The sequence below is a fragment of the Lonchura striata genome, chromosome 1 (assembly GCF_050655825.1).
Source record: "Lonchura striata isolate lonStrDom1 chromosome 1, ASM5065582v1, whole genome shotgun sequence".
Classification (NCBI taxonomy): Eukaryota; Metazoa; Chordata; class Aves; order Passeriformes; family Estrildidae; genus Lonchura; species Lonchura striata.
The window spans coordinates 61191079-61460529 of record NC_140703.1 but is presented as its reverse complement, the minus strand read 5'-3'; the positions used below and the strand labels follow the sequence as shown (position 1 = coordinate 61460529).

Genomic DNA, 269451 nt, shown 5'->3' with positions numbered 1-269451 from the left:
TTGCCAATATTAAGAATATCCGTCTGCCCAAATGAGGAAATATTACTTTCCCAAGTAGTAACCAAATTCAAAATGCTGAAAAGAAACCCAGAAGGAACCAAGTAAAGACAGTAGCACTGCTGCTTTATTTTTGTAGTTCTTTGTAACTCAGTTTCCTGTTCTGCAATAAATTGCTTAACCTCTTACAAGATTGAGCTTATTTTCATCATTAACCTTGTCCAGGAGAAGCGAAAGCAAATTGGCAGATGCAGGTTAGTCAGTTCCCACAGTAACAGGTAATCTTCTTGTGGGGTGAATTTGCATAGTATCGATGAGCCTGCAGCCCAGCACGTCTTGTCTTTCTAGATGTCACCCTGAGATTGCTGATTTAAAAAGCTGCATGAAGAAATCAGCTTTGTCTACAACACCACAAAGATACAAATGTTTGAAGTCTAGGCTGCAATTGGCTCTCAGTGTAAAGTCAATGCCATGTCAGGTATTTTCAGGAGGGTTCTGTGCATCGTTAACACCTTTCTGTTTCTTGAATGTGAAATCATAGTTTGGCCATCTTAAGTAACAGCCTAAATCATACATCTTGAGCTCATAAGACTATGGTCACTGCTACACCAAAATAAGGCAGCTATACCAAAAAGTCTGAATGTGAGCCAGACTCACCAGCACCAGCTTTGTAATCTACTTGTAGCTATGTTGCAATGATTATCAAAGAATTCAAGTGAACAGAAGTGAGAGCGGTCAAGAGAGAAAAAGTAAACAGTATCATTGAGATTCTTGCACAAAACAGCATCCTTGTTACTTAACACCAAATCTGGAAGTGCATTTGGGCTTGTTTCCTCACCTAGGTAGATGCCAAAGGTGGTTCTGCCTATATCTACTCTTACTCAATGCTCTTTGTTATAACTTTCAGATCTAATTTAACTTTTTAATCAATCAGTAGAGCTTTCATAGTCGAGGTTGAAATTGTTGATGCTGGACATGACAAGGGTAAGTTTAAAAAAAAGTCAAAACCATTTATTTTGGACATGGTTAGTAGATTATCACACTAAAGATATTTCAGTATCCGGCTTTAAAGGATTTTTCCCTGCAATTATGTGACATTACCCACAAACACAGTTTTTTCCTTAGTTCAAATGGCAGAAGCCCATGTACTAGATTGAAATGTTCCAGTCCTGCAAATGCACATTGCACAATGCTGCTGAGCACTGGGAATAGTATCCTTTCATTTTCTGTCTTTAAAGATCTAGGAGGGAGACACACAAATCTGTTAAGAACACAAAAAAGAAAGCAAAGGAGGTTAGGAAACAAGGTGGGCATATATGCACTACAGTATGTTTTGTGTATATCAGAATTATACACAAATTTCATCTCTAGAGTATTTTGTTATTGTTTATTTTCTGGCAAGCCTTATCTGGAGATATAAACATTTTGGGCAAGGCATCAAAAAACAGAGTGTTGTACAGATCTGTCCAAATTCTCTCTCTAGAGTCCCATGCAATTCCAGACCAGCTCCCACAATTAAAATGTGTTGTGTGACCCCATGGAAGTGGGCAGAAATGTACCTCCATAATTTTTTCAGTCCTCTGGACCTCAACACTGCACCCAGCCTATTTCAGAGTGAGAGGGGAGATCTCTGAATATCTCCTAGCTATGGCTCCTAGAGGTCCTTTCCCTTTCCTTTTCCTTGCCTCCTCTTGCCACCAGACTCATTCTTTTAATATTTTTCTACTATTTTTTACTTAAAACTAAATAGAAGGATAGGCAGTTTTCCTAAAATGAAATTTTTGTATCAGTATATATTGTCCCCAAATGTTTTAAGATGTCAGGAAAAGAGATTAATGGCAAATGAGAATATGTATTCCTGTGGATAGAGGGATAGGGATAAAAGACAGAGCAGGGAAAGGAAGACAAGGTTGAGAATGAGAAACAGTGATGACATTTGTTTTCTCAGATGAACAGCCGTTGTCCTTTGAGAAAACTTAACATATTTATCTTTTAAGGGAGGAAAAAGAATTCCCACTAGATAGACTGAAAATTTGACAAAGGTCTGAGAAATAGGATCTTCTCAGAAGATCTTTGTCTGTAGGTGGGTAAAGTCATAATAGCTCTGTTTTTCTTGGTTTTCTTTACATGAGAAAAACTGAGTAAGAATGCCTTACTATGCATAATTGTAAGGATATTCATTTCTTGGAGTTCTTTTTACACTGCATCTCTGTCAATTCAAAGGTCAATTTAGTTATTTTTCCCTCCCTCACATCCTATACTGAGGGGAAAAAAAACCAACACCAAAACATGTAGACAGGTCTTTCAGATTTCAATGAAAATAACAGCTGTTACCCATAAAAGCAGCTTTCACCCAGAGTGAAGATGACATTGCCACAGTGACTGAGCTTTTCCTCCCAACAGGCAAAGCTTTATCTCAGGCAGAGCCAAGCACTGCTTTGCTTAGCAGAAGCAACTGTCCTGATTTCAAAGTGAAACATCCTCTGCTTCAGACTGAAAGGAAACCTTTATTCTGACTGCATCTCCCAAGTTATAATGTAAATGATGGAGCATATTGACTGCAAAAATTGCTAGCTTCAGCATTTGCTTGTTTGGCGTGGCACATGCAGAAACTTTGGTTTCATATTGTTTTGGTCAGATGTAGGTTTTACATTCCCTTCTTATTACCTGATCGGTGCACTGGGAAGACCACCAATATTTTGGGTGGGCTCTACAACAGTCTCTTATTTCCCAATTTATTTAAATTCAGGGTATGAAAGCATTGCAACAAAACCACAAAAGCCATGGAGTTTACAGACAAACGAAAGCGTCTTCTCCAGTCACTTACATGGAATTATAGTACAATACTAAGCAAGTAAATATTGTTTAGCAAGGAGATAGTTTCTCCCCTAAACCAGTGAATAGCTAGGAGGACAGTCACTTCACATGTCTGCCTAATGGCAGGCCAAGGATGGATGCAGTACAACAGTGACTCAAATTCAGCAGATAATCTGGAAACAATCAAGGACTTCCATACTGACCTTAGTCCAGATGTAAAGATCATCAAACACTGTAGGGCAGAGAAGCAGACAATGTGCTCATCAGTAGCATAGGACTGTGAGATAGATGGGACTCAGGTGCGTGTGCATGGAACCTGGGGTACTTTTGACAGCTCTAACACCCCTTACACTAAGCCACCTATGCTGGAAAATATATTTGATAAGAACATTTCAGCTAGAGGTTGGAAAGGATACATGCTGTATTTCCCAATGATGCTCAGTAAAAGAGTCTGTAAGTTGAGAGTAATGAATTGCATAACATCCATAAGAGATAACAGAGTTTTAGTAACTAACTGGAGGTAGACCTCTCTATTAAAAAAAAATCTAGCTCTAGTTGGAGATGTGCTTGAAACTGCATTCAAGATGTTAGAACCAAAGTGTTGCTACATCAAGCATGGTGAGTGGCAATAGACAACCCAAGACCAGTCATGAGTAAGGACATTTGTCTGTGTAAAAAGGCAGCAGCACCATTATTTCTTACTTTCAGACAGCCCTCAGTAGTGTCCCAGCTCAGCAGCGCACATTTGGGTCCTGGGGCACACAGTGCTGTCACTTCTGTTTGCAGGGAGGGCATCTCCCAGCAGAGCTAACATTTCAGTTCCTGAACAGCTTTCACTAATTGAGCTCTGCACATTAAGTGTTCGGTATTAAGGGATAATGTTGTGGCTTTTTACATTGTCTGCAAGTATGCAGAGCTGCTGTGCATTACCAGGGCTTCTCAAGAGACCTGTTAACTGCTTTTTAATATTTCAACCTCTGACATGGGTGTTAATGTGGTGTTATAATTGGAAAATTCTTTCTCCCTTACTCAGCAGTTTCACTCCATGTGTGTGTTCCAAGACTTACTTGCTGACTTTATTGACACACATAATAAGTTTATTGCTTCTCCTCTTGCTCTATACTGTTATTGCCAAGTCCCAGGCATGCAATCTTCAGTCTTGATGGAAATGCATAAGCTAGAAAAGCATAAAGTCTGACTTCATTTATCCAGGCCTGGGGTTGTAAGGTTGTTAGGTAACAAAATAAGAGGAGAGGGGAAGAATGCATCATTTCAATGTCAAAAAGAGTTGATCCACCCCAGAAGTCCTGTCAATACATTTTGACAGGATACTGTTTCTTGGTCTGTCTCCGGCCATAGAGACCATTTGTTTCCCATCAGGATAATATTGGGCTATCTCTTAGTTATTTAAAATTAGATTTGTCTGGTATTTTATACTTTCCTGGTTGGTCCACAAAAGCCTGAACCAGAGTTCATAGAAACAGAATCACAGAATATCTTGAGTTAGAGGGCACCCCTAAGGATCATCAAGCCAAACTTCCTGCTAAAACTAAACCATATGACTCAGACCATATCCAGACACTCCCTGAACTCTGACAGGCTCAGTGTTGTGATCACTTCCCTGGGGAGCCTGTTCCAGGGACTGAGCACCTCCTCGGTGAAGAGTTATTCCTTGCCTCACAATTTGGCCATACTGATTTCTGCTGAAGTATGGCCAAAAGTAGCAAACTGGGAATTTGATGATGATGCTCTGAAAATTTAGGTTTAGGAGGAACAGTGTTGTCTTGAATAAAATTACTTTTTAAGAAGGGAAAGAATAGAAGAGTGGCTGTGAATAGTTAGGATCAGTGAGAGAAGTGGAGATTTCCTACCACCGTACTAAGTGGAGAACAGTAATTTTAAAATTATTGGTTCAGTAAAAAGAAACTAATTTGATATAAAATGTTAGCACATCCCTAGACAAGTAACATACTACTGAATCACATTTCCCTGCATTCATTAAGATCTTTATTTTCTTCCTTTTATGCTCCTTTTAGGATTTCCACAGATTGGCTTCAATATCAGCTTAGGTCTTTCAGCAGAGTAGGGAAAAATGAGTTTGGGGATTTGGAAGCTGACAGTAAGGCTAAACCTGGGATCTGTCCAGTGTCATGACAGTTCAGACACCCCCAGGCAAAGAAGGACTGATACAGAAGGGACAAAGAAGGGGGAAGTCTTGCAAAAGCATGTCTGTGGCTTGTGCTATTGCTTAGGAGAAACAAGACATAAAATAATGACTTCTAGGGGGTTTCTCTCCAGCAGAAGTTTCCACACAACCATATCAGGTCAGATTTTGGTTATATCAGCTTTCTGAACTGACTTGCCATCGTTCACGCTCAGTGGTACCAGTACTGGAAATGTGTGGGAAAGGACATTCAAGGGCAGGGGAAGGGGAGCTGAACCACATCATCTTCACCTCACATGAGCCTCAGCTATTACATAACCACAGTGTAAGAGCTGGGGCTGTGGGAAAGGGCTTATAGCAAGGCACACACCTGAATCACCATCTCCAAGTACATCATCTGGCCATGAATCTAATGATGAATGTCATATCTGAATAACTACTCTTAGAGCAATGTGCAATTTTTAAGCAATTAATTTCATGCCACACTTACCTACAATGGTAAGAACCACAAATTACTCTCTAGGTTTCATGTCCTCTGTGTTGTCATGGATTTTCCAGATAAACTCAGTGCCTTTCTGTGCAGCTCAATCAAGAGTAGTAAAACCCCACAACAGAGATTGACATTGTGCACTCCCTCAAATTCAGCTTCCATTTATCCCAGCAGTGATTTGCTGTATTGTTTCTAAGTACTGGGTCTTCAGGTTCACTTTGTCCATGCAAAAATAAGCCTCATAATCCCACCATATGAGCAGACCAGTACTGCAGCATGAGCCACCGTGGCACAGCCTCTCATGTTAAAACACTGCCAACACTGCCAGGCAGCCTGTGGGAGACAGCCACATTCCTTTCCCACTGTACAGTCTTTACAAGGATAAAAGGAAGTAGTCAGATGTCCTGTGGGAATGTGGGTGATCTCAGATGTGAAGGAGTGAAGAGTTAATCAGTCATTGCATTTTCTTAATGAGGAACCGCATTAACTGTGTCATTTGGTATTATTGCTTGGAGGGCTGGGAAACTTACATTCATTCAGCTCTGATCCCGTGCATAGTGAACATTCTGTGTGACTGCACACCTTGCTATAAGGAATAAATCTGCTGGAAAAATGCTGTGATTGATTAAGAGTGGTCTTGTTAACTAGAGACCTTCCCAAATGACAACATCTGCTTCGACAAACCATGATAAATAGAAGTACCAGCAAAAACAATAATACCAAACTCACAGCAGCAGGTGCTGACTTTGGAACAGTTGTCTCTTCCTTTTTAGAATCTGTTACTACTTTGCCAATGTTCTGTAGGCATGCCAGGTGACTCAGTTCTCATTTTTTTATTATTGATTTTTGGCAAACTAGAATAACAAGATAATTTTGGATAAATCAAAATAAAACAATAAATATGCTGTGAGGAAAATGTGTTTAATAGAATTTAAGAAAAAGTTGAAAGTCTGATAGGAGTTTTAAACAATAAATTTTTGTTTCAGAACCTATTTTTGTTTTAACCATTTTTGTTAGCACGGCAAAAATAGAAAGGGCAAACAAATATTTTCATGTTATTTCAGATGCACCATTTGTCTGCTCCAGAATAAAAAATAATTATTTTAATCACTCAAAGATGAAAGATTTTGGATCTCGATGCAGCTCTCAGGGTATCTGTCTACTCCTGGTCCCAAACCATTGTGCAGCAGAAGGTAACAGCACATTTCTGGCCTCTTTCTGCACCTATGAAGAGCTGGGATTTACTGCAAAGCCAGGTAACACAGAAATTAAATAATTTGGAGAAATCCTCTGCCAGAATGCTGGCTCAACATCTGCTCAAAGTCTGTTCTGGCACCAAGAAGAGGCTGCTACAGTCAGAGGGAGCATTTACACCCTGCAAGGATGGGGCTGGGGGCAGCAGACTCTGCCTGCAAGAAGGTCTGGCTACCACATCTGCCCAAAGATTGAAGGTGGTGGCTTACTGCCAGGAGGAAAAGGCTGGGAAAAGCTGATAACTCTGGGAAAAGTAGTTCACTGTCAAGTGAATGCCTTGCCAGCTGCAGTGCATTGCAGTGAGGGGACGGACGATACTGACGAAGGGCATTTTCTTGCTTCCCAGGACTGTTTCCAGTTAAGGAAAGTCACCATTTGGTAGCTAGATGTTTCATGTCTCTGGAAGTATCCTGGAGGTCCAGGAATACCTTACCCTCTGTCCTTCTAGAAGGCAAAGATGCCCACACACACTTGGGCATGTTCACTCAGGGAAATCAGGTCCCTCTTGGGGCTTTGTCATATGGTTTTGCCCTCTCTTTTCCCCCTGCACCAGGCAGAAATCTCTGAGTACCTATAGACATTATATATTGGGTTTGTGGTTTGGAGTTTTTTTTCCCCAAAACCATGGTCCCATTCTTTTCAGGAGACCCTGCTGTGGTTCCTTGATAGCTTCACACTGATCCTGAAGAAAATATTAGATGTGCCAACTGCCTGACTCAGCTTGTGGCTGTGCCTACAAGAAAGGGACTGGCCTACCCTTCTTGGTTTTGGGCACACCACAGGCAGGGGATGGGGCACGGTGGCACAGTTTTATAGGGCAGCATTGTTTCAGCCAGGCAGGGTTGAACCTGTGTCCTTTCAGCACAGAGGCAGCCAGGAGGTCTGTTGGCTCCTCTTGTTGGTTCCTTTTTCCTGCTGCTGAGTATAACCCAAGAAGTGGGAAACTAAAGCTGAGCATTGATCTTTGGGTAGAAGCCTGGGTGTCCAGGATTCTGGATTGAGTTCTGTTTTCTCAGCAGTTGGTTAGCTGCATCTATGAAATGATGCTCTGAACAAGGAGAAGTCATACTCTCTATTTTTAGATATTTAACTTGGCATGCTCTGAACGGCTCTCAAGCTGAATAATGAAGATGTGTTCAAATAGAGATGTTGTGCACTCACTGGGGAAATTCATTAAGAAAAAAACAGTCTCTTTAAAAATGCCATTATACAATACTGCACTGCAATGATGCAGGAAATCTTTGTATTTACTGTATTACCAAATAAGCAGAAAGAGAACCTAAGCCCGTCTATTTGTTATCATACACATGGTTTGGAAAAAGAAAAAAAATCCTGCAGTTTGGGTATGTGTAATCTTGGAAGCTCTGAGCCTCAGGCACAGACAAGAAATACATATATATATATATATATATATATATATATACATATATATATAACAAATTAGAATGAATTCAGGTGCTATTTTCATTTTCTCTCTCTGTATGGAAGATTAGCTTGCTAAGCAAAACACTTCTGTATGTCTGGATAACAAAGCAAGATAGGGCTGTTCTTCAGGGTTGAGGATATTCACTGTGGATTTTACACACACATTCTTGTGCTCTTTACAGGGAAACTATCTTAGTGCGAGATGGGCAGAAAGGGTTAAGAAGCCACTGATCTTCTGTGTGATTGTTTGTTTTCTATATTTCATTTTCGATGTACAGCAAAGTATTTTGCTGTCGCTTGTTAATGGACTGAGCACTGCCATCTTGTGGGGATTTTTAGCAAGTGAAAATATTCTTGAAAACCTGCAAAGGGCAGGAGGCTATCGTGAATATCTTGACAATAGATTACTTTTCACCTCTAACATGACGCCTCCGTTTGCATCTGTAGACTTTGACTGTATAAACCTAAAACTGCAATGAATAAATCTATATTAAAAGTGTATCATAATTTTAAAAACTGATCTGTATCTCTTCCTACATTTTGGGCGGTTTTCTTTATTTGAATGGAAATTACCAGTATCATGTGAACTTTGCAATCAGGAGCCTTGGTGTTTCTCTGCACATTTCTGAGACCACTTTCAGAGACCATGAACTCAAAATTCAATAATTGTACTTAAAGTTTGTTGACTCATGGACTCATGGTGGAGGGCTGATTCTGTGAAGATATCCTGGATCCACACCTATCGGCTCTTTTGGACAGGTAATAATTGAAGGCAATTCTTTAAATTCTCTTTTCAGCAACAGCTGTGAGGCAGCATCATTTAAAACACACTAAGGTGAAACCAGGAACCTGAGATATTTCAGTCTCAAGACTGCTTGCATGGTTCTCCAGCACACAGAGAGATGCCAATGCAGCCTCCCTTTGTGAAAGTCATTGAGTAAAGCATACATTTAAAGAGAGAATTTCTCCTGGTATCTAATTAATTAATTTTTACACAGGCAGATAGTGGTGGGACAAGGGAGATTTGTTCTAAAAGAAGGGATAAGTGATTTAGATTAACTATTAGGAAAAAAAATTTCCCAGAGGGTGTTGAGACACTGGCACAAGTTACCCAGAGAAGTTGTAGATGCCCCATCCCTGGAAGTGTTCCAAGGCAAGTTGGATGGGATCCTGAGCAACCTGGTCTAGTGGAAGATGTTCCTGCCCATGGCAGGGAAGTTAGAAACAGGTGATCTTTAAGGTCCCCTCCAACCCAAACCATTCCATGATTCTATGAGTTTAGGGAAACACTTTAGGGAGAATTGTCAGTGTAAGAGGATCAAAGCATAGTGATACTACAGAAGACAAAATACCTTACAGAGGGTCAAGAAAATGAACCATACACACTAATTAGAGTTTCTTTTCTCCAAAAGTCATTGACAATGCCAGTATATCTACATCAATGTAAGCAAAAGTATGGCAAGAATGGCTATTGGTGAGAACACACTTCTGCATATCATAATTTTTTTAAAAAGAGGATAATTCAGTTACATACCACAGAGATTGCTGAGAGCAGTTCATTATTGGGAGGCAAAGCCATCTCTTAGTGGTGCTTCAGGTGATGTCTAGCCCACAACATGGCACCAAAGACATTGGCTCAAAAACCTGGTCATTGCTAACAGCCTAGAATAACAATGATGTTGTTCAAGACAACAATATTTCTTGCCTCCTGCCAGGAATAAAGTGTGTGTCATTTGATGGTGAGGGACTTTTCCTCTGACTCAATGCCTGAGGTAAAATCTTCAGTGACCAAAGTCCACTGCTTACAATCCCTTAGTCCAAGAACAGTGCCCCCACACCTGTCTTTTGCGAGTTTTTGGGCTGCACTTGGGCTTGTGGTGAATGCTACAAATCCCAAACCAGCTCTATGGACCATCCCCAAAGGGAAGGCCCTCAGATTAGAGCCAAAAGATGGAAAGTTGGAGAGAGATTCCCATGTTCACCAAGCAATCCTACTCCCAAAGCCTTTGGAGAAAGAAGTGCATGCATATATTATTTTTCTAAGTATATATATATATATATATATATATATATATGTGTGTGTGTGTGTGTGTGTACATATACATATGTATATGTATGTGTATGTATGTATATTTTGGAAGCAAATCAGCCCTGAAAAAATTGGTGCAAGGCTTTGTCAGCACCAGAGGCCCTACAGCACAAATGTGCAATGCAGGTGGGCTTTTGCTGCAATGAGAATGTGTGCAACAGCCCACCATGAGGACATACATGTGATCGCCTATTTTGGGATGTGCTCACTGAACAAGCACTGGAAGCAGCCTAAAAAAACCACACTGACACAACCACAGGAGGGCTGCTTCTCCTCCACTGGCCCTCCAGTTCTTCCCACTGCCCCAGAAATGCCCCATAACCAGTGAAAACAATTTGAACTATGAACATTCTGCATGTACAAGGCATATATATGATGTATCATTGGTTATACATCCATCAGTCAGTCCTGGTTTTTTTGAAAGAACCTTATAGCTTCATCTGTAAAACAGGCTTAATAATAACAAGCTTTGGGTCTTGCTTGTTTTTTCTTTTTTAAAGAACATGGAAAGCCACAGCTCAGTAGTCCTTCATGTTACAGATAAAAGCTATTAGCAGTGTCTTCATGGCTCCGGCCAATAAAGCGGAAATAAACTGCTTAGCTAGAAAGGATTATAAATAGTTTTATTAACATTTGCAAAGTGCTTTGAGGCTCTAACATGGACAGTGGAAACAAATATTGTATAGACATGCTGTTATTAAATGACCGCTCATCTCTGGGAAATGGCATGGGAGCGGTTTTTCCATATTTGTCATGACTCAGTAATTCCAGGTAAAACACACGTGTTTCACAAGTTAAAAAAAGAGAGAACTCTTAACTGTTAGCTCTGTCAACACATCTGAGAAGTCAAAAGCCAAGCCATGTTTTTCCTGGCTTGCTGATTAACACCACTAGCAGCAATGTTACAGGGGAAATGCTCCTTGCTCCTATTCCACAGGATTTCACCTGAGGATGTAAGTATTCTGCCTGTAGGTGACAGGCTGAGACACTGTCAGTCATTGCTTATTTAACAGTGCTTCTGACAGGCAATTAATCCAGAAGCCTTCAGCTCTCCCTCCTTGTTCAGTTCTGGCTCAGCAGAGTTTCTACATACAAAACTGTCAAACATTTCTTTTGATTAATAAAGGCAGCAATGACTAAATTCACATTGAGGATAAGTACATTGGGTGAGAAACACCATTTTCACACAGTCACTCTGAAGAATGCAATTTGAGGTACTAAATTACACAATTATTTTTTGTCAAAATGCTGAAAATTATTCATCTTCTCCTGCCTTAACAACCCATCAAAATGTCAGTTCTTTTTCAGTGCAGCTTCTAACCAGTGATATTTAACACAGGTAATTATGTCTCTTGAAATGCAAAGCAGTCTGGTTTTGTAAAGCATGATGCATGAAGCCGTTTTTGCCAGCTGTTTTCCTTAGCCTGAACTCCTGAGCTAGACTGATACATTGTGCTCCTGATGCAGGACTTCTGGTGGTTTCATGAAAAGCGTTGGGAGGCGAAAACATTGTTGTATTGTATTTCTACTGTGTTTGGATGCTGGCCCATGTGGGCTCCAACACCCCCAGAAGCAAGCTGAAGCTGGCCTTGTGGCCATTGACACTGATCTGAATATGGCTTAAGGAAAAGTTCCATTTAGTTTTACACTTGCAATAACATTGTGCCTGGTGTGTTGTTTTTGTGTTAGCTGAAAAGCATATGTTTTGGCTTTTCCCATCAACGTAGGAGAGAAGGCTTGTATTTTAAGTCATGGGACAGAAAAGGAATAACAAAGTCAAGGCTTTCTTTCCAAGCTGCTGCACCTACGCAACATTTTTACAAGCTTTTTTGCTAATTTGCATAATTGCTTTTTGCTATTTTTTGCTCACTTCTGCTAATTACCATCACTCAATTTTTGCACAGAATTAACAGCTTGTGAGGACATTTTCATAGCACAGAAGCAAATTTTTTCTATGAGAGTATGTAATTATTCAATTCTAGCCAAAAAGTGCTGACGTGCATAAAATGCATCAAAGATATTACCCTCCTCACTGGTCCATAGAAAATCTAATAAAATCAAGAGGCACAGAAAACTTTCACAAGGTTTTCTGACACTGGAAGACTGGGTTTCATAGTTTATAGAGATTTATTAAAGCAGTTGATTACGTATGAATTGATTACAACTAACTCGTGTCCGATTTTACACTAGTGGCTAACAGCCATCACTTTTCAGACCTTGCCAGCTGATGCACAAAAAGCAGAAATTTGTTCTGATGAGATCAGCTGTGAAGAAAAAGCCTACTCAAACTAGTAAAGATATAAAGACCTGGCACTGGGTATAAATGCTATCTTGTTACATGCTGGACTTAAGGTAATGTCCATCCAATAAATATTAAAAATATCAAAAATGTACCCTTTTTTTGTCATACCAGCATCACAGTTTTTGAAAAAATAATCACTCTAAAATTGAATAGCTGTAGATTTTACTAGCAGACCCATCAGTTACTCATCACTCATTACACCTATTTCTACTGTGATTGTAAAAGCAAGCTCCCCTATGATGCTGAAACATAAACAATTCCTGGCAAAATGATAACAAAAACCACAAGATGTCTAATAGACCTAATTCTGGAAGTATTTGACAGTCGAGTAAACTGTTGATGTGAAGGGAAGGACTTTTAAGCATGAACTGACTAGCATGATTCCATTTTATTTATTTAATGAGAACCAACATTCTTAAAAGTTCCCCTAAACCAGTTCTACAACCCCAGCCTTCCTTTGTGAAACCACTTTGGGTGACAGCTCAATTTTCTGAATGTCTCCAGAGGTACTTTCTTCTTCTTGGTGACTGTAGAGAGAATTTTAAAACTCTGTTAGGAAAGAACATTTCATCGAGCAAGCCAAATTTAGGTTCTCTGATAAGCTGGGCTGAATAGATCCAATGTAAATATATTAACTGAACATAAAATAAAAAAGTTCATGTAAATTTACTCTGGTTGTTGTGCTAAGTAAACATGCCCACCTGAAAGCAGGCTCTGATGACTTTTATATCTTGTGTGAGATTCTTGGTATTTCTTAGCGATTGAAGTTCCTGCCAGATGACACCCCAAGCTGGGGGACTGTCCCCACCTCAAAGCTGGCCGTTTCATAATATCCATTTTCATAGTGTGGATTTACACCCGAGGAGAAGAAGGTTATATTTCGGAATGGGAACACTGCATTGGTGAACTTTGCCTTTTGTTCTGTGGGTTGGGAGATGCACCCATGCCAGTTTCTGCTGGCAGGACAGCAGTTAAAGGAGCCGTGGGGACAGCCCAGCTCACCACAGGGACCCTGGCTGGATCTGGCTGCCTCTGCGAGCACAGGGCAAGGGCTCACCTTGCTCAGCCTCACAGGGGGACTTGGTGCACGCTGTGCAGGTGCATCAGTTCAGAAATCATGGACTGGCCTTCTAAACCACCACTGAAGAGGCTGAAGGTTTTGAAGATTTCATCACATTCAACAGAGCAGACACTGGAATACTAAAACTAGAAAAGAGAGAGTGCTTTTTTTACCGAGCAGCAAGGAACTTTTTTTGGAGAAACCATCCATTTGCAGAACAATTTGCACTTAAAGTTTTATTGATTTTTGTTCACAGGCTGTATGTAGATAATACCTCTCTCTTAGTGACACACCATACTACATGTAGAGAAGTCAGACACAGCGGTGATTATCTTGTGGACAATCCCTTGTTTCTCTTGGAAACATTTCAGGGATGAAGTAACAGTAACCACACTGAAAAAAAAAGTCAAACAAACAGTAGAGTATTATAGCAACTGATTACATCTTGTTAAAAAAAAAAAAAAAAAGGTTCTGCTCTATCTTATTGTTTTTCTTTTTTTTTTAAACTGGAACATATATTTTTTCCCAATTCCTATCCTTCCTCCAGCACCATCTCTCAAAAATCTTCCTGCTGGGATTCACGTACAAAGCCAAATAGCTAAACTAACTGATTAATTCTGTTCCCAGAGGAGATCCAAAATTTGGGATACACACTGTTTTCAAGGCTGCTAGTCAAGTACTGCATTTGACTGTGAAATTAAAGATGGCTTTGGGGATTCCTTTTGTGGTCACACAGATGAGTAGGGTAAATTTCAGTATACAATACATAACATTCAGAGCAGGATGATCACAAAGGTGGTAGTTACGGCAAATTAATGGTCAACCAAGTAAAAAAAGATTGTCATGATCATGCAATGATCACTTATCACTCCTGTAACTTCACAGATTGTTCCAATTCCTAAACAAAGCACTTTAGGGTATCCCAAAACTTAAATTACACCAATAATGAAATCATTCTCAGACACAGCCACACAAATATTAAGTTCAAGGCTAGCTACCATGTTCTACCACAAATTATCTGGCCTTAAGTACACATTTGCTTTAAACTCATGGAACTTATACATAAATGTATAAATAAGCATTAACCCTGAAACTATTTGGTCTGGGAAAGGAAAGGCTCTAATTTAGAGTACAACATGAAGGATGCACTTCTGGAAGCTATATTTCTTTAAAGTCAGGATAGTCCTAGTTAAATGCTTCCTCTGATTGCAAGGCAGTATGGCATGAATCAAGAATCCATTTTTTAACAGAGCAAATCAAACCAGAATGCAAATAGAGTTAACTATGCTGGAAACCATAAAGTCTGGGATGACTGACTGTGAAACACCAGAGTCATTAGCTGGCACTAAATTACACCACGTGATGATTGTGCTTTGCTTCATTTTCTGGAAGGAGTGAAGGTACAGTTGTATGGCAGGGATACTGCCTAAACTCCAGCTGATTATGTACATGGTATCTGAGTCTAGACTCAGAAGCAAACACAGCCTCCTACCCAGACTGGCTGAAAAAAGTTATTTATTTGAACCACTGCCACAGGGATGGACAGACACCACCCACTTCTCCCCATTTGGTAGTGCTTAGGCATCACCAGATCAAGCCACATTTTGTGTCCTTATTCCTATCATGAAGCATAATGATAAGGAAGGGGAAAGGGAAAGGGAAAGGGAAAGGGAAAGGGAAAGGGAAAGGGAAAGGGAGAAAAGAAGAAGCAAGATAAAACAAGAAACAGACAATAAAATCTAGAAATAGCTGTACTTCTAGTTAACCCCTTTTGAATGTAGCCAACATTGAAAAAAAATTTATTTGAATACTTTCTGTCATCTGTGTTTAAATCAAATTTCACTTAGAGCAGCAGATTTCTGTACTACTAATATTTTGCTACAGGGCTGCCCACTAAACCAAGGGCTGCTTTCCAGTAGACCCCTCACTCTGCCACAAATTGCACAACAACACAAGCAAACATAAATAATGCATCTGGAAACACATGACATATTTAAAACCTGCAATCAAAGAGAGCCCAGTGGGGAGCAAAGAACACTGGTAACAGGCTTTAAGGCACTTATATAGCATGGACCCTTTGCCCCTGAATACAATCTGCCTTATACATGCTGGAAAACCTCACCGGGCCAGCCCTTCATTCCTGATTGCCCTCGGCACAGATCCAGGTTTAACCACGCTGGCTTCAGCGAGTTAGATTACTGAGGGAATATGGATAAATTCACCCACTGGTCTGAAGGCCAAAAACATCTGCTGGAGTCATGGAGTTGTTGGTTGGCTGAGCTCACAGAAAGGAAGCCCTGCTGGGAGTCAGTACCCAGCTCTTGAGTTTTGAGGGTTGTCCTTGTAGACCGCAGCGTTTTGCTACCTAGGGGCAGCAGAATGTCAAACTGACCAAGAAACCTTGCAGCCCATTAGCACAGCATGACACAGCCAAAATACTCTTTGTCAATATCAAATAGATATTAAAATCGGGAGGGATTTTTTAAAGAAATGCTTGAGTCTGCACACAGCCCAAAGGCTGAGCTCACTCCACTAAATTAAAGGTTTCAGATGTGTAAAGATTTGTAGTGTGTCCATCTGGGGAGATGTGAATGTGGCTCCAAAGTGATGGGCAGCTGCACAAGAGCTCAAGACAGTTAAAATGTAGCAGCTTTTCCTTTTTAGTAATAAGACTCAAACAGAATTAATATTGAGATTAAACAGGAGGATCGTTTCTTTGTTAGGAAATTTTCAGAGGAAGTTTCTTATCCCTGATGCTTGGTAGGTATTTCATGTGGTGGTGTCTGGCAATATTGTTATGTCAGATTGATTTGTGTCTTTGCTTCCCCTGCTTTTGGAATCAATAAGTGTTACTGAAATAACCCACTAATCCACAACATTCTGGATTGAATAAATCTTAGAAACATCTTAATCTTCAACTCCTAGAAAAGGTTAATCCATAAGTTAAATAAGTAAATTAATAATACAAAAGCTACATACTGTGACCCTGTACCAGACTTTACAACTGAATTTTGCCACTCTGTGATGACTAAGGAGTTGCAATAAGTGTTGTCCTTGTGGTATAAATACAATTTCCTAGCAGACGGCTGTGTCTGAGTCATACTAAACACTAAAGGAATAAAAAGTCTCTCCCTTCAGTTTTTGCTTCTCATATCTAACAAGAGGCATGGAACATTTTCAAGACCATTCCCTGGTTCAAAGCCCATTGAAATCAGTAGGAGCCTTTTTGCTGAATTATTTCGTTTTGGATCAGAGCCACCACTCTTTAATTAAACACTGAAGTTTAAAAATTGCCTCCTTCCATTACTCATCTAAAAATATGCTTTCTAACAGTCATCTTTATAATTGGAGATTGCCAATCCCATTAATTTGGGGATTATGGGAAATATATACATAGATACTAAGTAAGGGCCTGATCCTCTACAAATATTAATTAATTTTCAACAGAAAGTTATGCCTTTGGCACTCATACAGATGTTGCAGGTGAGAGTTAAGGCAGGAGTTAAATGTGCATTTTAGATGTGCATGCTAGAATCTTTTGAAGAGTAGCACCACTCTGTAACATGACAAATCCGCTGCTGTACATTGACTGCTATTGCCTACCAGTTACATCCTTTTCCAGTCAGTTTATTAGTTATAGATCACAAGCCATAGAAATGCCAATCTTATTTTTCCGGGGGTTCTCACTTCACTGGCTGTGAAGCATTGGAAATCTGCAGCATATCCTATGATTCAAACTCCAGCCCCTTAGCAAAGAGACTGAAAAGCAGGAGCTCAGAGGTTTGGACTATCATCAAACACACACTGTCTCTCTGCACCTGAATTTCTGCTTCTATAGAAATGTAATGTCATACTCTTTGGAGTATGACAGAAATAAAAGTTGTGTAAATCTTCTGTGAGGTCTCTCAGAAGTTCCTTACAGAAAATAATTTCTGATTAAAAGATAGAACTTTATTTCATGTGTTAGACTAAAGGTCAGACTGGATTAGAAGGGCTGGTTTTGTTCACAGGCATGTTCTCATCAAAACTTCACTCTCATGCTATGACACAGGCAGCAAGACTGATTTGCCCAGACTTTTAGAAGAATGGGAATGAATTCTTAGTGCACATTCATTTAATGGGGAGGGAGAAGATAGGAGATATGATCTATCCTTCGTAATTTTACTATGTGGTTAACAAATATGTGGAGAAACAATCCTATTTTAGTGAAGTGCTGGTTAAATATTTAAACACTGAAATACCAAATCCACAGCATTTTTTAAGTTACTATCCATCCTATTTCTGTAAAATGTCTCCTAAGAATTATAGTGTTGAATCCTGAAATATTTATTGAAGCAACACTATGTTTTCCCTGGGTAACAACTCAGTAATGACTTCAGCATATAATTCGTATTATTTAAGTCATATGCAGCATCCATATTTTAAGCAATATGTCAGCTCCTTTAAATTGTATCAACACTGTGTTGTATAAGCTTGTGGCAGGAATAGAAGCAGCTTTTGTTTGAAGCTACTATTTAAATTTTCACCAGAGAAAGAGAAGGTAGTAATTTATCCATGGAAATAAGATGTTTCTGAATATTACAAAATAACCATTATTTATGGTTAACTGCATCCAGAACGTTTTCTAAACTTGATGTGAACTTCTACAGTCCTTCCAAAGAATGTTTTTAGTCAATCCTGCATGACATCTATAGCCATAATCTGAGAAAAGTAGAGTAACAGGATACCAGTATTTAGTACCAGTCAGATCAAATCTGTCTCTTGCTATTTATCTATTATGTTTATAATGCCCAAGTAGCCAATGAGTACAATAAGGACACTGATTACCTTCTTGAGAAATGAGCCTTTTAAATTGTAGTGCTGAACTGCTGAGCATACAGGCAGACAGAAATAGAAACAAATTAATATTAAAGAAGAGCTTTATTATGTTGTGATTACAATGTGATGTAAGAAACTCTATGCAAGTCAAAAACATCAAAAAGTTACTATCAATATTGCTTTTTCATTTGTTGAAAGAAAATAGACTGGATTTTTTTTCTATCAAAAGCAAAATAAAAATCTTATTTAGTTGAGGATGAGTATCTGAACACAAATTAACTGATTTTTAGGTCTATGAAGATTTGTGGTGGCACTACTCATGACATTCCCATCTGTCAACAGGAGTAAACATTATTTTCACTGTGTGCATGTGTGTCATTTTCCTGGGTCTAGTTTTAAAAAGCAAATAAATCAAGATGCTTTTGAGAGTTAGAAGTCAAAGATATGAAGAAAGATAATGTTCCTGAAAAAAACCAAATAACCCAGGGTGGTTACATCAGGCTTTCATTTATAAAATGACCATGATTTCATCATTCTGTGGTTGGCTAAACAGATCACTAACATTTTTGGTAATTAACACTTTTTTTGTCAATTTGTGGAATTGTTTGCAAATCTATATTTACATAATTGCTTCTCCAAACTGCAACAGAATCTGGCACAGGCATGCGTCACGGAACGAGCTGGATTTAGACCCACTCATTGTCTGACCTCTCTGATTGTAACACATGCAAGGTTTTACCTTCTTCATCCTAATTAGCTTGCCCATGTTGTGTTGAGGTCTTTCACAAGCTTGAGAAGAAGTAGCCTCTTTCCTGGTAACCAATCTTTAACTTTAGAACTGTCACAGGCATTGCAAAAGAGATTTCATTTTGAGCTGCAAAATAACATTCATACAGATATTTATCTTATTTATCTGTTTTCTGGAGTCACTCATAAGAGTAAACCTGCCTGTAAATTATGTTATGTCAGCTGACCAAGCCAACACCTCCAGTACTGATCCTACTGCAATCTGCCTGTGTGGCATTAAATCAAGGATCAAGGCATTACTGGGGAGTTCAGTTTCACTCTTAATTCAAACAAGGACTGCATTTTTATTCAAAGAGATACCCTCAACAGTGAGGCACCATATATTTATGGCATTGAGCTTCAGCCCTCTCATGTCCTGGAGACAAGTGCTGTGAAGTGCTGGACCCCATAGTGAGAGCACCAACACAGAAAATACATCCTTTGGAAAATCAGGGCTACCTTGTCTCAGAAATTGCCTGTAGAGTCTCCTATTATCGACGTGAGCTTTTCATGTTTCCATTCTAAAGTCTATTGTGAATGTTGAAATCCTGTCCTTCTTTCAGTCCTAATGCTTTCTGGAAGGCAGCTACAGAAAAGAAATTTCAGGCTGTGCCTACTCCTTTCTATGTGAACAGAATATTAAACTGTGAGAGAACAAGAACACCAGAGAACAAAAAAAAAAAAAAAAGCACTGTAAAGAAAAAAAATACACATGCTTTTATTCTTTTTGTTGGTAACAGTCATACAGCTGCAAATTTAATCCACCTTTTTGGGCTCTCATTGATGCTCAAAAATGCTGTCATGTTTATAATCCTATCTCAGTCTTTCACAAAGTCTGGCACTCTGTCCACTACACAAACAGAAGATGCATTAATCCCAATAGCAGACTGTTACATTTTGTGTTCTGCTTCTTTTCATGGCTGCTTGCCATGGAGCTACCTTTACTTAAGGCACTTTCTAAAGTTTGGGATAAAACCTCCAAATTCTCAGGGCAAAGCAAGATGTTTACAGGTGTTCCTGAGCATTAACACCTCATCACCCCTTCCACACCACTCTTACATGACTTTTTATGGCACTTCTGGCACATCTGAAATGACCACAAATTATCAGACTGCTTGCTCTGCTCATCCCACCGTGCGAAAAATCATATAGGATGTAACTGGCCATATTGCAGATAAGGAAGCAGAGGAGTAGTTGCCACATTGACATTCAACATTTCCTCCCTCCCTGGGTCCATCCAGGATCCTGCAGCTGGGTCTTGGATGAAAGGCTGTTGAGAGGAGAAATTCCACATCTGTTTATTTGTTCAATGTGTTCACTTATGTCAGATGTTCTGAAAGGTTTCTCAAACCACTTAAGCAAGGGTTATTCTGTTTCTGAATATCTGACTAGTATTGATACAGATATATCAGAAAAGTATTTTAATGCAACAAGAGTTGTTTTAAAGAGTTATGGTTGAGTGTAAATTAAAGAACAACCTCTCTTTGGAGCCTTATCATTCCTCTCCTGTCTTTTTCTCTCTTAATTTATCTGGGAGGGAAAAAAAGTAAAGGTCAAGGAAAGAGACTTCTATTTTGAGGGGCATGAATCAGCCATTCAAGGAGGCTCTAATAAATGTGCATCAGGTAAAACAAAGTTCTAGCTTCCTCTTTGTAGCTGGTCACGCTAAATTCCCAACTTTACTGATAGCCACTTCACATGGAAAAGTGGGAGCTAAAAAAAAAATAGAAGAAGCCAATGGAAGACTAAACAAAAGAAACAGGATTAGAAGGTATCTGTAAATGTAAGTTATCACTAAAAGCTCGGGTCTGTTGCCCCTGCGCAGATATTTAGAGGCACTTGATGTTCCTTGTAGAGCCCTGCCTGTACTCCATCTCCTGGCCCACAGCTCCCTCATAGTCTTTATGTCCTACCCCTAAATACACCTTGGATGTTTCAGACACCACGTAGCATCTATATTTAGGTAGCCTAATCCCTCAGCCACAAATGTTTGATATTCAGGTCCAGACAGTAGACACATAAATATACTTTCTAAATGTGGGTGTCTTCATGTTATCCAGCTCCCATTATAGCAGTTGGAGACTAGTCCATAGGGGCAGAGGATTCTGGAGAGCTATTCTGCTCTCCCTAGAGCAGACACCTGTGTCTTGTCTGGCTGGTTGAGCAGCCCCCTGACTCTGAGGATGGAGCTGACTAGCTCACTTTAAACAAGCAGCAGCCTGTGCATGGCTGGAAGATCAGTGCTTAGACCTAGGAAGTGTTCCCAGCCAAGAACTAAACCCTACCCTGAAAACCCAGTCATCTTTTGTGAGAAGCTCCTAGTGAGGAGGAAGATTCCAGGCTGAAACCTTTATTCCACACAGTCTCAGACTTTTCTAAACTTCAGTGACACTGCTTGTGATGTGTTGAGCCCCTGAAGAGGTCTCTGCAAGTATTTCCTGACAGATCATACCTCATGGGCTTTGCAAAATGCCACAGAAATTGAGGCAGCGGGGCTGTGAAGGCATGAGATGCCCATGAATACATCCTCCAGTGAACGACCAAGTCAAACGTGGCAAGGCCAACAGAGAGGAAGCACCCTGGACAACACCGTGGTACAACAGCTCCAGGGCTGGCTTCAGCTGCCATTAACAGAGGATTGCAGACCGGGCAGGGGCTGTTAAAGTATTCTTTTATCCACACAGAGAGAAAAGCTGCTGAAACCTGGTTTCCACTCACGGAATCTGTTCTCCATGGTTTTTCAAAAGCATTGCTGCTTTTCTCAGCATTCCACTGATCTAGTGCAATGCCCCATGCACCATACCTGCAGGCACCCTGTGAAATGCACCATACCTGCAGGCGCCCTGTGAAAAAGTGCATTAGCTAGACTAAGACCACCAAGAAAATCCTTTGGCAAGATGCAACAAGTTACAGAAACAAGTGATTACTGTGTTTTGCTTCAGCCCTTCCACAGGACCAGATAATAAGGATTTCTCTTCATTAATCTCCTGTTCTATGACTGCTCTATGCCTAAGAGGGTCATTTTTTTTAATTTGAGATACATTTTAAAACACCAGAAAAATTAGGGCTAACCCACAATCCAAAGTAAAAAATGTTTACCACTAACTGAAAGCTAATTCAAAACCATCATCCATGCTCCCATTTTCAGAATAAGTACTCCAAAGAGCAGCAAGAGACATTGACAGCAACAAAACAAGACAAAAACGGGGAAAGGAAAAGAAAACACTTCTTGTTGACCATCTACTGCTGTGCAGAGCAAAAACTTGCAGGATTGGGTGTTAAAAGAGAAGAAACATGGTAAGTATCTGGGGGAAATGGAGATTTTTTCCTTCTTTCACTTATTAGTTCACATGATTTCTATGTCTCTGTAGCTACTTGAAACTAGTGTGAATACCAACATTCAACACCTGCATATCAACAATAAAATAAAAAATTTACATAAAGCTTCTGCAGGTCCTCTGAAATTCAACATGACACTATCCAGGAAACAAATAAATAAACAAATATTTTTAAAAAGGAGAGGGAGGGAAGTGTTTCATTTTCTCCCTAACTACGTATTTTACTGATTTCTTAACTACCCATTTTTGAGGACTCTTTACTGTGACAGAATTTTATCTTGTGGATACCTTCCTCTATTTTGGTAAATTCAATACTATTTTCACCTATTCTGACAATGTTCCTGACACCTATTTACTTAATCTTGTTTTCTTTCCTCTTTTTTTTTTTTTTTTTTTTTTTTTTGTTAATGTGGCTTGAAATAAAAGTTTTATGAACATTTTTTTTAATGAGGAAAGGAAATTTTGGGTAGTTTCTACTGCACTGGAAATGCCTTCAAAATATACCTCACATTTGAGAATACAGCACCCAAAGGAGAACAAAGTGCAATTCTGGTCTTGCTCAGAGCCAGGGGGGTGGCTCATATGCTTTAAGCTGATCCATATTCTGTGTTTGGCTGATTACTGAAGCATCTAATTTTCAGAATGAAGCCCCTACTGAAAATAGGTGGATGATATTGAATCCATATTTATTAATTATTTTGATACTACTTTTCTTTTATAAGAATGTTTCTAGAACTGGTTGTTTCAGTATTCATTCTGGATACCACATGCAGTTTTCAGTCAGGCAGACACTGAGGCATCAGTATTAAACTGAAAGGATGAATGTCAGCTCCACATGTTTCCTTTCCTCTCTTTCACAACTTAGACATAGGGACATGCTTGCTCAATGTTTACTGTGGATTTCTGACATCTTTCTAGAGTCCCAAAAAACTACTTGATGTGATTATGCTGTTGAGCACTGGCTTCCTTCCTACCAATAGAGAGACCTCTAACTCTTCCTAGGAAATACCTGTGGTTATGACAATTAAATAATTATTTTAGTTATGCTTAATTCCATGACAGAAAACTGAGAGTGTGCAGAGAAAACTTTTTAAGGAAAGAGGATCTGAGTAGTCTCATCAAGGTTTGCACATTTTTAAATATATATATTTTTACATTTTAAAAAGTCATTAAAATCACCTCAGCTAACAATTTGCTGCCTGGTTTGAGGCAGTTTAACCTTAAGGTGTGGCAAGCTCTGGAAACTTAGTGACTCACTGAGTAATAACCAGCTACAACATAAAACATCAGCCTACACACAATTTTCCAACCTCATTCTGTAAATCTTTTACTTGAAAAGAAAAATAAAACAATTATCTCATTTAGCCTGTTTTTAATCTTTATGGCAAAAAGTAATATACTTAAGGAATATTATTCTTTCTTGAAGCCATACTAAGATACTAAAGAAAATCATAAACAAGGCGTTGGAAATGTCTTTGAGGTTTTACTTTCCATTTTGTTGTTTTAATTTTATTTTAAAGTGATATATTATGCAAGTATCTACAGCACTGGAAAATAAACTTGTAATATCTATGGCATTATTATTATTGGCAAAAAAGCAAGAATGGGGCACACAGATTTTTAAAATAATAATACAAGAAAAACCCAGAGAAAATACATATTTTCTTTATTCTTCCAGACAGGATAAGTGTTATGTTACCCCCTCTCAACCCCTATGTGAGTAATCTTTGTTTGCAGAAGTATTACAGATTATTCCAGAAACAGGACCAAATGAAGAATGCCATTAGTTCTCAAAGGCTTCACCTCACTAAATTTCCTTTTTCCAGTGGAAAACCAACATTTCTGAGGAATGAGAATGAGGAAGACACACAGGAAAAGCAGAAAATCTCACCCAAAATTGTAGTCAGGATGTGGCTGGATGCACATCTGGATCTGAGAACCCCAAAGTGCTCCTAGAGTGTCTGTTCAGGATTTAGTGTCTACATACATAGACACATAAATCTATACAGCCTCGACGGAGTATGGAGTAAGGCCACCCCCAGACACAAATATTCTCCATTTACTAGAATGCAGTCAGGTAGCAGTGACATTCAGGATATGATCTTCCCCCCTGGAGCTGCTCCAAATGCCTTTGCCAATAAAAATAAGATTGTTGAAAGGTAAGAGGAGATGAGTCTGGTGGGAAATATCTCCACACCTAGTGGACTGTGGTGGGTTGACCCTGGCTGGATGCCAGGTGCCCACTAAAGCTGCTCTATCCCCTCTTTAGCTGAACAGGGCAGAGAAAACCTAACAAATATAACAATCATGGGTCATGGTAAGGGCAGGGACAGATCAGTCACCACTTACCTTTATGGGCAAAACAGACACAACTTGGGAAAACTGATTTTATTTATTACCAATCAAATCAGAGGAGGATAATGAGAAATAAAAGCAAATAATAGAATACCTCTCTCCCACTCCTCCCTTCTTCCCAGTCTTAACTTCACATTCAAATACTCTCCCTCCTCTTGCCCCACAGAACAGGGATATGGGGATATTTCATCATGTTTTCTCCGTTACTCTTTCTTCCTGAAAGTGGTGGGTTCCTCTGCCCCTCCTCCAGCATGGGTCCCTCCCACAGAAGACAGTACTCCAAAAACTTCTCCAACATACATCCTTCTCCCTGGCTGTAGTTCTGCATTAACTGTTTCAGCATAGGCCCTTCACATGGGTACAGAGAGGGTCTCCCACAGGATCACAAGTCATCCCCCATAGGATCACAAGTCCTCCCAGCAAACCTGCCCCAGTGTGGGGTCCTCCCTCCATAGCGCCACAGGTCCTTCCAGATTTCTCTTCCAGCATGGACTTCCCATGAGTTCACAGTCTCCCTCGTGCATCTACCTGCCCTGGTGTGGGGTCCTCCGTGGGATGCAGGTGGACCTCTGCTCCCCCTGGGCCCCCCATGGACTGCAGGGGCACAGCTGCCTCACCATGGTCTGCACCACGGGGTGCAGGGGAATTTCAGCTCCAGTGCCTGGAGCAGCTCCTTCTCCTCCTTCTTCACCAACCTGTGTGTCTGCAAGGCTGTTTCTCTCACAGACTCTCATTCCAGTTCCCAGGAATTTGTTCCTCTTTATAACGCTGCTGTCCCAGAGGCACTGCCACCATCACTGATAGGTTTGGACTGGGCCAGTGGTGTGTCCATCTTGGACCCACTCTGTCGGACACGGCAGGGACTTCTGGCAGCTTCTCACAGAAGTCACCCCTGTAGCCCCTCACTACCAAAACCTTGTTATGCAAACCAAACACAGGCACATGAAAAAGACCAGAGAAGTGATTGAAGGGATGTCTTCCAAACAAGAAGCTTTTTATCAGTACTGAAGCAGCTCATCCTACTCAGAACTAAACTTAGAAATGAAACTGTGAAGCATCAGTTTTGCTTTTCTCTATGACCTTGGATACCACAAAATATACTTATTTTGAAAGAGTCTGGGATATAATTCACTGTTGTATTCTGCATCCCCTTTCCAGATGCCGGAATTAATGCAGCCATTTCCAGTTTCTATTCCAGAATTTAGATGAACAGGTTTGGGGAGGCAATTTCCTTTCAGGTAAGAGACTCACCTCTCTTGGCTTGACTTCCTTTACGGACAAGCCTTTGGTTCCTGTCTTGGACAACTTCTTCTACCAGATTATATCAAATGAAGGGACTAATCAGTGGCAGAAAAATAAATAAATGCAGAGCTCTCCACAGAATTCAAATTCTTTTTATAAAGGAGATTTTTGAGTCCAACATCAACTGCCTAATTTTGGTAGGAAGCATGAGGTTACTCCAGAGAGGGGAGGCAGTAAACCATGTATTTGTGGCATTCAGATTGGTGATACAATCATGTAGTTCCAAAACAGGAATAATCCACACTGCCAAAGGCTACAGAATTAAGTGTGATGCAGATGATGGTCAGAGGTGCAGAAACACAGCAGACGGATCATTTCTAGTGTTGCTCCCTTATGTCCCAAGTGTACAGGTGAGGTAATATTGGAGCCCAGCACTTTCTAGAAAGAAGCATAAAGGCAAAGTTTGCCAGTTTACAGACTGGGAAGTATTAAATACACCAAATTGCCATACTGATCCTTTTAGAGTCAATGTTTTTCTCACAAATCACCATGGCTTTTCCAGACGTATGTTTAAATACCGAGTGAAATTGCATGGCTAATTTAACAAAATTGCCTTGGCATGTGTGAACCAGGTGACTGCATGTGCAAAACCCCTAAAACAGCCAAGAGGCCACAGTCAGCCTATGCCTGTAATTACTTTAACAGCACAGGCACAGTCTTCACAAGCTGTATTTTGTCCTTTGGTATTTACTATGTGAATGTTATATGTTAAAAGCAATTAAAAAAAAAAAAATTTTAAAAAAGCAAACAGAAGTTTTCCAAGCCTATGGAATGTTTTACATAAGGGTTTGGGGGATTGGGCCCCAAACACAGGAAACAATCTTCTGCTCTGGTTTTAAATTAAAAAAAAAAAAAAAAAAAAAAAAAGGCAACTTTAAATATTCTAAATTTATAGATAGCACAGGGTATTACACACTGCAGCATCTCACACGAATTTTGCTTGTGGCCATCTTGAATGCCTACAGCTCCATATACACCATAATTACCCCATCCCATGTGATGCAGCATGTGCTTTCCTCTGCCAAAGGATAGCTATCTTTTCCATACAGCAGTGTCTAGCATACACTCCACGTGCCATAAAGCTCATCCTGAATATACTAGGAGTGTGACAGGTCAATGCAAAAGGAAAGCAATAGATAATGGATAGTTTGCAGCCTTTCAATTTCCTAGACATGCTTAATATGAAGCTTACAAAAACACTGTTAGAAGAGCTAAGCCATTCCCACATGCTCATATAAAATCACTCATTTACGTGTGCTCAATGCAAAAGCACCACAAAACCCACACATTCAGTTAGAATGCCATTAAAAAGCAGATGTATTAATTCACTAAAAAAGAATTAAAATATAGTCCCCCCAAGACTACAGGTAAATGCTTACAAGAATCAAATCTGTAATCAAAACTGAAATGAAAAATTGCTTTCACAAAGCATGATAAGCTTCAAGGATTTAATTGTAATGATCATAATAAAGGAAAAGAAGTGACCAATACTCCACCTTTCCTCAGCCAAAGAAAATACAGACAAAGGCAACAAGCTACAGCTACAACATGAAGTCAAGAGATGTAAAGAAGCCCATGCAAATATTTACTGCTGAGCTTGAAAGAAAGCCACTGAAAATTGCTATCAAATGTGGGAAAGTCTGCCCCAAAAATCCCAAGAGTCTGAATTCTCTAACTAAACAAGCAAGATTTCCAGTTCCAAAAGTGTAAATATTTTAAGTGCAGTGAAAATACTGTGGAATGATAATATGTTTATTTTTTATAAATGTATGTCTAAAAAAATGTCCATCATGCTTAAATTGAGCAGCATGGAATAGGTTTGTTGGTATGTAATATCTGTAATTAAATATGCATTCTGAGCAGGGCTTTGTTGCTTAAATGTATAAATTCCATTCAAGCATCTCTAGCTACTCATTGTCCAAATTTTACTTAATGAAATATTAAGGAGCAAGGCAGTGAGTAATTTTATAAGTACATGTTTGCCTTACAAGCAATGGACAATGGGAGTAAAGTTTTATCATGGATGTTAAATACATCTATGCTATCCCAGTGAGGTTATCTTTTGATTAACTACTTAGATCTCTGAGTCTTAAGCTGTAAGATTGCAAGCTTTACCATAACAACAGAACAACAATAGGAGCAAAAAAAGAATGCCTAAAGAGGATTTGCAAAACCTGAAAATAGTTACATCCCCTTCCTAAGCGCACACACAAATATGTAAGAGCACAGAAAATGAACAGTTGAGGCATATGCATATTTAAACCTCTGCTTTTTTTCAAATATGAAATTTCAGAGGAATCAAATCTCTTAATTACTTAGAGTTGTAGTTGAAAATCAGTGACCTCTGGGATACATTACAAAGAGCCGACAGAAACTCCACCACATTCAAAACATCATATTGGACGTCTATTCCTATTTTTTAAATGGCATCTGTCTTTCAAAACCTACAGAGAACCTACAGAGACACTTGTGGGTTTTTTAAGTAATTGAAAAAGGTGTGTAGCATATTAAACATTAACACTGTAGTGTATGAAACATTTAAATTGATGCCTAATTATTCATTTATTTAAAAGTTCAACTTTTCACCAGTAAAGAAAAAGAAAGAAAACCAAAGCCATTTTTGCCCAGGCTTCTTTTGGATTCACATTCATGTTTCTCCTGCTTGTTTTGAAAAGCTGTCTATAAATTCTGTCCAAGTGTCATTGTGGCTCCAGGGTTCCTAGAAGTAAGAGATAACAAAATACTCCTAGATCACTCAGTTCATCTCACTGCTAATGTCAGATAAAATAACAACAAAATAACAGCTCTTACTGCCAGGAAGTTTCTCTTACCAGCTACCAATGACATTTTCTCTCACTGTTTCGCTCCCTTGTGTATGCCTTGTGCACAAGCTTGAGTTATTCCTTCATTTTCAGATATTCCACCCACCCAGTGACATGTGGCTGTAGTGTAAAGCTACCCTCCACTAGGCATCCATAACATGTTAACCTGAGACATTCGAGAATCGTAAGGTGTGATCCCAAAATTACAGCGGCTTTAGAAGGAACCCAAAATTTTTAAAAGTTACCCAGTAACTTTTTTCAACTTTATCTTTATTCAACATTCCAGGCTCTTGGGGTTCACAGTTTAAAATGGTTTTTTATGCAGCTGTAAGGGCTCAGACTTCTCAATGTTTTTAAGTGAAAGCTTTTATTTTGTGCATTTACTCAATAGAAAGATTAGAGTTATAAAGCTAAAAAAGGTATGAATTCTTAAGATTTGCAAAATATTTACACGTTCTGGACATATCTTATGCTTTTTTCTGCATTTTCCCCAATATTTCTGGATTTGTCTAGAAATACTACCCAACCCTTCTGGCAGATACAAGGACCGAGTTTATGATTGCTGCCATATAAACTTGGCACTTTTCTCTGCATTTCCAAAACTCACATTTACTGCATAAAAAATTTCCTGGGAGTTTCCTGTGTCTGTGGAGGGAGAGAGGAGATGACAGCCAACATCTTGTGGGAAGCACAGTCTAGTTCCTTCTCCATACAGTTCTGATTTTATTGAAATAGATTAATCTCTTGAGCTTATGCTCACCTTATTGCAACCTGTCTGTCAGCTGCCAGTCTCTAGACCATATCCCACCACCTCCCATTTTTAATGAAGACTTGTATTTTCCTGTGAGCACTGAATGGAAACAACAACTGAAACCTCAGAAGTTGCCACACAGCAAATTTTTCTGGCAGCTCTGTTCACATGGGAATTTTCAAAGAGCCTTTAATAGTCTTAAATCCAGAAATATTCCCATGAATTTGTGATTTTCATCCGCAATGGTCAACAGTTTCCATGAATTGCAGTGTACGAGTAAGTCTGTCCAGAGGAAGATCACTGCCTGCTTTCCCAAACCTTTGAAGGAATAAACAAAAGAGCTGCCTCTGAGGAGGGCTTCTGTCTCTGCTTGTTTCCAGCGAGAAGAAATCCTATCCCGCTGTCTCGGTTAGGACAACACTTCCCCCTTTTCTATGTCCATTCCCGACAGGGATGAAAAAGTCAGCAGAAAACCACAGCTGGATGCTGGCTTGATCCAGAAGCGTTGACTGGGTGGAAGGAAGGAGGAACCAAGACGGGACAGGGAAACAGCTGGGCAAGAGACAGCAGGATTTAGGGACACAGGGATGTGTGGAGCAAGAGAACAGATTGCACAAGGGAAAGCGGATGGAGCTCCAGCAAGAAGTGAGTAGAGTGATTTGGTGGGGGCAGGACCAAGCTGCAAGAGCAGCTGAAAAGTGACAGCTGAGTGAAAGAGCAATGCGGGAAGAAATGACAGATTTACAGTCTTAATTACAAGCTGTGAACAGGATCTTCTTTCCTAGAGAGCAGGCGAAACGGCTGGACCTGCATGGACACATTTGCCTCACAATCCCTAAGCAGGCAGAACAACAGCAGGATGCGTTTGCTCATTTCCTTCTCACATCTTGGATCTTAAGGCTGATCTCCAAGTATCTAAAGGTGATAACAGCGTAATGACAAAGACTGAGGACACCCAAATGACAATTTCAGTTTATATTATTAAAATACTTGTGTACCAGCTGCTGTTCAGACAAGCCCTTAAGTGTTCCAGCTGGAAATGTTTCTGCTCTAGGAAAGACTGAGGTGCTTGGGGAAAAGGGAATTTTTCTTAATAGGGAAAAAAAATGTATTTCAAAGTTTTAGAACCATAAGCTGTCATTTTGGCCAGAATTTGATGAGATCCTGGGGTCCAGAAAAGATCCATTATAAAAGACAAATTTGGGACATCTGATACAACGAGGTGGAAAGGGTCATATTTTTGTTGAATAAAAAAAACTTTCCTTTCTAACCAAACACTGAGTTTTGATAAAATTTTGATGTGTACTGGAAAAGTCTATTGTATTCCACATGGGAGTGTGCTTAAGTCAAGAGAGTGAACACTAAAACTTCTGAATGACTTTTTTTAATATTCCTCACTTTCTGTTAAACCAGATTACCATGAAGCTAGGGAATTGCACTTACTTGCATCAGAAAACCTCATCCACATACCAAGATGTCAGAGCACATCAGGAAACCCTGAATTGCGCAAAGCCACAAGTAGCCTACTGTGCATTATATTTTTACTATGATGAATTAATACATAGTGGTTTTCCCTATTTGTTTCCTGTTCAGTATTGTCTTTTAAAAAATTGCTCACTTGTTTGCTTACATTACTGGAGGGAATGATCACACTCTACAGAATCTGAAGGGCAATAATAACACAGAGCACGAAGTCAGGCAGCATTGCAATTCTCTAGCAGCTCTACTTTTTCATTTGGCTGCACTTAGTAAGGATGTCCTCAATGTAGAATTCTACCGCTGTTTCTATGGTGATATGTCACATACATATCAGCTCTTTGTGGCATTTGCAACCTTCTGAGGATTCAGTTTAACCTAAGTTGGTAGGGGTAGATGACTGGAAATGCTCTTGGCAAAGGTGACTGGCTGTGACTGGCTGTGGTTAAATGCTGGTGTGCACAAAGCTTTTGGAAACAATGAAATGTGACTCATCACTAGATGTTGTGGGACTTTTCCTCCTTTACTATATCAGCATTTCGTTTTATATTGCAATTAGATTTATGCTTCACTATTTCTTACGTTAGAAATTACTTAAGCAAGGTGTTTCAAGGGAAGATGTCACCTCCACCACTGTTTTTTTCTAGAAGGTAGTTACAGCAAGATGGGGTGGCAAAATTTTCTGAGAAGAAGATTTCTGCTTATAACATCTCTAAGAATGACTTTGTGAGAGTTCATGCTTGTCCTTTCCTGTATTACATATAAAACTGTTTGTCAAGGAGTGTGGATGACATTGAGTCAGAAAGACACTTTTAACAAGGGACTGCACATCACTGGTTTTATAGCATCATTTGTCAAAGCCGAAGCACAGTTTAAGCACAATGACTTCACATTAATTTGAGAATTCTGAGTCCCTTGAAACCTCTTTTTTCCTCAGAATATTAAAAAAAATAGAAGAAGGAAAATAAGTACAAGTATGTTATACACTGTTATAATAGTGTGAGGAGTGCACTTTCATCTTTACATGCTGAAAAAAATATTCCAACATCTTTAGGTAACCTGAGTTTATTTCCCAGCAACCAAGTTCATATTTATCAGGAAAGCAAACAGATTGTCTGGTCATGGCGGAGGAATGTCACATTTCTGAGAAATGTGGAAGAATTGTGATGGTGACAGATATCCTGCCTCAGTGCCAGAAGTGTAGGCTTGGAAAGCAGTCAAGTCCCATAGCTCTTGACTTACCCTCTGATCAATAAGGATACTTATGGAGACACCACGCAAAGACAACAACCCGATCCTAAAATCACTTCAATAAATTGTTTCCCCTTTGATACCAGAAGTTCAAAGGTCACTTTGAGCCAGTCTTCCATATATGCAGGAAAACAAAACGCATCAGGCAAAGTTTTCAAAGCATGGTGGAGTTTCCTGCCAGCCATGGGCAAATCATCCGGCCATGCAGGTGTTCTCCAGCCAAATGTCCACTCTGGCACCACCAGACCACTTAGCTATTGGAAAGTGGATAAGCAGCTGGAAAACTGCTTTACGCGTGCACTCAGCATTCATAACAATATTTTCCTTGCTATTATTTTTGCTAATCTACAAAAAAATATTTGGTACATCCACTTACTGCATTTTACTTTTAGCAACGTTTGCAGGCTAAGGGTGCTTTTACTTCTCACATGTTCAATCCACACAGAAAAATGAGGCTCCTGTTTTGATAGCAGCTACTGATGGTTACAAATAATAGCAAAAATAAACTGCTGCTACTATTTGACATGACCTATTTCCAGATAGGAAATGGTCTATCATAGCATAACGGAGAAGATAACCCATTATTAACTCCTGTCTCCAAAACTTCCAAGAAGACTGATTATATGGTTCACCCTGAAACACTGCAATTTCAGTAACATATTTGTTGAAAGCAATTATAATCTATACAGTACTTCATAGATCTTGGAATACAATAACTTTTAAATGGAGTAAATGGCTTACATGTCCTGATCTCAATTGAAATAGGACACTATTATATCTTCAGAGGCTACCAACAAATCTCTTTCTCCTGGGTAAACAAAGAAAATCATGAGGAGGAGAGAAAAAGAAAATATTTTCAAAACTTGTGAGTCCAATTGTTCTCTGCCAACAGCTATGCAGACACTGGGGCTGACTTGTTGCCAGAGTCAGCACGCTAGTTAGAGCTCTCACATTCTGCAGGCAGCAGCCTAACGATAAAAAAGGAAAAATCTTTCCCTTCTTGCTGCCTTCAGCAGATGACTCCAGCCTAGAAGGGAGTCAGCCCAAATGTTTGCAACAGCAATTTGTTGAGTTTTTGCTCATTATAACCTTTGCCTGAGCTTTACTCCATGACCCGAGCAGCTGGCTGACTGAATGCCTCTTCCCGGACTGAGGAGGCTGAGCCAGCGAGGCTCTCTCAGCCCTGTGTCCCAAATGGGCAAAAGGAGGGGCTTCCAGCTCTCAGCCAGACAAGGCTATGATGGAGAACTGCTGCTGAGTGGCTCACAGGCACCAGGGGCCACCTGGTGCTGTTCCACCAGCACATGATGTGAGTCGTCCCTTGGCAGCAAGTCCCAGTGTAGCACCCTGGTCTGTGTTCAGAGCACACTGAAAACAATGCAATAGCTTAGACAGCTACAGAGTTAGATTTTTGTCCTCTACTCTCTCCTGCAGGAGAGCACTGCAGGCAGGGATCATAGAACCATGGAATCAGAATGGTTTGTGTTGGTAGGGACTTTTAAAAATCATCTAATTCCAACACTCCCATGTGGGCAGAGATACCTTCCACTCAGTCTGGTTGAAGCCCCATCTAACCTGACCTTGAACACTCACCTGGGTAGCAGCCCTGCAGAAAGGAATCTGGGGTTGCTGGTTGGCAGCAGGTGCAGTGTGGGCCAGCTGTGTCCTGGCAGCCAAGAGGGCCAAACACATCCTGGGGTGCATCAAACACAGCATCACCAGCCAGGCAAGAGAGGTGATTATCCCAGCGTAGTCAGTGTTGGTGCAGCCCTACCTGGGGTACTGCACATAGTTCTGGGCCTCACAACTGAAGAAATACATGAAGGTACTTGAATGCACCGAGAGAAGGGGAACAAAACTGATGAAAGGGCTAAAAGGAACATCCTATGAGAAGCAGCTACAGATATTTGGGCTTGTCTGGTTTGGAGGGAAGAATGATGAGCTGTGACCTCACTGCTCTCTACAGCTTCCTGAGCAGGGGGAAGGGAGAGGAAGGTCTGAGCTTTTCTGCCTGGGATCCAGTAATAGAATGTGTGGAAACGGTTGAAAGCTGCATCAGGGCAGCTTTTAGACTGGACATTAGGAAGCATTTCTTCACCAAAAGAGTAATCAAATGCTGGAACAGGCTTCCTAAAGATGTGGTCAATAACACAAGCCTGTCTTAGTTTAAAAAACATTTTGACAATGCCCTTAATTGTATGCTTTTACTTTTGGTCAGCCTTGAACTGGTCAGGCGGTTGACTAGATGATCATTGTAGATCTCTTCCAACTGAATAATCTATTTTATTCTCTTCTTTTTGTTTAATTCCTATCATTTCCAGTGATGGGGCATACATAACTTCCCTGAACAATATGTTTCAACATTTCTCCACCTTCATTATAAAACATTTCTTCCTTATATGCAGTCTAAATTGACCCTCTTCTGATTGAAACAATTAACCCTTGTCCTATCTCAAGAGGCACAGCTAAGAATTTTGTTTCTATCTTTCTTATTATCCCCCTTTAGGGATAAAAGACTACTATAAGGTGTCCCTGGAGTCTTTTCTTCTCCAGGCTGAAGAAACACAATTGTCTCAGCCTTTACACATAAGCAAAGTCTTCTATCCCTCAGATCATCTTAGTGACCTTCCTCTGCACTCACTCAAACAGGTCCATGTCCTTCTTGTGCTGGGAACACCAGAGCTGGATACAAGACTCATGAGAGCAAAGCAGATGGTCAGAATTGCCTCCCTCACTCTGCTGGCCTCTCTGCTTTTGATGCTGCCCATGACATTGTTGCTTTGCAGGCTGCAAGCACATATTGCTGGCTTGTGGGTCTCAGATTCAAAGAAAGAAACTGAGAGTTTCTAGCCAGGCAGAAGCCTGGGAAAGAGTTGGAGCAGAATGTAAATAATTCTTTATCTCTTTTGTTGTTCATATTGTTTATAGTTAAGTTTTATCACTGTGCGTCAAGCACTCTGCACCAATGCTTGAGTTGTTTTCACTTCAGGAACAATGGAGTTGGTCCTCACGAAGTTCTGTATAAAAGAGCGGTGTATTTTGAATAAATTGGAGTTTTACTCTCAGCAGCCTTCTGAGTCAGTCTTCTCATTCCTGTCCTGCCTCAACAGCAACACTGTCTTATGTTCAATTTTTCATCCAGCAATATATCCAAGTCCTTCTCATCAGGGACACTCTCAATCTCCTCATTCCACAACCTGTATTTTAATGGTACTGATGATTTCTCCAACCCATGATTCAAAGACCATTATCTATGTAGCTCCCTGCCACACCTGACTGAAGATCTGTTGCCTTAGATATTGACCCCACAAATCTCTGGCTCTGTTGTGGAAATAACATAGATTTAGGAGAAAAATATATTTTGAATGGAGATTCTAAGATTCTTTGAATGGAGATTCTAAGGCATTACTGCATCCCTAGTCCTTCCTCCTGACTGGGTGGAAGTGGTTTCCCAAGAGCATGTTTGATACTTGATGCCAAGAGCAGGCCTGTAACTCCATAATAGAGAATGTCCAGAATGATCACTTTAGAATTTGGGCCCCTCTCCTAAGCACCAAAAGCTTACAAGCACCCGTATCCCTTTCCACTTTTGTTTTTTAAGGAGGTCTCCTTTTTCCCCAAGGCTCAATCCCCAGATAAGGTGAGATCAGATGTTTCTGCTGGTAAACCATGGATGGGAAGGAGCAGCCTAAAGAGGCAATGGCTGTTTCCCCCTTGGTGAAATAGATAAGAAAATATGAGGTTCTTCTTTGTCCATGTGGTATGGTTTTGTAGGCTGTTTCCCAAAAGCATCAAGCAAAGAAAATAATTTGTCATGCCTCTTCCTGCCTGCATACTGTGTGTGCATCATGGGGCAGACCTGCTAAGAGGAAACTTAGGGAGGATGTGATGTTCCAAAAAGAGTCTGGGGAGTTTTTAGTGGTTAAAATACACACCTCTGTCATCAGTTCTTAGCAGAAATTTACAGTCAAAAGACCAAAGTATCTATGAGGTAATTTAGAGAAACCAAAAGGTCCTCAAAATAACAGAGGTTTTGTCTCTGTAATCATATCGCAGTGAGGAAATCCATTATCTTATTTATGGTTTGTTTTTCAGGGTCAGAGCAGACATAGTGCTGTATATTGAGAAATACAGGTTGTAATGCTGTAACAGGTTGTCCCACCTCTGTGGGTTTGTCATGCAGTCCTGTACAGTTTGTTTTAACTAGGGTGTACTCACTGATTATACAAAATAAGTTAGAACTTTACTGAAAGCCAGGCCAGGATCAGCTAACTTGCTGTGTTTTAATTTTGTAAGATAGTCCAAAGGAGGCTTTGCAAACCTATTCCAAGAAACAAGAACTCAGATTTAAGAAAACAGCAGATAAAAATGTCAGGACACTTAGCATGTTTCATTTGGCTAAGAGAAGAGCCAAGTACTTTAACTGAAACATCTGCGAGGGATGGGTAGTATCTGCAGGGCTCTTGAAACAAGATTCACAAATTCCATCAACAGCTATCAACCAGATATTGCCACTCAGAAGCAAAGCGGTATTTTGCAAGCACACCATGTCTGCACAAGAGAAATGAACCCAAGAAACAATTCAGTGTTTATAACACCTCACAAAGTATCCTGTGCTTCCTCACCTGCTTTCACTAATGGAAATACCAACACTGGCTGTGCCTTGCATCTCACCTAGCTTTACATCTGTTCCATGAAGCATTCAGCTTTTGAGAAGACTCCTATTACTGTCATCCACTCTTCTTCTGACCTATTTAAAGTGTCATGGATCTTAATAACTCCATAGAAGTGCTTCTTCATTGAGCAGAAAGTGAGTTGGGGTGATGAAGATGACTGAGATCACCTAACACAAAATCTACACATCTGTTCAAAAGTGCGATGGCATCAGTTCTTGGTTATCCGACTTGGGGATGGTGAAATCAGAGAAAGTTCAGGTATGTCTACCCCAGACTTTCCTAACGGCTTTTCATGGCAGATTCTGAGGAGTCATTTGGACAGTGTTCTTTTCCAGAGGGCTTCAACATCACTTTCTGACAAATTGGAAATGAAAACCCAAACTCCTAAACTACTCTTGAAGTGTTGCCAGTATTTGTGGTTTAATGGTTGGGACTGAGCATGTTTGGTTGTTTACTTAAAGCCCTAGACCCTAGAATCAGATTATTTATTACCTGAGAATTCCACCTCCTTTCATCTGAAAGCCCTTTTAATCACAGGGAGATCACAGGAGAAAAGCCACAAAGGAACAGAGGGGAAACAATGTGAGTATAAAGGGAAAAAAAAAATAATAGTAGTTCAGTAGTGATGATATTGGGAGCCTGATGATTCTGAAGCAAGTGTCTTGATTTGCTGGAGTCTGACCCATTTTTTGAGCAAATTGTGCTATTTCTTGTCACTATTAATTTGACTGGTTCTTCAAGACTTTTGTAATCTTCAGCCTTCCATCAGGCTTCAAATGACGAAGGTGTGCAACTAAGAAATATGTTCTTACATATTAGCCAACTTTTCTTTAAAATTAATATCCATGGATAGCCTAAATGATTAATTTCATTGATTAATTTAACTTTGGAAGCTGTTTAACCAAAATGATTCTTGTGCTGACCCATCATCTCTTCTTGCATGTCATGTGTATTGCTACAAGCAAACCTCATGCTGTGAAGGAGGCGGCACATCAAGGACAGAAAGTTTACAGGTTTCCTGCCATGAGGGATCACACATTGCTACTGCCTTGGGGTGGTGGGCATATGCCATTTTTGGAATTTACATCCTCCCCACAGTGCTTGCTTTCAGTCTGAGTAAATCTGACCCATACTGTGACTAGGCTGGTTTCAAGCAAAGGCAGAGTGTGATGGGGTGGGTGGATAGGGTAGGAATTAAGATACCTAGAAATTGAGCATGAAATGGTTGGTATTAATTATATCAAAACAACCTTGTCCATCGCAGCTTCCAGATACAGCATCATGATCCCCTGAACTGCTAGAGCCTGCCTATAGCTGTTTTGGCACTGAAATATCCTGGCACTGGCGGGACGTGTCATAACATAAGAAGAGTGTGTCTTCCATCCATCTGGTTTACTGATAGCTGCCTCCAACTGCTTTGAAAAGCGCTGACTGAAGATACAGAACAATAAATCCACAGCTTGCCACTCAAAGCCTCAAGAAAAATAATAACCTTGAACCCTGTCCTGAAATTTTATCACTTCATGCTCCAAAAGACCTCAATGTCTCAAATGGGCCATCCATCGTGAGAACCATGTTTTATTGGCAGCTCACTGTGACACAAAAGGGCTAAGAGTGCATGCCTGGCCTTAAAAACACCCACTTGAAAGTTCTCTGAAAAAAAAAGCTTTAAAGCCTGCCTGGTTGGTGGCTTGGTTTGTTGCTGCACTACCAGTAACTTTGCATTTGCTGTGTCACTCAACAAATTGATGGGCCAAAAAGTTTCTCTTTGGAAACTTCATTTCCTCCCCAGCAGCTGATAGGCTTCTACCTTCCTGGCAGCAACCCCCAGGCCAGCTCTCTGAGGGCACCAGGCCAGCATGAAAGAGTGCTCTGCCACAGCAAATCGGGTTCTTTTAAACTATGTTTGCCAAAGCCAGCATGACAGAGGGTGCAGGGAGGCCAAGGTGGACCTGGCAAGGGGGCAGTGCTTGGCCAGGAGCAAACACTGACATGAAACCCCAACTTCACAGCTGCCTTGGGTCCAGCCGGCACATCCCACCTAAATGCACCCACTGTGCAAGCCTTGAAGGCTCTCAGTCATCACTTCTCATGCACACTACCAGAGCCATGCCACCAGTACTGCTGGCTTTGCCAAGGCTTGTGAACATATTTTCTGCTTACAGAAGACCAATACAAAACAAAACAAAGGCCTCCCCTTCCATTTTTTTTTCTCTCAGGATTACCATACCTCACTGCAATCCCTTTTAGTGTCCTCACAGCCTTCTGTGCATGAGGTTCTGACCAGCTACCTCATTGTCTTACCATTGGCATACATCTTTGCTTCTGCATTTGTTGCCTTTGATATCCACAGCCTCCATAGCAACATGCCATCAATCATTCTTGGAGTTGAGAACATCTTTCTCTATTTTCCTCTCTCTCCTCTGCTCCAGACAGTTTTTCACTCCAGTTTCTACCTGAGAACTGCTCTCAATGCCCTCAGCTGCTGCCAGTCCCCTCTCCCTATTGTACTTCTTGTCCTGATAGCTCAGCCTTGTTCAGCCATGTCCCTTCAGTTCAGCCATCAGGCCATGCCCAGTGTGCTGATGGTGTCTATAGGTAAGTAAATGGCCTTTTCTCCATCTCATCCAAGTGCTTTTTAATTCTCTTCCGTGACACTAAACTCTGTGAAAGACTGCAGTTAAAAAAAATCATTATTATGCATGATTCATTTAGCTTGTGTTGAAAGTTTACTTCTTTCATCTTTGCAGATGAGTAGATGTGTTTTCTTTTAAAAGTGGCACTTTAGGCTCATCTTTTGTCACAATATTTACCAGCAAGCAAATGGGATCGCTGCTCACCATCAGGAACCAGCAATGCTAGTGGCAGGGAAGAGTATGAGGGTTTTCAAGGATGAACCATGTAAACTGCTATTACTGAAACACAATGATAAAAGCAAGGTATACAAGTATATAATTTCTGCAAAAGCACTTAGACAATCTTCAGGTCAGAACTGTGTCACTTCTAAGCACCGTCCTTAGAATAGGCTGTCTAAAATATTCCTGAATATTTATTTTCTTACAGGCATACCGTCCTTATTTCCAGCATACCATCTGATTGGAGATGTCGCTAAAATGTTCTGATGAAGGTAAAGCTGAAAGACAAAATCTGAATGCTGTGAAAAGGCAGTGATAAGAAACATTTGTTGCACAGGATACTAAATATTTCTTTAAATTACTGTGTGCCCAGGTACATCTCTACTAGTTCTGTCAGCGCGAAGACAGAGAGCACAGCACAATTAACCTCTGCACATATGAACTCTTCCATCCCACAGTGGCACTGCTTCCCTTGGCCACACCACCCTCCAGTGCCTGCACAGTATGTGCTGATTACTGACACCAGTGTTGCTCATTGGTAGAGCCCAGATGGCATTTTTTAACCTTTCTCTTTTGATTTCTAAATTGCCAATAACTAGTGATGAAAACAAGGCTCAACAAGCAGTACAAAGTTCCACCTGAAAGAAATGCATCTTTCCCTACGGGGTTAATTCAAGTAACTAACTGCAAGTGGGAATCATGGGCAATATACCATGTAATACCACTACTCTTCTGTTCAGTAAAGGTATGAGACTCAAAGACAAAACCATTTGGTTTCCAAGCATGCACTGAGAAAGGAGAGCAAATGCATCGAGGTTCAGCTAAGTGCACAAAATCAGCCACGGGCTGTGAAATCGAAGCTTGAGGCAGAAGCAGGGTCTTCCATCCCTGTTGAGGGAGGTGGGAGCCCAGCTTTTTTAATAGCATAAAGTATAGTCAGCTGCGAAAGACTCCAGATGTCCATGCCAGGTTAAAAAGAGATGAGACAGGGCAAGATATGTTCTGACATCTGCTCATAGGAGAGCATAGGAAGGTTTGGGATCCAAATGCTAGGGATCAGACAGCAGACCTGTCATCATAACAATTTAGTGATATAACACACATTTGCAAATTTTGCCTTGGATTCCCTGAGTGAAAAACCCCATATTTATGAATCTTCCCTTGGATTCTCTGAGTGGAAAAAAAAAGTGAAATATCTATTTAAAGGCTTTAATCTGATTTTCAGCTGCTGTTGTATGTGCTATATACACATGTCAGTGTGAGGCCCAAAGCTGAATGGCAGACTCTAGTCAGAACATTGGTGTTTGGATACTGTAATTTGCAGCATTTAAAATCTATGGAGTAGTTTGTAGACCCTCATGATATACTGGGTAACTTGCTATCAAATGACTCTTGAAAGATGCAGAATGTCATTAAAACCTAGGAAATTATTAGAAAATATTTTATTTTAATTTGGCTTACCTAACTGAGGTCAATGTATCCATCTCTTCCTGTATATACAAAGACTAAAATGCCTCCTACCAATGAAAGTGTGGGAATGCATATGCACCAAGTCTTCCATAGCTAGCATTTTCCATCTGAGAAACTGAGCAACCTCTTCATTTTCTCCTTGTGCAGAAAGTGTAAAAATCATGCTTCGTTTAGCCCTGGAGTTAACAGGTGCCTGGTTGCTTTGGAAATTAAATTTGTTGGAGTCAAACTAATAAGTAGCAGCCATTCTTCATACCTCAAGGTGACAGGGTTTGCTCTTGTTTACAGAGTCCCCTTATATAGCTGAAACAACTGGCCTGAGCAGAGAGGAGATGACCTGCTGGCGACTGCCTGTCCCCCTGACAGAGGGCCAGGACTGACAGAGCAGCGCAGGGTGGGAAAAGTAACAGGAGACATGGGGAGGATGTCCACACTGCAGACAGGGCACAGGGCTTTTAGTGGTTAAGATGACAACAAATGTGCACCTCTGTCATCAATCCCTAGTAGCAAGCCATATCCATGGAGAAGTTTAGACAAACCAGAAAGGTCCTCAAAAACAAGTGAGGTTTTGTTTTTTGAGTAATGATAATGTACTGAGGAAAGCCATTATCCTATTTATGGTTTGTTGTTCAGACTCCCAGCCAACAGTGCACCATACTCCGTGAATATATACATTCTAATGATATGATGGGGCAGGACACAGATGTTACGGTTTTGTCACACAGTCCTGCTTGGTTTGGCTTAACCAGCATATAATTGCCAAGCATAAGAAGCATTTGCAATTGATAATGACTGCCAGGCCAGTGTATACTAGTTGCTATACCATGATTGCACATAAAAACAGGAGAGAAGGGGGAATAAAAAGGAAATGATAAAGACAAATATTCAGGGGACCAGTCTGAAGAACAACAATACTGAATTCAAAACAATTCAAGCTGAAACCGTGTAGCAATTTTGTTACGTTGAAGCAGAACTGCAACTAATTTAATTGACTAAAGAATGAAAGGAGAGTCTGGTTTCAAACACTGTCAAAGACCACTTGCTGCTCCTCTCTAGGGATGGCCTGGCAATAGAAAAGCTAGCAGATTAGGATTATGTATCACTTTGCCTCTTCCCAGAGGAAGAGAACAGAACCAGTAAGGCAGAAATGTATTTCTGAATCATCATTCTCATTGTTTTTTGCTTGTGTGCTTTTGTAGCCAAAGTCTTACAAGATTTTAAAAATCTGGGCATTTTTCATACACATGCCTTCCCCCCAGACTCATCTAACATGCTACTTCCCAAGCAAAGCTTTTAAAGGTAAGAACTATTTGCAATTCCCTTTGATTGCATATTCCTTTAAATTCTTGGTCTCCAGTCAATCCTCTAAATAGCTGAGGCACAGAAAATGAGAGGCCATTGTTGTCAGATGAGTTTTTCATGAATAATCTATCCATCATGACAAATTAGACAAGTGCTCAGAAAACTTTGATTAGAAGAAAAGTGAATTGTGATACAGCACAAATAGCGGTTTCCTTGTATGTGGGACTGGAATTTCAAAGAGCTTTGATTTTTACAATCCTTCTGTGTTAGATTTTTACTTCTTCTGTACAATTTGATGTCTTAAGAGATAAATGAAAGAAGGTGAACGCCTAAACTGGGATCCAGATGGGCCTTTGTCCTCACTGCACAAATCTAAGGCCCTCTTTATAGAAGGCTTAGCCTGGAGACAGCCTCTGTGGGAAGTTTGAAACCATGATGAAGAGCAAACCAGCTCTTCAGCATTGTGGATAACTGGGGCTCACTTCAGCCCTTTTTTAATTTTACAATATAAACATACTCTTAGAATCCTTCCACTGTCTCTGCAACTGGTACATCCAGAAGCCAATTCAAACTCTGGGAGAGCTGCCTTATCTTCTTTTGGATATGCCTCTATCACTCCATTGTGTATAGTGAGAACCAAGGCAATTCAGTAACTAAATCTTCTTGTAAATCTAACCACTTAAAAAAGAGAAAAACAAACTGAGATTCTTGTGGAACTTAACTTTTTTTTTTCTTTCCAAAATATTTGAAGGTTCTTGAGGAATACATTTGGTCCAGGTAGCTCAGTGTGAAGATACAGTGGGAGCTGCAGGTTGAGCTCAGGTGGGACCCCAAGGCAAGAGGCCATGGACTGCAGACCCTTTGCATAACAAAAGGACACAGGGACCTGTGGCACCAACTAGGCAACCAATCACTCAGATACACAGCAGGAGCCAGGGATTCAACTGGAAGAATCCAGATTTTTGTGCACATCAACACTATGGGTGTAAAAACCAAGGATTTCTTTTGTTCAGGATCCCTCCTCAAAGGCATCATCTCAAGTTATTGCTGCATCACAATAAAATTTCTTAAAGGAACCAGAGGTTTGAGACTCTGCTGTGGGAAACCTGAGGTCAAACCAGTGAGGAAACCTGGTCTGACTGTGGACTGAGTCTGTGGGGAGCCAATTGGGACACATCAGTCAGTGGAACCACCCCATTTTGTATAACAAAACTATATTGTGAAGAGGAAAAATGAAACTTTTTTCAGCAATCTATACGCAGAATGCTTTTATGCAAACAAATTCAATAATACTTATGAACACAGCTAATGAAAAAGAGGAATTTCTCTCTAGTATTTTGGAGATTTGGAATAGATCCAAATCTCATCACACTTCCTAATACAGGAAGAAGTGTGAATTCTGTATTTTAGGGAAGTTATAGCTCAGGCAACTATCTATGCTATCAGGTCAGACGATACCTCCATGCTGTATGACAGCCACAGATATCTGTGATGCATCTCATAGAGAAGATGCATGTCAAAATCCTGGAATGGCAACTGGAGAGCACTACTCTTTGAAAAAAAAAAAAAAATGAGGCTCTAGAACCCAAGAATACTTTAGAACTCCAGGGGATATGGGTTATATTAATACTAAATTAATCTTTTTTTCTTCCATTTGGATTCTGTCAAGCAACTCACCAAGTATCCTGCATCCTCCCAGCCTGAGGGAACAAATGTTACATGTTGATGGAAACATGTCAGAAGAAAAAAAATTAAACCATCTTCCTGTGGTAAATTTTGATTTTGATGAGAACCACATTTTCCATTTTTAAGATAGAATTTCCAAGCAACTCTTAAGTATGGCTAAAAAACATATCCACAACCATCAGGAATCATTGGTTAGCAAATGGAAAGAAAGCTCAGGTTCAAAACAAACAATGTGGGTTTGCAACCTTTTGAGGTTTCATTGTAGGTATCATGATAACCACCCCTTTTACCCCTAACACCCAACAGCAAGAATTTGTTCACTGTCTCAAATCTCACAAAGAAAACAAAAATGTGAGCCCTGAATGCTCCACCACCAGCAAGAAAATAAGAACAACACAGAATGCATTCTTTGCACATCTCTCAGTTTTGACTGGTTGGGGTCCTGACTCATGAGTGTTGAAATTTGGGGTTGCCAAAACTGCTTTTGTTTGTCACTAATAATCACTCATTCCAGGGAACATGTGGTTTACTGTCTTATGCCAGGCCTCCAATGCTAGGGGCTGAGGTTCCTTGGTGAGACAGCCTCTCTCAGCTCCAAGACTTGTTCTTCCGCATTATCAGAATATTTTATTTTCTTAAGGATTAACTGTAAAACAAATAGGTCTTTCCCTTGATAGACATTATGATTTTTATTTTTTTAAGATTAACTTTGTTAACCACAGAACTTTTGCAATGTTTCAGGACCACTGATAACTGACCAGGATGGAAAAGAACACAAGTACATGCAGCCTACTGTTGGTTTGGTTTTAATTACTTTCTCTGCTATGGCTAGAGACTTCTGGAATTATCCTCTTTGTGGAAATAAAGTTAGGCAGTTGTGCTTTTCTATCAAAATAATTAGCTGAGTCATAAGGCTTGGGGAAAAAGTAATACAGGGTGAGTTTAGAGTTGTATTGAGTTGTCTGGTAAGCAAAGGTACATGCTTCAAAATTGCCCAGGTAAATTGCATTTTCTAATGTGTTTTCATTCTCTAAGCACTCTCTGATAGAACAGTCTCAAGATTAGTAATTTGGTTTTCTATACCTGCCCCAAAGAAGGCAATGCAGAGTTCTGTTATGGTAGCCATTCTAAGAAGAAACTCCCACAAGTAAATACTCCAGTCCATTTTCTGCTTGGCAGTATCTTTGCATGAACAAGCAATTCCACTTCAAGCTCTGACTACAACTGATGTCCATTCCCTGCTCCCAGTTTTTTCCAGGAATATGCTAATCTCAGAACTACTCCATTAAAAAGCCCTTCAAGCTGATCATACAGACAGAAATTTAGTGCAAGTATTTTATGGGACTGAGCACTTAATCCAAAGGCCCAGATGCCCAGAGTGGGACTCTACTAACATCAAGCAGCTGCTGCTAATTATCCCAGTACAAGAAAGAAAAATTGTACAGTATCATCACTCATTAGAACAACCTCCACAGGGGCATGGCGGTGTTCCCATCACTGTAAGTTTTCCAGTTATGACTGGACAGGATACTAGATAACCTCATTAAGGCTCCTTTTCCCCCAGAATATGGGACAAGATGATCTGAGTTTTCTTTCAACCTGGACTGTTCCATGATTCTGTGATACATATCAACACATGAACTAGTAATCCAGACTCCTTTATGGTTTTAAGATGGTGAAAGGAATGAAAAACAAGTTTTATGGGAAGTGAACTGAGGGAATTGGGGCTGTTTAATTTGGAGAAAAGGAGGCTCAAGGAAGAATTTATCACTCTCTAAAACCACCTTAAAGGAGCCTGTATGAAGGTGGGAGTCTCTTCTCCCAGGTAACAAGTGACAGGACAAGAGTAAATGGCCTGAAGTTGTGCCTGGAAAGGTTTAGATTGGATATGAGGATAATTTTCTCCACTGGAAGGATGGTCAAGCCTTAGAAGAGACCGCTCAGGGAAGTGGTGGAATCTCCATCCTTGGAAGCATTCAAAATTATGTGAATCTGGCACTTAGGGACATGGTTTAATGCTGGACTTGACAGTACTGAGTTAATGTCTGGACTCTGCAATGTTAGAGGTCTTTTTTAATCTTAACAATTCTATGATTCTCTGTTTTGGTGATTGTTAAAAGAAACAGAGACATTTACTCTGTTTTCAAATGTCTCCAAGAAATGAAACAAATCATGCTCCAGAAGGAGGTTTTGTTTCCCCTGAGTCCTACAGGGAACTTAGAGCAGCTGATTCCAACATAAGTGCAAGGTGAATCACCTTATGTGCATATATTTCTCATAAATGACATTCAGGTCTGACAGAGACTTTTCTTGAGGAGTAGGAGTCTTTTATTACATTGTAGGTTTTATTTTTGGGGTTTCAGCTATACCACAAATCTCTGCTGTAATTCCAGACTGGAGAGGGAAGGGATTCAGAACCTTATTAAATTCAATGGGAAGGCTAGTACAAATCTGCTTAAGCAATGTCTAAAGGATGTGGACTCACAGGAGATCTGTAGACAACTGAGACACATCTTGCTTTTCCCATGCTTGCTTCTTGGTAGGAACATTGCTCCCAGAAAGAATGCACTTCCTTCTATGCCTGTTTCTTCTGACAGGGGTTTAAACCACCAAGGCACTTGCACTGGTACAGCAAAATCTGACATTACAGTTCAAACCAAGCCTTGCTGCAAAATACCCTGTGAATGTCAGAGCGAGCAACAGAAATAAGAGGAGCTGCCAAAAGGGGGTCCCAGGCCCATTCCTGAAATGAAGCATTAAACGCTTTGGAAAATGTCTTTCCAGGTTTACCTTAGCATGTAGGTCTTGGCCTGACTATTCATTGGCTGGAGCTGTATGTTGTCAGCCATGCTAAAAGGAATGGAGGGGGGATGTTATTAGAAAATAAAGATAGCCAGCAGCAGATCAGGTATTTCATCCTCTTCAGCCATTCAGAAGTTCACTGCAGAAGTTTGCAGTGGGCACACAACAGGACTCACGGCAGGTCCTCAGCCTGTCCATCAGTGGTCTCAAGATGCCTTTATACCTGAGGACAGACAAATCAAGAGAGATAGTCAGCAGTGGGCTTTGGACTGAGAAATGGCTGCATTCCCATAATGGGCTGATAAGACCACTTTCAGCATAAAGCAGTTAATGCTATTATATTATCAAATACTGGTTTTTATATACAGGCCAAGGACATTGTCCTGCATATTTCTGGGAAGTAAAAGTTAAGTGCTGTAAAATTAGACTCTAACAGAAGAAATCGATTTTATCTACATAAACACACTGATTTTAAATTTTGATAGTAATTGTTTGGTCTCATTAAATAAATCTAATGACACCACTGTGTGTTTATTTCTGACTCTGAAACCTAAAAAACCCCAATAACCCAGTAAGGAGTCCTAGCTATTTATTTTTTTCTTGATTCATACCCATTAGTGTATCAAAGAGGCAATTTTCCAAACAGGCAGTCATTTTGACAAATGCATTTTCCTGACCCCTTTTACAGAGGGCAGACCTTGGAGAATATGTAGAAGTTTCTGTAGAAAGTGACCTCACTCTTAAGTAGTAAAGATGCCAGATATTTCCATCTCAGCCATCCATAAGTCATCTTGATTTGTCAGATGCATTGGCTTTTATAAAAGCTCAAGGTAAGAACAGTCATGGGAATAAAAAGCTTCATCAGCTTCATTTTATCTTTCTAGCAGCAGTCAATAGCAAAGGTGTCATCTTCCCACATGATTCTAGTACTTCCAAAAATCTTTCTTTATTTACATAATACCATCAGTCTTAAAAGACTTATAAATAACTATCAATTCCAGTTTAAATAATTGCCTAACTGGAAATTAGGACCAGGATTTTCAGCATTAAAATCCTTAGACTGCAGTCATCTGTGAAGCCTACACAAATGCATCTCTCCAAGTAACTCAAAAGCTTTGTGAAACTGAAAACTTAAGAACACTATCTTCCTTCCCTCTCATCTAAAAGATCCTGCCAAAAGCTGGGATTGCACTGCACACATCCTCTGAAGAGCTAAAAATTGTGACTGACAAGCTTCCAGCAGCAGAGTCCATATCCTAGAGCTACATATGCAGAACTCTGTTTACACCATGTACACATCTTCAGCTGGGCTTAAACCTGGGTGTTTGCACATTCTTGGCAGTTCAGGTGTTCAGCTAAATCTGAGCTAATGTTCATAGCCAATTTAAGAAACAAGCAGAGAGGCATAGAGTAGACAAAGCCAAATTTGGCAATGTAAGCATGTCCATCTTTGAAAATCTGTTACTACTATTGGGCTTCACTAGGCCTGTAGTTTTACCTCTATCTGGACTTTTATTTATGGTTCTGCAAAGTGTGATGTTTTCTTCCTTGGTTGCACACTGGCTGGAGGTGCACATGCACAAGCTGAGAGATCCATGACTTTCTCCAAAGATTTGTTGTCGAGCACTCACAGCAAAATTGTCTGATTTCATTTTTTGCATTAAAACTCTGACATGTTATGTTGCCTATTTTTGCTGCTACTTAGAATTCCCCAGCTCCAACACCTCTTTGTTTTTCCAGTAATCTCTTCCTCTTCACTGACCCACATTTCAGAAACTGAGCCATATTGGGTGCACCACTGGTGCCTGTGGGTAACCTCATTCACCTCTTGGTCAATTGCTCTTCTCACTCTCTTGCAACACTTATCAAATGGGAAAATCCCTTTGCAGAAACCCACCTCTGTCATCTTCACAGCTGGGTAAATCCGCATTTTCTTTATTTCTAGCATTGAAATCACAAAACCATAACAAATTTCCTACAATCTGGAATTGCCACTCCTACTGTGGTGAAGAGAAAGGTGACAGGGTTTTAAAGCAAAGCAAAAATTTTTTTGAAAGTAAATTTAGTTATGAGCCAGGTTTTACAGCAATTTCCAGAGCAAAGTTATTAAAAGGACATGCAGAAAAATGAAAATAACTAAAAATGGGCCAATATCCTCTAAATGGTCCGAGGACATTACTTATGGGATATTGCAGATGCTGAGTCTCTCTGACAGTGTTTTTTGGTCAAGTGAGGATGGGAGGCAGGTGGAAAATGTGGAAGATCACTTAAGGCCGCTGAAAATACAAACACATCTATCTCACAGATACAGTTCACAATAAGGACCTGATAGGAAAGATTTCGTTCACAAAATATAAAAACCCACAATTTTACTTTCTGCATCCAGGGTTCTATGTTCATCCTTAATGTAAAAGACACGAACAATTAAGACTTTGTACCTACTAAGAGAATACATCTCCAAAGAAAAAAATATAGATCTGAATACAGACAATTTTCTTGGCCTATAAAAGCCTTATTTTTGTGTCATTCTTTCCCTTAAAAGGCTGTTGAAATTGTCAGTGATTATTACAAAGATTAAAGCTGAGCAGAAGAACTGGTATAAAACTATGTGTAAGCTAGAAAGGTACAGAAAAAGGGAGTAAAATAAAACAGTAATAAAAACAGGACCGGATGTACTCGCTCATCACTAGACATGTTATATGATTAATCACTTGTCCTCATTGTAACAACGAAGCCAGGAAATCCACAAAACCTCAGTATGTATGTAATAGTGCATTCCTAGCTAACAAATTACAGCTATCAAGCTACAGAGAGAAGCATGCACTACATTTAGTATAATTTAACATACTGGCCTTGCCTGAAAACCTGGCAAAGTCTGCTAGCATGCAAGCCTATAGCATCAAGCTCTGTATTTCTGTGAGGGTGAAAATTCAAGCATTTAGCATTTACATGAGATTCAGTCAGAAAGGCCAACGACCAGGGAAATTTGTACAAAGTAGTTCATCGTGAAGGTGCTTGTGATGGTCCAGTCCGGCAAAACATCCATCGCTAACCAGAAACACAGCAAACATTCTAAACAGGTTGTGGTGGCGCTACCTGGAGCCAAAGCACAAGCCTGGCTGCATTTTATGTCAAACCACTGACCAGCCCTGCTGCCGCTTGGAAAGTACGGCCGACATCCGATTGTGGGCCGCCCCGTGAGGTTCACCAAACCACCAGCAGGAGAGTGGTTATGCTGCTTTCTTCAAAACATTTTTGTGGCTTTCTTGAGGGCATGGTATTTGTCAGGTGAGTAGCACAGCCAGGATGGTTTTATCTCCTTGTTGCCATTATATGTGCTTCAGTACCATCCCAGAGGCCTCTCTTCTGCTCAGCTGTAAATAGAATGTATGAAGAACCATTCTCTGGAGGGGCTGCAAGCATCAGAAGACATTTTAAGGCTAACAAGGAGCATTTTCAGTCTGAACTCCCATACACCAAGAGGAAATATCCAGTTATTTATGTAACTCTACCTGAAGTATTTTGTATTTCTTTCACACATAACATGAAGAACATTTTTACCTTTTATGCTGCAATTTTCAATCATGTCAACCCCTTACCAATACATTCTCAATGGGAGAGGACTGAAATTCTGAAATGGTTACTTCAGGTCTTCTCAAGGGTGGTTAATTAGCTGTTAAATTAGCTCTCTGCACCTAAATTAACACATGACCACCTGCCACACATCATCCTCTGCCAATGAACTCTTTCCCTGGAGCCTCATCAATCAAATTCAGCTTGGCAGGAGACTTCCTGTTTGCGTAGAGGAGAGAGGGAGACAATTCCCACCACCTCCTTGAGCAGAGGGCAGGAGGCATCAGTCAGCTTCACAAAATGAGAAACAAAGAATAAGACAGTAGAGCTACCCAAAACATCTTCAGAAGCCTCATGTCAGAGCTGAGCAGAGAATTCCCTTATTCCCAGCAATCACAGTGTTGTAAACATCAAACATCTTAATGCAGTCTTTACTGTTGTGGCTTTTATTAAAAAGTCATGCCCTTGGGAAAACAAAACAAAGAGGGATAATATCATGTGAAATGTTAGGTCCATTTATTTCTTTAGGTACTGGAAGATGCTGTAAAGGCCTCCCCAGAACCTTCTCTTATCTAGGCTGAACAGCCACAGGTCTCTCAGTCTGTCTTCACAGCAGAGGTGTTCCAGCCATCTGATCATGTTAGTGGCCTCTTCTGCATCTACTCCAGCAGGTCCATGTCCTATGTTGGGGGTCCCAGAGATGAAATTACAAAGTGATTACCTTCCAAATGATGAGGATTTTTCTACATGCAACCAGTTTGGGACAGTCCCTGAGCGATTTTCAGATTTGCCTGAAAAGGCCCACAGTTTTCAAGCATTATTACCGGAAAGCATTTGAAATTGTGAATTATTAGTTTGATATTTGGGAGAGCAATAAAAATGCTAACTATTGTGGGATTTGGTAAATACAAAAAGTCCCTGTGAATATCCAAAACTCTTCAGAAGAGCCCAGGATCACTGTTCCATTTTACAGGCTGATACTTTCCAATAGATTTCACCTTCTTTGAGAGTATCAAACCTTCTTCAGGGTCAATGAAGTGTCTGCAGCATAGGACTTGAGATTGGGAGACCTTTTAGGAACAGAGAGTAGTATAAAAACCAAGTCAGTGAAGCAAAATGCAGAAATTCCATGGAATAGGTGACACAGATGCTATGTGCGGTCAATGCAATCCATAACCCCTGCTGAAAGGTACTAGTTAGACTGAGAAGGTGGACTAGTTAAAAAGTCCCACCCAGTAAGGACACTACAACCAAAAAGAAAGAAAATCTTTGCAGCCTTTACTCTTCTCAACAACCCAAGACTGTAGAAATTGCACACTTAAAAACAGATACGGAATTTAGCACACAACTATGTTTGAACATTTGACTTACAAACAAACTTGCAAACTGTCTTTTGACAGTTGGTAGGAAATGAATTTAGATTCAAATTATGTGAGGTCTGGGGTCAAGACTGTGTGGCGACCACAGTTTATTCTCTTTCATTTTCTCCTTGTTAATTAGAGACAATTTCATGAGCTTTAGTTTTACTGCACTTCCAATTTAATTACTGGAAAATGTTTACATTTTAAGAGAGAAAATTGAAAATGAATGATTGAAACAACAAACCTTCTCATTGCTGCCATGTATTCAGATTAATGGTTATTTCCCAAATTAATCTGAATCATTCATCCAGTGTAATTTGGATGGCAGCAGGAAGGATGACTTTTTTGTGTACTTAGTTTTTTTCTGAACAGTTGTAGCAAGTTAATACATGGAGAAAAATAAAGTAAATCATATTTTAAACACACAGACTACAAGATGGGATATAGCATAAGCAGTGCCATTCCAACAATTCCAGAAGACCAAACAAAAAAAAAAAAAAAAAAAAAAGTTAATTTTAAACAAAAATTACCAAATTTTCTGAAACCATGTCTCTAGAAGCTTCTTACAAGCACTTTGATCATACTGATGAGGACTCCTTGGGGAATTTTCAACACCCACCTCTTTTATTTCCTCAGGCAGTCAAAAGAAAAGAGGTTTTGTTGAAGATGCCAGCATGTACTAAATTTGTCAGGATGTTTCAGGCTTAACCCTTTGAAGACTCTGATTGCCCTAAAGATAAAATATTCACATCGTGGTTTACAGCAATAAATTAGGACACAAGCCAAATTCTGAACGTCCTAAGGTAAAAGAATGAAAAATGTGTATGATCTGTTGCCACAGAAATATTAGTTAAGCATCTCACAGTCCTGTAACAGCTTGGATGCTCTCCTATTCCCAGTGCCTTTTAACTGCAATGGATTTAGCTGTGAACTCCAACTCTCTGATACATACTGCATAACATACTGTGAAGAGTTCAACAGGACACCTGAGTATTGCCATTTCTCTTGACATAATTTCTCTGCTTTTACAGCTTGGTTTCCACCAAGCCCTAGTCTAATTTTCTACAGAAACATCATGCATCTCCTCTGAGCTACAACTTCCAGGAGAAGCAGATGGTTCTTTGTTATATTTCTGTCCATATTGATAGCATTTTCACAGCATCATGTCTGATTTTGTGTGGTTATCAATCCAGTTGCAGCATCTGTTCACAGCACAATACTATGGGGTGATAATATAAAAACACGACCTTCTTAGGTCTTGACTATTTCCTATTAAAAGTTACTATCTATCTAAATTGAGACCTGATGTAACTGGGTGAGACAACTGGGATTTTGCCAGCTTTCCAAAGGACTGAGTTCTGGCCTGCATCTGGAAGCCAGCCAGCAGCACACTGTACATAGAGCAGCACGAATTATGGAGTATGTTTGAGTTACATTATACTTCAGTATCAACTTAAAAGTTACTTTTAGATCAGCATAAAATCCAAGGGTTTTGCAAGCAGTACATTGGGTTCCAAACCAAAGCAACCACAGATTACTTTCCTACAGGAGTGAAAAACTCAGCCAAAAGCAAGTTTAGCTCTTCTTCACTGCTTGATGATTTCTGGTAGGCAAGCCTTGTTCCATAGCCTCACAGCTAAGGCTCCCCTTGCTGGTTTTAACCACTTCCACCAGACAAGAATAAGAAGGCCAGAAGTCACATCAGGACAACAGAGAAGGGTCAAAAGAGAAGCTGAAGATGACAGCTGCACTACAAGACTTGACAAGAGACAGAAAAAAGGTAGAAACCAGCAACAGCCACAAGGAAAGAGTAGGAAGTGCCTCTGATTTAACTTAGAAGTTAAATGAGGTGGAGGCTGTACAAAATAAGATATTGGAATTGAGTGGGCTACAGGGGCAAATAGCAGAAAGAAGTACCACATTATCACACACTTTCTTTTCTCAATATTAATCTGATTCCTGGCTGAAGCACTGGAATTCCAAAAACCTAAGTCAAATGAGTTGCGCAAGTGTTCTCTTTTATCCTTTCTTAATTAAATACAAACAAACCAACCCAAGTAAATGCATGCAAAGCTCCCTCATGGTCCTAACAAGCAGCAGCAATTTTCAGAAGCATAAAGGCAATGCAGACTATATGTTCTGACTACATAAAGGTCCTAATTTCAGTTTTTGCAATTTCTGTGGAAAGGTGCTGTCTGGTCATGGACTAGATAGCCAGTACCCTGACCACAGACATGGCCTCATGCTTGTCACTGTTGGTTCCCTTGCCCCAAACAGTCACACGCTTCATGGTTTGCCTCAACAGCAGGGGAAAGAGACAGCATTTGATTAATATGGTGCTCAATAACCAGTAAGGTCAGTGATCTGGGTACATTTCTGCAGCCTTGGCATGACTCACTTTCCGTAGCCACCTTCCAATCAGAGGCTCGGAGCAATAGCCAGCATGGAATTCAGTCACACCAGAAGCTCAGGCTAGGGACTGAGAGGAAGGTCTGACCAACAGCAGCAAGAGCTGGAGTAGCACACATGTTGGGCGAAGACTATGGACTAGCTGGAGACTTAACTCCCAATTTAATACACCAAGGTTAAACAAAGTGCATGGATACTGTTCTGTGGTTGAATGAAGCCAGCCAGCTCCAGACTGCTGAATGAAAGAAAAATAAAGTCCAAGGCAGGAAGAAAAAAACTCAGATTTATCTTCCACATGAGTATCTTCTTTCCCTTTATGAAAATCTTTTCCTTGATTCCAGCTCACTGCTTGCCTTTTTTTTTGAACATACAATATTTGAAGAGTAAGTTATTTGCTTGCTTCAGTTAACATATATTTTCCATGTGATTGACCATGAGGCATTACCCAAACAAAAAATCTGTGAAACAGATATAGTAATGAAACACGAAAATGCTCCTTTTGGAAACAATCTCAAAATACGAAAGAAACATCCTTTCAACAACCATTGCAAAAATAATCAGTTACTTACACTTACGGGTTTTAATGTAGCTTCAGGAAAAAATTCCTAATTCCTGAAATAAAACTTATACATCAAAAGACATTAGGACAGCTATCTGCAACAGCAGTACTTCTAAATCTTAGAAATGGTACTGTGTGCATCACATCTGCTCAGCATTGCTATTTTAGGGTACTTGACAATATGCTGTTTGGGGCTTTTCACAAATTCCAAAACACCTGAGGATAGTAAAGAAGGCTGTGAAATGTCCTGTTTCATACATTTTCACTAGCAGAATATTCTTGGATTTGTCCAAAAGACTAGAGCTGAGTTCTAAGCTAGTTTCCCAAATATTGGACAAAGTAACCTCAGTCCACACAGAAATATCAAGGCAACCTTACTAACCCAGCTTCCAGGCAAGATGCAGCTGACTGGTTCTTACATCCCCCTTGTGAGGTGAGTAGAGTCCATGTGACACTTTGCTGCATGTCAGTGGAACTGTGGGCTCACCTTTCAATCCAAAGTCAGTAAAGCAGGGTCCTCACCCTTTCAGGACTCCAATTTAACTCTGTAAGAAGTATGCCATCTACTGATGCACTATTTACTACACCCTCCCTCAAGTGCCTTCCTCACACAGCCAGTGACCAAGACCATTCTTAGCTGTGTTCACTGAAAAGAAAAACAATATTCCATGCATTTACAAGAAACGACAGCACTCTTGATGCCAGTGAAATGTGTTTTATTTTAAGCCACTGCTAAAACAGGGACAAATTTAGTGCAACCTGGAGTTCATAATCTGAAAACTGAATATAGTTAAATTACTAAAATGGCAAAACTTGTCACCATTATACAGTACAAGACCTTCATATTCATTGAGTACAGTTACATAAACATTTAGTTATTCAAACTGCTTTTGGTATACAACTGCATCACTAACTGGGCTGTGAAATACTGTAACACTGCACAAATAAGCAGCAGTTCCAGCAAATTATAATAAATTTCATTATTAAATACTGTTCAGACATTAGAACAAAGGCCCTCTAAAACTACAACACCAGCTATACAACAGGAATGTACAGATGGTACAAAATAAAGTGACTACAGTGGCTGGGCTCTGTACCTGCCTCTTCAGAGCTCAAGTACAGTAAATGCTTGACAGTAGTGGCTCTTGTTGAAAAGCCAAATTTCTTACAATAAAAATCATTCCTGAATCTTGTATTTTTCTTTGCAAATTGACTGTCTAGAACCACAGGGGTTTGCGCAGGTGTTTACTACTCACTGTGTTCCCATCTCCAACAATTTGTCTTTCTCCATAGAAAAGGTCCCAGACAAAGTTACATTAGAAAATATAACACCCAAAATCTGGTACCATTTTTGAGAGATCTAATTAGTCTCGGAATGTGGGTTTCTGGGTTTTGGTTGGCTTTTTTCTAAAAAGTTTACACCATCTTCTAAAACTCAAGAACAAAGATACTACAGAAATTGCCTTCATGTACGTTGTCTGAGCTGCCTTTTCACATCCTTGTTTTGAGACAGCAAATCCTTTAATTTCAGAATATGGGTTTGAGTTTTGTTCTGTTTTTATTTAAGGCTTTATGCACACTTTATATTATTTATGCACCCTGTTCTGAATGTTTAAACTAGTTTTAAGTATGGCCACTTCTAACTTGCTTTACAGACGGACTGTTTCTCAAAATGCTTTTTCTACAGAACCTTACAAAACATCACAACACTTCCATTTTTTAAAACACCGAATGTATTTATAAAGTGTTTGGGTGATTTCTGAAACAATAACATCCTAGTCTGTATTTTCCTCAACATAAAAATTAAATTACCAGGGCTTCCCATACAGAAAAAATGCAAAATGAAACAAACTCTACCTTATTATGTTTGTTTATACAGCATAGCTGTATGCTTTAAAGGGACCAGAATGTGGCCCTTCATGTTTTTACAGTTTTCACTTATGTTTCTGTATTTGTGGTCAGGAGTTTTAAACAAACTCAGTAAAAGTGTAATTGAATTCCTTGCATTAGCAAGGAACAGCTTTCTCACTAATATGACACAGTATCAGTTAGATACAGTCAGAGTACAGTTTTAAATATTATTAAAATTATTAAATTGTAATAATTTTGCGAGGTTAGATTAATGCTTTTTAACTTCAAACAGAAGGAGGAAAGTCAAGTCATTCCGAAAAAATTGAAAACAATTTCTGTAGAAAACGGGTTTGGATTTTTTTTGGCTTGTTTTCAGCAAATTGAAGTATTTTATAATATTTTTCTCATGAAAATTTGGCAACTATGCTACTTTTCTCAGAGGATAATAAAATTATTTCTTCCTTAACATAACACCGATCAATAGTTATACAACATATTTGATCCAGTCTGAAAACAGGATTCCATACATAAAAAAGAATTTCAGTTCAACTGTTGCCCACTTAACTTTCTGAATAGTTGTAAGCTTTGTGAATGGCTCAATCTTCTGCCATTCTCCAAAAAAGTAAATGAAATTTAAAAGCACTTCAAGTTAACAAAACCTATCATGCTTGGATTTGAATAAATGAGTTTTAAAAAATGGCTATTCCTGCAGTGTTTTTTGTTGGTTTTGTAGGGGTTTTTTTTTTTTAAGATATGATTTTGTACATTTGCAATACCTTCAGTATGTTTCTCACTGTACAGAAACACTTTACTATACTGTACTGTACCCTAATGTCCTGAAATTCCACTTGGTGAGAAAAATCTATTAATGAGGCACTGCTTTTAGCATTTTATTTCCTTGACATTTCAATTTTATAAGTAAATTTGTACAAGTATATTATTGCTGTGTTAAGGGGAAGGTGTTATAGCTAGGGAAATTATTTCAAATTCTTATCTAAAACAATATTGAAAATCAACCTTAAAAAGGAAAAAAGGGAAAAAGGAATACAGGGGTTTTGGGAGAGGAATAAAAAAAAATCCAGACAATCTTTGTACAATTCTTAAAAAATATTTGCTACTAGAACTATCTTCCAAATACAGGAATTAGATAACTTCCCCTGACATGCTTTGGGCTCTGGAGAAAAAACATTCCTGATGCCTGGATTACATTACCTATAACAATATAAAAGATCTTGAAGTGGGTTTTGGTCTTTTTGTCACATACATTAATTTTTCAATCAATGAAATTATATATGAAGTAAGGAAATAAACTGAGCATAATGTAATTTTAGTTATTGATAGAAGTTTGCACCTGGAGTTCACAGTGGTGAGATCTCCTACACATACAGATAAACAAACCTGTGTGTGTTCACCTGTGTGAACACAGGTATGTGCATATACAAAAACATGAAAAATCTTTGGCTTTGTGAGAAAGGTGAACTTTGTGAGATCCAAGGCAGAAATCCAGATGAAAAAAAGAGGACTAAAACCAACCATGTGTCTGCAAAGAGGCCAGTGGAATGCTTTCCTGAAGCACAAAGACACTGCAAAAGCAGTGCTCTTCAGTTTACCAGTGTGACACTTCACAGCAAGTGGGGTAGGGATAATCAGAATTGTACATATGCCATTAAAAATCAGGAATAGATTTGGAGAGACATATCTCTCCTTGTTCAGGATCACAAACCTGTGCACCATAGATCAACAGTATATTCTTCTGTGAAAAAGCTATTAAGATTTTTTTGTTTGTCCAAAATCAGTAACACTCTATGATTATTTGCCAAGTTTTAGGTGGCAACCTGGTAATCACTAGCATGTGCCTTTTTCTCTCAAAGGATATATAAAAAACAAATCCCAAAAAACATTTTCAAACCACAGGATAAGTGAAGGCTCAGATTTTCCTTCGGACAGAAAAGCAAATCAGCAGCACTGGTGAGAAACCTGACAAGACTGCTAAAAATATTCTATTAAAAGTCCCTTCGAAAAATCTCAGTGAAGGTAGTTAACAAAAATGAAAAATGAATTTGCGAGAAATTTCCTCTTTACATTTTTATTAGCTTTCTTTGCTAAACATTTCTGCGCTGAGTAACAAAACTATCTTTATTTAAGAAAAGAAAATTCATACGTGGCTGCTTTGAAATAAAGAATTAAAACTATTCAAAAAGATGGCCAAAATCCTCAGAAATTTCTATCTTCTACTTTTAACACATCTGCATGAGAGACTAATGTACAAATTCTTTGACACAGAACTAGTGTCATAAAAGTATCTGCATACAAAAAGCCTCAGTAAAAAATTTAGCAATTTAAATCTGATTGGCAAGCTTCAGGAAACCTTGCTGAAGAATTACATACGAAATTATGTTCAACTTCTCCCTCTGACGTTCTACCAGAAGTTACCAGCTCTACAGGAGTCAACAAATTCATGCATTTGCACCTCAGCCATTTCAGAGCAGACTCTGCCATCTTCACATAAAGTTAAAACTGATAAAGGCAGCTATGAAACCAGGCTGTATTAAGGGGCTGTTTGGGCAGATCACAATTTCCTTCCTGGCAATGCTGCTCTGGGGCATGTAACACCTGACGAAGATAAATAATTTTTCCACTGTCTGCAGCAAAGTATTGCAGAGTAGATTCTTGCTGAAATCAGTGCTCTTAGTCCTGCTGTGAATATAGCATACATAGGAGTGGGAGAAAGAGCTATCCTGGCACAAGGAGAATCCTGAATATCATGTATGAGACTGTCTCCTGTGGACTATGGTCAAGGGATGTTGATAAACAAGGGTTGTTGATAAATATCTCAGTGGTATGAACACAGCAGTAAATACAATTTATGCATGGGTGGACAACACTGACTATGGACTGAATAAACATACCATGTGCACAGTATCACAAAGCACAGCACAGCTATTTTGACTTTCACCTCAAAGTCTTTTAATGCTGACTATTACTTAAACATTCACTAGTTGAATTTTACTTTACACATCTGTGTTCCTTCTATCTCCTTTCAGAAGAGGAATGAAGCGAAGAGTGTTGCATCTTTGGATTTTTCAGACATTTTCCAGAAGCCAGCTGACCAAAGATTTACTCAGAGGTTGCTCTCCATCAGATGCCGTCTCCATCATTTCACAATATTTCAGCACTGCTTGCAAGAGATCTCCAACTTTCCAATCTCTTTCTCTCAGTCTTCTGGAAAGCTAAAAGATAATCAGAGGAGCACAAAGCAAAATATTTTGACTGGGACATCCTGATTAAGTTACAGAAGTTATTCTTGAAACATTAGGTCATAAGAGATCAGTTTTAATGAGTTAATCATTATTCCCACATCTATAAAAACAAAAACTTCCGCAATAATCAAGCATTTTTCTTTAGGCCAGTATTCACAAATCTTTCTTCTGGAGGGAGCGCCATTTTCAAATTATGTGGTGCCACAGGTATGAGGGCTGTGGTTCATCAAGACTGCAGAAAACAGGAAATTCTGAACACAAGATTAAGACATTTGCCACCCCTCCCATGCCAATAATGCATGTATAAAAACACAAAACTCTGTCTTAATAAAAGGATGTGGATTTTCTTTCACAACATATAGTGTGGTTGGGGTGGCACAGACACTACCCTCAATAAAAACAGTTTCTTCAGAGTTGGGAAATTATAACATCTTGGGGAAGATGAAAAGGTGATGATTAAGTTAAACTACTACTCAGGAGCAGAGATCAGTGTAGCTGAAAACATTTCTTTTCCCCCAGGATCCAAAGAAAAAATCTTCCATTGCTGATGTGTCAAGCTCAACTATATGTGTAAGAAAACCTACCCTAAGGAAAGAATGAATTTGACAGCTTGCCCAGGAGTAAAAAACCTAACAATTTTAGTTTAAATAAATAAACAAATACCCACACAAACAAAGTATTCTCTGTAGCTTTCTGGACACCTGTCAATGCTGAATTTTGTAAACACAGTTTAGACACCCTACTTATTCTTTGAAGCTGTAAATTTTTACCCCCTTTTATAATCCCTACCAAGACATTCCATATATTAAGTTTAAAAAAAGTAATACCCAGTGTTCAGGGAAATATTTTTCACACCTACAAAATTAAAAACTCATATATTTTCTACTTGAGACCTGTCAGATTGCAATATAAAATTCTAAAAAAAAAATAAAAAGTAAGACAATCTTTACCTGCTTCTTTATCTAGCTGATGTTCTGACTGCAACAAAGCAGGTGATAGGACTGACAGAAAGAACATGGGCATAAAAACATGTATCAAACAATTAACTTCTTGAGAAAACCATTAACTTGAACAAGCAAAAAATCCTCTCTAATCCTGAGCATAATTTATTCTGAACACTGGAAACTTTTCTCAGTGGAAATTAAGGACATCTTTTCTATATAAGAAGAGACTGAAATCTGTAGTTATTTCTGTGAATTTTAAAGCAGAGCACAGGAAGTAGGAGTTTTATAGTCTACAACATGCAATTTGGTAAATGATGTTTGTTGGTTTATAAAAGAATGGCCATTTTTCTTTCCTCTGCCAGAGGAAAGTGTGTCTAATGTCCAAATAACTACTTCATCAAATACAATACAAAAATTCAGTTCAAATAAGTTTTCCACCATGGTAGAACTACAGAACTGGCACCTAAATTTTAATTTTAGATTTAACCTCACTGTTTCTTTAGATGACCAATCTGTTTCTTATTGCCAGACAAGTGAAATATTAGTTTACTCAAAATAGAAATCTTAAAACAGGTAGGTACGGTCTCATTAAAAATGGAATACATATTATTTTCTAATCCAGGCACTTGCATATCCGCACTGTCAGGCATCTCAAAGAAATCAAGAACTATCTAACTTACTGGTTTCTTGTTATACTCCTAACAAATGTATATTGTTCCATACATAGGTATTTAATGTCTTTCTGCCTTGCTGAGCATAACAAGTACCCTTAAGTAAGAGTTCATACCCAGCTGCAGCAAGTAACACCCTGCCTGATGCACGCTAGGAGCACTTCTGCCTTTTCTGCAGCCACATCGCATCAGTGGCTCAGTACCCTGCTGCGATCAGCTAACACAAGCCTTTCCTGCCTTCCAGAGCTCACCAACTGCTTGTACAGCAGCTGGCTGTTTCCAACGAGCTCCAAGCCCCGGCGGGCTGCCCAGGAAGCCGCGGAATTCCCGAGGGTCCCCAGGAGATGCCCCAGTCCCGGCTGCCGAGGGACCAGGACCTGCATTCCCGCTGGGCTGCAGCGCCCCCTGGAGGGGCTGGCTCCGCTTTACAAGAGCCGGGAATTATTTCCAATTCAATTCGGTCTGCGGCGGAAAACATTCCAATCGGGAAGTGCGATGGAATAAAAAACAGGTACTCATTTTATGCCTCCGGGGAGGGAAATAAAATTTCAATTTATTTTAACATAACTGCATCTGGACAACTGAAAATAATCTATATAACTACTGAAACAATTAACTACTGTAGCATTTTCAGGACTGCATGACTACTGCCTGCCCGGAAGGTCTTACATTCAAGTGTCAACTCAGTATCAATTTATGACTGAAGTGTCAAGTAGAAAAAAACTATCATTTCTTAGGAGGGCATACTGCTATTTTTCAGAGTGCTCTTCTTGGTATGTCCTCTTGTTAAGGCAGCTGAAGTCATGCTCTGATGCACAGCCAGTTAATATCTTTCCTGTGTGTCCTGGAGCATTGGCTCAAATCTCAGCACCACAGCTCTTTAGTCCCTTAACTCAGAGCTAGCCAAAGAATGAGAGACTCATGGAAAAATTTAAAAAATAGGCGCCTGCCATCTCTTTCGTGTATTTCATATTATATTGTTAGATACATGTGTCTCAGATACACAGAAAATAAATTATTATTAACATTTGTGGGTTCTACCACTATTCTAATTGAGTATTTGCAATAAGCATGAAACAGATGAACAGATCTTCAAGAGAAGGCAAAAAACTTCATGAGGTGAGAATGACTGTTATCCTTAACCCTGACTTGTTGAAAAAAAACTTCAACAACCTTCAGAGACTGCTCAGTCAAGCATGTGAGAACAGAAAAAGTGATGTATTTTCTTTGTGTTAAGGCACTTATAAACAGTAACAAAGAATAAACATTAATATAAGGAATAAACCCAACAATTTCAAATAGCACAGAAATGGAGAAAAGTATTCTCAAACTGCCTTCCAGTTTACAGAAGCACAAAGTCCACTCTGTCAAAACTAATGTACAGCCAAATATATTCCTGAAATAATTCTAAAGCAAACATACCAAGGTATAGAAAAGGAGCATAGGGCATATATTTCTATATGCCAAAATAACATTTCCAAACTTTCTGGGTTATTTCAAAAGAATGCAAAACTTCCTACTCTCAAAATCAAATACACTTTCCATACAGTTACATTGGCAGAAAAACATTCCAAAATTATCATTCTCTGTGTGTGTGAGGAAGGCAAGAGCCTCTTTCAGGAGAATGCACACCAGGTATGATCTGGACTGGTGTCTAGGCACCTTTTACATTCTTACCACAAGTCTCCAATAACTAAGCACCGTCAGTGCACACATCCATCCAGCTCTGGGAGTCTGTTTTGTCATACCGACCTTTCCCTCCCAGTAACTCCACTTTTCTCCTGAAATCATGATATAAGCTTTGGAAAGCCCCAAGCTGAAGAGTCAATACTTAATTTGAGAACTGAGAGCAAGCTTTCTCTTCCTTAATATACTGGTAAGTACAGTGAGTAATTTTTGCCAAGATCTTAATTGTTAAAATGCTACTAATGGCATCACATTAACAGTTTTTCACATTATCAGGTTACAAAACACAAATATTTTATAATTACCATTCCTATGAACCTCATTACAGACAATGCCTATATATCTATTAAGTTAGCCTTTCCATTACAAGGAAATGTTAACTGTTGATTAAAAAATATACGTTTAATGTAAGAAAATCCAGATTATCATGTGTAGTTTGGTGTGCAGCCATGATAAAATCAGTTTTATGATTTATTGAAATAATACGTTTCTCTCATGTGTTTCTGATGGAAATACGCAGGACAGTATCCATACCAAAATACTGAGCCTTTCCAAAGACACTCAAATTGCTAATGCCCGGTTCTTTGAAAGTTTGATTAATAAAACAAAAGTAAAGGCACCTAAGAATAAAACAATCTTACTGAGAGTTCTTTATAATAGTTTTGGGTTTAGTAGCTTACAGAATAAAGACATAATATTTACTTCAAAACTAAACTTCTTTCTCACAAGAAAATGCATCTTTGCTACTAAAAAAAAAAAAAAATATAAGCAAACAAAACCCCCCACAAATCAAAACAAAAAAACCCAACCCTAAGCAGAACACATTAAGTTAGAAAAAAAATCTGCATGACCAAGTTCTCAGAAAGATACAATTTATAAACAATTAAATACTAAGTAAAAATTGCTTGAAAAAGTATAATTTTAATCCAACAGAAATTACATAATCACATCCTTTTTGGAGTAAAACACTTGTAAGTGAAGTAGTGAAACAGTAAGCTTTGGTGAATACCGGTTTATGTATGATATATACAGAGGCAAAACATGCTGTTCCACTTTGACCTCTCAGGATTTAAATAATGATTTTCCTCAGCAGTGAACAGCAAATGAAGTAATAGCAGCTGGTATATCACAGCAAATGGAAGTCCAGGAAATCCTTCCCCTTTCCCACCACCCATCACACCAGAGTACTTACAAAGACGAATTCCCTTGCAGCAGTGTCGCGGAAGTGAAGATCAGACACCTCTGTTTCAGAAGCTGCCAGCCACTGGAGTGCTGCTCGGAGCTGTGGGTCCACTAGATTTGGTTCCAGATCAATATTCATTATTGATAAAGTCTTTCGCACTTGCTCCAAACCTAATATTAAATATAAAATAAGTAAATCTATAGATTCAAATTGTTTAGAAAAAAACTCTGTAAATCACTGCTTGTAGACTGTATTATCTAAAAAAAAACTTGATTTAGTATACACAGATAATATGTAAGGAAAAAACTAATTGGTCTCAAGCGTTTCAGAACTTTCCCATTAGGAAGTACTGCTTATCTCATTTCCAACTGTGTGCAAACATAGCTACATATTAAAAGATACCTAAACTATAATGTATATTCCAAATGCCAAGATATTTAGCATAGACTTTCATAAAGTGCACAGCAATGGCTCTCACATGGTCCATCAGCTCCTTCCATTTCCAGCTGCTATTTCTGCCATGCCTTCATCTAATTATTCATTTTAAGAAGTGTGTATTTTTGAGTTCTTTTCTGCACTGACCAGACTGTCTCTTGAACTTTTCCAAAATATACTGCTGGTTTTACTGAGGCATATCCAGTTTCTCAATATTTCTTTTACAGCATAAGTTCAAAAAATTTTACAGCATTGCAAGAGTAGTTGTGTTAATAACACTTAGAAACTCCAGTATTGTCAACTACTGTTCCCAAACTGAGTTTCTGTATCCAGCAACCACAGAAATCCTTTGTCACACTCCCAGAAACAACTAGGCATGTAGTGATCTTCAAGCTGGAGTCACTGCTTCCAGACTACTGAACTTGACTCTAGAAATGTGGACTATATTAGCAACAAAAACATATATTCATGTTGAGTTTACCGCAGTCTCAATACTCTTCCAACTAAGGTTATGAAAATTGATGTATATAAGCTATTCACTCCCAAGAGGCAAAGTCAAGCAAGTTGAAACAGGTTCCCCAGAAGTAAAAACAAGAGAAAATTAACTAGCAAAACTGTAGAACAGAACAGTGCTTTCAGTGGATAACAGATTATTTGTCTAGGGGCCCCAAAATTTAACTTCTTTATAGGAGGAAGAACAATTTTAAAAAAAATATGACAATGGGTAGAAAACATTGTGGTAACACTGCTGGGAAATTTCAGTACATTTTTTAGACTGATAAAATAGATGCACATTTGATAATAAGGATTTGATTCAAATTCTTTGGTGACTAAGGCACATTCAGCTTAGAAAAAGCTGGACATTTCCAGGTATGGCATGAACAGAACTTCCAAATGTACAAGACCAGGTACAAAGTGTTCTATCCAGCACACTGTTTAAACTGTCCTACAATTGCACAACAGAAAGAGCCTTTTCAAAACAATACTGAGAAGGTGAGGAGCTTACACTGGAAAAATTTCACTAGAAAATCCTCAATACAATATAGAGCAGTCTACTGCACTACAGACAGTAGGTAACACCTAAACCACGTAAAGAAAAAAATCCAATCACTATCCTAATTGAGCAATTTGAGTATTTGAGATGCCAGAACTTTTTAAAGTTGAGACCAAAAGAAAACAAAAACTTATTGATAAATCAGATGAAACTTACAGAGCAGAAAATACTTTAATTACAATTATTCTGAGAAAATAAATACTCATTAATATAGCTTTCCTTTCTTATATCCTTAGAGTCACATCTCATTTAATACAATTAAGAGATGTTTGTTACTTATATATATTTTCCAGAATCTTAAAAAGAGAGAAAAAACTCCAAATCAACCAGAACCCCACACATCTTTCTGCTTACACTAAGACTACTTGAAGATGTGCAACAAGGGAGAATATCCTCTGTAAGGAAGTAGCAGAGGTTTCTAGAAACACTTATTTTATCTTCAGAACATACCCAACACAAAGAAGACCTCTGTTACAACTTGTTTAACATCAGCTCATCTTAAAACCATCTTCACACACTATGTGTTCAGGCTGTTTTCGGTTAACAAACTTAGGTGCATCAATCACACTGGATTCAGAGCAGAGATCTTCTAACAAACCACAAAGTTGTAACAAGATTCTGGATAGACCTTATGTTATACTTCACTAAGAAAGAGAAAATAGCAAATACATAAAATCCAAGATTTTTATTGTTTTTCGTGACTCTCTCCCAAGACAAATGTGCCCATTTTGAGTAACTTCTTCAGCATTTTGAACACAGCCATGCGGATGCATTGCCATGGTTCCTTAACAAAATTTTTTTTAAAAATTTAAGCTCTGCATATAAATTCACACTTTCAACAAGCTGATCAAAGTTCCCTACCTTATGTTATTAAATTCATGTAAGCATCAGTAAGTAACTAACACTTCCCAAAGGCTGCAAATTTCAGTGTATTAAGAGGATTATGTAGGGCATTAATCAAACATTCTGATGCTTGACTGACATTCATTATGATGAATAGGGATAATAGAGTTGTCACCTTGTTTTTCAGACTACAAAGGCAAAGAATTAACAAAAAATTAATGTACAGTGCACAGGACAACACTAGTATATGCAGGAACAGACATTACCTTCTACAGCATCCTTGGAATCTTCATCTTTATCTTCTGTTCCATCACTGTATTTTAATTAAGAAAACAAAAATATGAATACAATCCAATATATGCAGTAAACGTAGTAAATTCTTCTACTATAATGAAGGTTAAATAACAAGAAAATCATAAAAGAATTAAGGAGTGATCATGAAAAGCAGCTTTGCTTCTCGCACCATTTCATGTTGTAAACAGACTTATCATCAATATCACATGATTTTCTCTTAGGAAAAGAAGAGAGAAGAGAGAAGAGAGAAATAAGAAAGGTGCTAAAGGTGCTACTTATTGATTTTAATAGTTTTGCTTAATATGTGAAAAGGTTCGGCCACCTTGTATCACAGATATTAACTATAGGTAAGCCTAAGTGGTCTATAAAAACCAGTTACTATGCAATTCTGAAAGCTTACACAAGCTAAAGGGAAAAAAAAACCAGAAGTCCTGTAGGAAGCAAGCTCTAGTCTGCATGAAAAAAAGTAAATCTAAAGACTTATAAAACTGCAGGCAAGAACATGCAAAAAAGGGACCCTTTTGCAAGCAAAATACATTAATCAGTTTTAGCACAGAAAAATTTAATCATTCAGGGTGGATTCATTAATGAAAAAATCATATTGTGATTAAGTGACAAGAGTGTGAATAATGTATCAGCATAAAAATGTACTGTATTTTTATTTTCAAAAATGATGATTTCATGCATTAATTATGAGGAACCCATCTAGTTTATATTTCTCAACTCAACCAACCTGTCTGATGTTGGAAAGGATAAATTCTCCTCATACATATCCCCTTCTAAACCAAGACTGCTCCAGCTACTGCTGTTACCATTACTGCCAGGAGAAGAAGAAAAGACAGCTGAACTAGAAAAGAACAATAGCTCAATCTAGAACCTTCATTTTCCTTACAACTCTTTTGTCAAGACATTTAATGCAAGAGCACTGAAACTTTCAAGGTTCAACATGAACAAACATGACTCCCACTGCTATCCAGAGCAGCAATGTGCACAATAATGCAAAACTAGCAGGTTTCAGTACATTGGTGAAAGCATTAATTTGTACTCATTATTTTTTCAGATCAGCACTAGCAGGAGTTCTGTCCTCAGGTCTAAGCACATTGCTTGTTATTTCTAAAAGCTAACAATTTCAAAAGGAATAAATAAGAAAATAGATTACATCTGTATTATTTGCTTAAGGAGCAGCTAACAGTTAATACTATTATACATTGTGAAGACAACTTCACATACAAAATCCTTCCATCTCACTCCAAAAACCCAGTAACAATCTCCAATAGCCTGATGAGAAGAAAATCCTAGAATAAAGAATTTTTTAAAAATTTTTAATATTGTTCTGCAAGTTGATCTTTTAAAAAAAGGAGGTTTATAAATCTATGAAAACAATACTGAAGAGATTAATTCACGTACAGTTCACAAAAATACTGCATTTATTCTATGACTACATTCAACCCAATGCAAAGAACTGAAAAACGGAGCATGTTCTTACACTCCTTAATTTCAGTCATTATAAATAGGACAGTTTGTTAAGCCTGTCAATATAGTACAGCACTGAGCAACTCATATGATTAAATCTCATTCCCCAACTTCATACCTCCCCCAGAGCATGTCTGGAAGCCTTCCAAGAACAGGACTTCCAAATAGCCAGCATTCTTCAAGAAAGCAGAATGTCTGCTGGAGATGGCATGAGAAGCTGTGGAGTAACTGCAGAGAACAACTGCAAGAAGATGCTTTCTCCACCTAAGTTTTATGTGACTGTTGAAGCTCATTTCCACTCATGGCAAACAGCAGAATGGTGGAAGAAAACATATCAAGAGACAGACACTGATCTCTTTCAAGTGTTTCCCAGTAACATTATCACCTATCAGTATCCCTTGCTCTCCAGCATGCCTGCTTGGATCCCAATTTCAAAACAGTGAACATCAGGTTAGCAAGTCTACAATACAAACACATTCAAATAACATGAAAAAAGTTTACGAAGTTGCAAGTGCCTTATTCAGTACATTATTGCTTATTTAAACTACATGACCAAAGAAAATTCAAAGAGTTCTCTTGTTAACATGAAAAAGAAAATTAAAGAGCAGAAACTTCTGAAGAAACCAACTTGCAGTGAATGCAATCCTGGTCTAAAAATATTTCTCAAGCTGTTATGTGAGACTACCACACTTTATATGAAATATTAAGTTTGGCTTAAAATCGTTACATTGCAGGTATAAAAAAATTTAATATAGTCTGTTGGTATCAATATTTTGCACTCACAGTGCCTCTTTCACTGGAAGGTACAAATGCAAAACAAAAATAGAAGTAAAAGCTGTGCTGGTCTGCAGACTAAAGAATAAAGAATTAGTAATCTAACACAGTAACCTCTGAACACAACTGTTCTGATTAGGTAAGAGACAATGCACTTTACAGAGGTCAGTCTTGGTCTGAAATTATCATATATATTGAATCATATGATTACAATGAAGTGTGAGAAAGGGATGAGACCTTTTCCTAATTAACAGCCAAATTAACAGTCTTTAAAATAAACTCCTGTAACCACAAAACAAGCAACAAACAGGCAAAGGTATTATAATTACTCTGTAATGGTTCATGCAGCTCTTCAACAAGAGCCAGCAGAAGAATAATGAGAAAAGCAAGAGGCTTCTGCTCTGAGTTATAACCCATCCTGGATGCTGGATGAAAAGCCTATGCCTACACCCATGCTTATACCTACAAATCAGCTAGAGAGAAAGCTCAAGAACTTTTTAATTCTACATTCACCACATTTAGGCATGAAAAGCAGAAGACACAAGCACTTCCCTGCATAACTAACTAGCAAGTTCTCTAAATACTATTCATCTTAATGGAGCTGCCCACAGGATGCAGTGAATTAATTTCTTGTTTTGCTTTGCTTGTGCTCAGCTTTTGCTTTACCTGTTAAACCATCTTTAACTCAACACGCAATTGTTGTCACTTGAACTCTTCAATTCTCACCCCCATCCCACCTTGGCAGAAGTGACTCACTGGCTGGGTGGGGCTTAGTTGTCAGCTAGGGTTAAACTACAACAGGGTATTATTACTGAATCCGGTCTTGTTACAGATCTCCCCCTGATCATCTTTGTTTACACAGGGCAACAAGCCCAGATCCTTCCTTCCACCTGATAAACCTCAGCAACACAGATGAACACACACTCTGTTACCAAGCCACAATTAGTTCTGTAAAACCAGCTGATCAATTTTCACATGCCTGTTTCCTCCATCAACAACTTACTATCCAAATTGTGCCTCCCCTTCTATGACTAACACGTTAACTCAGGTCATTCCCCCTCTAATGAGCCACAGATTTTCTTCCAAGTTATAAAAATTACCTTCTTTTCATTTACATCTGTTTTGGGAATGATAAACAAATAACAAATACAACATAGGCACTACTGGTCCAGAATTTTTTTTATACTTTTCCCCTTTATCAATTAATCTGTATTTTATTGTGTAACTGACAATATAGCAAATATTCTCCCTTATGCTCAGATTTTCATAATCATTTTTACTAGTTCAAGAGATGATGTTTTACTAAAATAAGTTAATGCATTCTTTTACAAAATTATTAAGATATATGAGTGATGAATTGTAGAAGTGTTTGATTAAATTATTTAATTAAGCAAAACATGAAAAATACTGCAGACATTTAACTGAGTAATTTCACACTGGTACCAAATAACCTACTTAAACTAGCATGTCTCTCAAACTTTAATCTCAGTAATGCTGGAAGTACTACCTAAAGTTTTAATAGAGCACAACTTATAAACTGTATTCTGAGGCTCTATTTTACATAAGGTGGTCATTTTTAAAATGTTTACATCTTTTGCTAATACTTAAATTTTATATGCACAGTTTTACTTGATGTGATTCCCTGGCATCGATGACAATGCACTCTTCATATATTTTACAGAGTATGAACATTCATGGCCAACAATATTTTGTAAGAAAACAAAATCATTATATTAGAGCTATTTTTAATAAAAAAGCCATTGTGTGTTGAACACGAAAATAATCTCTTCTCCCCCAAACCCTAGGAGAAATATCACTTGATGACAAGTTACTTCATGTCAAGGTAACTGTTTAACTATACTAACATCTTTATAATTACCTGTCACTTAGGTGAAGAAAACTGCTGCTCTCATCAGGATGTTCATCTTCAAAACTTAGATTGGACCAACTCCCAGTGCTATCATCACCAATACTAAGACTCATCTGCTGGCTAACAACAGATTCAACAGAGTGAAATCCTTCTCTTCCAACAGAGCTAAACAAAAATTTAAGACAAAAACATCACTGCATTTCATGCTGATCTGTGTTTAGTTCATTCACAGCAATTTAACCCCATTCCAAAGACATTAAATTCCACAGGAAAAGAAAAGCTGGGAAATCCCTTAATTTTTGCCCTATTCTTAACACACAAAATAGTGCAATCAAATTAATCTGAAACATCAACAGGCTTACATCAGGGATTGCTATTTGGAATTCTTTCATTAGAAATCAAAGAGAGTGGTATAAAGAATTCTCTAATTTGGAATATTATTTGCTATGAAGCACAGAAGTCACTGTAGCCTTGCAGACTGTGTATCAAGGCACACTTGTCAAGCAGATTTACCATTTCTGAACTTGCTCACCCTAGAACAGTTTGGCTATTTCCCCTGGCCTGCCTTCAGTACAAGCACTTAAGTGGTCTGCAACTGAGGGCAAAGTGCTTAAGTATAAACTGGTGACTAAAATATTAGGATTCCATTTTTTAGAAAGTTTTCTGCAAAAAGAGATTTGTTTTTCTCCTTCAAGAAAGTATAGCAATACATGACTTGTACAGAATTTTTCCCCTCAGGAAGTTTAATTTTTTTTTATCCAAAAACCAATCAAGCAACCATACCCCATAGAAGTTAATCATTAGAAGACACTTCAAAATTTCATTTAAAGAAGTTTGAATTCCTTATTAAAACAAACAAACAAACCAACAAAAAAAAACCTTACAAAACAAGAATATGCAGTAATGAACTAACTTTCATGTGCACACTATGATTATCTATCTATATGTATATATGAAGCAGTAGGAAGTTCAAGAAAAATGATCAGCCTACTCCCACATAGCAAGCAGACACAGTAACATTCACAATTTTAAAAGGCAACCTTAACCACATCATTCCTAACACTTTGCTCCAGTGAGCATAAATTTGCACAAATATGTTCCTGAACTGGAACCTATCAGGGTAATAAAAAAGGTAATTTTTCCCATTTTTATTTACTGTTATACCAGCACCAGCTGTCTACATGACAAAAGGCTGTTTCTCAAGGATCATATGCATTACATACCACACACTAGATGACAATAGAAGAAACATTTATAAATTCACAGCAAAATTCTAATAATACATCCTTGCCCCAAATTTAATAATAAACAGTATCTCTTTGAACCCTGCATTTTGTTGTTGGCATATTCTAATTAGAATTTTTAAAAATAGTGTCACCTTTGATACCATAGGTATAGAAAAACATCAGCACATGACTTTCTTATTTCATCACACATCAAGTAAAGACTCAACTCTGCTGTGCAAAGACCAACAATATACTCAAGAGCACTTTTATGCTGTTAGTATGTATGTATTTCATACCAAACTTTGAAAAATTTAGTTTAGTCCCACTATGGCCTTTAGCCACTGAAAGGACAAAAATCAATTTATTGTTCATCATGATACCCCTCAAGAAACCAGTGTGAGGAATTCCCCTCCAAAAAAAAAAAAAAGTAGTAGCAATATAATTATTACTTCAAAATGAAAAAAAAAGCATAATCTGTTTTGCGAAACAGTTGCTCGCCACAAATTTACTGTGGCAAATAGTTCCTATTTATAGACCCAATAAATGAAACAATATGTTACTCTTTGCTAAATACACAAGAATTTCAAAGTCAATTCCTTCATTATTGTATTATTATTTTATAAGCAGAAGTATGGTTTAGTAATTTGCTTTTTCTTACAGTAACAGGTTAGTTTTTCTTCTTTTTTTTTCCTAGTAGTAAAGACACTATCACAACACAGCCATAATAAAAAACAAATTAAGTTTTCATACTATAAAGCAATGGCTCATTTGACCAGCATCAGATGTTGAAGAGGAAGTATGAACAGGGAACAAACCTGGATTCTGTCATGGCTCATAGATCAACAAAACCTATAAGGGCTAGCATATGCAACTGTAGGTATTATTTTGAAGTTGAAACAAAAAGTTCCACTTATTAGCCACCTACTGGAACATATGTGTGCTAATATACATAGTATCCTTGATTTCAAGCTCACATAAGTGAAAAAAAGCTTTTTTTCCCTAGTTCTGAGTCATTTAAATATAAGAAGAAGAAAAAAGAAAACATTCACAGCATGTCTTTCTAAGAAAATACATATTAAAATTCCTTCTGAGCACATGTTTGTGTTAACAATCCTTTCTCTGGTACAAAATGCAAAAAATAAGAGAAAATTAATATTACCTTATGGTAACTGCCTGACCAATATTAGTCATAGCTGATGTCATTATTTCAGTAGTAAGGCCTTCAGCAAAACTGACTCCATCTTGTCCAATACCACTGTCAGCTGTCAGACTTGTGTAACTCAGCTCTCCTTCTGCTTTCTCTACGGCTGCAGTAGCCCCCTTGTCAGAAAACACTGTCCTCTGTTCTACATCAACATGAATTCTGGGAATATCAAGCTGAAACACTCTTGAATTTTGACAGGCACTACCCAATCCAGAATGAAGAAAATGCCTCACTGGAATGCAGGATCCTTGTGCAGGTAGATGATGGGACATACTTTCTGTACAGTGCCGATGTTCCTTCATACTGCAGCATCTACACACAGTTCCAGGAAAAGGAGACAGTTTCTCAGTGTACGAGAGCTTATCCCCATTTTTTCTGTTTCCAGCCACACGGAGAACAGCTGACTCTAAACTCATTTCTAGAGTATCATCTGCTACTTTTCTAGCATATTGTTCTATAGCTTGAATTATACCTTCACTGTAGCCATTTTCATTTATATTACCTGTACTATGATAGAGTTTATGATCTGGGGAGAAAGGAAGAAATGTTCTAGAAAACCGTGTTTTAATGAGATCCTCTGTGACTTCATCAAATTCAGTCTTTTTATACAGACAGGAATCTGTAAGAGACTTTGGCAAACATGCTCCAGACATTTTCAGTTTCTTCCTGACATCACAAGTGATACTGTGAGCAAGGGATTCAGAAAAATGTAACAGCTCTGTACATTCCATTCTCTGTGTGCAGACACTCCTCTCGAACATTTGGCCTTCACAGCGATGAATGCTGCTTTTCACCTGCTGTACTGCATCTTTATTTCCTGCTTTGATCAGCTCCAGCTTACCATTTACCTGTGAATTTTGCCCAGGAAATGTCTTTCTGCTGTATCTGAATTTGGTTTTTCTAGCAGCTTGTTGCAAGCCCGATTTGATAGACCTGTAAGCAAGTCTGCTGGCGTACTGATCCACTAACAGCTCAGCGTTACCTCCTTCTCTTTTCAGTACCCGGATAACATGATCTGCATACTCGTCAGTCACACTTTCACAGCTTGGGTACTTGGAAGTCAAACCTGTCGTGCCTGAACCTTGCGGTAAAGGAAGCCCAGGTGAATCTCTCTCCCCCAGCCACTGGTCCTGTACTGGGCCACACCATTCTTTTGAATTACCATCTTTATCACCTTTACTCATGTAAAAGCAATCCACGTGGCAGTTAACCCGCTTCAACCTCAACAGCCTGCAATGCCTTGATTTCACTACCTTCTTGGCCTCATTGATGACTTTTCCTGCCATATCCCCTGCATAATTCCACAAGGAATTGCAAGTCTCTTCTGGGATATTTACAAATGCATTATATCTACATCTTTTCTTTTGCATTCCTAACTGAGCCTGCCTGCCAGCTTCTCTTTCATTTGTTTTACCACCTAAATGGGAAGCAGCCATTTCAGTTGCTACTGAAATTATGTGGCTAGCTAGGCAATCTGCATACTGAATTGCTTTTGCTGAATGTGCCTCTTTCTCAACAGGCATTTCAGGATGATCTTCATCTTCACTACTTTCCACTTCTTCAGAAAGCGACCACATGAGTTTCAGCATAAATTCCTCATTTTCCAAAGAGTCGTGTTCAGTTTCAGACAAATCGGTAGTGGATGGATTGTAGGGTGTAGAAGGTGGTGTTGCAGGTGCAAATTCCTTTGCTAATTCTCCCTTGAGTTTCTTGGACAGTTTTTTTAGGTTCCTTTCAGAACTATGTTGACATGGTACTAGTGGAGTTGGTGGGGGTGTATTGGGCATTAAACAAGTATTTCCATGTTTCAAGCCTGATTTTTCTTCCATCTGCGAAGCACCTTCACTGCCAAACATCTCTGAAGGAAAGCTATTTGCATGCAGAAAACAATCAGTCTGCCTGTAATTGAAAGCTCCTGCTGATAGTTTCTGGGTATCGGTTTTTTTGGAAGGCTTGTTTAAGCATGTTATCGAACAGCTTCCTGTGTCAGTACAGTCCTCTAGAACATGCCTACCCAAAGGTACAGTGGAACAAGGAGGTGGTGATTTTGAAGAAAAATGGTTTCCTTTTTGTTCCTGACAACACTCTTTAGATTCTAAAATACACTGAACAGAATGAGTTGGAGTAGGAAATTTACATGGATTATTCAAAGGCAACTGCTGTTCCACAATTATAGAAACATTACTTTGTTTCTCAGCTTCTTGCTTCTTTATCACACATTGTTTTTCTCGATTGGTATCTCTGTAACTCTGTGAGTTCACATTACATGTTAAACTCTCACTGGTGTTGCATAACACAGTTTTACTTTCTTCCACAGATTGTTTTACTACATACTTGGCCAAATGATCTGCAAACATGCTCCTGGGGGAGCCTTCACCAGTATCTTGCACATAAGGCTTTTTATCTATGACTTTTCTTGTTAAAAAATCTGAATATTCTTCTACTGCTTTTGTTACTCTAGATGAGGTTATGGTTTCATAAGCTTCATTTACTATCATATCTACCATAGTTCCAGAGAAAGCATTAATGCCTTTTGACCCACTTGTTAATTCTGAATTACTGTTCATTCCAGATCTGTTATTTGTTAGTTTGGTATCATTCTGGTTACAGAAGACAGATGGAGTACTTTCTGTACTATGACTGTGATCCGAAGTTAGATAAATATTTCTGAAAGAAGCAAATTCCTCCTCTCTTGTTCTGCTTGTGAAAAATGAATGAGTGGAGTCTTTGAATATTTTTGTACTGTCATCAGCATTTGGAACAGTGGATACTTTCACTTTGTAAGCATCAGAGGAAACCTGCTGCTGACAAAGGGCTCTTCCAGCTAAGGGCACAGGTATTGAACTCACAACACCAGAGGTACAAAAAAGAGCTTGCTGTACTGTATATTCTTTCTTGGAGTCTTGGATTGGCTTTTGTGCTATCCTATCATTAAAATTAGGAGAAACTGTGGAAGTCTGTGTTGACTCTAACATACTTTCTGCACTTACATATTTGATATTGTCCATGGAAACACTAATGGCTGCTTGTGTTGTGAAGATCACATCAACCTGAGATAGTTCAATAAAAGCCTCCTGAATGACAGATTCAGACAAATCTCGGGCATAGGATCTTACCACTTTGTTTTCATAATCAAATGATGAGGACTGTGTAGTAGGTGTTGATGGATATGAAAACTGGCATACTTCCATAATTCCTTCAAACACAAGTTCTTCAGCAAGGTCTGCTGCAAACCGTGCAACAGTGTTGTTAAATATTTGTTTCTTTACCTGATGCAATTCTTTCAAAGCACCAGTTATAGCTTCACTCACCAAAAAGTTTGCTATGCCATTAATGGCACGCTCCTTCAGCGAGATTGCTCTACGTCTTCCAATCTCATAGAAGGCCATTTGAAAGACTGAAGAAGTCAACCTAGAAGCCAAATGGCAAAGTGCATTTGTGCATGAAGAAACACCTTTTTGGAGGTCCTTAAATGCATTGCCAAAACTTTTTTCAACCAATTCAGTTGCAAACTTTTGAATGCTATCTCTTATCATTAATGACTTATGTTTAGATTTTGTTTGCTTCTCTGGTTCCTTACTAGTTTTCATTTTGAGATCTGCAGCTTGCCTCTTCTTCCCTTTTAAAGACACACTTTTGTGTTTTGAATCATTCTCTGCACACATTTGCTCTGATGAGGACTCAGAAAAAAAACCAGAACCCAGTATTTCACATGAAACACTGTCAGCATATGCTGAATAACTGTTATAAGCTGCATCACGGTGACTTTGACCTGTGCCATCTCCACCAAGATTAATTCGACACAAGCATTCGGAAGAACCACAACTCCCCAGGGGGCTGAAGGCTGATGTTCGGATGGGGCTGAAGAAGCCTCCATTCTCTTCCGCTGATGTTTTAACCGGCCGAGGGGAATCCGGGACCTCGAAGACGCTGCTGTATGGTGATTCTGGCTTACGAGGAGTTGGCTTCTTTACATTGGCTGGAAGAGTGGGACGATCAAACTTGAATTTCTGAGGATTCATTGTAATATTTGCAGAAGACAATTTTTCATGTGCAGTCCTCCTCTTCTGGGCAAGATTCCCTAGGATGGGATCCCTAATAATTTTACAAGAGTTTTCCAAGGCTTGTTCCAGCTCATCAAACTGATCAAAACTATCAAAAAATTCACTCACTTCTGAGTCTGAATCCTCTATACCATCTTTTACTACTGGAATTTTTGGCAGCTGAAGTTTTGCCTTCAAGCTTTTTTGATACCCTTCTTCATCTAAGAAAATGATGGGGCTTGGGCTGGAGCAATCTGACTCAGAGGATTCAGCTGGAGAGGAAGAAAACAATGTTTTACGTAAAAAATTAACACCTTGATCAGAAGAATTATATGGCTTATAGAAACTCCTTTGTATCCAAGGATCAGAAATTGAGGTTGTAACTGAATTCTTTACTGAGGGCAGCTCCTTAAGTCCCAAAATATTAATCAAGGTAGAAGATCTGGCAGATGATTTTCGTTGTGCAGAACTTACAACTATCTTTGAGTCAACAGCTTCTAAACATTGAGCAGGGACAGTCTGTGAAGCAGCATCTCGATGGTTTTCAGAAGTAAAGCTGTATGTACCTGAACAAAAAAGAAAAAAGGTAAAAAGAGATTGCTTCAAAACCAAGAATTTCCACAGAACTACAGCAAACCGGACAGATTTTAATGTCAACTTCTGGGTTTACTATTGTTACAAAATGCTAGCTCATCTTTCATGATTAAAGCAATCTTTCATTATCTTTAAATACTATTAAACATATCTAATCACTGACAAATTAATGTATTTTTTAGCACACAAAGTAGAACAAGATTTTATTTGATATCCATTTGACACTGAGATTAGAACAATTTTTTTTAGAATCACTTTTGTTCATGAGTTGGTAAACTATTGTGAAAGAGCAAAAAATTAATTTTTCAATTGCATAATATCCCTTACAGCCTAAATTTCAAATACCAACTTCTACAAGTGTGCAAGAACTTACCAGCACATAGTATTTTTGAAGGTTCATCTTCATCTAAGTGTTCGAAAGCAGTGACAAAATCATCTTCAATTGAAGAAACTGACTGATTGGTGTCATCATCTTCTCCATGGGTTGACGCTGTTTGATGTTTTTGTAAAGAGTTTATTTCCACTGAATATCTTATGCCTGCAGTATACTTGCTTAGCAAGGTGAATATATAATCAACTTTGATCCTTGGGAATGAAGGAGACAGTCTCATCACACAGAACAATTCAGGAAGCTGGTTCTTGAAAAAGAGAGCAAAAAGAAAACAAACAGAGCAATCTTCAAGGGATCCATTCAATGTATTTTTATGAAAAGTAATTTAAAAATATTTAAATACAAGGAAATGAATGCAACAGTTTGTGTAGAGTGATACCTAGAATGACTTCTTTAGTTTTCTAAGGTCTACATTCTGAATAAATCATTGCAATAATGTAACACAACCATGATAACATGTACTCAATAATCTATTAAAAATTTGTGGAGGAACACAGTATTTTAGAGCATGTTTATGCCATATAATGTTTCATTTTATACGATATCTGTTTCTTCAACGTACTTTTAATCTTACATGCAATGTTTGTAATTGGAAAGAACATAATTAGCATGGGGATAATAGGAACAATATAATAGGATAATATAATAGGATAATATAATAGGACAATTATTCCTATAACAATAGGAACAATAAAAATAATTAAAATTATGTCATTAACGGCATTCATAATTTTTTTTTTAAGAAAAGCGATCACTGAGTTTTATGAACACTGGACATTCCCTTAATTTTGGGCACATCTTTTTCCAAAAAAAAGTCCGCTGAAGATGAAAGCTATCTGAGCAGAGCAGATAGGTAAGCTGACAAATTTCATATTCTTTCCAAATTGGCAGTGAAAGGGACTATAGCCTAACAGAAGCATAGGATCAGCACCACAATTAAATATTTGTTAAATATTTTCTGTAATCAATACAACACAGTTTATATTCAAGAAACAACAGAAATATAATATTAATACTATTGTGGCTAAGATAGCCCAAAACCAAAAGCAAGACAAGGTGTAATAAGACTAAACTCTTTAGGCAAAATGTAATGCTTCTGACATGCAAGAAGACACAAAAAGTTTACCTGATGTTTCATGACATAAGATTTTGCTGAGGTTTTCTTTAAGTCTTTTAGAAAAACAGCTTCATTTTCTTTTAATTTGTGCAACTGGAGTGATTTCAGAATATCTGGAAGCTCTACAGAAACAGCTGACAGCTCCTGAATTTAAATAAAAACATTGAGAACACAAAATCAAAAAAAAAAGAATGCAAATGACAACGGGGTTGATTTCATACCTTCCCTAAATCCTAACAGCTGCAAATTCTAGTAAAGTTTTTCTTTTATTCCCTATTTCTTACTCTATCCCTCACTTACTCTCTCAAACTGTAAAGCTTGTGTACGCAAGATGTAATTCAGTCCATACTTGGAAGATGCCTAAAAGTCATAAAGGAGAATCTTGAAAGTGCTGAAAAGCAGCTGCACGTCCTACAAAATACCCAACTACACTGATCTCGGCTAATGATGGTTCTCAGTGGATCTCTATATGATCTTTGTCTGCTTTATTGGAACAGCATTCTAGCTCCCTATCACAAAAACATTAACAAGGCACTTCTTTAATATGACCTTGGACAATCTTTAGATTTATCTAATACAGAAGAGGACAATGGGACAGTTACAATTTTTTTCCAATAGTCCAAACACTACTGATCCCTATGGTTCAAAGCAAATCTCCACAAACCTGTTCTGTCCAACTTTCTCTACATTCCATCTAACTCTAAACAATCAAACAGTTCTTACCCATACTTGAAAGAATGTTTAGTATTATAATTTGAAGAATTAGCAACATTGATCTAATATGGAACACAAATGGATGCAAAGTTTCTGTTTTATACTTTAAAACATCAGTGAACTATGAAAAGCAATCTCTACTAAGATCTAGACAGAGAAGAAACATGGAATTTTACTGAGAACATGTATGTTATGAATTATACTGATATGTAAATTTCATAAGAAGGCTAAATCCTTAACTTATGAAAATGGTACATCACAACACTCATAGTTTGCTACATTCCACCTTTTAAAATAATATTTCCTTATCTAAATGTCCAGAATAACATCTTAAGGCATAATCACAATACTGACTTCTAAACCATCATCAGCAATTCACAGCTAGAGGTCAGGTCAGTAAAATTTAGTTTCACACATGCAACTGCACCATATCAATAAGCACAACTCAACTAAGGGTAAGATAACAAGCCAAAATACTGATACACAAAAATTTTTAACAATGACAACAAAATCCAAACCAAAAAAAAGCACCCACAAAAAACACAAGCAACTGAGGCCCTTCCCACGCAAACACCCCCCTGCACTACATTTAAGTTGTTCTAGAGCATCCTAATACAAAGGCTGGCCCAGGTAACATTGTAAATATATATAAAACATTAATTATCATATTAAAATAATTACTTTCAACCTTTCAATGATATTTGAAATTTAGGCTTTTAAATACTCAAGATACATCTATTCCATTTCTTGAACACCAAATTTCCTCCATCTAAAAATTTAGCTTATACTTAGAAGAAATTTTCCAATATAGATATATACTGTACCTGCAAGTGAACAGTATCCATCCCTTGTGCAAAACCTATAAATGTAATCTGAAAAATAAGTAGATGAGTACATTCAAGTACAGTAATTTTTTTCTTGTTGTTTCCTGCAGATATTTAAGAGTTAAAAATTCAGCAGACTAAGTTAAAGCTTCACTTTACTGCCACAAAAACCATACCTTAGGGCAGCACAGCTTGCTCAAACTGTAGCACACAGTCATACATAAAGAATGGTAATGCTATATTATTTGACTTGAGAAAGGTTAGATCAGACTGAAGAGCATATACAACATTTCAAACTCACTACACAGGAATTGTTCTAGTGGCTGGTATATACATAGCAACATATAAAAGCCTCATTACATCTGTTAAAATAAAGACAATTTTGCAAAGATCAGTGCTCATCCGTCCTTGCTTCAGGCTGGGCACATATAAAACAGTTTCAGTCTGAAATCTGTCCATGCTGATAAACTGTTACACATTTGGATATACTGAATAGAGCATAGTGCCAACACATTATGCAATGTACCATGTAAATTGATTAGCCTGAGGACAAAACACGACAGATTACTTAAGCCACATGTTTGCATGCCATTGCCAAGTAAAAAACTGTAACATAAAAGAACTAAAATATTCAAACTACCAAATAAAATAAAATAAAATAAAAAAGGTCTTATCAGGCTCAGGAACCTAAAGTATGCCAGAAATATCAGTTTTACCTCAGGTTTTTGTGCTTGTGGACAAGGGAGATATTTTATCACATATTGTCCCTCTCTTCTGTCTACAGGTGTTTTGTACCATTCAAAACAAACAGACTGAAGAGAGTCAGTCATTGCTCAAACTTGTTTCAAACATCAGATTTCCTTAGTTCACATTTATTATTTCCCTAACAACAAATCCAGAGGCCATCTGCACACTCAAAAAATACCAAGACGCTTATTTTCAAAACAAGGTTGTCAGAAAATAAGCTTTGCTTCCATTTTGTAGATACGGAATAAAGCACAGAGACTAAATATTTCCACTGATGTTTGAAATTTAGTTTTATATGCATTCCATATTTTCAGAGCACTATGCAATAGACTGATTTTTAAGCCCTATCTCATAAATTTGCAGCAGCTACTCCAGTTACTCCAAAGAACATCACTATGTTTATACTGATATATTATTAAATGGTTCAGCTACCTGCTTTTATATACACAGAATCTCTCTAAATACAGAGCTAGAAAAAATAAATGACCAGAAATATATTTTGAACTTTTTTTTTTGTTTTGAATTTGTTCTTTCAAAGTGTGAGTAAAAAAGAAACCACGAACTTTATTTTCAACTGCAATCATACTATGAAAAATTCTGTCTTGTTTATTTCAGGGGTTATTATCCTGGAAAAAAAGATCTTATTCTTCCAGTTAATATTTTCCTGCTTACATCCACTTATCTTTATGTCAGGTATGACAAGATAATAAAGGAAATAATGCTTCTCCCTAGTATTCCAAATAGTTCCAGACAAATTACACGCAGCACTGTATTCACTGTGTTAGCTGTGAAACAATCCTGTTTGAGCAATGTTACTCTTCAACTCCTACACCTTCTCTTCAATTCCTACATAATTCATCTGCACAACATCTGCAGGACATTCTTCAACTTCTACATTTTTTATCTGTACAGCTGTCAAAGAGACCACTACTGACTCCATCTATTTTTGCTTCAATGATGAAGCTAATCTGGATATCTTTATTGTGATCAAACTCCAGGTCTCACATAAAAAAAAATCACTTTTAATACCTTGAACATGTCAGAAGTTAATACATCAGTTCCAAAGTTGTTGGGGAGTAGGCCAAGGAAATAAAAAGTTCATCACAAGTACTTTCTTTAAAAATAAGTGTATAAGACACTGTATTTGAAGGCTATCTTAAGCCATGGGTACAAAGGAAATGGTACAGGAGAAACTAAATTTTGGTTTTCTCAAGTCTGAGTTCTTCTAACATCATCTCATCATATAAGTGTCTTTTTCCTGTATTTTCATAAGAAAAAATACCTGTTCTGTGACAGGATATTGACCCTTTTACATTTCAACCAGAGGGCTCTTAATTGCTTGATGTCCTAAGGTAACTAAATATAGGCAACTATCTTTCTCCACAGGGACTATCACTGTAGGCATATAAAACATGTTCCCAGCTATTTGTCAGGTATTTTCCACAAGACAAAAAACTTTCCTTGATTCTAAAGCATGGTCTGCCTGATCAGATAAAGACAAGGTTTTGCTCACACTTCCACTGCACAACTCTTCCTCCTTACCTTAATCTGTCATAGCTTTCATCCTTCACAAATTCAGTTTCTTGCCTGTTCCCCAAATATCTCAACCCCTGACTGTATCCATTCAGTTACACAACCTCTGGTGTTGTCCAGGCAACCATAACTCATTAATCTGCCTCTTGCTACTGCTTATGCAATTATCACTCTCCCCTAACCACCTCCTCGGTTGTTTTTGCTTCAATTCTCCCCATCTCAGCTTCTCTGCATGGCTTGCTCAGGTCAGCCTCTCCTTCTCTGAGCTCCTTGTTTGACCTGTCAACTACTAATCAGAAGTCTTGTACAATCCATAATCCAAGTTACATGGTATACACTGCTCTTACGTTTTTCTTTTCCCTTTGGGGAAGTTGTTGTTAGTCTTGTAACTCAAACAGTTCTAGTAATTCCTCCTTACAGCTTCAGATTTACCTATATAGTCCCCCATTTTGTCAGGTCTACTTCATCCAGACCTTGTCCAGCCTTCAGACCATTCATAATCACATAAAGTAAGTCTAGACCTGCAATTTTGAGGCTTCAGCTTTTATCTTCAGACCTGAATCAAAGTGTTCTGCTACTTTGTTAGGATATCATCTATATATCCTAGATAACAGCAGTGCTCACAAATGCAGTACACCCAAGTCATCTATTTACACACCCTGGTTTTCTAGTTTCACAAATCCTCTAAAGCAGAGAAATGTCACCTTGACATTTCAAATGTCAGCTTGAAATGTTACAGCCTTTTTAAGACTTCAGTGACTAAATTCAAGAATGACAATAGGGGGCATAGATTTTTAAGGCCAGTAACTTGCAGCATTGTTCATATTTACTATCCTGCAGCTTTCCATACTGTTTCAAGAGATACTTTTTCTATCATAGCCACAAAATATATATATAAGTGGTAATATTATGGCAAACCTCAATAGTATTTTCTTGCTCTTCCTGATTTAAGCATTCCTCTGCTGATACATTGCATAACTCTTTCCTGCTGTGTAGTAGTGACTTCATAGAGTGCAGGACACTTTCACCAAAACTCTGAAAAACAATGAAAAAAAATTTAAGAAAACAATGTTTCAGCTTTATGGTCCATCCATCTATTCCCTATTCTCCACAAGTTTGGCTATTCTTATTATTATTTAAAATTATTTTGTACCTAAATCACCAGGTTTGAAGTTTAAATTTACTTCAGAACATGAAGCTGAAGCATATAAATTTTCTTCAATAAATACTTTTATTCCAAAATAATTTGACATTCTGTATTTAAAAAAAAAAAAGGAAAGATGAGAACACACAGAAAAAAAAGAAAAGATGAATCCAAGAAGCAACTCAAATCCTATCTATTCCTTGCATTGTAGCCTCTATATGGAACTTTTGTATCATCATTTCCTTAAATAGGATGAAAATCAATTTTAGCCGAGAAAAGTAGTGGAGGTGGCTTCAGAAGTCAGAGGGGAAGAAAACAAACTAACAAACAAAAATAACCGAGAAAATCTACATACACTCTTTCCCATTCCATGAAGAATATAAAACAACAGTAACTTAATTCCATATTAATACTTCTTGCAACATTTCTTGTAATTACAGTTATGGTGACATGCAAGCACCCAGGGATGGCTAAAAAAGGCTGAAGAATCCAAGACTTTCTCCCAGCATAACAAACCATAGCAGAACAAAAGAATCAACACTATGAAGGCAAATAAGACTACAGAACAACAAAAACTGTTCACTCAGCTTGTAAAAAAGACAATATAATCTCAATTGTTTTTAGGAAGTCAGCAATCTCTTCTTTTTTAATTTAAAATTTTCATCTTCTCTAGCAAATTGGAAGGTTAAGAAGACAAATAAGAACATCAGATGGTTAAAAATTATTAACCCAACAATTATTCTCTACAAGACTGCCCTGTTAAAAATGACATGATAAATCAATTTGTCCAACTTATGACAAAGTATTTCAAATTTGCCTAGCTTCTCAAACAACAGCAGAAGTGCTAGATAGCCAAATTTGGACACAGAATGTTTTGAATCCCTTTATAGTAAAAACTGATTCTATATATTACATTAAACCACAATAAAGTTGTTTTTTTTTTTTGTTTTGTATAAAAGCAGTATCAAATGCTACTATGTTGAAAGCCAAATTATTAGAGCAGGGCCAGTGTCACTGTGATTGTGTTAATGGCAACACAAAATTAGGAAAGCAGTTCTAGAATGAACAGACAAAAGCAAAACAGAATTTCAGGATATTTGAAATTGCCAAAATATATTTCAGAATGTTAGCCAACAAGGCTCAGACTTCCACACTGACAGCCAAGGTCAAGTGCCACTGAAGAAGTCAAAACAGGAATTTTTATATAAAAGTAACAGCTGAACTATTTCTTAAAGTATTTTAGGCAGTTATTGGGTCATTTTAAATAAATTAATGACATGCTCACCTAATTTCCACTTTTATCTATTCCCTTGCCCCTACATGTTCAGCTACAATTTACTCCCACTTTGTACTTTCCTAAGAATGCTGTCAGTGCCTTTCTCTGATTCTCTGGATCTTCCAAATTTACAGCAGGCTACAATACCAATTGTTGCTCAAAGACTGTTCCCTGGTAATTCTTTGATTCATCTTGTACAAAGTGATTTGTGAAGCCAAACAAGCATGTTGAAATATCTCATTTTCAGCTTTCACAGTAATTCAATTCAATGTCATAACATTCAAAATAATAATTAAGGGAAAAAAAAGAAATTCATAATACATGATCTGCTAATTTTCTGCAAGCCAACAGTGCTCCAGTTTGAGCACTGAAGGGATCATTGTTATTCTCTAGTTGGCTTTTCTAAAGCTACAAACTATTACACACACCTTGTTCATAAACAAGTACCTTTCCCTAGTTCAACATCTGAAAGGTAGAACGGGTAACTAACAACCAGAGCATGATATGAGGAAATACTGAGGTGAAGGACAATTCAAGATTTTGGAGAATATTAAGTTGAAGTGAGAGAAAAATAAAATGAAACAACTGTAAAAATCTCCCTAAGGTCTGGAAGGACCATCATTCAAGACTATATGCAGTTCTGGTAGCACATGGTGGCACTATGCAACTGAAGAGATAAAATATCCATAGCTAAAATGAGGAGGAATTAAGTGACATATGTTTTTCAGATCATATTAATGAATATAAAAAGAACTCAGAATGTGAAAATAATAACCATACGGAAATTAATAGGCACACTAAGTACACAGAAGAAAAAATCCCATCCACTTGGACTTGCACAGATCACTTAAATATATGAAGCATTAACAAAACCAGACAAAGAATTAACTAAAAGAGCTGGTTTTGGAAATGAAGATTTGCCCAGATGGAGATAATAAAGGGAGGGTTTTGAGAAGAGTTGATATAGGTGAGTAAGTAAGTAACTTCTTCAAAATTTATCTTGAGACTGATGTCAAGCATCATCATCATTAATAAATTTAATGAGGAAAAGAAGTAAAGATGAAATAAAGACTGTTGATAATTTGAAGTAAGCAGGTGTCATCATCTAAGAAGGAAAACAGCAAATCATACGGAAAGAACTTGCTCAGCATGACTGTTTTAAAAAACAACCATAAGAAATACAAAGTTGTGTTCTTAAAAACTAAAATCAAGCTTTAAAATTGAATTGCAAATTCACAAGCTGGGAAGTAAAATACCTTAACTGACTTCTTGATCATGGCATAGCAATGAGTGAACAGTCAGTATGATAATGCACTGAAAATAGCAAACACACATTCTTTAACACGCATCCTCTAGTGAAAGAACTGACATCAGAATCACTGAGAAGGACATCCTGTGTAATTGCACATACAGTATTATCCACATGTAAAAAGAAGATTAACTCATAACAAGCAGAGAAACTAGGACTATGAAGGATAATCACTGGAACGCAGAGGCTTTCATATACAAGCAGACTAAAGCCTTCGTTTACACAGTTTTTAAAAACCAAGGCTAACAGAGGACAGATCATCAATTGTAAAAAAATAAGTAGGGTGAACATCAGCAAAGGAATAGAAATTATTCAAGCAGAAGAATAAGGATATCCATAAACAAACAGGTATAAATTTGTTGTATCTTTAGCCTGAAATTTTTAAGTCTTAGTTATTACTGCAGTGTGGCTCAAAATAACAAAACCAGCAGTAGGTTTGAGGGAAGGTGTTTTAAAGCCCTCATTAACTGAGAGGCTATATATAGTAACCTTTTGATATTCTTATTGTTATCAAAATTGTGCTTGTGAGAGCAGAGGACTAGACCCTGAATTTCAGAGAAATCCTCCTATCCAAAAGGAGGATTTTTTTATAACTACTACACTTCCAATGTACATCAGCATATGGGCAAAGAACACCCAAGCAATCTATAAAGCTCTGCTTGGTAGGCCTCTAGGACTTAGTATTCTTTTCTCACATAAATTCTTGCAAGAAATCCTATTTCATTCACAAGCACAGATTTCAAATGTACTAATTTTTGCCAGGGAAAAATCAAAAATACTGTCAAGGTGCTCCAACATGAGCAGTGGAAATCCTTGTCACACCTTTAGTTCAGCTGAGCAAAAAAGATTTCCATTGTTCCAGCAAATAGAGAAGTCATTATCAACAAATCCATCACAGTACATCGGAGGAGATATCTGGTCTCATGAAATGTTTTATAAAACAACTGCTTTCTAATATTTCAAACAACCTTTAAGATGCCACAATCTCTAGAGAAATTATGTGCAGTACTGGACAGTCACACTTCCTCTGCTTTTAAGTAACAAAGCAGTTCTTCCTGATTTCATCTGCTCTAAGATTTAAAGGGACTGAGTATTCTGAGGTAATTTTGTAAAAATAGAAACTAAGGCTTTATATATGCACACCATAACTGTGCTCTGACTTTAAAGAGCTACTTCTGCAACAATTCCTGTTAGCTGTGACAAAGTATTACGAAGAGAACAGGAATCAGACTTCAATCTTCTGTAAATCAATAGAAAGTGAAACAGTTCTGACCCCTCTACTGCCTGGCTCTATGAGAATGAAAGTTCCACACCATAATCTAAATAGACACCTCACAGGTAAACATCCAGAGGAGACAGCCACAGATCAAAACAATAGAGTCTGGCTGCAGGAAGATCCAGAATTCTGCAGGAAGGGTTGAATTAACGTTTCTAGAACCACACAGTCCAGAATGCCTAATAGCAAATAGTGGAGCACTTCACAGTGGTAATATTTTAAGCAGCTATTAGAATCAGTGAGGAACCACTGGTCACTGTCATTAGAGAGATGCTTCTGTAACCCACAGGTCTAAAAACCTGGTGGGGCAGGGAGGGTGGTATTTGTTTTGTTTAGTAAATTGAAACAGAAAAACAAATAAAGGGCAGATTTTATAAGTCCTTTAAAAGTAAGTTTATGTTTAGGTTAAGGATGCAAAATTATTTGACTGTAGTTGAATATTTCTGTTTGAGCTGGAGAGTCCTTAAACAAATAAAATACAAGGTTTTATACCATGTGTCTTAAAGTGAAAGATTATCATCCATAATTACAAACTGCTTAATGTATGGCAGTTAGCATTCCATGTCAGGACCTGGAACAACTGACTACCAGCCTGGCTGCCCCACAACACCTTCCCTCTGCCTTCAAACTGGACATATACAACAGACACTGTTTCTTTAAACAACAAAATCTGCTCTTGAAATAAAATAATGTAATTTTCCCATGATAAGATGCTTCCTTGCTCAGTTTCTCCTCTTACTGTTGCAGTAACTTGCAAATAAGGAAGTTATTAATAACCAAAGAAGGCATAGAAAATTGCTCATCTGTGTTCAACTACCTAGAAAAATATGGTTAGACAAATAAATTTGTTCCTTCAGGATAAGCTGCAACTTTCACTTAAGAGCTTATAGAAGTTGCAAGAAAATTTCAGGAATGGTATTTATGTTCTCCAGTTGAAGTGACAAAATTAAAAAAAAAGAAATAAACTTAATTTAATATTAGAAATCCCCACCAATATCTTTTGTAAGTGCTAGATACATTTATTTTTCACCAAGGCACTTTCTAAATGTTCATGCAAAAAGAAGGACAAACCAGACAAGACACCACGATCTAATGACAATATAAGTAAGTCCAATACAGGCTTCACAGAATTCAATATAGTCATATTTTAATTTATTACATATAAATTCAAAAAAATCTGCTCTAAAATAAAAGCTATATTCTAATAAGCAAAATGAATTCTACAAAATTAATACATCACAATGTTATCACATCATCTTGAAAGACAAAAGCACCCTTTTCTTAAATGATAATGTCTCTTCAGTTGAGTTACACTAAATATACCAGAATGCAAAGCAAAAGCAATTCTTTTGTCTCTCTGAAATGTCAACCAAAATTAAAACATATTTAAACCCCTCCCCCCACAAAAAGCCAAATAAACCAGTTCACTTGCTTCATTATTAGATCGAAAAACTCTGAAATACTTTATTTATTTAAGTACAGATAATTACCTTTTCAACAGATATTCTTGATTTCATGTGCTTGCCCTGAGCCCTGGAGTACATGTCCATGATCTTATCAATCTTGGTATTTGATGAAAGATGTCAGCTCAAAAATGCCTGCAAAAACCATTCATATTTGATTACTTTATATTTATCCATTTAGTTCACATCTGCTCTAAAAATGCAAGTAGACAAAACAAGAAACAATAAAAACAATAAAAAGCTTTTAAAGATTAAACAGTATACCATCCATACTGACAGCGGCCTTTAAAAAAGTACTGCCTTAATGACCTTCAAAACACATCATGAAACGCAGAACACAGACACTTAGCAGTTAAGTTTCAATGTTTTCCTTTAACTAGAATTTCAAGGCTGCATTGGGGGTGGGGAGGAACATTACATTAAATATTGATTCACTGTCACTCACACGCTGGAAGGTTTTTCAGCAGGTTCCTGTACAATACAATGCACTGCAACCACCCTTTACAATCTCGGAAGGCAAACGTACAGCTCACCCACCCAGCCAACGGGCCCAGCCACGTCTGTCACCCGGAGGTACTACAGCCTAACGTGGATCATCACTCTTGTTCCCTGGGTCTGCTCTGGGCAGCCAGGATCTGCTGGCAACACACTGCAGACCACATGCATTTACCAGCACTCCCAATTGAGCAGGTCACAAGAGTTTCTGCTTGAGTCAGCTGCCCTTATTTAGCCTAAGTCTAATTCTAACAACAAGAAGATAAAAAAACAGCTATGAATGTATTTATTTCAAGTTTCCCTCTTTAACCAGCAGGAGTGATGTTTCATTCATCTTGGCAGCCACCAAAATAGGCAATAAATATAGACTGTTAATAAAGACAGAAAACATGTAGTGAGCTTTTAAGTTCTGTGGAAGTTTTAATACTTAATCTTTTCCCATGGTCACACAATTTAATCGGGAAAAAGAACTCCTAGACTATATAAAACAAATGAGTCAAGGAGCAAGTGCATGTAAAAATGACTGCAAAGATAAAGAAAATAAACACCACAACATCAGAGTATGGGTCTTCACATGACTGACCAGCTGGTTTTGTCTATCTCATCTCAAGCATACTTAACCTTTATATGAGAAATAAAGTTTTATATGGGTTTGATCTTGAGCATAAGTCATTTAAATAAGAAGATCAGTAGTATCATCAAGTAACTACCTTCCTCCACTCCAGCACCTCTAAAAGTAAAACTTCACGAATACAATAGCAAGAGATTACTAGGTACATCTGTACCTAAGAGATTATTATTCAGTACAATGTGAATACATTTCACTTTGATTTCTGCTTACTTTCACAAAGATGAACTTGTTAAAATCTTACAAAAGAAGTTAAACTTAGGCAAATAAATTGCAACATTTTCATCTCTAGAGGACAGCTTCTCTCAACTGGATGCTTAAAGTTTGGAAAATTCAGACAATTACATGAAGCAGCCAGGTGCATGATCCACAGATTACAGATATAATATATAAGTATAATAAATACAAATAAAAAATTAATTTCACAGTAAAAACTATGGCTAGAAGACTAAACACAACAATGATTCTGCTAAAACTCACGTGCTTAAATTTAAAAAATCCATAAAGCAGTATTGCATAATAAAAAGATATCCACTTCACCTGTCCCTACTGCTCAACCTTAAATGGCTAATCCAATAAAAACTTAAAGCATATTGGGGAAATACTTTTAAACATTCCTTGTCCTAAGAAAAAGCCATCTACAGAAAGAGTTGGTTTTTCACATAGATACTTCAGCTTTACATTTTTGGATGGATCCCTCCTTGCAGCAATTTTAACAAAGCTCAATGCAGCATGCTATGGAGATGAGATGACCTTTTAACTTTGTTGGGTGCTGCAGTGTTTACTCAGGCACAGCAGTTCACAGTTACAATGTAAACTGCCTTCAGGTTAAGTATTTTCCTGTGTCACCTGCTACTAAACTCTGGAGACCTAAACATCAACCTGTAGGGTCCTAATATATACACCTATATTATACCACCTACAGAATCTCTGCTCTCTGTCACGCACTTCAGAGAAATCTGAAGGGTCCCACTTGCCCAACAATTCAGCAAAACGTGAAGGTTTTCTTTTTAATATGTAAAATTATTATCCATTTTTAATACAACAATGATTCAATCACATGAGAAGTACACAAACATTAATACTAAATGAAAAGGAAGTGAAAGTACTGACAACAAAACAGCCTGGAAGTAGCTAATTTGTATAAATAAAACCCACAATTTAAAATTGCTTTTACTTCTGGATATTGAATTTGACTATTAAATTTAATTTCCTCCTATTGTTAACTCAAAAAAGGGAATAAATGGCAGAAGCATTGGATATTAGAGGAACAGGACTTTCCTGTTACTCAGTAACTATTGTCAGACACCAAAAAAAGGGGAGAAATTGATCACACAATTAATTATTGAACACTTGTACCATCTTTACCTTTTCAGCAAGTTGGATCACCTTAAATGCACACAGCATGGGCAACACACAAGAGGAGTTGGAAGCCTCTGTGCCGCTAGGAAGCTACAACTTAGTTGCCATTACTGAAACTTGGAGGGAAAAATCCCACAGCTGGAGTGTGGCTGTGGATGGCTAAAGCCTGTTAAGAAAGAAGGGACAGGCTAGGAAGGAGTGGCTGAATGCTGCTCTCCACAAGAAATGGATAGAGTGTGAAGAGCTGTCTCTGAAGAACAGCCATGAGCAGGCTGAAAGCATATTGGCAAAAGAAACAAAATAAGGTATCAAGTCAACCTGGTGGTTGATCCAGGGAAGCCTACTAAGGAAGCCTTCTTGCTCCTTCTTGCCTCCAGGAGGCATCATGCTCACAGACTCTTGTCATGCTGGAGGTCTTCAACCACCCCAAAATCTACTGAAAAAACAGCACCAGAAAGCTATTTTAGGAGAAGACTCCTGGAATGCAGGGAGGATAGCTTCTTAAGACACATAATAAGACAATCCTGACCAGAAGGGATGCAACACTTGACCTGTTAGTCACCAACCCAAGTGATCTAATCAGAGGTGACAAGCTTGGTGGAAGCCTGGGCCACAGGAGTCACACATTGGTGGTGTTTGCAGCCCTGAGAAACATGGAACAGGCAAGGAGTACATTCAGGACCCTAAATTTTGGAAGAACACACTTCTGGCTGTTCAAGGAGCTAAATCACATAGGACCCCCTGGGAAACTCTCCTCAGAGATATGGGAGCAGGACAGAAGTGGCAGATCTTTAAGGACGCTTTCAATAAAGCCCAAGAGATACCAATCCCTGGGTGTAAGAAATCAGGAAAGGAAGGTATTGGACTGGCATTGCTGAGCTGAGAGCAAACTAAGAGCAGCTGAGCTCAAACTACAGGGCAAGTAGGAGATGAACAGACAGCAGAAGCAGGGACAAGTATTCTGGGAAGAGTACAAGGATGCTTCCTAGTTTTGCAGGGATGAGGTCAGAGGCCAAGATGAGGTTGAAGCTGAACTTGGCAAGAGATGCAAAGAACAAGAAGGGCTTCTACAGCTATGTCAGAGAAAAATGGAAGGTCAAAGAAAATGCACTCTCACCAACAAACACAACCAGCAAACTGGTAACAACAGATGAGACGGCTGAGGTACTCATCAACTTCTTTGCCTCAGTCTTCACTGCCAACCTTCCTTCCCACACCTCTCCAGAGGATGAACTGGAGGTGCAAAGAAATCGTGTCTGCTACCACCTGAGGAACTTGAATGTACGTACATAAGTCTATATGACCTGTGGAGACGCATCCCAGACTTCTGAGAGAATTGGCTGATGTAGTTACCAAGTCACTCCATCATATCTGAAAAGTTATGGCAATCAGGTGACTGGAAAATGGGAAACATTGTATCCATCTTAACAAAGGGTAGAAAGGCAGATCCTGGGAACTATTGACCTGTCGGTCTCACCTCTGTGCCTGAGAAAATCACGGAACAGATGCTCCTAGAAGCTGTGCTAAGACACATGGAGACATGGAGGTGATTCAGAACAGCCAGCACAAGGGTAAGTCCTGCCTGACCAGCCTGGCTGCCTCCTATGATGGAACAATTGCATCAGGGGACAATGAAAGAGCTACAGGTGTCCTCTATCTGGACATCCATAAGGCTTTTGACATAATCCCCCAAAACATCCTTCTCTCCAAATTGGAGAGATGGATTTGATGGATGGAATGTTCAGTGGATAAGAAGCTGGTTGGGTGGACCCATCCAGAAGAGAGTATTCAACAATTCAGTGTCCAGATGGACACTGGTGACAAGTGGTGTCCCGCAGCAGTTCACAGGAAGACCAACGTTATTTAGGATCTTCATTAATGACATAGACCAAGTGAATCAAGTGCACCCTCAGCAAACTTGCAGATGACACCAAGCTGAATGATGTGGTTGACATGCCTAAGGGATGGGATATTATCAAGAAGGGCATGGATAAGCTCAAGCAGTAGAACCATATGAAATTCATCAGGTTCAACAAGACCACACTCAAGGTCCTGCACCTGGGTTGGGAAAATTTCCAGTGCAAATACAAGCTGTAGAATTAAGAAGCTGATTAAGAGCAGCCCTGAGAAGAATGACTTGGGGGAGTGGTGGTGGACAAGAAAATGGACATGACCCAGCAATGTGTGAGCACAACCCAAAAAGCCAACCACGTCCTGGGCTGCAGGAGTAGCCACCAGGGTGATTCACTGATTTGGTGAAACCCCACCTGCAGTGCTGCATGCAGCTCTGGGGTCCTCAGTGCAGGACACATGCGGACCTGCTGGAGCAGATCCAAAGCAGGGTCACAAAAACAATCTGAGGGAAGGAGCACCTCTGCTATGAAGACAGGATGGGAGAGTGGGAGTTGTTCAGCCTAGAGAAGGCTTTGGGAAGACCTTACAGAAGTGTTTCAATATTTAAGTGCACCTTTATAAGAATGACAAACTTCTGAGCAGCACCTGTTGTAATGGAACAAGGAGGAATGGCTTTAGACTACAAGAGAGTAGGTTTAGATTAGATACAAGAAATCTTCTACAATGAAGGTGGTGAGGCACTAACACAGGCTGTCTGGGGGTTGTCGGTGGCCCATCCCTGGAAACATTCAAGATCAGGCTGGGCAGAGCTCTGAGCAACCTGTTCTAACTATACATGTTCCTGCTCTCTGCAGGGTAATTGGACAAGATGGGCTTTAAAGATCCCTTCTAGACCAAAGTACTCTATAAATTTATAAACCCATTTTTCCAGTGAATTGCTGAAGAACACTCTTCTCATCAGAGCATGTAATAACCATTTAGCTACCTCTTCTGTATGCACGTATCCTTGTTTGAATATATGTAAGGAGAAAAATTAAATAATCAGCTTAAGGGAATCCAACAGGAATTGTGCTATGGATTTATACTCCTTGTGTAAGTCTATCCCATGCCTAAATTTACTTTAAGTCAGTGTGTATTGACAAACCTTAGCTGGCAGAAAAGAAGAAACTTTATCTATTATCTGTAAATGTGCTGAGTAAATCTCTTCAATTGCTACAGAGGCATATGTGGACATGTGCACACCTATTTTCAACACATACAGGTTATGACAAATTTGAACAATAAATTTAAAATATATGTAATATGGCCTTATTAAATCTAAATTTCAAATAAAAAGTTCCAGGCAACGACAATAGTATATCTATATTATGTTGTTAAAAGGAGGTGGTTTTAGTACTACTAGAGCAAAAATAGACAACTTTCTTTTAAAAAAAGAGTACTTTTTTTTGTCTTCAGCACATGGACCTGAATTAGCCTACAAAACTCTGATGATGATTTGCAAAAGCCGGGCTTAATGAAACCCTCAGCTTTGAATGATTCATTCTAAATATGAAATTTAAAAATACCTTAAGAACAGCACTCTTTCAGAATCAAAATCATCAAGGCTGGAAGAGGCCTACATGATTATCTAGCCTAACAATCCATTTCCTCTCATCCTGTCACTGCAGGCATGGCAGAAGAGACTGGCCCCCACCTCATTACACCCTGTTTTAGGTGGTTATAGAGAGCAAAGAGGTCTCCTCCATGCCTCCTCTTCTCCAGGCTAAGCACCTTCAGCCATAAGATGTGTTCTACACCGCTCATGAGCTTTGCTGCCCTTTTCCAGATGTGCTCCAGTGTCTCAATGTCCTTTTGGAAGTGAGGGGCGCAAAACTGAACATAGGATGCAAGATGTGACTTACCAGTTCCAAGTACAGGGGGACAATCCCTGCCCTGGTCCTGCTGGCCACACTATTGCTGTTACAGGCCAGGATGCCATTGGCCTTCTTGGCCACCTGGGGACACCCTGGCTCGTGTTCAGCTACTGTCAACCAGAACGCTCAAGTCCCTTTCTGCCAAACAGTTTTACAGCCACTCTCCCCACAGCCTGCAGCATGGAGTGGGGTTGTTGTGACCCAAGTGCAAGACCCAGCACTCAGCCCTGTTGAACCTCATACCACTGGCCTCAGCCCACTGATCCAGCCTGTCCAGGTCTACACACAGAGCCCTCCTACTCTCAAGTAGTTCAACACTCCCATCCAACCTGGTGCTGTCAGCAGACTTCCTGAGGGTGCACTCAATCCCCATGTCCAGATCACCAATAAAGATGTTAAACAGGACTTGCCCCAGAACTGACCTCTGGGGACACCACTAATGACCGGCCTCCAGCAGGGTTTAGCTCCATTCACCACCACTCTGTGCATCCAGCCAGTTTTTTATCCACAGAAGAGTACTCCCACCCAAGCCATGAGCAGCCAGGTTTTCTAGCAGGATGCAGTGGGAGATGGTGTCAAACACCTTACTGAAGTCAAGACAGACATCATCTACAGCCTTTCCCTCATCTAAGTGGGTGACTTTGTCATAGAAGTAGATCAGATTAGTCAAGCAGAACCTTCCTTTTGTAAATTTGTATTGGTTGGGCCTGATTCCCTGGTTGTCCTGCATGTGTATTTATAACCTTACCAAACAATTGCTATTAAAAACCAAATAAAGCAAGTCTACACCGACAAGCAGGTAGAATATTCTAATGGATCCTTCTCTATTTATCATTTCTAATGATTTATCAGTTTCACTGATCAGGTCAGCAGTCTTGAAAGTCCAGGTATGAAACACAAGTTGTCTTAACCACAGCTACCCACAACAAAAGCAAAACACATCAAAAGTGAGCAAAATACACCATTTAGGTAAGCAATAATGACAGGCCGGGTCCTCCTTTTCTTGCTTGGTTTTAATTCTCTTACATTGTATTTCTGTCACACAGAAGCAGTAATTTCAAAAGAATCAATCATTTTCTTTTCCTACATCATCACTAGCTAGTCATCACCCACAGCCTCCCCCCAGTCCCGGGTCTCGACTCTTAAATACTTCCTGGGAAAAAAAATGTTATGTTGATGTACTAGGGCTATCCACTGGTCTGGATTTTGTGGCTTATGCAATTAACCTTTAAGTTTCTGTACTTCAGTCTGTTATTTTGTACATGACAGAACCACATCCAGTAAGGTGGGGCTATTATTTTCTAAGCTGCAGCATTTTCTCAAGAAAACTTACTCCCACCTAGAGAAAATTTCACCAGAGAATACCTTGTTTAGTTCTCAAGGATTAATTAAATATAGGTAGTACCACCACTAAAATCTAACTATACGATTCTGAAATCTTACAAACATGAACCATGTATGACTCTTCCAAGTGTAACCTGAATAAATTTTGAACATTGTTACCATTTATTTCAGTATCACTGATCTTTTTCAGATACAATGTAAGTGGCATTCTTCCCTCCCTATCTCACTCTGGCAATACATCAGAGAAGAGAAGGCTGTATCTTTAAATACAGTTCGGATCTACAGCTAACCCTTTTTTTTTCCTTTTGCATACTGGATTTCTTTTGGAAACCAGAGAAAAGTACTTTGGTCGTAATAAGAGAGCCAAAGAAAGCCCCTCAAAAGAGCCAAGAAAGCAAAGGAGGAACGCTCCTTGTTCTCCTCCCCTGGGGGAGAAGAGGAACTGGGAGGAGGACATGCGGCGGGAGGGAGGGAGGGAAGGAGGGCGAGGAGACACTTCTACAGCGAAATGTTGAGAGCAGGCTGAGCTTACTTAACCCGTGCGCACCGACGGCAACCCAAACAATGCAGGAGGGAACGTGAGCTCACGGAGCCTCCGTGCACGGACTAGGACTGCACAAGCACGAGTCACTCAGCTCCCAGCGGAGACTGCGGACCGACATCCCGGCCCACGGGGACATCGGGGCCGTGGGACGGCGATGCCCGCACGCTGGGTCCGGAGCGAAGCGCTGCGCTGCCCCCTCCCCAGCTCGGGTCACCCCGGCCTCGCCCCCGGGCCGCTCCCCGTCACCCGCGGGAGCTGCGCTGCCCCAGGGGACCCTTCCCTGGGAAGGGCGGCAGCGGATGCGGCTCCCCGGCAGCCCGCGGGCGACCTGTGGCAGCGAGCCCCAGCTGACAGGCCGGCGGCGGCGCCCCGCCCTGCGCCCGAGCTCCCCAGCAGGGCGGCCCGCGGGGCAGCGACCGCAGGGGGTGGGAAGAAGAGCGGGCGCCGCGTACCTGTGGCTGTCGCCGGGAGCGCCGCCGCCTCCTCAGCGCCCGCCGCCCGCGGCCATGGCCCCGCAGCGGCGCGGCCCGGAGCGCCCGACCGGCCCCGCCGCCCCCGCCCGGCCCCGGCCCGGGCCCCGCCCCCTCCGCCCCGCCCCGCCCCGCCCCGCCCCGCTCTCGCGACGCTTCCCGCCCGGGCCCGCCCCCGCAGCTGCCGCCGCCGCCGCGCGCTCCCATTGGCGGGAAAACGGCGGCCAACCCGGAAGCAGCCGAGGCGGCGCACGGGCTCCCGGCTCCCGGTTCCTGCCCCGGCTCCCGGCCCGGCTCCCGGCCCATCCCAGCCCCCCCGCGGGGAGTGCCCGGCCGCGGGCACGGCATGGGCAAAGCCCCCGGGAGCCGTGTGCCTGCCGGGGGCCGGGCTGTTCTGCTTCCTCCGTCGGGGTCGGGGGCTGCTGCCCACTTGTTCTGGGTTCCCTTCCATGCCCGGCCGGCGGCCTCAGCACGCGGCTGCGGCCTGGATTTAGTCGGGCGAGGCGCGGACAAGACTGAGATCCTGTCTGAAAATCCCGTGCTGCCTTCCCTTCACAGTGCCGGCTTAAATTCAGTGCTGCCGGATTCCCCAGGGCACCAGGTGTGCATTTAGCCAGCAGATAGGCAATTGATTTTCACCTCCTCGTGAGTTGTTCTGCTGTGCGTGTAGGTGTAGGGGCCTGGGATTTCTTCTCGTTTGGATGGAAGCGGTAATCTCGTGTAGCTTCCCAGCATAAAACTCCATTCCAGTAGCAGCAGCCGCTCGTCCAGGCACTAACCTGGCAGCAGGGACACAGCCAGGAGATGTGTTGAATAAGGCACAGTGGACCGTCTCAGCAGCGTGGGCTGACAACTCTGTCCCCCCACAGAGGAGAGACTCCGGGAATCGGGACAGGCCTTCCCGAGAGCCGCATGCGAGGGTGAAGCTGGGGGCGGCCGGAGTTCCGCAGCTGGAGACGGGGCAGCGAGTGCCTGCTGCAGCTTCTGCAACGCAGAAAACAAAGTGACCCCAAAGCTATATTCAGGGAAAAAAAAAATATATATATATATATATAAAATATATATATATATATATATATATATATATATAATCTCCCAAACTTCGTTTACTAGGGAAGGGGTTAGGGAAGAAAAAAGTCATTAAATTAAAAGAATGTATTTTTTTCGGTGCTGAGTGGTTTTAAGCTCTAACCTACCGAATTTTACAGAGAAAAAGACAAAGAGAACTACCCTAACCCCCTCATAAATTGCACTTTTCTTCTGGATACCACCTAAGACCTATAAAAACGATGAGAATTTTTTTTGCTACTGACTCTCCCTTAATCTTCTAGATAATTCCTGCTTCTGCCTACCTGCTGTTTTTAAGCTGTGGCTTTTCTTTCTCATTTATCTTTCATGACCTCTACAATCATTTTAGACACTTCAGAAGTCAGGGGGTCCATATTAATTTTTGCCAACAGGTAGGTGAACTACATTTTCATTTACCCTAAAAACTACTAAGCTGTACAACAAAGCCATGCAAAAACTACACAGATAAAATAAATGAAAGATTGGCTATAAACTGTGTCTCACTCTGCCACAAGTCAGACAAATAAAATGTTCCACATGCTCCCAGGTCCTGCAGGTCCCTATGAGATGGAGAAATAGTAAATGAATAATAGTTTCAAATTTAACTCAAGTTAGTCATCATTTCAGGACCCATTGAAACCAGTCTGATTTGGAAATACACTGTATTTTGAACAAAAAGATTTTAACAGTTTGCTCATCTTCAGCTTAACAACAAAACCAACTCCATCATTAAATACACTTCTTAGTTTTCATGAAAGATAAAAATTCTGTAAAAGGGTTTTGTTGTTTTTAATATATCATTGTTTTTTATGTATCAACAGTAAGTAAAAAATTACAAAACAAAATAGCTGTGGAAGAAATGTAAACATGAAAAAACATGCTTTAAAAATAAGTTCAAGCTTTTTATTCCCTTTGTTTTAGAATTCCCCTTAGACTGTTCAGAATAATGAGTTCCTATGGCTCCCTGCCAAAACCTTGAGAAAAATCAAAGTTTACCCTCATCAGGAAACTATGAAACAACCTATGGCATGCTACTGTTGGTCACAAAAAATTGTTCTTTTTTTTATACAATAATAAAAATGGGGATAGCTTTGAAATAATGATTCTTTTATTATTATTTTTTTACCATTTATTTAAATACTGCCTATGGTAAAGCACAGGAAGCTTGTCTGGTCAGGTAACACTTCTTAAAATTTATATTAATAATGAAGAAATACAGTGTTGGTTTCTGGGCTCTAGCATTTTGTGTCCTGTGAATTTTATATTTTTCAAGGAATGATCTGACCAGTCAGAGTCCATCCCACTGAGCCCAGCCTGGGAGGAGGGCAAGCCCAGGACATCCCCAACCCTGGGGCATCAGACACTTGTGGGGACAGGGATGGGTCTAGGCCACACATGTGGGAGTCAGGATCAGGCCCCATGAAAGGAATCAGCATCAGGCAGAGCTGACCATGCATCTCTGATGTTTTCTTCCTGCTCATTTGGCATGAGAAATAGGCATCTTTAGAATCTTTTTGTCAAAACTACTGTCATGTCCCTGGTACTATCCTGACTCACTGGCTGCACCTTTCTATTAAACTTGGTGCTTCAGGATCACTGGCTTGGAACAACTTGTTTAGAGGCTGTCTCAGAGTGAGTTATATGTCATGTCTCTCAGGTATTGAATGCCAGTTCTATAAAAGGTGTTGAAGATCTGTGGAAGATGTTGAAGAAATAGTCTGTGGCTTTATGTGACTTTTATTTCACCCATTTTTTTACTAGTCACTTACTTATATTTTCCTCCTCTCAGTACATGAAAACTACACAGCTGCATGATTATGTCAGTGTTGTTTTTTTTTGGGTTTTTTGATGATACTGCCTCTGGAAAATGTCCCTCTACAACTAAAGCTTTATTAAGTTCAGGCCAGACCTGAAATTATATCCTAAAAGCTACACTTATTATAATAAGGATTGCCTTCACAAGGGCAGATGAGTAATTTATAGTATTATTCCTACCTTTAATAGGAGGAACATATTCTTCCAGTCTTAAAACCTGTGTAAGCCTTTTCCATTGATCCCATTGCAGCAAGCTGGGAAGGATCTGCCGTGCTCGAAAGTATTCCACCCTCCTTCTTCCCTCCCCACTCCCTCAAAATAAAAATCTAAAGCTCACAGCTCACAGTATAATAATTTCATGAATGACTTCTAGTGGCTTATCTGTTTGTAACATACCCTTCAGCTCTCCAGCCCAGCTCTCTGCTCCTGCGTCTGCGCTGCTTCTGGCCTGTGCCAGCGTGAACATTTGTGAAATCAAGCAATAAATGAGATTGAACTGAGAGGACCAGAGAACAACGTGCTTTCCTTCTGTTTTGCTGATCCAGTTCACCAACATAATAAATGTGTCAGCGTGGCACTGAGGACAGCACAGACACAGCTGAGAACAGACACAGCTTAAATGGTCTTGTGCTGCTGCAAGTTCACACCCAGGCGTTGACTTGCTTTGCCATTAAGTGCCTGTTCAGTGTCTCTTGAAAACATTCCTGATACCCCTGACACCTCCAAAACTGGAACTCTGCATCTCAGTGGGTAATTCTATGAGTCATCTTGTCATAAACCTGGGCTGGATTGTGGTGTTTGTCTCCAGCAAGGGTTGAGTTTATGGCATTATGGTATAATGTGATGGCATTTTTTGGTTTCTCTTCACCAAATCCTTCTCAAATCCATTGTTTCCAGTGGCATGTTTGAGCAATCATTTTTATTTGCATGTTTGTGGTATTTTAACTTACTATTTTTTCAACAATGAAAACACAATAATCTTCATATATGTAACTATGTTGCGATTACTACTGGTTCCTCTTTCCCTGGAGTTTGCTCTGTAACCTATGTAAGTTTCCGAAACAATATGCATAAAGGATGTCATTCACAGTTCTATACTGAACTGGCCAGTAATGTCCTGCATCAGACGAGTTCTGAGAACCAGCCCAGGAGGCCTTTTAATGCAGCATGGAAAGCATCACATGCTTACCTTATCAAAAGATGCATTGTACTCCACAGAGATGGTTGCAGATGCTATGAGATTATTATCCAAAGCCTTGGAAAGCTCCCTGGATTCACATCCTGTCTGTGCATTGTGTTTATTAGAGGATGTGATAAACGCCGTCACTGTGTTACACAAGACCATACAATAGTAATTGGAGCTGGCTGGGAAGTGAAATCTTTATTCTACAGGAAATTCCAGCTTGTCAATATTTTGTTTCATCGAGTGCTGGAACAAAACATGTTGGCTCTGCATTCTGCAGCCTTTCTGGCAAAAATGGAACAATCTATTTCTTTGCCAGCTGACAAGCCTGGGAAGCCAAGAAACCAACTGAGCAGTAGGCCTGATGCCAGGGAGCTGTATAGCCAGTCAGCTGAACTACGGTAAGAAGCCAGCCTGGCCAGCAGCCACAGACAAATCATGGCTAGAGCTTCTGTAGAAAGTTTTGATGGAGCTAGGGTAGTCCAGAATCTCCAGTGCCAATCTGTTCAATTAGAAGATGGCCAAACACCCTCTCAATAAGCGACTCTTGTCAGGAAAGGATGTAGCTCTGCTGTACTTTTTGTTCCTTCTGTGTTTCTTTATTCAGCTTTGCCTTGTGACTTAGGCATATATCTATTGCTTGTATGAGCAGATTAAATCCAAGAATTTTCCTTAAGGATTAATGATGATACCCAAGCCCATGAGGGAGTTTTCAGAGTGTCCTTCACTGCTAGTTTTCTGATTGTCATTGAAATAACCTTGTGTGTCAGCAATACCTCATGGCATCTGCCTGTGTATGCCCTGCAAGTGAAAGTTATACAGTTACTGCAGGCAGTACAGTGTGAGATTGGAATAAGCACTTGTCTGCGATTAGATAATGCATTGTCTCCTTGTCTTCAGCCCATATTTGCAGATGAATTTAAGATAAACCTGCCAAAATGCAATAATGAGGGAAAAACATCTTCTGACCTAGGGAAGTGATAGTGATCTTTATTGGGAAGTTGATGATGTGGAGGTCAACACCGATATGGAGAGCACCCTTCTCTGTCAGAACTAGCTGTGCTTAAGTACTGAGCTCAATGTAACCCTAAACCTAAACATTATTGCAGGATTCTTGTAATGCTCCAGTTATTTTTCCTTTTTGGTGTATTTCTGGAAAGGTATCAGATCAGTTTGTTAAAAAAAAAAGCTACATCTTTGCCCTCCTGTAGTTCATGGTTATGACATTATCATAAAAGGTACTATTCAAATGCTTTTTAAAAATGTTTAGATAATTTCTATTGTAGGATAAATTTAAAATTCCTTAGATCTGCAGATATTGTACACATTATACACATTTCTTGTTTTTTTTACAGTGGCTGCCTATACTTCCTCTTGAATGTTCAGAGATGTTATATACCATCCTTACCACAACTGTGGTAACTCCAGGGAATAATAAATAATAATAAATTCCCTTGTAAATGTTCAGTGGTAATTAAATTTTCTGCAACTTTGTCTATGTAAGTAGTCTCTGATATTCCTGCTGTGAAATTAGAGGAAAACCAGATGCTTTGCTGAGACACTTTTTAAATCCTGAGCCTTCCACATGTAAACAAATGTGACTTATTTTCTCTCTTGAATTCAACTACTGTGGAGATGCTACAGCATCTGGATTCCAAATTAATTTAATGTCAGTTTTCAGTGACCTTTATATTTTCTAAGAATGGCCCAGTTTATTATTGGTTTTACAGAGTTTATTCTTGAATCGGAAATAATTGTCATAGTGAGTATTTTCCCACAATGAAAATGGTTCAGTGTAATGTTTATGATGTGCTTTCTCCTTAATTTCTGCTGGAGCTGTTACACAGTTTGCTGTGTGCTGCTGCAACATATCCTGAAATGTTCTCTTCATCTCAGGTGAAATAACTCAAGCATATGTTTAAGGTTTAAGTCAGTCTCAGTATGACCATTTGGTTTGTCTTGTTTATATTCCACACATGAATAACTGCTGCTGGGTGTCATTTAAGTCCTTCTGAGTCTAAATTTCCTCCATGTTGCCACATACTCAGAGATTATTTAATTTCCCCTCTGATTCCGTCTATAATAGAAATTCTCTTTAAACATGAGTGCACTTTAATTACAGTATTATTGTCTTTTTCCGTCAAAATATTGACTGGAAACTACCAAGTCCTTGCATGTCTTGGATGGACCTTTCAGCAAAATAGGAGCATTAATACCTTCTCTTCTCTCAAACTTTGTTTTCAGTTCTCTCTCCCTCAAAAAAAAGAAAAAAAAAAAAAGGAAAAACTAGGAGTGACAAGGAAACCATCACCCAAGACAACCTAGAAGTGCCTCATTCCTCCATCCACATGGTTGTATAACATTGCTGTATACAAAGGATCCTGAAAACCTCATGTCAGAGAGAGGGAATTTTTATCATGTGGGGGTTGCCATTGTGAAAAAATCACTGTACAATCCTTTCCAAGGACTTCTTTGTAAATTGCTGTTTGAAGACACAAAATCCTTGCCAAAATGAAACACAGAACAGAAGTACCTGAAAGAAATGCTGTGAGTTCTTCCCTACCACAGTAAGATTTCTGAATAGCTTTTTCTGAGCTATCTTCGCTGAAGGCAATTTTATTTTTCCAATTAAAATTTTCTAGGTACGTTTCTCAGCTCAGAAATGTTACATTTACACGGCCTACTGAGAACCAGATAAATTTAAGTTTTAAACTGCTTTTAAATTGAAGCTTACTTGAGTGTGACAGCAAATTGAGTTTTTCAGGAGTCAAAATGTAGCTTAAAATTATACATCCTGGTAACAATGTATTTTACTGGGTATTTTGGACCTACTACTATTGAACCATAGTCCATGGTCCAGCCTTTGCACAATGTACCATTGAAGTATTAGTTATTCTTCTAATTAAGGAATTTAATTTTTAACTTTGTTGAAAGTATCTTCTTTGTGGCTACTTATGCTTTAAAGCTGTGGATGTATATATATATATATATACACACACACACACACACATATATATATATATATACACATATATATATACACATATATATATAAACATAGTATAAATATATATTTTTGTATATAAAGTAAAAATAATAATATATATATAAGTATACATAATATAAATATACATTTTTGCATATAAAGTCAAAATCTTTTTCATCAGTCAAAAGGGGACTAATCCTTTGCCTCTTTGCTCAGTTGCAAGAAAGTGCATTAGGAATATTTGAAAATATAATAAAACTGTTTTAAAATCAAATTGTTTGAACTTCAACAATGTGTCATCCTTTACAGCTGATAAGACATTGTTCTGCCTATAAATGAATGGAAAACGAGAATTAATATTTGCTTTCAGTTAACTGCCTGGGTCATACATTACATAATAAAACAGATGTGCTTTAGATAAATCAGAATCTGATCCTGAAAGATGAGTTGTAAAAATATTAATTTATTTTTTCCTTGTCTGCCAAGAGCTTCCCAGAATTACCAGTAGCTTTAAATTTCATGAGCTTGGAGTACATGGAAATATTGAGGCTTGTCCCTTCAAGTTGGTTATCTTGAGAGATTGCAGTCAAATGGTTTATTGAAAAATATGCTGCTAAAAGTTACATAAGGATTGATCAACTGTGGTTTTTGGTTCCCTAGGGGCAATGAGGATGGGATACAGGAAAGAAATTAGTCGCTGAAGCACTGATAATATTTGTATCTCTTTACTTTATGCTAAAAGGTCTGTAATAGTCATAAGTGTTGAACCACCCAATTCTTTATGAGTATAATAAAGCCATCAAAGGGTAAGTTAACAATAACATATTGATGATGGAATCTCTAGTAATACACCCTTTAAAACACATTATACCAAAGGAGAAAAATGGAAATGGATTTCCATTCCCCTACAAGCCCAGCTTTACTATTTTTGTACCAGAAAATGAAGTTACATTGATCTGATTTCTTGTTCATTGGCAAAAATGTGTTAATTTTCCAGGATTTTTTTGTGGTTGAGAGCTGAGGGATATGAATGATTTGTGTGGGGAAGAACTCCAGGGTTTCAGAAGAATCACGAGGTCTCTGCTTGTGGCTCCTGCTAGGAAGCAATCCAATGTTTTGGTCTCCCATCTTGGTTGCCTCAGGCTCTAGCAGGTCAGGTTTGCTCAAAGGCACTCTTTCTCCTCCTGTCTCCTTCAGGATCCAGGGAGGAGGAGCCTTTGACACCTTTGCAGCTTTAGGGCTCATTTTTCCCTATCACAAAAATAGAAGTTTGGATTTTTTTTATGAGGGACAGTTTTAGAATACACAAGGCTACTCCTGATAACTGGTATGTGAAATGAGAAATGTGCCAGGATCCAGAGTACAAATTATAGATTCCTGCCTTTTGGCTTGTTTTTAATTCAAGGCTGGTTTTGTTGGTCCCCTTCTGTCTCAGGTGTGCCAGGGGAGGATAATGTTTTTAATGTAAATTCATTTGATGAGATTGCAGAAACCTGATAGATACTTATGATTGATTATAAGGCTGGATTTCCAAGTAAAATTAATTACAGCTTTATAAGTGATGAGCTTTAAGATATTTGGAAATTTGAAATTAATATTTATAATTAATATGAATAATAAATTGCAACAGCATAGCTATGTGGTGTTTTTGAGGGCATTATATATGTGTGAGTGAAAAATACACACTGTGCTAGAGAAAATACATTATATTCATTTAAAAAAGTGTTCTGCTGAGGCTTTTTAGTGTGGGTGTTCTCCAGTTCTTTTCAGGAAAGATAGTAATGCACACTGCAGATGAAGAAGACTTGTCAGGGTGATACAGAGCTAATGTGAAATGATCCTAAGTCAAAAGTAAAATTCTGCCAACAGGACAAAGTGCTGGAAAATTGCAGCGTTGTTTTTGTTTGGAAAGAAGCTTGTTTAGAACTCTTCTTCTATTAAATTTCCTACCACTATAGAAATGTCAGGATTTCCATCCCAGATCCAACAGTGCAGCCTGTATTCTTTGTGGTTAACAAAAGATATATATGAAGGTGCCCATTATCCAATGCAGACCAAATATAGAAAACATTTATTTATAACTTCTGTCATTCAATAATTTTCTCAAGTTTTACAGTATAAGACATAGCTTTTCCAGAAATATTCTTGTTATTGATGAAGACTGATCCTCTAGCTAGTGTTACATTTCTTTTTTTCTTCATTTTTAATAAAAATAAGAGCTCTACGCATCTTTAAAAAAGATTAGAATGAAAAATTACTGATTTTTCATTTTAACTAAGAGTCTAAACCCCAACAATAAAAAGAGAATATTGCCAAATACATTGGCAGCTATGCAGGACTGAATTTAGCTGTGCTATACAATATCCAGGGCTGCATAGCTCAGTATTTACACTTCTTACACATGCACAAAACACTCCAAACTCACCTATCACAGAGAGATTTATCCAAAGCAAAATTCAGACAGGGTTTAGCTTCACCAGAATTTAGACATTCTATAAGAAGTGCCACAGGACCATTAATAACAGCAGGTGTCTGAGTCTTTTCCTTGTCTCACTGGGAGGAGGAAAGGAAGCTCCAGCAAAATGCTGGGATAAAGTGTCTTCCTGGGACACTGGTTACATGTCTAGTTATACAGCTACAGAATTAGTAACATCATTCCAGGCTGTGCCTTCCGGCTTTCTTTGGAGATGTCACATTCCAGTATGGCTACTACTGGCTCATCATTTTTAATAGTCCATGTAAAAGACTGGGGCATTTTTTTTCCCTCTTATTTTTCCCTGGTGTCAGACTGGAGGATGAGAAGCTGTCAATGTTTCTACCTTAATCTTCTTTTTCTCTGGTGAACCTGAGGATGTGGTTTCTGCTGGCTTGCTAGTGGTGGTGAAAAGGGAATATTGTTTTATCTTTCTCTTTTGTCTTTCCTCTTTTCTCCCAGTACTGCCTCCTCACTGGGCCACTCCTGGTGCTAGATCCTTCTACCCTTGGCTTAGTTCATTAATCCAGCTGATCCCAATCACATTGTCATGCTCCTTGATGCTTTTTGGCCATATTAGGGCATTAATACTGGTTGACAGAGGGGTCTGACAAAACCCAGGGCTGAAGCAAAGCAAGTAGCAGAGAGCCAGACAGGAAACAGGCCTGTGAAATGAACAACCTGAAGTTTATCTTATTTTAAGTTGCATGGTGGCACAGTGTGTTTTGAAAAGTAGGTGAGCAGCTCCATGGTTTGAAGGGAGTGCAAATGAGGGAGGGAGCAAACCAAAGTGCTGGGAGTGGGCTCCTCTCTGTGCTGAACCTCTGCAAGCACTAGGTGGCCTGCTTTTAAAGGAAATGGGCAATCCCATCCGTTTCTGTGTGAAAGAGAAGATGAAAAGTACAATTTGCACAAGCTCTGCATCTATTTTATACATCGTGCTAGTCATGCTAAAACTTCATCACCTCTGTAAAACATTAATCCTGTGTTGGAAGGGAGAGACACCATCAATGTTGGCATTGGGTGCCCTCAAAGACACTGAGGCCAGAGGAGAATGGAAGATAAGAGATGTAGTTGACCTGCAAAGTGTGGGATTAAGCCATAGAAACTGCATTTGGCTGAGGTATTTAATGTCCTCTGGGAAAGTCCTCCTAACAGCTGTAATTTGTGTCTCTCTCAAAGAATGACTTCTGGTTCAGTAAAAAGAGTCAGTGCAAAAGGAAAACTTTGATTAACTACAGGCCTTGAACCACTAAATAAACAAAATTAAAAATCAGTTAATATTGAATGCAAACAAAGCTTTGGTGAAATAGTAAGTGATTTAACAAATTTTAACAGCATCATTACACATAACTTATTCTCACTGATGCCTTACACATGAGAATCACTCAGTGCCTAAAACTAAGGTGCAACAGAATTTTAACATGGCATGCACCCTAAAAGTCTCATTTTTCTCTGTTTAATTCGGGAGGTGGGAAATTGATGGCAGCAACAAGTGAGCCTGGAAGCTAGAATGGGAACATTAATGGATGGGTAAAATGTAATGTAACATTTTTTTAGCACTGTGATTCCTCCAGGCAAACCCCCTCTACCAAGCCAAAGGCAACCTGATGGTCAGATTCCCACAAATAACAAAGCCAGTAGGTCTACAGGGTCTAGTCCTCTCTAAATTAAGAAGTATTATTTCTTTCCACTCCCCCAGGGATTAGTCTGGATATTAGAAACATTTAAACTGGGTATTAGCCAAACAGATGTAAAAGAACCACAAGGGTTTATGATTCAAGCTTTTCTCCATTTAATCCAGCAAGGGAAAAAGTCTTTAATAAAAGCCTAGATTGCCCAGCCAGCTAACAAAACCAAGGACATTGAATCTGGTTTTCAAAATATATATGTTTTGAGAGAGGATTTCTATTGAAAAAATAAGCCTTAATGTATTTTTGATCCTGCTAGTAAATGATACAATTGTTTAACCTGTATTTAAAAACTAGTGTTTCCATCAAACCTTAATTGAGTTGAATCAGCCATTAGCAGTAGTTCTTATTGACTGAGAAATAAATGATGATTGATTGGCCTGACATAATTAATTGTTATTGTAGTTTTCAACAATTTAAGCTTATTTGCCCGGGCTACCCTTTCCACAATGTTTGAAAGATTTAATTAACTCTCATGCCAATAATTTAAATAGGCTTAAGATTCTGAGAATTACAGAGTAATCATTTTCATGGCTGCGTGGTCACAGAGCTATATTGAAATTTTAATTCTGAGAACATTTGATTTGTAAAGCAGTATATACCTTCTTAAGACAACTCTGTGAAGGTTTTACACTGCAACTGTAAAATTTATGCTGCTCATTATGTTTTGATGGAGCAGAGCTGGCACAGGTATTGTCCCCTCCATCTCTCCCTGTGTAGCTGCCTAGTTCCTTTATAAATTCTTTAAGGAAGATATTTGATTTTTATTCATATATAAACTCATTCAATTATTTTCTTTTGATGAGGTAAGATAATAAATGAAAGATGTGAATTCAGCTGGCATCTGGAAGAATATTTTACAAGGCAGTCAATGCTGTTTGATGCTCTCCTCCTCTTGATCTAGAATGTTGCTCTAGAATGTTGCTCCTGTCCCTACATTTCATTGGGTTTATGGTCTTGAGTACCTGAAAGAAGATGCTCAAAACACAGTGTGTGGAAGATGAAGGCTCAAAAGAGAGGAAGTGAGAGATGGAATGCCAAAGCAGAATTATTTAAGCCTCATCTTCACAGAAAGTCAGTGCTTGAAAAAGAAAATTAATTTTATAACTTCCTGTTCTATTCAAGTGCATGGGTTCTAATTTCAGGAAGGGGTTGCCCCCACACTCCAGGCAAGGCACTCTCCTCTAAACTGTCACTCTGCCTTGGATGAGGAGTTGGCTCCAGAATCCACCTGCTCCTCCCACAGTTTACAGAAACTGATGAAGGAGAAAGAATAGCATGAAAACCTTGCTACCAAGCTTTTAGGGCAGGTACTCTGAAGTGACCTCTGAACCTACAATCCTTAAAAAAGCAGTTTCCCCTCACTCCAAAAAAAAAAAATGTGTTGGGAACAGCTCCATGGCATCTTGAACTTCTTAAACATTTTTTCCTTTTTATTCACCTGAAAATAGCCCCTTAAGATTTCTGATTGACTGTATTAACACTTTTAAGCAAGTTAGTTGGACAACAAGTCATCTGGAATAAATCAGAAGAACATACTCTTACACCACTTGCAGGCTTCTTTGTGACTTGACCTTCAGAGTACTGATGGCTTCCAACAGGGTTGGAAACACTGTGCCCAGGAAGTCTGAGCAAAGTTGTGCTCCCTCAGAAGAAGGGAAAACACACCATGGGTTGAATCATGACACCATTAGCAGATGATTATTATTATCGTTACAAGGGCCATGTGTTAGGGATTCAGAGGTATTACGTGTCTTACTGTAATTAATGAACTGCTCTACTTAGAGGATAGCCTGACTGCCGGGAGGACACATATCTGCTGTTACATTAATGTCACTAAGCAGCGGATGGATGACTTTTTTTTTTTTTTTAATGAAATTGAAGAAACGAAAGTGAACTTGGCAAAGTGTAATTGGGAAATGACAGTAGGTACCTGAGAAGGGCTGAAGCCTTTGAGCCATGGGAGATGCAAATAGCAGCTAAAGGGCAGAGGGGAGGAATGAGTTCAGAGTGGCAAGTGCAGGCACAGCTGTGCACTGCTGTCAGGGAAAGGAAATGGAAATTAGAACTAGATGCTGCCTCAGTGAGGCATCTGCCACATCCCAGGACGTCCCATTTCATCACCATGACATCTCTCATCTCTCCCTCTATAAAAAGCAAGATGCTCTTCCGTGTAGATCCCCTCGGTTCTCATCTGAAGGAGGAGGGCATGGGCCAGCTGCTGCTTTCATTCATCTGTGAGAATTTGGCCAGGACAGAAGCTATTGCACCTGCCTTGTGTTTTGTCATGCTTTCAAGACATTCAGTTCACAACATCTTCTTACCATTGGATAGCTGGGGATGATTGAGGTTGTGACTCCATTGTCCTATTTTATTCTGAAAAAGTATAGTTACAAATATGATCAGAACTGCATTCATGTAATTAGGAAAAAATCTGGAATGACTCCAAAGGAAATGGGCCAAACTACTAGTTAAATACATGACCAATTCAGGCCAATGTCATATTCCTATATCTGCCTCCAGAATGGGCAGATTTAAACAAAAACACAAACTTTTAGTGGCTTGAATGGCCTAATTTAAAAAGTAATTTTTGTTTCTCACTTTTTACTCTGCTCACTGTTCCAATATTTTAATATTAACATGAAATGTTAATACTGCACCAGTTTCATTTTTGCCCACTAAACCTCTTTAAATAATTTGCTATTATATTTTGTTTTAGACAAGACATCCATGCAGCCCTTTTTGATAACTCTGAGTAATAACTCTGTTAGACTTGCTTCAGCACTTCCAATTTCAATGCTTTCCTGTCTACAACCTTCTTTTTCTTTTTCTTTTTTTCAGATTATCCAATGACTTTTTTTACATTCTTTGACTTCTTATTCACAGAAAACTAATTTATTATGGTCAAGATGGACTGTGGGAAGCCTACCTTACTATGCAGTCTAACTTCTAGAAGAAATTCTGGGGAGTTCCCAGTGTCCAAACATGATCACACCCCATCTCCTCATGTACTTCAGACTGCCACCCTTAGTGGTGTCCCCTACTTTACCCCTTGAGTTATTTCTCCTACTTCAGTCTCTCATTTATACCACAGCTTTGATTATTGAAACCAACCATTTCAGTTTAGTTAAAGAAATTGAATCCTCCCAAAACACACCTAAAATTAAAGTACAGGCTTCAACCCTAAGAGAACTGTAAGCACCTGGAATTCATGGTGCACTGAACCCCGCAGGACTGACCTGTAAGCTTTCTGGGTTATCCACGAAATTGCCTCTCCAACGTATGATCATTCAGGACAATGGGATCCCAACCACAAGACAACTTCATCAATCACAAGATTACAGCCTTCGTGAGCTGACTTAGGTTTCGACACACTATAATTTTCCTTCTGTATATGCCACTGATTGTGGTTACTTTCACATTTTGTGCTAGGTACCAGCCTAGTAGCTCCCTGCCCTACAACACAGTAGCTGGTGCTTGCCTGCAGAATGGCCCTCTGGAATCAACCCCCGTGGGTGTTTATCAGGGCTGGTGCCAGCAAGGCACAGCCCATCCTGCTGAGTATGGGCTTTACTGTTTTTGCTTTACTGTTTGCTTTACTGCCACTTACCCGTGGAAAAACGTGTGCTACTGAATGTTCTGTTTTAATGGCTGTTGTTACCATGGATGCAAATGCAAATCTGTTTTTACACTTAATACGCTGTGTGGCAGCAAGATCCAGCAGAAGATCCCTGCAAATATAAACACCTACATGCACAGGGACTTACATCTGGGTTTGCACATAGCCATGAGGAGGATGTATAAAAGCTGTATTCAAAGCCCCTAATTTAAAACATTTTTCAGGCAGTCCTTGGCAGACTGAGTAGAAATGACACTTGATAGTCATTCATCCAAATTTTATGTAGTTTTGAGTTTTCTTTTAAATTCCAAAGCCTTAGATTGTGCCAAGGAGTAGCCATTGCATTGATTTCAATGGGGAATTCTGGTTTAGATTTGATAACACTGGTAACAGCCCACATTTTGAGTGGACAACATCTAAAATTCAGTGTCATGATGTTCAAACATTTCCACTGATTTCTAGACACAAAATAAATTCAGGGACTCATATACATTGAATGCATTCTGTTTATTTGAGAAGGAAGATCTCATACGAGTGCCTGTTATGGAAGGCATCTCTTATCATGTACAATAAAATCAACCATTGCTTCCAGCAGAATACAAAAATACACATCTCAGTGACTTCCATACAATAATAAATATGTAATCATGCATCCAACAATAAAAAGGCACGGAAAACTGGTCACTTAGTAGTCATAAAAATTACTAACTATATTAACAAAGCCACCCAAATTATCTGTACAAGGAAATGTAACAATATATTCCAAAGGTGAAAACACATAAAACATCTTTAAAATAGTATATGCAATAAATACCTCAATTGTTTTTATATATTAAAAATAAAACTGTGCCATTGTAAACAGTATGTAAACAAACAAAATTCACTGTTCCTTACCATTATTACAAGTAAATAAAGCCAAAAGTTACACCCCTGCTCTGTTAGATATACTTCATTGGCAAGTTTTGTCAGGCAGTTTAAAGTTTTATTCTTTTCTGCAGCAAACAGAGCCTGCTATGTGTGTAATTCTAAGTATTAGAGCAATTGCTAAGCTTTAAAACTGACTGCCCAGGACATAGTAGGTCATCAAAGAGAACTGGAACTAGGAAAAGCAATTCTTGCAGTGTTATGGACAGAAGTAATTATTTTTACTACATATAATAATGTGGGTAAAACTCAGCGGTTTATATAACACTGCTCTCCTACAGGACTTGAGGGGGCTGTACAGAGGTGGTGAGCATCCCTTGGGTGGAGAAAGTGAGGTACTCAGAAGTTAACTACACTGCCCCCAGTCTTACACCAGCTTCACTGGCAGGAAACCAAAGGCAGAATCCAGACCTTCAGCCACTTCCTCCTCATTTCCTCAGATATCACATGGCCTTGCAGACAAATAAAGGTGTGTCCTGAACTCCAGTCCTGATTAGAATTGCAGAAAGCCAACCAATACGCAAAAGGAAAGGAGTCTGCTTGCTTGGCACCCTTCTGCCCCCACTGACAACCACAGAGCCTTGCCACCAAGTGAAGCACCAAGAAGCTTTTTCTCCCACTAATCTGTGGTCAGAGCCACATTAGCTAACGAGCCCAGACAGAGCCCTGTATCCTTTGCAAACCTATTTATTGCCTCAAATGTCTATTCTTTGAGGTCTGTTTCTACAGCCAACAAACTCCTAGAAATTTCAACCAAGGTGCATACTTCCTGCCTTATTAGCAAGGGGAAGGATAGGAATCTGAATATGATCCTTTCCTAAACAAAATTATAGGAAAAGATTACTGGAAGTGGTGGGCATTTGCACAGATGTCTTCAGAAAGAGCCTTGTGAAGGAAGGTGTCTGCTTTGTTATTTCTTCAGCTTTTGATAACCTTGACATACTACATCATTTTACACATCCGACTACCCCTGGGATGACTTATCTATGATAAATATAAACTTACCTGTTCCCAACATATGTATTTCAAAGTGCATGACAGCTCTTGTTTAAAAATGGTATTTTAGCCTTAGATGAAGAAATTAGGATGCATCTATTTAGCTGTTTCACAGCCATATGGTTTTTTTACAGGAAGAATACACTTTGAGCATACATAATTAAAAGATACCCTGGAAAGGGATTTAGGAAGCGCTGCATTATGGTATATTTCATCCTTGTGCTATTAAAGAACTGTTCCTTCTGCTTTTAGACAAGTGTTTTCTCTAATGTCAAGCAGCTGTCTGACTTGCCTTACCATTTAACGTTTTCATCATTTTAACTGATCCATGGAATATAAAAAGTCACTCAACACACTGGCTCTGAAGATACCTCCATGTCTTGATGAGAAGCTGAAACCCACATACTTACTATGTAACTTTTTTTTTTTTTCCCAATAAGGTACTTCTGGATAAGGTACTTCAAGTGTCTTATACCAGATCTGCAAAGACAGGTGAGCTGCATGAGATCAGTAAGTATAGAAAACAGACAGGACTACTTTTTATTTATCATGGAATAATTCTTCACATTCACCTGCCACATTGCATTCCCTCTTTGTGAGATGAGAGAGGCATGAAAGGTGATCTCTTTTTAGAGGATTCTGTATTAAATCTTACAAAAGTTATTTTAGAAGGTATTTTCTTAGACATATTCAAGGACCAGATCAATGAAAAATTCTGTACAGTCTCTGAGGCATATATTCCCACCTGTGTTGTAGTTTGCAGGTTCCATAGAAAAATCCAAATAGAAACTGCAGATTTCACATTGGGAAAAAATAAATACATTTCACTCATTAAAAAACTTATCACAGTAGGAAAATAGCCAGTAAACAATAGATTCAGAAGAGTTTAATCTTGGCCCCAGTGAGATCAATGGGAGTTTTGCCAAGGATTTCAAAAAAGCCAAAATTTCACCCAGAATCATATACAATTCTTTAGCTGACAACAATCATAAACATCCTGCCACCCCATTGTATAAGTTAAATATTAATAAGCATCTGTAAACATCCTGCAAGTTATTTGATATAAAAAAATACTATAATAAAAACAATGCAGCATCTCAAGCACTGTATAGTTTTAAGTTTTTTTGGCTCAACATACAAGTTGACATTGTTATATTGGGCAAAACCAGGGCATGTATATACATCTCTATGTACAGGTGTGCTCTCACATAAACATTATGAACCTGGTACTACATATCTACATACATCCACACAAATACTGGCAAGAGAATGACATTCATAGGAATGGCACATAAAAGCTTACCCATGGTCAGTTTGAGGATTGCTTTTATGTGAGGAACAATATCTCTCCAAGAAAATAATCTGTAGGCTTACATGTAAATGCTATAAATGAAATGCAAGAACAATCTCCAAGGGGCCTAAAGTACTATTTAAAGCATAGCATATGCCTAAGTCCCAAAAGATTTATATGATTGCAAAGATGATGGACTTTCTTGTGGAATAAACAGGAAGAAGGGGAAACAAAGGGCAGAAACTACTGAATATGTGCCAGTAGATGTTAGATGGTTTTCATCTAACCCGTTAGATGTTTTTATCTAACAAATCATGTAAGATGTTTTAATTTTCAATTGAATATAGGTTTGGACTGAGTGGAAAGCACATGTTTCAGCTCTTTGCTACAAACTGCCATTTAGACACAAATATATGAGTTATGCAGAGAACTAGACAGCGTCCCATTTTTGCAACGCTTCCAGGCATAGCTCATGTATCCATTCATGCAGGTAAGTGGATGTTACTACAGAATTAACTACCAGCTGTACTTTACTGGAATACCAGTGTAAGTCACAAGTCTGGCTAATGACAGACAGAAACCATTCTGGGTTGGGATCCTCTCAGAACTTTTGAAATACCTTTAGATGAAATTTACCTTTCTTAAATGCCAGAATATACATTAAAAATACATTAATGCAATTCCATAGTGCTCAACATTTGAAGATACCTGCTCTAGACAGACAGATGTGACAGTGAGAAGTTTCATTAGTTTATTAGTGACTGATAGGTTTGCCATCACCATGAATTAAGACAAGAAGCTGCTAATACTGTATGACATTACATTATTTGTGTGTGATGACAGCAACAAAGAAGAGCCAGAGGAAAGGTGCAGAGATCAGGCCCCCTTCACCTTTCAGGAGCATCTCAACAGCTTGTACTCCTTATGTACAAATCCCATCTATTTATTGCATGTCTCATCTGCCACTGTGAATATCACCTTGCCCTTCGATGATCCTGTCGACATACAAGCATATTAAATCTCTAAGGTAACTGGCAGCTCTAGGGAAATGCCAAGAAGAGTTTCAGTTCTTTTAGGATTCTAAGGATATGATGTAAAAAGGTGGCTAATGAAAAAAATTATTTCAGGACAGGTTCACAAGCTCCTTGAATGGGAAAGATGGTTATTTTTGTCAAATATGAACAAACATATTTTTCAAGGTACCAAATTTAAGGAGACATAAAACCAAGACAGAAAGTACAGACACCACAAGTGACAGATGCCTGTAGAAAATCCTCTGGAATATGGCTAGACATACAGTCCAAATGCCTGTTTAAATGTATAGATGTGGCATCTTGTGAGAGGACAGTGCTACTAGGAACCTTCACAGTGAGAATATGCATGCCTGTGTGCTCCTTGTAAACCTTCTAAACTATCCAGCTAGAAAATCTTGTATCCTTGAAATTCTCATTAAAAGCCTCCAGGCCCTACTGTTCAGCACATGTGCTCTCCCCATCCTGAAAAGCAAGACCAAGCAGCTTTGAATGGCTTTCCTCCATCTCCCTGTTCACAAAATAATTGACCGTGACTGCAAAGAGAATTAGTCCCAAACAGAGCTTACTTACATTAACACCAGGAGAAGAACATAGTTATATCTCTAACTCTTTCCCTGTTACTGGCACTGTCAGGTTATTAATTAAACTGGTTTTTATCCAATGAATTCTTTAGTTTAAAAAATTTGGGACTTAAAATGCTAATTCCCTTTAAAAAGTCATAGAAGGGATTTGGGGCACTATGGAGATTTTATTTTTGGCTTTACACACAGTTTCCATAATGAAAACAAACATCCAATTTTACTTTTAGCTCATTTCTTCCTGTTCCCACCTTCCAGTACACACACTCTTGTCTAGCTATACCTGGATCAAACAGAGCTCCCTAAAATTGTTTCCAATGAATTTGGAAAAAGACAGTTGCAAATGACTTAAAATTTAGTACCACATTGTGTTTATATTCAGTAGCTTTTCAATCCCAACACTAGTCTTTGAATAATACCACAAACTATATTTTTCCAAAATATTTGTTCCACAGAATAAAATATTAATTGGCCATTTGGACATTGTCCTACTAATAGCTACCATAACGTTCAGTATTTTCAATGTCTTACAGAGCTGGTAGAGTTAGCCAAAACATTTCTCTTGCCAAGGGTATTCTGGTAGCTCACATTAATTGTTAGACAGAGCTTCCAGAAGGGACTACAAAAATATAGTCCATCCTGGCTATGCTAAGCTTTGAAGCCTGAAGCCTTGGTGTATCTTTCTCTCCTCAAGCACCCTACAACTTTTTCCTGGCCTGCTTGTCCAGCTCTTCTGAACAAAAACCATAGACAGACATGCAAGGGTCTCATCTTGCCAGAAGCTGGGAACTCATCCAGACACAGAGCTGGGAAGCAAGGTAAAAACATTAATAAAGGCATGACTGGTGTTAAACATAAATGAGGCACCAGCTTCTTCGGGCCCACTAATACAAGCAGTAGGTTATATGAACTCAAAATCTCATCAGAGAGCTCATCAATTTTTTGTCAATTGGGAAACAAGTCTTTAATTATTTAAAACAGATGTTTATAGTTCTACCATGTGCACATATGAATTTTCTGTTGATTGTTCTGAAGGTGATAGGTCTTTTTAACCACTATAGCTAAATTGATTAAAATTTGTCCAGGAATACTCTTGGGTACATATTCATCAGCATTTTGCTTCTTTGCAGAAGTGTTAGCAATGCTAATATTTTTTAATTTACATATGACAAAGGGATGACATTTGAAGATTACCTCTATGCACTGAAAAAACCCACAAACCTTTCACATTTTTTTTTTTAGTTAAAGTATTGACAGTGATCACTATTAAGCCTACAGAAGTTGCTATAAATTTTAGTATTAGCTCCAAATGGGTACAGAAATAGTCCTCTCTAGATGGCTTCCAAATGGATTATAATTTCTGAGAAACACACTGGTCTTCTGTATGGCAGAAACAAACATTTCAAGTACATAAGCTAACACTTAACAGAGCTATGAAATGCAAATTCTACTAATGCAACAGTAGTAAAAAACAACTAGAAAAATTTTTTTCTTTTTGTAAAAAAGATCCATTCTAACTATACTCTAGATATAAATACAGGAATTTATACAACCAGTAAAGATTTTATATTGATAAAGCATCATTTGGTAATTATCAATCCTGCTGATGCTACCATTCATCTCTGAAGAGAAAACAGAGATATTTTAAGTCTTGTCCAAACTCCTTAGCTTCCTCAAGTCATCATAAACTTGTTCCTTAAGACAGCAATACAGTCATGTACAGTTCTTGCAAACATTAAATCCTCGCAGTTAGAATAAGCAGCATCAAACCTTGATGATATGAAAATCATACCACAAAACATACAAATCCATGAAAACAGAAGAATCAAAAATGCAGGACAGTCTGTGTTATAAACGTATACAGGATGCTGCAGTTGAGAGGTACTTAAGTTATTGGGGTGAAAAAAATAAATTTAAAATTACTTCTTTAATTTTCTTTTCTGTGGCTCTCACTTACTCATACAGGTGACAAGATGATTTCCTGGTTGTAAGCTAAACAAATTGCTCCGGCTCAGTTGTCCTCAATGAGATACATTCCTTGTGACTTTACCTTTTACAAAGACTTTTTGCACTGCTAATTATTAATTACCAGACCTTTTGAACTCATAGGCAAGAACTTAATATTTAGGGGCACAGAGAGAGCACTGCAGAAACAGCTATAAACACTACTAATGCAATCATTAACAGGAAGTATCAAGCAAAATGGAATCACCATGGGGGGTTTTGTCTTCATATACATTACTACAACTGTTTTTAAAGTAGGGCTATGGAACATCCTGTCATATTTTCTTTATATATTAATTTTCCATTACATGTGAAAAAGGTCTCATGCCAGTCTTCCTGAAATGGAGACCACATGCACTGAAAAACACTGATAATTTTACCCTTGAAGTAATGTTCATTATCAAGGCTTTATAAAATTTTCATTAATAGGATGAGCAAGTTCAATTAAAAAGTAAAACTGGCAGGTTATCTGTTTCTCTACAAAAAAAAAAAAAAGCATAGGAAAATATAAAATGGACATTTATGAAGAAAAACATCAATAACTCTTCTTTGAATTACAGCGATGCAGCATTGCAGTATTAATTACTTTGGACAGGGATAGAGAGATCAAGATGATTTCTATTTATTATTTACAGGACCAAGAATGTTAATTCCAGTCCCAAGAAGTATTGGAATTAAATAGTCTGAGAGGGGTTTTGATCATATGCTTTACACTTTACTGTTCTTCCAAGTTCAAAGCATTTTTCTTTGAAAGAAAGAGACATTCAGGAGAAAAGAATAGTGATTAAGGGGAGAGACATAAAAATGTATCAAAGAAAATTTTTCTTTGCCATCTTATAAAAAAAATTATTTTTGAACCTTCTTTTCTTTGAAGTATTGCAAAACATCCCCAAACACCTAAAACCACGTGTTGGCTTGATTTCATGAGGCTTTATAAAGGCAAAACTTGCATGACCTAAATCAGAGATTGCTACAGCAATCAAATACAGTGAACTGAGGAAATTATATTTGAAAATTAAAAAACAACAACTTAAATTTAGCAACCTGATGCCATTCTAAAACATGCAGTTCTTGTGTTCCTCTCTCTGAGATGCAGAACTTTTCATCTATACAAATACAAGCGACTAGAAAAAAATGCAGATTACTCTGCACTCCCTTCAGGCTTTAATGTATACTGACCACAGAAATCATGTGTATTTGACTGGGGGGAAAAATTAAATCCAGTAAACTTTGTATAGGGATTGTCTTGATAAATCTAGCATGCTGAAATCAGGGTCCACAGGCTCTTATTTTCTAAAAAGAACTGCTTTTAGGGATGTGTTAACCTTGGTTTTGTTATAATATTGGGATGTGTGCGTTGAAGCACTTTTTACAGCAGGGTTAAATTAGGGAGAATACAGTTTGTTAAAAAATGTAGTTATGTATGTACTTAGTTCTAGGAGCTGGGACTTTTACAGCAATAAGAAAAAACCCCAATATTTAGAAAAAATCACGAGAGAGCAGCACTGTGTTCAGGTCTTCAAAAAAGCCACATCACTTAAACACAGTTACAATCCACAACCTCCACAAAGAACCCATACAAAATATTTTGAGCCTCCTTGTCAGAAGCATTTGCACTTCATAGCCAACACTAGTCTAAGGCATAGAGTTGCATAAAATTTGCTTTCTTGGGCATCTAATAAATACAGCATAAATTACACAGTTTTGCTTTTTCCTACTCACATGATTAAAGAAATCTGTTTAGGACAATCAAAGTTGAATTCTTTGGTGATCATTCAGAAAAATGAACATTGATCAGTTGTCCTATATTGAGGTAATTTGAGGAGTGCCATAAGAAAGTTGTGTTACAAACAAATTTGCCCATTTTTCCTGCCCAAAAGCAGCTTCCATTTCTTAATATACTCAGCATAGATCTCTACAGTGACTTGAAGAGATTTGGTTCCATAGGCCATCTTAATGCATTACATACAGCAAGGCTGAAAGTTGTAAAGAGATTGTATCTTACAATCAGGAAAGCAAAGAAAGTTCTGCTATGTGTTATGTCCTTGAATAGACCAGAAGATGAGCTGTGCTGTCTACTGCAACATCAATATGCTAAAATGCTGCCACATGTTAAAATACAGTGTAGCTTATGGAGAACCAAAGAGAAAAAGAAATAAAGCTTACAAAGACTTGGCAGATGTCTCCTGAATGTCATTAAAGGAGTGAATGTCAAGTACATTAGAATAAAACCAAAACCAACAAACTTTCCACCGTTTGCCTAACTTTTCATATTTTTTATATGCTTTTCATACAACAGCCTGAAAGTCATATCATTTGGCAAATGCAATTTGGTTTGTTTTTTAATGGAAAATAGCCCTTTACTTTTGTTTGTTTACCAGAATAATCATTATGTCCACAGAACTCCCAGAGTGGTGCCTGTTCAACCTACAGCAGCAAGAACACAAAAAACTACAATCAGAAAAAAATTAAGTCTGTTTTGATTATTCTGATTTTTTTTTCTCCAATAAAACAATGAGGATAATAGACTTTCCTTTCCAAGGGATGAGTCCCATCTATTTGCCATGGAACAGCTCCTGTCATATGCATGGGAAATGGAGGGCAAAACCAGGATGCAGTACTTGACATTGGCCCCTTTATACAAGAAAATAAGTTTTGATAAAAAACAAATTGAAACAAATGAAACCTTACTCTGCTGCCCATGAGGAAAACACAAATAGATGTTAAGATACTCTTTAAAATGCAAGAAACATCAAAGCTATTTGATTAAGTGAAAGTCAAATGTTCCTTGTGCTGCAATGACACATTGATAGGAATAGCAAGGAGAAAGCAATTCTGTGCAAATTTTCTGGCAGGTGGTGCAAAGTCATCTTATCTCAAACATTTAGGTAGGATTTTTTTTTTTAGATACCTGAAATTTATTTTCCAACTAGATTAATACTTTTGTGAAAAGTTAACGAGGAAATTAAATTATGAACCTGTTTCATTTAAGTAAAGTGTAAATAACCTTACAAACTCTGGTCTAGAGCAATTTATAAACAAAGGTGGTTTTAATTTTTTTAACCTGTTTACACTCGTGGATTACTGTCTTGCATGTGATTCATCTTAGCATGCATAGCCTAAAACCTTGTAGTCTGGGTTTTTTAAATTTTTATGGTCTACTGATGGTGGAGTGCTGTCAAGAAAAAAATTGATACCTTTTTAAAGAAATGCACACAGATGCATTTTTAAATTAGTAGTTAATTAGCAACAAGTAAAATTTTACCCCACAAAAATCATATCAGCTGCTACATTTTAAATATCTTCTTATGTATTATAAATAAAATTAAATTTTCCTTTAAGAAAATTTCATTAATATTTAAACTTGCTTTTGAACAATAGAATAAATAAAACCATTAGTGCCTACAAGTTCAAATATGCTACAAATGTTTAAGATAACTGAATAACTACATTAAAATGCACCATGAGAAAATTCTTTATCATTTTCCATGCAGGAAGCCAATTGATGTTTTTGTGAGGTACCGGTCTTTCAAAAAGTCTCATAAGTTAGTTACCTGATAAACCTTCTGTACATGATATATCTAAAAATCTAACTGTACAGTGTTTCAATCATATATAATCTGCTGAATATGGCACAAATGCTAAGTTTCCACACCCACACACCCTTTGCCATAGAACACATTTGAGGCATAACACAACACTGAAGAATAGAAAAGTGCCTGAAACTGGAGGGAAAAAAAAAAAAAAAGACACTCAAGTAGCAATAAATTAAATCTCATTCAAACCAATAAAAAAGTTGTTCAAGTGTTTAAAGTATCAGATGTGTCATGCAACAGAACAACAGACAATTCAGGCAGGCACACCATGCAGTATAGTTTGCATTCATGGTATCACGAGGTATCTCTCCCCTCTTCTGCATGGCCAGCGAGTGCTGGATACCTGCGGCACTGCCAGGCTCACGTGTTGAACCTTCCAAACACCCTGGTCTCCCACACAGGAGGTTTTACACAGCTACGCCTCAGAAGGAAAACCAGGTGACCTCATGCTGTACAGTGGCATCTTGCTGCAGCATAAAGAGAGGCATACTGAGCTGCATGTAAGCAAAGCAATCATTCCTTGACTATATTTTCCAGTCAGTGCAGTTCACCATCAACCCATCAATTTGCCAAACTGGGCTTATCTGAACTGGCCAATTTGCACACCAAGAAAACATCTTTGCAGAACATACCACCTTTTCCTTTTTGTTTTGGCACAAATCCTTTTGTACTCTTGCTGCAAGTTCTTCACCACACAAGAATGCAGAGGTGCTAGCCTGTACAAACACCAGTGCTTATTCTTCCATTAACTACAAGGACAGCCAAGTGCTTGCAACAGCTTTGCTTCTCCAGCAACTTTCTCTTCTCTCTTTAAGAAAAGCACCAGCATAATTACACTTCAGACAAAGGGGTGTTCTTGCTGAGCTCTTTAATTCCCTGGAGAATTCGCTTCATATGACCCACTTTCGTTATCCCCAGGTCCTACAGAAAATTTAAAAACAGAAAAAGAAAAAAAGAGAAGAAGAAAATGAAGGAAGTTTACTTAAAAAATGGGAAAAAGAAACCCCAGTGATTATGACCTATCCATACCTATCCATGCAGCATATGTCTAGAAATGTGCTCACTGCAATCAACACTAACCAGGAAGGGTTAGCAACAGTTGCTTTACAAGAAGACTGCTTAGATCACACAATGAATCCCTCTCTGTCTGGCAGACAAAAAATTACTTACCTGCAATAGTGACAACCCAGGGCACTTCAATATATGTCAAAACCATCTTTGATTTGATTTATAAATACAAACACCTTTCACAATTTCTGGCAAAATAAAGAGAACAATCTCCCCCTCCTCTCTAATACAGCAATCAAATGCTTGGTAGAATGTGATGGATTGAAACTTCTGTCCAGCAATGTCACTTGATCTGAGGCCCTATGATGTCTGCTTTAATCAACAAACACATATATGCCCAGTTTCTCAAGGGAAAGTGGATGTAATGGCTACAGGCATGTAGGACAACTTCCCTTTAGAGAGCAATAGAAAGAGTAAGTTTTGTTTGTTTTGTAACCAAAAAGGTTACATCTCCTAGCATGGATGTTCCTGATTAGAGAGATGGAAGAAAACTTCTTAGAAACATGACAGTCATATCCCAAAGGAAATGTGAAAAGCACAAGAGTAAATCTCTTTGTAGCCACTAAATCATTCACATCAGCTGAAATGTTTCTATTATTGGTTTCTAGACCCATCTCTGTATGCAACAACAGACAAGAATTTTTTGTAGCAAACTTCTTCCAGTATTAGTAATAGCTTTAGCAGCATCCTTTTTCAATTTTGGCTGGTCCAATGATCAGAGAAACAGAATGAGATGCCCAGCTGTGCTAATGATCTCTCACCACACTAATGAATTTTCAGCTCAGTCTGGTGGAAATCTGCTTTTCTTATGAAAAAGTCTTTAAAAAACATGTCTTAGTGGTGTTGAGCAATCAGCAAACACTAGTTATTTGTAGAATAAACCTTATATAAATAGATTGTGGTTAAATAGCTAAAAAAATTAGAAAAATTTCACTATTTTTCTGAAACGGAAATAATTTCATTTTAATAGGAAGATTTTTCCATTACAAAGGCATTAAAAAGGAGTATAATTAGGCAACTTGAAAAAGTATTTCTCATATAGAGTGGAAAATATCTATTATTCTGTACATACTCTACGCAAAGACTGTATCTACATTTCTACAGCCACAGAGACCTCAGAAAAATCTATATTCTATATTACTTTAAAATGGTAGCATGCACTTCATCTCAGAAGAAAGGGGTGGTAAAATGGACATGAATTCAATCTTTTATTATAAAGGTAGCATAGCCAAGATTAAAGAGATGGTTTAATTTTCAGAGAGTCAAGAGTGAATTCTGGTTATGTTAGAGAGAAAAAATATTTGGTTGTTTCTTCAGTTGAAAACTATCGGCACTATAAATAGACAGTCATCCTTTACAGGACTTTGGCACAAAGGTGTCAGCATTAAGGAGTTCAACATTTGTTCTTAAAATTTCCTAAAGCAAGTGCTGTTCATAAACTACCTGAAAAAAACTTCCTGATTTTCCACATCACATAAATTTATATTTTCTTTTCACTAATACTCATCTCACTTATAAACAAATGTTGTACTAATTTTTAAGTTATGAGAGTTAATGTAGGTAGTAGTCAAATTAATACTAAAATGACAGTAATATTTATAATTTTACATTTCTGTAATATTGTCCTTTTTATGTTAAACTTAATTCTCAAGTGAATCAAAAAAAAAACCACACATGACTAGTGAAACTAATGAAATAGCCTACTTGCTATGTGGAAGAAATTCTACATAAGGGAAAACCCATAAGGATACTTTCCAAATCACAACAAACCACACAATTTAAAGGTTAAGAACTTACAAAGTCTTCAAAAACAGATATATTTTCATGAGTAGAACTTCTGTTGGATAAGCAATATAGTGAGATGCTGCCAGAGTTCAAAATCAGAATAAATAAACATACTATGAAATTCCAAAAAAACTCAGCCACTTTTCCCACAAGCCTATTAAAGCATTTCACAATACCTTTGATTCAGAGGCAAGAGATTCTGGGTTTATTTCTGTTCCAGCTGAAGTTGCTGTAATGCATATCAGAACAGCAAGTCTCAAGAGCCTCATCAAAAATTTTGGGGGCCCTTTTTCTGCTACACTTCCAAGGGGAAAAAAACCCCAACCAAAAACTCAGAATTTTTATGCTTTTATAATAGCCTTTGGGTTGGTGGAAACTAGAATTTATACAGTCATAACACTAGATGCTATTTGGTATTCTCAGTTTACTCCTTATGCAGAAAAGTCTGCTGAAATTCTCTCATGTCAGACTAAAAGAATCTGCTATATCAGCATATTATGCATCATTCAAGGAACAAGACCCTCAAATATCTCTACATATTTGTGCATGAGACATAATCTGTTCATATCTAATTGGCATCTAGTTAACAAAAAATCAATTTGACTAAACTACAGTTTTGAGGAAGAAATTCTAGCCAGAGTCTGAAGAAAAAAAATAGCTTTTATTTTTTCCCAGATATAGCCTTAGAACTACAGTATCACCTCTCTCCCTGCTCTCCCTAACCACTTTACCATCTCCTGGACATTTTTTGGCCAAATGTAGCACCACTAGCAAATAATTGATACAAGAACTCCTTAATAATAATAACATCTACCCTACTTGCATCCCCAGTGTAAAAAACATTTAGCATGTCTGAAATCTAACAAATATTACAAAACTTTTTCCATAAAAAAACTTTTTCAAAACATGCTGCTGCAAAACACAAGGATGAAGTGTCACAGTCCTTGTCACAGATTTCAGTCTGACTAGCACTATGGTCTGTGGCATGGAAAGCCTTTCTCCAAGGAAACCAACATTGCTATGGAGCTTTAAGGAGACATCATCCCTTGTCCTACCAGATGTGTTGCAGTTCTGATTATGACTAAGCTGCCTGCATAGGAACATGGTTATCAATGCTAAGAATGCCAATATTTATTTCAGAAAAATCAGTATAATTTTCAATAAGTTTGCTTGCAAAATTAAGTAAAAAAAAAAAAAAAAAAGTCACAACTAAGCCTTCTTTCTACAGTTTCTGCAGAAAAAGACACAATTTACTGCCAAGCCATTCATCAAGCAAAAGAAAATCATACAAGTGTAAATTTCTAACATCCCCCTACATGAAATCAGGCATAAGAGGCCAGAGAAAGATTATTACTGCAAGGACTGCGTGGAAAGAGTTATTCTGGTTCTTCATTTGCCAGTTGCCACACACAGATCCCTGAGAACGGGATCCACAAGCAGAAATACAATTAGAAGTGCCCAATTCTTCTGTCAGTGTATCAATCTGCTCCAGCGATGCGTGCAAAGGAAGAGTGTTTTTTCAAATCCTTCTCCATACTGCTTTTTGTCTCTACTTTCGACCACAAAAAGAAAGGTGAGCTCAGAGGATTCAATTAAAACAGGTAGCAATTTTTCCTGCTGCAGACATGAAAGGTAATAGGGATAAATGTACTGCACATGAGTTAGGAGCTCATCAATCAATGGTGATCTCGTTTAGCTTGTCAGGAAGCACAGGCCTTCCAGTGGAGGAGAGGCTGCAGACAGATTATAGCTTGCAAGAGCACTGAAGGCTCATCTGCACACCTCCATAGCCAAAGGGAGGAAAGATTCACAGGGTAGCTTGTGATGTGTTCTTCATTTCCCAAGTACCACATGACACATCTTGACACCAATTTAGGTCACTGGAGAAAACTGCAGGCTGCAATTGGCTCTGTGCAGAGACCATGTCCCATCATCAGCAGGATGAGCACTAAACTCTGCTATTTAAGTTCAGTGCAAGCCATGCCTGGCCAAAAACCCGCCTAGCTTATGAACAGCATTGATTTGGAAGCTCTCAGCATCTTCTAACGAGCGCATGGGGCGATTGTGGAGCGAGATTTTGGTTAGCTCAGGGCATGCCCTTGGCTGCTCTTGAAGAGCAACTCGTCCTGTGAGCCTCCAGGCAGCACTGCATAGAGGCTCTCTGCAGGCCCCATAAGACAAACCTTTAGCTATTTAATGGCACAGACCTTTGTGATAGGATTTTATCTACACTGAGCCAAAATGAGCCTTAGCAACAGGCCTAACAGGTTGACAGCTACCCTGCTGCAGATATTTACTTGGTTTAAGTGCCAGCCCACTGGGCATGGAGTGAAATTATGAGAAGTAAGGCATGGTCAGAAGCCATGTCCAGTTTACAGATCTTACCCACCATATTTTATTCCAACAAGTTGGACTTTTAAAATTTTCTTAACATTTCAGCAAGCCTATACATTTGTATGATGCTGAGTTTCTCAGTTGAATTTTAAGTTTGTTCAGCACTCATTTAAAACAGGGACTTGCAACATCCATCACTGGAACACTGTGGTGGATTGCTTGGACAGTCTTCTATTTCTAAAGTTTTGCAGGGAGGGACGTCCTGAAACTGTCCCTCCCTTGTCAGAAACTATCCTGAAAGAAAGGAATTTAACTTCCATGAAAAGAAGATTAGGCAATCTAATAACAAAGAGTAAAACAATACACAACAGCCAAACAGATTATCTCAAACAGCTATTTTCAGCAGCTGCTTTCTATTGCAACAGTCACACAATGGAAGCACTACCTTATAACATCAGGATTTCACACTATATAAAAAACTTTACATAAAATAACACAATTGTATGAAAATATTGTCTCAACCTGAAGACTACTGCACTGTGGCTAGAACCATGACTTGCACTCTAAATGTAAATGTTTGCAATTTATACAATATCCTATTTCCTCTCTTACATGCTAAAAGCAGTTGCAAAACCCATTACCAAGAACTCATTACTACCGAGTTCCTGGAAAAAGTCATTTAATGAATCCCCAAAGATATAGCCACCATTACATATAATGGATGCACTTAAGTCATTCTTGAAAAGGACCAGCAAGATCAAATAACAGCCTCAAACTGCTGGATAACGTTCCTCCCTGAAAAATTTATCTATCTGACCTCAGAGGAAAAAGGTTTTACAATTTAGCAGTTGAAATAAAATACTATTTTAAAAAAATCTACACAGCCAAAATCAGAGGTCGGTCACTGATGAGAAAACCTATTTTGACACACAAACACCAATGCCGTGTAAGCCAAATACTGCAATTTATTAAGCTACTTATCTCTCTCACATCCACTATATCAAATATATACACAATAAATCATGTGGAGCAGATCAGCCCCTGCAGGAGATAGATTCAAAATAATTATAACCACCATCAACTGACCCATACTGATAATGTTTAATGGCAACAGTGAACTCTTGAAGAAAATATCATTTTACACAGATGGCAGTAAGATATCAAATGTGCTTCTCCTATGCCTTCTGACATAAATTGCATCTACTGTATCATATCATTCTACATAAAGCTGAGAGGGGGGGAAAAATAAATTTTGGATAACACAGATATTCTTGGTTGTGAGTTGAAGTCAGTATTTCAGAAAGTCAGGCCCAAGGACAGCGCATATTAGTTTATTGCATATTTGCACAGTGTAAGCCAAGCTACAAGCAATGACAAGTGCAGGGAAAGAAGAAAAGTTGGTTGTTGTTTTGTCAAAGAAAATGGTCAATAGCAGAAAAGTAGCACAAAGGAAATACCTTAAGATCTCGCCTTTCCAGATGTAAAAGCTCAGAGCCTCGGATGTCATGGCTGATGAAGATTTCTTTGTACTCTCCCAAACTGAGCAGATCCAGCCAAGCAGCAACTTCATCTGTGCCCCATTTTTGAACTACCAAAGTTAAGAGCAAAACCCCCTTAATTTCTACATGCTCAAATGCATCACAAGCAAAGGTTAGGCCAAAGAGAGTGGAAAACAGAGTAGAATTGCCGTGCTAGCAAAGGGAAAGGTTAGAGGTGTCTTTTCCACAAAAACTGACAATTTCCTTTTTACATGCAGGTTACAGGTTAGCAGTTAACACAAGAAAGTATCTAAACAAAGTTGGGGTTCTTTGCTTTGCAGCCATGCTTTCAGCTTTACTCCAGTTTCTTCAGTAAAGCCTTTAAAACCTCAGGTCCCAACAAATTCACATTAAAGCAGCTCTAGGATCAGTGATGCAAAGTCTAATGTTGTTCTGCTTTATGCCATTAATTTATTAGTAGTCATCCAGGGAGAGGAGAAGCCTTCAAAAACTAATTAACATGTAAAATTAAAATAGCAACTGTACCTCAAATATAGCAATGGCAGCAAGCAAGTCCAGTTTTAATTAACAGATTCTAGTATTCTTAATTAAGACAAGAAATACTCCTTAAGCTACTGTGTTACACAGGCCACTAAGAAGCTCTCTGTAAAACATTGTTCTCTAAGGTTAGTTGCCCACATTAGTCCCATTAAGACCACATATATTAAAGAAATAGTTATGATACTTATTGCTATAATTTTGCAACTTCACTCAGTGCTGATCACTTTATAATGAAGAGAAATCTGATGTCTGATCTGAAACTTAGATCTGATCAACAACTGAAAGATTTTGTGATCAACTTTTCATTTAAAGAATAAAGACATAGAAACAGTTTTAGGACCACCTAATTACTGATTAAGTCCTGGACATAATCTTAAGGAAGTAAGCTCACAAATAAAATGGGAAGAGAGGAGGGTGGAGTTTGTTCAATTTCTAATTAAAAAATCAGTATTGAATATAATGATTTTTTGTTTGATCTGTCTTACTTACTTACTTTGTCTTACTTACTATAGCCCACCCAAAAATTAAGAATAACTGGTTAATAAAACCAGTATGATATAAGTTATTTCACACCTAAAACTAACCTGAAAAACCTGAATTGGAGTGTCACAGGGAAACAATGTGTTTACCCATGGCTTGTATGGCTATGAACAAATCAAATGTAACCACCAGCAAAGACACAGATCCTGTTGCATGATAAAACTTTTAAAGTCTTTTCACAGTAGTTCTTTGGTTCACTTGGGAGTATTGGGGTCCTACTGAATACTTTCTAAATGCACTGGAAGAAATATCCTAATGAAGATGCCAGTTAGCTCAGGTGCTTTACACTTTGATTTTAGTCTCAGGTAAGTCATGTCACCTCTCACTCATGTTACCAAAAAAATCACATAAAATCACATTTACTGCAAGTGCTACTACTTTTCTTGCAATTTCAAAACACATACCAGGCTGAGGGCTGGTCTTATGCTTCTGAATTTTTTCTTTTTTAAACTTTGGCACTATACGAAACACTGTACTTCTATTGTTTCTTTTAGCATAATCCAGAGGGGGATCCTGCATGAGAAAAGAGGCATGGTTACCTTTAATCAAGAGAAAACAACAGTTAAATTATATGCTTATGATGGTAATTCATAATTTATCTCATAAAGTAAGACCTAAATTTACTTCTGTAAAGAATAATGTTAGAATATAACTCTACATATGTTTGAATTATTAAATATAAATTAAAAATATATCTTTCATTTATTTATTTATCAATAAAAATATTTACATTCACAAAAGGGAATAAAGCACCAAAAAAAGCACTAAGCTTAGAATGTTGTTCATAGAAATGATCCAGCATCACTACTGAAAGTGCCACAAGTGATCATGAAAAACTGTAATTTACTTTTCCCTATCAAAAAAAAAAAATAATTAAGTTCAGTTAAAATCAGAATGTATTACTCAAACTTACCTCATCATCATTTGGTTGAAAAACATAATAAAGCCAAGGAATCTCAGCAAGTTTTCTCAACTCTATTTCCACACTGTGCAAAGCATCAGACAACAGTTCTTCATGGGGAGCTTCTAACTGCTGTTTATAAACAGGCCAGAAAAAATACTTTTAGTTTTAAAATAGAACTTTTCATTTCATGAGATTTAACATTTAAGTCTAAATATCTTGTAACTACACACAGACAGATGGCTACTTCATGGTGAGTGCCAACAAATGGTGAAGACAAATAATCTTCCGAAGTTAGACTTTCCCTGAGAGATGTGTGAGATCACCCTCATACGACATTTAGTATGAGAGATGATTGGTGCTCCTGAAATAAATCCAAAATAATAATTCTGGTATAGAAAGAATCAGCAATTCAAGGCAAATTCGCCTCTTACAATATCTTGGAAAATCTTATTTCCAGATAAAAATTCACACTATGAATGAAGAAATAAAAATAAAGGATTTTTTATTTTTTATTTTATTTTATTTTATTAAATTTTTTATATGACAATGTTTTATTTCAGTGAGTTTAGATAATATTATGCTGTTGAAATGAAACAGTCTGTCATACTTTTTTCTTAATGCATTTGAAAACTGTGCTCAGCTCCAGACTGGAAATGCTTTTTAAAATTAAAGAATAGACACAGTGTAATTGGAAAATATCTAGACAAAATATAGTATTTTTAATTTTTTCCAAACTGTATTCCAGCCATAAGCATCTGAGAGATTCCACAAATCAGGTTCATTGTTCTATCTTGAACAGCCTGGTCTCATAAAAGATGTCCCTGCTCCTGGCAGGGGAGTTGGAACTGGAAGATCTTTAAGGTCACATCCACCTCAAATCATTCTGTGATCCTATGTTATTATCATTTCACTAAAAATTGTATTTTACCATTTGTTGTGATTTAATGCTCCTACAGTTGTATGAATTTGTTAATCATAGGTCTTGCAGGAGGTGGAAGGAACCACAGACTTGTTTTATGTTTATTTACGTTTTTTTTCTCTACCTCAGGAGCTGTAAGAGCAAAACTCAATTGCCAGTAAATGGCAGCCAAAGAAGCAGCTTACCAAGCGTCCTCGTTTAGTTGCTGGCAAGGGTTTAACCAAATAGTATAAGCACCAAAGACATGAGTTTACTGCTCTCAAGAGCTTTGACCACAGGAAAGAGGGATGTGGGAGAAGTGAAGATGCCAAAAAATTCGAGCAAGATATGAAAGAATGTCTGTCATTGCCAGAGAAGGAATATCCTTAGAAGAACAGTTTATGATGGGAATGCTAATGCATCAAGCAACATCTTACACTTCAAGCAACATCTTACACATCTCTCTCTATTTTAATAGAATGAGGGACCAACATACAGGCAACTTCAGCATTTATAAAATACATGGCAATAAGGTTAACCAAGGTGCCTTGTTACTGTGACTGTGAAATACTCGTCTAAGCAAGCACAACGTCAAATGAGCACAATGGACACCTCTGGAATATTGTCTTGGTACCTTCCAAACAGCCTTTTTACTAAAAAAAGGGCCTGATGTAGCATCATGAAGACATTTGCACAACCATGATGAGAAGTAGAAGTACAACATGTAAAAATTCAGAAACAGAAAAATGAATCAAATTAAGCTTTGGAGCCTGAAACAAAGGCCCAGTTCAACAACACAATGAGATCAAAACCTGCTGCATAAAAAGTAATGTTTCAATGGGAAGGTTTCCATAATAACATTATTTCCAAACTGTCTCGATAAATTTCTCCAGTTCTAGTATGGCATCACGAACTTAAATGTTTTGTTCTAATTACTTCTGTAAAACAATTTTATTTTTTTTAATCTCTGTTTTAATTCCCTGCTAAATCTGAAATTTATGAGGTTAGCAATAGTAATTTCAAAAAAAAACCAGCAGGTGTTTTTTCGCTTTTCTTGGACAGAAATATCTAATGAAATTCCTTTTGAAAACACTGTAAAATAAAAAACATGTGAACCTGATCTTTGACTACTTCTATAACTTAAACAATTATTAGCCTTTAGACTATATTTACTTTTGGTTACTCTAAAATAGATTTATCACTTGTTTGTATGGTATGTGAACCTGCAGTAAGTATTATATCCTAAGTCAGCTAAATTAAAATATTCCTTTTAATATCAATTTATAATTAAAACACTTATATAAAAAAGCTAGTAATGAATCTGCTTTTGAATATACAGAAAATGTTACTGCTCCTACTGAGTATCTCCTTAATGTAAAACTGGATCAGCATAGAAAACCTGACATCTTTCTTCTCTTCACAATGTCAATAGACAAATTTTCTAATTATACATCCAGTTACAATTGTTGAGAAATCTTAATCATTTTAGGCACAAACACTTGCCAAAGATGTGAAGTCTTCAAATACCATTAGGGGTTTACTGAATATTTGCCAGTTAAAGATTATAAAATAACTCCTGACAGATATTAGAACAAGAGTGATATTTACTTGCCCAAATTAGGTCTGTAGAAGTTGATTGTATGAGTCTAAACATTTCTCACCGCAGGCTCCCCTTAAACTCTGAAAATGGTCACATAATAGTTCTCCAGAAGTTCTCTTAAATGCTGTATCTCCAGAAGACAAATAATTTTTTTCTAACATAGGCCTCCAAGACAGCTGAGTGTGAATCAGCCTCCCAAGGATACCTATTTTTCTCCACTGACTTAACAAGAAGAGTCCAAGCAATTATTTAGCTATCTGAGGTGACACAAGGTAGATGCCAGCCTTAGAGACGATTTCAAAACTCATTCTGATCCAACCACAAATGCAGTATAATCATCTCCTATCAACCTTGCAGAGCTTCTTGCAGTATGCCCTCACTTCGGCACCAATTTACAAAAGTCAGCAAAGAACAAATCACAGATGATCTGAATGAAGGAATAAAACCATGTGCTTTGTGACCTTACCAAAGGAACTCTTCCTACTAGCAGAGATTCTGTTTCATTGTGTAAGGCCTTCACATTGACAGCTATCTCCATGGCAGTGTTTCTGGTAAGGCTCTGGGGAATAAGAAGCATAAACATTCTTTGAAGTGAAGCAAGTCAGACTGAGATAAGTACTTCCACCTTACAGCACAGATCTTAAATGCCTTCTCCTAGGAGAAATACATCAGTTTAACTCTAAATTGACAACCTGTTCAGCACTGAGAATAGAAAGCAAAAATGTAGTATCTATTTGCTGTCTGTTCCTCAACTTCATTTAGTATGACATTAATACAACCCTGAAGATCATCAGGTGATCAGCCACCATATCAATCCACATATCACAAAGACCAGCAGAAAAGTTGTGAATTTAATTTAACAATGACTATTGACTTCAACTTTTCACCTTATCCTCAGCAGAAGCAAGCTACTAACCATACTTCAAGAAGCAAAGGTCAACTAACATATTTACCCTGTGTCAATTAGGTCAGATATGGACAGCCTTTAACTAATTAATCAGTTCTGGGTCCAATCCCAGAAAACACCCAGATTATCTACTGTGAAGAGAGAAACCAGAAAACTTACTTCCCCTCAGCCCCTTGCCTTCTCTGTATAGCACTTGGATAGCAATTAAGCATGAAAATTTCTGTGAAAGCATCCACAGAAATGACCTTTATGGTTGATCTGTTAGGTTGTATGACCTAACAGATCTGGTTCAGCCTCTGGCTGAACCCTCCACCCTCTCTGAGGATATGCCTGCACAGTACCAGGTAGGGAGGACACTGGAGAATGCAGAAACTGCATCTTCTGCCTTCTCATCCAACTTGTTTTCAAATGTGGACAGGGGACAGTCCCCATGCCACAAATTTATGCATCCAAATGTTATAGCTTGTCTATATAAAACTCTGTTCTTCTTTACCTCAGGAAACCTTGGGTTGGCTTTATTTAATGCATGTGAACATGCATTAACAGCATGAGCAAGCTCCTGCTCCAAGAGACCATGTACTTTTGCTGCTTCACAGATCCTACAAAAATATTTAAAAAGGAGAAAAATGTTTCTTAATTTCTTTAAAGAATGATTTTTGTGTACACAACTTCATCAGATGAGAAAATACACAAGAACATGTTTCACAAAAGACTTAGAAAATTATGGTCCTTTATAACAAAAATTGAAAGGCGAGGACTGCTTCAAGCAATATAGCACCTCATAGAAATTATATCCATCACATAGATTATTTATGATGCTGCAAAATACTGAGATATATTTATTTGTCTTAGAACACTAATGCTATATAAAAATGGACAAAAAAATGTTGGTCCTATTAATTCAAGCAAAACTCTAGAGGAAAATTCTAGCACACTGCAATAACTTACTTGAAATTATCTTAAAACCCCTTACACCTATTTCACAAGACATATCCTTCAGATATGACATGAAAATTGGCTGCAGTCATTTAAGCTTATGGGAGGTCCAACTGTAAGTACAACCTCCAGACCATCTCTAGAATGGTGAAGTTTTTAAGATGTCTTGGCTAAACTTCACTTTGGGTAATTGATAAACTAAATTATTTGTCTATGACTGCAGTATAAAGAGAGTATGTAGCCCTTCCTTTCTTACATTACTGCAGATTTTGATGCTAAAGATAATTAGTTGTTATGATAAAATGAATAGCAGCTTTATAGTTCTGATTTTAAAAAAAAGTTTGTATTTATCTCAGCCTATGTGAATGACTGCAGTGTCCATCCTGCTGACTTCTAGAGTTGACTTCTAAAGGGCTTTTTCCAATAAGTCCCAATTATATTTTTGCTTTAAAAGAGAAAAAGAGAAGCTTAAACTTTTGCAAAGAAGCTTTCCATTTTCCATTTCTGTTGCTACTTCAGAAAGTTAGTTTTTACAAGGAAAAAAAAAAAACCACTAAACCACATAAATAAAGTTTAAAAAATACATAGAAAAAGCACACAAAAAAGTTAAGCCTTAAAAATAAAATAAAATTTTTAAATTAGAAAAAAACCACTGACACAGCGGCAACAAAACTTTAATCAAAAACCAGGGAAAAAATGTACACTTCTAAGTCTCTGTACGGATTTTCATTGATAATTCAGTCAAAGTGTCTAGGTTGCCAGTCCAATTTATTAATTTTACTGTACCTGGTAATAAGTTCTTCTGCAGCTTGTGAGCACAACTGGATCTGTGCAACTTCTTCTTCTGTAGCCAACTCAACAGCTTGCTGAGGATACAAGGGAGATCGAATGACAGGTTTGCAGGAATCATACTTCTGTTTGTCCTCCCAAGACTTCAGGGTGTTTTCAAAGGCCTAATCAAAATGAGTTATACATTCAATTGACAGCACTTGAGAGTATTCTTTTTCACTAAAAAATTTAATTTTACATTTTACATAAATTTAAAATATATATTATTTTAGTTAAAATCAACTTAAAAAATAAACAGGTGCTTGATTTAATTTTATATAAATAATACTACCTGAATAAATAATAATTTTACACCTAAAGTTTTTAGATTTAGTATAGAGAGTAAGTAACTTCTGAAAGCTTGTTCTCTGTCTCCTCTCCATAATCTTCAAAATGTATCTTCCAAACAATAAGAACACAAAGACAGTAATAATGATTGGACTCAATGACCTCAAGAAGTATTTTCCAACCTAAATAATTCTAGAATTTTGTGATTCTTTAACGCAAGCACATTTTGTGTGAATAGCAAGATTGAAATTCAAAAATACAGAATTCAAATGTTAAACATGGTGGAGAAAAACCAAAATTTACTAAAATAGAGTTCAAATTCCACCTGAACTCCACCCTAAATTCAGGATCCAGCTAGTGGATGGAGAATTGAGGGGCAGTTGTACCTTTCACATGCTTGTCCTAGACAAGCATGAAGTCTCCAGTGGCTTTGTGAGTAGGTTGTACTTGTGTCTTTTCTGACTGAGACTGGCTCATAGGAGAGAGGTAGGATTGGTAGGACAGAGAAAGAAATCTACAGAAAGCTGTTCTGGAAAATGGACAGTATAGAACTTTGCTATTTATGCAACTGTACTAAAATTTCCAGTATGTGACTGTTATAACACACCTAGAGAAAAAGAAAGAAGCAGTAGAAGGGAGGGAGGGAGGAATAGATAAAATGTTGACCATACTTACTATATATTAATAGGAATATAGGATTAGCACTAATAAAACACAAAACTTTGCCACTTATGTAAAATAATAATTCTCTATCCAGCTCATTATAGAAATTATTTCACTGTAAGTAATTGTATGAATTATATAAATAGTAATAAAACATTTTTATAAGTACTGTTTTGTTTATGCTATAACTGAAATAAATTATTACAGCAACCAGTGTTAGCAATGGTAGTGCTTTCTGCAACATACTCTGTCTCGTGTTAGCATCTGAGCTCTGTTTTTATGGATGATCTTAATAACTCCCGGGGGCTGGATCCATGCCTCTCCATCGACTTGCACTGGAACCCCTTCATCACCAAGTATGGTGATCTTTACTGACCGGCACTGGAAAAGAACAAACATGTTATTTTACAGGGCAATAAATACTGGTGAGACTGACAGGCCACCTGTAATCTGTTGATTATAAGGAGCTGTGGCTTCTCTCCAGAACTGTCTCAGGAATTAAGCTCTCCTATACTTCATTCATCATTGAAGACAATTTTTTACCCACTAAAAGCAAAACAATGTCAGTGCTTTATTAATGTATAGGGTGGTGATCATCGAGAGTCCCGCTACTTGCCAGAATCCCCAGCTGATGCCAGCCATCCTGCATGCTTGCAAGTAAGCAACAAACCTGAGCTATCCTGTGGTGCTGCAGTTTGATGACTCTGGACACTGCCATCTGCATGCTGCCAAATACAGCAACAACTTCTAAGATCTTATCATCAAACGAAGGAGCTCCAAATATCTGTGAGGAAAAGAAAGCATTACATTTTGATTGCAAATCTAGTGCTTAGGTTGCAATGAAACACAGATTCATTTACAGATTTGTTTTCAACATTAAATGCTCTAAATTCTTTACTGCAGAATAACTATAATGTTTTTTCCAAAGTCATAGGAATAAGATACCCAAACAGGCAAATATTGTTTAAAACAGCAATACTGATACCATTTGAAGTATCTGGATGACAGGGCATATCCTTATATAGGAAAGATGGCCTGTTTCAGAATGCAAATTAAAAATTATTTTCAAGGCAAGATGAAAAGCCAATTGCAATCTCTGCTTGGGTAATGTACTTAAAATCTAAGAAGTTCTTGAAGGTAAATGCTTTCCCAGAAATGCTTATCTGTTTATATTCTGAATTCTTTGGAAACCAACATCTGAGTCGATGCTCTGCTTTGTTTAAGAGAGCTTTAACACTGAAGACAATCTTGTTTGTGCTGCCTAGAATTATCCACTGTTAACAAGAAAACCACTTCTGTAGGGAACAAATGTCCTGTGCAGCCGAGGTGCTGAATTTCCACAGGCTCACACAAAGCACAGGAAGTCTGGCCATTTGGTGTGCTGCCAGAGAATTCAGCCTCAGGCTGGACTTCAGCTGGGTCTGGCAGGTGATATCATGCTAAGGTCACTTGGAGCTTGGCCATTTCATCTTGATATGCAATAGGGAGCAATGAGGGAGAAAAATCAGCAGGAGAAATTACTCCAGTAAAAGTTTAATGGGTAGGGAGGTCACCTCTCTGAGCACTACTTGGACTCCCTCAGCTGGCACTTTAGGCAGAGTAAACTGCATCAGTAACACCTGAGACTAGACTGGAGAAAATCACAGTTTCTCTATCTGATTCTTTTTCCAGTTTCCATGGATTTTTTCCATTTTTCAAAGGAATATATGAACATCTTCAAAAGAACCAAGATCATGATTCTGCTGTTGACGAGAAAAAGAGTGCAGAGCTCTTGATCCAGGAACTGACATTTACAGGGCTAGTTCTGGTTAGTTCTAGTTGTACTTGTGCTAAGAAAAAGTAGTTGTAGAATTTCATTTATTTTATGTTGCCATTTCAGCAAAAGGACAGGAAACACTCAACTAAGTCTTCTGTGGTGTCTCTCCACCAGTAATATCTGTACTGAAAACCAATATCTTTTTTTCTCCTTTCTTTTCTTTTAAAGGCAAAACAATCTCTTTGGATAAACATTCAAACTGACTCCTTTCCTGTTGCAGGTCATGTTTCCAGCCTGTCTTCTGGACACCGAAATACCATGCCTTAACAAGCCATGCTCATGCCAGTCAGGGTGCAGATGTTCTGCCTGGTTCACTGCCAATGTTTCAGCAAGTCAGAGCTGTCCAGGTAATGTCTTCCATTTGTCCAGACAACCAAAACCAGCAGAACTTCAGACCACCACCACCACCAACTCTTGATGAAGAGTCATTCAAGACTGCACTAAAGCAGTGAATTATGCTCCTGGCTTTGTCCAGAACAAACATATCACTCTGCTGGCACATCTGCTCGCTAGAAGACTAATAATATCAGTAAAAATGCTCCAGGACACACACATTTGCTGTATACCAGTATAAAAGCTGGGACAGATCTTCTCTCTCACTGAGGCAGTACAGGGAGAAAAAAACCTCCTGAACAAGTGCTGAGGAAATGTTAGAGCAGCTTTCAAGTTCTGACTATGAACATGGATTATATATAAAAGCTTTAGATAAACATTGCCAAATATAAACAGAATTTCAATCCTCTGACATATAACAAAATTAAGAAAAGAACAGTAAAATATGTCTAAATTTATTTGTTTACTTTTACATATGTGTATATATATGTGCACATATATAAAACATATATTACATATGCAATTATATATGTATTATATAATATAAATGTGCAATTTTATATAATAGATATTACAATATGTTCTATTATGTTACATATGTTATATATAGGTATGTTTGTATGTATGCATTAAAAAATGAAAGGATAAAAAGTCACAAGAAACCTACAACCTTTTGGCAAAAGAGTCCTGGATTGTCTACATGAAAATCACAAGCCAGTTTGCAAGTACAGTTTTAGGTGATTCAGACATCACACACTAAATCAGGACATGCAGATTAGGATAATCTGCTAGTAATTACAGTTGGTGCACTGTGAGTGAAGTGGGTAGGGGCAGAAACAGGCTGTAAGGCATGTAAAGAACCTTATGGTGAAATGTTTCTTAGGAGTTGAAAGAAAGAAGGGGGAAAAGGTACCTGAAAGTATTTTAAAGGCTCACTGAAAATAATATCCAAAAATGAGTTTACTACCCCCACTAAATTATCAATCACTATATGCATCAGTCTTCACTTTCTGAATCACTATCCCTCACAGCAAAGCTGTTTGAAGAACAGGAGGAAAATTAAGATATAAACTTTGACTGATTATCCTGTCTACCTTGCTTGTTGGTAAACTATAGCAAACAGAATAATCTATGCTTTGAGAAACCTTATTTACAGGCATCTGTAAAACAATATAGAGATAAATTACTTGTGCCTCTGTTTATAAAATTAATTTCTAAAAATATCCATAGAGCCATTTAAAAAAAAAGTCATTATGCTTTATTATGAACATTTTGCTGAAATGGACATAACAGAAGACAATGGACAGTAAAAATTCATGGAATATATTTTCAATAAAAAAAAAACAGCAAGACAATAGAGCTTGAACTGAAACATCCTCCTCAAATAAGAGTTATTATCCAAACTATATACTACTACTATTAAAATCAAGTGAGAGGAGCAGTTCATTAAATTTCTTGCTGGTTTTGCCCAGAAGGTTAAGTCTATTTAATGCTACTTACATCATCTTCTTTGGTTCCTCCCCAGAAATTAGTCCCACCAGCATAGCTGGGAATGTTTAGCACAGCTATACCCTGCAGGCTTGGAAGGGGAATGTACTGTCCATCACACTGTAAGGGATAAAAGCTCCTTCAGTACATAAATAATACAATAAAGGTAATTAGTAAAGAGTAATTTTTAGCACATGAAGCTTCAACAGAGCTACCTCCATGCACTGAAGCGCCTCTAAAACAAACCTCTTCTTTCCAATCTTAGCACTGACTTTTGCAGAGGTGAAAAATATGTAGATTTACATGCTGCATTACCTACAAGCAGTGGTGCTCCATGAGTCTTAAAAGAAACATTTTCACATCCCTTTTATGAAATTTCTCATGCACTTTGACCTTGGTCTGTCCATCAAAGATTAAAAATCTTTTTGCAATAAGGTAACCAATCTCTCTGAGTGCACACAGTAAGATTGCCAAGGACATTACAAAAAGATTCATTTATACATTCAGGAACCAGTCTTCCATCCTATACCAGCATTCCCAAAATTGCAATTGCGACTTGTTATTTAGTCAAATCCATTTAAGCTAGGGGTGGGGAGGAGGGGGAGTGAGTGTCAAGAATATCCAAGAATATTTCTGGCATAGCCACAAACATGTGGTTAGCTGTCAGTGTCTGCATGTATTGTTGACTTCCTGTAAGAATAACTTCACTCTTGTCCCAGAAGTGCAAAGACAAATCTAGGACTGACCCCACAGGTGTCACCCTGGGAGATGGGAGTTGTTGATTTTGCAGTAAGAGGTGGCTCTTATTTCCAACCATCCAGTCTACTTCTTACTGCCTTACCTCCCAAAACAAATAAACAACTCCATGTCCTGCTCAACATGATCATGGCATGACATCAGTGTTACTTTTGACCAAGAGTAAGTTTACGGACATCAGTGAAATCACTCTTGGCTTACAGAGTACAACTGCCTGCAGGGGGAGGCACAGTGATCTCAAACCACTCCACTGGGAGTCAAAAGTGCAGCCCTGCAGCAGTGCCACAGGCATGGAATTGAAGCAAGTTAGAAACACAAGTCCCAGGTGTCACTTTATGGACCATGAAGTTGCAGGTCAAGCTGCCTTTAATGAAGGTTGCTAGATGACTGCACATTAACAGTCCACAGAAAGATCTTAAAATTATACAAATGAAAAAGAAAATCTAAATAAATAAGGACAAAATCTGTAGCATCTTTATCAGGAAGAGAAAGAGATGCAAAATATTTCCAGAATGTGCTTCGTGCTATCTTTTTGTGATTTAATCTTAGCAGAAAGACAGACTGTTACATTTTAATCAAGATGTGTCAGTATCCAAAATATGGTATGATATTAATAGATGCTGCACAGCAAAATAGATTTGTATTACAGTAGAAGTCTGCTTCTAGTGCCTGAATATGCAGACATATGCAAGACAACAGTAAATGTGAAATTTTTATTTGCTGACTTACTTACAGGAATATTTAAAAAAAAAATTATGGAAAGGTCAGCAATATTATTGAATCTTATTTGAATCCAATTCAAAAGATCCTTAAATTAGAATTCTATCTGCAGTATACATAACGTTCTCTCCTGGCATTATATTTGCTAACTACTGCATAATTCCTTGATAATTACTCAATCCTTAGCTAACAGCAATCTGTCACTACCAGACAAAATCCTCCTAAATCTCAGAGTGAGAAGAGCTCCAGTAACATAAAATTATTCTTTTAACTTAAAAAGTTACCCTCATATAAATATCTTAAACTTCTATATGAAATGTTAGCATGAAATAAGAAGTATATATGTTCTCTGTCAAAATCCACCTTAGATATTCTTTGGGTGAAAAGAACAGTAACCATCCTGTAGTCTTTTTCTGCATTTGGGAATCATTTATATCACCTTTAAGTTCCCATGTCGAAGACATATTTTATGTTAGAACTTAAAAGCCAAAAAAATAACTATGTTTAGACATGGAATTTGTTGTTGCTTTGATAATATCTTGCTTTTTTTTTGTGAATACTAGAGAAAGTCTCTACTGATGTAGCTGGGCTTCTTGTGATGCATATTCAGAATCCCCGCTCTTTTGTCAGTAATATTTTATTATTTGCAGCCTCTTCCTATATGTGTAGCTTTTAGAGACTTTAAATTGAACCTGAAGGATTAAGACTCCTTATCTCTTTTCTTCTTGTTATTTCATGGTCATTTCTGTGGTTGACCTTAAGACCTGGTCTATCTTTTGATACAGTGAACATTAAGAAATATATCCCACCTACACAATATATCATAATTTTTCAACACAGTAATTACAAAAACATAATTTTGTGATCTTAAAGTACTGACATTTTACTCCAAAACATGACTTGGAAGACCAACTTTTACACAGCACATCTTTACACAGTGCCATTGAGGTCAGCTTGGGTTGATGTAAGAACGATAACAGGGTTCAAAACTAAACACTAATTCTTCACTGCACATTGAGCAAGCAGCTCTCTCCATAAATAAAATTTACCTCAAGTTGAACTTTTTGTTCTAAGTTCTTGTAAGTTCTTTGCAATAGCTCTTTTGTGCCAAGAACTCCATACCACATCATGTTTTTCGTCCGACTTCTGAAAGCAGGCAAAACAAGATTCACATATTGATATACACATATTACTGTGTCTTGTATTTATAAAAAAAAAAAATAAGAAATTCATATAAAGGGGTAAAGGGAAAAGAAAAGAGTGGAAACATCTTGGCTCTGTTACTGACAGAGTAATTATATTACCTGCATTTTTCAGGGTGCTCTTCTCGCTTGTTATTAAATTCTAGTGAAATTTTTGCATCTAACCCAATTCCAAAGTAGTTGTTCATGACACATTTTTCTGAATAACCCTCCCTGTAAGAGGCAAAGAGAAAATCAGGTGTACATTTGTACAGAACCTGGATACACAAACATCTTTGACCAAAATTGTGATTGGTCACAAAACAGAGTAAGAACTAAAATACTTCAAGAGATCTTTCCTCTAAATCTTCCTCAGTAAATTGGTTTGGGCTGGAAAATCCAGCTCTGAAAGATTAGCATCCTCCTCCTCCAATTGAGCAAGGGATAAGTGAGCAAATGTCTCCCCTTATTTTCAGCTGCTGCTGCAAAAAATTGCACTGCTCATTAACTAACCCAGTACAATCCCACTTGTTTTCAGACATTGAGGACTACTGCCAAACGATGGCAAACAAGAACTTCATAATGCAAAAAAATAAGACGCTACAAAAAAGTAATAAGGATGCCCTTAGGGAAAGCAAAATAGTACATTTATAAAAAAAATATATTTCTTACAAGGAATCTGGATCCGGGTCAATAAACGGCGTAGCACCAAATGGATCGATGTTTGCTAGCAACATTTTGCTAATAATTGAACTTCCTGCAATGGAAGCAGCTAGACCAGCCCTTAAACCTGATTAGAAAAGAAAAAAAAAAAAAAAAAAAAGCAACAAAACAAGACAGAAAGAAAATAATAAAAAAAAATTGTATTTGATAAATAGACAAACATATAATATAAGCCACATTCTGAGAAACAAAATTTATTAAATCTGTACAGGGAAAAATTGTGATTCTATCTCAATTTTTACTACAACTGATTATCTTTTCAGGTCTTTGGCTTTCTTAAGCAGAAAGGCAGCTATGCTGCATTGTGGTGGCTCTCTCAGGTACCACCATGGAGAAAGAAAAAAAAAAACCAAAAAAAAATTTAGGGTTTCAGGCCAACACTTACTAGCTGGTATAGTAACCAAATGGGTGACCTAATATCCAAAAAGACTGCTAAAGCTTTTCATTCAGTTTAATCTTCATCTCCTAACTGTCCATGATTTTTCTTTTGTCCCATCCTTTGGAAGCATACATAAGGAATATTCTTACCATTTTTATAACTGGCAGAGCCATAGTTTAACTTAATTTGTGAAAAGATCATGGCCTCAACATGCCTACTTCGACTAATATTAATTTCACTCTACAAAACACTCTGTAATTCATGCAAACAAAGCAAAGTACTAACAGCTTTCACTTAAATCTGACTAAAGAAAAAACTAAGCTTGGTTCCACCATGTTTTAGCTATACTAATAAAGTTAATTAAAACAGAGTTTTACTAGTGTTCTCTAATATTAATTCCATTTGTAGCAGAACAGATAATTTTTCATCTGTCAATTGAATTTAGGTAAGAACAGTTTTCCAACTGTTTTACAGAGCAGCTTTGTGTGGTTTCAGTTATCCACTTCCAGAGAGATATCCACAGACAGTTCTTATTCAGAGAGTTGAACTTTACACAGCTTTGTCCCTCAGCCTCTTCATCCTAATGCATTGATTGGGATAAATGATAGAACAATTTGGGGGTACCTGTGGATGAAAACTTGGATGTGACCTGGCAATGTGAGCTTGTGGCCCAGAAAGTCAAACATGTCCTGGGCTGCATCCAAAGCAGCACGGCCAGCAGGGCAAGGGAGGGGATTCTGCCCCTCTGCTCTCTCTGGTGACATCCCACCTGCAGTGCTGCATCCAGCTCTGGGCTCCCCAATATAAGAAGGACATGGACATGCTGAACAAGTCCACTGAGGGCCCTAAAGGTGATCAAAGGGCTGGAGCACGTCTCCTGTGAAGAAAGGCTGAGAGAGCTAGGGTTGTTCAGCCTGGAGAGGAGAAGGCCCCAGGGAGAATTTATTGTGCCCTTTCAAAATATAGAGCAGGTTTTTACAAGAAAGATTGAGACCTTTCACCAGGGCCTGCAATGACAGGAGAAAGGGCAGTGGTTTTAAACTCAAATAGTATAGGTTTAGATTGGACAAAAGGAGGAAAATGTTTGGGATGAGGGTAATGAGACATGGGAATCAGTTGCCCAGAGAAGCTGTATAAGCCCCACTACTGCAAGCATCCAAGGTCAGGCTGAATGCTTTTCTGAGCATCCTGACCTAGTGAAAGGTGTCAATGCCCATGACAGAGCACTGTACTAGATCATCTTTAGAGGTCTCTTCCAACCCTAACCATTTGGCAGTTCTATGATCGTGAGTCTTACTTTTCACCCTCCGGAATGAAATGCAACATTTCTGCCACTTCTGGTGTTGTGCCAAATGATCAGAAATATTCTACATTTTTATGCATTTTCTCCTATACAGTATCACACTAAGATGTGTATGTCAGTTCAAATGAATTCAGGGCATGAAATAAAAGTCATTATTTGACAGCAAGCTTACCTGGGCAGATAATCCTCGTGTTAAGTACTGGGAGGTTTTCCTTGCTTGCTGCCAAAGCTGGAGCAGAGAAAGAACCTGTCTGAGAATGGATACCTCGGCTTGTACGTCTGTCAGGAGATCTTGGTGCAGTTTTAGCTGTGCAGAAAAAACAGAAGTAAGAACACTAATTAGACCTATTATGACATTACCAATACATAATTTTTACAGCCCTGAAAATACAACAGAAGCATTAATTTAATCTTGTACCACTCCATGACAAAAGTCCTTCTCCCTTACACCACAGTTTTTCTTCTAAATACAATAAGAAAACTCAGAAACAGATGAAGTGACAAACAGCAATTAGAATGAGCAAGTGTGCATGGCACTTCACATGACGAATTCCCAATTTATACTTCAAGCTAACAGCAGAAGTATTATATATATTAAATGCAAATATGTTAATAGAATGTATTATATCCATCTTAAAATGCAACAGTATTTAACACTGCAGTAAGCTTCTGATAAACATATTACTGAAATAATTAAATTTAAATTTAGATTTCATCTATGTTTACTTATAAGTATACACATATTATACAGTATATTATCATTTATAACAATTTTAATATAGGTAGTTCCATGGCCTGTAGGTTAGAAAATATTTCTCATCAACACCTACACTATTTTCTTCAGTCAGTTAAAATGGGCCCATGCCTGCATCAGATGCTGAAAAAAAATCACAAAAAACTCTGAAATCTTTATTTACAGCCAAACTAAAAACTGCAAGGAAAGAGAAAAAAGCCATGTTCACCTTTGTCTTCTGCATTTAGAGAGATTGTGGGGGGCATCAGTTTCCAATCATATTTTTTCACAGAAAAACTCAGAAAACAAACAAGCCAGCAATTTCCCCAAATAATTAACTTATTTATTAAAATTCTTTGGAAGCTGGATCAGTGAAACCTTGACAGGTATCAATGTTTAGTAGCTGTTATTGACAAAGGCTCAGGAAAAGGAAAGGGAAGAAAATCAAGGGGAAAGAGAAGATATTCACAAAGAGTAACTGGAAGCTCAGTGAGGCCAGTTATCCTTTGGCTGCCTCTGGAGGTGACAATGAAGGATCGGCTTTGCAGAGGGCTGACCTGGGGTGCAGTCATTTACTTTCCTGGCAGAACTGGTTTCATGCAGTCTCAGAGAATATGCCAGTGCCTGCTTCAGCCTGAGGAAGTTAATCTTTGTGCAATTCACCCCCATCAGACACCGGTACCCCAAGGAAAAAAGTTTGGGTATTACCAAATGCTTTGTTACAGCATTTCCATGCGCATGTAGAAAACTCTGGCACAACAGATGGTCACAGACAGACACTACTTGGCTATCTCTGCTCCAAATTATCTCACATGTTAAAACTACTTCAGCTTAGGACAACACCAAACTTTACCATCTGAAGAAGCTCAGAACAAAAAAAAATAAATTATTTCAAGATAATGTGATTTTTCCTCTCAAAAGATGAAAACTAATACAGCAAAAATAGAATTAGTAGGACTAGCACCAAGACAACAGCAGGGAAACAGCACCAGGAATGTGGTGGGAAGCATAGAATGCATCCTTTTCAGTGGCAGGAGTGAGACAAATCAGGTCATGTCAATCATAACTTAGCCTAAGAGTAACATGGGTGTACTGTATGAAGATACTAATGGAAAGAAAATGTTGAGTGGGAAAATCTAGAGATAAAAGGAATAACTAGAACAAGAGTTTAGACATTGTGTTCACATCACTTCAGGCCAGGATTTGCCCATTGACAGGAATTTTTTAAAGTTATGATAATCTAACATAGAACTGTAAGTGGAATGGCAAATTCTTCACTTTCTTGAATCCATGAGTAAGATGACACACCTTTCTGAATGACTTGCTGGAGTCAAACAGAAATTATTATACGCAAGACAAGGAAAAGTGGGTAAATTTTTCTGGATTGTTTTATATTAAAGGACTGACCAAGTGGACTAAAAGTCATCTCCTTCTGACTTTAACAGCTGCATAACAGCCACAGCATTTTTCACAAAATGCTACAACATTGCATGGTAGCAATACAACACATTGATATGTATAAATGCATGAGAAAACACTGTAATAATGTGAAAAAAAAAAAGTAATAAAACCAGCAAGTGACATCTAACAAGAGTCATTAAATATTTAGATGAATGTATTAACATAAGAAAAAATATTATCTTCATCAAATGACCAGGAAGATCCTTGGAGGGTAAAATATAATACTTAGAAGAAAATTTACATTCATTTTTCATAATACTACTGAAAAATTCACAACACTGTTCACACAGTCTGTTCTCTCTGTACTTGCAAACAAGGCAGTTGTATTAAATAGGAAAATCAGCAGAGCAGCTGTTCTTTATTTGACAGATGAGACTCACGGGAATAACTGCAATAAAGATAAACTTTTGCTGTGAATGCTCTGATAAAAACAACAGAGCCCTAATGAGTAAAACTGATGTTTCAGTGCAGATAATTGAATTCATGTTCCATGCTTTGTCCCTAAACATTTATCGTCCAGTGACAGCATTAATATGCACTCTATTCCACACACATAAGAATAATACAGCTCCCCATTAGATGCAGAAATTATACCATCAAGAAACAAGGAGTTCAATAAATTTCTAGACCTCAAATCTTTATTATACAGTTATGGCAGTAGGATTGGATAATTTGTAGGGCTAGCATCCTCTATCGGCTGCTACTGAAAAGGGACAACCAAAAGGCATTGATTCCTATACCTAAGAGAAAATAAAACTGACCAGTGAAGAGACAATCACTGGAGAAAGCCTGATGTGTTTCTGGAGAAACCGTGAGATCCTGGGTCAACAGCCCAGTGTCTCATTTCCAAAGTAGGACTTACAGACACAGCAGCAGCTTCAGAGCAGAGCCTTGTGAGGACAATTTTTGAGGATTTTAGTGTGGGTTGGGGTGAAAAAAGGAGATGCAAATCCCAAAATACTTCTCTCATTTTAACCCAAGAAGTTGCTCACCAAGCATCTAGAGGATCAACTTTGATACCACCAGCTACCATTGTTTCTCTATGACTCACAGATCATCTTGTGGCCTCACCAGGAGTGTATCATTGTCCATTTTGATAATATAGAAAAGACTGAAATTTCCACTGCTAAGATGCAGCTTTCCAAAAATTTCTATGTAGCTTGAGAATCTCAGTCTACAACTGAGACATGCTATTGCCACCATCACCGAGGCTCTAGTCTTTGCTCAGGTTCATGTAGAAAGGTGAGTGTAAACACTGGATTAAATTCAGGCATTTCTCTCCCTAACAAGTGCCTTCTCAACTTTGTAAATGCATTCCACAAGACTGTTCATCTATTATTTCCCAGATTTTCCACTTAACTTTTATTTATTTAAATCTATTAGAATTTGTGATTAGTTTCCAGTCAAACAGGATGCTAGTATTTCTAATTACAGAACTAACTATGCTCCAAATACAACTAAAAGGAGATGGAATATTTCTATTTCATTCCTAAATTACTCACTTGATGGAGACTCAAGTTCCTTTGTATCTTCCTCTTTTTCCTCTTCTTTGGATTCATCCAATTCTTTGCTGTACTCTACTGGAGATTGGTTCACTTGTTCTTCACTATGAGCATTCTGCTCATCCACAACTGTTATTAAGAGAAAAGTCAAAGTTTCAAGGATTCTAAAGAAAAACTGCATACATTGAAATAACCACTTTTTTATAGCTTTTAGTTTTAAAATATCAACAAAAGATTTCTACTGTCAATTCAGTGAAAAAGTCAGCCAGTTCTTTACCAGCTGATAAAGATTTGCTGTCATTTTGTGGAGGCTAATAGTTAAAAGAAACGCTTCTTATATGTGCACACACATATACAGAAAAGTAGTCACACCTGCAGAGTCATCAACATTCAAACAAGCTGCATTTCTTTTCCTTGCAGCTTGTAATAAGCACATAATATTATCTATGTAAGAATATAGGAATCAAATTTTATAATGAAAACTTATTCCAGTTAGACAAACAAACAGACATCATTATCCTATCCTATTCTACCAGTCTGGATCAAAATGTTGCTGATGTGCACCTTTTTCTGCTTGTTCAATGATCTGCCTCACAGCCTTCTTTAAGCTGTTTGCTCGGAGCATTAACTGTTGCCTTGGTTTGAAGAGCTTCTGGGAAGACTTTGAGACACACTCTGCTAATTGCTCTTTACTTTCAGACAAGGATTCTTCACTTGAGAACTCCTCTGGTTCTTCTTCCACAATGGGGGGAGCAATGCCTGGGAGAATGGGAGCAGCCTGGGCTTCTGTGTGAAGAGCCTGGAGCAATAGGTCCAGCTTTTCATTTAGCTCTGAGCACTAAGACAAAGTGGAAAAGACACACACACAGTAAAAGAAGTTCCACAGTGAACATGTGAATATTTTCAGGAAATATAGTACTAGATTACATTTGAAACTGCAGGTGTCATCAGTGTCTATGTAATTCCTTGTGCAAAATCCAAAACAAGGTTCAGTGTTTCAGAATATCAGATTATGAGTGGGTCTGCACGGGCTTTTTGCAGACCCTGTGACATTCACTCAGATTAGAGCAATTATAATACAAACCCCCTACACTTAGATTCAAAAAATACTCCATGCTAAACTCAGCCTGCCCCATAACTGTATGGATTGCATCCTACCCCTCTCCCAATGACTTGCAGCACAGAAAACCACCAGAGGTTTGCCCATACATGTTTTTTCAGGACCCCAATTTTGAGAGGTATCTATCAGCTGTTAGACTGAGACACATGGGTTTTTTTTTTGCAATACAACTGTATATTTTAGCAAGTGAGTTGTCACAGAGCAAATGGCTCAATCCAGAATCAGACTCTGTCAAATGCCTCTCCCCAGGACTAAGTAACTGTTCTCTCTAGGTACACAGGAAAAGAAAGGATTTTCTGTGCCTAAGAGAAAGAAAACACTCTCTGGCCTTGGATCAGTTAAAAACTAATTTTCTAAAATGTGCACCAGATAGAAACGTGAACCACAAATTGCCACTTAGAAAGTACATTTTCTGACTCTGGATTGCCAAGGATTTTGTTTTCTTCTTTTCAGCTCATGTAAATTTTGTATCTCATACCAAATCCTTCTGTTGTTTTCTTTCCCAATGTTTTTGCAACATGAGCTCTGTATTTTGCAGCTTAAACCACTATTTTTAACATTGTGGTCTATCTCCCCTTCATTCTTGCAGCATACTCTTCATTATCCCATTGTTTTCCTGTAGCTAACTTAATCCCTAGAAGTATAACTAATGCAAAAAGAAATCCTTTTATCTCTATGTATGGTACCATGAACTTTATCCTTTATGAAGAAAGAAAGTGTAAACAGTTTAAAGAGATTTCAGAGTTTAAAGGTGGTTTGGAAATAATTAACTCTATGCAATAAAAAGAGAAGAATTTTGAACCCATTGGTTGAAATAAAAGCCAAACTAGAGCAATGTGAAAATTAAACATCCATGAGCTATAAACCTTAAGAACCCAACAACTTTAAACCTGAATGTAGTCATAGTCTTACTTTAATGGCCATGGCATCAGCTTCCTCCGCATTTTCCATTGGTTTTTCATAAGTCTTCCCTATTTTGGCAACAAAATCCTTTACAGTTTCACATAATATTCTTCAGGTAAAAAAAAGGAGAGGGAAGAAATCAAATGAAATTAAATATATATGTTTTGAATATTTAATTCTTATGGCAATTTATTTATATGCACACTCCTATGAATCATTCTTACTGGAAACTGAACTCCATGATTATACTTGCAAATCAGATGACACTCTTTTCCATAGCTTCCAAAATTGAACTGATAAGCTTTAAAACAAAGCATATCAGCTTTTTCACTTAACCCTTGGCACACTTTATATCTCAGCCTCTTATCTGAAATAAACATGACTGATTTTATCCACTCCCTTGCTTGTATACCTTCCCTAGGAGAAAACTTAGCAAACTTGCATTCCCTTTGGTAACTTCAAACGCAGTCTTGAAATTCACATGCAAAGTTGGAACTGAAAAATGATGGAGAAAATCTACTGACTTTAAGGAAGCACTTCTTAGATGAAAGCATATGGCCACACACATCCCATTGCACAGCTCATGCTTTTGAAGCATATCTGCACAAATTACAGTGGCTGCAACGAATTTTCACTGCATAAATCCAAAAAAGACTTGGTTCTTGTTAATGGTTCTTGTTACTGGTTCTTAGTCACTGCAGACAGACAGCAAACTTACTAATGAGGTGAGGATAATTACTTACTACTGTTCATTTTGGTGTATTTTTCTGATAAATTAAACAGATTTAACGAGGTACAACACCAATTTAGAATCTGGAGTTAATAATATCCTGCAGTTTAATTTTCTACATGTGCTATGTATAGTTTAAAAATAAAATTTTGTTAGCTTGCTTTCATGAGAAAAAAAAAGGTGTGATGACATTCAGAGGTATTTTTAAAGATTCTATGACTGGTCTTTTGCATATTGCAAAACATAAGATTTTTTCATAGAGAAGGTATACACAGAACAGTTCTGATTTCAGATGATGCCCATGATTTGTCAAATTTATCTCATTTCAAAATGTTTCAGTTTGGGGAAAAAATCCCATTAATGTCCTAGATCAGCATTGAACTAAGGGCTACAACAAAGCTACCTAAGTTAAAGCTCTGCTTCATACTGGTGAAATTGTTTGTCCTCTAAATATATGCTTTACAAAAAATAGCCAGAAGAAATGCAGTGTGAAGGAGATCACATCTATGCATTAGTAACAGTAAGTTTTAACAGTAAGCCGTGCACTGATTTGGAATGATTTAACAACATTTTACATAGATATTGTGCAATTACTTTTTAAATTTAGTATTAAGCCATCCATTACAACTGTACCATCTAAAAATTTTGCAGAAAAGAACATCCACTCTAAAATATATAAATCAAGATATATTAAGCCAAGCCAGTTGGCCATCCATAAGAAAATCAGGCTTAGACAGAATGCTATTATGGTGATGATGTTACACAAGGAATTTATCCCCCACATAGTACATAAAGCTGATTGACTCACTTGGCAGAGGATATGACAACTGAATGCTGATCAGAATTGAGAATTTTTGCAAGATGAGCAGCAACTGAATCCTCATAAGCAGATATCTGAAAATAGAGAGAAAAGAATCTTCAATTTCCATACATTCCAGCAGTTTAACACCAAGTAGTGAGTTTAAACACCACAAAAATAGCAGGATTTCCATTTCAGATCTAACACAAGAGCAATTGTCTGACAATGAAGATTCTATGCACATACTGTATTTTTTGTATCAGATGTTTAATATTCAAAGTTAGACTGCATCGGAGAACTTGATTCACAGTTCTTTTCCTCCTGTAGAAAAAACATTAAGTTATTTCTAGGCTAAAATCAGTCTTTGAGAAAGAAAAGAATCTACCTTCTCAGATTTATAACAACCTACATTTTTATAATCTAATATTTTTTACTTCTAAATTAAGCAAAGCTTTCCTCAAACAAATTGCCCAATAAAAACAAGTCTAAAGTTTGCAGTTATAATCTGGAATTTTCACTTTATTGTCAGGTGGGCTCTCACTTCCCAAGAACTATAACTGACAAAGACTGTCAAAATGGTATAATGTTATTAAAACCAGTCCTCAAGGAGCAAACCATTTAGGGCTTATTCTTTGCAAGAATATTAAAAATGACAAATTACAAAATACTCAGGAACTGGAGTACTGGATCAAAAATGCATCTTCACACATCATATCCTATCTGAACATAGCTCATCCAATCCTCAATTTTAAAAGAAAATTCTAACAAAATTCCAAATCCAAAGCTAAAAATAAATGCAGTTCTGACAGCACCATTTAAGAATCTCTTGAAACCTCTTAGCATGCTTTTGTCTTTGATTTTGAGCAGGCAGATACACCACTTCAGTTTCTTTCTCCTAAAACCCAGCCTTCATTGTAGGACTCTGACATTGAATGAGTTTTCATTTCAAAGGAGAAAACAAAACATATGCATCTGATCTGTAAGAATGAACTACTGTTTTTCAAACATCAGTACAAGATTTCTGGAAACCAAGTGGAATTAGTCTCCTGAAACTGCAGGAGGAATGAAAGGGTAAAAGAAAAGAATCAAATATGTACTTCTATTTGCTTTTCAAACTGTAGTATAATCCGACACCTACTATAAGGTTAATTATTATTTTTTCTGAAATAGCCTAATTCAGTAAACAATGCAAAAAAAACCATTAAAAAAAGATATTTAACAGGGTAATCAAAAGCAAATGGTTTTGTCCAACTCAAGTATTGACAGATAATATAGCCTACAGAATACATTTTCCAAAAAAACAGTTTTATATGAGCAAGCAGTTCCTTCCATTTTCAGAAGGGGCTAAAAAAGTTTCAAAGCCAGAAATAACTGGAACAAAATGATGATGAAGACACACTTGAAAATTTTAAATTAGAGGCAATAAAGCCTTAATCTGCATTGCTGACACCAGAAGCAGAGCTGTGTGCAAAGCAACCCCCTTAAGATTCCAGCCTTTTTGTATCTCTATATCCAGCAATCCATCAAAGGTTATAACCTCCTTGCCAATTAAAAGAGCCTGAATTATTAAATTGTTCAAGAGACTGCTGATTAATTATGGCTTCTCAAGTACTTTTGAGCTACAGTTGATATGCATTAACTTTCTTGGGAATATATTATTTTCTCATTTTCAGTCAGACTTTTCATGCCAATTAATTTGATTAAAGCATCTCCTTCTCTCAGAATTGAAACCTTATCAGCTAGTACAAGCACAAATCTAGTCTGGAAGACAGACTTAGCTTGTTTTTGATGATGCTTAGGATTTTGAGCTCTCTCAGTGAACAAAAAGAAAGTTGGGTGATATCACCTGATCAGACTCCGGCTGCAAAACACTTGTGTCTTTCTTTAGGAATACAACCCTTACCTCCAAAATGCTGGGGGCTTTTTCTCAATGCTTAATCCAAACTCAACATAGCAGTCATTTGCTTATATGTATTAAAAAATATATTGTAAGTATTTATAATATTATGTTTTTAGTAATTTTATAAGTATTTTTATAGTAATTTTATAAGTATTTATGTACATTATCATAGTATATATATTATTGTACAGTAACATAGCTGTAAATTATATACACAATTATACTATTATATACACAATTATGCTGTGTATACACAATTATATACACAATTATACTACTATATACAAAATTATATATTATATATACACTCGTATATAAGAATTATCTAAAATATATAGTATTATTCTATTTCATAATAATATGACATTAGATTACATTCTTGTTTAACCTGTTTTAAATTAATTTTCTAATAGATATTAAAATATACATATATATTCAGGAAGAAATTTTTCAGACAGCTTTGCTAGAAACTCCTTACCTTCCTTCCTCCTAGGAAAATAATATAGAACTGGAAACCTTCCTTACTTGAGATACACAGCAAGAAAAGGCCTTAATTCAATTCAGTTAGCAGATCACAAAGATCTGTTTTTCACACAAATGCTTCAATTATGGCTATTGTCACCCCAGAAGCTCCAAGTTAAATACACAAAACAAAAGTAAAAGTGCACCTGGCACTCCTCTGATTCTTCTGCAGTCGCAGGAAGAATAGAAGGCTTTGCTGGTAATTTCAGTTCATATGACATTATACTCCACCTGAAAGAAACATAAATTCCCAGTCTTAGTTTTACACTCTCTCCACTGTATTAACAAAAAGAAAATTCACTGTCATACCCCAGAATAGCTACATATAAAAAAAAGCTAGTTTAATTTGTAGTTGTAAACTATATGGGTGGAATAATTACAGAGATTAAAGAGATATTAAATTAGAGATTAAAGGTAATAATTTGTTTTATTACTCAGATTATTTTTTAGTGATTTGATTATCAGCCTCATCTGTGAAAATCTCATGGGACATTCAATATAAGGAATAAAGATTTTCTGGAAAAAAACATTCACATTATAAAAGAATTTGTGTAAACATACAGCAGAAGTCAAAGGAAACTAGACATCTTCCTAGAGAAAAATCTTTAACATGACATTAGCTTTCCATCTCAACTAGAGGAGGCAGGCATGAAAACAAAGCAAATGATAAAATGTCTTCTTTGATGTATATATATTTTTTTGTGTGGTACAGGACAGCACTTGACAGCACAGACAGTGTGAAACCACTAATAGCAACAACATCCTTCAAAGCTGGCTGAAAAGAGCAAGTAATCATTGGAGATGGGCCTTGGGAGCAAGTCAACTGAAATTAGACCAAAACATGAAACAGAGTGCTTTTTTCACTATGGAAAAAGGGAAATATGATTTAAGCTACAAGTTTTTCAGAATCTGAGGATCAGTAATAAGCATTTCTTGACATACTTTGCAATCAAGTAAAGCAATCAAGCAGTCTGCAGAAAAGCTTAAAATATAAAAAAGGCTTTTTTCTCTATTTCATTTAAATAACCTAAAGTAAAATCCCTTATGATGACACTCAAGTGTTTGGAACTAGAGCAAGGAAAGAGACACACACATGAAAGAAAGGAATAGTGTAAGAAATACTCCTCTCAGAAGCAGTGCTAGACTTCCATTGGAACAACACAACTATCGTCATCTCTGTTTTTTGGGTTTTTTTTTAATGGGAATTGCTGCCTTCCTTTATGGATGAAAATTATACGAAACAAGAAGTGGGACTATCTCATTTTTTTTAACTAAGAAACTGCCTCAAACAAAAATATTAGTCATGGGTCTAATTAGCTCAGCATCTTATCAACAGTTGATGCCTCAGGAAAGGGTGAAAGCACACAAAGTGAGTTTTCCCCACATTCAAGGACAGAGAGCTCAGGTGTTTTCTAAATAAAGATGTCACCATTAATGGTGTTTAATAAGCATACATGGAGCCCCTAAAATTGCTCAAATCAGTTTTGAATCTAAATAATTTCTTAATGCTCACAACTTCTTGTAACAGGCAGTTATGCAGCTCCTTCCGCCATGCAATAAGCTGTCAACTTTTGAACATATTTGGACAGCACACTTCCCAGTCCCATCAACCACTCATCCCTCTGACTCTTTAGTTTAAAAAGCAGCCTAAAGAGCTGTCCCCATCACAACTGCAGCTTCCTTCATGATTAAGACCTGCACTCAAAAAGCAATCCCACTGAACACCAAGTCACCAAGATGGATTTTAGGCCATCAGAAACCCAAATAAATACAATTTAAATCTCATAGTAAATGATGCATATGCACATTTAGGTTTACCTGTCTAACATTTTTGTGCTGGCTCGTTCTAGTTTTTCCAAAATCTGAGGAAGTTGTGTATCATCATCACAGGATCCTCCCCAACCAAGGACACGAGCAAGGTCATTTCCAGTACCAAGGGGTAACACTCCTAACTGACACTGAAACACAACACAGGAACAAACCTACTATTAAAAACTAGAAAGAAAATACAAGTGGTTACAAATGCTTGTTATTTCAATCAACAAATGTTAATTTCATAGCTGATGTCTAAAGCCTGTAAATCAAATTGTGCTATTCTGCTAAAACTTGTCCAGTTTATAAAAGTGAAAACTTTCATTAAACAGTAACTATTGATTTTGCTCCATACACAGAGATACAACAAAAAAACAAGTTAAGGAAAAGGTAAGCACAAAAAATTCAGCCTAGTCAGTCTAGGCAAGGAAAGTAAATATGCACACTTGCCTGCTTGTGCAAGCTGAGCTTATCAATTTCTGACAAGACCCAACCCACGCTTCCATCGCCACCACACACAAGAATCCTGAAGTTGTCAAACTTCTGAAATAACCGCAAACTGCAGAGAAAATGCAGAGCTAGTTACAACCATTAGCGAGAGAGCAGTGACATTCATTAGCAATTGTTACAAGAAAATATTGTGCACAGCATCTTTATGATCCTTTTATTGTTGTGGGGTATGGGGATACAACCATCTATTTAATTAACCTATCTGCAACCCATCTGTCGCTGTATGTTCCACTTATACTGACATTTCTGATAAATAACATGCCAAGTTATTCTTTAAAAAAATCCCTTGATATTGTTTTCAGGATTTTATAAGTCTGATTTTATTAATATTAATAAAAAAAATTTAAGTAATAAAATTGCAACTGTTCCATGCTTCTCACTTCAGCCAGAAGCATAATGCACCACTGGGGATTTTTCACAAGAAGAGGGTAAGACACAATGACAGGATGTGCTCCACAATATGAGTGGGCTTTTGTGACCACAAGGCTAACTAAATGTAACTAAAGGACCATTGAGAGCAATTCTTAAACATAAGGAGATCATAAAAATATACGACAAATAGTACAAGTATTTAATATTATATCCTTAAAACCATATGCTGCTTTCACTGCGTATTGCTCTTCCTCTGTTCTCTGACTTTTAACACCTCCATGGATAGTACAGAAAAGGAGGACAAGAGAGACAGAAAATGCAAAAAGGTAAGACAGAGGAAAAGGAAATGAGATGTGAAGAAGCAGGCAAAAGGTAAAAAAACAACAGGGACTTAAAAAAAAAAAAAAAGAAAAAAAAGGTTGGAAAGTATAAACTCTTAAAATAATAACAACAAAGATATTTATTTTTAATGCATGTTATTTCCCAGAATATGTATAATTTCTGAACCATTTCTATTCTAAAAAGCAACATATCAAGATCACAAGTTTTTAAAGTATTTCTATTTTTTCTAGAGAAAATAAAGTCACTTGAATGCGATGGACACATACCTATTCAGAACAAAAGAAGCAGACATTTAAGGGGAAAAAATGTTGATACCAGAGCAATTTATCCTATCCTGAGAAAAAGGAGAAAACCCCTAGAAATACACTGTCTCATAGCATGCACTTCTGGTTTTTAGATCAACTAGAAAAAAAGAAAGCATCAGTGTGACCTGATGGACTACTGCTAAGGACCTCTCCTTGGAAACTGTTTGGGAGAAGTACTTAAAAGCACCCAACATGAACTGAAATTTCTGTCCAAAATCAAAGTGAGCCACCTCAGTCATGACAGAGCTAGATGAAGGGAGAGAATTTGCAAACATATTTTTCAGGTTGCCTCCTTTCAAAGACTGTCTAATCATTTAAGACAAATGTTACATGTCATGATTACATGAACAAAATGCTAGCTAAAAGTGACTTGGATTCAGCTCAGATTATCAGGGTTATGATGAAAAGAATATTACAACTTAGAGTTAATATTATGTGTCCATAACACAGTACTAATTGTTATAACCCACAGCTGTAATCAATTATATTTGTATTATTTATGCGTTGTTTGAACTGATTTTTTGTGGATTTGCTTCATCTACTTTTTATCATTAAGGATAATTCTGCATCTTTAGGAGTACAAAAATTAGTGCTTCTAGTTGCTATAACTGATATTATTAGGCCATTTAACCACATCACTATATCTGAGTGGAAATGAGTTAGGCAACAGAAATATGGGCATGAATTTTACCTTAACAAATGTGCAAAAATAATTGAGTTGAGGACACCACTATGCAAATTTTATTGCTATCTCTCCAACAATCCACTCTTAGATTTCAGGGAGCCTGGTGGTTTTGTGTTCTTGATCCAAATTCTTTGGGATGATAATTTTCTTGACTATTTGCATATGTTGCATAAACCATATTTTGGGTTTACTTTTCAAATGAAAAATTTTTCATGTACTTGTCTGTTAACCCACTGCAGACCCCGCTGCTGACATTTGTGTTCATAATTTTAAAAGGTACAGAGCACATTTAAACAATAGTCTTATTCCACAGCTACATACAAAAAGGTCGAGGAATATGAGAATTATGCATGTGAAATGGAAGAAAAGAACCTGGGCAACTGTGCAAAAGGCAAAATCAAAGTTCCTGTGATACAGGAAAACATCTGAACATCTGTAACAGTTTTGAGCCTTACCAGTTAACAGAAGTCAAAGCTGGCTGAGTGCTTTTGGTTTTGAATTTTTGAGCTTTCTAGAAGGAAACTGTTATCCTACAAACCCTTCATGCACTGGAATTTATTTTGAAACTCTGTTGTCCCTTAGATTTTAATTAGGAAGCCAGAGTAGATATTGGTGACAGAATTACAGCAACAAGGGGATATAACAGTATCGAGCAAGGGACCACAACACTATACTTTGCACCTAATTCCCTTGTGGAAAGGCTTGCTCAAGGTTTCCAAGGTCATTACCCTAAGTGAGGTCCTCCATTCATTAAATCGAAGACCTGAGCTGGATTTAACGACTGTTTGAATCGACGAAGAAACTTTACTCCCTGATTGTCTCCACTCTTTGAGTTAACAAAAACTAAAAGAGGACTGGCACAGGATGGCGGGCATGTGGCTTTCCAGAAACCTGTAAACATAGTTAGAAAGAATGAAATAAATAAGGTTTCCTAATATGAACAACACAAAAAGAAATCATGGGAAAGAGGAAGATAGGGATGAAGGACAAAAGGAGTACATTTTTTTCATGCAAAATATAAATGCTAAATTGAGTATTAGTCCTGCAAAGAAAACATAATTGCATAAGATTTACCAATTCTTTTTTTGTTTGTTTGTTTCTGATATTTTCAGTGCCTATATTTAGTAAAATCCTGAAGACAATAGCTTTATTGTTTTTCAAGTGCTATTAACCTTTTAGAATACTTACGAAGTCTCATCTTCACAGATTAACACATAATTGAATATATATATTTCAGTTACAAGTGTTTGGTTTTCAATCTTATTTTGCTTTAACTTTACTGGGTTGAACTGGATCATTCATATCTGTATGAGCTTTTTAAGAGTACTCACAGATTTTAAAAGTTACTTGTACTCAGTTCCTCCCAGGCAAGACTTCCCATAGGAGCCTTTTTTCAGACTAAGGTTATACTATTCAGTATAACAGAATCACTGAACAACAGAAGACCTTCAGCTGTGATTCAAAGCTTATTAAGGCCAGTGCAGGTCTTAACTAATTACAGCAGGCTCTCTACAAGGTCTTTAGTCAGCAGCACTAATGGACACTGTTGTCACTAACATGACCAGTCCATGGAGGTAATGGTTTCCCAGCAACACTCCAAAGCCAGACATCACATGTATAGGTTTTGACATTTGTCTCCGGCAGGATTAAAATGATTATGTTGTTTTCAATTACTAAAAAAAATACTAAAGCTACAAATAAAAAATTTCATTAAGGGATGCTAATTTAATTCCACATTATCATAATGTCTAATTTCAAATAAGGTTTGATTAATTAATTTAAATGCCAAGAAAACTAATTTCACATATTGAACAATCTTCCTGGCATGAGCAATAAATGACAGCATGATGTCTAAGACACCACAAAGCAAATAAATAGAGTGAATACATACAGCATACACAATCACTTCTACTAACTTCATGTAACAAAATTCATTTAATTGCATTCAAGATGTTGGTCTACTTTACCATTGACACAAACTATAAAATTTTGTGATACTTCTTTTTTAAATCCACTCTCTGCCTTGAAGTGCCATTTCCCACTGTTGATGTGTCTCTATCCCGGACCATCAAAAAGCATCTCTGAGTTTTGAGAATTTGCTGGGTTTTATCTGTGCATTGCAGAATTTTTACACTGCTTATCTTTAAAAAAAAATAAATTAGAGAAGCTATGGAAGCAATTCCTCCCTTAAGCCTGGTAAAGTAGTTGTTGGATCTGAGCTGTTCAGCTAACTTATCTCTGCATAATGCAAAATTATCCAAAATTTGAGAAGTCACAGAAGGAGTGGTGTATGCCAGGCTGGCGTCAGCCCTCTTCATCTAAGGACTCCGATCATTCACTTGAGATTTTTCTAAGGGTCATAAGTAAAATGGAAGTAAATTTCTCCTGGGGCAACTTTAAAAACATGACAGTTGAATAACTCTCTAAAAACCTGCACAGAAAATTATACTTCTCTCTAAATTTGCAGACAGCATTCACCTGCTCAGCAGAAGGATTTTAGCCTTGTTTATTTGCATGGATCTCAATAGGTACTGGCAGCCTATTGAGGTACCACAGAGGTACCACTGAACACACTACAGTACTACGTACCATCAGAGTCTATACTGTTTAGTGCTGTTGGAGGGATGATCGATACCTTACATTGGCCAAGTGGACATTTACGAGGGTACAGATCTTTACAGGCCGTGTGAACCTACAAAAGAGACAAAAAATTGTTTTCCTTCAGTGGAATTTTGAGGTGAAAATACAACTGATACTATGTTATCTATGTAACAAAAATGGACTCAATATTTAGGTGTGGAGGGAAAAGGAGTGAGACTAGGAAAAACCCCAAGTGTTCAACCACAGAGCCTTGTTACTAATTCAACAACACATTCTTTTGGAGAACTTCAGCTACCCCTATAGCAGATAAGAATCATCCTTTCAAGGGAATCACTTGCCCTCATCCACAAGGAAGGAAGAAGCATATTCCCAGCATCTGTGCTGATGACAGCAGGCAAAACAATAGCTCTGAACTTGCCTGGTCCACTGGGGCCATTCTGGAAGACATATCTGCATTAAAACTAGCACATCTACCAAGCCAGACCCATCTCCCAATGTTGGGTCACATAAACCCCATATTGCAAAGGTCTTTTCCTCAGACATTGGAAAGAGAGACACATGCAGAGGTGGTAGCATTTCATCTAAATTTCAAGTTACCTCTGGAGATGCCAATCATTTTCTATGGCTCATTCACAGAACCTTGGACATCTATATGCCAGAAGCTTCAAAAATAAATAAACTACTGCCTTGCATAAGAAACTCATCTTTTTAGACAAGTGGATATAATTCAGAGAAAATGATATATTGAGGAAACAGCAGTAGTGAGTTAGAGAATTTCAATCAGCAACCTACAGATTGCCCTGAAGAAGAGAAAGTCAAGATTTTGCACTAATAAACACGTTACTACATTAATATTAATAAATATGAATATAACATATTATTAAAAGAACAACAGAGCAATAGCTACAATAAAAAATACCAAGAAGTAACATATGATTATTATGCATAAGGAACAGGCACCTGAACATTCAGTTAACAGCTAGAAAAAAGCAGAGAAATTCACTGGAAATGACAACACCTATTAAAGAAAAGCTGCATCTGTGAGTGTATTTGAAATTGATTGCGCAAGTAGGACGGCCATCAGAAATTCTGAATGCTAGAGAGACCTGAGTTTGCAGAAGCTGCCTGCTCCTACTTAATCCAAAAGCAGGTTGTGGAATAACAAAACAAAAATAATGGCAAACACTAAAGCTATTGAACTGCGAGATGCTTGGATGTGGCTCAGCACACCTACCATAGCTTTACACCAAAGGCACTTCCAATCCTGCAGGCGTAGAACACTGCCACAAGTCTTGTCGCAGACTGCGCATTTGGCACTGACGGGCAGGTTTCCCTCTAACCACTGGTGAGGCATAGCTATCTGTGGAGAAGGAGTCATTAGAGTTAAGTACCCAGAAAAGGAAATTAAAGGCTTTTGTCCCTCAAATATAGGTGGATTTAAACTATTTCTCACAGCTGTACCCTTTCATCAAAGAAAAAGGTATGCTGGTCAGCCAGGATAAAGGACACTGATGCTCAGAAGGCAACTGCAATTAACAGATCACTCTGGTGTTCCACATAATAGGCAGAAAACACGACACGAAGAAGGGAGACCTGGCTCACTCATGGTAGCAATAAACCATAACACAGCAGGGCAATTAAGTCCAGAGACTGTCATACAAACAAATTCCCACACAGTTACATTGAGTACATGACAGAAACCAATTAAAAATTCCTGAAATTCATAAGAATAGGCAGGACAGCAGAATTCCTCTGTCACTTCATTTAACTGCTCACCATGGCTGGTAAGTCATGGCTCTCTAAAACAATCCCAAATACAGTGCAAAGCTTTACTCAGTGCACTCTTTGTCCCATTAATACCATGGGCTACTCAGGATACTCAGGTGCTCAATTTACTACCAGCCTTCTAAGAAGAAGCTTCACACCAGTGTTTCATACACAGCTGTGTTTGTAAAAATAGTCCATTTATCACAGTCAACCTCTCAAAAGCTTCTTTTGTTTCTCCTGCTAATTTTAAAATTCCTGCTTTCATTACCAAAATCCCCTCCCAATTCAGTGGATTCCAAACGGGCCTCCTGGGGAACTGCTCCAGGAAAAGAGGACAAAAATACATTGCCAAAACAGCATGGTAACAGTGCAAGATACCACCTTTGCTTAAGAGCAGTAGGAACTTCTGGGAGCAATTCTCCAGCTGCGGAGTTTCTCTGCATGTGGCCTTTAAAACCTTGTAATACATCTACAATCTAGTGCCCACAGTTGCTAGACTTGTGAGATAGGAATGCAACTTTTGTTCTAAATACCACATTAATCTTTGAACAGAGTTCAGGAAAATAGCCACCTACCATTAACTTCAATGGGTCACATGGCAATATTTCTGTGGTTGGGCTTTTTTTTTTCCCCCCCTAAAGAAGAAACAGCTTTGGAAAATACTGTAATACCGTATGGGTAGTACTTACACCATCTTCATCTTCAATGATGTCTTTTCCAATTGAGGCTAATGTAGTCCATTTGCAGTTATTTGTTGCTCGGACAGCACATCTTTTATGTGCTTTAAATTTACACACTGCAAGACACAGATAAACATATATATCCTGTGTTATTTGCTGTATTTCAGTGATACACACCTTTTTAAAAAATTAAACACAGATATCCCATAAAATAGCTAAGTACATGTCACTTAGTGTTGCATGCATGACACAGAACAACTAAAGGAAAATTCAGTTTATAATTTCCCCAGATTTAACTCTTTAACTGCTTAGCTGTGGCCCATGCTAAATGTGCCCTGAAGCCCACATTAGATCCCATTTTATCACATGTGAGGTACAATATATCTTTAATTATGGGTTTGCCTTTTCCATTCCTCTGGTAACATGACTCAGATATCCAACTCAAATTTGTAGGAAGTCATGGGAGACAGTTTTACAAAAGTATTTTGAATCAGGAGCTCTGTTTCTATGCTCAAAAGATGCCTTTGGGGCACCATGCTGGGCCTACTTTTCTCAGAACATGAGAAAGTAAAGGGTTTACATGGTGATATTTTTATTCAGGATACTGGGAATTACAAATTTTTCCAAGAGCCTATATCACACCAAGAAGACTCTTACTTGTTATTGCAATCTTTTTGAAAAGTCTGCTAGTTGGAATACCCAGACCAAGTGTGTAGTTAGGCAGACATTCTGACAACCTAACAACTATTTGAATTTTGTTAACTCAATTAATATGCCTACCTAATAATACCATATTAGACCAAACAGACTGGTGCACCCAAACCATGGGTATTTCTTCTACTGGAAGTCCATGATGTAATTCTATTTAGAGTGCATTATATAAATTATTTTGGCAAAGACCATTAAAGGTTTATGAGAACTAGCCAGTAGATCAGAAGTAGTAGTCTCTTTTCAAACAAATATTTGACAGGAAATTATCAAGGCTTTGGCCCATCACTTATCTACCATTAAAAAACATTAAGCCATGGTACAAAATGTCTTGTGAATAATAAATTTTCCATTTTAATTCCACTGATCTATTGCCAGATCAATTTAAAAAGTGAATTGAGACTATGTAAGCAACATCTGAGTTTGAGAGCAATCCTCACTGTTCTGGGAGATGTTTGAAAGTAAGTGTTCAGCTCTCACTCTTTTACTTTCTAGAAAGAACGAGAAGGAAAGAAAACAAAGAAGTTTCATTGCTTTTACAGTAACTCTCCCAGTCATTTCAAAAAGCAGCATTCATATAATCATAGAATTATTTGGATTGAAAGAGACATTTAAAGGTAATTTAGTTCCAGCTCCCCCTGCTGTGGACTGGAACATCTTTTATTAGACCAGAGCTCCATCCAAACTGGCCTTGAACACTTCCAGGGATGGAGTGTTCACGACTTCTCTGGGCAACCAGTGTCTCACCACCATCACAGTAAAGAATTTTTTTCTACTATCTAATCTCAACCTACTCACAGTTTGAAGACATTTCCCCTTGTCCTATCCCTACATGACAGTGTAAAAAGTCTCTCTCCATCTTTCTTGCAGGCTTCCTCCAGGTACTGGAAGGCTGCAATTACATCACCCCAAAGCCTTCTTTTTTCCAGGCTGAACAATCCCAGCTCTCAGCCTTTCCTCACTGGAGAGGTGCTCCAGCCCTCTCATCATCTCCATGGTACTCCTATGGACTCACTCAAATAGGTCAATGGCTTCCATCCTAAGAAAGGCATGGACTTGTTGCAGCAAGACCAATGCAGACTCAAAGTAAATCCCATAACTATGCAAATATCCCATAACTGTCAACTAACAGGGTAGACTCATTTTTTCTAAACAGCTCAGCATCACATTGTGTGTTTGCCAACCTAAGCTGATTCCAAATATCTAATGAAGCTGGATCTCACAGAAGCGCAGAAATAAAGGTTGTATTTTCAAGTGATGGACAATGAGCAGTTTTCACCATTTGAATGTTTCAGAGAAGATATGCCACTGAATTCAGCTCTCTACTCATAAATGATAAGCATTTGCTTTGACACATAGATCAAAATACAACAAATCAGGGATGAGGAGGAATAGAAAATTACAAAGCAATAGAATGTTCAAACCCTACTGAGCTATGATAGAACTTGATCTCAGGAACCCTGTATTCAGCTTTATTCTCAACAAGGCAAGGACAAAATCAATTCCAGGCTCTGAAGAGCTGCAGAAAGCCACTCAATAGATGGCAAGTGACAAGTAACATTTGTTTTTTAAGTACTATAAATAACCTACCAACCAAATCTCAGATCAGACTCTTTGGGTCACCCCCCTGCAACCTCAGTGTCATGAAACAACAATTTATGTTAGTCTGAATATTAAATATTACAAACAACAATAATCTTAAGACACAGATATAACTTGCAAGCAAAGAAAAGAAAATTTTAAATCAAACCTCAATATTAGTTACCACTGTGACCTAACTTATTTTGTCTCAGTTTACACTGAATCCCATTCATTAATCAGTCTGATACCTGAAATCTTTTGGAAAATATGCAGACATATGGCTAGAAATCAACTGCCATTACCTTGCCAATGAAAGCTAAAATATGAGAAAAGTTAAATTACTCAGGAAAATTAACATTGCAATGTAGTTTCTGCAGGTGTGCAGTCATCGGTTGTATGACCATACACTCTAAGAGAACAGGACCCTCAGTCAGTGCATGTAATGGATGGTTCTCAATAAGTATGGGCCTGTGCCATACTCTGCCTCATAATAATTCTCAACAGGTATTTGCCTTATTCTAAAAGGAAAAATCTAATGTAATACTGATTTTTAGCCATCAATATTAATTTCTTCCTGGCCTTTTAAAATTATTATTATTATTATTGTTGCTGTTATGCCTGGTAATACTACTACTACTACAATTAAGACTTTTTTTTCAATACTGTATATCTGCAAAGAATCAGGAACTTCAGAACAGCTTCAACTGATTTTTGCAGTGATAGAAAACAGCATTTCTGTGATACAGGCTGCCGGTTATAAAGAATGCAGAACTACTGATTTGATCAAAAATCTTATTTAAATGTTTTCCCCAGCATCACAGAAATGTACACGTGATATAAAGTCACAGAACAGTTTTCTACTACTCCTTCATTCTTTAACAACATCCCTTCCCTTTCTTATTGCTTCATTCACTATTGACTCTCCAGACTGTACAGAAAATGTGGAAAAAGTATCAGAGGAAATGACTGTGCAAGCAGTATCCATACAATTCCCTGGGCAATGGGTAAGAACAACAGGGTTTTGTGGGCAAAAGCCCACAGCCATAATGGAAAAAGGCAAAGTGCACAAAGTGCATTTGCAGAGGTAATTTAATCCCAGTATTTTCTTACCGATTGACTTCATCATCCTAAAGTGTTCTTACAACATTGTTTGTGTGATTCGTCACAGGAGAATGCAGTTTAAGAGAGAGGTTTCTCCCACTTATTAGCTATACTTGATATTCAACAATCAAGATTTTGTCATGATAAACAAAATGCCACATGAAAAAATAAACTTCTGAGCATAATCATAAATGCAGTGTTCTACTGGCAATGACTTAGATAGAAATGCAGTATTGATGCAGAGTAACTGAGGTAACAGAGCTGTGGAAGAGTTTCTGTAGATAATGATATATCATTCTTTAAGCTTCTTTGCCTAAACATTCCATATTGAAGCTAAATTCTGAGGAGCATAAAAATCAAAACCCTTTCTTGATTCAGCTGATTTGGAATAATTCCTAAAGCAAGGCACAGAGATCATAATTACTCTGTCCTAGTAAAGACTAGATGAACATTGCAGAGAGCAGTCATTTAGCTAGAGCAACACAACACAGAGATAACATCAGAAAAGTAGATTATCTTTTGAGAAGACAAAAGAAAGGACCTATTGGAAGAACAGCGTTGCATCTCAAAGGAAAGTCTGATTTTTTTTTTTTTTTTTTAGAAGTCAGTTGCTTGTTGAGTAGTAGCAAAAATGAAGCCTGGCTTGTTATAACTTACATCTTGAGATTGATATACATATCAGTTCTTTGACTTCTAAAAAGGTATAAGTTTACACTAATCTTTTACCTAGCAAATGTATTAACCTACCGTCTTTTTCTACACTTGTTTCCACAAGACTTAGGAGTGTCTTCAGGGTGGCCTGCAATTAATTTGGCCAACCTTTGCCAAAGGTTGCTGGGATGGAAGGTGCCCTGAAGAAAAAGCCACCCATCATCCCCAAAAGAAATGAGGCTTGGTTTGTGGTCAGACTTTTAAAAAAGCAGTTGCGCAGGAAATCAGCAATTTTAAGAGAATAAAATATTACAGGACAACTAAACTATCAAAACTGCAAGATATCATCAATGGGGTTTATTTTTATCTATAGTTAAGAGTCAAGAATCAGACCCCAATAACTCTAAGCTACTTTCAAGACAATTTGGTGTGCCAGTAACCCAACACACTAACAGGAGGAAGAGCTCAATTACCTCTTGAAAGAGCCTCTCATGCTTTTCAATACAAGGCATAATAGAGTAGCCTGGGATCAATGACCACACAAATAATTGAATTTTGTATAGATATAAATGGATTCCCACTATAAAGCAGTACTGGAGGTTTGAAAAGCCAGGCATGAATATTTAAACAGATTTTTTTTAATTATGTAACGGGGAAAAGCAGCACAGAACAAATCTGGGGAATGTTAAGACTCCAAACTTTCCAGATTGTCCTCTCAAAGTTTATAGACTGCTACTACAGGTAAACTAAAGAAAAAAATTGATGATTAAATGCATTAGAAGTGCACATAGCAGAAGCAAGTATCAAACAAAAATTCTTTTTTTTAGATGAAGAAATTAAGGATGATGGGTTTTAACATGTATACATAATTGCAGGGAAAAGTATACATAATTGCAGAGTATAAAGTATTACAGTAAAAGAGTCAAATGTCAAATTATTTAGACTAGATATATAACTAAAGATCTTATTTTATTTAAAAAAATAAGAAAATAGATATAAAATAGAAGCTAAGAAGTAAGAGGAGGTAAACTTATTAATAGACAAAAGAGTATCATAATATCTACATATAAAACATTCCAGTTCATACATGATTATGAAACTGCGGAAGAGTGAAAGGAATTCCAAGTCACTTTCACAATCTATTTTTAAAAACTGGTATCAGAAATGTGGATAAATGTAGCATTAGTTTGTCATAAGTTATACAGAAAGCTGACAAACTCCAAATCTGGAAATTATGGGAACTTCCCAATGTAAAGTCAATGCCAGCACCCTGTATATTAAAAACATACTTAGATGCAAAATTAGACACTGGAAAGACATAAAACTGTGAACTACAGACATTAACATTGATAATTTTTGATAAATTATCCTTTTAAAGTAGTGATAATATTAACTTAGGAATGGATAAATTCTTTATGAAAGTCGTTCCTTTCCTTTGTCTGAGCAAACGTAACTGTATTTGTACACAAAGGCAATACAACTGCATTTTAGTTAAGTACATGATACTCCCATCTGTCAATATCAGACATTGAGAATACCATAATTGCCTTTAAACTGTCCAAAGGACTTATTCACAGTGGAAAACATACACCGAAGAGGCTGGAAGTAACCATGCTACTTCTAATTTCTACAAAAGAGGTTTGTCCTGTTCCTTGGCAACTGCACCATTAGCTCCATTAAAAGCATGGACAATTCAGGACAATGGTTTAATGTTCCCTTTGTAAGATTTCCTTAATACATATTATTATCCTCAAGTATCATAACAGCATCAATAACAGAAATGCATTTGCAGCTGGGTTACATACATCTAAAGAAATCAAATTATGAATGGTGTAACTGTAACTCTTTTCTGGGCAGTCAGCTATTTTAGTAATTAAATATTTCTACGTTTCATATATCTCATAAGGTCACAAAGATGCTTTATTTTCTGCTGTCTCCTAACACAAGGAGACTCATTACCATTTTTCCACAGAACTTGCAGGAATAAAAAAATAAGCTGTTTCAGGCATATTATAATTATTTGTTAATTAAATATAATTTCTAGCTAAATGATGAAGACTTAGCCACATTTCCTTTTTCTTTGTACTGGATTTCCCCTGTTGAGCCATCAAATGCAGTCATCTTCTACATCTCTGCCCTTTCACAGCATGAGAGAATTTTTAAAGCAGTAAATCAGTGTGTACTGCAGGATCAGGCAGCAGCAATAGAGAAAACAAGAACTGGAAGGCAAGGGTCATAACACTCTGTTCAGTGTTAAGAATGCTTTTAGATTTGGGGCAGAAAATACCATAATGATTTTTTTTTTCCCTAAGAAATGCTGATTCTATGCATTAAGACTATTTTGTTCCACATTTTTGATGTGCAAATCATATAAATTCTATCTTTTCAAACCCTCCACCCTGTACACTCCAAACTGCTTGCTGCAACAGAGAGAAATGTTCTATTGAAAAAGGCACCTGTAGCAACAGGAAGGTGAGGCAGATCCTTAGCAGTCCCTCTGCCCAGAGGAGGGTCACTCTCATATAGAGTTTTCTCCCTTCGGGCTCTTTTGTTACTCATTATTTTCAGGATCATTACTCATACTGAACTTGCAGCCATCTGTCTACACACCGAGCATGATAACCAAGGGGAAGCAATCATTTTACCTTCGCAGGACAGGCCGTGAGAAGTGACTCCAGAGAGGCTCTCTCTGCACACGTTACAGAAGGTGGGTCGGGCGTGGGAGCAGGCGTACCAGTTATGCATCCCTGAGAAATGTTCCACATTAAACTGTGCGGTCTAGTAAAGGAGAAGTTAAGACAAATTTGCAAGTACAGAACACAGCTACGGTCACTGACATTACGCACGGTTCCATATTACAGGGGACAACAGTGAAATGCTCCCCAAAAGGATTTTCCAAAGGGTATTTAACCTGCTCTCCCTCCAAAATTCTAAACCGAAGTGTGATGATAAGCTCTCCTTTTGCTAGTGAAGTTCTTAAGATGAAGCTTCACTCTGACATTAGACACACTTTTCACACTAAGGAGGGTGAATACTCCAGTTCCGTGTCCTGTAGCTTGATCTGTTGAGCTAGGTTGCTCCAAGAGGGATGTCAGCTTACCTCATAGTGTTCTCTGGACTGAACGGACTTCAGAGAGCTTATCCAGTCCTCCATTTCTTTTCTGTTCTCAGCACACAATATTAGCCTCCTAAATGGAGTGATTATCTGAAACAGATAACACATCCTGATTAATCCAGATAAGTAAAAATCACGACAGGCTATGATACTTAATGCACTCTTCCCCCTGAGATGATGCAAGAGGATGACACGCCCTACAAGGCAAGATCCTAAACACTTATAAATATTTTCTTTAATGCACTACCAGCAACAAAAGAGTTTGCTTTTCCTTGTACAGTTCCCAAGTTTCAAATCAGGCTTTGTTACAGGTCTCTAGAATCTACATTGATCATTACCCCTTCTCAGCTCTTTGTCTATGCACTGAGATTCAAATGCTCAAATGGCAGGCACTGAAATGCTAGAACAGCCATTCTGTAAATTACTATTTGACTAAGACTGCAATCCTATTTCATAACTGCATCATAGCAACTGCAAGGTCCATTCCAATTGCTAGAGACAAAAACATATCAAAATCAAATGCCTGGAAGTCTCGAACAACCACAAAAGCTGTCATCATATTTCACTATCTTGTATATTGATAATGTATTTCCATAAATATATGCACACAAAAATTTAGAACAGCACTTTTTATATCCACCTATATCAACTCAGTATAAGAACACATACAAGTCTTTATAAAAACACACAGGGAACAAAAGCAAACAGTTGAAATCATACCCTACTAGGACAATTGAATGAATTCCTGGAACAAGTTGATGCTGGGAATTTTTCAGTGCTCTGGAGTTGGATTCTAGAAATCTGAAAATACTGTACCAGGGAGGTTCAGAGTACAAGCTGCTCTCCCCTCTCCCTAAACAGCAGAAAAATAATCAAAATAACAGGAAGGCAGCAGAAACTATCAGCTAACTCCTACTGAAATTATTTTGAGCACTGCATTAAAATAGACAAAGCAGTGACATACATGGCAAAGAATTTAAAACAAGTACAAGAAAATAAGGAAAGTTATTTGTTTTGTTGTAGAAAGTCTGAAAAATAAAACTAAATCCTTTATCAGTATTATGCATTAATCTATTACATAGTATGTACCACCAACACTTGCAAATTAAATAAAACCAAGAAAGGACCACTTAAAAATGGTAATTCTGATTTTTCTTTTAAATGCTATAAGCTAGACACTACAACATTTGGACAATATTAGCAAACATTTATCTACAGCTGCAGTTACTTACCCAGTCCTTGCCGTAAATTGCCTCTAGCCTAGAATTGTCCTATCCACTCCTTCATTAAACTGAGCTGCACTTTAACATATCTCAGAGGCGACGTAACTGAAGTGCAGCAGGCTGCAAGTCACATGGAGGGGAGGCAAAAACCTTTTGCGCTTGCCTTTTTTTTTTTTTTTTTTTTGTAATGTACTCACTTCACATGGAAGGGAATAGTTTCTTTGTTTTCTGTTTCCTTAAATCTTGCTTAAGCTATTTAATAAGGTTTATTAGTAGGTCTCCATGGCTTTTCCTAAAGAACAGTTTATGCAAAGCGCAATGCTTCTCTCATTAGTTTGGAGCCAAACAGATGCTTTATTACTTCAAAATGTTTTTCTAGGCCAGGTCATCCAATGAAGCCAAGAAAAGTCATTAAATCATAATACAACCCTGGCTCAAACAGCTATCAGCGTTCTGCTGAAATTTCCAGGTTTCAGTGGACACAGAAATCTTATTTGGGCAAATACAAACCACAGATTATTTCTTATTATATAGCATGAGATTATAATACAGATTAAATAATGATAAACCCACCCGAGGCTTGGCACGTTATGTCCATCCTTCTGCCACAGTTATTACTGATTCTAACCAGTAGCCAGACATTGTGAAATGCCATTAAGCAACAACAGCTGCACTTATTGCTGAAAACTCCTGGCTAATCTCAATCTTTCCAAGTATTGCTTAGATATATATTGCTCCTGTCTTCATTAGTACTGGTCACAAGCCACTGTGCATCCCTCCCCCTTCCCCTAATCTGAAATTAAGGCCCTGGTTCAGTGGCTCACACCTAGCTTTCCAGTGCCAATGAAGACACCCTTTGGTATCCAAAGTTTTGACAGGGGAGGGGTAAGTATGACAGAGGACCAAAACAGTAGCTATAAATAACCGAGGTGGGACACCAAACTGCCTCTCAAAATGCACTGCACACCCATCTATTGGCAATCGAATCACATCACCAAACACTGCAAACCAATACATGTAGACACACCAGAAATTCATATATTCCAGCTTCTTATTAAAATCAGAGTGCAAAAATCTTAGCAAGCTCACAGCATTGCAGCAGTTTAACAGCTCAATAGGATACTGTCAATCACATGAATATAGGATCAATTATTATTGCTACAAAAATAAAGTGGGAAGTTGGAAGACGTACATATTTGTAACTACCAATTCTTTTTGATTTACATATTTGTAACAACAAACGTCAAGAAGCTACATGGTAACACAAAAAACACAAAATGCATTATATGCAAGAAGTATCAACAATGCTTGAAATTTTTAAAATAAAATAAAATAAAATAAAGTAAAACAAAATAATAGGAACTAAGAAGCCTATTTAGCTTCTCATCTATTTCAGTCTACAAAATCATGGAGAAAATATACTCTAATTATTTTTTAGATATTTCATGTAACATAAAAACTCAGGCAGCCAAGGAAACTGTTAGCAAACAGTGTTTTTCCCTAAATGCAAAGCATTCTTTAAGCTTGAAAAGTATTCCCAAAGGATGCTGAGGAGATGAAAAGTAATAATGTCCAAAAACGCATTTGAAAAATTAATCACAAATAAATGCATCACATACTATAAAAGACAATATTTAAAATCTTCAACTTATCAGGTCTTCAAAAATCCAACTAGTCAATCAATGTAGGGAAGTGACTCAAGGGTAAGAATCACTGTATATACTCTGCTGTTTCTACTTCATTCTTTAGTATCTGCTACTATTGTTATTATACTTGGATTCAACATGGTTTTGTGAGCTTTACACTAACTCAGTATAGCTTTTCTTGTTTATCCTAAATGGAGATTGACTTCCTAAACCTTCTTTTTTGCATTAATACAGATGGCATGCTTTCATCTGAATGCTTACACAATGCTATGATTAACTAAGTGGGATGTTTGAAGTTCATTCACTTAAAGACAACTGAACCTGTATACAGACATAATCAAAATCAAAAAGATGTAACTGAGCTCAAAACAATTTTCCTGCCATGTAAATTTAAATTTAACTAGTAATTTTATCTCATTGCATGTATACATATTCAGAGTCCTTTATATTCTCTTTTACTGACCCAAGTCAGCACCTTTTTTTCAATTACATATTACCTTTTTGATCTTTGCTGCTCCATACTACTATTTGTATATTGCTCTGAATATGCTGAACTCTCAAAAGCAAGAAAGAAAGCAAGAAAGAAAGAAAGCAAGAAAGAAAGAAAAAGAAAGAAAGAAAAAAAGAAAGAAAAGGAAGGAAGGAAGGAAGGAAGGAAGGAAGGAAGGAAGGAAGGAAGGAAGGAAGGAAGGAAGGAAGGAAGGAAGGAAGGAAGGAAGGAAGGAAGGAAGGAAGGAAGGAAGGAAGGAAGGAAGGAAGGAAGGAAGAAAGAAAGAAAGAAAGAAAGAAAGAAAGAAAGAAAGAAAGAAAGAAAGAAAGAAAGAAAGAGAAAGAGAGAGAGAGAGAGAAAGAAAAGCTCTGTAACACAATGCAAAGGAAGTGTCACAGGAACCAGTGGAAGACCACTGAGGTAACATAAGAACAAGAAAACTCTTAAGTCTTGAAGGAACTCAGGTGCCAACAATTCACATGCTGACAAAGCAAGAGCTAAATCATGAAAGATGAAGACAGTCAAAAGGTCTTTAAAAATATATAAATTACCTTTGAAAATTTTCACCATTGTCAAGTAGCCAAGATGTCACTGCTGATTTTGGAAAAGACAATTACCAAGAGCAGATACTGCAGTGTATTGAAAAGTAATAAAATAGAGGTAGTTGGAATAAAAACTACTTTCAATGCAGTAGGCATTGGGAAAGAGTAAGCATACACAGTCTTAAAAGTTGAAGACAACTAACACAAACACTAAAAAATCACAGAAATAAACAATGTCTGAATGGGAAGTAAAACTATCCATTACTGCAATAATGTTCCTGTCCTGTTAGAAAAGTAGAGGGATTTTTTTGAATGGGGAATGAGGGAGAGAACAAGAGATTACTGTTCACTCTGCTACCACATATGTCTCGCCTTAAATTGGGATTTTCACACAAGCACTACAATAATTTGGCTTCTAAAAGTATACATATACTCATATATATATATATATGTACATACACATCTTGAAATGCCTAATTTTTATTCTATTTTTTTACTATCAGCAATATATAAGAAAATACAGTTCCCAAAGCTTGATGGCTCCAGTTCTGGCTTCTTTTACTAATTCAAAATGAAGACAGAGTGTTTGCTAATCAAGAGAGCAATGCTCTATACCTAAGTAGCTACAAAGCAGCTATTGTAAAGCTTTCTGCTTCCTGCAACATGATATTTGCATTAAGGCACCTTTTGTCATCTGAGCTATTATCAGGCATTACACTAATAGCGCTTTGTATGGCTGATCTTGAATTAAATTACTAATGTAGAAATGTCACGTAGAAGCTGAAAGGAGGAAATGGTTTTCCTGCCCTCTGGACAGATACTTTTAAAATATCTTTATGTAGATAATGAAGAGAGAATGATACAGAGAGAGCACCCCAACTCTCTTCTTAGGGACCATATTCAATGCCTGGGGCAGGAGTGTAACATTAAATGCTTCCTAACCTCTCTGTGCTTACAGATATTGGCGAGTCAGTACAGGCAAATACTAGGATAACATGCTCTGCCTTCCTTGCTTTTTAAAGTCTGCCTCTCCATTCCCCTTTTCTTGTGCAGATGGGTCTGCATGAGTGTGGCAGGTGAAGGCACCTCCACCAATGGTGGAAGTAGACTGCTGGGGTCAATGATCCTCCCACACCTTCCAGAATTTGTCTGCAAAAATCACAGTGCTAACAGCTGGACATCTTTCTAGAGTATTCATAATTTCTTAGTTTCTGGATACTAAATAACTTATAACAATACTGTCAATGTCAAAGGTGTAGTTAGTTGGTGCTTTAAGGTGAATTGTCACTGTTATTTTTCATGATGAGTCAAGCCAGGCAAAAGTATAAATTACAAAAACAGGGGAGGAGTTAAAAGCAAGGTGGGTAATAAATGGTTATTACATTTGCCTGAGTACAATACAGAATTTATAATCAGAACAATTAGCTCTGTCTTCGCCACTAAAATGTTGCTTCCTTCTTTTTCCTGGCCTTCTCCTGTTTCAATGTTCCCAAGCTCACAAATATTGATGCAATGTGTGGGTTTGGCTCCCACAATAAAAACTCTAAGGAGGAAAAAGAAAAGGGTTAGTCCCACACAGCATCTCCTGCACCAATATAACACCAGAACAAGTGAGCTGAGCTAAAAGACAGGACAAAAATGAGAAAGGTAAAGGGACTTCATTCTACAGTGGAATCCAACCTTGGTAATTCAGGTGGCTTATCTTACACCACAGAGCAAAAATGAAGGAGCATCACCCAGAATACAATCAGGCACATGGACAAGAAAGCAGTTGGGAATAGTCAGCATGGATTCATTCACCAAGGGGAAGTAATGTTTTTTCAACCTGTGATGAAACAACTGGCCTGGTAGATGATGAGACAAAGGTGGATATCATTCACCTTGTCTTCAGTAAGGCTTCCAGGACTATCCCTTAAGATCCTCCTAGAGAGCTGATGAAGGATAGTCTGGATGAGCAGACTGTGAGGTGTATTGAAAACCGGTTTCATGGCCAGGCCCAAAGGATGGCGATCAGCAGCACAGAGCATGGCTGGAGGCCAGTAATTAGCAGTGTACCTCAGGGGACAATACTGGGTCCGGGCCTGATTAACATCTTCATTAATGATCTGGATGATGTGGTAGACTGTATCCTCTGCAGGTTTACTGATGACAGAAAGCTGGGAAGGAGTGGCTGATACACCCAAGGGTCACACTGCCATCCAGGGGGACATCAACAGGCTAGAGGAATGAGCTGGCACTAACTCATTAGGTTCAACAAGAAGTTCCAAGTCCTGCAAAGGGGAAGGAACAACCCCAGGCATCAATGTACCCTGGGGGCCACCCAGCTGGAAAGCAGCTTGGCAAAAAAGGACCTGGGGTACTGTTGCACAACAAATGGAGCATAAACCAGCTACATGCCCTTGCAGGAAAATCAGCCAGTGGTATCCTAAGCTGCCAGTCCAGGGAGTGAACCTGCCCCTCTACTCAGCCCTAGTAAGGCCTCACCTGGAGCACTGTGTCCAGTTCTGGGCTGCTCAGTACAAGAGACACATGGACATACTGCAGATATTCCAGTGAAGGGACTGGAATACGGGATATGTGAGGAGAGCCTGAGGGACCTACAGCTATTTAGCCTGGAGAAGGTTCAGGGACATCTTATATTTGTAAATCCCTGAAAGGAAAATGCAAAGAGGACAGAGCTAGGCTCTTTCCAGTGGTGCCCAGTGAAAAGCCAGGAAGTAATGAGCACAAACTGAGCCACGAGAGGCTCTCCGTGAATATCAGGAAACAATGTTTGGAGATACCAAAAAGCCACCTAGACACAGCCTGGACTAGGTAGCCCTGTTTCAGCAAAGGAGGTGAACCAGATGACCTTCAGAGGCAACTTCCAGCCCCCAAATCACTCCATGAGTCTGTGAAAACAGAATCCAGGTAAATCAACTCATCCAGTTACGTGTCCAGCCCTGAACTGCAGAAGTATCCAGCAAAGATCAGTTTGTTCCAGTTCCCCCAATCAACCTCATGTATTCAATTTCAACCAACTACTAACAAAAAAACATTTTTTCCTGCAGAAGTATAACTTCATAAAGAGACTGGATAGGAAAGTTCCATGGATTTGGATGAAGAACTAGAAATTTACTTTAAATCAGCATTTAAATACAGCAACACAAATAAACCATACTTACAAATGTAAACTGGAAACTGCTATATACAGTTCAAGGCTTGCATGTTTCTTTAAAGTCCTTTCATAAGGATTTGTTCAGTATGTTAATTTCACACTGCTGTGCCCTTAGCTCTGGTTTCACCAGCTCACTACACATCTATCAGATGGGATGGCTGCTCTGCATTAGGGAAAACATCTACTTATAGATTTAATGGCACTAGGTGCAAATTTAAACAAAACAAACGTGCAAATTTAAACAAAACAAACTAGTAAAGGACTATTTTTTTCTGTCTGTAATAACAGATTCCTGTTTAAATATTGTTCAGCTGTCTGAAGCCAGGGATCCTTGTTCACTAGAAACAGGAAATTTTTTCAAAGTTTACATCAGTGACTTTATTTATAAATTATTTGGTAAACAGGAACTGCAGTGAGGGATACTTTCTGAGGTTTATCCAGGTATTTTAACTAATTTTAAAGCATGAATAGAAAGAAATGTCAGAGAATAGGTTTTGTGAAAAAGTGCAGGAAGAATTAAATTCTTCACTGGTGAAAAAGGAAAATTTTCTGCAAGCTATTTTTGGAAAATTTCTGCCAAGCATGAAATGTGGGGAAAACAAGATCCAGGCAAATGCAACTAAAATCAAAATGTACAATATAGACCAGAATGGTCACATTTTTAAGTATCTCCTTTTTTCTCTCTGAAAAGTGTTCAGCTTCCTTGTAACAGATCAATCTCAAGCAACTTGTCTATGGATTTTTAGCATCACAGATGAAATGTTTTATTGCTTTTTGATAATGAAAATTAAAGCTTCAACATCTCCAGACACTCTAGGGAAAAGGACAGTGCATCAAGTCAGAGATAAGGAGCTTAAAACTTGGAAGACCCACCCAAAGAGCTCTCAGCTTCATTACATTTTTTGTCACTATCAGAGGATGGGAGGGGAGGGGGAGGGGAAATGAGCAAGTGCTAAATGGAAGAAAAAAACCCTAAATGCATCCCAAGTGCACACTAATTGCTTATGTCTAATTTTTCTTTTCCTAGGCATATTAATTTGCTATTTCAGTTTTTGTCTTACTTCTAAACTGCCTGAATATAGAAAAATAAAATCCCAACCCTGAGTAGAAAATTGAACAAAATGGAATCCAAAGCACTTCCCCTCTCTTTCTGTGGTTTGGGTGTTGCTCAGGCTGGGAGCATCAAAAAGCCTTCATCACTTAGAAGCTAATCACCATCTGTATGAAACAGCAGATAGTTCACAACCAGGGAAAAGCTAAATCCATTCCAAGAGTCAGCTACTGGCGCAAAGCTGAGTCATGCTGGAGAAGCCAGCAGAGGAACTTGAGCCATTTCCAGCCATGTTCTACCTCCTGGAGACAAGAAGAGGCCCCGGCACCTTTGCAGATGTCACTGCAGAACCTGTCAGCCCTGCTCTACACTGCTAATGGGGCATGCAGAACATCTGGATATGCCATTACCCCATCTTTAAACAGTGCCATGCACTCAGCCTTCTGATAATCCTGAGGGCAAAATTTAAAATACAATGCCTCTGAGACTGGGATTCAGCTCACTAGAGGACAGTTCTTAACGTAGACTTCTGCAAATGCGTCTGAATTCCCAGCATCGTCAGTATATACTGTTAACATCAACATGCAACTGGAATGCACAGAAAATTTCAAAACATACCCAAATCCAGGCAATTACTGCAGATCTAAAGGATAAAAAACAGAAACATGCTTCCAAATACAAACCCGTTCCTTGCATGTCCCTGTGCTTATTAAAGGGAGAAGTCAAGCAAGAGTGTCTCCCTTCAAGGGAACATCAACACTGGGAACATAACACATTTACTTAAAATATATTTTTACAAAGAAAAAAAATTACAAATTGCTGTGCTCCAGAGTATTCTTACAGAGAAAACCAGAAAGAATTATCAATCCAGGCTACAAACAAGGCAATGTTTGTTTAGCAATAGCTGAAATCAAGGGAGTCCAGGTCAAGTTTGGAACTTCGAGGGTAGTTGCGGACCCCAGGATCTCAGGAGCCTGCCAACACAGAAGTAGCAAGATGATTTCACCAAACTAAAGAAGTAAGAAAGATTGAAAGAAAAGCAGCAGAAAGACCAGGGAAGAGAAAGGCCTGTGTAAGCTTCAGGTGAGCAGCCCTTTGAAAAAAAACCAAACCAGACTGAGATAGAAGAGCACCTGAAAGAAGTTTGAGGCTATCAGCAAAGAAACTATCTCCTGATGTCCACTGAGATGGAACTGCAGTAAATTGGATTTCGTAAACTTGCAGGACAGCAGCAGAGGAATACTTACACTAGAATCCATAAGCTTTCTGCACTTAAATAAAGCTCAAGAGTCTGAACTCTGGGAAAATCAAGAGTCAGTAATAACATTGAACTGATGTTAGCTTATTTAAATTTAAAAAAGGAAAAAATAAGGTTTAGGATAATTATCCCCAGCTTTAGGATTATCACTCTGTCTCTTAATATTTGAAATTAAAGAAGGAGTGCCCAAACCCAAAGATGAAAGGTTTTAAATTTCTTGGGAAAAGGCTTGTCTTCTTTCTTCTTGATGTGGCTTGGGGGAGGTTAAGCAATTCTCACATTTCCTGAAGTTTTTGTAGTCCCTGAAGAAAAATCTCAACAACAACTCTGAAATGGCAAGAAAGAAGCAGAATATGTCCAAGTCCAGAGAAATTAACACTGTCTCTGAAATATACTGCAAAACTCTGGCAACACTGCCAGAGTGTTGCCAACACTCTGTCTCCCAAGCCCAGAATGAATATTAAAAGTTAGTTCTCTAAAATCAATTAGAAGCAGCCAATCTCCATGATGAAAACAGAGCTGACTGATGTCAGAAGCAACAGGACTGAAATAAAGTGCTAAAAGCAATCTGCCTTTTGGGACTGGTTGCAATATTCAACTTGAAATCTTGACAAATCACAAGAATGGGGCTTCCAGTACAACTGGGCCACCTCTCATTGAAAACAGCAGCTGTACAAGAGGATTCAAATATGAAAATAATTACTTTATCCTTTCAGCTGGTTCCACACAAGTCATATGCCAATAAACTTTACATCACAAACCAAGACATAGGATAGGCTACATTCAGAAATATGGATAGGAAATAAGGTAATCAGAGGTCTGTAAGAAAACAACAGAAACTAGAAGAAGACAATATAAATTTTAACCACACTTGAAGCACAGTTGCTCCAATAGAATATTTGGTTTCACTAACCTATAGAAAAACCCTAATCTTCTAAAAATAAAATATCCAAGGATAATAAACTTAAACACATATTTTGTTTTTTCAAAATCTATCCAAATTTACAGAATATCAAGAAAACCATAGACAGCTGCATAAAGATTTTTTTATTGTTGTTATTTAAAACATATTAAGCTGAATTCCCTACTTTTCAATTGAAGTGAACTCATATGTCTGACCAAAACATGTGGAAATCAGAGAAAAAGAAATTTTTTCTGGAAACAAAGTTACATTCATGGACTAAACTTAATGAAATGCCATTCATGATTTGTTTGGGTCTTTTTTAATATAACATGAAAAAAAATACATTAAGAAAACCTAACTCATAAAGGGATTAATTAATTAAAGGGATTAATTTGAACAAAATCAAGTACTTCTGTTCAGAAAATTTAAAACATCAGGCTGATCCATAATCATGTTTAATTCAGTCATTGAACTGAAAAGGCCAATTATTTTATTCACCATCAAGGCAATGAGATGAAAAGCTAAGGGATGTAAAAAAGTAAGAAGGAATAAGAAGAATTTTTAATATGAAAAAAAGATTTACAGATAATAAGCATCTTATTATTCTCCAACAAAATTTCGTGGTATGATTCTTAAACTGGAAGAGAAGTGTAAAGCAGCAATGCAGGAATATTTGCAGACAGCACAAAATTTTGATTTCTTAGTTCTCCCTCTTGATCTCCAAGGCACTTCAAAGCAAGCCAAGCTATGTATTAAGTAGAGAGCACAGTGACTTGAAAAAATTCAGTGTTAGTAAAAACAAAGAAATACACATCACAGAAGCACAGATTAAATATTTATGAATTACAGACAGCTCCAAATTAACAGAAGAAGGATCTTAGTACCAAAAGAGAGGACACAAAAAATGCACACTATGCCACTGCAGAAAACAGTCAAAACTTGGGATCCATAAGGCATGTAAATGAGCATTAATTCATAAAATAATCCCAGATGTCTGTGACTTGGCCTTCCCTGAGTGTCAAGCATGTAACTTCACTTACAAGATGATGCTGCAGAATAACAATCAAGAGAACAGCAAGAATAGGTAAGAGTATAGAAGAATGTTGACAAATATTATTTACCTTGGAAAATAGTAAAATCAAATGGAGGTAATAAAAATATAAAATAAAAAACTGAGATAGTTGATATGTTTCTACTGCCTTTGCTCTAGGTGAGAAACTAGGTGAGAAAACTTAATTAAAGCCCAGCACTTTAGAAGTTCTCCAAGGAAGTATTTTTTTCACAGAAGAAATAATCAGGTTTCTATGGTCTATATGGTCTAAAGCATTGCTAAAACCAATAAATCAGCAAAAATGTACTATGTTAGACATTTCTGCAAGCATATCCAGAATCCTAGTAATCAGTGTTATTAGCTGGAACATAACGTCTCCTTTCCAGCCAGCCCCTAATTACTAAAAATCACAGTAGGCTTTCCAGGATAGCAGATCTGCCTACTGCAGCTTCCTCCCCCTCAAGATGACAACTTACAGAAGATGCCTATTCAACCAAAAGCACTTGATTCAGCACCTGATTCAGGAAGCTGAAAGCAAGTGCTTACATTTTAGGTGCCCTGGATGACAAAGCTCCTATTGTAGCTAAGGGAGAATCAGTTAATAAATCATTGGAGTCTAAACTGAACTGAGCAATTACAGAAATCTGCTTTGAAGACCTATTAATTTTCTTTTAGATACCTAAATTTAGGGGCCTATAAACCCATCATCAAGTTCCACCAAGAAGTTAGGACAAGCTGAATCCCCATCCTGAGCATTATATAGTATGTTATCTCTCATATTCCTGGAGGGGACCTTCCAGAATGACAGAGAAATTATTTCCTCTGCTACTCTTAGATGCAATGAGATAAAGCCAACTATACAAAGTAGTGCCTCAAAACCAGTATTTTACCATATTATTATTTTCCATTATATTTACCATCAAAAAACCCATAACTGAAGAAGAGTTTCAAACAAAAGTTTGGATGGATTAAAATACAGGTGCTGCCACATGAAGCCTGTGCATTGAACATGAGACTCTAGCACAGATTTACAGTAACCCAGAGCATTTTATACTACCATGTGGCTCAACTACTGAGGGGCAGCCTGCTTAACATCTATAGATTTTTTTTCCTCAGCAATGTGCATCAGTTCTTCAAAATCAAAAGCAAGGCAGAGGTAGAAACTTAAGCCCAAATTTCACCTAAGATAATTTCCTTTTAAAGCACAATCCATAATCATCTTTGTTGCCTAGAGGAACTTCATTATCTGAACATGCCTGTTCAAGAATCCTTTTCATATTTAAAAATCCCATTCTTTATACGTGTTAGGACAAAAGCACACCACCACTGCTCTACAAGCCCACACCTGCACACCAGAGAACACTCTTCAGCCCCATGTGGTCTCGAGTCTCATTTTAAGAACAATAAAGAGGGCTTTACTAAATGCACTCGAGGTATCAACAAGCCAACTTCCATCCCTGCAAACCAAAATGCACACGGAATTACAGCTCTCAGCAGAATTGCTCACTGCCCCATCTACTTCTGTGCAATAAGGGTGGGAGAGTGATTCAACCCAGGAGCCTACCCAAAGGGGTAACATGCTGAGCAACTACACTCCTCTGTCTGTGCTGAGACAACATAAACCACCCTCCGAGGCAGAAGCAAAGTTTTGGGGAAAAACATGTTCTGCCAAGTGCCCAGTATCACTATGAGGACTCAGCACTCACCCATGCCACTGAACTGGCCATGGGCTGAGCAAAATCCCCCCTGGGCTCCTGATGTGGCTGATGGAGAGGGAGATGCAAATCTCTCACTGGCTGCTGGAACCTCTTCTCTCTCTTCCCATAGACTTGGGACACTGGTACCTAACAAGTGGGAAGAATCCAGCCTTGAGTGTCTTATATAAAGGCTCTGAAGTCAAGGGACACCTTTCCTTCTAGGTAACTTATTAACCTCTAGGTAAGGATGCTCAGAACTACAAAACACTTATGAACTCTTAAAAGATTGTGCACTAGAAACTAATTGCTAGAAGTGAGTTGATCATTCACTGAAAGGTAATATCATCAGCAGTAAGGGAAAAAAAAGAAACAAATTAACTGATTTAAAGTTCATCATCTCTGTATTTCAATTAGCAGATATTACGTACTTCAAATTTCCCTTTAACCTCAACTTGTTTGCAGAAAGATAGCAAAAGTAATTCTGGTGAACAAGCAGTGGTATTTAGTTACAAAATATTCTGCAAGCTTGTGCATTACAAATAAACTCAACCCTAAATCTGTGTGTTATGACTAATTTTAGGAGTTGAGTTTTATCCAAAAAAAGAGCATGGAAAAACTTGACACACACACCTCTGCCTTCAAACAAACATACTAGAAAGGGCAAAAGAAGGCAAAACAGTAATTTCTACAAGCTGGGGGTGGGAAATTGAGGGGAGAGGGTGGGATTTAAGTGAAATGACAAATTTTTAAAAAATTAAAATAATTTTTTTAAAGGTGTGTTTTCCTGGAAAAATTGTAATTTGGTGTATATTCCATCTACGTCAGTTTGTGTTAAAAATATTATCTACTGAGACAAAGAAACAAGAGGACTACATTAACTAGAGAAGGCTAAAGTTAAGGATTTCATTTTTGCTTTTTTTTAACAAAGAGAATGCTAACAGATCACTTAGAACATAAATAAAAAGACCCATAATTTTAAGAAAGGCAGAATTACCTTTTTAAGATGGAAGAAAACAAAAAGGCAAAAAGAAAAGCTTCTTTTTATTTATAAGGAGTATTGCTGGAGAGCTAACCACCCACTCCACCCCCAGCCCCTGAGTTCAACCCAGTGCAGGCGAGGTCAGAGATGTCTCACTCCACAGAGCTGTGTTGCTGGGAGACTAGGTTAGGCAAACACAGAGAAAGAAGCCAAAAGATTAGGCAAGATGACAACTATTACCATATTTCACAGTCAAATCAGATGGCTCTTCAATCCAGGAGAGCTTTACATCCAAATAATTTTTCAAAATTAATTTGAGGATTCCTTAGAGAAAAAGCTGTTTGCCCTAAAGTACCCAGGACATGAAAATAAACAGTGCCTCTGAAGCTGTTAAAGCTGTAGCCAGAGATTTCTTTTTTCACTATTGTCTTCCCCAGAAGTCCTGATACTGGAAGCAAAACATGCTTTTGGTGAAGAATGAGATGCTGAATAAGCCTAAAGGATTACAAAGGATACCAAAACACCAAATATTGAGCAAGGGGGGGAAAAAAAGGCAAAAAGCCCAAGCATCCCACTTTTCTGAAGGAGAACTTCTAGGCAACAGAAAGACCCTTTCCAAAAGACAGACTAGCGCCTTACACAGTCACCACCTCACCTGAGACCTTCGGTCAAAGTAGTCCTTTTAATTGCACTCTTAGCCAAAAAAGCAGCTTAGACTGACAGAACACACTGGGCTGTCAAGGCCAACACGAGCACATCTTTGAAGTGCCCAGACTGCTTCAGCAGCTGCCTGGGAGGTACCACGGCAAGGAGAAACTATGGACCTCTCATGAGGCTTGCATTTGACTGCTTTGGAGAAGAAAAACCAAGACTGGTTGTGTGGACTAATATGGGTTATCTGGGGAATTAAAAATGTCAGAAAAATTAAAAATTAACCTTTTTAATAGAGACATGCATTTAAGGAGAATGAAGCCATTACGCTAAGTGGGACAGCTCAAGATATCCCTCAAAAGGACAACTTCACCAATGGTATTCCTCATAACTAGCTCATGTTAAAGGTATTTTTTTCCAGAGGTTAAGAATCAGCAGAGGAACTGTGCCAGACATTATGACTTAGTTCTAACAGACAGTTGAACAATAAATGAAGGATCATTTGTGTAAAAAAACACCTGTGAACTTACAGAAATAGGAGCTTATCAATACCCTATGTTCTTACAACAGTATCAGAATCCAGGTGCGACTGTAGGGACAGCTTTTCCACGTGACTTAGAAATATATATAGGTATGATTTGCAGTAAAAAAAATAAAATACATTTTAATATGGGAAGAAACCAAAACTGTTATTTTAAGAAAATTAAAACAAAAACATAATTACATTTTATTTAATTCAGCTTGTCACCTCAAAGAGAAACTATGGCACAAACCCATAATAAGCACTAAGTGCCAAATCTTGACTTTTAAGGCCTTCTATCATCATCTTTTGAAACAACTGTCATCTCACATTTCTGCTCACTGAAATAAAATGTTCTATAGCTGACATGGTATTTTTCTCATATATTAAATCATGTCCAAAAAAAGACATTTTATTTCCAAACAGAGGAAAATAAGCAATTAAGAGGATCCTTGATTTTCGTAGAAACAATCTATTCACAGCCTTTGAAAACAGTGTTAAAATTGTTCCATACCGTGAAGCTGTTGTTGACATTTTTTGTGCTTGATTCAGCTACGCTGGCATCTGACAGGTCAACTTCATCAAATATTAGAGACTGTGAAGGGAAAAGAACATAGAAGCATTAAATTAAGTCTGAGTCCACTTTCAGCTACACTTGAAAAATATGCTTTAATTTCACTGCATCTATTCTGATTAGAAAATAAAAATAGAAATAAAAATAGTGAAAAAAATGGAACACACTGATGATGTGATAAAATTTCATAACTGGCCCCTAAACACAGTCCTACTTGCTATTCTAAGTGGCACATGAGAGCATAAAAAAAAGGTTCAATAATTATATTGCTTTAAAATCTCTTTTAAAAGAAGAGTGTTTTCTTACATTGATGAAGCTTTAGAGTGTCTACTGTGCAGCATAAATATGGTGTCAGAGGAAAAAGATTCACACACAGTAAAATGTAAATTAATTATTCAGTTTTAGGATAAAACCCTTAAATCATGTAGGAAGATATGATATAGTATCCATATGAGAATATGCATTTCAAAGGGCTGCACTGACCCTCTCCACTCTTTTGTCTGATGTTCAAACAAGAAGAATTTACGTCTACTCCAAACACTCCGGTCTCTGGCAAAGGATCAATTAGGTTCTGTTATGCTCCTGATGGGTTCTGTAGCACAGAACAGCCTAACAAAAATGCCTATTTTTTTAGCCCTACCATGTTTTTCCTCTTCCACGCCCCTGGGAGGAGAATCAATACTGGGGGAGTTTCAGCATGTCTGGATTCAGCATGCCTTTGAGTATTGGCACAATTGCCTTCTCGTAACACCTTCTTTTCTCGTCTTTATCATAGAATCACAGAATGGTTTTAGTTGGAAGGCACCTTAAACATCATCTACCTCCAAACCCTCTGCCATGGTCCAGGTTGCACAAAGCCTCAGCCAACCTGGGGTTTTGAACATTTCCAGGAACCGGGCATTCACAGCTTCTCTAAGCAGCCTGTGCCAGTGTCTCCACTAATATCCAAATATGGATATTATGGATCCTCTTTAAGTTTAGAGTCATTCTCCTTCATCCTATGACCACATGCCCTTGTAAAAAGCCCCTCTCCAGCTCCCTTGTACCCCTTCTAAGTAATAGAAGGCTGCTGAAAGGTCCCAGGTCTCTGAGACTGCCTTCATATGAGAGATGCTCCAGCCCTCTGCTCATCTTTGAGTCTCTCCTCTGGACATGCTACAGCAGTTCTGTGGTTCCCAAGATAGCAAGGGCACAGACCTGTTGGAGTGAGACCAACTGAGACACAAAATATCCCATATTCCTCATCTTACAGGGTAGGCTCACATTTTTAAAACATCTCAGCATTATACTGTGATTTGAGGTTGCCCTTCTGAGTCTGCCATGCTTATCTTTTATAAACTGCTCATGGTCTCACCAAGTGCTGAGAGGTTTGACAACAGAGGTCCTGAAGTGCTGGGCTCCCTGGAGCAGTGGTGCTGTCCTTGATTCATTATACCCACACAACAGTGCACTGTGCAGCTGCAGTCCTACAGTCCCACAAGGAGAGAGCTCTGTGCCTTTACTAAGAGTTTTGTTGAGAACAAAGCTATAGAAAATGATGGAGACCTGAAGCACCTCACCTACAGCTCCCATGAGATGCTGCAACTCCACAGGGTAAAGGAGAGTAGCATCCACAGCTACAAAACAGCACAATCTGAGATAGCCAAAATGCTCTTGGCCCCGGCCTTGGGAGGGAGGAAGGAAATGCCTTTCAAAGACAAGTATTCCTCTCTGCCCACTCCCAATTCTCCCACCAAAAAAATTCAATAGATGGGAAGCAGCTTTTTCCCTTCTATATATTTTCTGCCATTTTGGCAGAAAATCAGCCCATCTTGATTTCACATAACTATTTCTATGGGCATCAGAGCAGAAGAGTTTTAATAGAATGCAACCTAAGTGATAACTTCTAAGCATTATCCAGTTTTTACTTTTTTTGACTGTCTGAGAGCCACAAAAAACCCACAACTCCTTAAAATTACTTTATTATTTGTCTGAATAGACAAAAAGGTTAAAAAAATTGAGATAAGCTTCATATGAAATATATCAAAAGAAATTACCAATCTTCCTAAAGTTAATTTAACCTACTATATCCTATATACAGCAGTTTTTACATAAAACAACTGTGAACAAATAATTAAATTATTATTATTGAACTTATTAAATGTATTTAACTTATAAATGTAAACAAAACTGAAGTCACAAGTAAATGGCATTAGACACTAATAGCACAGAATTACCTTTGAATCCTTAGCATAGTAAAGTGTACGACCTCGAAGTTTGAAATAACGCTTTTTCCACCTCTGAAAAGAGCTGGTTTGCTTCAGTAGTAATCCTTCTTTTATACTTGTCTGAAAAATATTAAAATATAGATACATGTAGAAACATCTGCACATATAAAGTTACTCTTTTTTTTTTTTAATTATGTTACACCTCAGTATAACTGTGAATTTAAACTTTATTATTCACATTAAAGAGAGACTAATTCTTCTATCTTGCACCAGATTTTGCATTGCTATTTTTTAAAGAATGACAATGTTGGCAAAATGCTAATTTTACATGTAAACTGAAAAGGCAGTGAAGAGGCATATTATTATTCTGAAGATACACACAAAATAATTCAATTGTTTGGATAGCTGCAAAGCCACAAATATTAAAGTGAGAAACAACTGACGGTGGCACAACTTGGAAAAAAAATACTAAAACCATCAGCAGAAGGTAATTTCCAGTTCCAAAATTGATTATCTTGAGGAAAAAAACAATTTCCACATAGATACTAATTCAACAGGGTACTTATATGTCTTTGATTCAAGCACAAAAATTACTTTAATATAGAGGGAATAATCCAGTTTGATGCAAGTAATGCAAGACTTTGATTGTGTAGCTGAACTGAAGCCTTCAGCATGAAATCAGCTAACCATTAGGGATAATTATTATCTTGAAACTGTGAGAACAGTAACAGATAGGGATATTTTTACTATGCAAATCTTTTTAGGCAAAAATGACTCACTGATCCAAACCTTTCCACTGCATATTGAATCCTGTCTATATAAATCCCATTTTTTTAAATCAGTAAGAGACAGTATATTTTAAAGGTGTTTGCTGTTTGCACCAGTGTGTGTGGGATTCATCCAATTACAGAAATTCTCCACTTAATCAGACAAAACAACATGAACACAGAATACTCATTGCACAGGTCTCAAATTTTCTTCAGTGTTGAAGCACACAAGAGGTATGAGAAAAAGCAAGTATGTTTGGATATTATATTGCAAAATTACTACAGAATATTTCTCATTTGTAATGTGATAAGAATCTTATAATACAATTTCTAGATAATGTGGGACAAACATAATTTGAAGTTATTCTAGAGCTTCTGTAACTTAAGCAAGACCTGACCTAAAGTTTATAAACATCTTCTATTATCAGATGTGAAATTCTCTTGAGCTTTAATGCAAGTAATAGAAACACAGAAAAAGCAGAAAGCCTTTTACTGTTCCTACCATTTCCTTGAAATGAGAAGCATTGCTGTTATGTACAGAGATCCCACCCTTCATTTAGATAGTCCTAATGTCACAAACCAAAAATGTGGTCCTGCGATCACAAAGCAATTGAATTAATGCTCTCAAAAAAGCAGCCCTCTCCAATCAAACATTGCAGATGAAAGTTTACATTTGTCACAGTTTGCTCCACATGCCAACAGCCTGGACCAGTGGATTCAGTCTCAGCCCTCCTGCCCTAGCTAAGGGATAGCAATTCCCAGTGGAAAGGGTCTGCTCACCACACACCATTTTAAGACACTTTTTGACATTCTGATCAGACCCCAAGATAAGCTAGTTTTCCATTATATAAATAGATTTAATCAGTTAGCAAATACAAGCACGTCTTCAAAGCTGTCTGTTGTAGCCATGCAGCACCTGTGCTTCATATCGCACTCTGAGATTTTGGAAGCTCATCACAAGGATGGGAGCAGATGACTTGTGTATTTCTCAGGGGTCAGAAGATGTTAAGACTAGAGAAATTAAGTTCCAAGGAAATGGTACTCCACATTAATGACAGACAATGACTTACTGGGAAAATTTCCAAAATGGAAGGAAATTCCTAAAGCACACTAGGTATACTAGACACAGAACATATATTATGTTTAATATAAACCCTGATGTATTACTCACTAAAGAATTAGTTAACTCTTTCTTGTCATTATTATCCCTACTAAAACATTGTCTCCTATTTCTACTTACTCCTTAAACACCAATATCCCTAACAAGAAACCTTCAAAAATAAATCTATTTTGCAAGTCAGCCATTTGAAATTAGCCTCCTAAACCTGGCAGTAAATAACCTTTAAAATCTGTTAAACATTTACCCAAGAAGTAGAAGCGCTTAATGAAGTACATACATGAAATTTACATTTTACTACAAATATTGGGCTGAGGTCTGACCATCTTAAATAGAAAAATCCATGGCTGCAGGCATCAAAACTGAGCACAAAGCTTTAGCCTAATACCCTTAATTACCTTTATTTAGACTCTAAAATGTTTAAAATTCCATCTGCCAATGAATCATTAAGTAATCTGCTAATAATGCTTTCCTGAGTCTATACCAAGTAAGAGCATTTCCAGTAATTTGAGATTGCAAGGGACCTCCCAGGCTGCTGAATTTGGGTCCTCATTATTGCCTACACACAGGTCATGTTAAGTTTTTCAAAAGCAATGGTCAGGCTATAACTACACCTTAAGAAAGCAGTTCTTTTTCTTCTCCCCATGGTAATTAAGACAGTGCTCCAAGATCTCACTGTTCTGAGAAGCCTTTTTATAATTAATCCCAGCTGGACATTAAATCTGAAGCATAAGCAATAATCATGCCAATTACATTAACTTCTTTCCTACTGTAATTTAAGAGAAACAAGAAGTACAGATCCCACAATCCCACACTGCTTCTCACTTTTACAGAACTACCTCTCAGCTTGCCAAAACCTCTGAACTTCCCTATCCTGCATCTCGTGTCATCTAGTAGTACAATGTCCCTCCAGAAGTATAGGAGTATAATTAGAACAGAATAGAATCCCTAACAAGCTTTACTATTTTAGCCATTAATAAAGAAAATGATTGAAAATATTACAGTCATAACATCATATCGTTCCACTGTGGTATATTTTCCAGAAGAAATCCGATTCTAAAAATCACAGCCTTTTTTCATAAAATTAAGGAATACATATGTGTTCAATTATCCAAGAATGTCAAATGAAACATTTCATCTCCAAAATCTCAATGATCAAAAAAAAAAAAAAAAAAAATTAAAAAAAGTATATAATACCTGAAAAGTCAAACTAATAGGTTTTATTTCAAAGGAAACCAACCACATTGCCTTACTTCTAATTCACTCACTTTGTAAAGTCCCAGATTTCTGCAAAGGTAACTGTTTTACTTCCACTGCTGGCAGAAAAACAGAAAGGAGAAAATATTCTGAATTTAGAAAAGAATAACTAATTGTGGACCCATTATTGACAACTAAAACACTAAATGATTAAAGCCTACCCTCTACTTCTTTTCATGTAAATAAGTGGACATGCTGCACAAAATGTGTCAGGAGAGTAAATAAGAGAACATGAGGAAATTTCTGAAAGTGAGGGAGATGAAAATGAGAACAGGAAAGGCCATAAGATAAAAACAGGAAATTACAAGTGTGAGGAAGAATTTTAAGATAATCTTGCAACAGATGTTCATGCTGAGACTAAAATGTTCATAAAACTTTGAAAGATGAAACACAGCTAGCAGGTTGGCAGGATCATTTTCCAACAGAAATGTGAAAACGGTACCCAAGGATAAGAAGGCCATAGGAAAGAAGCTCATCAAATTCTCAGCATCTGTCTTTACCAATGAAGATGATGAGGTGGTATCTCACACAGCATGTTCTCACAACATCAGAACAGCTGCATCAACATGGAGGGCATGTAGGAAAACACTAGACCTGCCAAATCACTGCATCATGTGGGCCAGGTGGCATTGACCTGGGAGCCTTGAAGGTCCCAAAAGGACCACTGACACTGACATTCACTCCTGGTAGGACAGTAGAGTCCATACAAAAGAATGAGCCATACAACCAGAAAAATTCAACAGAGCTTTTGTGAAGGAAAATACTGCCTTTAGTATGTGTTCAGGAGGTGTCAAGGAAAGCAAGAAGATAAATTAGAACCCTGTAGACCTGGATTTTCAGAAATTCTCTGACAAGGCTTCCCACCAAATAATGCTGAAGATGTGCTATTAGAACTAAATTGGGAAAAAGGGCATGTTGTGAACTGAAAGTTGTTTCATGGAAAAAGGTAAAACTCATTAACATGCTCATATCAACTTTGAGTAGATATATCTGTGAGTCACAGTTCACAGTTCTCTAAGCACAACCACAGCCAGAAATGCCATGCAATTTTGCCTATCACTTAGAAAAGCAACAAACCCAAGACAGAATTTATTTTTGCTGCTCTATAACACTGTTGTGTCAGACAGTTTTGCTCTCTCTAACTCATGAAATGGGGTTAAGAGAAGGTACGGAGAAGGACAACACAAATGATTCACAGAACAGTAGTTGCCTCACAACAAGAGAGATTGAAGGGTAGAAGACCAAGGAGGGAATATGAACAATGTTTAAAAAAGCTTTAAGGAAAAGTAAGGTGACTGCAGAACTATAGCTCACCAAAGCCCACAACATTATAACGAAGAATGTGACAAAACTATATTGAGATGAGCTTAACAAAGATAAAAAGTAGCACATCTTTGCATAGCAGGTAGTGATTTTGTGACGCTTGATGTCACAAGAGATTGTACAGGCAGACAGCATCAGGAGCACAAAAAAGAAAAGAATAGAAAAATTCAAGAACAGTGTAACTGTACATGGTCCCTTTAATTTGCCATGAGGCAGTACCATGGCAATGCACGGCCACCAGACTCACATGCTGCTCCTGAACAGCCTTTTCTTTTCCACTGCTGAAAGTGGATCATTGTGCAACCACGCAAAAAATGTCACCGGTTGAGCTTCTACTGCAATGTAGACATCATCTCTTTTGCTTCCAAGTCTTATGTTTGTATTTGCAAGCGGGCCTAGGCCTTCACTTACCATAACAGCGAGTATTTGGATTCTGGACAGACGGGGTAATTAAAGTAAAGAAAGAGAGATGATATGATGATACTCTTTGATATTAACTCTCTCCTGTAATACTTCCTATTCCTGTGACTTTGCCAAGTTGAGTACCAGAATAAAACCAACCCCCTTCTTTTCAGTATTGGAACATTTTTACCATCTGCATAGGTATGGCTTTAGGCAGACAGTGCCTTCATTACTTTACAAGGTAAAATCTCACAGTTCATAGTCACTCAGAGCCCCTTAAAATATTCCATGAGTTCAGTGGATTGAAAATTATTTTTATTATTAAAAATGTGGCAATCAAAAACTTGATTTATATTAAAATTATGACTTGGGAACTCCAAGCCTGTGATTTTCTTGACAATCTCTGTACAGCAGATGCTATTACTGTCACTTAGGCTGACAGATTTTTCATTAGTTATGTCAAAATAAAAATAGATTTTATCTACCAAGAATAAAACCTTCAGCAGCAGCTTACTGCAAGATTACATTTTTATTGAAGATTCCTGCTCACAATGAAGGGAGCCTAACATTCAATAATTAAAACCAAACAATAAATTTACACAACTAAAAAGCACCAAAATAAATTTGAAAATCGGTATGATGACAAATTAATGTTTTTTTTTAATATCAATAAAATCTTAATAAAACAAGTACCACCAAGAACTGGTAGCTCAGTGGAGCTGTATCATGGGGTGCCTAAAGCACAACACTTGCCTCAACTGAGATGCCCCAGGCTGTTGCTGCTAACACATCCTCCAAGTTACATCAGTGACAGAAATCACAAACTGCAGCAAGTTGCACATGCTCAGTCTGTCACTGTTGATGACAGTTATCCCTGTCCTATTAAAGCAAAAAAACCAGACCAGCTAGCTGTGAGAAAACAGCTTTCCAAAATCTCAGAATGAAAGCCAGCCACATGCCCCACCAAAACACTAACTTCTGATTAAGCACCACCATTTCAGTGTAATAATAAACACTATGTTTCTTCAAAGTTATTCTTATACTCCATATTTTGGGGTCATTTATGTGGATGGACTCCAGCCTAAGTAAAACTCTAATACAAATAAATGCAATTATACAGCTGTGCAGTGCCCTTCTTCCTCAACCTTGTTTTCCCTTCATTTTCCCTTCCAGCCTATGCTAAGGAAACAGATTTTCGCACTACTATTGTTAAAATAAATAATAATTTTAAAAAAGCTTTCAGCTTCCTCTAGTTGGAACATATAGTAATGCAGTAAGACATGAAATAAATATGAAATTACCATAATAAATTGCTATAATAAAAATATCTTAGTAGCAATGTGACATGCAATTAGCAGACTGATCTAAAAAATAGAGATTGTAGCACGTAACAAATATGAGTAAGATGTTGACGTATTAGGATAAAACATTACACTTCAAATTAAAAAAAAAATAAAAAAGAAACAAATATCCTATTTTAGATATAAAGTTGATACTAGATTGAGAATGGAGAAGAAACTTTATCTGCAGTTCAAGTATTTAAACTCCTAATTTCCACTCATGTACAGCATGTTGCTCTCACTCTCTGTTCTCATTAATCAGGGCATGAAACAGCTGCAATTCACTGAAAAAGGATAAAACACTTCATAGGACGGCAACATAGTGCCAAAGATTTACGAATTTTGGTCCTGTAACACAACTCAGCTAACTTTGAGCAGTATTTCACCGCTACTATTTGGAATTTCAGTAGTTCTTCCTTTTAACTTGCACATGCTCTGAGTAGAGAAATTTAAACCGAGTAAGTCTAACTGGTTTTGAGACACAAGAACATAGATGGTACATATTTCACAAATAAAAAATATAAAAAATAAAATTCAAAGAGTCAAAGCATTAAGCTGGAGAGATTTTTTTCCTTTACCAGAGTAATCTAGATTCTCTCTCAACTGCATTGGTGGCATTTAATTTTAATCAAAAATCTTCATAAATTACTTTTTTAAGGATCAGGACTTCAGAATGAAGTCTTCATCTGTCTTTGTCAGCTATTCTTGAAGTATTCCCAGAAGACATGTTCCTAAGATGTTCATAAAGCCCTCAGTTACAGAAATTCTTTACCACTAAGACTAATTTCCTTGTGTAAACTTTTCTTTTTGCTCTTTAAACTTATAAAGTGCTTTGGTAGGACAATGATGCAGATGTAAAGCATCAATAAATTAATTCAAAGGCTCTTACTATCTCACAGCACTTTTTAATGACAAAGTACTCGACAGGACAATGGTTCTCTACTTGGTACATTCCAACTTTCTTTTGTTAAAATCATACTAACTTTTCAGCAGGAGAAAGTAATATGAACACACAGCTATTAAATGAGTAATAAGGTTGTTCTGCTTTTTGACCAAAGTAATTCACAGTCAACCAATTAATGCCCAAACCAAATTTACATCTAGAAGTATTTTTAAAGAGAACAACAATAGAAAATTGTTTTCCACATAGGATGCATGTTAGGGAAGTCTTCTATCCTGTTATGTACTAAGATTAAGCTTAGGACAGCCCTAGAGGTATACATACTCTGAAACTTCTCAATGAAGTTTCTCACACAATCTTCAACAGCATTTATGAGTGAGAAGCTCTACTCTCCTCTGTAATGCGGATCAAGTATCCTATTTATTTTACTGGCCTTTCACATAAATGCAGAAAGCATGGAAAATATTTTTTAAAAATAGATACGGTTAATCAGATTTCCTCTAAGATTTCCTGATCATGTTTCTTCGGTATCTACTCTATTCTGCTTAGAATACTTTTATTCTCATAATTACTTACTTCTGTTTAATACAGGTACAATAAAGTCCTGAGATTCATCCCATTTCTAAGCATTAAATACTTAAGGAACATCTGTAGTTGCTATCTTTTCCCCGCAACAAGAGCTGAAGGACTTTGAGAGATACACCCTAGAAAATCCTGCTTTTTCCTACACTGTGACAGTCATGGAGAGGGTGCAGCCAGTGTTAAGTGTTTCAGGTCAAGCAGACAACAATAGCTAAGTCTGAGCTGTGACAATACCTTAGATGCTGCAATGATTGATGCACAACATGCATGCCTTGGGACCAGCAATTTGGAGCAGAAAGGTATGGCAGGTCTCCCGAGCACTAAACCCACCAAAATGTCTGAGCCAAAGCATCCCATTATCTTTGCACTGGAGGCTGAGATACATTAGAACTTTCTCTACATGCAGAGAAAGCTATAGAAAACCAGCTAAAAAAAAATCAAAAATATATTAATCAGATTGGAGCTATATGATAAAAATTTTAAAACTACAGAATGATCCTCCCTCTCCTGTAAATTAGCCAGGTTCCAAAAATGAGGCTAGGTAATTATGGTCTTACACTATCATAATTCCCTGAAAAATAATTCAAACTACCTTTTATAACATTTTTTCTTGTTAGAAAACCCCCTGAAGTGGAACATTTTAAGAAAAAAAAGACTAGTTGAAAATGCCTTTTGACAGAGGTACTGTTTATTAATTGGTTTCAGATAGCAGACAGAGGTCACAGAGACCTGGATGAAAGTCAACGCACCCATATCAAGAATCAATTTCTGAGTCACCTGAGTAATCACCTGAACTTATCACTCAATTCTTCCAACCAGATTCCTGATATGGCCTTATACTGGCAAAAAGTCTGGGAATAAATGTGATTAATCCTCCTTTTTTTTTTTCTTTCCCCCTATTTTTTTTTCATCCCACCAGAGATGCTTCTCAAACAATTAAGCCATCTGTACACTTTGTAACTTGCTAGTTAGGCTGGTTATTGTTGAAATTTTTACAGTCCCAATATAAACCATTTTATAAATTGTTATTACTTATAATCCACTATTAAAGACTCTAATGGGGTGATAGGTTAATGAAAAACATAGCTAAAACGTAATATTCTGATACATAAAGCACAGTGACTGAAGGCAGGGAACTGCTTTCTTTGTATGTTAGTAGGTTTTTTTAAAGAATATAGTAAGTAGTTTTACTTTCTACTGCCTTAAACACCAAGATGCTCCTGCTGTTACTTAAAGCATCCTCTTGATGCCATTTATATGGACCAAAAATGGGCTGAATCTGGTCCAGGGCACGAAACAAGGAATTACCACCCCAAAGAGCAGCTTTAAGCAATCCAGATATGAAAAACATTTACTAAAACACCCTGAGGAAGGAATATGTCAGATTTAAACCAAGGCCCAACGAAAGTTATATTACCATTTTTATGACAAAAGTAGACATACTTTTGAAAGAGAAAGGTAGTGTGATATGAGTGAAATGAGAAAGAGGATTCTTTAGACAGAACTGGCACAAAATAAGGGCAAGGGATAAAAAGATGATTAAGTCGAGCATCATTGAGAATGATGGGAAAAGTCAAACTCAAATCAGCAAGGGTCTCTTGCAGTGTGAGACTACATCCTCCAATTTACAGCAGCCATTTAGATATGCTATGAACAATCAGCAGCTATTCATATGCACAACAGTGTTCATTACGATTAATCAATGATCGAGAAAACTATAATTTGGAGTCTCTGCATGAATTTGTTCTTGGATACATGGCATCACTGAAACCATACAATTCAGTTGAGCTGTTTAACTCACCTACCTAGAAACATTTTCAATAAGCAAATAGGATCAATATTGAACCACAGAGAGAATGTGCACTATCAAGAGTACAGACATCTTTCTGGATAAGCAAGTCGCACCACTATTAAACAGAAGACTGCTTATCAGTAGTGAGGAGATGTACTTTATATCAAAGTAGAACATTCCAGTTCTAAGGATAGCTGCAATCTGGTTCTAAGCACTTATCTGAAGAAGTTCCACAAAAAAATAAAAATACAACCAATTTTAAAACTCCACTAACATTCCTCTAGTATGAAAAATAAGAACACATTAACTGAGACCAATTAGAGTATAAATAGATACATGAACAGTAAAACCTGGGGGCAAAATGAAAAAGCGAATAGCAGTGTTTCTTTCAGAACAATTGTTGGATGACATTAATACAGATTATATTTTCCACACCTCTTAAGAATGATTCATGTATTCTTATCTAAAAATCATGATTTGAATAAGAAATTATGACCACTAACCACCTTTTTGTATTTAATGAAGATCAAGACAGGTTTTTGAAACTGACAGAAAAATCCCTCTCCACAAACTGCACTGGCATAGTACACAATGCTAATTTTTTCATGAAAAATACAGCAGGTTCACTCCAGGTCTCAATGGTTGGCAAATACTATAGTTAATCCAGAAAGTACCTACTATAATTGCACTAAGAAATTACTAGGAAGTAATGAACATTTTTGAAGTCTCTTTCTTGTGTACTTCTGTTTTTTACTCCACTCTTTTACTTAGCAGAATGTCACAGACACTTTCAATGCATACACTGTTTCTGCACATAAAAACTACTTTGAGAATATATATTGTGCCTAGTATTGTAAGAATAGCATAATACAGAATAGCTGATACTAATTAAAATCTCATGCCAATGTTATTTGTATACATTCCGGTTTATGTTTTACTACTTATTAAAATTACTTTAGAATCTATGCTAACTTGTGTTGTTTCTCTAATGAAGCCATAGAAACTGTTGGAAAAGGAAAAAGGTAGTTCTTCTAACAACTTCCTAAGCAATATTGTTTCACACTATTATGTGAGAAAGAGAACACAATGCTGAGTTTGCAGTTTCCCAATACTCTCTATCTGATGTCTTAAACAAATATTAAGATACAAAAACCCCACAGTGTTCCTCTAAAAATTATCCCTACATTTTGTGTTAAAGTAATTGAAAGAAGTTTAATTTCTTTTCACAAGATTTGTTCTATAGCAAATGACCACGTGGGGGTAGTAGTGTAATGCAATACTCAAGTGCAGCCCAGCAGCAGACAGCAGTGCAGCACTCAGGCTGGGTGAAATAAGTGCATTTCTGCAGCAGGTTTTTGAGTCTTTATAGCATAAATACTGTAACTATAAAACATACATACACATGGACAACTGCAGTATCAAAATCTGAAAATTTTGAGACTCAAGGAAGTGTGGTAAGTTATCGTTTCATTCCACACAGGTTTTGTTACAGAAATCCAGAAAAGCCTTAAATTAACATTTAGTGAGAGCATACATAGAAGAGCTTTGGCAGTCATTTACTGAAAGTTGACATTTTCAATTGCTAAATTACAGAAGTGTAAAGATTTGCTCAGGCAAATTGCAAAGTTATATATGATTAATAGCTTCTGCTCTTACATATACTTTTGAATTTTCTCTACATTTAAGAGGAGGCTCAGGCTTTACTGTTATTAGAGGATAAGATAATGTCTTTTTTTTTTTTTTAGTACGAATTATGGTCAGTCTTTTTTTCCCTTAGTTACATCAGCCACTATCATAAATAACTCAAAAAAGTTGGTCTTGTGAAAGCCTCTTGCCTTTTTAAGTATATAAATATTTATTAGATTTGTACGGTACACAACATAATAGAGGAGAAAAAAAGGTGAAAATGGTTCCTTGCTTTATAAATAGCTCTAAGTACATAGAAGATACAGCTCAGCTAAGCATCATAACAAACTGTGCCATATCTTTTGTTATTCAGCTACATTGATTCACACACTTTCTATTGTTTTACTCTTATATAGTCTATTTTTATATATAGTAGAATACATTGCAAATATGAATTCTTTTTATGCATATAGGGGTCCCAAATGTATTTGAAAGCACTGTTATACAGTCAGAGCTTGCCAAGAGAATACAGCCAGGAAAAGTAAGGAGTCTTGAAGTTGCCAAGCCAAGCTGAACTATAACCCACTGACTTGTTCCTCTCCAACCATTTTTCCCCTCACTGCTTTCGCAAGTAATACATTACCAAGTCAAATTCCTGCTTTCCTACAATCTGGGAACAGTGCTAAAACCAAAAGAAGTATTGTTAAGGGCTTGCCCAGGCTTGAAAGTTGGTGCACATGATGGGAGTATTTGACACAAAAGCGTAATAGCTGAGCAGTAACCCAATGTGCAGTCACTCTTACCCCCAAGCAAAAGCATCACCTTCCTGTTTGCCTTAATCCCCAGCTAACAAACTTTTTTGCTGTCAGGATGATTCATTAAATCAACACTGGAAGAAATAAAAAAGCTCAGAATGGGGCAAGGTATCTCATGACAAAAAACAATGAAGCAGAAAAATTAGGGTAGCAGCAGCAGTTAGCAACAAATTTCAACAGCACAAAACTTACTTGCCACATTAACTCTCTCTGAAAAAAAAAGAGGTTTTTAATCAAGAATTTCAACTGCCTGGTTAATCAGTACAATGTTATCTCACTTTATCTGAATTATTTCCCTTTTTTAATAATAAAATATTAATTAATATTAAATAAGATCATATTATCACTTAGGAACTCATTTGTTAATACCCTCCCCTTAAGCCAGATGAAGCTGAGTAGTTTGTTTTGGCACAAATAACACACACGGTAACTAAAATGCCAGTGTTAAACATTATCAAATGGGATTAGAAAAGCTATTCATGTTTTTAGTTTTTCACATCCTCATGTGTGTTTGCTAATTATTTTACAAAGCAGTTGCTTTAATTGCAAAATAATGCAAAGAGACAATTCTTTCCCTTCTAAAACTCTCCACAGTGCAGCAGGGAAAGACATTGCAAAACAGTAATAAAACAGGAAAATACAACTTAGAGAAACTAGAGAGTGTTTTAATAACAAGATTTGAAAATTTCTTTTAATTTTTTAGGTACTTCTGCCCTTTTATTTGCAACAGTGAAAGCTTGCAGGCAAAGGTGAGAGGAATAGCATATTTTTAGGCTGAGTTGCTGATATGTAGAAAACTTCACTGACTTGTGTAAGGTCACAGTGAGTCAGCACCAACAGAACAGTCAATCGAAATCCAAATCCCATTCTCAAACTACTGAATTGACTCACTTCCCACAACCAGTTACTTTGCTTGTATTTTATGCAATAACCCACTCAAATCATGAAGCTGCTTCTGTAAGTGGAATTTTTCATGTTACAGCCCACTCTTGTAAATCAACCAAGGAGACATTTCATTACCTGCTAATAAACTTCCGTGATCTCACTTCCCATGTCATATTGGATATCCTTGCTTAATGCTAGATAAATGAGTCAGGTTGGGCATTCCTGATGACTGATAGGAAATAGTTTTAATGCATCTTCTTAGGAACCTACTTCTACAAAAAAGACTCCAATCACAAAATACATAAGCTAAAACAGAGATATCATTACATTTGTAAATCCATACACAATATTGTTCAGGGGAATATTGTTCTGGCTCAGGGGAAAAAAATTATGTATTTGTATCTTGTTTTCTTCATACAAAATGACCATTTAAAATCCCAAAAGATCCCAATAACTGATGCCACAGATTCTGTTTATTCCCCCAACTTCATGAGAGGTCTCTTACAAAAAAAAAAAAAAAAAAAGGCACTTAAGAAGTTTGGGGAAAAGAAACTATTTTAGCCTGAATCTGATCAATGAAAGCTCCAGTGTTACCTGCTGAAAGTAGGGTAGTGTCTTACTCTGCCTCCAACTGTTAGACAACTCAGACCAAGACACTACACAAAGCTCAAGGACTTCTCCTCTACACTATATCCAAATCTGTCAATCTTCACGCTTCAAACCTCGCTGAGAGTGGCAAGAGTTGCCTCCCTGTGGGTGTGATGAATGCAGCAAAGCCACCCCTGCACAGCAGAAGTCATGCAGGTGTTCGGGCTGGGAGAAGGCAATTCCATTTGGTTGGTAGGTAACCAAGGGCATACCCAGCCAGATCAAGAACTCAGCTTGACTCTTAAGGACACTAGGGAGTCACACAGACTTTTCTGGCATTGCCTTAAATGCAAGCGTTTGCCAGCCTTGCTCCAATTACAAAATTCTCTTTCACATCTTCATTTACAAATGAACTAAATGGAAGGGACGAAATATTGCATTATTAATATATTTAACTGCTGCATGTGAGAAACAGTTGAGTTTCTTATCTTTCTGTTGCAATTTCCTTGTACCTCCCAAGGCTACAGCAGCATAGACTATCAGTCACATTATGAGAAGTAGGAAAGATGTGAAATTCTGCCTGGACATAGTCATCACACAAAGGCTTCTTAAGCTGTATGTTACATTGCTAGAGCAAAAATCAGAGACATGATACAGCTGGTTGTGCTAAGCACTCTGGAGACTATGAAATGGTTACTATACTGTTTAAAGAACATCCTCATGAATTTGAAGCCCTCTTAAAAGTACCTGAAAGACTGTAACAAAATACTTAATAGATATATTTACATATTTTAAAATATTTAAAACAAACCTAGTATGTGAGAAAATTAAAATTTATAAAACCAAGGAAAGGTAAAGATAACAAAATTCAGAGCAGTAGAGAACCGGCAGGGGTTATGGGCCACATCACCTCTTCACTCTTCTAAAGATATCAGTGTGAAACTTTCTGTTACTGATTGCTCAAGAGCTGAAAATTAGCTGCCAGTTGGGAGCACATGAAGGCTGGGAACTCACAGGTGCTACAGCAGGAAACATTCAAACCTCAGAAGAAAGAAAAGAGACAGAAGAAAAATCTACTGACAACTTCCCCCAAGGTTTTTAAAATAGCACTTTTAAAACCACTCAACTTTAGTTGCACTGGAAAGAGGTAGAGCTGTAATGACACGTCTGTATGACAACAGACTTTCACAGATGCTGTAGAAGTCACACATATACTAGCAAACTGAATTTTTGCCAGCATAAACTACATCAGTTGTCTGAAGAATTATAAACTGTACTAGGAAATAATTTCAACAAACTGCATTAGAAAGCTTTTGGTGGCTTTTGATAGTTTGTTTAGGTTCCCGATGAAAACATTAATCACACTCTGACTCCTTCCTCACAAACAAGAAGTTTCTCTTGGGTTTCACAGATTCCAAACCTCTATGCAGATGTGAAGATTTCCCTAAGAGCACTTGTCTAATTTTAATCCTTCCCTTGAAGAAATCAAGTCCCAAATGGTTTTTTGAACAATCAAATTCAACAAATTAAAGTCAAATCAATGGTAAAGAATTATGAGACTGTATACTCCATTCACTTGATAATTATAAATAGCCAGAATGCTTTCAGTTATAAATAGCCTGAAATGGTTTCAATTAGTTTGAACCAGTATCCAATTTAAAGACCTTCACGTTCCTTTTCCGGGAGAACAATTCCAATATCAACTGTCCATGAATCTTTAAGAAATGCAATGCATTGAATGTGTGAACACTGAAATATGCCACGTAAAATGCTAGTGCAGACTGTGCTCTTCCACAAAAAATACTTCTGAATTAAAAACTACATTATTTAATATAGTGGTAAAAGCAATCCTTTTGCTCAGAAATAAAATACCTGTTTTAAAAAAATAAACTGACTCAGAGGACAGAGTACCCTAGACCAGCAAACTGAGCACTGATAGATAACCTAGGAATATATCCTTTCAGCTGTGATAGGTGGATCTAGCTCTCTTGTGGATCAAACAGAAAGGGAGGAAGAAATTCAGCAAAGCAGCTGTCAAACCCCCAATTTTACTGTGCAGATAGAGATGCAAATTTCTGATGGCAGTAAAGAGAATATACTGATTTATTTTTTTTTTTTTTATTCCACAATTAGACACATGACACATCAGTGGAAAAAAAAATCCTGTTCTCTATATGTTTAATACTATTCATTGGTTTGGGCAGTCGCGATTTTGAAACAAGTCTAAAACTTTTAGGCATTTTCAATTACATATCTCAGTGTACAGAAATGTTGCAGTTTTTCTCCAGAAAAGAGCCACTGGGATCAACTTTCCAAAATCTAAAACCCTCCCTACAGATTCATTTAGTAATCCTGAAATGCCTTTAATATCTTCCAGCACCCCTGTTTCCCATGACTTGTATTGTAGACATTGAGGAGAAGACAATGCCTCCACCATCAGAGAAGCAAGGAAGTCATTATTTAGCCTTTGTACACAGCCTTTGATCTCCTTGTGTTTTACAGTGTGCCAGGTTATTTTCAGTGCATCCTGCAATGGATATAAACCAAATTATCATAACTCATAGAGAAAGCACTACTTTTTTCTTATTAGAAGACTCAGCTTTATAGTCATGATCTCCAGCAGATATATTATTCTTACACCTCCTTCTGTGTTTTTCCAACACAGAACACTACCAAGTATTTTAAAAGGAATGTTGAAAGACCCAGTTTACCAAAATAAATGATTTTTCATTGCTGGTTCAAAATATTTTATGATCAATTGTTCTGAAACAGGGACTACTCATATGACAAGACAATCATGTTTGACAAACTCTAATGGAAGATAAATTTTGTAATAAAAAAAAAATCTGAAAACATTATGACAAGTGTGTGAGATTTGTAACAGAAACATCATAATTTCAGAAGGAAGTAGGGTGTGATAAAGCCATCAATATGTAATTTTAGTTCTTGTTTGTGCATAGTTTCCATATTCTGGGTCATCTAACGAAACAGGGGTTTGTGCAATTTTTCTGCTCTTTTTTCTCAGTTACCCCAATAACGTAGATTCCTGCAGTAGTTAATAAAAGCCTTCAAACCTGTAGAGAACAGGGTTTTTTTTTCCATGACTGATGTGTCATGTGTCTAACTGTGGAATTAAAAAATCAGTATATTCTATTTACTGCCATCAGAAATTTGCATCTCTATCTGCACAGTAAAATTAGGGTTTGACAGCTGCTTTGCTAAATTCCTTCCTCCATTTCTGTTTGATCCACAAGAGAGCTAGATCCACCTTTCACCGCTGAAAGAATATATAGGTTATCCATATTCCCACTCTTCAAAAGCAATGCTGATTCCAAGGGAAGGTCAGAAGACAACTCCCAGGTACATCCCCTCTTGGAGAGGACTTTGCATGAAGTTTGCTGAAAGTATTACAGCAAAGAATAAGATTGAACTACATTTGAAAAATAATCACATCCTCAAATTGCTACATTACTTGTAACAAAACATGTGGAACAGCAGGTACTAAAACTGCTTCTGGAAATTTCATAAAACTGAGTGCCTATGGGACAACAGGAACGTAAAGACTGATATTATAGATGCCTATAAATGAAAGTCATATTGCAATGCAAAAGACACTAAATAACCTGATTCACTGAGCCTTCTCTCATTGCCTTAGAGAACAGAAATAAAGATGCAAGTAGTTTCTCTCCTCATGCAAAAACTAACACAGAACCACTCCCTGCTTTACAAACATTTTTTTTCTGATTAGTTCAGCCAGAGCACACCCAAACTGCAGCCACGCTCTCCCCAGCAGCATGACCTCTTACAACCTTCCTGGTAGGCTTATGCAACCAGGAAACCAATAGCAATTCTGTGTAACTTGGCTAATTTCAGCTCATCAGGCCATTTTAAATTAAAACCAAATAACCAACCCCTAATTCAGAATCAGCAAGAAAAAAATATTTGAAAAATGAGTACTAAAGCACACTGAAAATTCCAAAAGCTCTAACACTTCTTCCCATTTTTCATTCAAAAACACAAGTGTTTCACTTCAGTTAATTGCTCCTTTCCAATTATGAATTAGAGCATCTTAGAACCTTTGCTTTGAATTACAGCATATTATAACCTTTTAAAAGCTGGAAAAGTTTGGATGCAATGTGTGCATTTCTGTCACAATTTCAAATGAAACCTTCACCCCATGCTTGCAGTAATTGAATGCTTTATGACAGATTATTACTTCAATAGGTCTTCAGAAATTGTATTTAATTGTTTTTACTTCAACTCAACAATATCCTTCATCAGAAGACTGTTTAAAAATTCATGTAATAATAGCTTCCTAAGGAAATAGAGACTTTTTGAACATTTACATCCAGACTTAAAGTAAAATTCATACATGGTAAACATGGCAAGTAATTTACAGAGTTGTTGAACTATGGAAAAAGAAATTTTCATATGGACACATGAGCGTGAGCTGGTGAGCACAAGTGATACACTTAATTCTTACAAAAATCCTCTATGCTGCATCCTCTATATTAAAGTGTGTATCTGCACACAGCAAAGCCACATCTCCTCTGTGACACTGGGAGACCAGACAGGGATTTTTTTTTCACAACAAAAGAATATCTTCCCTTTGTGCCATCTATCTTCGTCTGGGATCAGTAGGTTCAAACCACTCAACAAAAAGTTCCAGGTGGCAACTGGGACAAAAATGTAGACAACCTGTAGACAACTACATGGGAAGTTTGAGGAATTTTCTGGAAATTTGAAAAGTTGTGGACAATTTCATGGCAAGATTAGGGAACTGCACACCACATACATCCTACTGCTGCAAAAAGCAGGGAAATTCTGGTTTGGGAAGGGGATGAGAGGAAAAATCTGAGCAAGAACATTCCTCATTGTATATTATACATATTGATCCCTCTTCAAAATAGGCATATGAACAAGAGAGGACAGGGAATTTTCTGCAGAGCATAAGATGGGGAACACAAAAGGAAAAGAAAAGTCTCTGTCTCACTGATTCCACCTAAGTGATCTTACACAGGAAGAGACAAGATCTCTGGCAAACAGCTAAATTTTACTACATTTTGCTAAAATAGCAGCTGATCTGAAGCACTGAAGAGCTGAAAATTAAAATATACTGTTCTTTTAAGTGGAGGTGACTGCAGCCCAGTTTACTTGCTGTCTCTGTCTGCTGGTAAGTCACACTGCCAAGTTACACAATTCAGTATTTAAAACTCTGATAAAATGTGTTTAAAATATAATAAGGTGGTATAACTTCCATTAAAATCAGCAGGATTACAGCTGAAAGTTTAGGGGGAAAAAAGCCCATGAAAAGTTTTGCCTCTTCAACTTCATTCAGAATCGCTTCAAATAGAACAGTCAGTGGTAGATGCCTGGAGCTGAAACAAATACACAGTCTCCAAATGGCTCATTTTTATCACATTCAAGTAATGATTTACTTTAGAAAGAGTAATTAACATTATTTCTTTTGGCCTTAAGAAAAGCTTTCACTTTTGCCATCATTTTTTTGTCTGCTGTTACTTTCTCACATAGCTGAAAATGCTTCGGAGAAAATCCTCAAGTTTATACACTGAATTATCAAATAATAACAAAACTGAAACTTCTATACACACATCCAAAGTAACTGTTTGAAGAATGACTATAAAGCACCACTCCTCACTGCTTTACTGTTACTTTAGTACTTAAGAGACAAACGGAAATCCCTGGCTGGTCCCCAAATTGCTCTGTACTCCCACTGAAGCTTTCTAAGATAAAACCTATGTCATAAACCTGCTCATAAGCAAGCTCCTGATAATGTCAAACTGACCTTAGTTTCATTGCATTTGAATTTATCAAGCACCTATTTTTGTCATGACCACATTTATAGTAAGCATAGCAGGTTATGGGAGGACAATACAGCAGGGGAAAAATGAAAAATAAATCAATACACTAAACAGATAGACATTAATACAGGTAGCCACTGGAAGAGAGACAAGCTTGCTCAGAGCTTTCAGTTGAAGCTGCAACTCTAAAGTTACTAAAAATAATGTTTTCCTTTCGAAAAATTGATTTTCATTTACAAGTCAGTCATTGAGTTTTGCACCAATCCAATTATTTCTCTTCAAAGTACTGAAAAACAATAATTATATAGAAATAAATAGGAAGCTAGGCAACTTGTGTCTAATATAATAAAATAACTGCAAATAAAAAATGTAATTTATCAAAATTTGCATGTTCTATATTCAACTTCTTGTCAGGTTGTAAGGTGTGGTTCAAGCCAAAAAAAATTTTCAAAGTAATTCCCAAAGATTCACACAAGTAAACCCTGGCAAACAACGCCTTATTCACAACTATGCACATTGACTTAGTAAAATTAATTACTTTCCTTTTTAACTCATTAATCATCTGGTTTTCATTCTGGAGAAAGCCCAGAGTTTCATCTTCCTTTGTACTGCAACATTAAACCAAGAAAATTGCCAGTGGCAAAATAAACATCATAATGCTTCATGTAAGGTTTCCAAGATTCTGGTGGGAGCTCTGTACAGAAGTATTTCTGTACTCTGGGTTACGACATTCTGTTATTTAAATATTAATAAAACAGTGATGTAAACCACATCAGAAAAGAAAACAAATCTTTTCAATTAAGTTTATTTTTAGAACAAGTCCTAGGATTCTGAATACAGCAGCATTTTCTGAACACAGTGTTTTTCCCTTAAGATTTCTCGCTGGCAAGATTCCATAACCTACTCAGTTCGGTGGTGGGAGGTGAACTTTTGTAGAGAGAACAGGCACCTCAGAACACTTGTAAATGACCAGCCAACACATTAAATAGCTGCTATAAATGTTCAGCACAATTAAAATTGCAATCAAAAGTAAAATTCCAATTCTTTTTTCATGGCATGAAACACCAAGTTAGAAGGAGTACTTTCAAAAGCAATTAGTAAGTTAACCTCTGACATATACAACAAAAAAATATTAGCTCACAGTATAAGAAAAATGGGGCTAAGCACTGCTATACCAAACTTAATTTATTCAGGCGATATGCAATCTGGCCTCAGCCAGATTGTATTATCACATCTCTGCATGGACAAAAAAAATTAAAATATCAAAAGCTGTTATTTTTAGGGGGAAAAAATGTTTCTGGATAATAGCCAGCAGCACAGGGCTATGTCAAGATGATGGAATAACTCAACCTTACATCTCTAAGCATCATGGTCACAGGAAACAGAGGCCAAAGCTAAAATGTGACCCATTGTGGGAGGATTTAGTTAAGCTCTGAGTTTAAGTGGAGCAATTTCTTTCTCAAAAAAAACCCAAAAAAACACCAAAACAAAACATCCATCATGAAGTGCACAGGTCATATTACATTTGTTTAGTATCCATCAAATATCCACTCTCAATCTCTGTCATACTTCCACAAGAGGGACAATGTGCATGTCTCATGCACATATTCCCTCAAGTGATCAGTCAGAAGTGAGACGAAGCCTTAAACTTCATTATTCAAGAAGAGCAAACATCACCAAGAAATGTGATAATGTCCACGTTAAAATGGCAAAGACCCTACCATACATTTCTTAGAAGCAGGATTTTTCATTCCCATGAAAACACACACTGCTGATGGACAGCTGGCATTTTAGCAGCTGCATTAGTAATGCTTAAAGCTTAATAGCAATCTTTTCAACAGGAAGTGTTTGCCTATGCACAATTACAAATTCAATTAACACGGGATACAGGGAGCAAGAAACCCCCTGCACAGTTAGGAGAAAGAGCAGAGCTCATGCCTAGCGTAGGGTTAAAGATGAAGGCTGACAGGCAAGAACCAAAGGCAGCTGTCAAAACCTCCACTTCTCCACTTTACAAAAACCATTCCTCCTCTGCAGCCGTGCCACTCCCGCTGCCCCGCTAACCGAAGGTGCACGCGCGGGTAAGCACGAACAGAACGTGGCTCAGTAAAGGGAATCATAAATACTGTGCTCCCAAAGAATGCACAGCATGTGTAAATACTCCAAAACAAAAACTATCTGTCACTAGTGTTATAGAGAGGTTTCCTAGTGGGCAAGCTTCTGGCACTGCTAAGAGTCAAAGAGGCAAAATGCCAAAGGTAAAGTGAAAAAAGGCAAAATTTAAAAAAAAAAAAAAATTATTTCCCCCTCAAATCCCTAAGCACGTCTCAAGTCTTTTTAATGTTCATGATTCACATAGTCACGTTTCTGATTACACTGATGTGCCAAGGTTTCCATGCTCAAGTGATAAACTACAGAAGTTACTGGTCCCTCTTACTCTGTCCTGGAAAATCCAAGCATAAAAAAAGGTACAACAGGACCTACTGGAAAAATTCAGTGTTTAATATGGACCTTTTATTTTTATGGTTGTACCAATAAAAGTGGCAAAAAAGGAGTTGAATTTTTGACACAAATTACTTTGACACAAGACATACACAGAAAAAAAAGTCATATTTAAGAAAACAGAGCTTAACAATCAGGCACATCACTGAGGACACGTCTTTCAGAAATTCTAGTTGTCCCATACACACATATCTGGAAACATTAATTCAGTGAACAGCCACAGCATTTGACAAGAAGCACAATCCCATTCAGCAAAGATCAAAGACGGGGATAAATGTCAAAAATAATCCTAAAAAAAGCTAGCTTTTCTTCATTAGAAACTACATATTAGCAGCAGTATACAGGCTACATGTCTCACATGCATGTATCTCTCTAAGGGGAAGGAATATAGCAACAGGCATGATACTGGATTTCATCATAGGTCTGGAACGTAAGTGAACAACTAAAAAACATGGGGACACAGAAGAAAGAAGGAAAATTAATACCCTCTCAAAAAAAGGCCCTAAGGCAAAAGCAATGTTCATACAATCACACTACCTGTGTGATTGTATGTACAATTTTATGTACACTACTGTATAAGCCTAGAACACACAATAAGACGAACCTCATGTACAAATGCTTCCTAAATATGAAACATTTGAGTAAAACTGCTGACTTTCAGCTATGAACATAACTTCAAGACATCTTTGTAATCATTTTCCATGTAGTAAAGCCACAGAAAATAAATCCTAGAGAACCTGAATGTTATACAAGGTTTCAACCTACACGTAACAGTCTGAACAAATATGTTATCAAAATTAAAATAAATAATATAGAAGGATATAAATGTCTGCACTGCCACACATCCCAATGGTGTCTGATTGTTCATTACAGCATAACAGTAAATAATGGGGACAAGAAAAATTAAGGGTTTCCTGACAAATTAGTGAACCACACTGGAGGCTATGTTCCAAAGTTATTTCTTTATTGAGTTTTTCTACAATGCTTTATGCTTCTAGAGAAGCAAAAGACGTAAAAAAGAATAGACTTCTACAGTCATTGGAAGGATACCTGCTACTTTAATATATCTCTAAGTGCTACAACTGATGCAACTGATTTTGCACTTTTGAAAGTACAACCACACCAATCAGCACTGAAGATAAATAAGGAGCACATTCTTATGGCTTTCAAATCTTCTTATCCTGTGTACCAAACACTTCTAAAATCTATGTTTATCAAAACACATTGTCCAACACAAGTTTTAAGTGTCTCCCCTCTGCTCTCCTCATGTCCACCAAGCATGAAGGGGGGCATACAGAAGCAAAACTTTCTCACAGACACTGTGCCTTTGGGTGGAAAAGTACGCAAAAAGTGAAAGATTTTCTTGCAAGAAAAGCAAAACCAACCCAGAGCAGGATCCTGACAGCTGACAAACACCCTCCACAGACATTTCAGCTGGTGGAATAAGAAACTAGTTTTTCTGGCTTGGAACAAAGTAAGTTCTATTTAAAGTCCCAAAACATGATTGAATAAAACCCCTCACCACCTGGTTCTTCAGACTCCTCAGCTTCCAAATAGTAAAGTACCGTATAGGAGGCTAAAGCTCTGATTATACAAATGCCCAATTTGGGCCACATTTGCCTGGTCCAGATACAGGCATTAAAACAGGCTTGGGATTCCCATAATATCCCAGAAGTGCTGGATCTGGCAGGTGTTGTCAGCAGAAACATGCACAAAGCCGACAACCATACCTCCAGGAAAGCACAGAAGAGCCACCACAATCCCTTCTATTGAGGGACATACAGAAGCATTGATGGTCCAGCAGGTCACAGTTTAATGAGTCCCATGATGCAAGAAACCCATGCTTGCACTCCATTCGTCAGCTGTGGGGGGCCCAAAGCTGCATGTCCCTTTTGAAGGGAGGAACTTCACTAGAAACTGTTTAGTCAGGAAGCAACTGCCTACAGCAAAGCTGAAGATGCACCACTTGGCAAAAATACTTAGCAATGTCCAAAGGGCTTCTGAAAAATCAGCATGACTCCATGACTCAACAGACACTTTCCCAAAAAGCATTCCATAAAAAAACCCCACAGTTTTATGTGGAAATCCAGGGCTTCCCTCTGCTGCCCTGGAGGGCCTGGGACTCTGGCAGGGGGTCAGGAACCCCCCAGTACAGAGCCCCCAGAGACACTGTCTCTGATCTCTGTCCATGGAAAAGAGCTTTCAGTCTTACAGGATGAATTACAAGCTCAGAGTGTTTGATATGAGTAATAATTAAGTGTGGCACAGGTGCAAAAGTAGAATTTTAGGATTCTGGATTAGGGGTTCAAAGGGGACAAGATGGAGGAAATTGGGTGTGTCTTGTCCTTTTTCTCCTTCTTCATGCCCTCTATGTTTCACTGTGGTGTTGGCATTTTTCTGTTGGTTTAGGCTGGGGACACACTGTTCAATGTAGGTGACAGATATTGGCACATTATTGTAAATACAGCACAGGGAGTTTCTGGTATTTAATGTTTGTAACATCCCACTGAGGACAGAGCCCCACACGCTGCTCTGCAGGACAGACCTGCGGCAGGGCAGCAGAACGTGTTAGAGATAAGCAAGAATAAACAACCTTGAAAACAGCACAGACGAATTATGACTTCTTCTTTGGCAGTGGGGCAGAAAGACAGAGACTTTCTACAATCTTGGAATCATCAATACCACACATTCCGACAGTTTTATTTCCCGAATTAAATAAAAAATATAGTTTTATAGATGTATTTAGACCACAAAACCTTGTGAATTACTATACCAGCTTTACATCTGTACATTTTGAGTTTCCTGTCGCTATTGTTCTTGCACTGTCAACAAGCCACTTACCTCAAAAAAACCGCCAGCACCCAAAAATAACTTAGTTTTGAATGTGCAATGCTATATTTGGTACTCATTTGTCAATTAACAATATGGTTTTAACACATGAGTTTATGACTCCTCAAGTCTCTTTTAATCTCTACAGGTACTTTGGGGCTGAAATTTTTCTTTATTTAAAATGAACTATGGCAAAAAAACCCAGAACCCCTTTTACCAGTTTAACACTCTAATATCTAGGCTGCAGATAATCCCAAATAGATGTTTCCCTGAGTAACTGAGCTATTTAATGCCAGCGAGAGGATTACATCTGTTTAAGGCACAACAAAAGCACAAGACCCTGTGTTATACATCCGGATACTTCTGTCATGAACAGGGAAGCAATTCTAAGTATAGCTGCCAAACTCCTCTTTTTTTTCCAGCAGGAACTCCTAACTGGAAACACAACTTCTTTTCTGCATTGACACAGCACTCCCAAAGGCAGACACAGCAATCTGTTATGCCCACATCTTATTCAAGGTCCTCTCCAAGTTCAACAGTAAAAATTCTTCTGTATTTGATGGGAGGAGGAAGGCTGGGTCCACAAAGAATTCACAGTTCAGCTTCCTTTTTAAGTACTTTTTTATCCCAGGACATACATAGCTATTCACAGCATCCTATCTCATCTTCCCTCATTCCTATTCTCAGCTCAAGTGTATGAACAGAAAAATCTCCATTTCTGCATACCCCACTTAGATGCAAATCTGGGAGCACTCCAGAACCTCATGTTAACTCAGACACACATGAAGAATTAACCATCTGTGTTACTCCATCTGTTGCCTACTGTACTTTAGACTAGTCCAAAACAGTTTATCACGTCTCACTTTCTTGTGACCTAAACTCAGAATGTTGGGCTTTTTTGTTACAAAAAACAATGCAGCAGACTAAAATAATATGATTTTCTGGGTTAGGAACAGCTGTTTCAGACAATGTTGCAAATAGATTTTCTTTGGCAAGTTACTGGTTGGCAAATCATATTTTTTAAATTGTTTGTAATCTGAAAGAATCAAATAAAAGGAAGTTTCAAACACTAGACAAATAAAGAAACAGAAAAGCAATTGCATTTTAAAAAACTCTTATTATTTAATTTTTTCTTTAAATAGAGATGGAGACAATAGATGTAGTACACTGCATGTTTAATAGCAGCTTACATGTATAAATTCTTAAGAATTAAAATAATATCTATCTTCTGAAATATGTTTCTCAAACTTTCTTCTAAACAACAAGCAACCAAGGCCAAAATGTCAATCATAAATAATTAAGAAACATAATTACTGCTATATTTTTATTTCATTAACATTTCTGTCAGTGATACCATTTAGGACTGTGGCATCTTGGCTTTCACTTGTGTTGTAGATAATAAAATGCTCATATATTTATGTAAAAGTTATTCTCAGTAGAATCTGATCTGATCCAAAAACATAAGATGTCAGAACTTGTAATTCTATGGCATTTGGTCTTAAGGAACAAAAATTTCAAAAAGACACTGTGCAAATAATTTCTATATTCTGCAACTGTTTTTCTTAGCTTGTCTTTATCACAATATTTCTAAAAATAACCTCACATCTCTTCCTAATACTCACATGTACAACTGTTTTTGAGTCAATTTAGAGGCTTCAATGGCTTTTTGATAATGTGACCTCACAAAAGAGGAACCTGAAACACAGAGTGGATGGAAAGCATTTATACACTGCCCAATCTTATATCAAAACTGAAAGTAAATTAATGACTAAGACTTCTTATGAAGCATAAACAAAACTGAAAAATTTACAAAAAATTTACAAAACTGTGTAAGATGCCTCTAAAGACCAGGGTGGCAAAGGCCTGTGATTCAGGAACAGGAACTCAGGTCTCATCTGCTATAAGCTTCTTGATGATTGTCTTAAGTAATTTTCACTTATGTTTTATACCTTTGTTTCAGAGTTAAAAATAGCAAAAATACTTTTTTATTCATAGAACAGGGAAAAGATAAATTCAGTTATTTTGATTATTTGTTCAGATACAATAGCCATGGGAGACATTCTAACACCCAGAATTTAAGACAGGAGGATGTTTTTGGCAGAAGCTTCAAATAATTTTTATGCAATATAAATATATACTGCAGTCTATTGAGCGTTTAAAAGGGAACCATCTATTTTTTAAAGAGCATTCACATCAGATGAGAAGTGAAAAGACTGTGTGGCATGATGAATTTAACAAAGTGTTAAATAGTTTCTTGTCCTATTAAAAGCTTTTAATATATCTTCCTAGATAATTTAAGGAAGTTGTTTTATACTTTTGTGTTCTGGAAATCAGTTCAGTGCCTGCACATATGACAATAGCATCTTAATTTACTACATTGCCTACCTATGTGGGAGCATTGCTTTGCTTCACACAAGGGAGAAAGTATAACTTTAATCAGAGACTTTCAAGAGTACAAGACACAGTGTATCTCTAAATATACAACCTTTCTGTTTGTGTTTGAAAAATTTTACACAAAGCAGACAGTTTTCACCTGAACTGTTTAGATGAAGAGCACAATTTTAGCTGCAGGACCCCCAGAAAGAATGTTTTAAGACTGTTTAGATTAATACCTGCAAAGTTGTTCAAATCCAAACAGAAATTTAAAATTATAACAAGGATAGACAATATAACTTAAGTAATATATGGAACAAAGCTCAGATAGACAGAATCTCAGAGTTTTAATACAAAGCAAAGCATCAAATCAAGTACCTGATTTAGGGATGTTCCCAGTAGTACCTACATCTTAAATTAAAGGCATTTAAATTTTGCACTTCAAAAGTGCAATCACTCAAGTTAAACTACAATACAGTCATCTGAATTTACAGGGTTTTTACTATGAAATACTTGTATTTTTACACATTGTTATAATGATTTTGAAAGTGTATTTTGGCACAGAAGCACCTTCGCCAACAACTTCAGTAAAGGAAATGATTGGTTAATTATCAAGTCATCCAACTATTAGGCTGGATGTTTTTCCAACACTGGACAGCCCAGCTTTTTACCTGCATATTATAAAAGCTAGAGAATTTATGCACTGCAACCAGTCACCATGAACCCAAAATTAGCCTGAACTCTCCAGAAGAGAGGACTTAGTGGGTGAAACAACCCTGCAAACACACCCAGCTGAGTGAAGAAGCAGAGGCAGGAGCTGCTCCAGGCACCAGAGCTGGGATTCCCCTGCAGCCCCTGGTGCAGCCCATGGTGAGGCAGCCGAGCTCCCACACCCCATGGGGGTCCCAGGGGAGCAGAGACCCACCTGCAGCCCACAGAGGAGCCCACACCAGGACAGGTGGATGCCCTGTGATCCAGTGAGAAACCCACACTGGAGCAGGCTCTAGGCAGGACCTGTGGCCTCACAGAGAGAGGAGCTCATGGTGGAGCAGGATTGCTGGCAACACTTGTGACCCCATGGGAGACCTATGCTGGAGCACTCTTCCTAAAGGACTATCTCCTGTGCAAGCCACCCAAGCTGGAGCAGTTCTGAGGAACTCTGTAAATTTCACATCAAGCTTTCTAACATTGCACAATGCATACACCAGCACAGGCAGTGTTGCCAATAAGGCTTCACACACAAGCAAACAAGATGTTTCCTGACAAATGATCCTAAGAGTCTCTTTCACTCTCAAAATGTTCATTAAACAGCTCATTATGTCCCAATATCCACAGGTGTGGATTACTTACTCTCAGAAAAATCTTAACAAAACAGAACAAAAGGAAAAAACCTGAAGGCATACAGGAAAAGGTAGAGTGTGGCCATCAAATATTTTAGCTCACTTTTCAGTTTTGCAAATGTACATTCCATTCTAATTCCTCAATGAAGCTGCAGCACCTTTCTCCCATCCATGTGTCCTCACCAAAAGGCTACAAAAACATAATTTTGTCGCCACAAAGGAAATACAAACTATTCAAAGATTTCACCTGGATATCCCTTCCCAGGAAAAGACATGCTGATGGTACCAATAGAATTCAAAAGCTCACCTTTAATAGCCTAACAGTTAAACTTTCCATGTGGTACTCCAGCTTGTGACCAGGAAAGAAAGTATCCTTTGATAATAATGCAGACTTCCTCAATTCAGTAGCTCTGAATTACCACCTATCAACATTAACCAGGTCAGCTATTTAGCAGAAGCACAAGTAAATTAGACAAGTCAAGGTGAAAAGCATCATGCTCCTTGTCTGCCTCAAAGCACTGTAGCCTGTTTCTGCATTTCTAAGGCACGACCAGGTTTCTAGGAAAGTGTTTCTTGTATCTGTGAAAGTCATCTCACGTTTTCAGGACTACCTACTCACTAAGAGTAGAAGAACTCCAAAGCAGCACCCACTGATGAACTGCAAGTTTTCTGCCAGTCCCCTGCTGCTCTGGTTCTGAGTGCACAAGTCTCGCAGCAGCCTGGTTAAAATCAGCACTGAAGAGATTTCTGGCACCTTTTCAGCCCTGATGGCTTTTTACCCACTCTAGGTTCTCCCTCTACCAGTAAACATATGCTACACTGATGTTTTGAGCATAGATTGAAAAATTTAAAAGGTGAAGTCTCATTTAAAGTGCAAAGTAAACCCTAATTTGGATCTTGCCATGGATGCATACTAGCTTAAAATCCAAACGTTCTGGTCAGACCAGTATTTTTACTAAGATAAAATATACTGAAATGAACCAAATTAAAACTTAATTGATTGCTCAAGTTCAACTATACTGTTTTGAAATGCTATTTTGTATTAATCTGTATAAGTGATCTATAAATTCAGACATTGGGACTTTAAACTTCTGTGATTTAATTTTCTTTTTTTTTAATTTGAGCCCAAAAGCTAAAAAAACTGGGAGTCAGATTTAGCTTTACCGAAGATGTATTGAAAAAAATTATGGGACATGGGATAATGATTTTAAATTACAAACGGGTAGATTAGATTAGAAATAAAGAAGGTAATTTTTACAATGAGGGTGATGAGACACTGCCACAGGTTTCCCAGAGGTGCTGTGGATGCCCCATCCCTGTAAGCACTTGAGGTCAGGCTGGATGGGACTTTGAGCAACCTGCTCTAGTGAGAGGTGTCCCTGCCTTTTGCAGGGAGGTTGAAACTAGGTGATCTTTAGAAGGTCCCTTCAAATTCAAACCAAATCACTCTGTGGCTATACAATTCTCCTAAAACTGGTTAAAGACCTAACTCAGCACATAACCATGTAAAGTACAGACTACACAGAGAGAGATTAAGAGATCAATCCCAGTGAGAAAGGAGAGGTAAAATGATTGCATTTGAAAACCCATTCCCCAAGAAATTTTTTGTAAAATGGACTGGACTCACTGATTGTTTCAAAGACTGAGGAAAAGATGGGTAAGTCCAAAATTGTGGTTTTCTTCTTAAAAGCATTGACGAATTTTCTTCAAAATCAAGTAGAAAGCTGAGCTACTTTCCAACAAAATAGATGGATTCCACAGAATAAAGCATTAATGCAAGCAACATAAGAATGTTTACCATTAGCTAACCAATCTGTAAAATATCATACAGAAATCAATCAACTCAAGAAGGAACAACAAAACTTATCTCCATACTGCATTTTTAGCAAAACACAAGGCTTATTTGCATTTGGACCATGAAGTATGGACTGGACATCACAACCTTTCTTACATACTCCAGACTATGACATGAAATGTTTCAAGCATTGTACATCCACCACCTTAATGCTGAATACAAAATAAGACATGGCTATGTGGTGAAGCTTTTTTGTCATAGACCAGGCATAGTCATCCCAGGTCTATGACAAAGGCATAAAAACCTTCCAGAACAATTCACATAGCACTCAGATAGACGGGGATCAATTCTGTGTTGTGAGCTGTTTCTGGACACCACGTTTAATATGTGAAGGGCTTTTACATTCTTTCAGGGGTTCTTTCCCGTTGGACAAGTTTTGATAAAAAGACATTAGCACAATATGGGCACAAAACCATCACAGATTCTGGATGCCCGAAGAGAGCCATCACAGTCACTGATGTCTCAGAAGAAATCAAGCCCCTCTGAAGTGCAGCAAGTTGAATACTGATCCACAAATGGGAAAAACAAAGAAGAAACAGGCATTACTAGTTAATCATAAAATTTAGTTCAGAATAATATAAGAAATTAACTGGGGCCTCTTTGTATGTCATTTGTCAAAACTTTAAAATCTCAGAACTTTGTTAGCACCCACCAGCATCTGATATACCAAGCCTTCATTCCCAAACCTGCACCTAGAAAGGCAGCTATGATGAAGCGAGGCTTAAACTTTACTACTAACAACTCCAATTTGCCATGCAAGAGTAGATGACTGCAAAGGCCTATTGAGAGTCCACACACTGATGCAATCAAGAAAATCTTATTGAACTGTGATAATTTCTGTGATCAGCACTATCAAGCTGCAATCAATTAAGACATTTTATATATGTATACACACTATGAGCTTGAAATCCTTTGTTTCAAACTCAATTAAGCTACCAGTATCTCCCTTTTCAAATATTTGTCTGACACTGCCCTTTATTCATAATATTCCAAGGAAAAATCTCTTTTAGTTAATATTTATCCTGGCTAGAAATAAATGAGCACTTTATTCTCAGCTGTTTCAAGCTCTAATTAAAACCAGTTCCACAGCCAAACACAGACACTATTCTAAGAAGAAATAGCCTCAAGTAACACAATGTTCATTGTTAAAGAAAGTGGTTCATAAGCAATTATATCTTGTCAGCTCTAACAGTTAATCTAACCTCTTCAATGACACCCAGTTATTTTCACACTCAACATCCTGCCACGAACCAGTAATTATGGCCTGTACTTGCTATCTCTGCTGACACTGACTTGCAGACTACAGAGACATAGGCAAATGAGCTTATAACCTTAACATAACCAAAGGACACTAAAGAGGTTATTTTTTGCAGCATGACATTTATTCCTGAAATTGTTTGGCCATTAAACAACAATCGTTTCATCATTTAATCTAATTCTAACCAAGACTCTGCTTCAAATAGAAAGCTTTTCCACTGGATTTTTTCTTCCTATTTGCAGCAAGTCATTAAAACAAAATTAATACATTATTCAAAAATTGCAGTGAAGGAAAAAGAAACCCCAACCCTGCAGATCTTATTTTGCTTCAGGGAGACTAAGATTTCTCATGCTGAAGAAGGGAGAGAAGGGAAAATTAAAGCTGCCAAGCAGTGGCTGCAGAAGACTCCAAACCTCTTCATTCACCTTCCCAAAAATAAGGGCCAGAATACATTAGTTTTTCACGTTTGTTTGCAATATGATAGAACATCAGCAATAACCTTGAAAAGTCAGGGAAATACTCCTCAGGAAGACCAAGGAGAAAAACATCATCCTTGTTGTTAAAAAGAGGGGTAAAAAAGAGCCAAAGAATAATGCTCAAATTATTTTTCTTACTAAAATACAGAAAAATCAAAAGGTACATCAAGGGTACATAAAAGCAACATGTTCTAAAACATTTTGACAATCCCTCATGTCATGCTCATCATAAGACAAGAAGTTAGTCTTGCATGGTTGTAAAAGTGGCTGGAAAAATTTGCTTGGGAAAAATAGAAATGGAAACGTGACTTTTAAAAAAGCAATATGGGCTACTTACAGACTCTAAGAATCTGAAGGTCATAAATGAAAAATAGGCTTTCAAATTAGCCAATATCAGCAGGTATCTGAACAGATTTTTCAATTAAATTTCGAAATGTCAACAGTACATATAAGCAAAATACACTATGGGGTGTATCATTCTACATATTTGCCTGAGAACACAAGGTATAACCTGTGCCTGCAGACACTGCAAAAGATTTTAAGGATTTTAAGCACTAAAAGAAGGAACTGAAGAGCTGGCATGATGCTCTTCACCTGCAATGTACAGTTGATAATAGCCAGAGACTTATTTTATTACCTCAACAAAATTTGTTATCTCACCTGTGATTTTAATTATTTTCCTTGAGTCTTCTCCTTTTGGCAGATGACAAGGAAAGCCACAATACAGTAAGATTTTTAAATTAATGATATTTTGAGTAGTTACTCAAGTTAGAGTTAGAAGTAGTACTTTGCACTTAATGCCTGGTCCTGCAATTTTGCCAGAGTAGGGTACATCTTTGGAAAGTTGTGCTTTTTTGACAAAAGTTTCATGTATGTGTATCATGTATAACCGATTTAACACATGTGACAGAGATCTAAAGAAGTCTAAAGCCTGTACCCTGGATCACGTAAGTACCAAAAGAATCCCTAATGCTCATCCCTATTAGGAGAAAACTGCCTAAAAACAGGTAACATGTTCTTTGCAGAATAAGCAGAAGATAAAAAGTCTGTTTAAGGAAGACTTTGGTAGATGTATTTTCCCTTCATTCCTAGAGCTCTCTAGGAGCTTAACAACAACAACAACAAAGAAAACAAAACAAAACAAAAACACCAAAACATGTAGGAGAGAGACCTGAACTATAAATAGAATTTTTCCTACTAAAATCATTACTAGAATTTCTTTGTAAAGAGCTTTACCTAAAAGAATCCTTAGAGAAAGTTTGATACAATCCCCTTGCAGCTTGCAAAATATCTACTTCTATCCACAACACCAAAACCAAATAGAGAAGCTATATCCTGAAGTAAGACAGGCCAGCAGAGACATTTAATTACAATCTGTAGCACTTTACTATTTACACAAAACAATTTTAAAAACATCCACTCCTACTTTTCTTACAGGAAATTAAAAGCCCCGATTATACAATCAGCAGTAGCAACACAAATGTTACTATTTGGACCATGAGAAACGTTTTACAATTATAAAGAAAAGAGCAGCAAGGACACAAGTATCTATACTGGCTCTATCTTTATTTCAAAAATATTGTCACATTACATTCTCTGAACAATTTTTTAAGTGACAAAGTCAAGCACTGTGAAACTAACTAAACCAGAAGAGTTTGGCTGAGCAGGTGTTATTTAGCTCTGTAAATGCCAAAGTATTTTTACAGATCTGCAATTACAAAATTATACACTATTTCTTTCCACTGAAGTGTCAACTCTCGGCAGGTGAGACAGTGAGAAGAATATAAGCTGCTCAAAGAGCAAGACAATAATTTATTTATTTTTATCCTGATCGTTTGGGGATGCTACACTATCCAGTCTTCCTGTTGGCTTCAGAACTGTTAATTTCCTTTTAAGAAGACACTTTTCATCATCACATCATTCAAGCATCAGTGCATGTTATATTCTTATCTGCCCTGTGCAATAAGAACATCACTTTCCCCTTGTATAAATAAGGGCAGTGAATCACTGATGGAGCTGGGGACAGAACTTCAGAAGTTGTCTCCAGTCACAGTTTTACAGACTACTCATTCTCGTAGTTCACAGATGGACGCATCATGTAATGTTCCCACGTACCTCAGGAGAAATGGTGAGAGTCCAATTCTGCCATAAATAACATCCAAAAGGCAGACAACTTGCAATTTTAGTGGCCATCCATCCTGAAGTTGTTTTAATTAACCCTTTAAAGAAGAAGCAAGGCTCATATACAGCTTCCTTTGTCTATCACTTATCTAATTCACAAGATCAGCTTTCCCATCCTTGTAATCTCTGGCTTCCCTACACACATGGTGAGACATGGCACCTTTAGACTACAGCCCCAGCATCTTGCCTTCAGTCTTACCAAACCTTTGGAGTCCTGTCCATCTGTTAACCATGTATTGCAAAATAAAATAAATAAAAAGCCATGCCCTTCTTGAAGAAGTGATACAACTTTCTTCTTCCAAGTGATACTATTTCCTCCCTCCTTGCCAGTAAAGCACTGTACGTTGATGACAGAAGGTGTGGGACCAGATTTTGATAAGAATATTTGTGCTCAGGCAGTGTTTTAACAAGCTGCCAAAATTTTGCAGACAACAAAAGCAACAAGAGAAAAAGAGTATCTATTTTGAATCTTTTGTAACTTAGCTAAAAAAAGCAATCTAGGATTTCAAGCAACAAAGAAAAAGCACTTTTTTGGCTTTGCAATTATCTCTGCTGATTTCCAAAGGTCTGCAGTAAATAATAGACTTAATAGAGGTACAATTTTTTTTTTTAATGAAAAGTGTTAGATAAACTAGACAAGAATAAAAGGACATCAACTGCAGACTCTTAATACCCTTAAAAATAATTAAAAGTGTAGTTCATCAGACAGCAGCAGTCTGAATTCAAGCAGTAGCTGTGAGCCAGTCTACAAATCCCAAATTCATTTCAGTGAAATGATGCAATTAAAATAAAGTTGTCTAAGGCTGTATCATTTCTTGTATATGGTTGGTTTTTCCTCCCCACACACCAAGATAAAGCAGGGGAAGCAGAGGGAGCCAGCTACGAGAGAGAGACAATCTCTGAATTGGTAGCTACTGAAAGTGCACCTGCTGCCACCAAGAACCAGCAAAACTTTGATCCCAAGTGTTGAACTACAAAGAAAACTACACAAAGACATCTCCATGGAGGTTTCTATGGAAAATATTCTACAATGCAGCTTCAAACAGCTTGGCAGGGAGAGAGGAGGGAGGGAGAGGGGGAAGGCAGGGAGGTGTCACACAGTTAAAGACTCCAAACTTTATGTAACATGTGACACTGAAATCTCCTTGTTCTCACACTCAAAATATTAAACATGGTGAGAAAGCAGCACCCTTTCTTCACCAGAAAACATGGACTATAGAAGATGATGATTAATTGTTTCAAAAATACATATGACTGACTTTTCAGTAATCCTGTCAAATTATCCTCTTAGCATTACAAAACATTCACACAGAGCCATCTTTCTTCAAAACTTTCATTATTTAAATGTTATCAGCAGGTCTGATTTGGCCCTGAACTTAGGGAATTCAGTGCTCTGAAATTAGACTGTCCTAAAAGAGACAGCAGTGTTGCTAATGACTCAAGAGGGATTTGTGTTCCTCTGCACATGTAGTCATATCATGGGACAGGGACAAAATGCACATCTTTACCCTAGAAACTACTCTTGAAATTCAAGCACTTTCCCCTCAATGTCTGACTAGCTACTAGAATTAAACTTATTTTGTTAAGCATAGACAGAAGGCAGTCTCTGATATATGTATGATTTGGTCTATTAAAGTCTTTGAGAACTGTGATCCAAGCTCTCAGCTGTCCCTAAAATTAAATATGGGATGTTGAATATTCAATTGAGTAGGACAGGGAGAGAATAGGTTGAGATTAGAGATGAGGAAGATATTCTTTACTGGGACAGTGGTGAGGCACTGAAACAGGTTACCCAGAGAAGCTGCTGATACCCCATTCTGGGAAGCGTTGAAGGCCAGGTTGGATGGGGCCCTACACAATCTGATCTAGTGAAAGATGTCCCTGCCCATGGCAAGAGAGTTGGAATCAGATGATTTCTAAAGTCCCTTTGAACACACACCGTTCTATGATTCCATGCAACAGGAATTGGAAAGCACAGAAGTGACACAGCTGGACACAGACACAAGGTGGATGTGGAGAAACACTACATAGCTGTTCCCCCTAAGGCAATCAGTGGCCCACATGTAATGGCAGGGACAATAAAAGGGGACTAGTATGTCCACTATCCCTCTCATAAATATTCCCCAGCAGTGGTTTGGGAAAGAAAATCTCTCAAATACTATGCAAGAGGAAATCACCTCTCATTTTTCACATCAAGCACAGAAATAATTTAGTCAGTAGAATATTCAATCACAAAAGAGACACAGGCTCTTTCTTGAGACTAATACACCCAAACAAAAAAAGTAGCTGATGTTTAACTGTGCTTTCAACATGTACTGAAGACTACAGCTGAATCCTCTTTTGGAAGAATGGGATGAACTCTACTAACATGGCAAAGATGGAAAATGTTATTTCACCACTGTCATCACTTCATTAGATAACTATTGTTGAAAGATATAAAACTTTTTCCTCTAATGAGTTTCATTTTGTGAGTCATTAGGCTGCTTCCTTTGCAACTCAGAATCCTTACCTGCAATTGTACCATAGGCCTGACTTGAAGCAGTATGATAAAGATCATAGACTGGAGTGAGTTGGAGGGGACTTTAAAGACCATTTAGTTTCAATCCCACTGCCATGGACAGGAACACCTTCCACTAGATCAGGATGCTCTATGTCCCATCCTATCTGGCCTTTAATACTTACAGTGATGGGGCACCCACAACTTTTCTGGCTGACGTGCACTACTGCTTCACCACCCAGTTTTCTTTCTAACATCTAATCCAAACCTGCCTTCTTGCCATTTAAAACCATTGCTTCTTGTCCTGTGACTCTCTGCCTCTATAAAAAGTCCCCCTCTCTCCATTTTGTAAGCCCCCTTAAAGTACTGTAAGGCTGCAATAAAGTCTCCCTGGAGCCTTCTCTATGCTGAACAACCCCAGCTCTCACAGTCTGCTCTGTTGTAGGGAAGGATTTCCATGTTCATGGCCCTCCTCTGGACCCACTCTACCAGGTGAGAACCCCAGAGCTGGATACAGCTCTCCACACAGGGTCTCACAATGGCAGAGGAGAAAGAGAAGCACCTCTCCCAGCCTGCTGGCCACACTGCTTTTGATGCTAGCCAGGATGTGGCTGGCCTTCTGGGCTGCAAGTGCACACTGTTAGCTCATGTCCAGCATCTCATGTCCAGCTTTTCACCCACAGGAATCTCCCAGTCCCCTGCAAGGCCACTCCCAATGACTTCTTCTCCCAACCTGTACTCATATCCGGGGTTCTCCAACGCAGGTGCAGGAACTTGTACTTGGACTGTGTGGACAAAGCATCTCTTCTTACACTGATGCAGGTAGGAGGCAGCACAGTGGGATCTGTCCCAACCACTCCCCTTAGCCTGCCTGGGTAGGCAGAGGAATAAAGGTTAGAAAACCCTTTTCTTTTATATATTTATATATCTCATATGTGTGTATATATATATATATATATAATATATATCCCTTGATATACTAATGTAATAGAAATATTTGATGTGCTGTATCCTGAAGTGTCCAAACCAAACTGGACATCACCCTAATGGTGCCCATTTCTCTCTGCTGATTATAAAGTGAAAGTGACTGGCTCTGTATTAGGAAAGATGAATATTAGCTGTAACTGTAATTTTTGCTGGTCTAGACTCATTTCTGCTTTGCCCTTTTTATTCTGTTTGCTTTTCTTTGCCAATTTTCTCTCTAAGTTACAAACTCCAATATCTGATATTCATGCTTACCAAATGTCAGTTGGATTCTCTGCATCAAAAACACCATACCTTAGTTAAATAAAAAAAACCAAGCAAACACAAGCCACTCTCATCACCACCCCCAACCCAACTCACAAACACAAAAGTTAATTATAAATGTAACATTTAGATCAAGAGGTTAGGTTATGGTAAACTTCAAGATTTATTTTGATCAAGACAATTGAAAGTCAGTACTGACAGTGAAAATCTAAGCAGATGACTTGTTTTTGCAGAATTCTGTCTGCATACAAATTTCCAGAAAGATTGATGATGCACCCAGTGTAAGAATTAGACCCACTGCAAAAGAGTAATAAATAAATAAAAAGATCTAGACTTTATTTATTACTACTCACTGTAGGTATCCATTATTATATTTCTGACTCCTGGGATTTTTGCATGTACCTTATACGTGTTCATTTCTGCTTTGCTCCTACATTGCCTTGCTACTTCCTCCCTTTGAAGATGGTCCGTATGAAAGATCAGACTCAAACAACTAATTTCTTACAATCTTCCTCTTTAATAAAGTGTATTAAGAGTGGGATAAAAGTAGCTGAAAATAGTATTTGTAAGTATCTTAGTGGTCATGCCTCAGCAGATTGCTAACAACTGTAAATTGTTTTTATCTGAGGTCTACACTTTCAGTGACTGTATCAATTGCCGCATTTGATGGTTAAAGAGAAAACAGGAAGGGGCAAATATAATGGTCATCCACAAAAAATACATACACAGAATTAACAGAACTATATTAGACCTCCCTGAAGAAAAAATTACTTTATGTTGTTTTATTCATGCTTCCGTGATTAAATCAAATTTTCTCGGTTTGAAAGACAGGTGTCTGCTGAGGAAGGCAGGAGCCTCCCTTGGAATGGAATATGTAAACCACTTCCCTCTGAATTATTATAATTTTGAAATTAAGGGGCTCTCAGGCAAAAATATGAGGAGTAACAGTAATTCATTAATATGTTAAAAAAAAACAAAACAAACAAAAACAAAAACAAAAGAACTCCTAAAACCCCAACACAAATAGATCTGAATTCTTTTTCAGGAAAAAAAACAAAAATTGCTCTAAGAATCTCAATAATTCTGAAAAGCTGGAAATCTAAGATTAACTTGGTCAATGGTTGAAAATACATTCTCTGATTTCTTTAACTTTCTCATCATTAGAAATACTACATGGGCCAAGCAAATGTGCTGATGGGTTGACTATTTAAATCTATGTGATTTTAAAATCTTCGCAAAACATACAGTCATATGTTTAATAAAGCCAAGAATGTCAAGTACTCCTTCCACTGGGGACAGCCAACCTTTAATCTCATGCTCCAGATCACTGCAGGCAAGCTTAAGAAACCTGTCAGCCCTCACACACCCTCACATGCTGGAAATACAGTTGTACACTCAAAATGGAAGGTATGAGGACATCCAGTGTATGAGAGCAATGAAGAGACACATGTCAAAAAATCCCAGCCCAGCTCATTCGGTAAAAGTTGCATCTAGCAGGATGTTTAAAAATGAACTGTTTGTTCCCTAAAGTAAACCACTGGAACATTAAAGCAGAGTTTTAAAAATAGCTTTTTCTAACATTCAAGAATTTACATTTTTATGTCATTCTGTATTTACAGTCAGCTTTTCTACCAAAACATCAATTTGACATTAGAAAAACACTAAGATCAAAGGAATTATGTGCAGAATGATCACTGGGCAGCAGTGAGCAGAAATTAATTTTAAAAATAAGTCTGTTTGAATATTCTAGCTATTTAAACAGGTACTTTTTCTTAAAAAAAAGAAGTAACATTAATATTACACAGCTTACTCCTCCAAATGCTACCAGTTGTTAGGTGAAAGTGTCTGCTGCTGTACACATACAAATGTAACACAGAAGACAAAATTAATACAGCAGATAACAGAGAAACAGATCATTTATTAAACTTGTGTTTAATATCTCTGACTAATGCTTGAGGTGTACATACTGCCTTACAGTTCTTAACCCAGCAAACTAAAACAGGCAAAGATAAACAAAGTTTTTAAAGGTTTGGGGTTTTTCCCCTGTAATGGCTATCAAATGGCTATCAAAGTAGATTAGGAGCAAAATCAAGGCAGAATATGAATAGTATCAATCAGTAGATTATGAGCACAATAAAATTGAGATGATCAAAAATATACGAAACCAATTATCTTCTTACATCACCTAGAATACACTGCACAATGAATTTAAGATTAAATCTGAACTAAAGGTCAGACCATGATTTAAATATGTTTTAACTCAGCATACAACTGGTTTTGAAAAAGATTGTGGGTTGGAGGTAAAGGTGTTTTAGACGGAAAGCACGCACAATGCTAAACTATGAAGATTAGCATGGACTGTGAGGAACATTGCACTAATGACCTCACAAAAATACTACACTAAAGACTTGTTTCTAAAACATATGTCTTAAAATTATTTGAGCTAACTAATCAAGTTGATACATGAAAAAGAAATTTCCATTTATCAGTCTGATTACCCTACTTAGCTGACTCCATCACTGGATCTCATATCGGTATCCATCAGCAATTTGTTTAAGAAAAGGCATTTGCCCTCAGACCCACTTTAATGATTTTAGTATTTTCTTACAATGAACTGACAGGATCCCAGTTAATGCAGTAAGATCATTTAAAGCCATGATTCTGTTTACTCTCTCCCTTTAAGACTCAAAGGAAAAGTTACCCTCAGTTCTCATTGTAACTAGCAATTCAGCATCCAAAACAGAGGGAAAATTGCTTATTACTGTATAGTACCTAAGCAGATTCTTATATGTAAGATATATACATACATCTACAAGGAAAATTCAGTAACTAAGGGGCAGTTATACCTCTAGTAACTCAGTCTAAACCACACATACAAAAAAAAAAAAAAAAAAAAAAAAGCTAATTAAATTAAAGGCAAGACACTGGAAATGGATAATTAGAAAATAACCACGATCTAGAAGATGCTGTCAACTTTCACCTCTAGTGACTCATAGAATACTGACAGAAAGCAGTCAACTCCATCCACCAATTACACATCTGTTTAAAAACTGTAATGGAGACATGGCCTTTCTAACCAACAATCATGTGCAAACAATCTTCTCCTCTTTGAGATAAAGCAGGGGTGCCACTACATGTCAATTCATCTCAATGACTTTTTTTGGGGTGAAAAAGAAGAGTGGAGAAAACAGAGAACAAAAAAATCCTCACATGCTCCTCTGCTGGCAAAATATGTCAAAAATCCCTAACACCTTAAATTTCCTAAAAATCTCCGTGCATGCCTAATGCACACATTTAGCATGCACAGATAAATACACACACAGATACATGTATGTATGTTGGTGTACAGTCTATATGTCTATAGAAGGCTCCATGTATGCATACAATACATATAAATCTCAAAATATAAATATCTATAAAAACTAATGTGCTGGTTTGGGCTGAGATAAAGTAAATGTTCTTCACAGTAGCTAGGAAGTTGCTAAGCCTTAGTTTTTTGCTGAAAAGAGTATCAACACAGGTATGTTTTTGTTACAGTTGAGCAGTGCTGACACAGCATAAAGGCCTTTTCTGCTGCTCACACCACCCCCAAGAGTGAGCGAGCTGAGGGTGCACGAGGAGCTGGGAGGGAACACAGCCTGGACAGCTGACCCCAGCCAGCCAAAGGAACATCCCATAACATGTAACAAAATCACAGAAATATGGTGAGCCAGAAGGGACCCTCAAGGATCATTGAGTCCAACTCCCAGCCCTGCACAGGACCATCTCCAAGAGTCACACCATGTGTCTAAGAGCAGTGCTCAAACACTTCTTGATGTCTCTCAGTCTGTAACTGCAGTGAGGTCTCCCCTCAGTCTCCTCTTCTCCAAGCTGAACAGATCAAGTGATCTCAGCTACTCCTCAAGGCCTTCTTTGCTGCTATCCTTTGGATGCTCCCTACAGTGTCACACTCTGCACAGAAACCTGGGGAGGAAGGAGGAAGGGACAGAAGAAGTTCAGAACGATGATGTTAAGTGACCATTACATGTCATGGAACCCCGCTTTACTGGAGATGGCTGAAAATCTGCCTGCCCATGGGAAGTGGTGAATGAATTCCTTGCTCTATTTCATTTGTGTGCACCTTTTGCTTTACCTGTTAAAATGTTTTTGTCTCAACCCATGAGTTTCCTCATACTTAGCCTTCTTCTTCTCTTCCCAACTCCACCGGCATCACAGAATCACTAGGCTGGAAGACACCTTCAAGATCAGAGTTCAACCCACACCACAACAGCTCAACTAGACCATGGCAATGAGTGCCACATCCAGGCTTTTTGTAAACACTGGAGAGGAGTGAGCAAGCAGCTGCATGGTGCTCAGTTGCTGGCTGGGGGTAAACCACGACAATCACTGCAGAAAGCAGCCACAAAGGAGCACTAGACTCTTACAGGCCAGCAAGCCCATGGCAAACACAGAAGCCAATTAATAGCTAAACAGCAGTAACAGCTATAAATTCAAACTAGCACTCTCCTATAAAATTTGTTATCATCTCAAACCCTCCAAGCTCCAAACTGGGCACCAAAAAACATTCTATCCCAGCCAAAAGCAGCACAGTTAGGCTTATTTTGTATATATTTTCATATATGTGAATGTGCATATAAATGTATTTACAGATATGCAAACACAGACAAAATCTCAGTTACATCTCTCTCAAAGTTTGCGCCCCAAGAATAAGGTAAATTTTGGATTAAGAGAACCAGATAGCAAATAAATAAACAAATAGATAGATAAATAAAATGTGATTAATTTAATTTGGACTGTGACCTGCTTCCACAGCAGAGTACACTAACCACTCTTATTTCCAGTCCTCTTTTTCACACTGCTGCTCAATACTGACAAGCATAGAAATTAGGAGAGCTACTACACTGTATTCCTGTCTCTAAAGTCCCCAAAAGCACTAATTAATTCATAGGCCATAGCTTAGAAATTTATGAAAGAATATCTGAAAGTTAATTGAAGCAAAGAAAAAACTCTACCCTTTTTTACTTACAGGGATTACTCACTGCTTCTTTACACCTCTAACTCAATTGCTTTATTATTTGATTCAATGCTTAAATTTTTTAAAGCTATCAAAACATATGAGAAAAATGTCAAAAGTGAAAGTGCTTCAAAACAAGGAACATCAGCTGTAACTGTTACTTACACCTCAAATAATTAAGCTCTCAGATTCTACCCTTCCTTACATGTCACTCCTCACCCCATATTTTTAAATTTCCTTTTTCTTGACAACACAGGCTTTTTACTCCACGTCAGGTACTGGCCCCTACTTTTCATCATCCACTACAGACAGTAGGTGAAGAAGATGAGTCACAGAACAGTATAAATAAACTATTTTCAAAACAATTAAACCAAGCAGCAGATTTGGGTGCAGTATCAATTTATCTCCTATTCACTGGACCATCCCATCTGATGTACTTGAACTGCTCCCATTCTGTGGGGACATGGAAGGGCTATCACCACCATCTCACTGATGCAGAGTTTCATCCAGCTGTGTAATGCATGAAGGGAAGTTGAGCAGTCTGGGGCTTCATTTGACTCTTACCCCAGGGTTTCCACTAACTGCACTGGGACTTTATTTACTGAGGTTGAACTAAAAATTCACAACAAAATTGGCAAAACATAACAATGGATTTTTTCTCATCAACTTAACACCTGTTTTCTGAACTAACATGAGTTATAATTATTAAACCAGTGTATTCACAACAAATAGCAAGAGCTGCCTGTCTCCAGAGTGATCAACTCTATTACAAGTTACTGCTTTTTGGTTGCATTCATCACTTTCTTTTCTACAAATTGTAAATAGCCAATTGTTTCTAAACAAATTAATGTTTCATGTTTTTATTGATCAGCATAGTCAACTGGCTCAGCTCTGTGCATTAGAATTCTATATACTGTAAAATGCCTCAATGCAATATGAAGGTACAGTTACTTTATAGAAAGTCCTACACATGCAGTTGTTCTCCTTTGGATAAATAAGGAAACATTCTTTGGTAATCTGGTAAGGACAGACTTCAAATTTTAAAAAATCTCATAGGAAATAGAACATCCCAGTCCCCAAACATCATCTACTCAATGCATAACAGTCATCTAATCTGCATTTTTTCTCAGTTAGAGAATTTATTTTCTCTGTTTTATGTCCCATACAAACTTAAATTGTTCCTTTGAATATTGGGTCAATATCCTATAAAAACGCATAAATGAAAACTTCTTCAAATGTAGTTTTCTGGGGGGAAAAAGGCAAAGATACTAAAACTGTTGGCAAAAATTCTTCCTTTTGTTCATACTGCATCCAGCAGTACTGGACTCCCCAGTACAGGACAGACATCAACTTGTTGGCCCTCCTCTGGATTCATGCCTCTGCCCAGAGCAGCTGCTCAGTACTGCTGCCCGGAGCAGCCATGGATGCCCCATCCCTGGATGTGTTCAAGGCCAGGCTGGATGGAGCTCTGACCAATCTGGTTTATTGGGGGGGTTTGGGACTGTATGATCTTTAATGTGCCTTCCATCCCAAACCATTCTGTGGTTCTATGCTTCTTGTAGAAACTGTTCGTATTCCTAAAAGCAGAACTGAACCTAGTGATGAAGACACATTACACTATCCAGAGGCCCAAAATAAGGAGGTATGCTTATTAAACTGTGATTTAAATTAACAACACAATCCAAGATACTGGAATTTACTTATTGCCAAAATACTACCTTATTTTGATGGAAATTTTAACCTCATCCTTGCTCTGGCAATAGACCAGAATGGCAGTTTAACCAGGCCTTTGAACAAATTTCAGCACTTGGGTTAAATGAAGCAGAAAGATCAGACTTTATTCTCCTTCCCACATAATTTATGCTCTACAAATAATTGGTCTTCACTTCCTGGTACACTGCAGGTCTGTTCCAACTTGCTCGGTTATAGCAACCAATACTGGTAGCACAGATCATGCCTTTCTCTCTTACTCATTCTTTCTAATCTTCTGCCTTTTCAACAAAATGTATTTCCTTTTTTTGCTAATATCTTTTTCCCCCCATCTCATTTCAAAACAGATTGTTTCTCCTTTATCTGACCTTTTTAATTAGACTTAATCCAATAAAATACTTAACACCAGTGGGCAGGAAATGCTCTACCTAAATGAAAGCATTTGCTTTGACAGAAAAAAAAAAAAAAGAACTAAAAAATATGTGTGCCAAAAATATAAAAACCAGAATTAAAGTATTTGTTCTGATAGTGCAGTTGAAAGGCAATATGAAATCTCTAATTTATTTCCCAAATTCCAATCACTGAACTGGAGATACTCTATTTAAATTCAGCACTGGGCTGACATAACATGAAAATAATAGATATACAGACACACCCGAAGAGAACATCCTAGCTTTCTTCTCACTTGGTTCTGCTTCCCAATTTTTTTCCCCCCAATTATTTTTGAGCCAGACCAAGTTCACCACACAGGCTGCATAAACCTCCCTGTTCCTTTCCCCATTTCCTTGCTAGTTTAAGACTGGTGTAGCTCCCCTCCTCTGTTAAAAGGCTGTGTTAATCCCCAGTTTAACTTTTTTTTTTTTTATGTAAAATTAATCTCCAGCATGCTCAACAGAAGTTTTCCACATGTTCTATTTGGATGAGTGTGCATTAGTTAGTGGATCCTATTTTTAGCTGTTTTGCCTTACTTTACAGTGTATTTCCTTAAATAGCAATCTGGATATCAACATAGAGCACAGATGAAAAATAAAACATATTCCCTGTTTCACATATATTTAGGAACATGCAGTTTTATGTTTATAAATAGGAATATCTGCATATAAGAAGTGAAATTTAGCATCATAAGGTTAAAATAAAAATTATTATTATCACTTGGAATTTAAATAGATTTTTTTTCCATGGGAAACGAATCCACTTAATTTTAAACATTTCTAATGAAGTAGCTGGTATAGAATTTACTGGAAATCTTAATTTTACTGTAAGCTTTACTCTGAATCCCCTTTAAACTTGAGGCATTTCAACTGAGGTGGACAGGATCTCCCTCTGGAGGCTTTCAGAGGCATCTCCCTCTCTCTCTTGACAAGGTAGGAAACTTTACTTGGTTGCACAACAGATGAGATCCTTCATGCAAACTCAGCCTAAAGATGCTCACCCTCTCCTTCATATTCTCCATACACTGACCTGTATTCCACTTCTCTGTCAATTAAATAACAGAGTTTAAAAAAAACATAATAATTCTTAAGTTATTTTCATCCCAGATTGTCAAAGTTCTCATTTATAGAAAAAACCATAAAACTGCACCAGCATAATTAAGAGAAGCAAATAGCAACACCAAAATAAAATAAAATTTAAAGAAAACACATTAAAAAACATCAAAGCAAAGCACCATGGGAGGCATTAATTTGTAAGTCCCTTCCCACTCAGAATACTGTATGATTCTATGACTCATCTCTGAATGCAGATACCAATAATTAATAGAATCAGTATGGCTTCACCACCCTAGTAGTCTGAGTGAAAAACATTGCAATGAAGACATATAAGAACAAGAACTTGCAAAACCTCACTTGAAATCAGAGGAAAGTGCAATTCCTAATGGTTTTGCAAAACTGCCCAAACCACAGGAAAATGGTAAGCTTTCTGATAAAATATGCTCTTCAATGCAGCTGAGAGGAGGAAAAAACAGTTGGAATTTTCAAGCATATTAGCAAGTCATGCAACCTCATTAGTTAACTACACTGGAGTAACTTCTTTAGCAAGGCAGACATATCAAACATAGGACCAGGAAAAGCTCCATTGTATAATGAACTTGATAGTTTTCATGGTTTTGATACAAGTTGGAATTAACCAAAATCTCCTGCAAACAATGCAATGCACTTACTTGTGCACTTTTTTGATGGATTCATTTCAGGTTTTCCCTTTGTTTCACTCTACATTCCAGTAAGCAGATCTTCCATAACCATGTAAGCATCATACAGACAACCCATGTGCTTAATGTGCTTAATCTGCCTTAATCTTTGGGAAGTCTGATTATTCGTCTATATGAGAGTACATAACAAGATATGATAATATAAACCTTCCCCTTCTCCTGTGGGGATTCTTGATTGATTGCAAATGGGCTTCCCATGTTTACAGTACTTCTTGTACTACTTACATGGGAAACTTAATCAAGACTGCGATGGGAAATTTTTTCTTTGATTTAATTTTATGTTTAGTATTTAACAGTTTTTTACTAGAAATCTTTAATGAAATGAAGAATTTAAAGAATAATTTTTGATGATGATGATGATAATCAGAGAACATGCCTGCTTCATAGCAATGCAGACTGAATCTGCATAATAATAGACATCAATAAACCAAACTTATTTAATTGTTTAATATTATCCAATGCTAAGAGTTGGCATTTAATAATCACATTTAAGAGTTAAAAAAAAATGCAGCTGTGTGTTCAACAGAAAATTTATCATGCTTCTTTGTGCTTTGAAAATAAAGTATTTTAAACTACCAATTTATCTACTAGCACACATCAGTAAGTATTCAGCAACATAGTATAATACTCTCCTTGACAGGTTCTAAATTCCTGTTCCAACAACACCAAACACATAGTTATTTCAGTAAGGTAAGATTTAAAGTCTCTGACTTTTGTGTAAAAAGACTGAAGAGAAAGCTGATGATCTAGCTGTTGCCAAAATGTATTTTTTAATTGACATAATAATTAAGAAAATTAGTATGAAGTGAGCCACAAAACACGGAACATTTCTCTTGTAATAACTCATTATGCAATGTTTTACATTAAACATTCATCACTAATCATTGTCATCATCGTAAAAAACTGGGATCAAAATAAAACTAGGATAATATTTTTGTACCTCCAGGAGCAACACAAAGATGTAAGTTTGATTCCGGCCCAGCAACATTCTGGATCTTTATTATTGTTGGTGAGTATGAAAAGTTTGAGAAGAAAACACTATGAGGAAGAGGTTTCAGGTAAGTGTCATTTATGTACCTTCAATTAAAGAAAATGTAAGAAGACAGGTACTTCACAAATAACAAAATATCCACTTCATATTACTAAGGTAAATCAGGTACAGATAATGGCATGCATTACACAGAAAAAGACAGACAGCTTTAGATTAATACAAAAATATAATAAAAATTACAATGAAACAAAATATAAATCATTCATAGACATAAGACCAGAAGAGCTGAGAAATACTGAAATTAGTGTGATTTCTTCCAACATAAAAAGCATATCTGATTATAAAACACATCTGTTTTAGAAGAAATTATGCTCACTGCACAAGTTTACTCAATTTATGTTACTGCTGATATTAGCTCAGTTAAAATCCATCATTCTACGACACATTTGTCTTTACAGAGAAATCTGGTTTTATATATACACACACCTAAGAGTTAACAAGCTTAATATTCTTACAGTACTTACTGCTTCACTGATTCTTTAGAACTGTGTCTTCAACAAAACCAAAAGTCTAGTCTAACTCTTATTTCCCAGGAGTTTTCCCACAAATCTGCAGAATAGAAGATTTCAAGTATGTACTGTGGCTATTCTGCCTCTCAAGGTTTTTATATGCCACTGCCCTCAGCCAGATCTATTACTCGCCACATAATCTAATATAGAAAGAACTCACCTGATTGGTTAAACTGCAGTGTGAAATGCTGCTATATAAAGCAATATTTTGAGCTTCCAGTTTGGGATGTTCCATGAGCACAACACTTTGAAGGGAAAGAGAATTTTCATCTACAAGTAAATAAAAAACTACCCTCTAAATATTTTCTGCTATTTGAGATATTTTTAAACATCTGCATTTCTTATCAGCATTGGCGTGGTTCAGACTGGAAGGAAACACAAGATGGAGCCATCCAGGAGTTTGAAGGAGGGAGCAGCCACTCCTGCTCGTCCTCGCTGCCTGCCCAGGGGGTCAGGTAAGAGATGGGGAAGTTATGAAGAAAATAAATGAAATGCAGAAAAGAAAGCATTTCTGCTCATCTCCCAGCACCTTTCATGTTCCCATGGATGACCTCTATCCAATGGGTAATTTAAGGACTGAAATATGAAAGGCACAAGTGACACAGGTTTGGATCCAAACTACAGAAAACAGAGGATCATGACACATAGGACAAAAAAAGGAGGGTAGATGCAATGACACAAGTGACTGAAGTCCAAATGCACTGGAGTGAAGGATGGGTATGAAAAAGCATGAAAGCAACACAAGGAAGTGAAATTACTGTAATATTTACTGAACAAAAGCCTTCTGCTTTCCCAGGTCACCTCAACCACTTGACACAACACCTTAACTTGTCTACACATCCTAAAAGCTTCTATTACCATCTTCAACTAGCGCCTGTATTAAGAAGAGAAAAATCATATCTTTTCTTGTCTAAACCAGGAGTTGATTAAAGCAACCTTCTAATAAAGAAAAATAAGCTATTTATATTCCAGCACCAAGGAATGTCACTTTCTTTTGTTCTCATTAAATGTGTCTCTTCTATATATATTAGCTATTTACTTACACATAAGCAAAGTAAAATTGCTCAGGTGTTCCTTTCAAGATATATATTCCCTGTTTCGCGAATAACAATTTCAATGCCTAATATACAGTGCTTGCCTCTGCAGAAGTCAGCTGAGCTCCTAAGTCTTGTGTAAATTCAATTCATTGATGTACCTAGTAAATGAAAATGCAATTCCGTTTCCCATACTATTTTGATTCATACCTTCCATGAAGATATTAACAAAAAAAAAAATCACAAAACACTTGGCACTGTACTTCTGTACATCAGTCTTAAACTGGTAGAATTACCCTATTAGAAGTCATTTTGGTGTAGTGAGAAAGGGTATAAGAAAGATTAGAACTGTGAGATTTGCCTTGAACAGGGAGTGAAAACCTGACTGTGACCATTCAAAAAGTTATTAGTGATTGAATTTCTCTTGCTATCCAAATACACAGCTACCTTCTTCAGGTTCTTATTTAACCAGCTCTTTTAAGGTAATTAATACAGCATTTTAGGAGGTGTCCTAAATGCTACATAGGACTTGGTAACTCACTTCCTAGTGAGCACAAAACCTGTCACCTTTTTGGAAGCAGAACAGATCATCTCCAACTACTCAGAGCAGGTATGTACATTACAGCAAAAAACAATTAATGGCTACTCAGTACCCAAAGTAAATTACTGTGAAGAGGGGTGAGGTAAGGAGCAATATGCTACAGAAATCCCTGACATCCATCAGGCTCCATGTTAGCAAGCCTCATTACTGACTGAAAAAAGTAAAATCTGGCCAGATAATAGAAAATTATGAAAAACAAAAGGGAAGGCCAAAATATGGGGGTTGAAAATACAAGTAATTGCTTTGGAGAAGCACCTTTTTCTTTCCACTAGTTATAGAGGGAGTGTAGGTAAGGTAGATGACTAACCTTGGTATCCATGAAATGAAGAGGCATGAATCCCATCTTAACTACTCCTTCTAGAGATTATAGAAGAGGTAATCACATTCACAACACAAAACTCACATTTCCCTGTATTACCTTATGTTAGCTGTATGTACTGTACAACTTTTATATAAAACAATTTGGTTTAGCAAAATAGCTTTTTAATTAATTTTTCATATAGCTTTTCTGACAATCTATTTTCACCTCAAAAAGCACTATGGTTTTATATTCAGACAGATGGCTAAAAGTATTTCGGATGACAGATATTATCTATATTTATTTGCATCATAAAGCAATTTCTTGAAGGCAAAGCATTATTAAGAGTATGAATTATCTAATGAAAAATTTATTGATATTTGCATTTATGAAACAATTATTAAAAGAAAACTTTTTAATAAATGTTGAATGGACATGAAATATGGACAATGTGAACCTAAGTGACAGAAGGTTTAGCTGGGAAATTATATATATCAAAAAACAGACTCCTTTGTCTCAAAGAAAACTCTCAAAAAAACCCCATAGTTTAGACTCTTTTCCACTGTTACACTGTTTGTTATCTGTAACAAAACAGATGATGATCTGTTTTGTTTATTATCACCATTATTACCAGCAGATACATCTGCTGTACCTCATCTCTGAAGGTTATTAGTTCATTACTTTATTAGAGAAGCCTAGGAGTAACCAGGTAAACAGAATGTAGTTCATTAGCAGCTTTGAACAGAATATATACTAATTCAGTGTTACAACATGTAAAGTGAATAGAATTAAGGAAAGCCATTTTAGATAATGAAATTTTAAATACTTTATATTCTATTAAGTTGCTTCCAGACTCCATTGGACAAAAGACAGACAGACAGAACCAGCTACAGAGTTAATTATCCCTCTTTCAGATCTTTCTAGTGAAATAGCCTGTTCTCTTGATAAATTGATTCACTGAAGTAATATTGAGGTTTGAAACTAAGAAGTTCATTGAACTGCTGAATTATGGCACCATACAGTTTTTTCTCAGAAAACTTGTTATGGTTCTGGCTTTGATAAATTTGTTGGACAAAAAGCTACAAAGTGAAAAAAAAAAAACCAACGAAGTGGAGCGATCATTAAAAATACACCTATTTCAAGGTCATCCGTGAGTTTTTACTGCCATCCAGTCCCTGAAGCCATTGACACGTTCACTGGGAAAAAATGCTGGGTGCTGCCAAGGTATATTGTTTATTGGCATAGAGACCAAGAACTCAAATGAGTAGTTCCATCAGGTATGCATTCAGCATAAACCAAACATCATTTGCAATGAAATGATGTAACAAATGTAGAAGCTAAAAGAAAATGAAGCTGTGGAACAGAAGCAAGCACAGCGCTCCCAATAACAGGGACAGGAGGAGATTCCTAGGGCACTAATTCAGGACACAGCACTAAAATACTGACTGCAGAGTGTTCCACTATTCTTGAATCATTATTCCTTTGACACTGTCAGAGGTTGGCTGGCACCTGCTCCTGACAGGTGCGGGAATGCCACGGCCAATGCCAGTCCAGCCCTGATGACTCACTGTGGCAGGTGCTGCCCATCAGTTCCCCACAGAAAAGGGAAGCTGACCCCTCCAACCATGCCACTCATAGCTGAGAAACAGAGAGGAACCTTAAATGCCTGGCAGATGCCCAGCCAATGTGCTGCATTCAAAGGTCATTCTCTGGAGTCATCGTATTTAAACTCATGGACGCTTACTGTACATACACATCTTCTGGTTAAACACTTCCAATAGAAGATGTCTGTGGACACATAATCAGGACTAGAGACATTTCACAAGTCTCACAGTAATAAACTACTCAAACAACTGAGATTTCAAAAAGGACAACCAGTTCTTACCCTGTCACTTTTGTTTGCAAAATCAAAATCCTCTTAAAGGCAACTATGCTCATGCAACAGAAGTGATCTCTTTTTAATTGTTTTTCCAATTAATTGATTTCCAAGGCTTTCTTCAAGGATAAGAGGGCCATATTCTCTATAATACCCATGAATTTGCCAAGATTAAGAACTTCCATTTATTTCATTCACTAAAATTCACAAGAAGCTGTTCTCAAGAAAAGATTAAAGTTTTGGGGTTTGAATGACTGAAGCACATCTACAGCAGTCTTTTGCTGGTAGTCTAGGAGCTCAAAACAAAACAGACATCATCCCAACATCCTTTCCAGCAAGAAGTCTTTTGATCTTCCTCCCATGGAACAGTTCAGAAGCTTCTTAATGAGGTAGAAAAGACCTCTCTTTATTCCACTTCAAAACCCATGTAAATCTGATTCTCTCTCCCCTTCCCAAGGGCTTCTATCTTGCCTCCAACTTCTCTCACAAATCATCAGATAAGCCAGGGTATGTATGCCCTGTGTATGGATAAAGAGACAGATTTTCCATGTAATGGCTTTGTAACAGCCTCTCTTTTGGGGAATGATTTCTCTCTAGAGGAGGATCCAGGCTGCCCTTTGGGATTCCTAAGTTTGTCATAGCTGCCTCTTCTTCTTCTTGCCTGGCAATGAAAAAGCCTTTGATCTTAGCCTAAACAGTCATGAACTGAGGTTTGGAGGCATAACAGAACCATTAGCCAGACAGCCTCCACCTCCTTTTCTCCAGGTGGGCATAGCAAAAAGCACAAAACAACTCTGAACCCTGGAAACAATACTTCATTATAATGTATAATAAACCTATAAATAGTGAAAATTCAGAACTACCAAGTGAAACATTTAAAAGCTTTGCATTCAAACCTCTCCCTAGGCACCTAAAAAGAAGTAAGGATAAATCTCTTTGTACAGTGGTAATTTTCAGGGTTTTCCTCAATTGAACATGTTCTTCAGAAGCCCTTCCATCATTTCTATGGATTCCCTGTTCTCCTGCAAGTTAATAAAAATTAAAGGTACCGATTCCCCTTCCCCTCCCTACTCCTCACCAGGAAGCAAGACACAGAAAACAGTAAGCAAGCTGTCTTCTGTCCTGTTTCCCACACTCTCATTCATCTGAAGAAAAAATAGACAGTATTTGTACAGGTAACTATGAATAAATCCATTTAAATACTTCTACCATCTGTCATAGTGTTTCTTGTTCCCTAAAGCAATAAGTTATCTGAAAATCTGGTATAAGTTAGCTCTTCTTGGAGGTCCAGAAACTATCTGTGAGAACAGCCTAAAAAGTACACTGTTCTTTGACACCATGAAGAGGTGTCAAAATGGATGTTAAGACTCTCAAAGCAATAAGTCTTATTCCTTCATTTTCACAGCAATCAAAATCTCATCTCCTAAGAAATTAGTGCTTTTTGGCAGCCCATATATTAGCAGGATGTGAGTATTAGCCTTGTCCTTGAATTCAGATTTCTGTTAAAGGCAAAATAAAGTTACTTGTTTTATTCTCCATCTTCTGCTCTGTTCACGATAACAAACTGTTTTAAACACTCTCAATTTTTCAAGAGCATTCAGCACCAACAAGTCCCATGCAAATAAGTCACTCTGGATTTGCTGGATGATGAGTGTTCTTGAAGAGCTGACCCAACTACTACTTCTGTACTACTTGACAAACTGTTCACTGGATTTAAAGATGGCATTGACAGACAGACAGTGCACTACTCGGGAGCAACTTTGATTGTTAGGCACACAGGGAGAGCGGTTCTGTTGTGGTACAAAAATACCTTTCAAAATTATACACTCTTCCATATATCTCTGATCATAAGTGTTTAAATTACATACCTTGTACAGACTTCCATACTGAAAATAAAATAAAGTTCCTGAACAACCTCATTTTTCAAATACTTCCACAATTCCTCCTTGGTCATAGTAGGTCATGAAATAGACACGTGCTCTTCTTTCTTGATACTAAAACACTTGAGAGTGGTCATTATAGAATGACTGAAGAGAATATGCCACAATTAAATTCGCACAGCTAGCTTTTGCTTCTGGGCCTTTCATTTGAAAGGTAAGAATTCACTTTCTTCTGAAAACTAAAGGGGAGGCATGGACCTTCCCAGTTGTTGCCATGGATACAGCTGCTGAGAAAAATGTCATTGTACCCCTGCAGATAAATGTATGTGACAACTGCTTGGAATATGTGGTGGTAAAGCACCACAGACATTAAACATTCTCACATGGCTACCAGGCTCCTCTTAAAATGTACACCAAATTAAAAAAAAAGAAAAAAAAGAAAAAAGTTTATTTTTAAACATAAAGGTTATAGCATGAAGGAAGAAAAGGCTAAGCAGTTAAAAAAAAATGTTGGCACTTTCATAGCTCATGATGTCATGGAGGAAAAAATATTATGGAACAATAGTGTGAGTAAAGGATCGAGTGTCAGCCCAATTTTGAGTTATCTGGATTTTGTCACTGTGTGTTATAACAGTGTTGTTAGCTACAATAACTGTATTTCTTAGGTCAATGGACAATTAAAACAAAACAAACAAATAAAAACGGCAACAAACACACATGGGAAAATTCTGTACCAAGGAAGTTCTGATCCTGATTAGACCACCTCAAAGTGTCAGCATTTCTACTTGGACAGGGCACTTTGAATTTACTTCTGCTTGAGCTTTATACTACAACTCTTTACTGGGGACACAGGTTACAAAAAAAATTAAGAGGCTGAAAACAGGAATTCTTCATTGAACCATAGAGTCCTAGAACCAGCTTGGGTTGGAAGGGATCTTAAAAATCACCTAAGTCCAACGCCCCTGCCATTTTCCGCTTCTACTGATCTCAGATCATGAACAAAGTAAGGTGATTACCAGGATGCTTCTGGAGTGTTGCTGCACATCACTTAGTATTACTTCATTGTACCATGCAGGCAGTAAAAGGCAAATACTGGTCCTACACAGAACACATCAAGCTTTGGGTTCTCCTCTCATGGTCAAGTGGAAGCAAACAAAACCCTTTCCATCCTCATGTAATCTTTCAGTTACCACATTCCTAAACAGAGAGAAGGGAAGGCAAGGTATTCCTACAGCAATCATTAATTTGAGTGAGGGAGCAAAACACCAAGGCCTGAAAGCAGTGTAGAATAAATCCCCCAAAATGAGGAGCTAATTCACCACTGTGCAAAGACCAAAGAAATAAGGAAGCACAACTGACCACCCTATTATAAATCTCTCCTCGTAAGTATTTTAGGAATGGCCTAAACAATACAATGTTTTATTTTGCAGAGATTTGTGAGCTATTGCTAAATGAAGCACGTTGGAACTGGAAGCAAGTTAACTGCTTTAGCATGATGTAATACCCCAACTAATTAGCTCTGTTAGGAACAAAATCCAAGAGGACTGCACTGGATCCAGAAGGCAAAAGCAGTTCATCTAGGGCTACCAAGGGAACCTCACTGCAGCACTGCTCTCCTCCAGAGACACCTCCTTGACATTATCAGCTGAAGTGGTAAAGCATGATGCAATAAAAATAATCATCATCACCAGCACCATATACAGAGGCACAGCTTTACTGGAAAGGTAGTTGTGAAGTACATACTGTAAAAAGAAAGGTGACAGCATCCACTTACACCCCAAAAAGGCTGGTTGTTTTCACCAGAGCTGGAAGAGAGTGCCTCCTTTTGATGAGCAGGCAGAGCACAGATCCTGCACAAGCACAGATTCCTACACTGCTCCTTTCACTACAGGTCATGACATTTGTCCCAGCCAAGAAACTAGCTAGTGATCAGTGTTCTGCCATATCTGATCATCACTGTGGCCCAGCACCCTACCCTGGTGTTCACTGCAACACAGGCCCTTTGAAGCTATCCAGTTTCAGAAAAGAAAAGCCACAAGAACAGAAAACCAAACAGCTCACTCATGGTAGGTACCACAAGACTACTACACCTTCCCTGTTTGTGTAGCAAATGATTAGGGTAATAAATGTTTTAAAATCAAAATATGTCATTATCCTCAAAACACATATAAAGCTTAGAGCATCATCATTTCACTCCTGAAAGATGGAAAAAGGTAGCTGGATTTTTAAAATAAGCAGTCACGTTTTTCTATTTGTAGCAATTAGAAATATACTAAATTCATGGAAGACATCCACCTGAAGAAAACAAGGAAAACAAACAATGAGTGTCTCAGAAGTTACAGATTGCAGAAAAAGAATGAAAAATTTCAGAGAAAAAACACTGCCCTCAAGGCAATATTGTCCTGTTTAAGATCCATGCACAGAATACAGCCTTTCCTATAAGCACCTCTCTTCCAGGAGAAAAGATATCACAAAGCCATTACAACAGGCAATACCTGATATGGAGCTGGACATGGAACTCCCACAGGTCATTTTCCTGAGCAAGCTCTGCGTACACATGTGTAGTGGCCAGCAAAATAAATCCTGCTGTTTATTTGCTATAAAATTTTGCAGTGTTATCTGTTTACTATGAGTGCAGGTTAGGTGCATACTAAGAACTCTGCATAAAGTATTAAAATCACACTTCTCACTCTTACTTCTATTCCAGAGCTACTCCTTATGTCTGTGTGTCTGGTTCTCTGTCTGAATCAGGGGCTTACATACGAGTGATTTAAGTACTCCATCCCTCCTTGCTGACGCACTGAACACCCTCTCCTTCACTAAGCCTTCATTTAAGCTTCTGTTGGCTGTGATGACACATGAAGACACCCTTAGAAGCTGTAAGAACAGTCCTGTTCATTGGCAACATTATGCCCATGTCAAGGCCCAAAAAAAAGACTTAGATGTCACTGAGACAGCCAGTTAAGCATTCACTGGGATGTGTACTTCCAGGACTCCAAGACATTGCCCAAAAAAATGTGTTTCTAAATTACTTTCTTGTTTGCAAACAATCCTCTGCCTCTGCTTTGATCTATCTTCAAAAGGAAGCTGTTCCACACATTAAATTCCATTTCCACTGCAGTGATGAAATGTGCAGAGTGCCCTTCCTATCCTCCACTCTTTTACATTGAAGCATTTAGGAACATTAAGCAGATCTATCCCCATTGTTCAAATCCCAGGATGCTGACATTTCAAATCAAACCCTCCTCTATGCAACTTGTGAAAATAACAAAGATAACCTCCCACCAATACTCAGGCAGCTGCTTGCCTGTATGCAATGAACCCAGCACAGGTTGCCAAGAGACTGCAATGATGAGCAGCGTTTTTTCCTGAATACTCTCAAATGAGCTTTCACTATGTATTATCTCTGAGCAATAAAACATGCAAGACCACATTCTTGTTTCAGTTCAGAATTCATTTTATTGCTGATACATAAAAGGACAATTTTATTTTTATTGATTAGCAACATCATAGTATGTCTGTTAAAACTGAGAATAAGCAATTTTCAGATAGCATGCATAGAAATCCCCCCTGAAAGTTCCATTCCCTAGAATAAAAATTAAGTGCAGATTCAATAAAATTTAAGAGGCTCTAAAGAACAGAAAAACTAAGTCTATTATAAGATACTTCTAGTGATTGTCAACCTTTCTATCTAAGAATAAGGCAATTTACAAATTAAAACAAAAGTCACCATTAAACCTTAGGTGTCAGAACATTTTTCCTTATTTGCAACTATCAAGAAGAATAATAATTTTATACAATTAATGAACAAAAGTTCTTTTAGATGTGTTTCTAATACAACATTGCATACATTCTTAGGCCATAATCATTGATCAAAATTTTCAAGCAAAATTCAGTGCTACCAGCTACCATTTTTTTTCATGTAATACTGCATATTTTTTGTCATATAGCTTTCTATAAATTTATTTTTGTTTAATTTACACTACATATTTCTCCAATGAAAGAAAAACACAGAAGTGCTTTTCCGTACATGACAAAATTCTGCACGCACCAAGAATCAAAGGTTTAGTATTGCTCAACTCCTTGGGGAGAAGAGCTGAAATCCCTATTTCTCCATCATCTTACGTTGTGGTAAAACTGATGAGTGGTGTTAGCAACAACCAACAAAGTTTATGCAGTAGAAGGTCAAATAAAATGAAAGATGAAGCTTGGGCTCAAACAAAAGACACAGTCTATCAACTAAACTGCACAGCTTGAAAAGCTTGATAATCATTTCTGTGATAAAAAAACTACCTGAGGGAAAGCATTAAAAGTATAACCAGAACATGAATGACCAAGAAGTCAAGAAGACTACATTTTATCAAGTCCCAGTGCCACACATTTTGTTGCTGCATTTATTTGGGTCTTTTTCTGTACCAAACTCATGACTTCTGAGTCATTTGTCACCACCTCCAAGAGGTGAATATCAACCTCCATGTACAGGCCCAGTGATGTTAGAAGAATGGTGAAAATGGTGTAGCACTATCCAGGCACCCTCAACTGCATATTGATAAACTGCACCTTCTGTGCAATCCTAGGTTATCAAATGTGATACAGAATGACACCAGAAACAAACAAATTAAAAAATAAAAGGGGGCAATTATTTAAATTCTTGAATTTCCTTTCACAGCACATCCCAGCTTTCCCAAGCCATGAGTCCCTCTTCAAAATCTAACTTTCAAATATTAACTAAATCAGCATACAAACAGTCCCACAGCAAATAAATCACAGCCATAGTAGGGAGACTTTTCAATAAAAGCAATCAGGACAGGGAGGTTTAATTTAGAGAGAGAAGAAAGACTTTAGACCTTGATAAGGCATGACATAATTCCATGCCATTGATCTGCAATCATATGGCTGTATCTGTAATGCAAACAACAAGTTATTTAGAATACTCTTAATTAGGTGTAATAAGTGTACACTGGCACATTACTCAATCTATAAATAGACAGCAACCACATAATTTCATTCCTGCCACATGTTATGAGGCATGGGAGGGAAAAAATAAAGGCACTTTGCTTTTTTAAGACCTTTCTTAAATTTGTTTTGGTGTTGTGGTGTTTTTGCGCTTGAAGGTATTTAATCAGGTCTTTAAATACTGACAAATCTTCCTCAGCAGACACAGGTTATCCTCATAAATTGCGTAAAAGGAAGAGAGAACACCTGATTTGTAATAAATCAGGAACCACATTCTATCGATCTGTAAGACATTCAGAGACACAGCTCTGGGCAACCAAATGTTGCCTTGAAAATGTCCCTGCTCCGAGCATGTGGGTGGGACAGATGACCTCTCAACCCAGATTACCTTTATGATCTTCCAACCCATATTACCTTTATGATCCTGTAACCGTCATGAACTTTTTCCTCTATAAAACGGCCCTCTCTATAACCTCTCACATCTACAAACAGTAATTTAAACTGTAGATCAGCTACAAATAACCTTGGGGTATATTTCAAAGGAAAGGTATAACGATCTATAAGAAAATTCAGCAGAAGATCATATGCTTCTTGCCCTGGCTATGACTTACTTTTATTTCTTATTACTCAAATAGCAAAATATACGATTTCCCTGTAATTTCCAACACCTCACTGTGAGACAACCTCTCAGGGAGACAGATTTATCAAAATCTCAAAGGGCAATTTGAAATATGAGCCCTTTGTAAAACTGTTGGCAGCAGATCCCTGGTTGATGAAGGAGTAGAACCCATGATGTTAACTCTTTTTATCTCCTCAATAGTGCACACAGCAACCATTTCAAATATGAAAAAACACAGCAATATTTCAAGTATGAAAAAAATTCTTTTTTTTTTACCCTAAACAGTGTAAGCAAAAAAAAAAAAAATAAAGTATTGGTTTGCATGTACAAAGACACACGCACAGAACTACTGGGCTCTAAATACTGTTCTTCTATGCAAGAAGTAAGATCATCTGAAGCACATACATGATCACAACTGTGGAAAAATGCAAAACATAAGGAAGCTAGAATAAAAATTATGTTTGTTTTTTTTACAAAAAAAGCTATTCAGGGCAGTTGCATTTACCTGGCAACAGCAGGTAACATGAGATAATACACAAAAGCACTTTTAAAGATGGGTCTTTAAATACACAGCTTGACATTGCCAGCACATTTAATAGCTTGCTTTTGACAGGAGCTCATCAGAAGTTCTGTACTTTACTAGTATCTTCATTTCCTTTGAAATGCTGAAGAAGAAGCAGAACAGAGTCTTGCAATGCAGCATGAGCAGCACAGATAGAAGCCTGACAACCCTCTGAAGCCTGAAGGATTTTTTAATGCCTTTTATAGAATTACCATGGTGGGCAAGTGAAAAGCTTGTCATCTAGTAGACAGGATATACACACAGCCTAACTTGTGCAACTTGCCTTTAAATTTCTGAAATATTATTTGCCAGTGGATCAGGGAGGGTTGGAAACCACCAGCTTAAGCAGAAAACCATCTCAGGTATAAATTTTATCTTACCTGCACATAGTTTTGTGGCACAATTTGGTCAATGTTCTCTCTACAAAATATTAACCATTGGATTCTGTACTGGTAAAAGTTCTTGCTTTGCTTCCAGAATCATGTTTATCAGCCCAACCTTCATTTATAACCAAATTTAAAAATACAAACGAACCTACAAAAAATCCAAAAGTCAATGAACTACATGAATAGGCTTTCCCCCTGTAAAACCCTCATAATGCAAACTTCCTGAATTATATGAAAGTCTGCTTTAACAACTTCACGCAGGGGAAAGAAAATCAAGTTTAACATCAGACAGATGGTTCTGAAAGTTATTCCTGGTTTTGTCTGTAATGAGAAGCTGTACAAATGGGGAAAATATTGTTTACTTCCTTGAAAGATCAGATTTAATCAGAAACAATGGTTCTTCATCTCACACCCAAGTAAATCACACTAATTCCCCATTACAGATCTGCACCCCCTCTTCATTCATCCCAGGTGGAATCCACATATTATAAGTATATCATAGTATACAACAATAAAAAAATACTGTTTACACCATGAACACCACTATATCCTTTCAGATCCTTGACTCACAAACCCCCTTTTTACCCTTTGTGCTCTCTTTTATTCACTTTAATAGATATCTGAGACTGAGGCCAATCAATGTTTGTCTAGAGAGTAACTCATGTGAAGCTCCCTGATGCTTCAGGCAAAAAAAGACAATAGCTGAAAAATCAGCAAAAAGGGTGCATTAATTTTCAAGTCAATAGCTCCACAGTGAACCATCTGCTCCCAGGATTGATCAGTAGCACTGAAGGAGGAGGCAGTGAAGGGTGAAACTATTAAAAGGAGCAAACTCGTATATCTGCACCCTCTCCAAGACCCCACACCCAACAAACTTCATGGTCTTTGGCAGTTACTCTCCTTATGGGAACTACTGGGAGAAATCTTGCAGAGGCATAGACTAAAAGGAAAAGGGATGTCACCCCTTCTCTGTTCAAATTCCTGAAGAAACCATGACAGCAGCAGGCAGGAAAGGAGGGAGAGAACACAAAGCAAGATGTCTCTATGGGAGCGTTAAAACAAACACAGAACTATGTGCCCGTCCTCCCAGTCAACAGAGAGTATGCTCAGGGAGGAAAAAAGGCTCTGCCTGACGGGCATCTGGGCCTGCTGGATAGCCATGCTGATCCACTCCAACATCCCCAGCTGGACCAGAGCAAGCCACCTTCTTACAAACAGACAAGCCACTGACCTTCCTCTCACTCCAGAGGATCACAGCAGCAGTAAGGACTACCAGCAGTCAAACTGAAGCTGTTGAAACTCAGTTACTAAATTTAAGCAGCCCCACAACAGGACATAACTGACCAGAGCAGCATGACAGTCTTTTAGAACCACTTAAATCTCTGCAGGCATGAAAAACCTCAGCAGATCTTCCCAGCATGGAACTATGCCAGAAGTGCAAAATGACACTGAGGGCACAGCCAGTTCTCCTTGGCGAGCACATCTAGAAAGACCCTGGCAAGCACAGGACACACTGAGGGCTGCTCACAGAGGGGTTCCTGTTGCTTCCCACCCAGAAAATATATAGGGAGACTTGCCACCCACAAGCTACTACTCAGTTTCAAAACTCTATCCAGGTTGCTAAGTGACAATAAAGTAGCGCTATCTCACACAATTTGCAAACCCCGAGCGCTTGAAGGCAAGGAGATTAATTGTCCAGATCATCATAAATCTCATGCTGCCCATCTAATAAACAAATAAATGCTCATCAAATGTAAAAGCTTGCTGAATTCATCACAATAATGCTAACTCTCCCAAGAGTACAAGCTCAGGTTTTGTTAATGTGCTTTCTGTATCTAAGTGGTGAAATATTCCTAAGCAGGGATATTATTCAAACAAAAAACTTAGCTAGAAAAACAATTTTTTGCTTTCTGTTCTTAATTGTGCAATATATTATGATAATTCCTACATGGTAAAAGTTTTTTAAGTCAACTATAATCTGACTTTATATACAAAATTTTTATGACCCATATCTGATGAGCACTGAAGCACCAGCTTAATTTTAAGAAGTAATTAGTCACATAGAAGGTACAGGGTGACTGAAGTGTTTCAGTATGTGGACAAATGATGTACTAGAATAAATCTCTTAATTCATTTTAAATAGCATCTAATGTGGTGGTCTTATTTTTAGCGTATCAATGAAATATTTATTTTGGGTCAGCATTAAGCTTGTTTGCAGTGATAAATGCAGTGCTTACACTAAGAAAGAAGGAGGCTTCTTTTCAGTATGATACAGAGACCCAAGCCAGCCTTTTTGGTTTTTTTGGGCTTTGTTTTTTTTTTTTTGGCCATTGCTAGAAAATTGAGGCTCATGGCTTGCATTTAGTATTATACAGCCACAGTTACTGCATGTATTTAGTAGCCTGTTCTGAGGTATTTAAAAGAAGATTTTGGAAAAAGCAACTGATTTTTTCAAGGCCAGAGGGGAAAGGATAGAACAGCAATGTAAAAAGGTGGCAAATACAAAGGTGAAAAAGAGTTCTCTCTCTTAATAAAGGCAAAGTTCAGATACCAAAGTATCAGACTGAAAAAACACCAAACAAAACTAGCCATGCTGCCAACAACTTGCAGTTGTTGATGTAATTTCCCCCAACTTTACAAATAATTTAAAAATCTCAAAAATTTAATGTCGAACCAGAAAAAAATGCTGGTCTTGTGGTTCCTTTGCAAGTAAGCTATTGAAGTGCTCTCACAAGACATCAAACTATGTCTTAATTATCCATGTCAGAGGAAAACAGCCAAAACAGCATGACTACAGAGAATTCTTTTATACCCAAAACTCCATATTCTGAGCATCAATTAATCCACACATTACCTTATTGCTTTGCTAAGCTTTTGAGGTCTACAAACTATGTATGTTCTTCTATAGATCCCTCACCAGAAGCATGGCTAGTCAGAGTTCAAAGAAAATGAGAGGAACATTGTTTTAAAAGATAGATATATATATATATATATATATATACACAGCCTTTTGGAGTGTTCCAGAGCCAGAACAAGCTGCCTTTTATTGTCTTCAACACTTCCCTCCAGTTCCCTCCAGAAAAAGGGTTTGTGATAGCCAGACAGACTGCTCTTTTAATCACTACTTCAAATACAAAACCACTGTAATTCTAGGTATTCTGCTCTAGATATCTAAACTAATTTGGCTAGTCCATCTAGTCATCCAGTAGTCATACAGCAGTCATACAACAGTTTTGCGTCCTGCATTCTGACGTAACCGCTGGAAACAATTCAAAATGTTTGCAAATGATCTATATAGCCTTACATGGATAAAGACCTGGCTACAGAATAGTCCTTTCTTGAGCTCTGGCATGGCTGCTCTGTGTCTCCAGGACTCTGCACATGAAGGCCACAAGATAAGGCATCTCAGAAAGGGATTCCCAGTTGTCATTTGTTCTTGAATAAGTCTCTTCTTTTGCTTCTTAATGAACAGAAATTCTCTTTAAAGTACAAAACAAACTCAAAGTATTTCACCCGATCTTTTTCACAGAAAAGCATTCTCCAAGCATTATCCTTGGAACAAAATATAAAACAATCAAAATCTTGTATTAAAGATGAAAGTGTGATTGTCTTTTTTCCACCTTCACAGCTCACCCAGCTGGCTGTGAGGAAAAAAAGGGTAATTCATGTTATCTCACAGTACAAAATAACATTAATACTTTAAAGATTACAGAAAAAAAAAAACCACACCACAGAAACAAACACCAAAAAAAAAAAAAAACTCAAAAGCAACATTCTTTGAAGACCTGCTTGCAAATACCTACTGAAAAATGTTACAAGCTCCTCCTTTCTTATACTTAGCTAGCAATTTAAGCTTTGCCAATACATGCATCACTAAAATGCCTTAGCAGATTTCATTTCAGTTTTACACAAACACGTGTCAGAATTTGGAGTGGTAATAACCACTGTGCCTTAAATAGTGTAACTCTTTCCATTCTAACCCTGCTTACTTCTACATAGTGTATTCAGTCATTTTGAACTTCCCCAAACTATCTTGTCTTCGCCTAAAATTTTCCTTTGATGGACTCTATTTTGAAAGCTTACGTAGACATACAGCAATTATGAGAAGCAACAAATATTGCACACCATTTAATTCTAGAAACGGGTTTGCTTTGTCCATATGCTAAAACAGAATAATATATATATGCATATCAAAACTCAAATATATTGCCCTATGCATGCATATGTATGTTGCATGTATCAGAAATACACATTAATGAATATTTCACTTTAAAAGGAGGATGAAGTCCCCAGGATGTGGTGAGAGAAACAAGTTTGCCAGCTTTTACAACAGTTGTGGGGGGAAAAAAAAGTTGCTGAGATATTTTACTAAGGATGGATATATAGTACATAAATTTAATTGCAGAATGAAAATTATGGAAAATACGAATACTGAAGACAGATTTCCTGTAGCACCCTTCAGTCTGTGCTGTGAACACCACCAGGTGACAAGAACTTGAGTACGATTGCTGTGCACTTTCTCACTAATGACACTATTCATATTACTGCAGTTGTAGAATGCATTACAAATTGCAGTGCATTTTGAAGCTGTGCAGAGTCACACAATCCTAATGCATATAAAGGATCTCCAGTGGGGTAAACTTTGTTACTATGGCATTTTCATGAGAACTTCTGGTGCACAAAAACGTCATGTTTCCTTAACCAGAAAGGAATTAGCCACTACTTAGTTGAGTGAATTGGGAACCATTAAAACAAGGAAAAACAGATCATATTGCAAAGAATGATGCTTATGCATTTGAACACTGGTATCACTCACAGCACTTTACATTTAGGTGAATTAACAAGCTATGGTAAACTAAGTGAAATGTATACCAGAAACAAACAGGAAGTGACTGCTGGGATTTGGCATTGTCAAATGTCACCATATGGAAAAGGTTAGAAACTTTTTGAAGGCTCATTTCCTAAATGGCTGGTGTTAAGGCAAATAAAACCACATTGGGGAATTTAATTAACTTTTATTACTCCATAATAAATTAAGATCTCAAAAAAAATTAATAACTCAGATAAGAACATTCAAGTAACAACTCTTGCCATTTAAGTAAACAACACTATATTATCTCCACTAATTATAACACAGTCATGCTTCTGAACTCTCTCATGTTACAGCAATTTCATTACTAACAAAAACCACTGGGGGTGAAGGAGAGGAAGAAAGCTTTGACCCACATACCTTACAGGTGTATTTATCTTACTCAATACACCACATTTTCTTGCATTTCCTAAATTACACTTTCTGCTCCAGAATGTCTGCTTCATGCAAAAATAAACACAGGCAAGATGCAGATTTGAGAGCAAAACACATATCCAATAGAGGTTTTGCATTAACTGGCCATGGAGCCATTAAAATAGGAAGCTAGGTCAGTGATAAAAGTGCTACTCTTCATATGCAATTTTTTGCAGAGTACTCAAGACAAGAGTGGGAGCTCTAACTGTGTTCATCTGACAACTATACTTCCAAGTATCCAGGGATTGTTTCATTTATTAATCTTGTGCTGATCCTCAAGGTGAGAAAAATTCAAAGAGAAATAGTTCTCTAACTTGAGCTTTCCCTTCTCGACATGTTTTGGCTGTAAAGAACTGAAGAAAGGCCATTTTTAAGGAATGTGCTTCGCACTACAGCGATTAACTTTAAAGCAACTAGAAGCCAGCTGATGACAGGCAGCTTTCAGGCTGTAGCCCCAAGAACTGAAGTCATCTGTTTAAGGAAGGCACTGACTCTGCCTGTCTTAACCAGCATCTTTAAAAATGAAGAAGCCAAATTTAACACACACATGGAGAACTTTCCATTACTTCAATCTCCAATGTAATCCTGTTTGTAACCCAGTATTGTCAATATACTATTTCAAAAATGTCTCACTACAGTTTTCCAAAGTTCTCAAAAATCCAAAAAGTATATTCCTGAAATGTTTTGGTGTTTTGTTTTTTTTTACTGAAACACATTTTATGTACTAAATAGTCACGTCTTCCAAAATGAGGGGGAAAGATGAGTAGACATTACAAAACCGAGAGTTGTTTCCATTAGGGATTTTGGCTCAAAAGAGTACAAACTTCACAGGATACCTGTCACCTATTTATTCACCAGCATTTCCTCCATGGAACACATAAAAACTCAACCAATGTAAAAGCTTCCAGGATGACATTTAAAGATACTGGCTTTAATCTCACACACTAATTTTGGTGATCAGTTTTGGTTCTGATTTTACAGTGTCACTCTACAGCCAAGTATGAGGCTTTAGCGAACAGTTCCTAGTGACAAACAACATCATGGCCTAAAGAATAGTCCTTCACACCGCTACTTGTTCCCTCCTCTTCAAGTTGGCAGACACCAATACATGCTGATCTTCAAGTTTTCTGTTTGGGGTAAATAACAATGGCCATATTTTGACACAGATATGCTTTAAAGTATTCTAAAAATTTAAGAGGTAGATATGCATAAACTAAAACTGTGCCCATATCAGAAGTTACAATGATGTCCAGCAGTAACACCAATCTGTTTTTCTTAGCAACTGACTGTAAACATAGTTCCACTGAAATCCGTTTAAGAGTTTGCCAAGGAAGTTGCTATCCCATGTGGGTAAATTATGGCAAAACTGGACAACAGTCTTCTAAATAGAACTGTGAACCAGCCATTAGCATATCACAAACAAGCAATAAACTTTTGTGTAATTACATCTGCCAGTACAGTACTTTTGCTTATCATCTGCTCATTCTCTTATTCACCCCCTCCCTTCAGCTAAATAATTAATTAGTTTTATTTAGGAAGAAAATAGCAAAGAGGAAAAACTCCCTTTGAGAACTACAGATGTTAGAAGTTTCTAAGCTTCTGTTTGTGCTAGTGAAAGGGGTTTGCTCTTGCACATATATTTCCTAAATCTTGTTATACACACATTAAAAAAAATCCACTCCTGAGTGATTCTGTCTGCAAAGTATCACCATATGGTAGCTTTCACAAATGATCAACTGTACCAAAACATCTAAAAATAACATCTTCCTTAAGTAAAACAAAAACAATTACCAGCGGAGACTTTTGGGTATAGTTCTGAGCTAAGGAATCAATACCATGTCGCTGAAATGCTTCAAGTAAGTAAATAAGCAACCTCTGGAGAAAAATAGCACAGTCCTAAATGGCCCACAAGCATCAATGATAAATGTAATATACATGCTTTGGGTTCTTTCAAAAGTCTATTCTTAGATGTAAGACAAACCAAATCCATTTAATTAAAACCTTAGCTTACAAACACATCCACCAAGTAAGTGAAGCTTAACAAATCTAATTTGAATGAAAGGGACTAGCTGGGTAAAAGAGCAGCTCCCTGATGTTCCTTCCTCTAGTGGTTTCATGTAACCACTGATCACCAACTACTACAACAGCAAACATACAACACCCTTAAACTAAATGGGAGTTGTCTGTTTAAATATAGCTACTTTTAAATAATGCATGATGAGTTATAAAATAAAGTGCTACTAAATTATTTAACATGGGTCTCATCTTTAACAATGATATATCACTTTTAATTAAATTGAAAGAAAGATGTTTATATTTGGAGTTGCATGTTATTGCAAATTGCAACCAGTAAAGCAACATTTTAACTCCAATTATGTCAGCAGTCAGTTTTTCCTATATATATCTGATTCACAGAAATAGAACTGGGACTCAAGCTAAGATAAGCAAAAGCAAGACTTGCAGAGCTGTCTTAGATCTTCAGGCGATCACAGCTTAGCATTCATTCACAACCTTCAGATACAGAACATCCCACCTGTCTATAACAGTAGGCAAGAACTGGTTGGGATCTCAATCTCACCAACCTGTGTCAATAACATTCATAATACGCATGTTTTCCTTATATACACGTATCATCCTCTATGAGAGCAAACACTTAAATGTACTTAATACCACTGCAGCTAATAAAGGCATCATGTTCTATTACTTTTAAAGTGTTCTGAAGACTGCCACACAGAAGGGTGTTAAAGCTGAAAGTTTGTGTAGAACTATGTTTCCAACACAATGCAACAGTCGTATAGTATTTACTATCGTAACTTTCAGCCAGGCCTAACATCTGTAAGTGCAAAATTAACATTTAGCAACAAAATGGAATGACACATCTTGTTCAGGAGATTTCAGGAAAAAACTGCTTTCCACCCCACATAACAGAGTAACATTACTCTTCAACAATCACCGTTTAAAGGTGCCTTTTGCATGTAGTGCATGGAGCAAAAGCCTAAGGGAAGAACAGCACCAACTGGACAGGACTTCATAAACTACTAACTTTAATGGGTGCTCTGTAGAGGAAACATCACCACATGACCTATTGTCTAGAAATCAAACCCAAAGTGGGATCAGTTCAGGCCTGAATGGAGTCCTACTTTGCCCCTCAAAACAAACTTCCAAGAAAAAGCCTGATCTTCATGTCATTGCATCAAGCTCTTCCCAAGAGGGTTTTGTACAGACCCCATGGCTGACTGTGGACCACGCTTTGTGGTCCCAGTCATAGGATCCTTCAACACAGCAAATAAGACTGTTTTATTATTTTAAGCTTTCAAATGCCTGCTTGTTGATTTTCCAGGGGGGAAGAAATTAAATAAATACACCTTCCATGAAAAAAGTTAATTCCACTGGAACAACTTCGGCAGCCCGAGACAGCAAACAAAAACTGCATTAACCTAAAATTTTGACAGCTGCTTTACGCATCCAGTGCCACGAGCGAGGATATATAGAAGTTTACTTCTCCTTCCGCGAGGTGCCTTTCAAAGTGGAAGCCGCCTTTCTCCTTGGCGGCACTCCCGAAGAGGAGCCCGCCGTGCCACCGCGGGCTCGGTGCCTGCGGCTCTGGCGGGGCGCACGGCAGCGGTCCCCGGGACCGGCGGTGAACTAGAAAGGGTGGGCGGCGGGCATGGAAAGTGGTGAGGAAGGGCTCGCTGAGCCAGCCCACCCGCGCCGCAGGGTGGCAGGGCGGGATCCCCGCGGCAGCGGTGCCCGCCGCCGAGGAAGGGGAGCCGGAGGGAAGGAGGGAGGGAGGGAGGCAGCCCGCCGCTTCCCCCACACCCAGGACGCCCGGCAGGGCAGGGCGGCTGCCCGGGGCAGGCAGCTTCCCCTCCGGCCAAGCGGAGAGCCGCAGCCCCGGGGGGCTCTTCCTGCCAGCCGGGGACAGATGTGGACGCAACAGCTGGACGGGGAGGAGGGAAGAGGAAAGGAAGGAAGAGGCACGGTTGTCTCACAAACCCCCCCACCTCCGCCGCCGCTCCCGGGGATGCGGGAGGGATGCAGCGGCCGTCCCCAGCTCCGGGTTAGCCCCACTTTGGGATGGGGATGGAGAAACCGGCCGTGAAAGCGGCGGGGCTGGCCGGCTCCTGCCCCCCTTACCTTGCTGCGGATCTGGCCCGAGGTGGACACTTTCCGGATGAGTTTCTGGGGGCCCTCGTGCTCCCCTTCGCTGTCCGACGACTCGTCCGCCGGCCCCGCCGCCGCCGCCGGGGGCTGGGGCTGGGGCTGCAGCGGGATCCCGGCGCCGCTCATCCCCGACTCGGCCCCGGCCATCTTCCCGGACTCCTACCGAGAGAAAGCACACGAGCCCGGCTCAGCCAGGGCAGCCGCTGCCGCTCCCCTCCCCGGGGAGGAGGAGGAGGAGGAGGCGGTGCGGGAGGGTGGGGCAAGAGGCGGTGCGGGGGGCGGGACGGGGGCGGTGGCGGCCGGGGCTCTGTCGGAGCGGAGCGGGGCCGCCCGCCCGGCCGCCATCTTCCGCCGCCCCTCCGGCGGGCAGGGGCCGCGGCCGCGCCGCCCGCCCCGGGGGCCCGGCCCGGCCGCCCGCCGGCGCGGAGCCGGACGGACGGCTCGGCCGCCGCGCCCCTGCCGACGGCGGCGGCCCGGGCGGCTGCCGGGGCCAGCCGGGCCGTCCCTGCCCGCCCCGCAGGTGAGCGCCGGGGCCGGCCCGGGCGGCGAAGCGAGCGACGGGAGCGGGGATGCGCCCGGCGCTCCCGCACCTGGCAGCGCTGGCTCGGATGTCCCGGCGTGGCGGGGAGGTGGGCGCGGCACCGGGTCAGGACTTCATAACCCGGAGCGAGCGCCGCCCGCCCCCGCCGGCAGCCCCGGGCGCGCTGTGCCGCCCGGGGACACTCGGGGGGCGGCCGATGCCGAGTTCCGAGCGCAAGGACGGCGAAACCGGGCGGTGCCGTGCCCGGCCCTTGCCCCGTCCCGGCCGAGGGCTGTGCCGCTCTCCCTTGGCAGCGCAGGATGTCTCTTCGGGACTTGGACGGACGGCATCTGATGCGATGGGCTCCTTATCTATATGCTATTCCTCCAGCCGGTCAACCCCGTGGTAACTGTCTATCAGCGCCAAATCCTTGGATAGTTTTAGTAAATGCATCTATTGCTTTCCAGTGATTTTCTCATAATAGCTTAACTTTCCTGTTATTCTGATCACTTCTGTCTTTGTGAAAGAGCAGCCCTTACTTCTGGGGAAAGAAAGGGTCGGTTTTCTTTTTGCATCTCAGATCTGGCAGCTCACACAATCTTGAAATGTCACCACATGTTCTGAATTGTGGGACTTCAAAATTATTGTGGCTTGTATGTAGTCAGTGTTTAAAATAAGTGTTTAAATCACAGCAATACTAGATAAAACACACAACTCCTAGCTGCGTGGACCGGATTAAACATAAGAAAGCAATCAATGCTTGTGGCTTCTATATTCCCACAATTCTATTTATATTTCCAGAAAGGGAACTAACAACTCTTAACATGCTAATATAATGCTGCAGTACCTAAATACAAAGCATTTAATGAGGAAAAGTAAACAACTGTACAACCTATCCTACACTGCAGACACCTTGCCCAGTCTGAATTTAAAATAATCCAGAGTTTTTATGGTCCAGCCCATTTCTTTTACTGGGGTTTTTATTTCTAGTAGTGTAGGGGGAAGCAATATTTCTATGAAGCCTTGAAGTTCTCATGGCTTAGTTCTGTGTTACTGCAGCAGATACTTCAAGTACAATTCTACTACCCACCTCCATATAGGACCAATTGTGGAGGTTATATTTAAAAAAGATATCAAAAGTAATATTTAAAAATTCAAAATATCTATTAAGTTCTATTTTAAAGAAATTTTGATCAAATTACCGTCATGCTCTATCAAAATATTAATAATGCCTAAATCCTATCATTAATACCTCATCTTAAAATGATTGTGAAACTAAGGACTAATTTTGTCTTACATCACTCTTCACTTGAGAGGGAGTTCACAGTTTTTCAAAACATGGGATCAAACTTGAGCAGGTGCAAGTACGCATTGCTATCAGTAGGTAAGTTTAGGGCATAGCTAGGAAGAAAGATAGTTAAAAGCAATGTTTATGGACAATGTGTCTTTCCACCATCCTTTCTTCCTCTTCCCTGTCTGAATTTCAGGAATAGCAAATTATGCCAGAACATGTCTCACTGTAATTCCTCGACTCTTTTGAAAGTAAATGTGACCTGAATATTGCAAGGGGACAACAAGACATAGTTTCCTAATTAATGCTAACATGTTGCACATAATAGTAATTGTGATTTGAGAAACATTTGGTGCTAACGGAAAACAAGCAAGACTGGCTACATTTAATTCAACTGAATTAAATAGTGATGGCTGAACAACAGTAGCTACTGTTAGAATAAATACAATTATTCAATTTCTGTTAATTTTTAGAGTTTAACTATGAGCACTAGTAGTTGCACACTTTCTATACCATACAGAGGGCACCATGCATCTTCACCTGGGCTCTTCCTCACTCCTGACTATCCAAACACGAAAGTGTGGTTACCAGGAAAGAAGGCCCTAGCCTTTCATTTCCAAGCAAGCCTCTTTCATCATATCTTGGTAAACTTCAGAGTGCTATAAAAAAAACCAAAAAGTACTAGGAATGTTCTCTCAGGTTACTTTATGTGAAGATTTTAGTAGCAATAACCTAAGTCTGCAAATGATAGGAAATGTCCCATGAGAGCACTTCAACAAGAATATGAGAACATGGTTTCTGTGAAATGTGTAGTGGATTCTATGAAATAACAGGCTTTAAAGTCTGCAGTTGTTTAATGTGTACAGAGTTCTCCAAAATGGAGAAACCAAGTGTTAAAAATTATTGAAAATACATGAGTTACTCACTCATGTTAGCATAGCAAGTTGTTTCTACAAATATGTACATTGCCCAGGCACAAAGACAGTTTTAAAGACAACTATTTCCACTTGCTCTTCTTTTCAAAGTTATAAATAATTAATAAGGGTCCAGTTCCAGCCTTTGCTCAGATAAAGCTGTCTAAGGTGGCAGTGAATTTCACCTCAAAAAGGACTTGCAACTTGACTTCTATCCCTTCATCTCACAGCTGGATTTCTCCCAAGTGATTGATGTCAGACTCAATACGAGAAATATTGGATAGCAAGTTTCAGGCCAGTGACCACAGCTACAAATACTCCGGCACAAATGGTACCACAAGACTTCTGCAAGTTGGGCTCTTGAACAATGTGGGACTATATGCGGCCATTAAAAACACATACAGTGTTTGCATGTGCTGTGTCTTTCACTTAACATTTTCACACTTCTTAGTAATGACCTTAAGTTTCCTAACTGAAGCAAGGGAGTAAAAAGCATAAAGAAAGGTTGGCATTTAAAGGAAGATACTCAGACAACAAAAACAGCTCTGCTGACATCATTTGTGCTACGGCAATTAATATCAGCTGATAAACTGCCCTTTATGCAATACATACTACACTGTGATATTGTACACATTTAATATACATATATACACTGTGAGAACATTTTAACCACGTTAAGTCCCAATAGGACATGTGTCACTAAATTGCATATGCAATATAGAAAAAAATCTAAATACACATGAACTCTAGCTGCACTGAAGATTATAATTTATAATACAGATTACTGCGCTATTTGATTTCAGCCCTAAAGCTAATTCCCTTTGTAGCAAGAATCTTTACATCTTTTTTCCTAAGTCACTTTGGCATCTATAAACTAAAGAATAATGCTTTTCTATCCTTCACCTCAGAAAGTTGTTCTGAGGGAATTTGAATCAATAGTGTGTCAGATTAACAATGCATTATTCACCATGTTTAAAATATTTTATTGACTCTTTGCTAATTTTGGTGGTTAGTGATAGCTATGGTTTTTAACTGGACTCCCCACTCTGAAAAAGTTCATTTCAGATCTGCCTGTGAACTCCTTCTGCAGATCGAATTAGTGATACTATTCTTTCTTGACTTCCTTACTTAGCAAAGAGGAAGCCAAAATATAACAACATGTATCCATACCACTGTTAAAGAAAGTAATTACATCACTTGTGGCTCGCTTGGGATTAGCCAAGGGAATCCTGTAACCTGTAGTATTAAGGAAACTGTAGTACCGAATCCTGTAACCTGTAGTATTAAGGAAACTACTAAACTATGTTGTATGCTTCAAAGTAAAAAGGTCCAAACCAAGGCAAGTAATAAATGTAAACAGATGCTTTGTGAATGTATTAGAACTTACGTATACATTTCAAAAGTAAGGTAAAGCCAAGACTCATGTCTCATATATGTCTCATATATATGTCTCATGAAAATTGTGCCTAGAGCTTTGTAAGTCACATGTTATGCACATTTTTACTACAAAGCCACCAAACCCACCTTGCAAGAATTCAGGGTGAGCTTTACATTTTAAGTCACTTTTACTTAACTCCATCATGGGATCTTACACAACTCTTACTGGATTCAGGAAAAGCTTTTCTATTAAAAATGTGATGTAAGTTAAGGAAAGGACTTTACAGAAATTTGAAGTAATACACAGACAAGTCCAGCTCTGATTGGCATAGGACTTGTCGCTCCATTTAATGTCCATCACTTAGTTCTCAGAATAGCTATAGGAAGAGCATTTCCCAATAATCTGATAATTTGCACCGATTCAAAACCTGCAAAAAATAGTTTCCCCTATCTTGCTGCTCTTTGTTTCATGTTTTAAGAGCAGGGGAGAGTATACCATGTTTTCCCTTTTATCATTCAGGTCTTCATCTAAATCTCTTTTTGCCCCCATTATCATAAAAAGCCTGCTTATGAGCAGATGGAAAGAACAATGTGGCTCTTGCCACAAAGACCATGCATTTTACCAGCAGGTTACCAGGTAAACGATTGAGTGGATCAGCTGAAATTGGAGTCTTGTAAAGGAAATCGGTGCAGTGGTTAACCTTAAAACTGCATTCATGCATGTACTCCTTAACAAATGCAGCAATGAAATGATAAACATGACCCAAATCCTGGCCCTTACTGGGGGAGGGGGAAATGGAGAAAAAAAAGATGTGCTCCTTGTTTATCTAAGCCATGCACACAGAAGGAAACGGGCTTGGATGCTTCAGCCAGGACTCCGCATTTCCAAGTGGAGAGGGGCTGCAATCCATCTGCCTCCTGAGTTTCAGCTGAGTTTTGGATGACGGCAGCAATTTAAATGTCACTGTTTAATAGGATAACACATTCGTAGGAATTGACTTCTCTGCCTTCCTCCCACGATGTCTTCATCTCTCCAGGCAAAAATCTCGGGTTTCCCTTGCCTGATCCTTTCAATGTCATGAAAGCTCCATGTTACTGGAACACACATACAACTGTTTTCCCTATCACAGCTGCATCTCCAGCAACAGTTTCGGGGCTTGAGCATTGGAGAGGGTAGCGAAGGGGGATGTTCAACTTAACAACAAATACTAGGAGGGCTACAAGGAAGGGAGTAAACTTAGTTCATTGTGGGTATCTCCAGGGCTCTACTGCTGCTTTCCTGAGGGTGCACACACCAAGACACGCAGAGAATGGGTCTCCCCGGTTTGCTCTTTAAAACTGGGCTTACGAGTAAAACCTGGACCAACAAAACATGGTACAGCTATCTAAAGGGGAGCTTGGCAGTGGCACGGGTCCATGCTTCATGTTGCCTCGCCAAGTTCAGGGCCAAAGGCAGCCTAGCCTTGACCTCTTAGATAGCCTGAAATCTCCCAAGCAGCTACACAAAGCCTATTTTTAGCCGTCCCTGCCTCATGTGTGTGTGTGTTTGCACAATGGAGAAAAGCCCGGGAGCGGGACCAGACTGCCCTGAAAAGGGAAATCTGATTTTATCGCCTGCTGAGGATGCCGGTGACATGATTTCCTTTGGTTGGAAGGAGGGTCTTCCAGTTGCTTAAACAAACCGCAAAGGCACCTCACTGCAGCTTTGAGCACTCCGATCCCTTCGCAGCGGCCCAAAGGCACGCACTTTCCCCACGCGGCAGGGGACAGCAGGGTACCCCCAGCCCCGTCCCGCTTTGCCGCTGCGATGGGAGCAATTCCCAGCCTAGCTCCAGAAGAAGAAGGTGGGGGGAAATGTGCGTCTCTTTCTGAAAGCTGCCTCCCAGCGCTGCTTGGACACGTCGCTTTTGTTGTGCTATGAGAAGGAGTTTAACGGTGTCAACATCCAACCCACCCCCCCCCCTCGACAAAGTTGAAGGCAAGGCTCTCGGTGCTAATCCCAAGCTTTCCACCCGGGCAGTGAAACTCAGAAAGGGCAATGAACTCCCCGTCTCCCAGAGGGACGAGCTCGTCAGCAAATGGCCAGACACGGCGGGGGCGAAAGGCTCCCACCCCCCGCTCCCCGCGGGGAGGGGACGAGCGCCGGCGGCAGGGCTCTGGTGTGGAGCGGGGTCGGAAGAAGGGAAGGGGGGTCTGGAGGGCACAGATAAGGATGATAGCCCGACCCCCCGGCTGAACAATACAGGCAGGAAAAAGGGTAGGAAACGCCTGTGCAACGGCAAGGCACGCATGTACCTACCAGCTCCTCCCAGGCGGGGCTGCGGGCGCTATAGGAAGGGTACCCATGCTCGTCCATCACCCCGCAGCAGGTCCCCGACCTCCGCGGGGACAGCGCCGACGGGCAGCGGAGCTGGGTCCGCCGGGCTGCGCCTCCCTCCCGCCGCTGCCGCTGCTCCGGCTGGCAGCGCTTCCCCGGCGCCGCTCGTCCTCCCCCCACCCCGGCCCCGCTCCTCCCTTTTCTCCCCCGGCTATGTCCAGGCCCCCTCCTCCCTCCCCGCCCGACTCCCTTCCCTCCCACGGCCACCGGGCTCAGCCCCGGCTCCCGGGGGAGCCGGCCTGCAGCTGCCGCGCCGCTCACATCATCGCCGCCTCCCGCCCGCCCGCCGCGCTGTCCCGGCCGCCCGCACGCCCGGCCCCCTCCGGCCCGGGAAGCCCGGCGGATCACGGACAAATCGCCTTGGGCGTAAGCCGGTTTACGGCCGCTCCTGCTGTCAGCGTCGCGGCGGGGCCGGCGGGCGAGGATGCGCCCCGCGGCGAGGGGAGCGAGCCCTCGGTGAGCCGGGAGCCGCTCCTGCCCCGCGGGGACACGCCGCCTCCCCTGCCCCAAGGCTGGCGCCGCTGGCCTCGGTGCGGCACCGGAGCGCGGGGTCTGCGGCCCCGACGGGCCCGGCTGGGTGTTGCGTGCGCCTCGGATGGAGCACCGCCGCTCCCGCATCACCCCGTCCCGAGCGGAGCCAGGAGGGCGCCAGGGACAAGGCTCTGCTGCTGGGACAGCTCTCTGGTCCCACTCCCCCGCGAAGGCTCCGAGAGCGCAGTACTGGGGTTTTGATACCCTCTGGATGTTAAATTGAGGGTGAAACGGCGCCTCATTCCCCCACAGAGGCGCCGGGTGGTCGCACGGGCACGTTAAGAGAAACTCCCAGGAGCTGGGACACGGCATAGCCACTGTGGAACAGACATCACAGATGTGTAGGCCATGTCTAACACAGGGGGGTTCTAATTTCCAGGGCCACCGTGCCAACCTTATGCAGCAGCAGGATTTCTCTGACCTCCATTACACCTTTTATTAGTATACACAGTGTGTATACTTTAGCCTTCTCGGTTTACTAGATACCAGCATCCCCTTGAACACCAGCCAAAGCATAACAACTCTTCAAGTGGATGTTGTATCTCCTTTGAACTCAACATTTTAACTCATTTTTTTTCTCCCTGTTGTGGAATAGTGGGATATGTGAAAAAGTAGAACTGGTGGAGAGAGAAAAAATTGAAGCTTAGTCACCATCCAAAATAATGGTGTTCTTCACTCTACTTTCAGCCTGCCCTTTTGAATTTGCAGCTACAATGTTTTATTACAAGTTATCTACAGATCATCTACTTGGTAACTGCAAACATGGACAAGAAATTGTATTTCACAAGAAAAAATAAAGGAATTTGTATTTGTAATCGATTTTTTAAATGCATTTACATTTTCATTGTGTTTTTAAGCTTTTTCATACAAAAAAAAAAGAAAAACCACACACACAGACATCTGAGCTTTCGCTTTTGCA

At 38.0% G+C, this 269451-nt stretch overlaps 2 protein-coding genes and 3 long non-coding RNA genes across 14 annotated transcripts; 1 reads left to right on the top strand and 4 right to left on the bottom strand.

Annotated features, from left to right (window-relative positions):
- Positions 1 to 11647: 11647 nt before the first annotated feature.
- On the bottom strand, positions 11648 to 17454 carry LOC146768693 (uncharacterized). The gene is made up of 2 exons (XR_014954457.1): positions 13596 to 17454; positions 11648 to 13065 (listed from the first exon to the last, which is right to left on the bottom strand). It is a non-coding gene; the product is annotated as an uncharacterized LOC146768693 (long non-coding RNA).
- Positions 17455 to 57919: 40465 nt separating this feature from the next.
- On the bottom strand, positions 57920 to 99119 carry AKAP11 (A-kinase anchoring protein 11). Of its 5 annotated transcripts, none has more exons than XM_021530823.3 (12): positions 98982 to 99119; positions 90417 to 90524; positions 84840 to 84956; positions 81642 to 81689; positions 80113 to 80247; positions 78969 to 79233; positions 73914 to 78567; positions 71538 to 71693; positions 68145 to 68228; positions 67384 to 67430; positions 64795 to 64955; positions 57920 to 60271 (listed from the first exon to the last, which is right to left on the bottom strand). In XM_021530823.3, the coding sequence occupies exons 2-12, from the start codon at positions 90474 to 90476 to the stop codon at positions 60125 to 60127; spliced, it is 5874 nt and encodes a 1957-aa protein (XP_021386498.2). In that variant the 5' UTR covers positions 90477 to 90524; positions 98982 to 99119; the 3' UTR covers positions 57920 to 60124. The 5 variants fall into 5 exon arrangements, with proteins under 5 accessions (XP_021386498.2, XP_085433145.1, XP_021386502.2 ...); XM_085577019.1 differs by having other exon boundaries at positions 59979 to 60271; positions 68145 to 68258; XM_021530827.3 differs by lacking the exon at positions 68145 to 68228 and having other exon boundaries at positions 59979 to 60271.
- Positions 99120 to 112309: 13190 nt separating this feature from the next.
- LOC146768692 (uncharacterized) lies at positions 112310 to 113592 on the bottom strand. Its single transcript, XR_014954451.1, has 3 exons — positions 113455 to 113592; positions 112540 to 112591; positions 112310 to 112450 (listed from the first exon to the last, which is right to left on the bottom strand). It is a non-coding gene; the product is annotated as an uncharacterized LOC146768692 (long non-coding RNA).
- Positions 113593 to 123519: 9927 nt separating this feature from the next.
- On the bottom strand, positions 123520 to 268082 carry DGKH (diacylglycerol kinase eta). 6 transcript variants are annotated; one of them, XM_021530816.4, is made up of 31 exons: positions 267924 to 268082; positions 261496 to 261681; positions 191606 to 191716; positions 189330 to 189410; positions 173632 to 173736; positions 173177 to 173309; positions 166500 to 166606; positions 165278 to 165403; positions 164032 to 164134; positions 162171 to 162333; positions 159679 to 159787; positions 159235 to 159374; positions 157563 to 157647; positions 155004 to 155089; positions 153475 to 153574; positions 152007 to 152280; positions 151443 to 151571; positions 147919 to 148053; positions 146014 to 146131; positions 145465 to 145575; positions 145210 to 145306; positions 142697 to 142804; positions 139718 to 139831; positions 139294 to 139428; positions 138055 to 138221; positions 136826 to 136931; positions 135892 to 135984; positions 132937 to 133056; positions 132428 to 132536; positions 130902 to 131032; positions 123520 to 125178 (listed from the first exon to the last, which is right to left on the bottom strand). In XM_021530816.4, the coding sequence occupies exons 1-31, from the start codon at positions 267978 to 267980 to the stop codon at positions 125089 to 125091; spliced, it is 3729 nt and encodes a 1242-aa protein (XP_021386491.2). In that variant the 5' UTR covers positions 267981 to 268082; the 3' UTR covers positions 123520 to 125088. The 6 variants fall into 6 exon arrangements, with proteins under 6 accessions (XP_021386491.2, XP_021386492.2, XP_085433181.1 ...); XM_021530817.4 differs by lacking the exon at positions 130902 to 131032 and having other exon boundaries at positions 267924 to 268080; XM_085577055.1 differs by lacking the exons at positions 130902 to 131032; positions 267924 to 268082 and having other exon boundaries at positions 261496 to 261751.
- Positions 262307 to 264653, top strand: LOC144245906 (uncharacterized). The gene is made up of 2 exons (XR_013339475.2): positions 262307 to 262447; positions 264478 to 264653. It is a non-coding gene; the product is annotated as an uncharacterized LOC144245906 (long non-coding RNA).
- Positions 268083 to 269451: the final 1369 nt, after the last annotated feature.

What these genes read in the sequence shown, in the direction of transcription:
- AKAP11 (XM_085577019.1), bottom strand. Translation starts at nt 90,476, where the DNA reads ATGGACATGTACTCCAGGGCTCAGGGCAAGCACATGAAATCAAGAATA. An exon ending in TTTCTTCACCTAAGTGACAG is followed by an intron (nt 68,259 to 71,537) that starts GTAATTATAAAG and finishes GTTCTTTTCTAG; the next exon opens with TTCAGCTGTCTTTTCTTCTT. An exon ending in CTGCAAGGGAATTCGTCTTT is followed by an intron (nt 60,272 to 64,794) that starts GTAAGTACTCTG and finishes ATTATCTTTTAG; the next exon opens with CTTTCCAGAAGACTGAGAGA.
- DGKH (XM_021530816.4), bottom strand. Translation starts at nt 267,980, where the DNA reads ATGGACGAGCATGGGTACCCTTCCTATAGCGCCCGCAGCCCCGCCTGG. An exon ending in GCCTTTGGTGTAAAGCTATG is followed by an intron (nt 164,135 to 165,277) that starts GTAGGTGTGCTG and finishes TCTCTTTTGTAG; the next exon opens with GTTCACACGGCCTGTAAAGA. An exon ending in CCAACCCAAGGTTTCCTGAG is followed by an intron (nt 135,985 to 136,825) that starts GTAAAGAAGAAC and finishes CTTATTCCCCAG; the next exon opens with AGCCTTACCAGAAACACTGC.